General features: G+C 36.3%; 17 protein-coding genes across 34 annotated transcripts in view; 9 read left to right on the top strand and 8 right to left on the bottom strand.

Moving 5' to 3' along the window:
* cttnbp2 (cortactin binding protein 2) overlaps positions 1–54959 on the top strand; it is a 57120-nt gene extending 2161 nt beyond the window's left edge. Inside the window, exons 2-23 of the mRNA XM_051134723.1 lie at positions 3770–3877; positions 28570–28794; positions 30401–31847; positions 35004–35210; positions 35391–35490; positions 36749–36899; positions 37256–37483; positions 37584–37701; positions 38362–38619; positions 40829–40924; positions 43542–43621; positions 44041–44127; positions 46548–46647; positions 46872–47027; positions 47113–47294; positions 49423–49601; positions 49777–49982; positions 50485–50667; positions 50796–50847; positions 50928–51039; positions 51562–51708; positions 53820–54959. Coding sequence (XP_050990680.1) covers positions 3770–3877; positions 28570–28794; positions 30401–31847; positions 35004–35210; positions 35391–35490; positions 36749–36899; positions 37256–37483; positions 37584–37701; positions 38362–38619; positions 40829–40924; positions 43542–43621; positions 44041–44127; positions 46548–46647; positions 46872–47027; positions 47113–47294; positions 49423–49601; positions 49777–49982; positions 50485–50667; positions 50796–50847; positions 50928–51039; positions 51562–51708; positions 53820–54080 — 4683 coding nt within the window. The 3' untranslated portion in view covers positions 54081–54959. The remainder of the gene's footprint in view (positions 1–3769; positions 3878–28569; positions 28795–30400; positions 31848–35003; positions 35211–35390; positions 35491–36748; positions 36900–37255; positions 37484–37583; positions 37702–38361; positions 38620–40828; positions 40925–43541; positions 43622–44040; positions 44128–46547; positions 46648–46871; positions 47028–47112; positions 47295–49422; positions 49602–49776; positions 49983–50484; positions 50668–50795; positions 50848–50927; positions 51040–51561; positions 51709–53819) is intronic.
* Positions 54960–55201: 242 nt separating this feature from the next.
* Positions 55202–85335, bottom strand: cftr (CF transmembrane conductance regulator). The gene is made up of 27 exons (XM_051134724.1): positions 85013–85335; positions 84271–84381; positions 83108–83219; positions 82606–82821; positions 82415–82504; positions 80212–80375; positions 79653–79778; positions 77769–78015; positions 77228–77320; positions 75674–75850; positions 75055–75246; positions 72034–72128; positions 71554–71640; positions 69335–70046; positions 69120–69257; positions 68256–68293; positions 67166–67446; positions 66995–67074; positions 65390–65540; positions 62402–62629; positions 62005–62105; positions 61419–61646; positions 59359–59514; positions 59180–59269; positions 58378–58550; positions 58186–58291; positions 55202–55788 (listed from the first exon to the last, which is right to left on the bottom strand). Exons 1-27 carry the CDS (start codon positions 85063–85065, stop codon positions 55576–55578), a joined length of 4458 nt encoding a protein of 1485 aa, XP_050990681.1. The 5' UTR covers positions 85066–85335; the 3' UTR covers positions 55202–55575.
* A 3411-nt stretch (positions 85336–88746) lies between these two features.
* Positions 88747–115619, top strand: asz1 (ankyrin repeat, SAM and basic leucine zipper domain containing 1). Of its 4 annotated transcripts, none has more exons than XM_051135387.1 (13): positions 88747–89086; positions 89227–89326; positions 89412–89534; positions 92232–92346; positions 103721–103832; positions 103991–104125; positions 104238–104356; positions 104886–104955; positions 106783–106839; positions 107803–107930; positions 111366–111471; positions 112619–112732; positions 114867–115619. In XM_051135387.1, the coding sequence occupies exons 1-13, from the start codon at positions 88979–88981 to the stop codon at positions 115026–115028; spliced, it is 1449 nt and encodes a 482-aa protein (XP_050991344.1). In that variant the 5' UTR covers positions 88747–88978; the 3' UTR covers positions 115029–115619. The 4 variants fall into 4 exon arrangements, with proteins under 4 accessions (XP_050991344.1, XP_050991346.1, XP_050991343.1 ...); XM_051135389.1 differs by having other exon boundaries at positions 88748–89086; positions 107818–107930; XM_051135386.1 differs by having other exon boundaries at positions 88748–89086; positions 104886–104958.
* A 2508-nt stretch (positions 115620–118127) lies between these two features.
* On the top strand, positions 118128–131983 carry wnt2 (wingless-type MMTV integration site family member 2). The gene is made up of 5 exons (XM_051135317.1): positions 118128–118440; positions 118715–118935; positions 121852–122129; positions 122259–122523; positions 130946–131983. The coding sequence occupies exons 1-5, from the start codon at positions 118358–118360 to the stop codon at positions 131149–131151; spliced, it is 1053 nt and encodes a 350-aa protein (XP_050991274.1). The 5' UTR covers positions 118128–118357; the 3' UTR covers positions 131152–131983.
* Positions 131984–134154: 2171 nt separating this feature from the next.
* Positions 134155–152646, top strand: bcl2l13 (BCL2 like 13). Of its 4 annotated transcripts, none has more exons than XM_051135190.1 (7): positions 134155–134271; positions 135016–135199; positions 139426–139521; positions 139619–139775; positions 140076–140148; positions 140269–140397; positions 151285–152646. In XM_051135190.1, the coding sequence occupies exons 2-7, from the start codon at positions 135076–135078 to the stop codon at positions 152143–152145; spliced, it is 1440 nt and encodes a 479-aa protein (XP_050991147.1). In that variant the 5' UTR covers positions 134155–134271; positions 135016–135075; the 3' UTR covers positions 152146–152646. The 4 variants fall into 4 exon arrangements, with proteins under 4 accessions (XP_050991147.1, XP_050991145.1, XP_050991144.1 ...); XM_051135188.1 differs by having other exon boundaries at positions 134191–134324; XM_051135187.1 differs by having other exon boundaries at positions 134200–134339.
* Positions 152647–153344: 698 nt separating this feature from the next.
* Positions 153345–157913, bottom strand: bida (BH3 interacting domain death agonist). 4 transcript variants are annotated; one of them, XM_051135195.1, is made up of 4 exons: positions 157836–157913; positions 155690–155976; positions 154314–154447; positions 153345–154239 (listed from the first exon to the last, which is right to left on the bottom strand). In XM_051135195.1, the coding sequence occupies exons 2-4, from the start codon at positions 155940–155942 to the stop codon at positions 154042–154044; spliced, it is 585 nt and encodes a 194-aa protein (XP_050991152.1). In that variant the 5' UTR covers positions 155943–155976; positions 157836–157913; the 3' UTR covers positions 153345–154041. The 4 variants fall into 4 exon arrangements, with proteins under 4 accessions (XP_050991152.1, XP_050991150.1, XP_050991151.1 ...); XM_051135193.1 differs by lacking the exon at positions 157836–157913 and adding an exon at positions 156921–157029; XM_051135194.1 differs by lacking the exon at positions 157836–157913 and adding an exon at positions 156888–157009.
* Positions 157914–158396: 483 nt separating this feature from the next.
* wee2 (WEE2 oocyte meiosis inhibiting kinase) lies at positions 158397–163914 on the bottom strand. Its single transcript, XM_051134421.1, has 12 exons — positions 163805–163914; positions 163114–163368; positions 162787–162986; positions 162660–162714; positions 162361–162530; positions 162063–162184; positions 161826–161972; positions 161350–161451; positions 159765–159850; positions 159429–159599; positions 158883–159031; positions 158397–158812 (listed from the first exon to the last, which is right to left on the bottom strand). The coding sequence occupies exons 2-12, from the start codon at positions 163357–163359 to the stop codon at positions 158677–158679; spliced, it is 1584 nt and encodes a 527-aa protein (XP_050990378.1). The 5' UTR covers positions 163360–163368; positions 163805–163914; the 3' UTR covers positions 158397–158676.
* A 1326-nt stretch (positions 163915–165240) lies between these two features.
* Positions 165241–174691, top strand: dennd11 (DENN domain containing 11). 4 transcript variants are annotated; one of them, XM_051135499.1, is made up of 10 exons: positions 165241–165822; positions 166608–166707; positions 167033–167191; positions 167489–167645; positions 168901–169039; positions 169293–169424; positions 170712–170862; positions 170948–171016; positions 172570–172761; positions 173134–174691. In XM_051135499.1, exons 1-10 carry the CDS (start codon positions 165444–165446, stop codon positions 173150–173152), a joined length of 1497 nt encoding a protein of 498 aa, XP_050991456.1. In that variant the 5' UTR covers positions 165241–165443; the 3' UTR covers positions 173153–174691. The 4 variants fall into 4 exon arrangements, with proteins under 4 accessions (XP_050991456.1, XP_050991455.1, XP_050991457.1 ...); XM_051135498.1 differs by having other exon boundaries at positions 173130–174691; XM_051135500.1 differs by having other exon boundaries at positions 172880–174691.
* Positions 174692–176059: 1368 nt separating this feature from the next.
* agk (acylglycerol kinase) lies at positions 176060–180675 on the bottom strand. Its single transcript, XM_051134311.1, has 15 exons — positions 180441–180675; positions 180313–180352; positions 180106–180185; positions 179941–180016; positions 179760–179852; positions 179633–179665; positions 179451–179545; positions 179296–179365; positions 178520–178599; positions 178381–178438; positions 178109–178256; positions 177589–177686; positions 177428–177498; positions 176961–177045; positions 176060–176873 (listed from the first exon to the last, which is right to left on the bottom strand). The coding sequence occupies exons 1-15, from the start codon at positions 180548–180550 to the stop codon at positions 176742–176744; spliced, it is 1269 nt and encodes a 422-aa protein (XP_050990268.1). The 5' UTR covers positions 180551–180675; the 3' UTR covers positions 176060–176741.
* A 258-nt stretch (positions 180676–180933) lies between these two features.
* On the top strand, positions 180934–192856 carry ighmbp2 (immunoglobulin mu DNA binding protein 2). Its single transcript, XM_051135699.1, has 15 exons — positions 180934–181162; positions 181268–181437; positions 182189–182384; positions 182582–182679; positions 182791–182954; positions 183037–183237; positions 184573–184720; positions 184821–184995; positions 185185–185367; positions 186820–186938; positions 187028–187122; positions 187202–187325; positions 187407–188261; positions 188341–188540; positions 190149–192856. Exons 1-15 carry the CDS (start codon positions 181086–181088, stop codon positions 190344–190346), a joined length of 3003 nt encoding a protein of 1000 aa, XP_050991656.1. The 5' UTR covers positions 180934–181085; the 3' UTR covers positions 190347–192856.
* Positions 192857–193847: 991 nt separating this feature from the next.
* On the bottom strand, positions 193848–200878 carry LOC127180400 (zinc-binding protein A33). The gene is made up of 7 exons (XM_051134411.1): positions 200775–200878; positions 198610–199067; positions 197222–197317; positions 196913–197143; positions 195497–195519; positions 195276–195394; positions 193848–194554 (listed from the first exon to the last, which is right to left on the bottom strand). Exons 1-7 carry the CDS (start codon positions 200866–200868, stop codon positions 194040–194042), a joined length of 1536 nt encoding a protein of 511 aa, XP_050990368.1. The 5' UTR covers positions 200869–200878; the 3' UTR covers positions 193848–194039.
* On the bottom strand, positions 199075–208968 carry rapsn (receptor-associated protein of the synapse, 43kD). Its single transcript, XM_051134412.1, is given in 9 exon segments — positions 199075–201181; positions 201271–201470; positions 201588–201641; positions 201906–202028; positions 203476–203574; positions 204760–204918; positions 206885–207223; positions 208003–208080; positions 208082–208968. Coding segments are annotated over 9 exon segments (1272 nt in total). The 5' UTR covers positions 208229–208968; the 3' UTR covers positions 199075–201108.
* Positions 208969–213645: 4677 nt separating this feature from the next.
* Positions 213646–217709, bottom strand: kbtbd4 (kelch repeat and BTB (POZ) domain containing 4). 3 transcript variants are annotated; one of them, XM_051134748.1, is made up of 5 exons: positions 217624–217709; positions 216633–217121; positions 216402–216543; positions 215639–215745; positions 213646–214798 (listed from the first exon to the last, which is right to left on the bottom strand). In XM_051134748.1, the coding sequence occupies exons 2-5, from the start codon at positions 217092–217094 to the stop codon at positions 213938–213940; spliced, it is 1572 nt and encodes a 523-aa protein (XP_050990705.1). In that variant the 5' UTR covers positions 217095–217121; positions 217624–217709; the 3' UTR covers positions 213646–213937. The 3 variants fall into 3 exon arrangements, with proteins under 3 accessions (XP_050990705.1, XP_050990706.1, XP_050990703.1); XM_051134749.1 differs by having other exon boundaries at positions 216633–217150; positions 217624–217684; XM_051134746.1 differs by having other exon boundaries at positions 216633–217687.
* On the top strand, positions 217706–221033 carry LOC127180604 (protein FAM180A). Its single transcript, XM_051134753.1, has 3 exons — positions 217706–218116; positions 218494–218573; positions 220326–221033. The coding sequence occupies exons 1-3, from the start codon at positions 218041–218043 to the stop codon at positions 220650–220652; spliced, it is 483 nt and encodes a 160-aa protein (XP_050990710.1). The 5' UTR covers positions 217706–218040; the 3' UTR covers positions 220653–221033.
* Positions 221012–229859, bottom strand: ddb2 (damage-specific DNA binding protein 2). Of its 2 annotated transcripts, none has more exons than XM_051134751.1 (11): positions 229732–229859; positions 229463–229624; positions 229204–229325; positions 227764–227955; positions 226907–227052; positions 224191–224290; positions 223926–224103; positions 223694–223839; positions 223408–223563; positions 221491–221536; positions 221012–221406 (listed from the first exon to the last, which is right to left on the bottom strand). In XM_051134751.1, the coding sequence occupies exons 2-11, from the start codon at positions 229608–229610 to the stop codon at positions 221141–221143; spliced, it is 1500 nt and encodes a 499-aa protein (XP_050990708.1). In that variant the 5' UTR covers positions 229611–229624; positions 229732–229859; the 3' UTR covers positions 221012–221140. The 2 variants fall into 2 exon arrangements, with proteins under 2 accessions (XP_050990708.1, XP_050990707.1); XM_051134750.1 differs by lacking the exon at positions 226907–227052 and adding an exon at positions 225143–225309.
* A 544-nt stretch (positions 229860–230403) lies between these two features.
* Positions 230404–235433, top strand: paqr5a (progestin and adipoQ receptor family member Va). The gene is made up of 9 exons (XM_051134752.1): positions 230404–230560; positions 231762–231991; positions 232137–232264; positions 232886–233091; positions 233203–233329; positions 233411–233455; positions 233552–233648; positions 233776–233920; positions 234904–235433. Exons 2-9 carry the CDS (start codon positions 231938–231940, stop codon positions 235137–235139), a joined length of 1038 nt encoding a protein of 345 aa, XP_050990709.1. The 5' UTR covers positions 230404–230560; positions 231762–231937; the 3' UTR covers positions 235140–235433.
* Positions 235434–235794: 361 nt separating this feature from the next.
* Positions 235795–250683, top strand: kif23 (kinesin family member 23). 3 transcript variants are annotated; one of them, XM_051134745.1, is made up of 24 exons: positions 235795–235913; positions 236409–236475; positions 236555–236683; positions 238354–238459; positions 238546–238682; positions 238767–238879; positions 238965–239132; positions 239450–239494; positions 239772–239884; positions 240008–240129; positions 243919–244021; positions 244118–244197; positions 244276–244395; positions 244490–244649; positions 245250–245411; positions 245498–245664; positions 246148–246321; positions 246415–246597; positions 246846–247145; positions 247627–247860; positions 247939–248027; positions 248106–248181; positions 250014–250084; positions 250168–250683. In XM_051134745.1, the coding sequence occupies exons 1-24, from the start codon at positions 235900–235902 to the stop codon at positions 250181–250183; spliced, it is 2949 nt and encodes a 982-aa protein (XP_050990702.1). In that variant the 5' UTR covers positions 235795–235899; the 3' UTR covers positions 250184–250683. The 3 variants fall into 3 exon arrangements, with proteins under 3 accessions (XP_050990702.1, XP_050990700.1, XP_050990701.1); XM_051134743.1 differs by lacking the exon at positions 246846–247145; XM_051134744.1 differs by lacking the exons at positions 239450–239494; positions 246846–247145.
* Positions 250684–288358: the final 37675 nt, after the last annotated feature.

Here is a 288358-nt window from a genome sequence, read left to right as displayed (position 1 = left end):
CATGACAGACATAACATCACTTTTGAATGCAATAGCCAGCTATATAGCACATACTTACAGATGAATGTTTCATGGATGCACAGACTGGCACAAAAATGTAGCGAAAAGAGAGATGTAATGAAGCGGAGGCGGGTTGGGGGGTGGGGGTTGGGGGGTGTTCACAGGAGATGTTTCTAAATTGGTCTGAATTTTAGTGACTCAGCTGGCATAGTTCAGCGTACTGTGTCACCCAACCGATCTGAGCTGCTTTAACTGCTCGAGGCCCCATTACATTTAAAGTTGGGTTGAACAGGTGCGTGGTCTTCGGTGCTGCCCATTGGCCACTGGTGTGAAGTCATAAATCTCTGTCTTGTGCATCTACCCAGACACCTTTCTCGAGGGCTACGTACCCTCACAGAGGTCCATGAATAGTTTATGTGGAGGGGGGAGAGTTTTGTTTATCAAGTATACTCAAGTGGTCTGAACCCATCCATACCCAGTCTGCCTTGAGAAAAGAATTGCCTCAATGGCTCTACATTGTATTCAAGAAAGCATTGTACAAGACCTGGTCAACAGCATCTCCCACTGACCAGTATTGGCTTTTTTTTTCAACCTCAGCACTCTCAGTATTGCTTTATCTGTGGATTCCCACCATTGCCTGGGGTTGTAAAGCACATTATGTGAGAATAATTTCTTTAAGGACAAATCATAGTTATATTGTAACATCTGTAGTTTAAGGTGCAAGGGTTGTTTACCAGTTTCTGAAGAATATGTCTATGCAGTGTTGCAGTTAGGATCACACCTAAAAAACAGGACACAATTTGATCAAACATTCACTACTCTCTCATTTCTCATTACACAGAGATCAGTCAAATGTGCCAGTTAGAGACTCACTCATTAGAGTTCTTAAATACTGTATATGGAATGGAACATTAGAAATTGGTCTTTGACAAGGTGGACCTCCTAATGAAGCACATAATTTGTGGAAAGGTCACTAGAGCTACTGGTCTTCGTTACATGCCTTAACGATGTGAAAAATCTAAGACATTTTGATTGGGCTAATGTAACTTCTATAGCAGGTGAATATGTATTTGATCTAACTGTGTCTTATTTTTTGACTTTCTGTTCAATTGCATAGTCCTCCAGGTATTAAGAACAAGTGATATTTTTTGGGTTTTGTCGAAACCTCACAGAATTTATTTATTTATTTATTTATTTTTTTACTTTGTGATGTTATCTCATCTTCTGGCTATTTCATCATTATTATGACATACAGTTGAGGTGATATGTTTTCATACACCTTGCAGAATCTGTAAAATGTTAATTATTTTACCAAAATAAGAAGGATTGTACAAAATGCATGTTATTTTTTATTTAGTACTGACCCAAATAAGATATTTCACATAAAAGATGTTTACATTGCATTACATTGCATTAATATTACTACACTGCATTAAGAGCCAGGGGGTGTAAACTTTTGAACAGAATGATTTTCTTATTTTGCCTAAATATATATATATATATATATATATATATATATATTTTTTTTTTTTTTTTTTTTTTTTCATTTACTACTGCCTTTCAGAAGCTACAGAAGATACTTATGTGTTTCCTAGAAAAAAAAAAAGTAAAATTTACCCTGACCTTCAAATTCAAAAAGTTTTCGCCCTCTGGCTCTTAGTGTATTGTGTTTCCTTCTGAAGCATCAGTGAGCATTTGAACCTCTGTAATAGTTGCATATGAGTCTCTCAGTTGTCCTCACTGTAAAAAATATGGATCTCGAAATCATACAGTTATTGGAAAGAGTTGGAAAGGGTTCAAATACACAAAAATGCAGAAAAACCAAAGAGTTTGTGGTACCTGAAGGATTTTTCTGAAGAACAGCGGCCAGTTTAACTGTTCAGAACAAACAAGGGATAAGCATCACTAAACAAAAAAACAGCACAGCTGTGGATCATTCAGGTAACAACACAGTATTAAGAATCAAGTGTGGGCAAACTTTTAAACATGGTCATTTTTATAAATTCAACTATTATTTTCTCTTATGGGCTATATGTAAATGTCTTTTATGTGAAATATCTTATTCAGGTAAGTACTAAATAAAAAATAAAATGCATTTGGCATGAACCCTCTTATTTTGGTAAAATAATTAACATTTTGCAGATTCTGTCAGGTGTATGTAAACTTTTGACCTCAACTGTGTTCCTAATTTAATTACACTGTAGTCTAAGTGCATCAATGCTGTTTAGTTATTCTTTGTCTTATGGGGGAAGAAAAACCATCCATAGAACTAAAATCAAACATTATAGCATATTATAACAAATCTGCAGGGTTATTATAATTTAAATGATGGTTCATTAAATCTGTATAATTCATGAGTTGTTTTATTAATAGGTCTTTGGACTTTTTTTTTTATTTTTAAGGCAGAAAGTAGACCTTGTTAAATGCAGTATTTGTTTCAAAGATGAAGATTCATAATTTATCTTTCTGTAAAGATTTACTGGTGGAGATGCACTAATGTGTCATAAACTGATATTTATTTGCCAATTATTGATCACATTACAATCACCAGTATATCAGACGTGAGTATGAAAAAACATCTCATGAACAAGATGTGCCTGAATAGTGAATCCATATTTGAAAAGGCACGGGAAAGGGACAAAAGGCGTTGAACCAGGATTTCCAGGGCAAGAATCTTGACAACATTCATGTTTGTTTCTATCATTTCTGGTCAGGTAGGTGAAATATTAGGCTAATATCTTAATTAATACCGCTTGTACATATCTTTACCACCTATTACCTTTAGTTTGTCAAAATATTGTGCCCTTTCCTGCTTACCTGATTAAGCAGCTTCCACACATTTTTCTGTGGTTTAAAGGGGTCATCAAATGCACGCATATGATTTGTGATCCAGCTTCACCTACAGCAGAAGTGAGTATAAGGGTTTTTTTTAATGAGTCTCTGCAATCACCTTTCCTAACAAGTTTTGCAGCTAAACGCAGCTAAATGCGGCTAAAGTAAACAGGCTCGTCACTACACAGTGAGAAGAGAGGGGTGGGGCGAGCAGAGCTCATTTGCATTTAAAGGAACAATCCCTCAGAATGGGATGATTTTTGCAGAGCTCATTTTGACATGGTAAAAAGGGTGTTGTTTTACACTAAGTATATTATAGACTTTTCATTAAGACCCTAAAGAATCATATCAACTTGGAAAATGGGCATCCGATGACCCCTTTAAACAGCATAAATTACCAAAACAGCGCATTCACTAGTACATTAACCATGCAATCCATGCTGTTGTTTACATCCGAGTATTGCCAATATCACCACGCATCCAGGTAATTGAACAAATCGTGACGTAGTTTCAAACCCTCTATAGCTAAACAGAGATCGTCATTTTCTTTTCCAAACACGGTATTCGGATTCAAGCACATCCCTAAGCAAGACTGACAAAGAGCAAAACTATTATTTGTGTGAAAACATCTAAATAATTCCACAGGAGCAAAATATATATTTAAAAAAATATATTATGTATTTATTTTTTGTTGTTGAAATCGCTGTCGGTCAAAATTGTTCAGATCATTTCATCCCTAATTACTACCCAGGGGAGCTCAGACTAGACTTTTGGTTTCAAAAGTAGTTGGTTAGTGTTTCACTGTAAACTTAATACTGTGGGCAGTGAGATCGGTGCCCACTCAACACCTTCTCTGCCAAGGACCTAGTAGACCGTCTGAGATATGCAGTGTCATTTTCCTGAAACAAGGCTTGTGTTCTCGCTCTGTGTGTTTCAGAAATGCGAGCTGAACATCGACAACCTGAGCAAACCAGAGCTCCTGACCCTTCTGAGCATCATGGAGGGAGAACTTGAAGCCAGAGACCTGGTCATTGAAGCCCTTAGGGTGAGTATGGAATCTCTGCACTTGTACGTTCTATATTTGTGCACGTTAACTGTATAAAATAACAACAAGACTGACACGGTGGGTGCAACATGTGCTCACGTTGACCTGAGAGCAGCTGGGGATTCAGGGTCTGTGCCATATTGTTATCCAAATCCTTGTCTCACTATTAACTTTCCTATAAGTTAAAAAGCTAAAAGCCTATAAATAATAATTTCATTCCAATAACTGGAGTGAAAAATCAATAAACCATATATTTATCACTTAGGCTTGCATATATAGTTCATTTCCTATCTTTAGATGGTTTTATGAGATTTAATGGATTTGATGTTTTTTTAGTTTGTTTCTGCTCAACTGGGTATGTATAATTTGGACTGTAGCCAACAGATCAATAAAGTTTTTTCTAAAGTTTGGTTTCCTTTAGTGCTGAATATTTGGTGCACATGAAAATAGAAAATGTTTAGGCCCTGGCAGAATAGCTGAATCAAGGGTATTGTAAGGTCGTGGTATAGCGTTTGTCCCTATTTGTCTTTGCATTGAGGTCAGACGTTCACACTGGGGTAAGAGGCCAAACACATTTTAAGATTAAAAAGAATATACTTCCAAAATCGAGGTCAGGAGTGTCGTTATATTTTCAGGTGTTCTAGTTCAGGTTGTCTCTGTGAGTTTCTAGGCCAGTGTATTGGCAAAACGATGGGTACATTTTCTGTCTCTCCATCTCAATCTCCTTCCTGTCTCTTTTTTGCATAGTTTATGCAGGTCTGTGATGTTCGCTTGTGTCATTCACCCTCTTCCGCTTTACTCTGGGGTGGTTTCCGTGCATTTTGGAGGGTGCTCTTTTTGTTATTCTTTTTGTTATTTGTTCCCTTGGCTGCAAGTATTTCCCAGCTGGTTTTCCCCCCGCGGATATACTATCTCTTTCTCTCCCTCCCTCATCCCTCATTCTCTTTCCACAGCAACCAGCTCGAGCACAATGGTCTTGCTTGTTTCCTTAGGGAGAAAGTGATAGGGCCAAACACGTCCATGCTGCTGACTTTCAAACATGCCAATTTAAAAAAGCCAAATAGTGACATTTAGTTTATTTTCTTGGCCGTACTGTAAATATTACTTTTGATACATGAGAGATGAAAGCAGCAGTCGTATGCATTATTAAGAAGCTGTGCGATTAATTAGCAAGCTGAAAAAGCTTTGTGCGATGTATAGGATGTATCGTTTTTCGTCCGAAACAATGGCGGGACATAAGCAGATTAACTGTGGAGTCACATGCTTACAAACTCAGGCTTGCATTAAGAGCCGGCCCATTATGTCCAGTCACTTTAGCTCAGTTTTTGGGCTTTGCAAGACAAATGGATGGTCTTTAGCGCAGACAGATCATTTTGAATCCATGAACAGTCCCATATGGACATCTGGATACAAAATATAGATGCTCGCAAGCCATTACATCTCAAGCGTGCTTATTTCCATTCATAAAGCCAGATGTGTCAAGTAGAGTAATGGCCGGTCTGTGTACAATGGCAAGACTACAGAGTAACTTTTCTGTCACAGTGTTGTTTATTAGTTAATCTTCTCCATATAGGATTGTCATTATGTTATTCTTCTTTTCCCTGATGAAAAAAAACAGGCTACGACTAGCAAATGTCCATGCTTGTTAAAATGAGTTAGCGCTAGATATGTCATTGACATATTGTTCACTTCTCAGTAGTTGGGCTGGGTAAAAAATATAGATTTCTTGATTTTAATCGATTCACATTTTTACGAAACGATATCGATTCTTAAATCCCAAGAATCGATTAGTCTAGCTTGTTTTTACTTAGTAAACGGAACATTATAGTGCACCTCCCATTGAATAAATCGCAATAAGCTTTGTGCTTTGTTACTTTTGATATGAAACAAAGTCTCAGATTTCAAATTCTGTCAATTCTATTACAATATTCAAACAATATTTGCCATTTTGGCACCGTTTAATGTGTAGCAACAGTTCGCTGTAGCGCCTCAGTTCAAGTGGAGCAGCAGCTCATCCGCTTTAATACCAGTTATAGCACAAAATAAACATGAATGAATGTCCATAGGTCTGTTAAAAAAAGAGTACAACTTACCGAAATCTGTGTTCTGTTTCATGTAGTCGCTCAATCAGTGTTTCAACAGCGTAAAGTCGATATAGCGTCTTGTAAAGAATGCCAGATAATGTCACATTCACCTCCTAAAAAAACATATTTGCTCCATAAACCCATCAGCTAGAAAAACAAACTCTACATATGAGCATAAGAATATATCTGTCAATTATTTATGACAGACACCAAATATTTATATTTCCAAAAACGAATTGGAGTATAAACCTAGCCCTAGTAGTTTGGTAAAGCTGGTAGTGCTTAATCAACCCGTCATTATTTGAGCCTACAACCTTTTGGATACTAGTCAGTATGTTTAACACTTTGCATTATTTGTTGGATGGTTAATAGGTTCTTTAATGTAGCAAGAAACAGTACGTCACTGCTCTGAAACCTCTTGAGATTCCTTGTTAAAAGGTTTGGTCATATTTACCATTGTTGTGCTTTTCTTTTGCGGTGAAATCCAGTAATTTTAACACCATTGACTGTAGAAAATAAACAGTTTTGCCAAACTTTAACCAATGTGACCTCATCTTAATCTCTTTTTGAAATGAAACCTTAAGGGATTACATTCTCTGCAAAGGATACATGTGATGCTGCAATTTAGCCGAAAGAAGTCCAATGGGACAGTCTTCACTGTAGGAGCACACCATTAAATGGCCTATGTAGGCAGCTCTCTAGGTTTTGGAACAGAGCCTGTGTTCAAAACCTGAAAGTTCACAGCTTCTCTCCTTATTTTAAGCTTACTTTCATTGTGAGACCAGGGTATGTTTCACCAAAACATGCAAAAACCTGACTTAGAATAATAGACAAACTGGACTGGAGTTAATGTGATTGGCTGCTTTCTGCCTGTGCCGCTATGATTAGATGGAGGCGTTTCGCTTCTGAACACACTCTCTGGCACTGCCACGTGAGCTAGTGTCAGGTCTTCGTCGCTAAATGAAACTGGATACAGGTTCAGAGATAGCAGTTCACTGCTGCTTTCTCTTCTTGCATATGAGTGATCGTTTGTGACAGTGAGCATGTTTAGCCTCTGATGTGAATGCATACTTACTGGAGCTGCTGCCCCAGTTCATGCTCACATGGCTATTACGGGGAGCGTCATACATTTTGCTACATTCTTTTTGTGTGGTGGATGGTAAGAGTTGTTTCCCTGTGTGACTGGTAAAAATAGCGCACAAACACACTGTTCTTTGTGTATAGGGGCCAAAATTAGCACTCGCCAATCCCCAGATCAACACTGCCCAGTAACTTTGCAGGAAATTGCAACATACATGGCTGAAAATAAATTGTATTTTGTATATAAATATTTAAAATCTTATTGCTATGGGCTAGCAATAATGGACTTCCAGTTCATTATCCACTAGAGGGAAATAACGAGAAGAATAACAACGGGCAGTAAACGTAAAACTGTTTGCACTACAAACCAGTAGTGTTCATAATTAAGATAATGCACTAAAATAATATGGTAAGATACCAATTTCCAATATCAAGCAGCAAAACGGCTGTTTTGTACAGCTAAAAATAGTATATAGTTGACTGTTGACAAATATTATGCAGGGTAACAACTCCACAAATGCAGTTATGCCCTAAAATTCAAGGTATTGGTAAAAAAATCCCCCTGTATGTATTTTGTCTCATATATATATCTATCTCATCTCGTATCACACCATATCACACAGGCAGCAAGAGCAATATGACACCAGTGCTGATTTTGGCTTGAGCTTAATGTGATTTTATACAACAGTTCAGTAATAAGAAGTTAATATTGCGTTATATTTTAAACATTATATTATGTGTATATATTTGCTCAATTTTGCAGAGAACACATTACCTTTGAAGCCATAGCAGAATTGTTGCGCGTCTCTGACCAACACAGCGATGTTCAGTTTCTGAATTAATCCGTGTTTTGAACGAATCGTGTGAATGACTCATTAAGACATTTACCGCCACTTGCTGGCAGATTGTAGTTTCTTATTTATAGTATCATTTCATTAAAAAATAAAATGATAATAATAATAATAACATTAAAATTCACCCAAAAAAATTAAATTCTGTCATCATTTATTTACCCTCATGTCATTTCAAACCTTTCTTTTGTGGAACGTAAAAGAAGGTATGTTCCATAGTTCATAGCCATGTAATAAATTTTATGCTGAAATGCTCAAACAAAATATTTCTGTCTATAGCTACGATTTGTAATGTCTACTTGCTACTTTCTCATTTAACACAAAAATAGCTTTAAATAATCTTTTGTGGATATTTTCACAGTCAAATTTATTTTTTCGATTAGATTGACACATCATGTAATTAATTATATTAATTGACTTACAGCCCTACTTATATTATATTATATTATATTATATTATATTATATTATATTATATTATATTATATGTGACCCTGGACCACAAAACTAATCATAAGGTTAATTTTTTTTAAAATGGAGATTTTATACATCATCTAAAAAGCTGAATAAATAAGTTTTCCATTGGGATATGGTTTGTTAGGATAGGAAAACTCACAATACTGAGAAAATTGTCTTGTCCAAATGAAGTTTTTAGAAATGCATATTACTAATCAAAAATGACGTTTTGATGTATTTACGGTAGGACATTTACAAAATATCTTCATGGAACATGATCTTTACTTAATATCCTCATGATTTTTGACAAAAAAGAAAATTTGATCATTTTGACCCATACAATGTATTATTGGCTATTGCTAAAAATGCACCCGTGCTACTTATGACTGTCTTTGTGGTCCAGGGTTACATATTATATTACCATTAGTCATTTCGATCATTGTCTATTGCTCTTCAGGAAGGCTAAATATTCAAATGACTATTTATTAATATTGTATTTTGTATAAATAAAATAAATAAAATAATACTGTATTTTATTTTGATTAAAATGTACATTTTCTTAGTACTTTCATATTTTAATACACCAAGGAATTTATAGGTTTCGGTAGTTTTCTGGAAAAAAAAATATCTAGACATTATCTCTAGCTCTATATATAGGTATCTGAATGTAGCATGCAATTTAAAGAGAACAGCTTGGAGCTGTTTGTGTTGTGTCAGGGTATTTGACTCTCTCTCTCTCTCTCTCTCCCTCCCCCCTTCCACCACATTTTACATTCTATCTGTCAAATGCAAGAAGCAGAACTATAATTCCACATGCACGTGTCTGTAAGAGCAGCTTAGCTGATCCTCATGCTGCCATTCGGTGTGGCTGAGGACAGTCAGACGAGTGTTTGTGTGTGGGTGGCTGGATGGATGGACAGAAGCGCATGTTATGAGAACACTGTCCAAACAGTTGAAAATCAATTCAATTTATAGACGCCCATCCAAGGTATTTTCCAGCACCCTCCCCATTTATTTAGAAATGCGCTCTCAATCATCTGTAAACACGAAAGATAAAGAATCATTGCAAAATACTGGAAATCTTAAAGAAGCAGAATAAATCAAGCACGGCTAGCATCTGAGTCAGCCATTTTGTTTGCTTTTACCCTAATGGCTTTCGTTTTGGCTGAACATTTAAACAAGATTCACTAGAAAAGAGCGCTGAAGTAGTATCTTTCAGGCTTTTTAGTGCAGAAGGGGGTGAACACCGTTTCACGAAGTCAACTGAGTCATCAAATATAGTAGGTGGGAATCCATACAGAGGTCTTTGTGTTCAACAGGCAGAAATGAAGAAAATTCATTTGAGGTTTCGGAAAATGTCAGAATTGATTTTAAATTTGGTTTCGCTTAGGCTAAAGGAGGACAGCACATATTGGCTGTGTTGTTTTGAGCATGGTGTTGTTAAAAGTGATGGCGCGGTGGCAGGGAGCATCCCGTTTGGGTGATTAGTTGTTTGAGTGAGTGCTCAGGTCACGGGCACCATGTTAACTCGCTGTTATTTCTGGCTGCGGGCCAGCTGAAGACCAGCCCTGTTGATGTGACAGCCGTCGCTTCACCGGGCTCTGTTTGAAAGAGATTAGGGTTATGATGTGGAAATGTTGTCTTAACCCTCACAGCCTAACAGCACACAGATGCCCAAAATAAAAGTTTTTTATCTATTACTAAGTTATTACATTGAAGTCCAGATGGACTGAAATTGTCACGATGCACAATAATGCATAAATTGAATCGTATATTGACACAAAAGTTTATATTAAGTTGTTTATAAGATGGTAAAGAAATGGTATCACTCAAAAGGGAAAATTAATACATATTTTGTTTGTGATGGCAGATAAATGTGACATAAAAAAAAGCTGTGAAATATGAGAATACCGTCTGTTGAATATGTCGTGTTGTTTGGTACCAAATAATTATGTCCTGCTATGTGTAATTTTCACCACCCAGAAGTTATTTTGTGTATTTTTAATATTTGACAGCTGACAGCGTGCCGCATCCTGAACAGAATGTACTCTCAGCCTGTACCATCTCTTGTAGTCTTGTTTTTGATAACAGAAAATTAAACCGTTTAAAATTACACAACCGTTAAAACATTGGGGTACATTTTTTAAATAAATTAATACTTTTATTCAGGAAGAATGCATTGAATTAATCAAATGTCACTGTTAAATGGATAGTTCACCCAATAATGAAAATTCTGTCATTAATTACTCATGTCGTTCCAAACCTGTAAGACCTTCGTTCATCTTCAGAACACAAATCAACATATTCTTGATGAAATCCAGGAGCCTGCATAGACAGCAACGCAACTACTATGTTTAAAGATAGTAAGGAGACCAATAAAATAGTCCATGTGATATCAGTGGTTCAACCTTAATTTTATGAAGCTATGAGAATACTTTTTGTGTGCAAAGAAAACAAAAATAACAACTTTATTAAAACATTTCTTCTCTTTTGTGTCAGTCTTCGATGCACGTTCATGAAAGTACCACAACACATTTGTCAAAGACTGACACGGAAGAGAAGAATTGATAAATAAAGTTGTTATTTTTGTTTTCTTTGCACGCAAAAGGTATTTTCGTAGCTTCATAACATCAAGACCCCAATAAATTTCAAATCAAAATCGAAGAACGGACTGATGTGGCGTTATTTCAAACAAAATCCGGCAGGAAGTTTGAAGTTTGTTTTGGGAGTTCAAAATGGCTTGCCATAACAAACTTTCTAAGGGATGAAGTCTGAAACCCAACAGAAAGTTTGTTTTGGGAATTCGTTTTGGGAGTCGAAACGGCTTGCCAAAGTAAATTTTTTAACGTACAAAGTTTGAAACCCAACAGGAAGTTTGTTTTGGGAGTTCGAAATGGCTTGCCAAAGCAAACTTTCTAAGGGATGAAGTCTGAAACCCAACAGGAAATTTGTTTTGGGAGTTCGAAACGGCTTGCCAAAGCAAACTTTCTAAGGGATGAAGTCTGAAACCCAACAGGAAGTTTGTTTTGGGAGTTCGAAACGGCTTGCCAAAGCAAACTTTCTAAGGGATGAAGTCTGAAACCCAACAGGAAGTTTGTTTTGGGAGTTCGAAATGGCTTGCCAAAGCAAACTTTCTAAGGGATGAAGTCTGAAACCCAACAGGAAGTTTGTTTTGGGAGTTCGAAACGGCTTGCCAAAGCAAACTTTCTAAGGGATGAAGTCTGAAACCCAACAGGAAATTTGTTTTGGGAGTTCGAAACGGCTTGCCAAAGCAAACTTTCCAAGGGATGAAGTCTGAAACCCAACAGGAAGTTTGTTTTGGGAGTTCGAAATGGCTTGCCAAAGCAAACTTTCCAAGGGATGAAGTCTGAAACCCAACAGGAAGTTTGTTTTGGGAGTTCGAAACGGCTTGCCAAAGCAAACTTTCCAAGGGATGAAGTCTGAAACCCAACATGAAGCTTGTTTTAGGAGTTCGTTTTGGGAGTGAAAATGGCTTGCCGAAGCAAACTTTCTAAGGTACTAAGTCTGAAACCCAACAGGAAGTTATTTTGAATTTTCTCTGCAGGTTTTGTGCCGTTTTTTGTCATTTTCAGGCGATGTATTTAAACAAACTCCTCCTAGAGATTTAAACAGATCAACAGCAAATTTAGTCAGTCTAACCTAAAGCCCTTTGTGACGTTAAAGACGTTAAGATTTTGAGTTTTTGTTGAAGGGCGTGTCCGTGATGGCCTGACAAACTTCAATGTATCGCCATGAAACAGGAAGATTTTATAATTCAGGCAGAAAATATCTGATCTGCCCCTAAATTCATATGTTTGATAAGAGCCCTGTCCTGGACACTTGCCCACGACCTTAGTCAGTTATAGTGCCACCTGCTGGCAACAGGAAGTGTCATGTTTTACGCTATAACGAACTCCTCCTGGAGATTTAATGACATGAACATTATATTTGGTCAGTCTAATCTAAAGGCCTTTGCAATGTTAAATTGCGAAGATCTTGAGTTTTCATTAAAGGGTGTGTCTGTGGCGGCCCGACAAAGTTCAGTGTTTCACCATGTAAAAGGAATTTGTTATAACCCAGCCATACACTGTCCGATCTGCCCCAAACTTCACCTACTTGATAAGAGTCCTGGTTATAGTTAAAGCGCCACCTGCTGGCAACAGGATTATGTCACATCTATTTCCCAATATTGAGTTATAGTCATAGCACCACCAGTTGGCAGCAGAAAGTCTGGCACATAAATATTCCTCTTATATTTACCATATTAAAAAAGCATATTGCCTACCATTTACAGTCTTCCTAAAGCCACTGGGTGGCGGTGAGCCCATGTGCGAAGGCCCTTTCATCGCTGCTTGCAGCTTTAATTTAAACGTTGCTTTCATTTTCGTTTTCTTCGTACCTTACATTTTACTCCTAAACAAAGAACGAAAAGGAACTTCATTTTGAGCATATCAGGGCCTTTAAGGCTGAACCACTGATGCGACATGGGCTATTTTAACAATGTCCTTACTACCTTCGTAGGCCTTGAATATGTCAGTTGCGTTGCTGTCTATGCAGGGTCAGAAAGCTCTTGGATTTTATTAAAAATAATCTTAATTTGTGTTCCGAAGATGAACGACGGTCTTACTAGTTTGGAATGACAAGAGGGTGAATAATTAATGACAGAATTTTCATTTTTGGTAAAATGTCCCTTTAAAAAGTCTTACCAGGCCCAAAATTTCAAATAGTAAAATATTGTTGTCTGCTTTAAATCAGTGTTAATTTCGTTGACGAAGACTATGACGAAAAATATTCGTCAACGAACATTTTTTACAGACGAAAACTAAATAAAAACTAAATAAAAAGTCAGATATGATGATGAAGACGATGACGAAATTTAACTGACACTTTAGTCAACGAATAAAAACGAGAGGAAAATGTTGGGGCGGGACGAATGGAGAAGAGATCCAATAAGAACTACCCTTTTGTGGGGAAATCCAATCAGAGCGAATCTTTTGAGGGCAGGTTGATCTTGGCAAAGCCATTTTCAAAAGCCGCGGTTTTCAAGTTATGAGGACGTTTGTTATACATTATATTTAGTTATACATTATACTTGGATGCACAGTCTTGGTTACAAAGCTTTGGTTAATTTAAGTTGACTTTTCTCGTTAGCAACACGCTAACGTTTTGTGCACGCGGTCCGAGGGCAGCGGTATGTCTCATGAACAGACAGACAGACAGAAATGTCAGAGCTTGGTCTAGGATGTCATATGCGTTTCATATAATTCAGGGACAATGCATCTTTCTTTTATCATCTTTCTGCTATCTTTTTCAGGGAGCATGTATATTGTTCAGGGAGAGCAGGTCTTATGGTTATTTTTGTGAAAAAGGCTAATGTTTTTGACATTTAATAAAATAAATGTTTTTTATTACAACAATTAGATATGTGCCTGTATTCTCTATATGCTTCCATATATTGTAATATACTTACAATTACGTGAATTATGGAGAAAAATATGCTAATATTTGGTCTACTAAAACTAGACTAAGACTAAAAGATTTCAGATGACTAAAATAGGACTAAAACTAAATGGTGTATTATTCCAAAGACTAAGACTAAGACTAAATCAGAATTTGCTGTCAAAATTAACACTGGTTTAAATAAGTAGATCAATAATCAGATGTTACTGTATCTCTTTGTTGGAGTCATGATGGGTTAGAGTCACTGTGACAGACTTCAGGGGTATCCAGAACAAGCAGGTCTTTGTCGATGTGTAGCCCTTCTGGGGCTGTTTTGTCCTTCCCACTGTCTGAGGAGATATGACGCTGTTCTGAAATTAGGCTGAGACAAGATCCTTCTAGCATACAAATTGCTGTCTGTAGTCTATTGAGAGCGGAAAGGTAAGTGTCCTTGCTTACCCTTAAAACCAGCTGCCTTGAAATGCATCCACTTTAAAGCACTGCCGCTCTTTGCGACTGTTATCTGACGGCCCCTAATCACCTTGTCTGAGATTTAAAACTACAACCTCTGGGTTACGAGCCCAGATCTTTAACCACTCCGCCAGACGACCTTTCTCTTTCCTTCCTCAAAACTTATTAGGCGAACCAAAATGAGACAGGAGTTGAATACTCAGTCGTTTAAAATGTCAGTGCGGATGAGGCCAGGCTGTTTCTCACTGAGAGCTGAATGGCAGTTTAGTCACTCCAGGCGCCAGTTACTGGTCCTCCGCCAGCCATCCTCCCCACCTCGCCCGCTCCTGTCCTTATATTTCACCAAGCACTCTGTTGTTGTCAAAGCTGTGCTTATTACATTTCATGACAACCTTAGTTACCTTCTCAAGAACAGGGCTGGACATTTCTATTACTGTACAAAGTGAAAACATTGTTTTGAATGTGGCCTATCATTATACCATGAAATTGCTTGCAGAATGTAGTTTTGTTGACTTCCTTTTGAAACAAAGCTTGAAATGTGTTTTGTGTATATGGCTCATATTTTGATTTCATGGGACTGTAAGAGACTTTTCATACTTGAATACCTGAGCTGTATGTGTATGAGAATTTACTCTGAAGCCAAAATTAGGCACAGACTCACATTTCCCCTCAGACTACACAAAGTACATCCTTAAAATAAATACATTTGTTCTACTAAGCTACCCTGAAAGCTAAGCAGACATATATAATGTAGTATATAACGCCTCAGGCTCATGGATATAGCTTTAAAGCAACCAATATCTATTTTCCTGAATATTTTACCAAGTCAGGTATTAATTTCCTAGTGCAAGAATCTGTTGCATGGAAACATGTAGTTTTTGCATTATGGCTGTTTGAAATAAGCTGACATAAAAGTAGTCATCCATTTTGTGCTCATTTTAGCTGCTTGAGGTAAACAAATACTGTCATTCAAAATGGAGCTGCCTCATTAGACGTGCCTGTGATGTAGTGCAGTTCAGATAGAAGATACTCATACATGTGTATGAAATCTTGTTCAACTGAAAATAGCATAGCCACGTTTTACATGTGATTACATACTGAATGGTTATATGAAACTATACTTATTACAAACAAGAATAGAGTTTGTTTTGCTTGAGGAAATGTGTCTCAAAATGCCAGTGTGGTTGAATTTGTAAGTCTGTGCGTAGGCTATGGTTTTACACGTTTATTTGATTTTTATAGATTGGCCTGTGGAGCACCACACAGAAATGTAGTTCATTGGAGAGGGTCGTTAAAATAGGCCACAAACATCATTAGAGAGGCATGACCAATTTTAGCGTTCCAGCAGTGCCTGTCGATCTAGTGGCGGAAATACACAGAAACCCTCTCAAGTTCTGTTTCAATGACTCTGTGGGAGAAAACCCCCCATCCCCCTAACCAACCCCCTACCAAAGACTCATGCGTTCAGCAGTGTTAAATAATTAAAGGATGTATGCCTTTCTTATATAATGATGTCGCTATATATACTCCTCATATGTGGGGGATTATCTGTGGAGGATGGGTCTTGAGAAGATGGGCCCTTTTCTAGTAGGCCATCAGGAGTTTTTGATGTTTACTTTTTATAATAATATATAAAAGTATATCTATCTATCTATTATTCTATCTATCATTTTTTTGTTCAGTCTATCGTTCTAACATTTCAGTTAATTTAATTTTATTGCTAGTTCATTCTATTGTTTTATCTATCTGTCGTTTTATCTTTTTTCTATCTATCTATCGTTCTGTTGTTCTATCTATCTATCGTTCTATATATCATTCTCTCGATCTATCATTCTAACATTCTTCATCTTTTATTCATTCGTTTTATCTATTGTTTTTTCTATCGTTCTGTCGTTTGTTCTATCTATATCTGTTGTTATATCGTTCTGTCATTCTATCATTCTATTGTTCTATCGTTCTGTCTATCGTTCTCTCGTTCTGTCTATCGTTCTATTGTTCTGTCGTTCTAACATTCTATCATTCATTCTATCACTAGTTCTGCTGTTCTGTGTTGATCTATCTTTTACTCATTCGTTTTGTCTATTGTTTTTTCTATCGTTCTGTCGTTTGTTCTATCTATCTTTCGTTCTATCATTCTACCGTTCTAACATTCTATTGTTCTATCTATCTATCTATCATCTATCTATATAATTTTATCATTCTGTCGTTCTGTCTATCATTCTATCATTCTAACATTCTATCATTCATTCTATCGCTAGTTCTATTGTTCTATCTATCGTTTATTCATTTTATCTATCGTTCTGTCATTTGTTCTATCATCTATCCATCTATCTATCTTTCTATCGTTCTGTCTAGTGTTCTCTCGTTCTATCTATCGTTCTATTGTTCTATCGTTCTAACATTCTATCATTCATTCTATCACTGGTTCTGCTGTTCTGTGTTTATCTGTCTTTTATTCATTCGTTTTGTCTATTGTTTTTTCAGTCGTTCTGTTGTTTGTTCTATTTCTTTTGTTCTGTCTATCTGTCATTCTATCATTATATCGTTCTATCTATCTATCATCTATCTATCTGTCTAGCTGTCTATCAATCTGTCGTTTGTTCTATCTGTTTCTGTTGTTCTATCTATCTGTCGTTCTATCATTCTATCATTCTATCTATCTATATCATTTTATCATTCTGTCGTTCTGTCTATCGTTCTATCATTCTAACATTCTATCATTCATTCTATCGCTAGTTCTATTGTTTTATCTTTCATTTGTTTTATCTATCATTCTGTCGTTTGTTCTATCATCTATCTATCTATCTATCTCTCTATCTATATCATTTTATCATTCTATCGTTCTGTCTATCATTCTCTCATTCTAACATTCTATCATTCATTCTATCACTAGTTCTGTTGTTCTATCGTTCATTTGTTTTATCTATCGTTCTGTCGTTTGTTCTATCATCTATCTATCTATCTATCTATCTATCATCATCATTCAACATTCCATCATTCATTCTGCCGCTAGTTCTATTGTTCTGTCTATCGTTCATTCATTAATTTTATCTATCAATTTTGCTATCTATCGTTCTGTCATTTGTTCTATCTATCTATCTGTCGCTCTATCGTTCTATCTTTAATTCTATCTAACATTCTATCATTCTATCACTGGTTCTATTGTTCTACCTATCATTCATTCATTTGTTTAATCTATCTTTTTCTATCTATCGTTCTATCGTTCTTTCTGTGTCATCACAGGTATAAATTTCCTTTTAAAATATATTCTTTTATGGTAAAATAAATGGAGCCATGGTGAGCATAAGAGTAATGTAATGTACAGTAATGTACAATGTGTGTAATGTATCTATATATATATAGGGCCTCTGTCTCTAAATGTAAAGGTAATTTCTGTACTGCTGCCCCATGCGCTGTTACCCACAAGTATTCTGTATATTCCTCTGTAAATAATGAAATTGGCTTTCTCAGCCAATCAGCAGGTGTCTTGCTTTATGTGTGGTGTGCGGCTGTGGCATGTGGTTTAATCTTCCTAAGTGCGACTGTAAGGAAGTCAGTGACAGTGTATGCTTTTGTTTGTGTGAAAACCTCAATGTATGCTTAACAGGCACTTGTCATTATAGCACGCTGTGGTTACTTAGCTTTGTCTTTCTCTTGTGATTTGATGATTCACTCATTTGTGGCAATTGCTTCTGAGCCCGTTCTCTTCAAAGATTTTTTTTTTCTGGTGCTTTTCTCTGCTGTAAATGCCAGTGAGCCACTGCTGTGACCTGTTTATGTAAGAGCTCCTTGCGGGGCTGAACTCAAATGTTTGAGTCGTGTTGCTTTCGACTTTGACAGGAAGGAAAAATCAGGGCTGGTCGTGATTCATTGCTTCACATTGTACACTGTACGGAAAAATGCCCTAAGTGATACACATTTATGTAACGCATGGGAACATTGATTGTGTGTATGTGTATTCCAGGTCAAATAAATTCATACATATCTTTAAGTGTGGCTGAATCTAACCCTTGCTCTCTTGCTTATCCAAACAGAAGATGTCAGTCTGCATTTGGGATATATGCAGCAAAATCATGAGTGGATTTCCATAAGTAAATCCCAAAGGGAAGCCGGTTTGTGTGTGTGAGTGTTTCACATCAGAGTAAAGTAGTGCCTTGAGCTTAATATGAATCTGACCCAGAAGTGAGTATGCATGTGGGAGTATGACAGTTCCTCTTCACTTCACGAGCAGTGCTATGGTACCGTCTCTGTATTACATTCGTGTCCTGTTATTTTGATGTCAGCTTTAATTCTTGTCGATCGAGATCAAGTTTTTTGTCAGTGTTTTTCCTTCGGTTTGACATTCCCTTGTGAATAGTTTTTATGGACAGCTTGTAATTAAAAAGGCAGGATTTCCTCATTGCCTGAATTGTTTGTTATTGATTTTGTCTCCGACTCTGTCGGTTCTGCTTCTCTCAGCAGTGGCTCATTAATTTGATTGGTACTTTTAATAGATATCTGACAAATGGCACAATGTCGTTTACTCAGCCAGAGGCTTTATTTTGCTTAAACAGATGTCATGAGAATAACGTTTCTATCACGTCCTCATATCCTCAAAGGTAAACTGATAGCAAACCTACTGAAGAAACAGCAGAAACCAGTCAAATGTGCTGCTACAAGCTACAAACAAGGTCAAAAATGAACTTTTTTACGACACCTGCCAATAGCAAAGTGCAGAATAATTAAGCAGTCATAAATAAATTTCTGACCATCTTTCTGAAAATAGCGGACAATACCATTTGTAATTACATAATTCAGTTATATACTTATATACTAGGGCTGCACGATAAATCGCATGCGATTGTGAGGCACGCTTAGTCAGTAAAGCCGGTACTTTGATTAGTAGTAAAGCTCCATCACGTGCGTTCAGCTGGAGCGGCAGTTAATACACAGAGCCGTAAATCACTGACAAGCTACGCAAAATCACACTCATAATCGCAGATGAATCGCATTCGATTATGAGCATGATTTTGCGTAGCTTGTCAGTGATTTACGGCTCTGTGTATTAATTGCCGCTCCAGCTGAACGCACGTGATGGAGCTTTACTACTAATCAAAGAACCGGCTTCATTGACTAAGCGCGCCTCACAATCACATGCGATTTATCGTGCAGCCCTATTATATACTTTATTATATTTCCAAATAAAGTGGACCAAATCTCACTATTAAGTAGCATGCATAATATTAGCATATTGGCTGTTTATTAGTACTTATACAGCACATATTAATGCCTTATTCTGCTTGACTGTATTTTAGATGCATTAATTTATAGTCCATACCTTAACTTAACAACTGTCCTACTAACTATGAATAGACAGCAAATTAGGAGTTTATTGAGGCAAAAATCATAGTTAATAGGTAGTTAGTAGTGAGAAGTGGACTTTAAAATAAAGTGTGATAAAATATAGTCGTAGTTTATAGTTGGTATTATTTAATGTTTTTGAAAAGTTATTATGTATGCTGAGGCTGTATTAATTTGATCAGAAATATAGTAAAAACAGTAATATTCTGAAACATTATTACAGGAAATAACTTTCCTATTTTAATATATATTTACAGTTGAAGTCAAAGTTTTCAGAATCTGCAAAATGTTCATTTTTTACCAAGATAAGAGGGATCATACACTATGCATGTTATCGTTTACTTAGTACTGACCTCAATAAGATATTTCACATAAAAGATGTTTACATATAGTCCAAAAGAGAAAATAATAGTTGAATTTATAAAATGATCCTGTTTAAAAGTTTACATCCCCTTGATTCTTAATACTGTTGTTACCTGAATGATCCACAGCTGTGTTTTTTTTTGTTTAGTGATAGTTGTTCATTGTCCCTTGTTTGTCCTTAACAGTTCTGCTGTTCTTCCACAAATTCTGTGGTTTTCCAGCATTTTTGTGGATTTGAACCCTTTCCAGCAATGACTGTATGATTTTGAGATCCATCTGTTCACACTGAGGACAATTTAGGGACTCATATGCAACTATTACAGAAGGTTCAAAAGCTCACTGATACTCCAGAAGGAAAAAACATGTATTAAGAGCCGGGGGTGAAAACTTTTTGAATTTGAAGATCAGTGTCAATGTAACTCGTTTTGTCTTCTGTGAAACATGTAATTATCTTTTGTAGCATCTGAAGGGCAGTACTAAATGAAAAAAATATGATATTCAGGCAAAATAAGAAAAATGTACATATCTTCATTCTGTTCAAAAGTTTTAAGGCTCTTAATGCATTATGTTTCCTTCGGAAGCATCAGTGAGCGTTTGAACCTTCTGTAATAGTTGCATATGAGTCCCTCAATTGTCCTTAGTGTGAAAAGATGGATCTCAAAATCATATAGTCCTTGTTGGAAAGGGTTCAAATAATTACCATTTTGCAGATTCTAAAAAGGGGGGTGTAAACTTTTGACCTCAACTGTAAAATGTAAATTATTTCTTTGATGGCAAAGCTGCATTTTCATTAGCCATTACTCCAGTCTTCAGTGTCACGTGACCCTTCAGAAATTATTCCAAAATGCTGATTTGGTGCTCATGAAACATTTACGATTATTGTCAGTGTCGAAACAGTTGTGCTTCTTAATGTTTTTGTAGAAACCACATTGTTTTTTTTTTTTCTAGGATTCTTTGATTAATAGATAATCCAAAAGAACAGCACTTATTTCAAATATAAAACATTTTCATTTAAATTACACATTTGGTGTTGCATATTAAAGGGATAGTTCACCCAAAAATGAAAATTCTGTCATTAATTACTGATATGGAAGAGAAGAAATTATTAAAAAAGTCATTATTTTTGTTTTCTTTGCGCACAAAAAGTATTCTCATAGCTTCATAAAATTACGGTTGAACCACTGATGTCACATGGACTATTTTAATGATGTCCTTACTACCTTTCTGGGCCATGAATGTGTCAGTTGTGTTGCTGTCTGTGCAGGGCCAGCTCTCGGATTTCATCAAAAATATCTTAATTTGTGTTCTGAAGATGAACGAAGGTCTTATGTATTTGGGACGACATTAGGGTGAGTAATTAATGACAGAATTTTCATTTTGGGTGAACTATCCCTTTCATTTTTGACCTTGTATAACCTAGGGTTACACTAATGTGGGTCAGATGATCTGGACCTGATCAGGGCTCAAAACTGTGGCTTGACTCATGGAGGGTGCATGACAGATGGTGGTTGGTATTGGGGGTTTTCAGATGGGGGTGGGATGGTCTGTAGGGACTGCTCGGTTGCCCAGATTCTCTCTCTCCCCCTGTGGACCCAATCCTCTTCCTTTTCGCCCAGAATAATAACCCTTAAACCTTTAGTGCCCTATTTTTCTCCAGAAACGAATAATATACAGGCCCTATACCATATGTTATTCTGCCTGATCATCAACAGCCACTGGAGCCATTCAGTCTGTCCCAGAAAACAGAAAATATTCAGAGTCTTTAGACTCTGTAGAGCTTTCAGAGTCTCCCTTACATTTAATGTTGTGTTTTACTCTGATGTGACTGTCACAAGACTAAGACTAAATTTCTTCTCCGGTGCTCTCTTCCTCTCCATCAGCCCGATGCCTTTTGATCTCGCATTTGGGTTAGGAGAGCTGCGGAAGTCCTTGGCCCACAAAGCCAGCTCTGTGTTGATCTAATTGAAAGGCCCCTTGTGAGAGTCTGTGGATACACACTCACATTCAAACAGAAGCGACACAGAAAAATCACTTCTGCCACAGAAACATCTTACTCATAGGTTAACCTCTATAAGTCAGTGTAATATGTCTCAGGATAGGCATATCTGCTGGAAGATGACAGCAGATTTTTAGGCTTGTGGCTCACATAGAGACACACTTGAATTGGCCTCAGCTTGGTCATGACAATAAAACTAAGTAACTAGTTACTTCACCTTTCAGAGGAGAAAAGGCCAATAAGAAAGCATAAAATATTTGAAGTGCTTTGTGTTGTATTGCTTTTGGCTCCCACAATTTCAGTCATCCCCTGTCATTCCCCTCACACCGTCTTTGTCCTCCCTTCTCTCTCTGCTCATTTTCAGCATCTCTTCCCCTTTGGCGGTGTGCCCTGGACCCCTCACTCATCCAGCGCATGCCTGTAAAGGTTAATGCTAATAATACCAGAGACCTGCCTGAACTCCGCCAGGAGTCCTGTGTACACAGTTTAAGCTCAAGACCTGGCAGAGAGCATCTGTGAAGTTTCAACAGGTTTTCTTGTCTTATTCAGCCTCTAAAAACCCAGTCAGATTAGGACACAGCTATACAAATAAACTTAACTTGACTTGACATCTAATGGATAATAAGGTTTTCCCTGCTTCCTCTCCGGTCCACCGGGACCATTTGGATGCCAGAAAAAATAGTCATTTACAAATCACCATGATATTGATGCACATTAGCATATGCCTGCCCAAATGGACATATTAAAGGAAAGGTTCACAAAAAATAAAAGGAAATAAATAAAAAATAGGAAAAGGTTAAAATCTCACAATTCTGACTTTTTTTTTTTTTTAGAATTGTGTGATATAAACTCACAGTTGCAAGTTATAAAGTCAGGATTGCACAATATAAACTTGTTATTCTGAGAAATTAAGTCAGAATTAAGAGATCTAAACTTGCAATTGTGACTTTTTTTTCCAGAATTGCGAGTTAATATCTCTCAATTCTGACGTATAACATATTGTATGTGACTTAAGTCAGAATTCTGTAAAAATTAGTCTTTTTTTCACCCTCATAATTTAACTTAGAATTGAACTGAGTTTATATCTCACAGTTCTGTGAAAAAAGTCACAATTCTGACTTTATTTCTTGCATTTGCAAGTTTAGATCATGAAATTCTGACTTTATAACCCGCAATTGTGAGTTTTTGTCTCACAGTTCTGAAAAAAAAGTCGCAATTCTGACATTTTTCTTGCAATTGCGAGTTTATATCTTGCAATTCTGACTTTATTTTATGCAATTTCAAGTTTAGATCATGCAATTTTGATTTTATAACTTGAAATTGTGAGTTTATATCATGCAATTCCAAGAAAAAAGTCAGAATTACGAATTTATATCTCACAATTCTGACTTTTTTTCTTGCAATTGCGTGTTTATATCTTGCAATTCTGGCTTTATTTCTTGCAATTGCAAGATTAGATCATGGAATTCTGACATTATAACTCGCAGTTGCGAGATCATATCATGTAATTCAGAGAAAAAAGGTCAGAATTACTAATTTATACTCTATCTCGCAGTTCTGACTTTATTTCTTGCAATTGCAAATTTAGATCACACAATTCTGACTTTATAATCCGCAATTGTGTTTTTGTCTCACAGTTCTGAGAAAAAAAAGTCGCAATTCTGACATTTTTTTTCTCGCAATTGCAAGTTTATATCTTGGAATTCTGACTTTATTTTATGCAGTTTCAAGTTTAGATCATGCAATTCTGACTTTATAACTCGCAATTGCTGTTATAAAGTCTCACTTTATAACTCGCAATTGCGAGTTTATATCATGCAATTCCAAGAAAAAAGTCAAAATTATGAGTTTATATCACAATTCTGACTTTATTTCTTGCAATTGCAAGTTTAGATCACACAATTCTGACTTTATAACCCACAATTGTGAGGTTTTTATCTCACAGTTCTGAGAAAAAAGTCACAATTCTGACTTTTTTCTTGCAATTGCATGTTTTTATCTCACAATTCTGACTTTATTTCTTGCAAATGCAAGATTAGATCATGGAATTCTGACATTATAACTTGCAGTTGCGAGATTACATCATGCAGTTCTGAGAAAAAAGGTCATAATTACTAATTAAACTTGCAGTTCTGACTTTATTTCTTGCATTGCGAATTTAGATCGCAATTATGACTTTATAATCTTCAATTGTGAGTTTTTGTCTCAGTTCTGAGAAAAAAAAGTCGCAATTCTGACTTTTTCTTGCAATAGCATGTTTATATCTCGCAATTCTGACTTTATTTTATGCAATTTCAAGTTTAGATCATGCAATTCTGACTTTTTTTGCAATTGCGAGTTTATATCTTGCAATTCTAACTTTTTTCTCACAATTACAAGTTGATATCTCACAATTCTGATTTCATTTCTTGCAATTGCAATGTTTAGATCACGCAATTTTGACTTTATAACCCACAGTTGAGTTTGTATCTCACCATTCTGAGAAAAAAGTCAAAATTGCTACTTTGTATTATGCAATTCTGAGAAAAAGGTCAGCATTGCAAGATGCAAACTTGCAATTGCAAGAAAAAAAAATATTCTGTGGCAAAAACAGACTTCTGTACTTTCTTCTTCTATGAAACATTATATATATATATATATATATATAATTTTTTTTTTTTTTTTTTTTTGAGTTTTGAGTTTTTTTCCCTAGAACAATATGAGTAAACAATGGTGGAGTTTTCATTTTAGGGTGAACTATTCCTTTAAATTAAACTGAGAGATCAAAAATGGTCATGTAAATCTAAATTACAACCAATACAATTAAAAGTGTACTTCACAGAAGAAATCTATAAAAGTATAGTATAGGGCCCTTTTAATAATCTCGTAATTTTAGTAAGTTAATTTTGGCCTGAAGTTGAGAGCTTTTGCCTTGTAGCTGTCATAATAAATTGCTCTGCAGTAAAAAAGAAATGTATGTCTAATTTCCTAAAAGATTTGAATCTCATTCTACATTATAACAAAGAGCAACAACTAAATCATGCCCTCATTATAACAAACTAAAGCTTTAGAATTAATATGAACAGATGTGTTTTGTACAAAGCAGCTTTGTTCTGATTTTTCACAAACAATAATTATATCAGTCAAACGTAACTTTTCTTTGATGATTTGTGGCTAGTTTCCTCCATCGTAGTCCCACCGTTTTACTTTGAACAAGAAGTTTGATCTCTGATCATCATGCGATGTGTTGAATGTTGCTTCTGACCCCCATGATGGACAGATAAAGCAGTACATGAGGAGGAGGAGGGACGGCACAGCCTCTGTGATTATAGAAGAGATTTGTGAAAGCCTAGAGGAAAGTGCCAGATGGCTGAGAATCTCAAAGCGCTCCATTCTCTATCTGCCATGACACACAGACATTTCTCCCGCCTCCAGACTCCCATCTCTTTAGATCTCTTGCTTTCTCTCTTGCTCTCAGTCTTTCCCTCAACCCCCTCCTCACTCTCTCTTTTCCTCTAGACTTTGCAATGTTTACTAGCTCCTTCACAGTTGTTGGTCGGAATAACACTAGTATGTTTTAATTTGCTCTGTTTTTCTTTCTGCTCTGCTCATGCTGTGCTTCCTGGGTCATTGCTACTCTAAAATTCCTTTTTTATATCCCTATGAAATATTATACGGGGTAAAATATTGAACTTGTGCATTTTAAAGATGGAAATCATATTCGTTTTTATTTAGTTTAAATGCAACAATTTGTAGTGGGAAAACAACAGTATCATTTAAGAAATTTGTTTCACTTTAAAAGCTTTCTAGTTTGATAACATACAGAAAGTAGTACAGTGCCAACATAAGGATTTTAAAGATCATAATTCTGTAGTAGACCATGGTGTAATGTTCAGTCTGTATGAAACATCATCCATCCATGTACATTCCTTTGATTTAAGGCTGTCTCCAATTTTTCTCACCCACTTCCTTTTGTTTTCCACTTACATGGCAGACTGCACTCATAATGAAATAAGCCTGGTCCAGCACTGGTCTGTCTGTTCGCGCTAAATGGACTGAAAGCAACTCACTGAAAGCTGTGATACTTAGCAGAAGTAAACTGATCCTGACACTTGCAATGAGAGTCATCTATCTCTGGGTTTGCACGTGCGTGTGTCTGTTTGTACATCTGTAGGTTGATTATTTCCTTCTATGGTTAGGCAATAGTTGGGCCTCCAGGATGCTTTGTGCTCTTTGCATGGTTCCTTCTGCTTCCAGTACACACTCTGTGTTAAACAGGGACACCCTGTAGAGAGTGAACTTGTAGATTATCTCTGCCATTTGATCTGCTTGTTCATTTTATAGCATTACTATCCAGGACAGATGGGTAGTGTAGATCAGCCCAGTGGGTTGCCTGACACTAAGCATGTTTTTGTGACAGGGTTAATTCATGCAAAAAAGAAAATTCTGTCATTAAAGGAGAAGTTCAATTACAGAACAAAAATGTACAGATAATTTACTCACCCCCCCGTCATCCAAGATGTTCATGTCTTTCTTTCTTCAGTCGTAAAGAAATTATGTTTCTTGAGGAAAACATATTAGGAATTCTCTCCTTATAGTGGACTTCTGTGGCGCCCGCAAGTTTGAATTTCCAAAATGCATTTTAAATGCAGCTTCAAAGGGTTCTAAACTCCAGCCAAAGAATAAGGGTCTTATCTAGAAAAACCTAAAAACAAATTTAACCTCAAATGCTCGTCTTGTCTAGCTGTGTGTGAACTCTCTGTATTCTGGTTCAAGACAGTTAAGGTAGGTTAAAAAACTTCGAAATTGTCCTACATTGCTGTTTTAACTTTTTTGGTAAAGGGCATTTGATCTTCTTTGCTCGTTCACTTTGTAAACACTGGGTCGGTACTTCTGCAGCGCTGTAGGACAATTTTGATAACAAAAAACTAAGAATAAACAATTAAATGAAAAACCATTAAATGTGATGGAATTCTGAATTTCCTCACTGTAAATTACAAGATAACTTTTCACTTCCAAATATGTGATCCTAGACCACAAAACCACTCTTAAGTAGCACGGGTATATTTGTAGCAATAGCCAAAAATGAATTGTGTGGGTCAAAATGATCATTTTTTAACCTAAAAATCATTAGAACATGTTCCATGAAGATATTTTGTAAATTTCCTGCTGTAAATATATCAAAACTTAATTTTTGATTAGTAATATGCTTTGCTAAGAACTTCGCAACTTTAAAGGCCATTTTCTAATAGTTGCGTACTGGCCAAATATTGTCCTATTCTAACAAACCATACATCAATGAAAAGCTTATTTATTCAGCTTTCAGTTGATGTATAAATCTCAGTTTCAAAAAATTGACCCTAATGACTTGGCACAACAATTTACAGGTTTTTACATTAGCACAGGATTTTACTACTAAAATAGATTTTTTTTTTTACATTTGGACAACTTTAAAGGCGATTTTCTCAATATTTTGATTTTTTTGCACCCTCAGATTCCAGATTTTCAAATAGTTGTATCTCGACCAAATATTGTCCTATTATAACAAACCATACATCAGTGGATAACTTTACCACTAAAATTAATTATTTTTTACAGAATGCATCTTTCGGCTCACTGCAGATGCAACCGGTTAACCTTTTTCCCAAGTTACAGTTAACATCTTTGCTATGCCCCTGAATCTATGTAGCATCTATGTAGCATCTTCTTGCAGTGAAATACAGCATCACTCATCCATGTTGATTTGTGTCAAGGAAAACATCACATTTGTATCTGACTGTTTGCCATGGGGCATTATGACACAGCTAGCCCTTGCTGACCCTGCTGAGATGACCAGCTGGTCTTGACACGGCCTAAGTAAATGCCAGGCCGTGATCAAATCAAAAATAATTAGGTCTGACGAGAAAGACTGAACATGGCATTGGTTTCATACAGATTACTTTAACACATAATATTTGTTTTCGAAGACTTACTTCATTTAAAAGTAGACATGTCAGGCTTTCTATAGATATCTAAGTTCTTTTTGGCGTTATCAGAAAAACTGCCACAAACCGCGCCGGTGCGTTTTTAGACCCCAGAGCGTTAATGGTCACCCCTGAAAAAGTGCTAACCTGCTCTCTGTGTGAACGTGTACTGTATTAATTGGTTTGTGTGTGTGTGTGTGTGTGCATCAGAAAGTAGAAGAGCGTAAAGCCTTCTTTTGTTATTAGTGTACAGCTTAATTAATAGTACACGATTGTTTGCGCACTAAAGTTCCCACACTGGAATAATTCCCAAAGCAGATACCCACAAGATCACGAGGGAGGTTGGAGACTTGCATGTCTCTAGGCCAAAGCACATTAAGTCAGCAAGACATTTCTTCTCACCCACCACTTACTGTACATGCATCACCAAGGAAACATAATGTGTAATAATTGCTGTGTTATTTCACAATAATTTGCCAGCATCCCACAGGCACCACATTGGCATCATAATGATGCTAGGATTTGTATTTACCTCTTGACCTGTGTTTACATGTGCAAAAACATTAAAATATTGATCAGAATTTGGTCTCATTCCTATTTTATGTAAGCACTGTGTAAATTATTTGCTATAGCAAAATCAAGCCAATATTCTTGCTTCTATTTTCCTCATAGGCTCGAAGGAAAGAAGTGTTCCTGCAGGAGCGTTATGGACAGTTCAGTCTGACGGACCCGTTCCTCGCCCTGCAAAGGGACTTTGAGTCAGGGACGGGGTCGAAAGACCGCAGGCCTGTTAGCGCGAGCCCCATTACTGTGCTGGAAGCTGTTATGGCCCATTGCCGTAAGATGCAGGAGAGGATGTCTGCCCAGCTCTCGGCCGCTGAGAGCAGACAGAAGAGGGTAAGACCTCAAATCAAGTATGTTTAATTGCGTTTGTATATATGATTAACAGGGCAGGACTACAGAAAGGATTATGTGTGAACTATTGCAAGAGTATTTGCATATTCCATCTGAAATAAGTCTGTTGGATTACCTTGACGTGATTAAGTTTCCTGTCAGAGGTTTGCTGAGGTGTACCTAGTTATTCTTGGAATACACTCTAGTATGCAATGTGTACACCTCTGTGTGTGTCTTTTTAGGGGTGTGTAGTAATGTGTCTACATCATCTACGCTGAAACTGTGCACAAATAGTGACATGAAATCAAGGCAAAATCCACTTTTTCCTCCATATAAGCATAGTACATGTCAGAAAACAGTAAAAAAAAAAAAAAAAAAAAAAAAGACTCCAGACAAGGAGAGCAATGACGGTGTAAAAAGAAGAAGAGGAGGTGTTAGAGAAGGAGAGAAATGGATGCTAAGCTCTAAAACACTCTGCCAAACACTTTCGTAAATCTGTATCTCACAATCTGAGCTAGTGCTACAATGAATACAAGCTATGTGATATCAAAACTGGCCTTGAACTTTAAAAACACACACAGGCGTGCTTCGTCCAAGTGATCCTTGGCCCATCACTGCACACCATTTCTGCAGACCAGCTATCAGCTGTGTCCACCTTCTCAGTGGCTTCAGTTATATTTTCGGATTATATATTTCAAGATACAGTTTATATATAGGTACATAGCATGCGTATTTATGTTACACTGACACTGAGAGAAGTGAGCTCTCTTTTCCAATAATAAACACTTGTGCTTGGTTGTTATGGTGACAGTTCTCTTATTGCATTGGTACTGTTGTTAAATGTAACAGCTTTTGTATATAGTACTAGCCACAATGAGGAAATGTTAAATTATGTTTATGAATAGTATAAACATGCAGTAGTTGGGTGTTTTCACAGTGATTTCTGTCTGCTTTTAGCCACTGTGCTAACTGTTTGCTTTTTGTTGTCTCATTATTTTTGAGCAAGTATTAATTTATTCATAGGCTAAGCAGCTTAAATCTGTAAATAAAGACTGCACTCCTATCTGTAACATGTAGTGTCAATTTGAGTTAATTGGCCACCCTTCTTTCCTGCAAGGAGTATGTTTTGGAATTCCTCAGCGGTTGATAGTATTCAATTCAATTCCTTCTTGATTTTCATATTAAAAGCAACTGATACCTCAAAGGTCAAACTGCTTTCACACATTATTGATATGGTCAGCTCAGCCAGCACCTTACCATATGAATACTGATTTCTTGACCTACTTTTCGAAGGAGCAACTAATGAAGCCACAGTCTCCAAAATAGACATTGGGGTTTATTAATTTATTTTTAAATGTGGCTTAGAAAGCATAGAAAAACACTACAACTAATAAATTAATGCAAACATTTCATTAGTTGAGGTTAGACATAATGTTTTCTGATTTGAGGGCTTTGTAGAAGTTTCATTGTACTAGATTTTAAAGTCATTTTCAATGCATGGTTTACTACCATTGTCCAATGGACTTGTTTAATAATGAGTGTCTTGCTTTATGTGTGTGTTATCTACTCTCTGCGAGTCTCACGTTTGCCCTGCTGCTGCTGTGTCTAGCTTGAAATGGAGAAACTGCAGCTGCAGAGCCTGGAGCAGGAACACAGGAAGCTGTCGGCTCAGCTGAAGGATGAGCGAGAGAAAAACAAACACGTGGTGATGTCACTGGTGCACGAATGCAAGCAGCTAGCGGCTCGTGTGGTTGAAGAGAACCAGCGCTTTGAGGAGCTCTCTTCCCGCACTGAGCAGGATAGTCGTTCTGTGGGACGACTGGAGGAAGAACTGGCATCTGAACGACGCCGTAGCCAACAGATGGAAGCGGAGATGGAGAAACAGCTTGCAGAGTTTGACACAGAGCGAGAGCAGTTACGGTCCAGGCTTAGCCGCGAGGAGATGCGTGCCGCAGAGCTGCGAGCTGAAAGTGAGAATCTCCGCCAGCAGGTGGAGCAGCTAAGAACTGAGCGATGCAAAGACGCCCCACCACTGCCTTCTGCCCCAGCATCTGCCCCAGTTAAACCCAAGACTGTGGCATCCGTGGCTGTGGGCACTGAGGCAACCGTTTGCAAGACTGCTTCCTCTCAGACAGATGCACCGCTGGAAAACGAAGGAGCTAAGAAGGTGCCACTTTCCATCCCCGTCAAGCCTACAGGTTCCACTTATGCTAGCATGAACCTACCTAAGACTTCCAGTGTGGGCCGGGGGCTACACCACGGGAGCTCTCAGGCAGAAAATGGAGGAGAGGGCCAAACACATCCGCATGGCTCACATTCACCTGGTGTGTCCGCTACCTTGCCGACTGGGGTCAGTCCACGCGTCCAGGCGGCCCGTTACAAATTCCAACCCTCTGCCTCGGAGCAGGACCAAAATGGAACCGCAAACCAGAGCCCCCCTTCCCGAGACCTGTCCCCAACAAATCGAGACAACTTTGCAGCCAAACAGCAGGCACGCCACACAGTTACACAGGTTCTCTCCCGCTTTACAAGCCCTCCAGCAGGGGGTCCCCCTGCAGCCCTTCGTCCTGGTCTGCCACACTCCGCATCCGAGGGGGGACCCTTCACCGGGCGTTTGGGCCACCCCCAGATAGGCCTTAAATCACCAACTGTGGCCCGCATCGACAGGGGTAACCCACCTCCCATTCCACCAAAAAAACCAGGACTGTCCCAGACACCGTCCCCTCCACACCCACCAATCAAAGTAGTAGGTGAAGCCAGCAGGTCCCCAGGAACAGGACTGGGGGTGGGCCTTGCCAAATCAACTGCCACCCCTCAGCTTCCACCAAAGCCCTCCTTAGATTTGGGCGGTAATGTCCCAGCCTTGACTGCGTCACAGGTGGGTGCTTCCTGCACTGGCTGGCCGTGGGGGTCGCAGCCGACAGCAGCATGTGTGGAGTGTCCCCTTGTCACCACCTCCTCCACAGCTACCATTGTCAGTAGCCCCTCCATAAACCCACCTAGTCTTCCGTCCCATAGCCCCCAGCACCCGGGCAGTCCCCTGGCAGCAGCATCAGGTAAAAGGGTGCTCCATTCTTCACCCTTGCTTTCACTGCTTCTCCTCTCTACTCCCCTGCTTTTTCATACTTGATGTATTCTTCAGTAAGTCCTAGCAGAGGGGGACATAGACTTGGAGAAACCAAGAGAGGAGTACTCATACACTACTAGGGTTACCTGTGCCGTACTTCAACGTAACCAAGATTTGTAAGATTCTCAAGGGCACCTACCCATGTCAGGACAGTTTCTTGACTTCACCAAAGCACTTTTAGAAATTAATAGGTCAGGTTGACCCTCTCTTGACAAAGCAGGTCTCTAGGGGTCTTTCCTGTAACCCATTTCTGAAGCTGATGCCAGAGGCTGCTCTATCCCCTTTCCTCCCATTGACCTACCGCATGGTTCTGCTTCTCCTGTGTTCCACCACTAACCTGTTTTCCACAATGTCTTATACTAACCACTCTACCGTGTCCATGCCACCATCTGTTTCTTTGTTTCACCTACTGTAGAGGAACTTGAAACTTGTGAATGTGGTGTCATTCTCTGCATTTTTAATGTTTAATTCCATTGTTTCAAAGACGTTCCTAGACAACTAACCCAATGTAATTGTATTTTTCCAAGATCTTGTACTTAAATATTCCTAAATATGTCTCTCTGCATTTGTTCTGCACAATAGTATTCACTTTTACATCTGAGATGTACCTGTAAAATCTAGACTGCAAATTCATATCTTAGAGTATAGTTGTCTAATCTTGCTCCTGGAGGTTCAATGTCCTGCAAAGTTTAGCTCCAACACACCTTTCTAGAAGTTTGTAGTGATCCCAAAGACCTTGACTGGTTGGTTCAAGTGTATTTGATTGGGGTCGGACCAAAACTCTACAGGACAGTGGCCCTCAAGGAGCAGAATTGGACACCCATTTTAGAATAAAGCGATGCCTTCCATAAAGGCCAGCATAGATTAGCAGGAATGTCCTTTCTGATCCAACTGGTTAACGCCAATTTGTTGTTAGTCTAGATCAGGGATAGGTCCTGGAGTGCTGATGTCCTGCAGAATTTAGCTCCAACCCTGATCAAACACACCTAAATGAGCTAGATCGGTATCTTTAGAATTACTAGAGCTACAGTCAGGTGAGGGTTTTTCAGGGTAGGAGCTACTGTAAACTCTGCAAGAGATCTGCACTTCAGGACCGATGTTCCCTATCCCTTGCCTGTGTCTTGCAGAGTTTTGCTCCAACCCCAATTAGACACACCTGAACCAGCTAATCAAGCTCTTACTAGGCATGCTTGAAACTCCCAGACAGGTGTGTTGAGGCAAGTTGGAGCTAAACTCCACAGGATATTGGCCCTCCAGGACCGAGTTTGGGCACTCCTGGTCTAGATCAGGGGTTCTCAACTCTTTCCCATCAAGGTCCACTTTCCTACAGAGTTTAGCTCCAACCTTGATCAAGCTCATCTGCTAGTAACTTTCTAGTAATCCTGAAGACCTTGATTAGCTTGTTCAGGTGTGCTTGATTAGGGTTGGAAAGTGGATCTTGAAGGCCAGAGTTTAGAATCCATGGTCTAGATCAGTGGTTCTCAACCCCAGTCCTCGAGGCCCACTGCTCTGCACATTTTATAGTATGTTTCTGGATCTAACACACTCAGTTCATGGATATTTCTCCTAACGAGCTGATGATCTGAATCAGGTGCATTAAATGAGGGAGACAAAATGTGTCGAGCGATAGGCCCCGAGGACTGGAGTTGAGAACCACTGGTCTAAATAGTAATTGGTCAAACAGCATCATCTTTCTTGTAAAGTATCTTTGGTTAAGCTAATTACAAATCCTAGTGGAGACACCAGTACATTCTACGCTGGTGACCAACATCAAAAACACAACATATGCTGGTCTTTTCAGCAGGGTAGTTCCAAAAATGCTTTGACAAAGATGTCAGTTAGGTAGAGGCATGCATTGGTATGTAAGCAAAAAGTCTGAGACAGCTCCAACTGCAGTTAGATTTTCCCCTTGGAAATAGTGTCAGAAGCTTTAGAGTTCTTTCACATTTTGAAATACCACCCTGTGTCTGCAGGCCTCTTCATAGCTTTCTGAGAGCTCCAGAGAAAGACAGTTGTAACGCCAGTGAAAGCAGAGCAAGTATTCCAGCAGAGTCTTCCTCTTCATTGTCACTAGAGACTAATCCACAGGGTAGCTCTGAGAGATGTCGGTAGCTAGCTGTCATCGCTAAATGCTAAAAAATAGCACTTTTCTCCTCTCTCTGCAGCCACTCAGCCATGGCAGTTCTCTGAGGCTCGTCTGCTCTCTCTGCCGCCCATTTTAACCCAGAAAAGAGCCAATAATCTTATGCTTTCCACTGGACCTCAATGAAACACCCTATCTCTCTCACTTCAACTCCCTCCACTAACCGAGATAAACATAGAGAATCCCTAGAGACAAAGCTATTTAAAAACATGCTTTAGCATTAGCAATCAGATACTAGACTAGTTACTAGACTAGTAACTAGTTAGTCTTTTGAATTCTGTTTTCATAGGTACCAGCTAGCCAGTAGTATTTCCTGTGCTTTGTCAAAATTCATCTGTTTCTCTGCTGTAGTTTCCATTTTTCTAACGCTGTCTAATTGAAGTGTCTCACACAATCAGCTCCATGTTTAGAATGTTTAGTTTGACTGACACAATCTGTGATGCGTGTCTTTGATTAATTTACCATAAACTGCCTGCTGCCTGATTTCATTTATCCGGTTGAGCTTTGTCTTTTATTTGACTGTTTGTTTTTAACCTGACCTAATAACAGATGAAGTTGACTTTAGCTTTTAAAAAAGGATTTGATTAGTAGAATAGAGGGTGTGAATTGCAAATACACTCTTTAGAATAATACATTTTCAATGTTGTGCCAAAATGTGTGCATCGCATAAACATTTACCCTATGTTTTGACTAAATTCAGCCTACTTCGCTTTTCCTCTCGAACACAAATTTTGTGTGTTCATCTCTCTAGAGAGTAATTTGGTTACTGGACTACAAAATAGTTGTCTCAGTCAGCACTGCGCCAGTGGCAGTGGCCTTAAATTATTTCTGAATGACAAATGGAGTCGTTCATCTGGGTAATGTTTTGGATAAGAGAACACATTTTGACACAACACAAGCACCCTGCCTCACTAGTTACTGCTGTTGCTTGAACCCTCCCAGGCTGGTGTCCCTCCATAGTCCCCTCGCTAACCTGCGGTGACCCCGTCCCCCTGGATGACGGGCAAACCCTTCTCCTCCAAGCTGCTTCCCAGGGAAATGTCACTTTATTGTCTATGCTGCTTAACCAAGATCCACTATTGGATATTCATCACCATCAACATGAATTAACCTCTGCCTTGATCTCTGCTGCTCTTAATGGACACACAGGTACGTGCTGGATGGATTAGCATTTGTATGCATGAAAATGATTGAAATTTGCAAGCATTGTGCTTTTGTCTCAAAAGTTTTACTGTAGACATTATACAGTGATAATGTAGATATAAAATTACCTGTGTAAATATTCACAGTGGACAAAAAATGTAAACAGTGTGTTTGTCTATTCTATAGACTGCTTAAATCTGCTGCTGACTTCAGGGGCATCTGCTGATGCTGTCGATGAAACAGGATTTACGCCGTTACATGCCGCTGCTGAAAATGGTCACCATGGGTGAGTCCTCTGTTCCTATTTTCTGGCACTGCGTAATATCATTGCGCCTGCTGCACCCATGGTATGGCAGCAAAGTTTTAATACAACATTTAAATAAACTAGAAGTTAATATTAAGTGACATTGTCTGACTGTAACACTATTGCCTGATTTTTTTTTATTTCATCGTCAAAAATAGTTTGAAACACAACTGATCCGCTGCGCATCTCCATTCAAACACAGCGATATTTTGTTTATGAATGAACATGCATTTTTAAATGAATCTAGTGAGTCAATGATTCAATTTACCATTCATAAAGACAGTCACTTCAACAGAGCCGTTCGAATGAATCAAATGAATGATACGATTCAGTAGTTAAATCAGTGACTTGCCGCCACCTACTGGCAGTTTTAGTTTCATTTTAAAATATCTTTTAAGTTATTTAAATCGTTTAATATTTCTATATTCAAAATGTTATATTAAAAACATTAATCTCAACATTAATTGATGAATTTGATTGTACTCATGCCACCTCTGAGCCTCATTAAACATGAAAATACACCTACAAGCCACTTTTGTGTTCTTCTGTGCCACCTCTGTAGTACAAATTATTTTTATTAATACTGATCTTTTAATACTAATTCTTATTCTACTTGTTCTTATACTGTTGTTTTAATTAGAAATTTTAAAAAGCTTAACATTTTTTTACATTTGACAAAAATATGTTTTTTAATAAAGTTAGAAAAATGCCATTACAAAGGTAAAAACAAAATTCCCCTGTAAATCACTTTAAAGAGTCAAATATCACCCTGTAATAGGTCATTTTTTATTAGATTTTTTGATTATTAATTAGAAGGTGCTCCTAAAATTTTGACTGTGCTCCTAAAAGAAAAAAAGTAAGCTCAGAGCCCTGTGTTTTATTTTTGTACTACATTTTTTTTTCTCATCCAGTCTTTTGAGGAGGATGAAGCAGACCGTTCTTTTAAAGCAGCATGTAACAGGCTTGTTTAAAAATCCCTTTGCTTTAGTGCATTAAATGATTGACAGTTGAGTAGGTGGTTTGCATCAAGACAGATTAGTGTTTAAAATAAAATGTGATGTACTCACATGCTTGTGACTACCTCAATATGTGAATTGAGTAACCAGATGACAAAACGTTTTGGACGTGTAATTAGCGCTGCCCAGTTGTGATTCAATTGTGTAACCAGCGTCTACAAAATTTTGTGTCTCTGTGTTTCTCTATGCAATGATAACAATCTCAGCTGCTCTCTCATTGGTAGGTGCGTGAGAGCTCTTGTGAAATGTGGAGCTGATTTGGAGAGGGAGTGTTCGCAGGGAAGGACCCCTCTGTACCTGGCCTGTGAACAGGGACATGTGGAGTCTGTGAAAGTCTTGCTAGACGCAGGAGCGGACTGTTCACATGTCACGACTGTGAGTTTTCAGATGCGCACTGGCACCAGTGTCGCTCAAATGTCAATTACATTCTGCGTTCCTGAACACGTTAGGAAACACTGCCCCTCTTTTCATCTCCATGGTTACCTTAACAGTTGAGCGTGGGTATTTCACTGTCTGTGTGTTGCTCAGAATGTAATTACGGCCCCTATTTTAGAAACACTTAATTATGCCCTAGATGTTTTCTCAGTTTGCTCTAATTTATTGGGCTGAAAAAAACCCAAAATATCCTGGGAAATTCTAAAGGTCTATATTAAGATGTTTTGCAAATTTCCTCCAAAAGAGCTGTTTTTGTACCTCTTTACTTCTTAAACGTAAGTGTTTGTTATTCATAGGATAACTGCACGGCTCTGCACGCCGCGGTCAGTTCAGGTCATGTGGGCCCTTTGAAGCTCCTGCTACATCACCCATCTCCTGAACCAGATTTGGGTGTCCCTGCATCTCCTTCAGACCCCAACCAGGAGCTCCAACACCCTGGCATAACCAAGGCCAGCCAAATTCTCAACCACAGTAACAAGGATGGCTGGACTGCTGCCCATATTGCTGCATCCAGGGGCTACAAGGTGACACGTTTGATGCTTTTTCACACCTAAAAATAAGAGTTAGAGGAGACTGATAAACACAGATGGTGCCTTTCATGCTAATGTATCTTCTGGTTCACAGAAATGCCTGGAGGTTTTGTGTAACCACAGTCAACAGGACATGGAGAAGAGGGATAAATGCAATCGCACCATACATGATGTTGCCACGGATGACTGCAAAGACCTACTAGAGAATCTGGGTAAGTATGGTGGTGATAAAGCGATGGAGCTGTGTACGAATGTGATAGTTTGGCCAGTTGAACCAATATGTGATAGTTGACTTAAAGGGATAGTTCACCCAAAAATGAAAATTCTGTCACTAATTTCTCAACCTCATTTCATTCCAAACCCGTAAGACCTTCGTTCATCTTCGGAACACAAATTATGATTTTTTAAATGAAATCTGAGAGCTTTCTGATCCTGCATAGACAACAACACAACTGACATGTTCAAAGCAAAGGTAGTAGGGACATTGTTAAAATAGTCCATGTGACATCAGTGGTTCATCCGTAATTTTATGAAGCTACGAGAATACTTTTTGTGTGCAAAGAAAATATAAATAATGGCTTTATTAAACAATTTCTTCTCTTCTGTGTCAGTCTTTGATGCACATTCACAACAATACCACAACGCTTTCTGGGCCTTGAATGTGGTAGTTCTGTTGCTGTCTATGCAGGGTCAGAAAGCTCTTGGATTTCATCAAAAATATCTTAATTTGTGTTCTGGAGATGAACAAAGGTCTTACAGTTTTGACATGAGAGTAAGTGATTAATGACTGAATTTTCATTTTTGGGTAAACTATTCCTTTAAGTTACTACAGCTTTATCATTTAACATTTCTTTTGATTTCTACCCTACTAGACTGGTACGTAGTGGTTGTACAGGTGCTTATGAGCTCACCGGAGCGTCTTTGCCCTGTGGATCTCCTGGAGGATGGCTGCGCTGTTGGCAAAGTTACGATTCAGCGCCATACTAGCTGGGAAGAACTAACAGGAAGCTTGAGTCACCTGCTGACCAGTCACCTCCAGCTAATTTGTGGGAGCTGGGAACTGGAGGAATCTCTGGGGAGAACAGACACTTTGGGCCTCTCTTCTTACAGTATGGCCTCTGTAATTATAGGTAAACACGTCTACAGCTTACAGTATAACTAGCTACTTGCCTAGAAATTCAGATTAATTTGTATCCCCATAACTTTATGTGTTGCATTAAATAATAAAAATACTAATACAAATTCTCATATTGTCTTCACCCCAAAACCAGAAGAAAATGTGAATACACTACCATTTAAAAGCCTGAGGTTAAAGGAGAAGTTCACTTCCAGAACAAAAAATTACAGATAATTTACTCACCCCCTTGTCATCCAAGATGTTCATGTCTTTTTTTCTTCAGTCATAAAGAAGTTGTGTTTTTTGAGGAAAACATTTCAGGATTTATCTCTATAGAGTGGACATTTATGGTGCCCCCCGAACTTTCAAAATGATGTTTAAATGCAGCTTCAAAAAGCTCTAAACAATCCCAGGGCCCTATCTAGCGAAACAATTGGTTATTCTCTTAAAAAAATGTACCATTTATATACTTTTTAACCTCAAATGCTCATCTTGTCTAGCTCTGCGAGGCACATGCATACTCTGTGTAATCCGGGTCAATACAGTTAGGGTAGGTCGAAAAACTCCCATCTTACTTTCTCGTCCAACTTCAAAATCATCCTACATCACTGCACAAGTACCGACTCAGTGTTTACAAAGTGAACGTAGAAAGCGTCAAACGTCTTTTACAAAGGTAAAACAGCGATGTAGGAAGTTGAAGTTGATTTTGAAGTTGGAGGAGAAAATGAGATGGGAGTTTTTCGACTTAACCTAACTGTTTTGAACTGTAATCCTAACTGTATCCTCAAGAATTACTGTGTTATTACTAGTCTTCAGTTTCGCATGATCTTTCAGAAACCAAAATTCTTGTTATTAATGTTGAAAATGGTTGTGCTGTTTTAAGTGTTTGTGGAAACCGCGATACATTTTTTTCAGGATTTTTTTATGAATAGCAAGTTCAAATGAAGCGCATTTATTAAAAATAGAATTTTATTGTAACAGTGTAAAAGTATTTACTATCAATTTTGATCAATTTAATACATCCTTGCTGAATAAAAATATACATTTCTTTAAAAAAAAACACTTTTGAATGGTAGTGTATATAATTTATATATCCCTCAAATTTTCATTCTGATTTTCATTTATTTATTTGATGCATTTTTGGTTTTATGGTAATTTGCAATGTCACAATGCAAAACAGCATCTTTTAAGGCCTATTTTGACTTGAAATATGACTTGAACATTTTTCACCCTTTCACTGACATATTTGAATGCACAGTGCAAAAGCAGCCATGATCGTTTCATGATTTCTTTGAAATGCAACCTGTAGCGTAGAGACACATTTGCAATGGCTATTCATAGATGACCCCAGCCTCCTGAACAGCTGCAGTGCTTCCTGAATTGCCCTTGGTCACTATTCAAGTATTAATTTTCCCACCTCAGCGATTTTATACGCCTGTTGTCATAGATGCAAGAAAAAAGAGACGACCAAAGAGCCCAATGTTATATATATATCAAATATAACTGTCACTAGAAAGATTTGTGGTATAAAACATCTGAATATAGACCGCAGCACCGCACACACATTCACACAAACGTGCTATTATCCACTTGTGTAGGCTCTTCAGTAGTTACGCTGACAGTGGCTCTAGTGAGCGTGAAGTTAAAATGGCTCTTGTCTTGGGTGTTGTCCAACACCGAAGTGGGCCAAGTAGGGAAGGACGTGGGATAGGGGCCTAACTGAGCTTGGCTCGACCCGAGGGTTGTCATGCAGGGCTGCTGAAAATAAACTAGCCTTCTCCAAGTTCTCACCTATCTCTTTCACACCCCTCTGGCCTTCTCCCTCTCTCTTTTGCACTCTTTCTCTCACCGCTTCTTTTTTTGTTTACACTCAATTCCTCCCTCAAGACAAGATGTTTCCAAACACCAAGAGCAGATGTCAAATCGAAGCAATTTGGCCTACAGAGAGCAACGTGATGACTATCTACTTTTCCTGACACAAAACATGAAGAGACTGACAGACAGGAAAGCAAGAGAGAAGAGGATTTGCAGGATAAAAGCTGATTTATCATGGCTCTCAAGTTTGACATACAGTACTACTAGATGAAAACTACTCCCATGACAGTTAGGATTACACATCCGTGTCTTTCACCATAGGCAGACACATAAATCTAGCAGATGTACGTCTCCTTCCCAAATGAATCGTCTTGTTAAACTGTTATCTTTATGTGTGTGTATTTCAGGTGATGCTGTATGGTTGCCAGGGCAGGAGTTGCCTCAGTCTCCTTGGGATCTTGTTCGGAAGCGCCTGAGTCAACGTCTTACCATAAATCTTAAAGGTAGGCTTTGCAGCCGTTTTATTCAGTCTTTTTCAAACTAAGGCCTGTTGCACACCTCTTTCACACATTAAAGGCACAATATATATAATAACTTGTTTACTTACATTATTCCAAATGTTTCCAAGAATGTTTAAATCTAGAGAAATAAGCAATTTTAACTACTGTCCCATCCCTTGTCATTGCATCGCCTGCCAGTGACTTCATACACCCTCCAAAGATGCTTTATTATGTTATGCGTTTTATTAGACAGGTGACAAACGCGCAGAGTAGCATTATAACAGATCTTTCAACACGTGCATATATATAGTATGATAAATATATAGTCAACTAACCATTAGTCAATGAGAAGAGGCTTGGTCAACAAATTTATTTATTAGTTGCTTAGTCGTAGAAAAAAAAAAATCCACAGGAAGTGGCGAAGTCAAACAGTCTGTCACGGCTGGTCTATGTGGTAATATAGTACATCGGGGAGAACATCAAAATGCTCACCTATTATTCATCAATCTCAAATATGGCTTTTCATCTAAAATATGTAAGTAGTAGCAACTTTACATGGCCACTCAATCTAAAGTTAACCTAGAAAAATGCGCTATTCAGAAAAATGTGCGCATGACAGATGGAGGCGCTGATGCAGTCACTCGCTCTTAAAATACTCCGTCATTTTTGGTCACATAGATAAATGTAATACATCTTTCAAATCTGTAGACTCTACCTTTATTTGTGTGCACTCAGAATAACAACGAAACGTTGCGCTTTTGTAAAACCATGAAAGCAAACAGGATGCACTTTCTGCCATCTCAGTCTCTTTGAACTTGAGTGCGAAACTACGAAACTCTGTATACTTGTCTTGAAAAATATACAGATATGAAAAATATATCTATAGAGAGTGAAACATTTACTTTTAAATAAACCAATTCAAATAGAAAACAGATATTCTCAGATTATGTAATCCATATGAAACGCGCATACAGGCACATCACTACTGCGGAGATGGCAAGTCAGTGTCACCGACTTCATCTCTTAAGCCAAAAACAAAGAAAAGCACTAGTTTACAAATAAATTGATAAATATGCTGCAGGCGTCCCGTGTTCGGGTCCCAACTCGGGGACCTTTCCCAATCCCGCCCCCCTCTCTCTCTCCCACTTCGCCTCCTGTCATATCTGATCTGTCCTATACAATAAAGGCAAAAATGCCAAAAAATAAATCTTAAAGGAAAAAAAAAAGTGCGACTAATAGTCACCTAATGCTTAAAATGAACGAAAATAAAAAACATGAAAACACCACTGCTCTACCCCACATTCGCATGATCAAAAAGAGCGAAAGCAGTCGACTGTGGCATAACAAAAGCTCTGCTGTTTTCAAGCCGTGTCGCGCTCACCTCTCATTAGCAATCGCTCCAGCGGCCTCGTTTCACTTCCACGGCCCCACCCTGCTTCATACTACAGTGACGTTAATAAATCTTTAGTGCATTAGCTCATTTATGTACATGATTTCTACCCGAGTCCCGTCGGATTGCATCGGCATCAAACGTCATCAAACTGTGGCTTTGTTTTGAGTTTGTTTTGAATGTGTGTCCTCTAGTGGTGAAAATGACATACTGTGCCTTTAATTTTTGGCACCTGTGATTGTAGGTTAAACAGAAAATTCAGCTTTGCTATCACAAAAAAATATTTTACATTTTAAAATATGTTAAAATAGAAAATAGATTTAAAATGTAATAATCTTTTTTTTTTTCGTATTTTTAAACGCTTTGAATTTTTGAACAAATATCTATTAAAGCCTTGGCAAGCATTAGATATTTATTTTAAAAACATAAAAAATGACAAACCCCTACTGGTTTATTGGTAAATGCAAACTGATGATATTTCCAGCCTTAAACTACTTGGCACAAGCTGATTGGATCACGTTGTATATGCAGCCAATGAGCTTGCTGCTTTACATTTAAACGGCTGGTTAGCATTCACTAGAGCATTTTGCAGTGAGTTACTCCGAAACCCTCCACCTCCCCAGCTCCACCTGTATAGATCTGCTATGAGTTATTTTATATGCTATTTGTGCAGCAGCAGTATGTCTTAAATACTCACAGTACGGTATCAGCGTATGTTTTGGCAGTAGCAAGTTCCTGTACTTACTTTGCAGCAGCAGCAGCAATAATAGACAACAACAGCAGTTTAGCAGCATAGCACATCTACTCCACCAAGACCAAATACATTAACATTGTCATATCCATTACCATGCTAAAATCTTCAGAGAGTTGTCATGATAGAACTAATGTTAACAAAATGAACCTTATTGTGAAGTATTGCTGGATATTTTGTAAAATGTTTCAGATTGTTTATAAGCAGATCCGTGCTAGAAAGAATGAGCAGATCTCTTGGGTTTCCACGCTTTAATGAATAGCCACGCTGTGCTTGCCTTCATCACATGACCCTGATGTTTAGCCAGGCTCCAGAATATTCCATCTCATGCAATGGCATGTCAAAACAACTCTGTAAAGCTCTTGCTCAAATCCATTTCACGCAGATCTCCCGATCTCCCATGGCCTCTGTGTGCTCTTTGATATACTGTGTAGGTTTGATTTATGGCTCATGGCTGCTATGATTTTGCTTTCTGTCAGGCCTGTCAGAGTGCACTCTGGATGAGATGACGTACGACTCCCTGATCCCTCTACAGCTGCTGCAAAACTATGTCCGCCTGGTACGCTGACTCACTCTCAACGTCAAAGAGAGTTTTTAGCATGTCTGGGTTGCACTGGATGATCTTTAAAGTTTGGATAAAGTGTGCTGAGGGAAATAAGGCCTTGTAATACCGTGGAACCAAAACAACATTCTATAAGCCTCCAACCACCAGTTTGGCACCTTGGGGCAACAGATACTATTTGTGTTTTATAATGTTGTAATAGAAGATACATGCAGTCAACAAGCAGTAACTTAAGACAACAAAACAGCCTCCAAGACACACTTGAGTAATCAAGCCTGCATAATGGCCTGCATACATAAAATATTTGGCATGAATGATAAAGCGAAGCTGGACTAAATTTATAATGTATGTGTTGTTGTAGATATTTACCAGTGTTGGTGGTTGATAAACTGGACTGTGTTTTTGCTTGTGGTCAGGTGGAACAGTACCATAATGTCATCTTCCACGGGCTGGAGGGCAGCTTTCAGGAGTACATCGCCAACCAGATCTCTCATTTTATCAAGGTAACTATTATCAATGTTAAATATCAGTTTTTACCTCGGTAGATGAAATGTGAAATAAGAATGTGTATGCATTTCAAGTACTTTTTGTAGTTTTTGTACTTTTTAAACATTAAACACTGAATATATTAGGAGGCCTAATTACAATAAGGCTTAAATCCAACAGAGTTTCATACATAAAGTACATTGGTTCAATGATAAATTTATAAAATGTATTAAAATACAGTACTGTTCAGTTTTTGTTTTTTTGGGAAAGAAATTAATATTTGTATTCAGCAAGAATGCATTTAATTGATGAAAGATGACAAAAAAAAATTTTAAATAAATGTAATAATTTATTTATATATAAATAAATGCTGTTGTTTTGAACTTCTTGTTCAACAAAGAATCCTAAAAAAGACATCATGGTTTCTAAAAAAAAAAAGTTGATAATTTTGTTGATAATATATATATATATACAGGGGTTGGACAGTGAAACTGAAACACCTGGGTTTAGACCACAATTAGTATGCCGTTTGGCCTCCTTTTGCAGCCAATACAGCATTATTTCATCTTGGGAAGGACAAATACAAGTCCTGCACAGTAGCCAGAAGGATTTTGAGCCATTCCTTTCGCAGAACAGTGGCCAGGTCACTATGTGATGTTGGTGTATGAAAACATTTCCTGACTCGCTCCTCCAAAACACCCCAAAGTGGCTCAATAATATTCAGATCTGGTGACTGTGCAGGCCATGGGAGATGTTTAACTTTACTTTCATGTTCATCAAATCACTCTTGTCACCAGTCTTGCTGTGTGTATTGGTGCCTTATCATCCTAATACACGGCACCACCTTCATGGTACAATGTTTGAGCTATTGGGTGCACAAAGTCAACCTTCACACTCTGCTCTTATTGGTGGAATGTGCGATCAGTAAAGACTGGCCACCAGGCTGCATAAATAGCCATGAAACCTCCAACACTATATTGGCCAGTGTTTCAGTTTCATTGTCCAACCCCTGTATATACTGAGCAAATTAATGTTATCAATATTTGAATGATTTCTGGAGGATCAGGACACTGAAGACTGGAGTAATGGCTGCTAAAAATTCTGTTTTGCCATTACAAGAACAAATTACATTTTAAAATATTTTAAAATAGAAAACAGTTATTTTAAATTGTAGTAATATTTCAAAATATTACTGTTTTACTGGTTACTGTCAAATAAATGTGGCTTTGCTAAGCACAAGAGACTCAATTTTTAATTTTTACATTTAAAAAATCTTATCAACCCCAAATGGTAATTTATAAGATAATCTACATTTTCTTTAAAAACATCTACAGCTTATTTCCATGATGTAAGACATTTGTGAGTGAAACTGGTTATTCAACAAGAAAAATGTACACTACCAGTAAAAAGTGTTTGAACAGTAAGTTTTTACATGTTTTTTTTTAAAGAAGTCTCTTCTGCTCACTAATCCTGCATTTATTTGATCCAAAGTACAGCAAAAACAGTAAAATTGTTAAATAACTGCTTTCTATTTGAATATATTTTAAAATGTAATTTATTTTTAAAAATATCCAGTCACATGATCCTTCAGAAATCATTCTAATATTCTGATTTGCTGCTCAAAAAACATTATTATTATTATTATTATTATTATTATTATTATGTTGAAAACAGCTAAGTAGAATTTTTTCAGATGTCCTTGATGAATAGAAAGTTCAAAAAAGCATTAACATTTGTAACATTATAAATGTAAATGTCTTTATCATCACTTTTGATCAATTTAAAGCATCCTTGCTATATAAAAGTATTAATTTCGATAATTTATTTCCCCCAAAAAACAAAAAAATATACTGACTCCAAGCTTTTGAATGGTAAAAAAATAAACTGTTTTAAATATTGATAATAATTTTTTAAAAAGTTTCTTGAACAGCAAATCAACATATTTGAATGATTTCTGAAGGATCATTTGACACTGAAGACTGGTTTAATGATGCTGAAAATTTAGCTTTGATCACAGGAATAAATTAAATTTTTAAATATATTCAAATAGAAAGCGGTTATAGTAAAAGTATTTCACAATATTACTGCTTTTGCTGTAATATTTGCTTTTTTTGGATCAAATAAATGCAAGCTTGGTGAGCAGAAGAGACTTCTTTAAAAAACATTACAAATTTACTTTGGTAGTGTAGGGTGGGCTTGATTTGAATCTGTCTACTAATGAATCTTGCAAAGGAAGGAGTGTTAAGAGTACTCTCCAATTTGATTTCATGTTGAATGTCAGAGATTTAAAAACATGTTATTTAAGCATGAGCTAAGTGTCTGAATAAACTGCAGTAATATGCTGCTATCAAAAGAATTTATAATGTACCATGGGTGTCCATCTGTATCAGTCGTGATGTTTATGATGCACCTGTTGTGTGTTTGTGTGTGTTCGCAGCACAGACAGGAGGCCCAAGGGATTGGCTGTGATGTCGTCAGGGTGGAGATAGATGAGTGTCTATCAAAAGAGCACCTGCTGGAGATCTTCATCAACTGTGGTAAGAGCCTCTTCAATCATGCAGCGCCGTGTCAAGGAGTCACATTTCCCAGGTGATGATGTAGGCAAAGAAGCAGAAGAAGAAGATAGCAGACCACTAGAAACAAGATCAACAAGAGTTATTATTCTCTGACACTTATTTTTGACCACTGAGAATATTTATATAATTACAGCTTTGAATTTTAGTGGTTTGTCTGGTATTTATGGTGTTGTGTTGTTTAACAGGGTTCCTGGTTTCTTTGCATGAAGGCAGCGCTGGCCGTTGTGTTGTGGTGGTTCTGGAGGGTCTGCAAAGAGCCCACTCCCTCAGCCACCTCCTTGGAGACCTGTGCGAAGCCCTGGAGAACCGAGGATCTGTCTATTCCCTCTCCCTCAACCATGGTGAGACTCATTCATACAGAAAAACAGTCAGTGTACTTGAAAGAGCATTTCGGTTGAACGCTTTCCTCCTCATGTTGATGGGCAGGTCACGATGGGCTTTACTATTTCGGTGAAGGGAGTTTTTTGATTGGCACACTGGCCAAGCCTCGTCTGCAGGGTGCTGAGCTACGATTACAGCAGCACTTCCGCTGGGTTCAGCTGCGCTGGGACACCGAGCCCCTCAATGGCATGCTGGGACGTCATCTACGCAGAAAACTCCTCCACAAGGTCAGCACTGCACATTATCTAATGAGCTGCGGGGAAGACCACTAGAATAGCAATTCAGATCTAAATTTAGTTGAGATAGTTTAGTATATTTAGTGTAGTTTAGAGCTGCATCTACTATGCGACTGCTGAATCACTCAAATAAACATTGAGACTTATAACGGCATGGAATGATGGCATAACAGTATCAGTTTTATTTGCATTGTAATTATTTAACCATTTTGATATCTAGTTGTTAAAGAAATGGTAAAATCTGTTATTTTATTTGCAATTGCAAACAATGGAAACTGGAACTTTTAAAGGAGAAGTCCACTTCCAGAACAACAATTTACAGATAATGTACTCACCCCCTTGTCATCCAAGATGTTCATGTCTTTTTTTTCTTCAGTCGTACAGAAATTATGTTTTTTGAGGAAAACATTTCAGGATTTTTCTCCATATAATGGACTACTATGGTGCCCCGAGTTTGAACTTTCAAAATGCAGTTTAAATGCGGCTTCAAACAATTCCAAATGTGGTTGTAAATGATCCCAGCCGAGGAAGAACGTCTTGGCACGTCTAACAAAACAATTGGCTATTTTCATAAAAATAATACAATTCATATACTTTTTAATGTCAAACGCTTGTCTTGTTTTTCCAGTTCATGACAGTTAGGGTATGTTGAAAAACTCCCATCTCATGTTCTCCTTTAACCTTTAAAATCGTCCTATATCGCTGTCTAGGGTTGTCAAAAGGTACCGGGTTCGGTACTTTCAGTACTGAAATGTTAAAAACGTCCATTTCCCGCTCACATTTGAGCGCTGTTGAGTCGATTTTTAAACATCACTGATTGGCCATAGTGTTCACGCACTCAACAGACTTGACTGTGATTGGCTACAATGATAAGCGATAGCCAAACACAGTCATGTCTTTCTTTCTTCTGTCGTCATATAATGGACTGATATGGTGCCCTGAGTTTGAACTTCCAAAGCAGAAGTACAGACCCAGTCTTTGCAAAGTAAACATGCAAAGAAGATCAAACACCCTTAACAAAAAAGGTAAGGTATAGGACAGCGATAGAGTTGTCAAAAGGTACTTTCAGTAAAGCCTAAAGCAGCCTTTCGGTTAAGCCTAAAGCAGATCGGCTCAACAGCGCTCAAGTGTGAGCAGGAAATGGACGTTTTTAAAATTTCAGTACCGAAGGTACCTTTTGACAACTCTGTCGCTGTCCTATACCTTACCTTTTTTGTTAAGGGTGTTTGATCTTCTTTGCATGTTCACTTTGCAAAGACTGGGTTGGTACTTCTGCTTTGGAAGTTCAAACTCAGGGCACCATATCAGTCCATTATATGGAGAAAAATCCTGAAATGTTTTCCTCAAAAAGCACTTTTCTTTACGACAGAATAAAGAAAGACGTGAACATCTTGGATGACAAGGGGGTGAGTACATTATCTGTAAACTGTTGTTCTGGAAGTGGACTTCTCCTTTCATCAAAAAATCCTTTACAATTGCCTTCAGTAAGAAACAGGCCAAAATAATCTTAAAGGGATAGTTTGCTCAAAAATGTAAATTTTGTCAATAATTACTCACCTTTGTGTCATTCCAAACTTGTTAGACCTTTGTTCATCTTTAGAACACAAATTAAGATATTTTTGAGGAAATTCAAGAGCTGAATAGACAGCAATGCAACTACCACATTCAAGAAAGTTCATCAAAAATATCTTAATTTGTGTTCTGAAGATGAATGAAGGTCTTAAGGATTTGGAACGACATGAAGGTGGGTAATTAATAACAGAATTGTCATTTTTGGGTGAACTATCCCTTTAATCTTCACTGTCAGTTAGCTGTCAACCTTATCACTGAGTCAGTGAGTTAAACCTGTGGAATGGAAAAGATCTGAATCAAAAGAATAATTCATTTACAAATAAGGCTACTTGTTATTTCTTCAATGAACTCTGATGAAGCCTAAAGCAGATGCCAGAATTAAAGGACCACTTTTATGATGCTTTTATGGTGCTTTGCATCTTTTTGAACAGTACATCAGTACATTGTTCAAAATTACTCCTTTTGTGACAAATGAAAGAAAATATGACTGTAAATGATGGGTTTTTCCCTGAAACTCTCCCTTTAATGTTCTTCTGTGACTGCTCAGACTCAGGGCCAGTGCTGGACATCTGATGATCCCGTACACAAATCGCTTTCTTGGGTGTGTTCAGTGTGGCACCAGCTCAATGCCTGCCTGTCACGTCTGGGGACCTCAGAGGCCTTGTTGGGACCCTATATCTTCCTCTCCTGCCCTGTGAATCCAGAACAGACTCAAGCTATTCCCAAGTATGTCAATCTAGTATTGTAACGATACTGTAAAATCTGATTTCAATACAATACTTTGAAAAATATTTTCAGTGACGCTCTACAACGTTGTTTGTACTGCACTCTTCCATCACTTGATCTTTTATTTTGGTGCGACAATCTGTTAAATTACTTAGTTTTTTTACTTTGTGTTTAGGTGGCTGGTAAGGCTTTGGAATGCAGTGATAGTGCCACGGGTCGAGGATGCTGTTATATCTAGAGTAACAGCCAAGCGCTCTCCCTCCCAACGACGGTCTCCCAACAACAAAGGTCTGAGCCCAGGTCAGAGGGCGGTAGTCAAAGCAGCTCTCAATATCCTGCTGAATAAGGCTGTGCTGCAAGGCTGCCCACTGCCCAGAACAGGTACAGCACCATCAAAAATGTGACCCTGGACCACAAAATCAGTCTTAAGTAGCATGGGTATATTTGTAGCAATAGCCAGAAATACATTGTATGGGTCAAAATGATTGATTTTTCTTTTGTGCCAAAAACCATTAGGATAAGATCATGTTCCATTAAGATATTTTGTACACTACAGTACTACAGTAAATATATCAAAACTTAATTTTTGATTAGTAGTATGTATTGCTAAAAACTTCATTTGGACAACTTTTCTCAATATTTCGTGTTTTAGGGTTTTTTTGCACCCTTAGATTCCAGATTTTCAAATAGTTGTATCTGTCCTAACAAACCATACATCGATGGAAAGCTTATTTATTCAGCTTTCAGAAGATGTATGAATCTCAGTTGACCCTTATGACTGGTTTTGTGGTCCAGGGTCACGAATGCACCATTAAATCTTTCAGTGTAGTCATTATTGATACTTGCTAAAAACAAATTTGACTCTTTCTGTTTATGTGGTTAGAGATTGACAGGTTCTTACCAGAGTTCCAGGGAGGATGTTTTCCTCTCTCCACCATTGGCTCCGCCTACAGGAAAGGTGGCAGAAAAGGACGCGATAATGGAGCTTGGAGACGAGCCAATACCAGTCCAAGGAAAAAAGGAAGCCCCGCCTCTGGGAGGAGCTCTAGCTGCTCTTTAAGAGAAGGTGAGGTGTAACAAATAGCTTTGATTTTGTAGTATATACAGTTCTGCTACAGTAAACAAGCTACTGTTGCCAATTCGTGTGTGTGAAAGTCTCCAAATAATCTGTTTTCTTTTATTCTTATTATAAAGGATCTCTGGCCAATTCAAGCGCTCACTCTATGACGAATGTCAATCATGCAAGGTGTGTTTCTTATGTGTGCATATGTTTGTACTACCAGCAGATGGCAGTGTTAGTCAATGATTATGTGTGTATGTTCCTAGACTCAATGATGGAGTCGCTGTGGGTCTTTCTCTCTGCTCTGATGAAGAGACGGATCTCATCAGAGAACTCCAGACCATGTGCTCTAGCAAATCTGAGCCAGACATAAGCAAGGTAATACACATATATACTACAATCTGAAAGTTTGGGGTCTGTAAAATTGTTTTTAAGAGCTCTTATGAACACAAAAGCAGCATTTATTTGATAAAAAATACAGTAAGTGCAGTATTTGTGTGAAATATTATTACAGTTTAAAATAAATGTTTTCTATTTTTAATATAGTTTAAAATGTCACTTATTCTTGTGATGGCAAAGCTGAATTTTTAGAAGCTATTACTCCAGTCTTCAGTGTCACATGATGCTGAATTGCAGCTCACTACATGCACTGTTCACATTTCTTCAGAATATGTTAAAATATAGTTTGATATTATTGGTATTTGTTGATTTTCATAAACATTACAAAGCTGGTTTAATACTCTAGTCTCAGATTTTGTGCAAACTCCACAAAAACAGCTTGTGCTCCTCTCAGAGACTTTCTGTTCAGGCTACACAAACAGTCTGGCAGAGTTTAGCACATGGCCTTGCAGTTTCTAGGAATTGACGAGCTGTGTTCATTTCCTCTTTTACCTGGTACAGATTGCTCTCTTTAAAGAGGACTTCATAATGCTTCCAGACTCGATTCCGCCCACTCCTCAGAGGAGTGATGGCGAGGTCACGCAGCCCCGAACACGTCCTGTTACAACAGAGAGTGCTGTGGATATGACCCATCCTCCACCACAGAAGGCAAGTTTGTGATAAAACAATATGGCTCTTTTCCAAAATCTACTGAGCCACCTACATAGGTAGCTGCCTTCTAAGGCAACATCCTAACTTTCATGGAGCCTCATGAATAAACGATTTTGGAATGCTTTACACATAGAGCGTCACAGTCAGGTTCCTGAAGTAAACATCTTGTTTGTATTCCTTAATAAGAAAACTTTTTTAAATGGCAACTTATAAGCTATTAAAGACAGACTACTCATCCACATCTTTAATTTGCCTTAAGAGATAGTTCACCCAAAAATGAAAATTACCGCATGATTTACCCACACTCAAGCCATCCGAGGTGTACATGACTTTCTTCTTTCAGTTGAATCTGAGTTATATCAAAAAATGCCCTGCCTCTTCCAAATTTTATAATGGCAGTGAATGGGATTTGAAGATTTTAAAGCCCTAAAAAGTGCGTCCATCCATCAAAAAAGGTCCCCACACGACTGCTGGGGGTTAATAAAGGCCTTTATGTAAGAAAAATATCCATATTTAAAACATTTCTAGCTTCCCCTAACTGTCACACGCGCAATCACGAGAGAATGCTGTTCCAGCGTACCGTAAGCTCCGGTAAGAATGTGCTGATTTTGTGAGAACCAAGTTTTGTTTACAGCAAAGGAAAACAGTCTCCTCTTGACATACAGTTGAGGTCATATGTTTACATACACCTTGCAGAATGCAAAATGTTAATTATTTTACCAAAATAAGAGGGATCATACAGAAAGCATTTTATTTTTTATTTAGTACTGACCTAAAGATACTTTAAATAAAAGATGTGTACATACAGTCCACAAGAGAAAATAATAGTTTCAGAGGTTTCAAAAGTTTACATACGCTTGATTCTTAATACTATGTTGTTACATGAATGATCCACAGCTGTTTTTTTTTTGTAATAGTTATGCATGAGTCCTTTGTCCTAAACAGATCCATCTTTTCACACTGAGGACAACTGTTGGACTCATTATGCAAGTGTTACAGAAGGTTCAAACACTCACTGATGCTTCAGAAGGAAACAGGATGCATTAAGAGGCGGGGGGTGAAAACTTTTGAACAGAATGAAGATATGTACATTTTTCTTATTTTGCCTGAATACCATTTTTTTCAATTAGTACTCCCCTTCTGAAGCTACAGTAGATACTTATATGTTTACTAGGTACACAAAAAAGTAAAATTTACCCTTGATCTTCAAATTCCAAAAGTTTTCACCCCCAGCTCTCAATGCTCTGTGTTTCCTTCTGAAGCATCAGCGAGTGTTTGAACCTTCTGTAATGCTTGCATACGAGTCCCTCAGTTGTCCTCAGTGTGAAAAGATGGATCTCAAAATCATATAGTCCTTTTTGAAAAGGATTTTTCTGAAGAACAGCAGGCAGTTCAGCTGTTCAGGACTAACAAGGGACTCATGAACAACTATCACTAAACAAAAAAAAAACAGCTGTGGATCATTCATGTAACAACACAGTATTAAGAATCAAGTGTACGTAAACTTTTGAACTTTTGAATTTATTATTTTATCTTGTGGACTATGTAAACATCTTTAATGTGAATTATTCAGGTCAGTACTAAATAAAAAATAACAAATTTTGTATAATCCTTCTTATTTTGGTGAAATAATTAACATTTAGCAGATTCTGCAAGGTGTATGTAAACTGTATCACATTTTTCTTTACAAGTCCTCGTTTTATACTTCTATAAGCCTAAGCCTACATCCTAAATCATCCGTTGGAACGCCACTCTCTTGGGAATGTGCGTACGACAGTAAGCGCAAGCTATGGATGACAGTTTGTGAAATTGTAAATGTGGATATTTTCTTACACAAATGCTTCGATTCACTTCAGAAAGCCTTTATTTACCCCCTAGAATTGTGTGGAGCACTATTTATGATGGATGGATGCACTTATTTGGGCTTCAAAATCTCAACACCCATTCGCTAGCATTATAAAGCTCGGAAGAGCCCAGATATTTTTTAATATGACTCAAATTGTAATTGTAAAATTGTAAAAAGAAGAAAGTCATATACATCTAGGATGACTTGAGGGTGAGTCCTTTTAAAATGTTGCCAAATTTTAGTTGTTTTTTTCTGTGAAAAGATCGACAGCGGTCACGCTTCTCCTCGGCGAGTGACGAGGCCCAGATCGCATCTGCCCGTCCCCAGCAGCAGAGGGGCTCAGCAGGTGAACGCCACCAGCAGCAGCAGTTCCCTTCAGAGTCACAGCAGCACCCCTAGCAGAGTCTCCACGAGCAGCAGAGCAAGGCAGCCCCCATCCCATAATAACCGAAACAACTTTTCCCAAGACGACATCTGGTTCCTGGACCCCAACTGTAATGAAAACTACAGTAACCATGGATAGACACCTCCCACTGCCCTCCCTTTACCCTCAGTCCGTTACGTTGTGAAGTTTGGTTACTGGCAGCATTTTAGTATTTGTACATGTTGTCCATACTTGTTACACTATATTACATTGTGTACTTTGGGACCATAGTTTTAATATATTCAACTGTTTAAGAACTTTGAGAAAAAAAAAAGTACGATGAACTAACAAAAGAAAGACTGCTTGAACACTTTACAATTTGCCTTTTAGGTAAAACGTTTTGGATCAAAGTAAGAGCTGGTAGTCTTTTTGCTCTCTAGTATTTTCAATCAATCGTGTTTTATGTTGAAAAAAGTGAAAGGTGAGTTTTAAAAACTGTCGAAAATCAGGGTTTTACCAAATATGTGTAAATAAGAACTGGGAACTTAAATGTTGTATAGATTAGTGTGTGTGTGTGCGTGTGTGATATTGCGCTTGTACATTGGAGGAATTTTGAAGGGAAAATGAGAACTGTATATATTGTTTGTAATATTAAATTTTGGTTCATATTTTTTCACTCGTTTCCAAACGAACTGAATGTGGCAATAAGTACCACCATCGCGAACACGGGATATTTTGTTTCTGTCCGTTAAGCCATAATTAGTATTTTCAATTACTCTCATGCGTGCTCAGTGACTGGCTTGAACTTTGACTTGTGAAACCCAACTGCGAAATCGGAAGCGGCGCGCATTAACTTTTCGTTCGTCTTCTATATTGAACATTTAAGTATTATTTTAAAGTCAGTATTGTTCATATGTACAGAAGAGATTATAGTCGAGCTCTGATGTTTAAATGTATTATAGTTGTCGGATGAGGTTCAGAGAAATTGTCCTGTTTCCTCCAAGCACAACAATTAAAAATGCACTATCCTAGACATCACCTCAGCGCTTGGGTTTTCTTTTCCCCACAACACTGTGTTTGTTTGAAACAAATCATTTGTTGGAATTGTTTATCACCACCACCAGCTATGTTTTTGTGTCCTCTTCTCTGAAGCTTCCCACTATAACGCAAGATAAGAGTGGAATGAGGTCATTCCTAGTGACCACACAGAAAAAAAACGAGACGTGCAGTCTTGAAAAACAAATTTGCTTCACAGAAAAAGTTTTTATATATATTTACACTTTAAAATAATCAATGTTTTTGTTTGTGCCTTTCCTAATTCCATGAGAAAATAGTTTTGCCATTTACATGATTCATATGATCCCACTTTCAAAGGTCGCCAGACGTTGGTCACACGTTAACTTAATAAATTAAATGTTCAAATAATAGAATACATTTGATTTGGAGATAAATCATAAAAGCTACATTATACAAGTTTTTACAGTGTTCGATTATTCCTGGCCTCACTGTCCCATTGTGAGAGTACCTCTTGTGACATTAAGAAAAAATACAGATCTTTTCTTGTAATAAATGTCAAATGTTCTGACGATGGGTCATCCAATAAAATGTACCATTTGGAGACCATTGTAAGCTTGTGAATTCCAGTTTGAGACGTTCAGAGACGAGTGTCTTGGACATTGTCCTCGGCCTCCTCTTGCAGTGTCTGCGTAACAGAGCTGAGTTTGTTTTGAGGGGTTCGCATGCTGGAGTTGCGGCGAGGGAAGAGTTTGAGGCGTTCGGCTGGACTTATGGCCTGCTTTAGATGACTGGTCTCATTCAGCAGCTTCTGAATGGAGTCGTAGGTCTTCACCTGACCCTTGTCCATCATCTGCGACAGAGATCAGAATAGTCATGGACAAGTTGTTTTTTAAAAAGTGTCTCATTTGAGCAGCAATTACTCCAGTCGTCAGTGTCACATGATCCTTCAGAAATTCTGATATGCTGATTTGGTGCTCAAAAATATTTCTTATTATTAGCAATATTGATAACAGTTGTGCTTCTTAGAATATTTGTGGAAACTACTTTTTTTCAGGATTCTTTGATGAATATAAAGTTCAAAAGAACAGCATTTATTTGAATTAGAAATATCTTGTAACAATTTACTGTTAATTCTGAGAGTCAGAACTATGAAAAGTTCAAAATTGTGAGATAAAAAGGCAATTCTGACTTTCTTGCAAATGCGGGTTGGCATCTCGCAATTGCAAGTTTATATCTCACAATTATGACTTTTTTCTCACAATTCTAACTTTTCCTCAAAACTGTGAGATATAAACTTGCAGCTGTGAGTTATCAAGTCAGAATTGATAAGTTTTTATCTAGCAATTATGACTATTTCTCGCAATTGCATGTTTTATATCACACAATTCTTGACTATTTTCTTGCAAATGTGAGTTTATATCTCACAATTCTGAGTTTTTTTTTCTCAGAATTGCATTATGTTAACTCAATTGCGATAAAGTCAGAATTGCTAGATAAAAACATGCGATTCTGACTTTTCTCGCAAATGTGAGTCTGTAACTCTGTAACTTTTCTTTAGAATTGTGAGATATAAACTTGCCACTGTGAGTTCTAAAGTCAGAATTACAAGATACAAACTCACAATTGCGAGTTTCTATCTCAAAATTCTGACTTTTTTCTCGCAATTCTAACTTTTCCTTTGAATTGTGGGATAACTGAGTTCTAAAGTCAGAACTGCGACATATAAACATTCTTAGAAATGAAGTTAGAAATGCAAGATATAAACTCACAGATCTGACTTTTCTTTTTAGAATTGTGATTAAAAACTTGCAGCTGTAAGTTATAGTCAGTACTGTGACGTAAACTTGCGATTGCGAGAATGATTGCAAGTTTTTATCTAGCAATTCTGACTTTATTTCTCACAATTGTGAGTTCATATATCGCAATTCTGACTTTTCTCGCAATTCTAACTTTTCTTTAGAATTGTGAAATATAAACTCACAACTGTGAGTTATAAAGTCAGAATTGCACAATATAAACTCACAATTGCGAGAATTAGTCGAGTTTTTATCTAGCAATTCTGACTTATTTTCTCACAATTGTGAGTTTACATCTCACAGTTCTGAGAAAAAAGTCATAATTGACCTATTGGTAAGCCCCTCTCCTCGAATGCAGATGAGCCAATGGCCTATTTTATTGCATTTCCTAAACTCAAACAAAACAATCCCAATGAAGATAAAAAACATTTTCTGGTTGTCATATTCTCATTAAGTTACAATTAACGTAATGTCATCTTCTGCTTCAGCAAGGTATTTCAACGGTAAAGTCAGTGAGTCCATGCTAATGTTCAAAACCTAAATAGCGAACTGTTCTCACATCATGTACAGTGTAGGTCAAAAACACATAAACGAAGGTCTACATTTTAGTGTCTCTCCATATTAAAATGGTTAAATGTATGTTAATTTAATCGTACCCTGTAATACATGAACAGTGTTGATCCTGCCGACCGACCGTAATATGAGACTTCTCCCGCTTATTTATTTATAAAAAATATTTTATATATCCCTCCATGGAATATTTAATTCCTACTTGAATGGTGACTCTTCCGTGTCCAAAATTGTGCAAAAACATAATTGGACAAGGTTTTTACACTGACAGCTGTCATTAATGTAAGACTGAGCAACTCCGTTTGTTTGTCCAAGGGAGCAGCTGTAACTAAGGGGGGCGGGATATAAACTCACAATTGTGAGAAAAAAAGAAAAAAAAACTTGCAATTCTGACTTTTTTCCCTCAGAATTGTGAGATACAAACCCGCAATTGTGAGTTATGAAGTCCAGTTTTGAGGGAGAAAAAAGACTGATATGTTCTTAGAACTGCGATTTATACAGCATCTCACAATTCTGATTTAACTCGCAACTGATAAAGTCAGAACTGTGACGTTAATCGCAATTCTGGGAAAAAAAAAGTCAGAAATGTGAGTTTATATTTTTGTTTATATTCTAAGTTTCTATTCTGAAAAGAAAAGTCAGAACTGTGAATTCATCTTGCAATTCTGACTTCATTTCTCAAAATTGCAAGTTCATATCTCGTATTTCTGAAAAAAAGTCATAATTGCGAGATAAAAACTGGCAATAACTTTTTTTTTTTTCGGTGGCGGAGATAGGCTTCCATAAAAATGTGAAAAATTACAAAAAAAACTAAAACAAAAAGGGATATATGATATTTAAGTTGGTGTTGATGGGAGAGAGAGACAGTGCAAGAGCCTTACCAAGAAAGACTGACACTCGAGCAGCGGTTCCACTTTGTGTTCAGACAGTAATATAGTGCATGTGGAGAAAGACTGTCGTAATGTCTTCTTTAACACCTTTATTGTTCTGAAACCAAAGACAAAGCCACCATTATTTACCATGACATGAATTCATTGTACTTGGACTTAACAGCCAGTGGTGTTGGGACTCACACTGGATCGAGGTGGGCACTAGGCTCATCCAATAGGAGGATGCGGGCTCCGCTGAGGATGGAGCGAGCCAGACATATGAGCTGCTTGTGGCCGTTACTCAGCACATAGCCTCCGTATTCCAGATGGAAGTCCAGTTTGTCTGGAAACTGCTCAATCACTGTCTTGAGACCGACCTTCACACATAAACAGAAAGAACTGTAAATGAAGCAAATACTTTCAACAAACTGTCAATAAAATTACACCGAAATGATAACTTAACACAAGGGAACAAAACAAAGTGTGTCATTTTGGTGCCCGACATGACAACATTTAAAGGTTAAGCATATAATTGCTTGTTCACGAAAAAAGCCCTGGCCTTTCTCAATGGATAACAAGATAACCTCATGTTTTGCTTTAGAAAAGGTCACTTATTTCATCAACAACAAATTGGAAACCTCACACACCAAAAAAAAGTTAGGTACATAAGATAATAACTAATAAACACTAGCAAAAACATGAAATATTTGTAATGCTAAAGTTTCATTCATCCAAACTTTAAGACTGGACTTCTAGCTGGAATTAAGAAAAACTTAAACTAACTCAAAAAAGCCATTGTTGTTTGAAACCCTGGTTGTTTGAAATTTGTCTGAATTACACCCTTGACCCTTAACTACTTAGTGGCAACTAAAGTGTTTCCATAGTCCCAGCAGCAGAGACAATGCTTTTCCACTTTCTTTGAATTGCTCTAGAAAGAAGGGTCATCAAAGCACTTGACCTCACAGTCATTGATCATTTGCTCTGGACCCCTGCAGCAAAGACCCACCTCCTCCGTGACCCGCCACAGCTCCTCATCACTATGGCAGCCGTAAGGATCTAAGTTCATGCGGAATGGACCCGTAAAGATGAAGACTTTCTGTGGTGGAGTGGAAGGAGATATTTACAAGAAAATCATGAGATGTTATGAAGAAAGAGGATGAAAGCCGTTCCCCGAACCGCTGTTACCTGAGGCACCACACCAAAGGCTTTCCTCCACTTCTGAAGTGGCATATTGTTCCAGTTGACCCCGTCGATGGAGATCTCACCATCTGTGTAAACCAGCTTCAAGAGAGCATTGAACAGAGAACTCTTCCCAGAACCTGTCCGGCCCAAGATACCCACCTGAAAAAGATCATATGATCGGACATGGAATTTCACAATAAAACAAAACCTGTGAGCAGGAAGTGCATCTTCAGCAATAGATGTACATCACATATACATCACAGAAATGAGTGTGAAAAAATTGAAAGCTGATCATATGGGACTCCTCTTTCAGCTAATTTCAGTAAATTTGCTATCTGTTTCCCATTGCCTATATTGTTCTACAAAGGCAAAATGCAGGAACTTTGTCAAAACCAAATTATGACTGAAATCAATTCCTATGACTTGGCTCAATCATGCTCAGATTTTGAAAAAGATATATAAAAACTGATATTGCAATTACATTTTTTTTCTCAGAATTCTGAGATATAAACTCAAAATTGTTTGTGATAAAGTCCAGTTCTGAGAGGAAAAAACACTGATATGTTTTCAGAATTTCTCAGTTTATATTTCATAATTCTGACTTAATAACTCGCAATTGCGTGTTATAAAGTTAAAATTGCAAGATGTAAACTCAGTATTGAAAAAAAGTCAGCATTGTGAGAGTTTATATCTCGCAATTCTGAGTTTTTTTTCTCGCAATTGCAAGTTTATATCACCCAGTTTTGAGAAGAAAAGTCTGAACTTTATATCTTGCAGTTCTAAGAAAAAAAGTCAGAATTGCAAGTTGAAAATTTATATCAAATTGATATCAAAATCAATTTTGGCATTGATGTAGTTACTGCATTTCACCTTTGTAAGGCAGTGCAACCCAAAAGTCTACAAATGAAAACTCTAGGATGGAAAATATAATTTAAACCTGTAAATAAAAATCAAGTTTTAAGATTTTTGTGTGTGTAAAAATAAATAAATAAATATGAATAAATAAATAAATAAATTCATTCATTCATTCCTAATATAAGTAAGAAATGTTTTAAACTAAAAGCTCTAGGATTGAAAATACTCTAAAGGACTTAATATGTAAATTAAGTCCTAAAAATGAATAAGAAATTTAATTTAAAAAACTTTATGAATTTAAAGATCAGGGTAAATTCAACTTATTTTGTCTTCTAGGAAACATGTAAGTATCTTCTGTAGCCTCCGAAGGGCAGTAATAAATGAAAAAATAAATAAAAATGTGATATCTGGGCAAAATAAGAAAAACGTACACATCTCCATTCTGTTCAAAAGTTTTCACCCCCCAGCTCTTAATGCATTGCGTTTCCTTCTGAAGCATCAGTGAGCATTTGAACCTTCTGTAATAGTTGCACTGAGTCCCTCAGTTGTCCTCCATGTGAAAAGATGGATCTCGAAATCATACAATCATTGTTGGAAAGGGTTCAAATAAACAAAAAATGCTGAAAAACCACAGAATTTGTGGGACCTGAAGGATTTTTTTGAAGAACATTACAAACACAAACAACTATCACTTAAAAAAAACAAAACAAAAAAAAAAACACATCTGTAGATCATTCAGGTAACAACACAGTATTAAGAATTAAGTTTTGAACCGGGTTATTTTTATCATTTCAACTATTATTTTGTCTTGTGGGCTATAAACATATTTTATGTAAAATATCTTATTCACATCAGTACTAAATAAACAATAATATGCTTTTTGTATGATCCCTCTTATTTTAATGATTCTGAAAGGGGGGTGCAAACTTTTGACCTCAACTGTATTTCCAATACCAGATTCTGCATTTCCATTTCTAGGCCACTATCAATTAAGCAGTTTTGTCACACAAAACTAAGAATAAGAATAAGAATACAATTTGTAATGAAAAAAATTAAGCATTTTAGCTAATAGTGTTATAAAAACTGCGTAATTCAAGCTATAGCACACTGTAATGTCATGCTGTATACCACTATTACTATTATTTCTTAAGCTATTTAATGTATGCATTTTAAACAGGAGTTTAACTCTGGAAGTTGCTTGTACATACCCTCTGTCCACCCTCCGCAGTGAAGGAGAGATTCTTAAGGACAGTGTGACCCCCTTCTGTGTATCTGACTGTTAAATTCCGCACATCGATCTGACCGCGGTTGGGCCAGCTTGAGTTGGCCCGTGGATCAACATTCTCGAAGATCAGATCCGAGCATTTGCTTTTGTCCGGTTTGGGTGTCTCAGACGGTAGGTCGATGAACTTAAAAACCCGGTCAACAGAACGCATCTGGAGGAAGAAGGATTAGAACAGCTATGATGTAATCAGGTCCACTGAGGTCCAAACTGCATGTGGTTTGTTTAGCCTTTAAATGATGCTTAGCCTCTGTGTTTGTGTGCGCGAGTACAAATGCGCACACAGTTACACCATGTGGCAAAAATAAAGCGCCACTACTGTATAAATGCGTATCAGTGTGATTGCAACTACTCTCCTGATTGGGTCATAGTAAGGAAAAACAAAACGTTCTGCACCTTGATAAGCCCCGTTAGTGTTGCTCAGACAATATTTTCAACAGCATTACAGAACAGGACAATTTCTGCAGTCTAGAGCAATTGAAAAACATGCTGAAAATCAAAAAGGCACGTACCATTCCATCTACCGCAATGCTGGTGGCAACACACCACTGGAAGGTGCCTAGAATGAGCATTGCCAGGCATATGACGATACCAATCTCGCCCGGTTTATCCTCTGTGGAATAACGCACACACATTCACATGCACCAACAAGCAAGTATAAACATCAAGTACAAACATCTCATTGAACTCGCATATACACTTCAAAGGCATTTTCCAAGCACTGCTCGTAATTACCTCTTAATAAAACCAATTGTCTGTAAAACCCACTAAATCAAGCGTTCATTGACTTTTTGGACCCACAGAGAATCGTCAAATAAACAGTGGCATCCGCTCGCTCTACATGCTCTACTGTTTACTTGGTTCATTCTCACATATCTTGCCTAGAGACAGATGGAGGAGCGCTCTTACGGTTGGTTCCTACCGCAATCCAGGCGGTCAGCGTGAAAAAGAACACAAAAAGGATGTCGGAGCGGAAGAGGAACCATCGTAGGGTCGACAGGTAGAGGAACCAGGTGGCCGTGTGGGTGTTGAGGGTCTTGTGGAACAGGTTCTCGAAGTAGGTTTGACGCTCAAAGGCTCTGATGGTCCACAAACCCTTCAGCGAGATGATGAGGTGGGAGAAAATGGGGCTACGAGCTGCGATGAGAGAAGAATGAAAGATGTCAACAATGTATACTCATTTCATTATAAAGAGCCAGTTCACCCAAAAATGAAAATTCTGTCATTAATTACTCACCCTCATGTCGTTCCAAACCTGTAAGACCTTCGTTCTTCTTAAGAACACAAATTAAGATATTTTTGATGAAATCTGAGAGCTTTCTGACCCTGCATAGACAGCAACGCAACTGACATGTTTAAAGCCCAGAAAGGTAGCAAAGACATCATTAAAATAGTCCATGTGACATCAGTGGTTCAACCGAAATGTTATGAAGCTACTTTTTGTGTGCGAAGAAAACAAAACAAATTTATTCAACACTTTCTCTTCCGTGTCAGTCTTTGATGCACGTTCACAAGAGTACCACAATGCATTGCTGTCTATGCAGGGACAGAAAGCTCTCCATTTCATCAAAAATATCTTAATTTGTGTTCTGAAGATGAAAGGTCTTACAGGTTTGAAACGACATGACGGTGAGTAATTACTGACAGAACTTTCATTTTTGGGTGAACTATCCCTTTAAGTCTTCTGAAGCAATAGATTTGTGTGACAAACAAAGCAAAAGAGTCAAAAACTAAACTTCATTTTGGCCTATTGGCCTATGGGATTATAATTAATACTTTTATTCAGCAAGGACCCATTACATGGATCACAAGTGACAGTAAAGATATTTGCAGTATACATTACAAAACAATTCCATTCCAAATAAATGTTTGAATATTTGAACTGTTTGAACAATATTAGAATTTTCCGAAGTTTAAACATTTTAAGCGACTGTTTTCAAAATTGTTAATAAAAAATGGTTTCTGAGAAAAAAAAATCTGCATCTTAATGATTTCTGAAGGATCATGTGACACTAAAGACTGGAGTAACAATGCTGAAAATTCAGCTTCGCATCACAGGAATAATTTTATTTTAGAATGTATTCAAATAGAAAACAGTTTTAAATTACCATAATATTTCACAGTATTAATGTTTTTATTGTCATTTTGATCAAATAAATGCAGTCTTGGTGAGCACAAAAAGTTTTAAATATTTTTGAAATGTTTTTTTCCAAAACCATTTAAAAAAATCGCAATGAACAGTAACAGGTATGAAATTTAATTGGACACAGAAATTTAACACAATAACGGATTCTAAGAAATTACACTATATGTTCGTCTGTCCGTCCATAAAAGTGTCTTTGCTAAATATGATGAAATATATACACTACCAGTCAAAAGTTTTAATGTTTTATTTTTTAAAGTTAGTTTCTTCTGCTCACCATGCCTGCATTTATTTGATCCAGAGTACAGCAAAACAGCAAAATATTATTACTATTAAAAATAACTGTTTTCTATTTGAATGTATTTTAAATGTAATTTATTCTTGTGATCAAAGTTACATTTTCAGCATCATTCCTCCAGTCTTCAATGTCGCATGATCCTTCAGAAATCATTCTAATATGCTGATCTGCTGTTCAAGAAACATTTATTATTATTATTATTATTATTATTATTATGTTGAAAACAGCTGAGTAGACTTTTTCAGGTTTCTTTGATGAATTTGAGCATTTTGAGAATTTGAGCAGCAAATTCAGAATATTAGAATGATTTATGAAGAATCATGTGACTGGAGTAATAATGCTAAAAATTCAGCTTTGGAATAAATGTATACATTTAATACATTTTAAAATATAGTCAAATAGAAAACAGTTATTTTAAATAATGAAAATATTTAAATTTGACTGTTTTGTTGTACTTTGGATCAAATAAATGCAGGCTTGGTGAGCAGAAGAGACTTCTTTACTGTTCAAAAATGTTGACTTGCAGTGTACATAGCCAAGTGTAAAAGCATTTCCAATTAAATTCTAAATGTTTAATGCTTTATAACGAATCAGAATTTTAAATTTTTGGTTTTAAAAAACTCAGTATTGAGTGCTTGTATTTCGTCACCATCAGTGCCACACTTTTCCAATAGCAGAAAGTGTCAGGAAGAGGAAGGAAGAAATAAAAGTCCTGCCCTCTGTCCTTTGGCCTTCAGGTGACCTCAGAAACAAAATGAACTAATCCACAAGTTCAGCTAACCATGATATTAAATCATCACATTTTTCTCATTCATCACAGCTTTCCTTGCAGCATTCCTTTCCCTTTCTATAGACAACACAATACCTTTAGCTCCTGTTGTTTGAAAAACAATAGGGTTTGCGCAGTTTTCTGGGATCCCCGCCATCAAGCTCATTGCTCATCGGTTGGGAATGGTGAGTGAATGATATCAGGATAACACTGGAGGAAATCCCTGGTCGGGTTTTTGCTAACCCAGTATTACAAAGTACGGAAAGCCCTAGCTGCTTTCTCAGAGGCCCTGAACAGGCTGACAGTAGGAAGAGCGACAGAGAGTCGACAATTGAAGCTAACAGGAGCTTTCTTCCTGTCTGAGTTACAGAGAGACTAACAGAAATGGGTCTGCCTTATTCAGAGATGCAGCAGATGATTGGTCGAGAGACAAAGCTCTGACCTCCCGCCCAATGCCGTTTCCTTTGAGATATCCTTTTCTCTTTCTGGTTGATTCATCCATCCTCTGCTCCTCCCCTGTTTTTGGACCTGGCACTGACCTCCCATCAGTGCCTTGTCTAACTGGCCTTCTCGTCCCTGGCAGCAAGCCACACGCCAGCACGCCGAGTGCGTCAGGAATGCCTTTGCCAACTGTACAGACGTATCTAACAACTGCATGCAAAGAATGCACACACTATCTGGCCTTACCTTCTGTCTCCAGCTGTTTAAGTTGTTGACCCGTACGGAGAAAGTACTTCCTCATCACAATAAAAATAATGGCCAGGGGAGTTGCTACGAGGAATATGTACGGCCGCACGATGGACACCACAAGAACACAGCCAACCACCACCACAGTCAACTGTTAGGAAAAAAAGCAAAGTTTAAAACTTTAAAGTAATATTTTTTAATCTTTTTTAACATTACAAAAGATTTCTATTTCAAATAAAGGTTATTTTGAACTTTCTATCTATCAAAAATTTCTGGGAAAAAAATCTATCACAAATGTTTCTTGGGCATCAAATCAGCATATTAGATATAAATTAATATATACACAGTTGAAGTCAAAAGTTTACATACACCTTGCAGAATCTGTATATTAAATATTTTACCAAAATAAGAGGGATCATACAAAATGCATGTTATTTTTTATTTAGTACTGAGTTGAATAAGATATTTCACATAAAAGACGTTTACATATAGTCCACAAGAGAAAATAATAGTTGAATTTATAAAAATGGTCCTGTTTAAAAGTTTACACATGCTTGATTCTTAATACTGTGTTGTTACTTGAATGATCCTGAATGTTTTTTTGTTTAGTGATAGTTGTTCATGAGTCCCTTGTTTGTCCTGAACAGTTAAACTTTCATAAAAGTCTTTCATGTCCGACAGATTTGATGGTTTTTCAGCATTCTTGTGTATTTGAACCCTTTCCAACAATGACTGTATGATTCTGAGATCCATCTTCAAACGCTCACTGATGCTTCAGAAGGAAAAACGATGCACTAAGAGCTGAAGGTGTAAACTTTTGAACGGAATGAAGATGTGCAAATTTTTCTTATTTTGCCTAAATAACTTTTTTTTCATATATTACTGCCCTTCAGACGCTACAGAAGATCCCCAGAAGACCTTTACCCTGATCTTCAAATTCAAAAAGTTTTCACCCCCTGGCTCCTAATGCATAGTTTTTGATTCTGAAGCATTAGTGAACATTTGAACCTTCTGTAGTAGTTGCATGTGAGTCCCTCAGTTGGATCTCATACAGTCATCATTGCAAAGGTTTCAAATACAAAAAAAATGCTGAATAACCAAATAATTTTTGGGACCTGAAGGACTTTTCTGAAGAACAGCGGGCAGTTTAACTTTTCAGGACAAACAAGGGACTCATGGACACATATCACTAAACAAAACAAAAAACAAAACAAAACAAAAAACACACACAGCTGTGGATCATTCAGGTTACAACACAGCATTAAGAATCAAGCATATGTAAACTTTTGGACAGGGTCATTTTTATAAATTCAACTATTTTTTCTTGTGGACTATATGTAAACATGTTTTATGTTAAATATCTTACACAGGTCAGTACTACATAAAAAAATAACATGCATTTTTTATGATCCGTCTTATTTTAACATTAACATTTTGCAGATTCTGCAAGGTGTATGAACACTTTTGACGTCAACTGTATATATAACATAAATTTAATTAATTTAATTTTGTTTAAACACTACCAAGTGAAATCTATCTACCCATGCAATCCCCACAAAAACCTAAGGCTTTTGACAAAAAAAGTTTATCAAAGGAGTCTCAAACCTGGACAAAGTCAAACATTAGGAGAGGAAGCATGTCATCAATGGTGGCCATGTCTTTGGTGAACCTATTCATGATTCGACCTGTTAAAATGGGATACAAACAGTAAAGTATTAAGTCGGAAAGTGGACCTGGGGAAATAGGGTTTCTTATTCTACTTTTGATAACACTGACCTGTCTTCATTGTATTGAGCACAGACATGGGTGCACTGAGAACTGCATGCAGCATCTTCTGGTGCAGTTTCTTGGAGATTGTGATCATAGTGTGCACAAGCGGAAGACCCCGGAAAAACCCCATCGCAAGGAGGCTTTCTGACGTGGCCACGTAGATGTAGAGAATGTAATAGCTGCCTGTTGGGGTCACAATGATGCCATTTCTTTTTCCAGGTGAAGACATGTTGGAGTACTTTGTCATATTTGGGTCAGCTCGATGTTGCTCTTCTTTCCAAAGTTCACTGCAACAACAAATAAAGTGAAAATGCTATATTTTGTCGATTGATTAAAGGGGACATCGGATGTAAAATTCACTTTTACGCGGTGTTTGCATATAAATATGTCTTAGCAGTGTTTAGTCACAACCTCCTACAATTATAAAATACATTCAGTTCTTTTTTGCAATCCCCATAAAAACCTAAACAGTTTCAATTATCAAGCCGTTTTGATTTTCTGAGCAGAATGATGTCATATTGCTCAGGCCCTGCCCACAACCATTAATGGACTGTCCCATATTAGCATATTTCCACCCTCAGCCAGTTGTACGCTGTCCGCCATTTTCTCAGCACTCGAGTAGCTGTAGCGACAACAGCGTCTCAAAGCAATGCAGATGTTTTCTAGTTGGATGTAAAAGTGAACATAAAAGTCTTAATTTTCTCCCAACTTCAGAGCCACTGAGGACGCAGTAGAATAGTTTTGTTTTTGATTGTAACACGCTACCGAATATACACAAAACGGAAGAGAGGGGCGGAGCAGTAGCTCATTATCATTTAAAGAGACATGCACTGAAACAGCTTTCTGTGAACAGAGCTGTTTTTGACAAGGTAAAAAAGGGTGCTGTTTTTCACAACCACTGAGGGACTTTAACCAAAGTATTTTGCAGATATTTCATGAAGATCCTAAAGAATCATTCCAACTTGTGGAAAATGGGCATCTGATGTCCCCTTTAAAATGAATTACAGATTACTACTGAAGAATGCTTGACAAAGAAGAGTTTAATTCTGCCTGTAAGAACAGATTACTGGAAAATGAGGTAAGGAAAAACACTTACTCAGTTATCAGAAAAATCCCTGCTACAGATCCTGCAACCTAAAAACACATAGGAAAGATTAAGGTTAGTAAATCTAGATGTACACTACCGTTCAAGATATTTTTTGTTTTTGAAAAAAGTCTCTTATGCTCACCAAGTATGCATTTATTTAATTAAAAAAACATAGTAAAATAGTGAAATATTATTACGATTTAAATAAACTGTTCTCTATTGTAATATACAGTCAAACCAAAAAAATATTCAGACACCAGATATAATATTTGCTATTTTTTACTAGTGGGTGCAGGACACTTTAGTTCATTTACAGTATGTAAGTAAGGATAAAAATAAAAGTGAACTGTAACATATTATACCCAAAAACTATTCATACAGTGGACTACCAGTAAAATTGATCAAAATTTGACCAAAAATTTGATTTGACTCTTTGACCTGACCATGAGTTGTTACATACCTTTCTATCAAAGTAATCTGAAATTATCAAGATTAATTTGTTCTGACACAGTTTAACTCTTGAGTTCTTGTCCTATTTTATTACAATTTTTTAAACTATAGTGAATAAACTGTGATAATGTGAGAAATGTTAAAGGTGTCTGAATAAATTTTGGTTTGACTGTATTCTATGCATATAAAATGTATTTTAGATCTTGGATTCTTTGATAAACAGCATTTATTTGAAATAAAAATCTGTATTTACTGTCGCTTTTGATCAACTTACTGCATTTTTGCTAAATAAAATTAATTTATATTAAATCGTACTAATCGCAAACTTTTTAACCATGGAAACACATCAACAATATTCATTTGTAATGCAGAACATGTCAGTACACAATTTATGAATACATGCACAAAAAATATTAGGTTTACCTCAATTGCAGCAACAAGGAAGATGAAGATCAGAACATAGAGAAGGCTTTTATTATTTGACACATATCTGACATATGTGTTCCACTTTGTCGTTTCAAATACATCTTCTTTTTCATCTATTTCATCAACTAAGCAAGCCTGCAAAGAGAACCAAACCAAGTTAAATCTTTGTATGTAAAGTAATATGTTGCAGTTAGTGCAAGAATTTTCCACACCTCAATGTTTTCTTCCTCTAGGATCCCGGTGATGTCATATGCGCTGTCTGACAGACGGCGAGTATAGATGTCCAGCTCTGATGCCACTTCACTCTGAGGCATGACGGACAGGCGTCTGCGGAAAGATGACTGAAGGTGGTCACGACGGCCTTGGCCTTGTGCATTAGTCATGAAAGCTAACACCGACTGCCGCCTCTGACCAGCCATATGCACTCCGTGATTATGATACACGTCGCTTCCCATAAAGGATTCATCCACTAGCTCGTTCTCTGGTACCAGGGAGAACTTCCGGTCAGGTAATGTCCTCCGAACCTCTTCTTCAGGTATCTGAATGAAGGATGCCTTACGAGTTGCTCCGAGAGTGCTGAGGATCACTGAAGATTTTCTTTCATCTATATACACGGGCATGGACGGGGCCACTTGGCGAAAAGCAGAGCGTTCAGGTCGCATGCCTGCGCTCTCATCCACCGAGACGCGGTGGAGAGTCTCTGTGAGGATGGAGCAGCGGCGTTCTGCGCTTACATTGTCATAGGCCTCCAAACCCAAAAGCAAAGAGCTGAAATCAGGCCGCTCTGACTGAAGCTCTGAAAAGGTGCCGTAGAAAAAGCTTTCACCGTTGTGGAGGAGTAAGATCTTGTCAGCTCGCTTTAAATGCTCAATCTTATTGGTTACCAAGATGCGTGTCTTAGAGGCCATCAGCTTACACAGACATCTGGGTAAATACATAAAAATAAGGTTACACAGCAAAAAACAATCCAAACACATCCAAAACAATTTTTTACATAATATATGTATGTACTGTGTATGTTTATATGTATATATATAAATATGCACACATATATGTGTTTATATATAATATAAATCATATGTTAATCATATGTAAATATGAATATATAATAAATGAATATACACACACACACATGTAAATATATACAATATATAATAGAACAAATGTATATGTATATATATATATATATATATATATAAATAAATAACAGGACGCGATTAATCACGATTAATCGATTTTACATCACTAAAAACTATTGATTAAAAGATGTTTAATAAGCACATTATATATACACACACACACACACACATAAATATATACAATATATAGTCAAAAAATGTACATAAATAATTGGATGTGATTAATCGTGTTTAATCAATTTTACATCACTAAAAAAAAACTATTGATTAAAAGATGCTAAAAAAGCATATTATACACACACACACACACACATACGTAAATATTTACAATATATAGTCGAAAAAATGTATATATATATATATATATATAAATAACAGGATGCGATTAATCGCGATTAATCGATTTGACATCACTAAAAACTACTGAATAAAAGATGTTAAAAAAAGCATATTAATAACACACACACACATGTAAATATATAGAATATATAGTCTAAAAAATATATATATATATAATTGGTAATCGTGTTTAATCGATTTGACATCACTAAAGACTATTGATTAAAAGATGTTAAAAACCATATTATACACACATACACGCAAATATATACAATATATAGTCTAAAAATGTATATATATAGATATATAAATAATTGGATGCGATTAATTGTGTTTAATCGATTTGACATCACTAAAAACTATTAACAGATTTTGAAAATGCATATTATATATACACACAAACACACATGTAAATATATACAATATATAATAGAAAAAAAAAATTTAGATATAAATAATTAGATGCAATTAATCGCAATTAGTCAATTTGACATCACTAAAAACTATTGATAAAAAGATGTTGCAAATGCATATATAAACAATATAGTATATACAGAGATATATTTTACGCATATGTGTATATACAAATATTTAAATAGTTTTAGAACATATGGAAATGTCATTATATATTATATACTATATACAATATATCACGTCATTGAAGTGTTTCATGGGAGTGGTACAATTTGCTTGTCTCAGATCTCTGATTTTTACTTCTGGAACCCGACTGTTGCACTCTATTAACTTGGATGGAAATTCTAAAAGATGTTTAATTTTTTTTTAATGCACTTAGTAGAAAAGTATTGTTTATTACTTTGGAACATACAGAAATTCTGATCCCAAGTCTACTGCATCAGAAAACAGGCATAGAGCAATCTCACAATGAAAGCCAAAATGCAACATGATATAAATGGGGAAGTTCATTATTTAGTTAAATGAATCCATATACATACTTGTCAAATATCTCTTTTTCTGTTGCAATATCCAGGTGAGTAAACGGTGCATCAAGCAGGTAAACATCAGCATCTCTGTAAATAGCCCTGTGCAGAAAATAAAATATATCACTCAATAACATTTTGAGATTTAATTTTAAGAGTTTAAGAGTATATTTTAAGGTAAACGTGTACAACAGTGCTGACACAGGGAAGCTTTTGTTCAAACAAACAAACAATAAGAGCCTGTCAAACTCTCCTTATTTACGTCTGCAAGATTTAATATTGAGTTTATAGCCATGTAAATCCAAAAACAAACTTCCTGATGTGATGTAACAACGTGTTTTGACAGTCATATGTATATGATTTATTTTCTTCCCTAAAGTTCTGTGGGAACGAGCAGAGAAGTGAGGTTTCCAGCGTGACTTAAACAACAGGTGCTGGTGTACATCTGAGGAGTTGAGAGATGTTTAAGTGCAGGTGAGGAAATGTGTGACATACCTGGCTAGAGCCACACGTGCCTTCTGACCCCCACTCAAGTTTAAACCCCCCTCAGCCATAGGCGTCTTATCCTTCTCAGGAAGAGCAGCCAGATCCTGATAATAAAACATATCATTATACAGAGCAAGAGAAAGTAAGACATTTTTAATAAATTTAGGGAAAGCCAAAAACCACATGCTACTTTACAAGACTCTGAAGCACACAGACACAAGACAACACGCACTTACAGCATAAATTTGGTGGTTAAAAACCTTTTTGACATGAAATAACGGAAACACTCATGCTTAAAAAACCACCCTAAAATGTTTTTGGGTCTTTTTTGCCTGAATAATTGTTGGTTGTTCCCAAAACCTCTTTAAAACTAGCAGACCAGCCTGAGTTAAGTTAGTCTGGTTTAAGCTTTTTTTCTTAACAGGGACCACATAACACTTGAGAAGAACAAGTACTTACCTTGTCATCAACTCTGTCCGTTGTAGAAGCATTAAAAATAATAATTAAATGCAGTGATGCAGTAGAAAGATTTTAAAACCCTACACAAACAAATCAGTCTTTAAGATGGAAATGCCAGGGTTTACTGCCTAGAAACAACACGAATAAGGACTGAAATGCTAGTATATCAGTGCCACAAAGGAAATACATGGATAACACAAGCCCACTAAACCTGGGCGTTTCCACTTTACATTTTAAAGACTCCACAAATCCATTTATTAGATCCCGCTAGTCTTGCTGTTTGCACTGAGAGCTCGTTTCTAACGCGTGACTCAGAAGATTAAGTATGTATGCTGGGAAAGCAAAAGTTTCTGCATCTTGATCTATTAGCATACACTGAATAAAGACTCATTATGTACATAAAACAACAACACTTTGGAGTTTCTTGCTAGTTAGCACACAAACGGCTAACTTCTCACACTCTGTTGTTGTGGCCTAGCTTACCATTGTAATAACAATAGCCGCCTCACACACACACATCTTCTGTTGTTACAGTCCCGATGTTTCGTAACAAACAGACATTAATTGTGCCTGTAATAACCATTTACTCTGAAAACATGCTTTGTTTGAGAGGAATCACATTCACTTTTCTCTTTATGGGAAACATGGGAACTGACACAGATTGTAAATGTCCCAGGTTCACCATTCAGAAATATGTTATATAAATAAACTACGATTAAACTAAAAATATAACCTTTTTTCTGCCTCCTCTGAGCCCACTGAGTTTTAACAGACACCTTAAAATGTGCAGTGAGCTTGGTGGCGAGAATGAATGGGGAAAAATCAGGAAAGAGGAGGCAATGAGATGACGTTATGATTGGATGTGACTGGTTATTCTCGGCTGTGATTGGTTCATGCGATAAATGCCGTCTCGTGTTCGTGCACATTCCGCATTCACAAATCAGACTAAGCAAACAATATAATGGTGTTAACAGGAAGATTAATTTAAGAAAAAGTAAGTAAACAACTCACACACTTAGATATAATCACTTGTCACATCAAAATAAGATTTAAAATGGCATGAAAACATGATCTGTGGGAGTTTTTAGGTAGTAATCGTCTTAATCTCAGTGTCTGTGATCAGTATTTACTAAACTTTGATGACTGATGATCCAAAACATTCACAAATAATTAAAAGTTAACTATTAAAAAAAAAGCTGAATATAACTTTACAAATAAAACATGCTTTTTAAATTGTTATTATTTTGCAATAAATGTAAAATGCTTAAAAACAACAACTTGATGAGATTCATACTTGGCTTTAATAAATAAAATATTGATTACATTGTTAATGTAAAAATATAAAATAAATTTTTATTTTTTTCTGATAGTGTAAATATGATTATTTAACCAAGAAAATGTGACTGGTACATGATTTTATGTTCGATTTTTTTAATGTGATTTTTATTATTTTAAAAATCGCATGTAAAATGCACTAAAAACATATTTTGTTTGACTTATTGACATATTGCCTAGTTAGCTATTTTTTTTATCAGTTCTGTCAGATTTATGCTTAAAACAAAATAATCACAATTAATTCACTATATAAGTGACACTGAAACCATTTTGTCTATGAATGTATGGTTTGTTAGCATAGGACAATATTTGGACAATATACCACTGTTTGAAATTCTGGAATCTGAGGGTGCAAAACAAAAATCGAAATATTGAGAACAAAAAAAAAAACAAAGTTGTCCAAATAAAGTTCTTAGTAATGTATATTACTAGTCAAAACTTAAGTTTTGATATACTTGTGGCAGGAAATTTACAAAATATCTTAATGGAACATGATTTAATTAATATCTTAATGATTTTTGGCATAAAAGAAATATTGATCATTTTGACCCACACAATGTATTGTTGGCTATTGCTACAAATATACCCATGCTACTTATGACCGGTTTTGTGGTTCAGGGTCACATATTCTCTGAAAATATGAAATCGTTATCTTTGTGAATTTAATTTACATTTTTGCAGCGTTTGTAAAGCCTTGCATTTTCACTAGACAAACCTCATCCACTAGCACAAATAAATCTCACACGTCAGACTGATGCCTGGACATGAATGTGTTCTCAGCAGATCTCCTGACCGTCTTTTCTTGTAAGACTCAATTAAACAAGGGGCCTGTCATTCAACACTTTGGCTGCTGATAGTTGCACACGATTGGCTGATTTGGTATCAAGAGATTGAGGGTGAGGGGAGAAAACCATGAGTGGAGTAATATGACACAGTTTTACGTCTAACAAAGGTTCTCAGTTCAATTGCCAGGTGAACATTCCATGTAGAAAGAGAGAAAGGCAGAGAAAGAAGAGAGAGAGAAAGAGGGAAGACAGAAACAGAAGCAAACCAGGAGCCAAAACCTTGAGAGAACGCAGAGGAGTGCTAGTTAGGTTGAGAAAAGAGACGAGTGAGGTCAAGCAATATGCTGTAGACAGAGGGACAGAAATACAACTGAGAAATTGGAGATGGGAGTAAAACTAAAGGAAATAAGAGAGACAAAGAGTGGACTGAAGAGCATTAATTTGTCAGTACCTCCTCGAGCTGGCATGCTTTGACCACACTCTTGTAGCGATACTCATCATAGGTCAGACCAAAAAGGATGTTGTCTCGGATGGTGCCAGGCATGATCCAGGCTGTTTGGGAGGAGTAGGAGATTCGACCGCTGTGTCGGATCTTCCCAGAGGAGGGAACCAGCTCCCCGAGTATGGTCATCAACAATGAGCTCTATAAATACAGACATTATGTCTGAACAATGACAACCTTACAGTTTCCTTTTAGCAAATGTTTGCTTTCTCTTATACAGCTAGCTTTACTCATCCTTTTACATTTCATCTTATTTTTTTTAGCTTATTAAAGGCTTCACACTGTAGTGTACTTGGCCTTTTATTTATTCACCATAATTGTTTTAATTGTGAATTATTCTTTAGAATTGTTTAGTCTCATTTCCTACACTAATTTCTAACTGTAAAGTAGAAAATGTGTTTTTTTTAATCAACAAAACGTTTCTTTAAGCTTAAATTTAAAGAAATTATAAATTAAATGATAATAATAAATATATAATAATTATTTTAATGTAAATAAATATATTTCAATTTTTTTTGCTCTGACATATATTTACGACAGATTTGAAAATAACGGCAAGCACTCCTACCTTTCCAGATCCCATAGAACCGGTAACAGCCAACATCTCTCCTTTCTTCAGATTCAAACTGATGTCCTTCAGTACAGGAGTCACATATAGGTTGGTAAAGAAGATTCCTGCATCTCCATTGTGATGGCCATTAGCTTTGTTCTCCTGTTTTATCCTTTCCAAAAGTTCACCAGGACCCTGAAAAAACACAGAGGGTATTTACACTGCAATACATATACACACTTAATTCGTTCAAAAATACTGATCCCTCCTTCACCTAATAAAGTTTCACTTAAAGAGACAGTTCACCCAAAAATGAAAATTCTGTCATTATTTACTCACCCTCATGTCGTTCCAAACCTGTAAGACCTACGTTCATCTTCGAAACACAAAACAAAAATATTTTTGATGAAATCTGAGAGCTTTCTGAACCTGCATAGACAGCAACACAACTGACATGTTCAAGGCTCAGAAAAGTAGTAAGGACATCAATAAAATAGTCCATGTGACATCAGTAGTTCAACCTTAAATTTTTAAAGCTATAAACATGATGAAGACTGATAATAAAGAGATGAAATTGTTGAATAAAGTCATTATTTTTTGTTCTTTGCGCACAAAAAGTATTCTCCCAACTTCATAAAATTCTGAAGATGAACAAAGGTCTTACAGGTTTGGAATGATATTAGGGTGAGTAATTAATGACAGTTTTTACTTTTGGGTGAACTGTCCCTTTAAGTACATGACTGTCTCACTAAAACAAAACCGTACATGTTCCCATAGGGAGGGGATGATGGGATCTTTAAAGGAATAGAAGGAGGACCTGACTCACTCAGGGTTAATCGTTGACCTCAGTTAGGCTTCATGGGTCATTAGCCTTAAAACTAATTTATTACATGCAATTCATATTCAAAGAGACTGAGAAACAGTCAACATAGAGCATCGCAATTAGTTCTCTAAATGAGCTTTTTGCTCATTCGAAAAGAATTGAAAAGAAAAGAATCAATCTTTTTTGAAAAGAAAGGTAAGGATCTGATGATACAGAATAGAAATCCAGGAGAGATGTTCTTAAAGGGATAGAACATTCTGTCATTAATTACTCACCCATAAGACCTTCGTTCATCTTTGGAACACAAATTATATTTTTGATGAAATCCGAGAGCTTTCTGACCCTGCATAGACAGCAATGCAACTACCAAGTTCAGGTCCCAGAATGGTAGTAAGGACATTGTTAAAATAGTCCATGTGACATCAGTGGTTTAACCATAATTATATAAAACTACGAGAATACTTGTGTGCGAAGAGAACAAAAAATGGCTTTCAACAATATATTCTCTTCCATACCAGGGGTTTAAAGTCAGAAAGCTCTCAGATTTCAAAATTTCTCAAATATTTCACAATATTTCGAAATATCTAAAATATTTCACAATATTTCGAAATATCAAAAATATTTTAATTAAGGCTCTGAAGATGAACAAAGGTCTTACAGGTTTGGAATGACATGAGGGTGAGTAATTTATGACAGAACTTTTTTGGGTGAACTCTTCAATCCAAAAGACTATGAATGCATTACTATACCTCATCCCAAGAAGCAGTCACATCTATAAGTTCCAGCTCAGTGATGCTGAGATCATATTCCATCAACTTGTATTCTTCCTTACAAAGAAATTCCTTGAGGAAACAGGTAAGGTAAAGTTTTAGGTAGAGCTCTGGATACAGAGAAGACCACAGTAATAACAACAATATCTCAAAGTTCAGTAGAGTTCACAGCATTACTCAATAAAATACTGATGCCAAGCAGAGTGCTTTCAGATGAGTGTTTTCCCTTTATGAACACCAAACCAGAAATGATTTACCTTTATAGCTATATTATAGCAGATATCATTTAGCATTACTACTAAAATGGCATTAATGCAAAAATTCACAAATGAACTGGTTAGTAGAAAATGAAAATATTTGTCCGAGAACTATCTGAAAATCTGGAATCTGAGGGTGCAGAACATCAAAATATTGAATGTTAAAAAATGTGCACCCCTAATAAGTCATAATTCATGGTGTATCACACAGGAACTGTGAGAATGGGCTGCACTTGTGCTAGTTTTAGAGCATGTAGACTCACTTCAATCTTCCAAATAAGCCGCATGGTGTCGTACCACATCTGGATGGAGCCGGGCAGTTGTCGAGTGACTGTCATACGCAGGACCATACAGTAGGAGAGAGTGGTGAATATGCGACGAAGGTTGATACCGCGGCTGAGGGCGTGAGGCACGGCTGCGGCCACAATCACAAAGATGGCTGAGAAAAAGTATGCAGAGCTGTAGAAGTAGCGCAGGGAGCCAATCTTCCTGGTCAGCTTCACCTCATCCCTACAAACAGTTTACAAGAAGTAAGAATGACAAACATGCAGAGTCACTCAAGGCTCAATTCTTGCACAACCTTTGCTCAACCTGTATGTGCTACAACTGAGCCAAATCATGGGAAAGTACCAAACTGATTATTTTGTAGAACTGACCTGGACTATTTTAACAATATCCTTACTACATTTCTGAGCCTTGAAAATGGTAGTTGCGTTGTTGTCTCGGGTCAAAAAGCTCTCGGATTTCATCGAAAATATCTTAATTTGTGTTCTTAAGAAGAACGAAGGTCTTACAGGTTTGGAACGACATGAGGGTGAGTAATTAATGACAGAATTATTATTGTTGGGTGAACTATCCCTTTTATTGATTGCTTTTTTTATTCCTTTCGCTATGTTCTGATTATTTTATAATTATTTTAAACCCTTTTTATGTAAAGCACTTTGAATTACCTAATTAAAGGTATATGAAATGTGCTATATAAACAAACTTGCTTTGCCGTGCATTGAAGGAGAACGTCAGATGGATAGGATATTTGGAGACTGTGTCATGAGATATCAAATAGCTAAAAAAACAATGACACATTGATTCTCCAAGACTGAGCTGATAACAAAAACACAAAGGCATACCGTGTGCTGCCATGCTGTAATACTACTAAGAAACAGTGGGAGACTGTGGCTTCATGTTTCTCTGATCCAAAATCTCTTAGGAAAGAACTTCACTTTATATTAAAGAAGTGGGAATTAAAGCATTAGGGGATAAATGTAATTAACTAAAATATCAACTGTAACTGTTAGTACTGACTTAAAAATTTCCTGGTAATTTACTCACCACCATGTCATCCAAGATGTTCATGTCTTTCTTCTTCAGTCGAAAAGAAATTCAGGTTTTGGAGGTAAACATTCCAGGATTTTTCTCTATAAAGTGGACTTCAATAGAAGCCAATGGGTTAAAGGTCCAAATTGCAGTTTCAAGGGCTCTACATGATCCCAGCTGAGAAATAAGTGTCTTATCTAGCGAAACAATCAGTCATTTTATAAAAAAATTAAAAATTTATATACTTTTAACCACAAATGCTCATCTTGCACTAGCTCTGAATGCATGCCTATGTCTTCACGCAATACGTTGGAAAGGTCGCACATGCTTAGTTCTGTGTACTTTGGTTCGAAAATCTAATTTTCTCCTCCAATTTCGAAATCGTACAACATCGTTTTATCTTTTTTGTAAAGAGTGTTTGACTTCTTCGCACGGTTGCTTTGTAAACACTGAGTTAGTACTTCTGCCTATGTCCCACGCGTGACCTTTCCAACGTGACTACGTGATGTGTAAAGCCGAGCTAGTCCAAGACAAGCATTTGTGGTTAAAAAGTATATAGATTTTTTATATTTTAAAAAAATGACCAATCGTTTTGCTAGATAAGACCCTTATTCCTTAGCTGGGATTGTGTAGAGCCCTTTGAAGCTCCATTGAAACTGCAATTTGGACCTTTAACCCACTGGCTCCTATTGAAGTTCACTATATGGAGAAAAAACCTGGAATGTTTTTTTCAAAAACCTTAATTTCTTTTTGACTGAAGAAAGGAAGACATGAACATCATGGATGACATGGGAGTGAGAAAATATTTATTCTGGAAATGAATTAATCCTTACTGTCTGATGTTCTTGATGAGGGTCTCCATTATCTCCTCCCAGCCATAGGCCTTTACCGAATGCAGGTTCTCCATGATCTCTGAGGTCAGAGCCAACCGTTTGTTAGTCAGTAGCACTTTTTGTGCTCTAAAAGAAAACAGAAGAAGAAAGAAAATTGAAATGAAGTATCTGTTCTTACAGAACTTCACATCCTGTACATAATAAACTTCTGACTAATGTCTACGATGGTGTCTCATGAGTGAAGGCACTGAACACAGACAATATACATACTGAATTAAGCTTGATTGTGAGTTTGTGTGTGGTAATTTGTCTCAGCAGCGGTTCTGACCAACATTGTTTACATTTCTCAAAAGCACAAGGCTAACCAGCCTTCTGATTACAGACGCAGAAGCAAACTACCTGTCCAAACTCTTCAAAGCCTTTAACCAGCATGAATCACAGATGGAATGTGTGTTTTTGTGGGAGCATCATCTTTAAAACAAATCTGTGCCAGAGTCTGTCAATGTGAATGTCTTTGGGCAAGACTCACTTTTTGGTGGTAGAAAGTTTGGAGACTTACTTGTAAGGACCCATTTTATGTGAGAGAAAGGCCTGCAAAACACCCAGTAAAGAGATAGCGGCAAGTGCACAGAAGCTGTTGACATCAATGAGTTCCCAGATAAGTCCTGTACACAGGATGCATTGCAATGGTGAAATCCATACAAAATGGGCCATACCCAAGCTCTGCACAAAAAAAGAAGAAAGTAATTAATTAAAAATGCAAAGCTTTATTTATTTATTTTTTTAAATTTGAAGAGTTCAGATGCAAAAGCCTCCATCCATCTGAGATTTTTCTTTCAAATTAGCATTTCTTTCTGGCTACTTTGTATAGGTTTCTAGGTAAGTACTGGTACTTCTGATTGGGCTGAGGCTGGAATTTAGCGAGTTTGAAGTCAAAGTATTTGTTGGACGTGTACTATGTGTCAGGAGCATTCACTCAGTATCATCATCTCATTTTTGACCGAGATGGCTTTTAGCTGGTTTTGCATCTGAAGTCTTCATTTGTTTATGTCAAAGGCTGACACCTAGGAGCTTCTGCACATTTGCAGCGGTACAAAACATTCAAAACCATCTCACACATTCCAAGGAAAGGACACTCGAAGAACCCACATTAAACACAGGTGCTAATTGCTTCAGACCACTTACAGAGTGTATCAATATTCAGCACATTGGCTCTACCTTCTCAGGATGTTCCAGAGTTCAGCTACACTCCCCGCTGAAGCATTATGCTACATTTAATGCTCAGCCAACATGTAGCTACTTACACACTGCAAGTTTCAGGAGTGACAGCCACATTTAAATACAGGAGTCCTGTAAATTATTGTTCCATGTAGAATTTAGCCATTTGGTATCTGCCATTTTTCAGCTAAAGACTCTTTTTGTCCATCGATTTTAACTACACCATTGCTAATAGATGTGCTGTGTTTTGTTTATGCTCGGGAGGCTGCTTAAGACAGAGCTGCCCTGCGGTGTTGCCCTGTCCTCATATTTACAAGTGCTTTTAAGCATGTTGTTTGGTCTTACATCATAAAGCTAGGCATTTTATGGAGTTAATAAAGTGGTCTGTTGCGGATATGAGATATATGATTTTTGGGGTGTTATAAATCATAAAGCATTTGAGTGTTTTATTTTTGTGCTCGTCCTTGTTTGTTGCTTTATTGTCTATGAAGATCTGGCAACACTGAAACTTTACCACAGGGCTTGTGAGCACAAAATGTCAAGACTTATTTCACTGTTATTTTATTGCATCTCGCGTACAAACATTATTTCTGATGTGCATTTAAATATGTCATTAACATTAGCAGTTCCGTGCACACTACATAGAATTTCTGTACCTGTATTTTCCGAGAGTTAATGCAGTTGTCGAATGTGGTTGTCACTCCCGTATTTTAGTGAATTATGTGTGTACAGAACGCGATTAAGGAGTAAAAGGTGAACTGACAACCAAATTTAGCTCCAGTGTGTACGTGGCCTGTTAGCAGCAGTATATTCATTTCTAACGGTCAGCCTCCTCTGTGTTAGACACAAACTCTCACTTTTCTTTACAAACTGGCCATAGATACACTACCATTCAAAAGTTTGTTATTTTTTGAAAGTAATAAATACAGTACAAACTTTTATATTCTTACAAAAGATTTCTGTGTTAAACAAATGCTGCCATTTTGAAAATGGTGCTTTTTTTAATGCATTGCACTGTGTTGTATTTTTGGCTTAAAGGGATAGTTCACCAAAAAATGAAAATTCTTTCATTAATTACTCACCCTCATGTCGTTCCAAATCACAAATTAAGATATTTTTGATGAAATCCAAGAGGTTTCTAACCCTGCATAGACAGCAAAGGGACTGACACATTCAAGGCCCAGAAAGGTAGTAAGAGCTATATATTATATTGTTGAATAAAAATGTTTTTTCTTCGCTGTGCACAAAAAGTATTCTTGTAGCTTCATAAAATTAAGGATGAACTGATGTCACATGGACTATTTTAACAATGTCCTTACTACTTTTCTGGGCCTTGAACGTGTCAATTGCATTGCTGTCTATGAAAGCTTTCGGATTTCATCAAAAATACCTTAATTTGTGCTTCATTTGTGAGTAATTAATGACAGAATTTTCATTCATGGGTGAACTAAACCTTTGAAGACAAAAAGGTATCACAGTATCACAGGCGACCTATCATCCAGCAAAATGAGGGAAAGCTTGTGATTTGCTCTTCTCATACTTGCCTGATCAAACTTGCCCAGGTTGGCTGACATCAGACTGACCAGCTGACCTGTGCTTATACTGTCCAAAACTCGGCTAGAAAGTTTTAAGGTCTAAGGGTCAAGATTAGAAGAAATTAATACACTTAATATACTGTTACTTAATTGTATATTTTGCTAGAATAATTTGTGGAAAGATGATAGTAGACACAAACCTTTTTAAAGATTATGCTAAAAAGTGCGATTCTAATCTGCATGCCCAGGTGGTGCAGTCCAAACATGGCAGGCTGGAGCAGGAGAAAGCGGACAGTGAACAGCAAGCCGAGACCTAAGGCAAGAAAGTAACCATTGGCTCGCTCTGGTTCATGGACCGGGTCAAATGACGCAATTATTCGCCCTAAAAGCTGCGGCTGCACTGTTTTTGAAGCCTCCTGAAAAACAGTAACAGAAGTGACATCTTCATATTCAAATTTACAAACGTAAACATCAAAAGTATGTACATACAAAATCAACAAGAGGTTCTTCACTTAGAAAGTCACACTGCATTGTTACCTGCAGTAGGAATCACACAACTTCGTACCGATGAGCAAACAGTATCCACCCATGTGCATACAAATTATCACACTTCATGCGTTTGGTCTCTCTTGTACTAAACTGTTGTATTCAGAGATCAACACTCAAAAAAAGACCAGAGACAGAAATTATTCAGACACTTACGCCTATATATAGGAGCAAACCGAAGAACAGAAAAGGCCATATGAAGCATCGTGCCAATGCTCGTAGTAGACTGGGCTTTTTCCTTCCAGATGCAACTTCTCTGTCCCATTCTCTGTTTAGGGAAAAAGAGAAAACTGAATGGAACAGTTAAACAGCATCCACCCACCCACAATAAAACGGGTATGGTCCACATTGTTTGGTGCACTCCTATATAACCAAGGTGATTTAGCGAACTTATTAAACAGAGCAAAGACAAGCTTTGGGAAACGGCGGAGACTGCTCCAACCTGTTAATTCAAATTCCCAGCAGTACTGCACATTAGAGGATTAACAGAAATGCTCATCATCTATCACTCACCAGGAGCCTGGCACTTTAAAAGGTCGCGTTTGATGCCCATTAGCAGGGCACTGGCATGGATGTATTGTTGTTTATGTAAGACATGGCATGGGAGGAACTTTACTGGAATGGGCAGGGTGACATTTTACACTTTGTTCCTCTTTTCTCCCTTCTTTTCACACAGACACCTAAAGGTGTGATATTTGCTTTGGTGAGTAACAGAGGCACTAAGGATTCTGAAAGTCACAGTAGAAACCAAAACTGTGAGTTCGGTTTGAATCACCTCATGATGTAAATTTGCTCAGTTTACATCAAGAAGTTTTTGGTTAGTGAAGAGAAGAGCCTGAGGAAAGTATGTGACTCTAAACCACAAAATCAGTCATAAAATGACATCCTTACATTTCCATTGATGTATGGTTTGTTAGGATAGAGCAATATTTAACCAAAACACAACTATTTGAAAATCTGGAATCTGAAGTTGCAAAAAAATTTAAATTATGAGAAAATTGCCTTTAAAATGGTCCAAATGAAGTTCTTAGCAATGCATATTACTAATTAAAAATTAAGTTTAGATATATTTACGGTAGGAAATTTACAAAGTATCTTCATGGAACATGATCTTTACTTAATATCCTAATGATTTTTGGCATAAAAGAAAAATCTATAATTTAAACCCATACAGTGTATTGTTGGCTATTGCTACAAATATACCCGTGCTACTTAAGACTGTTTTTTGGTCCAGGGTCACATACACTCAGGAAAAAGCAAAACAAAATAAAACAGTTTTAAATATCTTGTCAGGAAAGGGTGAGCATGCAAATACTAACTTTTCCAAACGCTCTGCAAGAGTGTCTGCTGCATCTTGACTGGGAGCTTGATAAACATCAGATGGCCTCAGTTTCTCCCTAAAACCCTTTCTCATTATAGGGTTTGTCCACCTGTAAACAGTCAGAACAGATGTTGAAAACTAAAATATTCTGATTGTATTAATTAAAGTGAACTTAAGTTATTAAGTAGACACAGGGAAGTGTAGTACAGTTGTATAAACACCCTGGAGTCACGACGAGTGTGCGAATTATTCAGATAACTTTATGTTAATTTGATGTTTTCTTTTTCAGATTTATACAACAGTTGTGTTATGTAATTCTAAACAGCTGAAGAGAAGCGTTCGAACGACGCACTGTTGCTATGGTTACCACCTCAGTCGAACCTTCAGCTTCTGTTTGCGAACGTCTACTGTAGCTTGTTTGCTCTGGTTAAATTAACTTTTGAACTTTTAAGGTTGTAGAAGCGTTGTTAGAAAACGGTGTTAAAACATGTAGCCTATAAAGTTATAAAGCAATAAAAAGAAATATTTCTGTAGAGGTCAGAGTTCTAACGTAGTGTGGAATTTAAACGTCGCTGTAATTAAAAATGTCTATGAAAATATAGGTCATCAGGTGTAGTCTGAGTAGATTCCGTGTGAATAAAGTAACTATTATTGATATTTAAACACCAGAACATTTTGTTGTTGTTACACACATGGACACGCAAACATCTAAAACGTTTAATATTTTGGTCGCATCTTACCAGAAGAAGTATTTTGAGAGGCAGCTGGCATCCTCCACAGGTGATCTCTGCATCCTAAAAGTACCCCGGGGGTGACACCGCTTACATCGGCTGTCCGCTTAGCGCCTCTCGGCTGAATGGAGATCGCAGGCGCTGTCCTCCAGCGAGCTCACGGTTCAGCGCTGATATCGTCGATATTCGCTGCCAATATTTACACGATGAGGAGAATTTCTCCTATCTCAAATCGTTCATAAAAAGCAACGCGCTTATAAAGACCGCATACTGACAGGAGCGTTGTGATCCAGTGAGAGAAGTGCGCTCTCTCAGCCCCAAATGCCACAGATCCTTTGGGCATGTCATCCTCAAACTGTCAGTCTTTTACAGAGATGCTCACGTGTTACTTTTACAAGTGCAAGTGGCGTGTCATCATCAGAGGTTCGCGTGGTGTTATAGGTGTTAGAAGTATTGACGTTCTCAAAGTAACGTCAATACTTTTAATACATGAAAGTCAATTGCAGCTATTGTTCAGTTTCGCACCTTTCCTGATTTCATAATGTTTGCCAATAGAAAATAAATGAAAAAAAAAAAAGAAATCAGTGACATATTAAAAGAGATTAAGATGTTTAATAGATAATTTGGAATTAAGATGCTGTACTGTTTCTAGGAAACTAATCAAATTGGCATATCTGCAACACTGGCCATTTTTATTCTATTGCACAAAAGGTCAAAAAACATTATCATTTTTTATCATGTGGGCTGAGTGCTGCTACCATTAAAGCAAAGGGGGACAAATCAAATATCATTTTATTTTTTAATTTTGTCCCAAACACTGCGAATTCAAGATTCTGTAAAAACACTCAGTTGATCTCAGAGTGACATTTAGTCTATTGCAATATAAGCTACTCCCAGGACTGCCTTTGTGGAGCCATGTAAATTATATTATTGTTTTGATAAGCAGTGTTAGGAAGGTTACTTTGGAAATGTAATAGGTTACAGATTACTTGATTTAAAATGTAATAAGTAGTGTAACTTTTTTAATTACTTTATAAAAGTAATGTAACATTACTTTTAATTACTTTTCTAAATTTTTAATATTTTCAACTGTTAATCATTTTGAAACATTTAAACCAGGCAGAGTTAGCCTTACAGTAGCACTCAACACTGATTACTGTCAGACTTTAAAAATCCTTCATCACTTGAATTAAGAAATAAGTAAGGGATAACATACATCTTTATTTTGCGATAACAACTGGCTACATTATCAACAACATTATCCCACTTATTACACATCTGCTTGATAGATTATTTAGATGTTTCGTGTCAAAATAATTAGACACGAAACACTGATCTGAGTTGAAATATTTGAACGCAAAGCTTCCATGAAGAAATCAGTTGCTAGCAAACGGCAAGTTCAGACTAGATATTTTAGGTATACAGTGCAGTCATACCACTTTTCTTACACAACATTTCAACACATAAATAATTAAGGAAGTAGTACTAGTTTGTTAGTTAAAAAAAAATGGCAGCAGCTGCGTTTGTATGAAACAATAGAGCGAGTCTACGATACCAGGATGACAGAATTAAGAAATTGTCCACCCAATATTGAATTAAGCTTTAATATTTTATTAGCTAAGCAAACACAAAGCTTTTGCAAAGAAAAATTATCAAGCATATAGCACTGACTTAAGTTGCCCCGAAGTTAAGCCCCTTAAGTTATTAAATATAACATACCTTGAAATGTCATGACTGACCAATCAGAATCAAGCATTCCACAGAACTGTGTAATAATTTAATTTAAAGCACAGCCACCACAAATTCAGACTTTTTTTTTTTTTTACTTTTTATGCATTTTATTGTGATAGTAGAGAGATGACAGGAAAGAGCTGGGAGGAGAGAGGTTAGCGGGATCGGCAAAGGACCTCGAGACGGGAATCGAACTCGGGTCGCCGTGAGCGCAGCTGCATTATATGTCATAACAAGATCATGTTTGCATAGTTATGACAGTAAACACTAGCATCTAACAATGCTTTGGAAAAAACAATCTTAAAAAATAAAGCTTATGCATAAACCCAAATAGGAAATAAAACAGTTATTAAATAAGCATGTGTCCTATTCTGTGTCCTAAACTCCTGAAACATTGGTGTCTCATTTTAGAGCGGTCAATGCAATTTATGAAAGAAGTCAATTAAGTCTGTAAGTGGGGGTGGGTGTGTGAAAAAATTCAGATGTAATCCCCTTTGTAATCATTTGTAAGCATTTTTCAAAAGTAACTAATTTAATTACACATTTTTTCTCTCAGTAACTGTAAATAATTACAATTACATTTATTTTGTAATTAAATTAAGTACTTCCATTACATGTAACTAGTTACTCCCCAACACTGCTGATAAGTCCAAAATGCTGCAACAAGAAAGACGATCACATGAAGTCTATTCAGTGTTCCAGCTCAGCTGAGATTTTGTCTCCACTGAGAAAGTTTCAGATAAGCTACAGCATGCATGAAGTCACAAAAGCAGGCTAGTTTAGTAAACTGACAATCTTAACCACTTTACTCTTGGCCTATACTATTTGACTATAAATATTAGCAAAAAACATTTCTGTAATGTATATATCTGATATAGTTTTTGAACAGTACAATTTTTTATGTTTTTTATTTTATTTTTTAAAGAAGTCTCTTCTGCTCACCATTTTTAAAAAATATTTTCACACTTTAAAATAACTCTTTTCTGTTTGAATATATTTTAAAATGTAATTTATCTCTGTGATTTCAAAGCTGAATTGCTCCAGTCACATGATCCTACAGAAATCATTCTAATATTATGTTGAAAACAGCTGAGTAGAATTTTTTCAGGTTTCTTTGATTTAAAAAAAAAAAAAAAACCTGATGAAAGCTTTTTATTTCAGATAAATGCTGATCTTTGGATCTTTCTATTCATCAAAGAATCCTGAAAAAAATACTCAACTTTAAATATTGATAATAAATAAATATAATAATAATAAATTATATTATTATTATTAAAAATATAAATTATAATATAGTATAATATAAATTATAATTATAACTTAGATTATAATTATAAATAATATTAATAATAATAATAATAAATATAATAATAATAAAAATGTTTCTTGAAAAGCAAATCAGCATATTACAATGAGTTCTGACGGATTATGTGACACTGAAGACTGGAGTAATGATGCTGAAAATGTAGGTTTTATTACATGAATAAATTACATTTTAAAATATATTCAAATAGGAAACAGTTATTTTAAATAGTAAAAATATTTCACAGTATTACTTTTTTGCTGTAGGCTATTTTGGATCAAATAAATGCAGGCTTGGTGAGCAGAAGAGAATTCTTTTAAAAAAACATGAAATATCTTACTGTTCACAAACTTTTGACTGATAGTGTATATCCAACAATTGTTTTTTATTTTTTATTTTTAGATGAATTTTACACATTTTCAAACCTTAAATCAGCAAGCTTTTATTTTGGCAGGTTACCGGAATTGCTGAGTGAATCAGGTCATTAGATAATCACAGTTTTGGGTTTTGCTCTGAAACGGCAGCACATTGCTTAGATTTATGCGTTCAGTTTGACTGGAAATCGTATACAGTATTACAGTCAGTCCATCTAAAACGGTGATCGTGCGTTAAACACTGTATATCATCATGTCGGTGCGTAAAAAAGCGGTCTTGTTTACCCAGCACATTTTTTATTTTGGTCGCGCATGCGCACCACTTGCGCGCTCCCTGAGCATATGCATCTTTATGCACGAGAAGCAACAACAAATTACATTCATGTTAAAAACAAAATAAAACAATGCAATAAGAATTAAGTACGCGATTAACGCTTCTCCATTGGTCGCTTCATTAAATATACAATTGTGGCGTGGTTGCCGCGTACGTCATTACGCACGACATCAACGAGAAGTTGCCGTTGAAATAATCAGGTGAAGGGGAATTTCCAGTTGTCCACCATAGCCATGTTAAACGAGATTGGCTATGCTTTTCCCGCTGGCGATGAAAGTGATGGGAGCAGCGACGAGTGGGATATTGGATATTCTGATAATAACAAAAAATCGTGCGCTGAGGTAAAAAAAACTGTTCTTTCTCACGTCCAACGCTCTTCTCGCCCTATGAGTAGCTAACAGTTAGCATACGGTCATTTAGTTAGTTATGTACACAGATTATTTACATAATTAAAAAAACAATCTTTTGATTTTGCCTACAGTTTTCTGAAGCACCTCTGAATGGAGAAGATAAAGTATCCACCTTGAAAAGAGCCATAACTGCAGGGAATGTCGAGCTGGTGCGTGAACTCTTCGACAGTGGTAAGTGCTCGTATTTATAGCTTTTATTTGGGCGACACAAGTAATAAACTTACAAAAATATGTCTATCTCATCATCATCTATCAGGTTTGGACGTGGAGACACGGCTTGGCTTTGGTTGGACTCCTCTCATGTGCGCTGTCCATGTGGCCCACTATGAGCTCACAGAGCTGTTGCTGGATCATGGTGCAAGTGCAAACTTCAGCAGAGGTAAATGGAGAGGATTTCTCTATTGTACAATAAAAGTCTTCTCAAAAGACCCTCATAAAACCATTGATATGTGTGCCAGAGCTTCATATTGAAAGATTCAATGGGGTCTTAAAGGGATACTTCACTCAAAATGAACATTCTGTCATTAATTACTCACCCTTAGTGTCGTTCAAAACCCGTAAGACTTTTATTCGTCTTCAGAATGCAAATTAAGATATTTTTGATGAAATCCAAAAGCTTTCTGACCCTGCATAGACAGCAACGCCGCAGTCACATTCAAGGCCCAGAAAGGTAGTAAGGACATCGTTAAAACAGTCCATGTGACATCAGTGGTTCAGCTATGAGAATACTATCTGTGCACGAAGTAAACAAAAATAACGACTTTATTCAACAATTTCTTCTCTTCTGTGTACGTCTTTGATGTACGTTCACGGCGCATGCGTGTGGTGCTGCTGACGCAGGATCCGGCGTTCTGATGCAGAATGCGGATGCACTATGCTTTGTTTACAGGCAGAAGATGACCGATGCTGAACGTGGAACTTTGTACACATGTCTGATTTTGACAGAGAGGATGACTAGCCTTACTTATTTGAACCACAATATACAGACAATGAACTAAGATAGATGGACGTTCTACGTCAGAACGACAGCTCCTGCATTATCAGCACCACATGCATGCGAAGAGAGAAAATTGTTGAATGAAGTTATTTTTGTTTTGTTTTTTTTGTGCATAAAAAGTATTCTTGTAGTTATGTAACGTAACAGTTGAAGCACTAACCTGACATGGCCGGTTTTAGTGATGTCCTTACTACATTTCTGGGCCTTAAACATGTCAGTTGTGTTTCTGTATGCAGGATGAGAAAGCTCTGGGATTTCATCAAAAATATCTTAATTTGTGTTCCAAAGATGAACAAAGGCGTTACGGGTTTGGCACGACGTGAGGGTGAATAATTAACAACAAAATTTTGGGGTTAACTATCCCTTTAAGATATTTCTGCATGTATTGACACATTTATCTTTGGCTTTAAGGTTGTCTTTTTTTTACGGAGCATTTAGTAGTTTTGTTCTTGTTAGAAACAGCACTCACATGAGATAAGGGGCCTGTCCCGATACCCACATTTGCGATCTTTGTGACGTCATTTCCAATATTTAAAGTCAAGTGTTGTAAAAATGCAGCTTTAACAGAGTTTTATTTACACAAGTCAATGCTTTGTACTCTAAACTTTCATATGTCTGTCCAGGATTATGTAACGGACAAAACAATTCAATTGCGTAGCCTTAGTTTAATTGTGAAATGATAAAAAGCATGACGTTTTACAAAATACACATACTAATCTCTGCACTAATAAATTGTGCAACACTATTTTATACCACAAAATTATACATAATATCTAATTAAATAAAAAGCTTTACTCAATCTTAAGATTTTGGGGCACTTGAACATGATGAATGATGGGATACGCTCAGCCTCAAATACTCAAACCGCCCTGAAGTGATATTAAGGATATTGTGGGTTTAGCATGTGTTAAAGGCAGTTAACTCTGGCATTTGTTAGACATGAGACGGTTTTGCACACTTACATCCTTTCACATGCAAGTGGCCAAGACCGCAAATGTGGGTTTTTGAAACAGGCAACGTTTTTGCTCTCAGAATAAATGCTAAAATATTCAGTGCACCATTAAGAGTCAAAGGTTGAGTTTGACAAGGCAAGAGCAGGTGCTGTCAATCTGATGTTGCACTACATGGCCTTCCTGTGACTCTTGTGGGTTTTTATTGGAGAGGATGGGGTTTTGCATCAGCCACAGGGAAGGAACCCAGTGATATCAAATCAAAAAAGCATGGCTAGACTTAATCCTTCAGGGGGAATAGTTTGGTTTTCATTAATATGGTCAACATTGAAGTAGGTTACATTCTTTTGATTTCAACCCACGTGCTAGAGAGGACGGAAACCAATTAGAGTTTGCCTCAGTGTCCTTCATCTGCCATTACTTAATGTTTGTGACGCACATGCCGAGCTATTGTAACGTGTAATTAATCTGCTGGTGTGTTTCTGGTTTACACATTGGCTCTTTTAATTTTTTTGTCAAAATTGAACGCATCTGTTGGTCACGGTGAAATGTCGGCACATGAGCGACTGAAGCAATGTAGACACATCCACGGAGAAGAGTTCCAGAGGGGGTCTCGAGCAACTGAAGCTGCGGGCTTAGACAGGAAATAATTAAATGTGAATGCAGCTGCCACTTCCTGGTCTGTGTTCCGCACAGAAGGGGAAGAATGCAGAAGTGATTGATAATGGCGGTATACAGAGCGTGGTGCTGGCGTCATTGCGTTGGCCCAACACCGGAGCTTTATTTATTTTCCTGCTCCACCGCAGACGCAACTAAACTGTGTCTGCATCCTACTCCCAAGCAGACCTGCTCCTGCAGTCTAAACGCAGCTATCATCACAGCACACAAACCCCTAACATAGATGTGTCTCCTTTCTGCATCAACACAACACCGGGACTGCTCCCGGTCGGATACGTGACTGAAACACTAGCAGTGTCCAACAACAGTTAGGCCATATTGAGACTCACGTGAAGTGTGTACAAACATGTGCATCCTGTGATTTGAACAATACCACTGCAGAACTTGTTTGCAAATTATAATTTGATTCTGAAGTGGTATGTCTGTGTTTTTCCCTAACTTCCTTACATAGACCACTATACAGTTCTGATGGCTGCTTGCACAGCAGCGTCTGCCTCAGAAGAGATGATCTCCAGGTGTGTGGCTCTGCTGCTTAGTCGCAATGCTGACCCCAATGTCTGCAACAGGTAAGAAAGTATTTTTGCCAGTGTGATTGCTCATGCGTCCCTGGACCACAAAACCAGTCTTAAGTAGCACGGGTATATTTGTAGCAATGGCCAACAATACATTGTATGGGTCAAAATTGTCAATTTTTTATTTATGCCAAAAATCATTAGGCTATGAAGTAAAGATCATGTTCCATGAAGATATTTTGTAAATTTCCTACCATAAATATATCAAATTTTAATTTTTGATTAGTAATATGCATTGCTAAGAACTTCATTTGGACAACTTTTAAAGGCGATTTTCTCAATATTTTAATTTTTTTTTATACCTTCAGATTCCAGATTTTCAAATAATTGTATCTCGGCCAAATATTGTCCTTTCCTAACAAACCATACATCAGTGGAAAGCTTATTTATTCAATTTCAATATTCAGTTTCAATTCTCAATCTAAATTGAGCCTTGTGACTGGTTTTGTGGTCCAGGGTCTCAAATGTTATTTTTATTTTTTGCTAATTAACATTATAAATGGTTTTCAGACTCAGTAAAGAATATACATACATGCATCAGGGGTGTTTACGCCAAGGAGGCAAAGTAGGCAGTGCCTCCTCAAAATATTGTATAATGAAAAAAATTCCTAGTACTAAAAACAACTTACAAAATATAATGTTAAAAAGTATAAATCACTAATTTTTCTAAATAAACATTGTCCAACAGTGACACCAGCAGGTAAAATTACAGTGGGAGTCCATGTATCTCTCGCCACCCCTGAGCCCACTGAGTTTTAACAGACCCCCTAAAGCATGCGGTGAGTTTGGTGTGGGGTAATTGAGAATGAATGGGGGAAAGTCATGGGAAAGGACACAATGCCTCCATCGCGATATGATTGGATACGACTGATTATGTTCGGCTGTGATTGGTTCATGCAATAAATCCCACCTCTTGTGTTTGTGCACGTTCCGCATTCACAAATCAGTCTGAATTAACAACATAATCCAGTTAATGGGAAGATTAATTAAAAAGTACGCAGCCCACACACTTAGATATAACCACTTTGTTAATCAAAATGAGATTTAAAATGGCATGAAAACATAATCTGTGGGAGATTTTAGTGAGCAATCAACTTGGTGAAATTTAAAGTAAATTTCTGTGTCTTTGACCAATATTTACCAAGCTTTGATGACTGATGATCTAAAAAATGTTAAAATAGTTAAAAGTTAATTATTAAAATGAATAGCTGAACATAAGTTTATGAATAAAATATATTGTTTAAATTGTTACTGCCTTGAGTTATTTTTGAAAAAATGTAAAATGCTTAAACACTCGTGTTAAGATTCATACATGGTTTTAAAAAATGGAATATTAATTACATTGTTAATGTAAAAATATTTTGAACTTTGCCTCCTCCTATATAATTTATGAGATTAAAATAAGAACTTTCACATTGCAAGAAATGAAATCTTAGTCTTTTTTAAATTAATTATTTTTTCCCTAACAGAATCTGGCTTCTATCTGCTTGTTAAGTCGTGACGTAGGGATTCTGTTTCTGGGTACAAGTCTCTACTCATTTCAATTAAGATTACTATCTCAACAGTCGTTTATGAGCACTGTTTATTCATAACACATATTTAAGCTAAGCTTTTAAAGACTCACAGTGTACACTACAGTCTTCGGGCTCACATCCTCCTGGACACCAATACTTTAATGATTAATAAAAGATGAATCACTGTCTGGCCATCTGAGATTTCAGTATTGGGATAAAAGGGAGCGTATATTAACACCATTTGTTGTTTGCTTTTGGTATCTGATAGAACATTTGGACCCGGAAACGGTGATACGTGAATCGTGACGTCAGACTTGATAGTGTTTTCTTCTGAAATTTTTGAAGAATATTAATGTTGACTACAGTCATTTCTCAGGTCATTTGGTTGTCAGATTTGTGGATTTCTTTACTACTTGATGTACTGGAATTAAAAGTGCACTGCACACAATATTTTTTTTAAGGCAGTCTTGGGGTTTGGGCTTTGGCTGACATGTAACAGTGAGGATGTGCCATCATACAAAAGTTTTTAGTTACTGATGGCATTGCAAATTATTTATTCCTTGAGTGAATATGTCCAGTAACGGGTTACCAAAACGAAAAAAAAGCATTCAGCTGGGCCACAATTAGGGCTGGGTGATAATTTGATAACAATAATTATCGCAATATAGTTTTCCTACGATAAAACGATATGAAATTTTCATAAATGTTCGATATAATTTTTATGTGCCACAAGTAAAACGAAAGTTCATCTGCTCGGACCAAAGTTCAAACTGGCGTGCTGCGTGCGCTCACTAAAAAAGATGCATTTATATAATCTCAATGTGGCGCGGACGTGCCTGGAGAAACCGAGCGTGTTGCGACTGCGCCGCTTCCTTTATGAGCGCAGCTGCCACGCGCCTACATTTGAAATAACGAACTTGAGCACGCAAAAGATGCGATATGTGAATGGCTCCATCACGCGAGCACTAAACAGCACTGTGAGATCCAGTGTGAAACACTTGAATTCAGCGATGAACACAAATGACTCTGTGATTTAAACTAGTTTAAAACTGTGTGCAGCGAGACAGTCAGAAGGCATTTCAGTCTACACGTCGCCATCATTTACCATGGATTTACTGTAGTAACACTGACTGCAACATGGTATTGTGGCAGCAATGTGGGATATTTACATTGAATTTTATTACAGGAGTAATGGTATATAATTATAGTATGTATGTATTTGTGATTGAGCTATAGCATGTGTGCATTTATACTGAATGTTTGTAGTCTACCATTTTTCATACAAATAGGCTACCTATAAAACCATGTAGTTATATTTTTACCATGGTATTGAGGTACCATTATGTGTGGTTTTAACTGTTTATCATGATTTAAAATGTATGCTTGCTACTATAGGACACCACTGCTTAATTTAAAATAAAATAAAATAAAAAGAAACGGTCAGAATATATTTAACCATATAAAACTGAGATTTCTACAATTTTTACAGATTTATAATAAACAAAAATTTTCCTCTGCAAAAGTAAAATTATTATTATTATCATTATCAGACAACCCGAACCTGTTTTTATGATTTGAAACAATATAACTCATTAGAACATGCAGAAATTAATTTTTCTGTTTAGATATTTATTTTGATAAGGGAAATTATTGGTCTGGTTTCTACAACTTTCACTTTGGAGCAAAAATCTGATTTGAAAGAAATAAATTTGACATTTATCGTGATAATTATCGATATTGACTGATATGAAAAAATTACTGTGATAATTTTTTTGCCCATATCGCCCAGCCCCAGCCACAATGTAAAATGGCTTGCATTAGCTTACCAGTATTACTGATTATGCATCTCCTGTTATTGTGCGTAATTTAAAAAGTGAAAGAAATATGCATAAATTCGGTGCATTGGCTCTCATCCAGTGAACTTCCAAAAGGGCCTCAAGATGACTTATAATAGCTAAAAAATAAGCTAAAACAACTAAAAATCAAGATATTACTCATTTTAATTAACCCCACAACAACTGTTTTTTTTTCTTTCTCCAAAAAATGTGTATAATATGGTGTAGCCTTATTTAAAAGTCTAATTTCTAGACCTAAAAAGGTCATGCAAATACAATTTTGCAACTCACTTGGTATTTTTATAATAAATACACATTTCTAGTTATATATATATATAGTTATTTTTTATTTTTTTACAGTAATTTATTTATGTATGTTGTGGGCAATGTGGGGCATTTAAAGTAACCTGCACATCTGTTTCATCCAGTAAGGATATCATTAGTTCAGTACTTGCAAAATAATTACAATCAAATCAGCAAATGAATGGTTCACAATCAGCTTTCTCCTCAAAAAAGTCCATTTGGAAGTGCACATACTGTATAGAAAACACAAGTGTCATTCACTTTGCTGTGCATAACAACACCAAAAAAATCAATATATTCCAATGTTCTGTTTTCTATCATGTGCTGTGCACGTTTGTGATGACGTAAGATGAACGCAAATGCACTAGGGTTCGATGGAATCAAGTGAATGCGAAACCAGACTAATGCTACAGGGGCACTGAGAACAATCAGACTCTGACCACATAAAAAAAAAAGTGTATAAGTGTATAAAAAAAAAGACCCTAGTGGAGACCTTCATCCTTTGACTCATCTACATGCGTCTAGGTCTAGCCCTATTGATTGAGAGTATGTGAAAAAAATCTCCCAGCAGCTACAAAACATTAACACTGGCCAGACAGTGTTTCAAACAAGTCTTCCTAACAACTCTGTTTGGGAGGTGATGTGTGCTCAATAGTGTATTGACCAAGGCATTTTTCAGGGCAGCCTCCAGCTGCTTATCATCTGCCACCCAAACCGCTCACATGAACTGGAGTGTCAACAAGCATGTTGTTCACTCGACTGGTGAGAAAGTGATTGTGTCCTATCCAGACAAAATATTTAAAGATCGGTAACAAGGAACAGGGAGATGTTGGCAAGTGATGGGCCTGTCAAACATTCATCCTCTTCCTCTGCCCTCTCAGTGCTCCGCACATAGCAGCTGCATTTCCCTAAATCTTTTTGTTAACAAATACAGTATGCTTAGACTAAGCCAGACATCATTTGGCAAGAGGGTCTGTTTCAGATTAGTTGAGATTCATTATTTGAAATTGCTGAGACGAACATTTTACATTTGGTTTCCGTTCTGTTTCACATGTGAAATCACAGGCTTGTAGTAAGTGTTTAAATGCCTCATTATGATTGTATAATTTAATCAAATGTATAATTGCAAGAAATAAATGGGGCTGCACAATTAAACAAACTAAAACTGAAATCCTGATTAAATATTAACCCTCTATGGTACCGTGTTGCCACCAGGCAATGTAGCACATTTTATTTTTTTCTAATAAAACGAGACGCAAATTTAATTAATCAGTGCTATCTTAGGTAAGGAGAACTCAAGTACTAAATGAAAATGTAAAAAAAGTCGTCACATGACAGAGGTCGATTTTGTTTCCACTTTCTGGACATGTGCACGTCACATGATTTTCTATAACTGCAAAGTGTTACTTATTTTACCAAAATAAGATGGATCATACAAAATGCATGTTATTTTTTTATTTAGTACTGGCCTGAATAAGATTTCACATAAAATATGTTTACATATAGTCCACAAGAGAAAATAATAGATGAATTTATAAAAATGGCCCCATTATATACACTTGAGTCTTAATACTGTGTTGTTGTCTGAATGATCCACAGCTGTTTTTTTTTGAGTGATAGTTGAACATGAAAATCTTGTTTGTTCTGAACAGTTACACTGCCTGCTGTTCTTCAGAAAAATCCTTCAGGTCCCACAAAATCTTTTGGTTTTTCGGCATTGTTGTGTATTTGAACCCTTTCCAACAATGACTGTATGATTTTGAGATCCATCTTTTCACACTGAGGACAACTGAGGGACTCATATGCAACTATTACAGAAAGTTCAAACACTCACTGATGCTTCAGAAGGAAACGCAATGTATTAAGTGCCACGGGGTGAAAACTTTTGAACAGAATGAAGATGTGTACATTTTTCATGTTTTGCCTAAATATCATATTTGTTTCATTTAGTACTGCCCTTCAGAAACTACAGAAGATACTTGCATGTTTTCCAAGAAGACAAAATAAATTTAATTTACCTTAATCTTCAAATTCAAAAAGTTTAATGCAAAAAGTTTCCTTTTGAATCATCAGTGAGCATTTGACCTTTTGTAATAGTTGAATATGAGTCCCTCAGTTGCGAAAAGATGGATCTCGAAATCTGGACTGTATGTAAACATCTTTTATGTGCAATATGTTATTCAGGTCAGTACTAAATAAAAATAACATGCATTTTATTTGATCCTTCTTATGTTGGTAAAATAATTAAAAGTTAGCAGATTCTGCAAGGTGTATGTGAACTTATGACCTGTATATGATATTTATATCTCAATGTATTTGCATTTTGCATGATTTTGTAAGAGGCATTGCTTCCTCAACTTTTACAAGCAATGAGGAGTCATGTGTTTGTGCACATGGAGTCCTTGTGTGTGTATTTGCATGCTCTTAAGGATATGTAAGGTTCTGGTGATTTATAATGTTTTACCTTGAAACAACACTAATATGTAATGTTTTGATGTGATAAACTGATACGATGGTTTGGTTATAATTGTGATCCAGGTGGTACAGTGTTGCCTGAGAGCAACAGCTGAATATATAATTTTACTTTTCTTTTCTTTTCTTTTTTTTAATATGAGATGTGTAATACATTAAAAACCAGATATGTGACCCTGGACCACAAAACCAGTCCTAAGGGTAAATTTTTTGATCTGTTTGCTTTACATGTGATGTAACCAACATCAGAGAACCTGGTGCGTGCAAATACCATTTGTCATTAAATTAATTAAATATTTAACAATCTTAAGAGGGATCATTAAATTACTTTACATTTAAAGGTTTCGGCAGATAAAAAGGTTTGGAAACCCCTGGTCAATCCCATAAAACTATGTATCATTATTTCAGTACCTTGCTTCAATACTTGAAGGAATAGTTCACCCAGAAAATCAAAACACTCATTATTCACCCTATCATTCAAAGTGTATATTTATTCTGCAGAACACACAAAAAGAAATTTTAAAGAATGTTTCAAATGTTTTGTCCATCAATAAAAGTCATTGGAGTCTAAATTAACATTTATCAAAATATCTTTTTTTGTGTGTGTGTTTCACAGAAGAATACCACTTAATACCACTTTGCTTGCATACTTGTCATTTTACCAATTGTTGACATTTAGGCATAATATTTCAGGCTTTGATCATGAATAGAACTCAGTCCAGGAGTCACTGGGCCAGGTGACCTTACAGAAAACACGTTTTGCTGAGCATGCAAGTCTTTTGCAAATGGCTCTTCCGTTCTTTCATGTAGTTTATTTGATAATGTGTCCGGTGAGGATTTTGAGCTGCGTGCTGACATGCATATGTTGTTCCAAATGATTCTGATTTCAAATATCAGTTTAGTTAGTTGTGCTGCATTTATATAAGAAGCGTTGGTCACACTTTATTTTAAGGTCAAGTTCTCGCTATTAACAAACCTTAACTACAGCTTTTGCCTCAAACTCCTAATTTGCTGCTTATTAATAGTTAGAAAAGTTAAGTTCAGGCTTTGCAAAATGGGTGGTTTATAAGTGCTAATAAACAGCCAATATGAAAGGAAAGAAAGGATGTGATGTGTGGCCAAGTATGGTGACCCATAATCAGAATTTGTGCTCTGCATTTAACCCATCCAAGTGCACACACAGTAGTGAGTGTGACAAACACGCACATACACACCGTGAACACACACCCCGGAGCAGTGGGCAGCCATATTGCTATCGCTGTGGCGCCCGGGGAGCAGTTGGGGGATCGGTGGCTTGCTCAAGAGACTCACCTCAGTCGTGGAATTGAGGGTGGAGAGAGCGCTGGTTATTCACTCCCCCCCACCTTCAATCCCTGCCGGACCTGGGACTCGAACCCGCAACCTTTCGATTACAAGCCCGACTCCCTAACCAAAATGTTAATAATATGCATGCTAATAAGCAGTGTTGGGGACAGTTACTTTTAAAAGTAATGCATTAAAATATTGAGTTACTCCCTAAAAAAGTAACTAATTACATTACTTAGTTACTTTTTATGGAAAGTAATGCGTTACTTTTGCATTACTTTTTAAATCTGGGCAGGGCTTCCTTGTTTGTTTTTAATATAAAAAGTTCTATTTTTTGGCAAATGTAAAAGCCTTTTCACACCAAAACCCTTCAGCAAAAAAGAAAAACAAATGGTAGATTATCTTAAGTAATTTTTGCTTATTAGTATGGCTGAATTGGATAATTGAAGGTCTGCAGCAAAGACATCGTTTAATAAAATGGTATTAAATGCATAAAGCATATTTGTATTATTTAACATATTTAATTATTGCTGGTTTACGTCATATTCTGAGTTGAATTTAACCTTTTATTCATTTTGAGGAATACTAAATCTGAACTGAGATAAATTAATGCATGTTCACATTAGTAAATGTTAATAATAATACAAATGTTTAAATTTGACCATTCTTATACAATGTTGCCTGGAGACAACAAACTTTTAATAAATAAACGCATTTAAAAATAATGAAAATGTTTATTGAAATTGTTATAGTGTCCAATTTTAAGCTTGAAGACATCACAAATATGTTTTCTGTAGTGATGTCATATTGAGTTTCTATGGAGGGTTAAAAGTTGACAGTTTGAAAGTGAAGAATTAGCATTGTAGCTTCTAAGTTTTTATATAATTTATTCATGCTTAGTTTATAGTACAATTATAATTAACAGTAATACAGTTCTCTCTTGATTTTGTTTTATATTTATAGGCCAAACTAATAATGACGAATATCACCGCATTTTATTCATTTTGAGGAATATTGAATTTGAGATGAATTAATGCATGTTCACATTTATTCTAGAACGAACATCTTACTCCAGATTTCTCTGAAGATGGGGACAGGAGTACTTAAAAATAAAATGATGGTTTTAAACCCTGGTTACAGCTATTAGGATCTTGTTTTATTGATTCAGTAAGCTTCCTTATTGCTCCCTTGGTTTTGGTGGAAGGGACAGCCTGGGAAAATGCATTTAAACTTCCACACATTTGTCACAAATACAGTCACTGAAGGGGAAATGCGTAGATAGCGAGGAGATAATGTCAAGATGATGAATACTGCTGCCCTTGCTCACCTGTGCCCGATGTTGTGGAGTTCAATTCACCACCGTCATGTTCTCTGGGAAATGCCACCCAGGTTGATTAATGGCCTTAGGATTTTCCCATAGATTTAAGGTGTGATGTTTGAGACTGTGATCTTTAGATAAAGCTGTATATTTACGACAGCGACGCGAGCTCTGAACACAAATGACTACAGAGTTCCTCTTTTGTGTTTTTTACAGGTTATAGATTGTCCTCCGCAAGGTGTAAACTGTTTTTGTCTGTTTACCTTGGCGCAGTAGTTCTCTTTATGGTGTTTTGATTATTCTGAATGGAGTTTCGTTTAAGGGTGATTTACAAACAGGGTGTCGTGTTGGATTCTCTTGGTGCCCTAAGTAAGATATCAGACATAACTTAGTTATGTTTTATGTTCTTGATCAGTGTAACTGTAAGTTGTGTTAGCCTGGGGGTACAGTTTTTGTTTATCATCTAAAATTATTTAAAATTGCGACTGAATACAATGTGCAATTATTGTAGGGCCCTATGATTTCCACGATGTGAAAAACACGGACAGAATCACAGAAACCAGTCATAAAAACAGAATTTACTGTACAACATGGAATGTTGTGGTGATTTGCCAAATTTTGGAGTAATAAATCCAAGTATACTTAAGTATACTTAAATCAAAATGCGCTATGAACTGTTGACTCAAAAAGTCGCAAAATTGCACATACTGATATGTGCGTGACGCTCGTGGTGTTTTCAGCCTCTGCCGCCTCAATATATGAGTACATGAACATAAATATGATCTCTAGAACTGCTCTGAGAGTCACTTTGTGAACATTTTACAGTTTCTTTAAAAAAAAACTATCATTGTATCATATATACAAACAGAAACTTAAAGGTCTTCACAGCAACCCGTCAAAATAAAAGTGTGGTTTAACTTAAAGAAACTATGACAGTAATATATTACTTAATGTAATGATGGTACTACTACTACTAATAATAAAAAACATTGTTTTTAAGGAATATTTACCAGAATTTTTTTTTTTACCAGAATTTATTTACCAGAAAAATACACAACACTGTGTTTCTGAAATAAATAATAAATTATTTTTTTTTACAGAATCACCTAATTAGAGATGCTTTTGATTATTCAAATTTATTGAAACCATTAAACGAATGAAAAACACAGAATTTGGTAAAAATAAAACTGAATTTGAGAAAAAAAGTATTTCATAAGTCCTTAAAAATTTAATTTGGTTAAACATTTAATAAATTGCTGTTAAATTGTATAAGTTTCATGATATCAATTAATTAGACATGCTTTTTGATAGATTTTTTTTTTAAAACAGACTCTGGAAAATTTTAAATGGCAAAAACGAACAAACAGAATTTGGGAAAAAAAAAAAAACATATTTCGTAGGGCCCTCTTATTGTTAACTAAAATCATAATTTTTTTGTAATTTTGAAAAAAAAAAAATAATAATAAAAATAATAATAATAATAATAATAATAATAATAATAATAATAATAATAATAATAAAATCTTGCCAAGGCAGCATTTCTCATGTTCATTCAGTTTAACTTATTTAAAAAAAAAAAAAAATTAAATTAAATAAAAATTAATAAAAACTATATTGAATAACACATTGGGGGAAAAAACTATAAAAACGAATACAAATGAAATTAAATAAAACTAATAAACTAAACAAAAAATTAGTAAAATTGAATTAAATTGGTAAATTATAAGTATTAATAAAAAATTATAATATCTCAATGACACTAGAATAACACTACAATTGTTTAAATTAATTATTAAACATTTTTGGAAGTTCAAAATACACTTGAAATGTGAGATTTGTTTACAAATATATTTAGTGACAAGCAGTGTATATATGAAGTGACAAGCTTCAGTTTCTGCACTGTTGGAAACTCTCAAAATGGTTTTATGTATTTCAGATATTGTTTTCATGAAACCGCCAGAATACTTTGTATTGTACTTTAAGATGGTGACTCTTAGCTTAAGTCTGACGTCAAGCGTCACCTCTTACGTGACTTCTAGGGTCCAAACGCTCTATCAGATGACATGAGAAAACAACAAACAGTACTATTTATACACTCACAATGTGATGTGATATACTACCAAAAAATTATAATCCTACCCTTTAACTTCATACCAAAATCCCAGATAGCCATACAATGAAAATATAAATGAGTAAATATAAAAAATATTTGTGTTTGGGACGCTGTGAGCACGGAAACTGTAGTGTACACTGTAAATTTGAAAATGTTTAGCTTAAATGTTTAATATGAATAAACAGTGCTCATAAACGGCTGCTGAGATTTGGGTTTGGACCCGGAAACAGCGTTTGTTGGTGCATTCAATGGATGCTTCACGTCATTACTCAACAAGCCCATAGCAAAAAACACCAGTGGTGCAAGTCTCTAGTCTTATTTTAACACTATTACACTTTTGCTTAGTTTGCTTCTATCAGTTCCATCTCCGTTTACTGCAATAAATGACTCGTGTTAAATCTAAATGTGGCAGAGAACATAACCTCCTGAATGTATGATGTATTCCTATCACCATGATCACTGTAACATCTGGCGGTTTTGTTTTGTCTCGTTTTGTGCCCTTGTTCAGGAGCAGTATGACGTGTCTGATGCTGGCAGCCAGAGACGGCTATTGTCAGGTGATTAATTTGCTGGTTTCGCACGGAGCGGAACTGAACTTTCAGAATGATAATGGACTTACGGTAAGATCAACAATGAAGTCCGTTAACAAAAACTTGTTTGTACGTGCATTTTATTATATTCATTGGCTGTTTGTATCCATGATTATCTACTATTATTATTATTATTATTATTATTATTATTACATTCTCGCTTTACACTTATTGTTCTGATGGAGCAGGCCCTTACAATAGCAGTGCAGTATGGACGTGAAGCAGCCGTGTTGAAACTGCTTCAACTAGGAGCAGATAAGTACATCAAAACCAAAACGGGGAAGACAGCAGCTGACATGGCTAAAGTGTTCAACTACCCCGAGGTAGATCAACGCTGTATCTGCTGTCATTTCCTGTGTCAGAAATCACAGACTACAGTTAAAAAGTGATTTTTGGTCTTGAGAATGAGAAATATTAAAATCATTGCTCTTTCAGATTTCCAGGATCCTTCATTCTACAGAGCTCTCTACTGTAAATGGCAATGCACACTCCAAAGCTGAGGCACTGTATAAATTTCTCAATCAAAATGCTGATCCTTCCTCCTTCAAAGAGAGGTGAGCGTTTGTGTTGTGACTTGGTTTGTAACACCCTCTAGTGGTGACTGAAGTTAAACAGAAATCCTTTTATTTTGAAAGAAAAATATTTCAATTTCAAATAAATAATGCTCATTTGAACTTTTTTTCATCAGACAGTCAGTGTTTTGGCATTGATTATAAGATGTTTCTTGAGCAGCAAATCAGCATATTAGAATGATTTCTGAAGGATCATGTGATACTGAAGACTTGAGTAGTGATGCTGAAAATTCAGCTTTGCCATCGCAGAAATAAATTACATTTTAAAATATATTAAAATAGAAAACAATTTTTAAGTTGTTATATTTTACTGTGTTTTTGATAAATAAATGTAGACTTGATAAGCATAAGAGACTTAAAATCCCTTAAAAATGTGTAATTAAATATACAGATTAGTAGCAGTCATATGCTGGTCCTGACTATAAAATCATTTTGGGAGTCAGCATAAAAGCAGCTTAGATATTGATATGTAATTGTGAATGTGGATTTATTCTTTTGTTTAATCTTACAGTTGCTCCAGACTGAGTGATATTGAACTTCTGTTGCATGGTCTGAATCTGGATCATCTCTCGGAGATCATGGTGGTGAGCCAGTCGATTTATTTTACTGTCACGATTTATTTAACAAATGTTTATTGTAGGGCTGGAACGGCTCCTAATGGAAGCCCGTTTCTGCCACTGAATAAAAAATAAATAAGGTAATTGTGACTTTTTATCTCACGATTCTGTCTTTTTTCTTGCTATTTCGAATTTACATCTCGCAAATTTTTTTTTTTTTCTCCCCTCGGAATTGTGAGATATAAACGCAGTTATAAAGTCCAGTTCTGGGGAGAAAAAATACTTCATTTCTCAGAATTGGGAGTTTATATCTCGGAATTCTGACTTCACAACACAATTGCGAGTTTATATCAAGCAATTATGACTTTATTTCTCAGAATTGCAACTTTGTAACTCGCGATTGTGAGTTTATATCTCACAATTCTGAGGAAAAAAAGTCAGAATTGCGAGTTTGTATCATGCAATTCTGAAAAAAAAAAAAAAAACTTATTCGTTCGCAATAACCTTTTTTTAATATATATTTAGTGGGGAAAATGGGCTTCCATAGTTCCTTGATTCTATTGGAGTATTAAATTTTAAAAAATGCTCGATTGCATTTGCCCATGTGGAGTAATCGGCAAAATACCGGAAGTGGCGCATTCCACATGCTAAACCCATTTAAAAATCATAATAAAGCATAATGCTATTAAGAGTTCACAAACGCTATGATTTAATGAAATAAGTATATGCAATGCAGGTTTAATATATGCACTTTATTTATTCACATGCACGTAGGTTATGAACGTGCATCTCAGAGTCTCTCTGTTCACAATAACTTTAAATGCTGCTTTGCAAACTTTTATCATTTACTTGTGTGGAACGTCTCAAACTCCATCTCAGCATTTTGTTGTGAGTTTGGGTTTATTTTAACATTCATCTGGGAACACAACGTGTGCTATTTCATCAGATTTGTAAGGTAAATAATTTATAAACCTATGCAAACTACAGAGAATACACCATTAGCTTTCTAAATATGCTGACTATTTAATGTGATTTCAAAATAAAAGTTTAAACTCTCACTATTACAGTCAGTATCAAATTACAGTGGCTGTAGCGTTTTTATCATAAAGAAATGGCCTAATATTAAAGATTAAGTGGACTGGACATTTGAATTAAATGTTGTTGAGTCAATATTTTATATTACGTACTGCACATTAGCTTTGTTGTTTATAATACATTATGTATTTTAACAGTTTTGTTTAATGAAACCATATGATTACTTGCTTTTGACACTTTATTTAAACTAATTATTATTGCCTTATTACTATTATGTTTATTTTAAGTCATTTTAAAGGCTATTGTTCACTTAGGTCTATTTTTATTGCTATAAAATAAAATAACTATAATTATCCGATTACCCGATTAATCGTCAGAATAATCGACAGATTACTTGATTACCAAAATAATCGTTAGTGACAGCCCTAGTTTAATGTAATGCACTTACATTAGAATTCTATGGGGCCAGTAATCAAGAAGTATTAAGCTTATATTTTTGTTGACATGTTTACATGAATTATTTATTAAAAGTGTTTATTATTTGACTTCTGAAAGTAGTTTTTCAGACGATTTAACTAATGGATATGTATTAGCAGCACAATTCCTGTGGATGGAGTTTGTTTTTAACATTTGTTCGAGTACAATACAGTATGATTGCTCCATATACCTTCATTGTAAATCAGTTACAGAGTTGATTTCTGTGTATTTTTTTTTTTTTTTTTTTTTTTTTTTTTTTTTTTAGGTAATTTTAATTGTCTCTGATGGATATTCCTTCTCCCATGTGACATACACCTTAGTTTCTTTTTTCACTGACAGAAAAATGATATCACTTGGAGTGATCTGTTAATCATGGAGAAGAAGGACTTGGAAAAGGTATGCAGATCCTGAAAAACACAAATTTTGTGCAAAGAAACAAATTTTCTTTAAGTTAGTAGCTAAAATGAATGAATACACACTGCTGTTCAAAAGTTTAGGATCAGTAAGATTTGTAATGTTTTTAAAGAAGTCTCATGCTCATCAAGGCTGCATTTATTTCATTCAAAATACTGAAAAAAATAAATATTGTAAAATAGTATTACGGTAATAATGGTTTTCTATTTTAATACTCTTTAAAAAATAATTTGTTCTTTTCATGCAAAGCTGAATGTTCATCAGACATCACACAATTCTTCAAAAATCATTCTAATATGCTGATTTGATACTCTGTTATCATCAATGTACGAAACCATTGTGCTGCTTAATATTTTTCTGGAATCTGTGATAATTTTTTTCCAGGATTCTTTGATAAATAAAAAGTAAAAAACAACAGCATTTATTAAAAAAATATATTTTTTCTAACAATATAAATCTTTACTATCACTTTTTTTTTTATTGATTTAACACATCTTTGCCAAATAAAAGTATTCATTAATAATGAATGCATAAATTGAATAATGAATAAACACTGTTATTTTTGACTTCTTTATTAAAGTATCCTGAAAAAAATTACAGGTTCCAAAAAAATATTGATAATAAATCAGCATGTTAGAATGATTTCTGAAGGCTCATGTGACACTGAAGACTAGAGTAATGGCTGATGAAAATTCAGCTTTGCATCACAGAAATAAATTATATTTTAAAGTATATTGAGATAGAAAGCAGTTTTTTTTTTAAATTGCATTAATATTTAATATTGTTACTGTTTTAAATAAAAACCAACTTTGATGCACATAAGAGACTTATTTAAATGTCTTACTGATCCCAAACTTTTGAATGGCAGTGTACATATTTTTAGATACACATCTGAAAAACTATATTGTATCTTGCATAAAATGCTGGTTTACAATGACAAATCAGCTGTCTTTTTCTAAGATCGGCGTAACTAATCCTGAGGATCAGAAGAAGATTCTCAGCACCATGGAGCAGATGCATCTTGATAAAGTAGATCTGGACACCCTGACGCCTCTTAATAACATAGACAGCGGGTAAAGCTCATTTAGCCTCAAGCTAATCTAAACTTTATTGCATGTTTATTATGTATCCCCATCAAATCCAAACCATGTTTCCCATGCTGGTACAACAGGACAACAGTGTCTTGACAAGACTTCCATGTAAGCCTGTCTTAATGGTATAAGCTCTAGTAATGATTTGTAAGGTGAGAAATGAGCTAGTGCTGTTTCTGCATGCTCCGGGCTCTGACGGATGATGGTGAGTAGGCGGCATAGCGGCCATGTTTGACTTTAAAGTCTGTGCTTAATGAATCTAATCAATCTGTAATTTCTTTATTCAAAGTCAGGGAGGTACAGAGAGGGCAGACGGACACACAGTAAATTGTGCGGTTAAATCCTCTTCTGATAGCTGCTGCATAAACACACATTAAAAGGATATAGAGTTACAGTGAAATTCATTGCCACAGTTGATTTCCTGCCTAATGGGATGTATGTAAACATAAGCACTGCCGTTTTCACAAAAGTTCGTAAGTTGTTTCCGGCAGATTGCTCCGTGTGGCTTTGATACTAATGTTATTTTTAAGGGAAAAAAATGTTAAACTGTTATTATTTTAGGTGGTTGGATTATTTAAAATATATCAACTAATTGCCATATGTCACCTGATACAAAATGATGGATTTGCTCATGGTGCCTGTTGGGACGGTGGCATTAACCTAGCACTTAGTCGTCCACAAAGGCATATCACTCATTCAGTCATAGAAAAACTAACAAAGTGACGCTCAGAGCCCATCTCTCTGTCCTGGAGGAGATAGTAACTCCACAGCGTCTGACAGTGTTTACCACAGGCTCTGACAGAGTGTTAGGAGAAGAAAACGGCTGCTTGGGGAAATGCCTGTTAAGATAACACTATCAACATCGCGTGGTATGTGTGAGCCATTACAGGAGTTTGAAATTGTAAGTGATGGCAGAAGTACGCCAAGAATGCTGTCATCAAATTAAGTGATACCATTGGTCATTTAAGAAGTGCATGCTTCAGTTTTCAATGTTCGTGATTTTAGGATGAAGAGATCTGAAGGAAATATTCAAGTAAACAGTGGTATCACTTTGTTGATTTGTTTGTGATATCATTTGTTTTAGTCATTATTAATATATATACACTACCAGTCAAAAGTTTTTGAACAGTAAGATTGTTAATGTTTCTTTTTTTAAGAAGTCAGTTCTGCTCACCAAGCCTGCATTTAATTGATTCAAAGAACAGCAAAAACAGTCAAATTTTGAAATACACTGCCCTCCAAAAGTTTGGAAACGCCCTAGAAAAGTGGGGTTTTGGACAATATTGGCATGAATCCTTTTTCATTTGTGATAATTTTGCACTGATAATGGACAACACAAACTACGAAAACATATTTTATTACATAAACAGTTTATATATAGAAAAAACTTAAATTTTCGATTCATCAAAATATTCACCATTAGCTGCTATTACAGCTCTGCATAATCTGGGCCTAAATTCATTGTATTTTAAACTTAATTGGCAATCAATTGTTGAAGCTTTTAAGTTGTGCTGACCCAAAAATCTTTTAAAATCCTTTTAAAATCCATTTAAACCAGTAACCAGGCATCATAGCTGGCAAAGGGGCATGTCTGACTTTGACATGTATATATTGCCATTAGTATGTAATCAAAATGAAAATTATTATTGCTGGTCTTCAGTGATAATGTCAAGTTACTTTAATGTATTTGCACCAAAAAATAAGGATTTATGCTGATATCATCTAAAATCCACACTTGTGTTTCCAAACTTTTGGAGGGCAGTGTATTTTTACTATTTAAAATAAGAGTTATTTATTTATATATATTTTAAAATGTAATTTATTTCTGTGATTTCAAAGCTGAATTTTTAGCATCATTACTCCAGTCACATGATCCTTCAGAAATCATTCTAATATTCTGATTTTCTGCTCAAAAAAATTATGATGATGATGTTGAAAACAGCTGAGTAGATTTTTTTTTTCAGGTTCCTTAGATGAATAGAAAGTTCAGAAGAAGATAATTTATCTGAAATAAAAAGCTTTTGTAACATTACACACTGTACATTTCAAAAGCTTTGAGTCTACATTTTTTTTTTTTTTTGAATTAGAATTATAGAAATTAATAGTTTTATTTTACGAGGACACTTTAACTTGATCAAAAGTGATGATAAAGATATTTATAATGTTATTAAAGATTTGGTATTTGAGATAAATGCTGTTCTTCTGTACTTTATTCATCAAAGAAACCTGAAAAAATTCTACTTGGCTGTTTTTTAACAACAACAAAACAACAAATAATAATAATAATAATAATAATAATAGTTTTTTGAGCAGCAATCAGAATATTAGAATGATTCTGAAGAATCATGTGACTGGAGTAATGATGCTAAAAATTCAACTTTGAAATCACAGGAATAAATTTTAAAAATATACTCAAATAGAAAACAGTTATTTTAAATAGTAAAAATAGTTTTTGCTGTACTTTGGCTCAAATAAATGCAGGCTTGGTGATCAGAAGAGACTTCTTTAAAAAAAACATTAAAAATCTTACTGTTCAAAAACTTTTGCCTGGCAGTAGACATTCTCAATTCAAGTAACTCTTTACATGTAATCTGGATTACATAATCAGATTCCAAAAATTAAGTGCTTGTAATTAGAATAAATTCCATTTTAAAATACTTATTTTATTACTTATTTTATTTTATTTTTTTATTTTTTTCTCGTGTCAATATGGTACAAGATTATCCTATTTAAATCAATGTAATAAATGAGTTTGGTCAAAAGTAATCTAAAAGTATTCAAAAATTAGTCTAATTATATTACAATTTTTGTCATGTAATTTGGAATCAGTAGCAGACTACAATTCGCAAGTAATTGACCCAGCTCTATATGTGTGTATATAAGTGAAAATAGTTCACAAAAACATGATTTATAAGCAAAATCAGGCTGTGTGTAGAAGAGTTGACCTGTTTGACATGATGACTTTTAATGTCCCTGACAACTTTTGTTAGCAACTGCATTTTTTCAAAACAAGTATAAACACTTTAAGATGTACAGATGTAAACGCTTTAAGTTGTACAGTAGTAAACATTTGAAGTGGATCAAGAAAGTTCATCAAACTTGTCCTAAGACAAGAACAGGTATTGTTTTGGTTTTAGGACAACTTTAATGAAAGGTCTTGATCCATTTCAAATGTTGACCACTATGTTTTTCTCATAGAATAAAATGTGTCTTAAGCTTGTGTTATTTCAGGCATTTAACCAAAAACCCATTAGGGCAATGGGAAGTGCTAAAATGCTAACTCGTTTCCAGGTTTTGGCCTACAAAAATATGTAATCCCTGCAGCACTCCCTGAAAAGGCTAAGTGAAGAGGAAATGGAAAGTTTATTTAACTACTTCATGAACAAATGGTGTCATTTGTGAAACGTCTTTTCTCAGGAGTGAAGATTTCCTCAACTTTCTGATCAGCCTGAAACAGCAGTGCTGTTACTTGACAGAAACCTTACAGGATGTCATCAGCAGGTTCCCACATAGCCCCTCTGAGGTTCGTTGTGTACTTTAGTTGTAAAACATATTAACATATTACATATTACTGTCTCTTTCTTTAGTCTCATATAGCCAGGCTTTTGATTTGTGGCAGTCTGGTCCACATTGCTTTATTCTGAGCAAGAACCACCCACTTAGAAAGAAGGAAAATGCCTGACTGACATGTAAAGCAGCGAACAACAGTTATATTTGTTTTTATGTGCTGTTTAGGAGCAGAGCTGAAATAAAAATAATTAAAATAATGGTACATTAGCCAAATGGTTGTACACAAAACACTGTATATGCGACCCTGAACCACAAAACTAGTCATAAGTAGCATGGGTATATTTGTATACACTGTATGGGTCAAAATTATCGATTTTGCTTTTATGTCCAAAATCATTAAGTAAGATGATGTTCCATGAAGATATTTTGTAAATTTCCCACCATAAATACATCAAAACTTAATTTTTGATTAGTAATATGCATTGCTAAGAACTTCATTTGGACAACTTTAAAGGTAATTTTCTCAGTATTTTGATATACAGATTTTCAAATAGTTGTATCTTGGCCAAATATTGTCCTATCCTAACAAACCATACATTAATGGAAAGTTTATTTATTTCAAAAATTGACCCTTATGACTGGTTTTGTGGTCTAGGGTCACATATATAGGAGGGAATATGTATATACATGGTCAAAATCCACAAAAAAAGTTTTGTTTTTTTAAATGTGTATTCCAGTGGTAAAAAAAAAATTGTTTGAATAACATGTGGGATGGTTAATTTTTCATTTAAAGGAAATAATGCACAAAAAGGTGTGACGACTAGACTGTCTAATTTTATATTTGTGAATGAATGATTTCTGCCCCAACTGTGCCAATAATTGTGCAACCTTATTCTTAAAATTGCTTCATCTGTCAAAAACTCTGATGGGGCATATGCTTAACTGAGTTTAAATGTGCATGGCTTCTGAGAGTGACTTTCCAACTACCTGAAATTATCCATCATAACAGCATTTAATAAATGGGAGCACAAATGAGTTTGATTGTATTTTAAACCTTCAAGTAATTTTCAGCATTTTCAACTGAAGTGGTAGCTAGAAACAGAGCTATATCTTAAATTTTTGTGACTGCTTGTTTGTGATGCCTGTTTGGGTTTGTTTAGGTTGTTCTTACATGTGATCCCAAGAAAGAAGCTCAAGTCCTTTGTGCTGAACTAATAACTCAGACAGGAGACCTCCAGAAAGAGATTCTCTGTCTTAAGACCCTGCTCAGCAAGGTCAGTCATGTCCGCATTCCTTCGTGTCCTCATCGTTCTTCTTCTCCGACGCTTCTATTTACAATAGTTTTGTCTAGGAAAAATACTGTGAGACCAACCGCTTCATCCCACTTAGATGTTCCTATAGTCTCTTTCATGATGATGAAGGGAGATCAGTTGTGAACAAATAAATTGAGGATGTTCTCCGCTAGCACATTCCAAGGAAACTCTCATCAATCTCCAATGTGGAATTAGTTTAATCAGACCTGTTTGTAGCTTGTTGTAGCTCCTGGTGTTCTTAAGGCATTCAGCATTTGATTGTGGCAAGCCATCAAAATAGAAATAGAAGTTTCTCGGATAATGTTTTGTCTTTTATCATAAGAAACATTCTAATAGACCAATTTGGAGTAGACGTCACAGTTACATCACTTGCAGCTGCGTGCGCATTGTGGTGGCAGAAAAACACTGGTAACAAGTGAATGGAATAGGGTAATATCTATTGAGAGAAAAAAAATGTGTGCCTTATGTCAAAATCGGAAATAATTCTTGTAGAATACTATCGTCAAAGACGCCATTTGTAGCTAAACGCAGACGTTTAAATTGACGGACTGTGGATGAAACCCGCTATGATTACTCTACTTTTAAAGCATAAATTTGATTTAAACAATAAGTCTACATAATATTGACATATGCAGTTCATAGGGGACATATTATATTAGCCCTGGAGCATGAAATACTATTTACACCTATAACATTTTACATTTACCTATTATATCTCATAATTCTGACCTTTTTTTCTCTCGCAAATGCAAGTTTATATCTTGTATTTCAGATTTTCTAACTCGATTTAACTGAACAATAGCAAGTTTGTCAGTTCTGAGGGGAGAAAAGCCAGAAATGTGGGATATAAACTCATGATTTTGAGCCGAGGAGAAACGAGAGAATGATTTTTTGTATTAGAATTCTGAGATATAATCTTAAATATAATTTAAGATTAAATATAAATATAATTTATATTTTATATAATTTAAATATAATTACGAAAATATAGTCAGAATTTTTAAATATAAACTCAAATTTACCTTGGTCTATACACCATACCTGATACTGATGCTGCGACGTGTGAAATACTGGGTTTTGGAAGTGTTTTTCCAGTGAAATATAGAGGCAAATTGATTCACCAAGATGTAGATGAGTTTGTTTCTTTGTAGGAAAACTGATTTGGAGAAATCTAGCATTACATCTGCTCACCAATGCATCCTTTGCAGTGAATGGGTGCTGTCAAAATGAGAGTTCAAATAGCTGATTAAAAGCTCACACTGATGTCGTTCCAAACCTGTAAGAAGTTTGTTCATCCTCAGAACACAAATTAATCCAAGAGCAACTGACATGTTCAAGGCCCAGAAAGTTAGTAAGGACATCGTTAAAATAGTCCTTGTGACATCAGTGGTTCAACCATAATTTTATGAAGCTAAACATCATTTATCAACAATTTCTTCTCTTTCATGACAGTCTTTGGCGCACGTTCACCGGAGTACAGTAGTAATGACAATTCTCATTTTTGGGTGAACTGTCCCTTTAAAACCGTTGCTTCTGGTTAAAATACATGTCAATAATATTGCATTCTCCAGTGAAAAATTCATCTGGCCTGAATCAGTAGAGAAATATGCAAAAATCAAGCAGTTTACAAGCATAAACAGTTCTGAACAAATATGTTGGTGGATTTTGATGTGAGAGGACAACAGGGGATAGACTGGAGAAAGCATTATTTTGGATCATGGACTTGTATTTTGGTCAAAAGTGACAATTTACAGTTAAAACGTCTTAATAGCTTTACTTTTACTTTTACTTAATAGCTAATACTGTTTAGACTCATTCTGATGGCACCCATTCACTGCAAAGGGTGATGTAATGCTAAATTTCCAAATCTGTTCTAATGAAGAAACAAACTACATCTACAACTTGGATGGCCTGAGGGTGAGTATATTTTAAGCAAATTTAGATTTTTTTGGTTTAACTATTTCTTTAAGTTTGATGTCACCATTTTTGGGTCCAAATGCTCTATCAAAGCAAACAACATACAGTGCTAATATACACCTATAGTGTGCTCTAATAAAAATAATTTATTCTCTTTTAACTCTTAATGTCTCTTTAGACGGCTCACACGGAGTACACCTTTCAGTTTCATCAAGCAGGCTCCAATAATGGCCAGAGAGGAAAGACCCGCAGGAGATTTGCTGCTGTGCTTGGACTTGGAATGCTTGGAGCAGGGCTTCTATTTGTGTTGTCACATTCAAAAAAACTGAACTATTTTTGAGATGTATTTCAGTGATGTATGTATTTTAAGTTGTTGCCTAAGTATTTTATTAATTTTATGTTCTAGATTTATGTTAAGAATATGTTACAATCACCCTTTGTGTGATACTATTCTAGACTGTTACTCATCTGTTAAATATTTTTATTTTATTTTTTCAGTGCACTTCATTATAAAAGTTTTCCCAAACCACAATGTTATCCTTCTCTTTGCTTTATGTGTAATCACTGTTGTAAGCTTCTATTGCAGTGGCGCCTGCCGGTCAAAGCTGGATGGCTAGCACTTTGTGTTTTGAAAATTTTGTTTTGATTTAACTGGGTGGCCCAACAAGTAAAGTCACTGGCAGTCGCTGTCTGTGGTGCTGAAATGTCATTTCCGGGTGCAGGACCCCCTTACAACTAATTTCATGATGAAAGCTAATTACTTGATCAGTCATGTTCAGTTTAATTGAAAAATTGATTGATACATATTCACTTTTGTGCTTGAGAGGACAATGAAATACGGCATGTGAGAGCCGTTTCCTGAAAGCCTTGTTCTGAGTATGTTACATAAGATGTCTATGAGCAGCAAAAAATGGCTCCTCCATTATCTTTTTCATGTATTCAGTTGCATGCATTGTAGATTTATGTGTGTAAGCAACAGTTAGGCCAAGTAAAATGCATTCAAAAAAGCACTTAAATTGATATCCTCTGCTATATGACTCTCACTGGAAAAAGATGAGCGATATGAACCCGTCCTCCAAGGTGCTGTAACAATGTCAAGGATATGCAAGTTCAAACATTTTTCACAGTGTTGGAATTACTTGTGGGAGAGAGAATGACGGAGTTTCAGCAAGCTAAAATCTGAAGCCTAGCAACAAAATCTGTGATTTTGGACAATTTTCCAACGCTGTTCTGAAGCTTCACTGCTGCTGACTGTTTCTGCAGCGTTTATAATAACATTTCTAAATGATTACTCAGAGTTAAGAAGTTAATCAGAGTGCTTCTATGTATCACCTTAGAGTGTTTTCAGGACGCTTTATCAGTCGGACAAATTGGTGGTACTGAACATGAACGGTGCCACTGAACTGAATGAAGCTCACAGATTTTGGTGATTTATTGCTGCTAAAAACATTTGGAGTGCTATAGACTGCCAAAAGTTATAACAAATCAAAGAGAAGAGTGAAAAAACTCTCTGAAGAACAAAAGGCATTTGTGGTTGGCCAAACTGAACCAGGCTTTCCAGGGCAAGAATCTTGTTGAGAACACTTCCTGTCAGGTAATATTAGGTGAAATGTTAGCCTAATGCAGAACCTGATTTTACCAAGTCCGACATCTTCCTGGATCAACATCTTTGTTGACCCTGGAAAAACATTGCGATTAACCAGTCAGATTTGAAAGAGTTTATAGTTTTTGTGAAGTTTAGGCTTACAATCAGTGTTTTGTAGTTGTACATCACTGTCATTCATCTATCATTTGTTCTGATTTTAGGGATTACTCATGGGTAAGTTTAGGTTTAGGTGTAGGGATGTGGTCAAGACTAAAATTTTGGATTAAAATGTAATCCAAAATAAATGTAATTAACTCAGGAACACATGCGCAGGCTAATATCTTAATACTGCTCTTATATATCACCACATATAAACTTTAGTTTGTCAAAATATTGTGCCCTTTCCTGCTTACCAAGTCCTTCTCTGTATGATTTAGCAGCTTCCACACGTTTTTGTCCATGGTTTAGACAGCATCAATTAGCAGAAAAACGTATTCAGTGGTATATTAACTGTGCAATCCATGCTGTTGTTTACATCTGAGTATTGCCAGTATGACCGCGAATCCGGGTAACTGACCAAATCGTAACTTAAGTTCAAATCATCTATTTTTCCCCATGAGTGGGCGTGGCCATTTCTAAATTTTATTTACGAGGGTTCTGGTCTCATTTGCATCCAGCTATTTTTTTTTTTTAGCTGTAAACAACTCATTTTGCTGCTTGATATCGTAAGCTGGTGTGTCTTACCGTATTATTTTAATATATTGTCTTAATTATGAACACAGTGGTTTGTAGTATAAACAGTTTTACTGTTTATGGCACTTTATTTTCTACCTATTTTTATGAAACAGACGTTTTGCACATTGACAGAAAATGACTCCACGTTGAAAAATAAGGCGGAAAAGCTACACAAAGTAGAAGGAAAAAAAAATACTTAAATACTGTTATTATTAGCATCCAGAAAGTCACCGAAGACGTTGCACACTAGTTACAAGCATGTCCTTTTCCAAGCAATCTAATTTTGAAAGCCTTACGTTTGTAATAAAATAAATCTGAGCTCTCATCTAAACCACGTCACAATCTCTCAATTATTTTTAAGGGATTATGATATTTCAGAGCCACTTAAAGGATTCAAAATATAGTCTTTCTTTATAGACTTGATGAAATTAGGCCAATTTAAATTCCATCATATTACCGATGACAAGTCTTCTCCACGCGTTTGCGGCCGCACCTTTTCCACGGAGATCACGAGAAGAATCCGGTTTTCCTAATAGCCTAATTTCCTAATCTTAGTTCCCATCGGTAGAAAGAACCTCACAATACAAGAAAGGCGGACATATTAATTCTTTCACATAAACTGGTGATCAAAGATAGAGGAAATTCCGTGCGACAATTGAACAGTTCGTGAAAAGTTCAAAAGAATGTGATAATCCAATCTCAATGCACATCATCAAGAGCAGAAGTTTTTGTGCCTTCAGTCAATTAAGCCATATTTTACGATTTGGAGAACATTTACAGAGATTAGAAATAGTAATAATAATAATAATAAACGTAAAAATAAATTTATTTAAATAAATTAATTAATTACTATAATTTATGTGACAAATAATTATTTTAAAAAAGCAAAAAGTGCCGGGTCTCAGGAAGATCTGAGTAGACGTTTCACGCTGGACCACATTCTACACTTTCGCTGTTTTGGAAATAAGCCAAACCTGTGGCTGGTGTCAAGCTAGCCTGAACAGATACTTTCAGACATCTAATTTCTTCACTTCATTCCTGAGGCAGGACTGCGCCCACCCCTTGTGTAAGCAATTTAAACCTGATAGGAGATCATCAGCTATCTGCAGCCACTTCAGACCGAGGAAGAGCATCAGGCTGTGTCTGCAGCGCTACACATCACACTCCACGATGCTTTGACGCTCCACTCACTTGCGTCGCGTCACTCCAGTGATTTTTCATCCGGGAGAGTAAATACCCAATTTGCTCCGACCGCCTCAGCGCTCGATGCACTCCGTGTTTCATTTATTTGTTGTTAAATCGCAGATAAGCGCCTGAACGAATGAGTGTATCAATACTAATTTTGTAATATGAACTTTTTGCCAAGTGGAATATGTTTTTATCTGTCCGTGGCAATCTGCTGGTTCACATCAAGGGTCGACGGGTCGTGGTGGTGGGTACATTTTTGGTTTATTTGAATTTTAGTAATGCTTTAGTTACTAAAACTATGATTTAAACGACTAATAGTTAAATGTTAACTATTGGAGTTATTGGAACATTTTGATAAATGTAACTAACTAGAGTTTTTTACGTTAATATGTAATTTTTACTTCTATAATTTTAATCTTTATTTTTTTTAAAGACTGCAGACTACGCTGTTGTGTGTTGAAACATGATGACTTGAGATTCCCATCGCTCATTCCCTGTGCTTTCATCTTTTTATGCAGGTACATGGGCACTCTTGGATCTCAAGTGATGTGCGACAACATCCCGGGCTTAATTAACAAACAACGCCAGTTGTGCCGCCAGCATCCCAAGGTGATGCAGGCTATCGGAGCTGGAATTAAAAACTGGATCGGAGAATGTCAGCACCAGTTCCGGAACCACCGATGGAATTGCAATACCATGGCGCGGGAGCACAATCTGTTTGGGAGGCTTTTGCATCGAAGTGAGTAAGGCTCAAGTGTATTGTTTCAAGTCTAACGGTTGCATGCACATACAGTATGTTCTTTGCGCTCAACCTGCAGTGAAATTCCTTATCTGATATCAGATCATATTTCAGTAAGTAAAACTTGATGAACTAGGTGTGCTTTCGACCCCTTCTTTGCTCATCTGTGTGTGCTGCACAGTTGTGGATTCTTAAAAATAAATTTTTATATCAAGTTTTGCAACATATAGTACTGTATATAGGCCAATAACACATAGGATGTATGAAAAAATCTGAATTTAAATTGAAACTTTTATTCATAGTTGCACCACCTTGAAATTTTGACATATGGACTGTGACTTTAAGCCTAATATGAATTATTAAAACAATTTTAAATTAGAAATCACAAACAAGTTCATCATAGAAAATATGTGTTATAGTCTTTGTGTTTAAATAACTAATACAGATCCGAACCAAAAAAAAAAAAAAAAGCCATGACAATGACCCCTAAGAAAACTGTATTGTTCTGTGATCATCTCAAGATGTCTAGATGTAATCTAAGTCGATAACTTACAATAGTGTCACTTAGCATGCAAGTGTATCCTTTACTTTCTATTGTGAAAAGAAAGGCTGGATTATTGTGTCTGGTGAGTTAATTCAGAGCTGCTCAGCAGCTTGATGCTTTAACTAGGTGTAATTGGCAGTTTTGTGACTTCAGGTTTGCGACTGTAAGTGTGTCTGCCTCTGTTTTCTCGTCTCATGTAAAATCATATTAATGGGAACATCCACAAAGGAACTCTGTATCCCAGGCCTCTAAGCTGCTCTACACATTAAAGTTAGGTTAAACCTCTGACTTTAATCTTCTTGCTTTAAGGTATTCAGACCTCCCAGAAAGACACTGTGAGAATCTACTTATTGTCAATGTCACTGCACTAATTTAAAACAATTGCGGGGATTTCATGGCAGGCATTCTCTGCCTGTCTGACAAAGCTGCTGAACGGAAACATCTTTGGTACACATGTGAAAAGCTGCAGCTTATAACTTTTTGTTCAGGCTGTTGCTTGTTACAGTTGTTTTTCTTCCGTCTCTTTATACAGTCATAGCAGACTGTTTTCCACATTATTCACCTTCACACATAAGCTCACAAAATTAAGACGTATGTCTTTCCGATGTAAACCTTGTGTTTATATAACGGGTTATGAGATTAGTATGTTTTCATTTGAAAAATTTATACAGTCAGTTATAGTTTAAGAATCAAGTTTTTGAAGTTTTCATGTGTATGTATAAATTAGTACAAAAAAGTATTATTTTATTAACTTATTATTAAATTAAAATTATTAAAATTATAATAAATTATTATTATATTCATGTGCAGAATAAAATTAAATATTTTTTTATAATATTTAAATGATTATATTTACATTATTTAACATTTCTTTAAATTATTTGAATTTTATTTATCAGCCCTTACTTTATACAATTTAATATATATATATGTGTGTGTGTGTGTGTGTGTGTATAAAATGTATAAAATATATAAATATATATACAGTACATACATACATGTATAATATATACATGTGTATGTGTGTGTATATTTTAGTGCTGTCAAATCGATTAATCGCATCCACAATAAAATAATATAATTTACATTATGTATATAGTGTGTTTGTGTGAATAAAATGTATAGTATATATATATATATATATACAGTACATACATACATGTACAGTATATACATGTATGTGTGTGTGTATTTGAGTGCTGTCAAATTGATTAATCGCGATCAATCGCATCCAAAATAAATGTGTATTTATATAATATATAATATATTACTTATATATATACATGTGTGTGTGTGTGTGTGTGTGTGTGTTTTAGTGCTGTCAAATCGATTAATCATGATTAATCGATTTCATATGAGTAAAATACATACACACCCACGTGTATATATTTTAGTACTGTCAAATCGATTAATCACCATTAATTGCATCCAAAATACAAGTTTGTATTTACATAATAATAATGTATTAATGAAATCTATACATATATGTGTGTATATGTTTGTGTGTGTGATATATATATCTACATCTCTCTCTCTCTCTCTCTCTCTCTATATATATATATATGAAGAGTTTATTTGCAAAAACAGATAACTCAGGGGTTTTTTTACATTTTTAAAAATCATGTTTTTATGTTATCATGTTTTATTGTGTTAGTTAGCTACTTTTTACTTATTTTTACTTCAAAATAACCCAAGTGCAGTTTGATTGAGATTAACTGGAATGCACCATTAACATGATATATATATATATATATGAAGAGTTCAGATGCAAAACCCTCTAAAAGCCACCTTGGTCAAAACTGGGTGTGTATGTGTGTGTGCAGTATTAATTTTAGTGCTGTCAAATCGATTAATCGTGATTAATTGCATCCAAAATAAAAGTTTGTTTACATGAAGTATGTAACAAATAAATATATTGCGATTAATCTATTAGACATTGCTAAAATGCACACACACACACACGTATACATTTTAATGCTGTCAGATCGATTAACTGTGATTAATCACATCCAAAATACAAGTTTATTTACATAATACATATATTTCTTAAATATATACATGCATGTGTGTGTGTGTGTGTGTTTATACATGTGTATACATTATATGTGTATGTGTGTATATATTTTAGTGCTGTCAAATCGATTAATCACGATTAATTGCATCCAAAATAAAAGTTTGTGTTAGCACAATATATATTACTTACCTATATACATGTATGTGTGTGTATTTATATATAAATATAAATATGCACAGTACACACACATATTATGTAAACAAACTTTTATTACAGATGCGATTATTCGATTAGTATTAGATGTATATATTTCTTAATTATACTAAACTAAACATTATTCCCTCTTTCTTTTACTCAGGTAGTCGTGAGGCCGCCTTTGTCTATGCCATCTCCTCAGCAGGTATGGTCTACACCTTGACCAGGGCGTGCAGTCAGGGTGAACTTGAAAACTGCTCTTGCGACCCTGGAAAAAAGGGCTCATCTCGTGATGCCAAGGGAGCTTTCGACTGGGGTGGGTGCAGCGATCATGTTGACCACGCGATCAAGTTCACTCAGATCTTTGTTGACGCCAAGGAGAGGAAAGAGAGAGATGCACGGGCACTCATGAACTTGCACAACAACCGTGCAGGAAGGAAGGTAACAATAAACAGCTGTTGAGACACATACTGCGAAAAGAAATGTTGACAAATTATAATCGATGACCGCTGCATGCATCATGCAATCAGAGAGACATACTGTAGACATTGTCTCCTTTGTCATTCGCAGGCGGTAAAGCGCTTTATGAACCTCGAGTGTAAATGTCATGGTGTCAGTGGCTCATGCAATGTACGTACATGCTGGTTAGCCATGGCAGACTTCAGGCAGACCGGTGACTATCTGCGCAAAAAGTACAACAATGCCATTCAGGTGGTGATGAACCAGTATGGAACAGGCTTCACAAGTGCCTACAGGATGTTTAAGAGGCCTACCAAAAATGACCTAGTCTACTTTGAAGACTCACCTGACTACTGTATATGGGACCATGAGTCTGGTAAGTGTGCTGAGGGAAACCTTAAAGAAATAGTTCGGCCAAAAATGAAAATTCTGTCATTCATGTCATTCCAAACATGTAAGGTTCATCTTCGGAACACAAATTAAGATATTTTGATGAAATCTAAAAGCCTTCTGACCCTGCATAGACAGCAATAGTACTACCAAGTTCAAGGTACTAAAAGTTTCTTTGGGCACAAAAACTATTCTTGTCGCTTCATAAAATTATGGTTGAACCACTGATGTCGCATGGACTATTTTAAAGATGTCCTCGCTACCTTTCTGGGCCTTGAACATGTCAGTTGCGTTGCTGTCTATGCAGGGTCAGAAAGCTCTTGGATTTCATCAAAAACATTTTAATATGTGTTCCGAAGATGAACGAAGGTCTTACGGGTTTGGAACAAGATCAGAGCGAGTAATTAATGACAGAATTTTCATTTTTCGGTGAACTGTTCCTTTATTTGCATTACCTCACGAGGTGAATTAAGTTGATAAATCAAATCCGCAGTACTCCATCATGTTTCATAACTCAGTGTTTGTGTTTCCACCCTGCAAGACTCCCACACTCCGCTCGAAATCAGCAGGCATTAATCTTTGCCCCCAAACACAGTTGTAATCAGAGGACGTGAGCTATTTAGCTGGTTATTACATACACAATAGTCATAACCCAATCCTGTAACCTGAATGCCGGTAAAGATTCCCTCCCTAAGGCAGAGGTTTATCTCTTTTTACCTTTCTGTGTGTGTGTGTGTGTGTGTGTACGTACTGAATAACACCAGGTGTACCTATGTGGGAAGCAGTAAGGGAGGGGGTGCCTGTCAGACTGCAGATGATCCCTGCTATCAGGTGACGCTGTGTTTAGACACATTACCACAGTTTTGTGGGCAGAACGGGAGCTGAAATTTAATCCCTACGCGCAAATGCTATAAATCACTGCCTTCCACGGCGGCACCTCTATATTTTCTGCCTAAAACTGGCAGGAAGGAATATTTAGAGAGGTAGGTCATGTCTCTTTTAAGTGCCTTGAGATGTATGTCGAACCCACTTTAGGTATTTATTATTTATTGTATGTCAGTATAACTGCTCATTTATAAGCTAAAGGGGCATTTCATCCAAAAATGAAAATTCTCATGTCGTTCCAAAACCAGACTTTTTCTTCTGCAGAATACAAAAAAATACACTGTTTATTCTTCATATTCTGTGCAGTGATTAGCTCGCAGGAGGAACAAAAATAAACTTTTCCAGTAAATCGATTTTTACCTTTATAAGGCCAGTTTTTTCTAACCTAATTAAATGTATGCATCATCTTTTGTGTTAAATAAGGTTTAATAAATAGATTCAAATAGTAAGACACTATAAGGCTGTTACCAATCAAATGAAATCAGTATCAACAAAATTTGTGTTTGCAATGCAGAGATGGCACAGAATCATTTGGCATTTGGATGCATTTACACAGACTGTTTAATGCAGGACATGAATGCATGTAACTTGTAGTTACAAATGCATTAATGATGTATAATAATGCAAAATAGTTTTGATTTCTTTAAAACCATAAAATACTGATATTTGAAATGATTTGGGGAAAAAATATGCATTAAATAATATAGCTGCAAGCAGCGATTACCAGGGTTCAAGCGCTTTAAGGCATTTAAGCACATATGAAAAAAGACATTACATATTATTTAGCAAGCCTGTAACCGCCTAAATCAGTGATTTAAAAAACATTTTTGGCAAATCAAGGAAATGTACCATAGAAATATGATGTTATTTAACATTTATGACTGTTAAATAGCTAGCTATGGTCCGATCTCCCTAAAGTTTTGCATGCTTGTTTTGAATCACCTGTGGCATGTGCTCACCAGGTTTTGTGAAGTTTTGAGTTTTCCTTCATGCTTTATAGGCTTTTGAGTATATTTAGACAGGCTGCTTTTCTTAACAACCGCATTATAGCTTCCCAAAGGGTAAATGTAAATGTTTTGATAATTATTGACCTAGAGAGTCCAGAAAATTATACTGTGGTGTTGGTTTTTTTCCCAGATTTAGCGAAAAACCTAGGACAAGTTCACAGAAGTAGGTTTTTTTACATCATCTGGCGGTTCTCAATCATTTAACAAATGGTTTGATTGACAGCAGTGATTCTAGAGGCAAAGTTGTTTGGAATAAGGAGGTCAATTGTCTGATATGAATATTGTGTGTAAGTGTGATAAAACACACAATATATAATCGTTTACTCCCTTGAAAAATGGGATATCGACCCCCCCCAGTGGCCAATTTCGTTCAAATTTCTCACAGACCTTTAGTGGTGTGAATCAGACAGGCCAACTAAGTCTCCGTTAGCCTTGTCTAATAGTTGCTCAAACGGTTACATAGTTATAGCCGTTTTTATGTTTTTATCCTTTTATAACACCAGCAAGTGGTCAAGCTCCACAACTTTTTTAATGTGACCTCAAATTCAGCTCTTACATACGTGTTCTCAGTTTGGCAAAGGTATCTCATTCCATTCAAAAGTTACAGCCGTTTTAGTAAAAGTGGCCCTGTGCCCTTCTAACGTTTTGCCGTCCCTTTGCGACGGAGTCGAAAGTTCAACTTTTTTTTTATAATGATTTATTTTCACTCTCCGGAGAATCTTCCTGCACTGGGCTGGTTCCAGGCAGGCGAAAAACCCAGGACTAGTTCGTAAAAGTATGCTTTTTTTAAAAAAAAAATCAAAAATACCCGATTCCAATGACATTAGACATGAGCCTGACTGATGGTTTAGGAGTTATGAGGGATTTTGTACTTTTGATCACTATACTGCCCCCGTCCCCGGCCGATTGGGGTGAGCCTTGGTGACATTGTAGACGGTGTGAGTACTACCATCCCAAGTTTCAAGTGTCTACAATTTACGGTTTAGTCTGGCCATTCAGTTTTACATGGAGATTGCTGATCCTTGGCCATTCTAACAATTACAATACAGTTTCAGCGCAACACTCTTGAACCCCTAAGAACCCTAAAATCGCCGGTAGGTTGTGGCAGATCACTGCATGAGTAAATCATTTAATTGATTCGTTTGAATGGCTGATTGATTCAGTAATGAAACACCTTGCTCTGGCTTTGTTTAGAGCTATTTTCATTAACAAAACAGAGCAAAAACAATATATCGCACACCCTAGTTCCGGGTACTTTTCACTTGTATACTGTTTTATGAATACTGTGAATTTGAATTCTCTTTTTTCACATACTGTTTTTCGTCTAATATGTATATTATAAAGTAAGTGATTTCGGATGCATCCTGAGATGTTTTTGAAACTATCTTCAGAAAAGAAAGTCACAGTTTTGAAAAGTTTTCATTTTTGCTTTAATGATTCCTACAATATGACACATTGTGTTTTTTAATAGTTGCTCTTTTTTTTGCTCATCAGCTCTGAAAGGCCGTTTAAAAAAATCGAGACCACCATATTTCAGTGGTGACCTCTCTTGTGTGGTGGCTGTGAGAAACTCTCTTGGTTGGGCCGTCTGTTTGATGTCAGTTTTAGGAGACATAGACTATACCTCGACTGCATAAGTGTGAAATCAATTACTAGCTCTCACCATGGTCACACATGTTAAACTCATCTCTTGGCACCCCCTCATCTTAATTCAATAAGCAGATGCATGCTCAGGTAAAGGCTGCCCATGATGTAAACGATATGAGCCCAGCATACCAGCCTGATGAACTGCTGTGGGGGGGGGAGTGGCCGTGTCATGCCCAGACACATGCCTGCCTACTCGCAATTGAGTTCAATAGACCAGCGGTGACATACCAATGCTGGCGCTACTGGTAGACTGAAGTGTTTTGCAGTTCTGGCCTTCTCTGTACGATTGTTCTTACCCTAAAATCTTACACCAAACCATCTTGGTTAAACCACAAGAAACAAACATGGTTGTTTGTGTAGTGCTGAGGGATAAGTGGCATTGAAGAGATCTTTCTAAACAAAGACTGCAGATCAGGCGAGCATGAAAGCAAGGGTTTATACAAGGTCTTTAGCAATTTCTGTATCAGCAACAATCAGCGACGCGTCAGCCTCGAAGAGGGCGGGGTTGTCGAGATTAGAGCCGTTGAAATGAGTACGTGATGAAGACCCGGAGCAATGCTTGATAGCTTCTATCATCAGTCCCTCATCTGACCAAGGACCAAGCGGTCATCCTTTTACATGGTGCCGACAAACCCAGCCTCTTCAAGACGGCACTGTCTGGACACTATTAGACATCTGCCAGGCACTACACATGACTATTCAAGCGAGGTTTGCTTGCTTCAGGAATTTGTATTTTTCAGTTATTCACTACATTAATAGATTTCAGCAGTACAACATATAAATAAATAGATGAAACTCTGTCATTAATTACTCACCCCCATGTGGTTCCAAACACGCAAGACCTTTGTTCATCTTTGGAACACAAATTAAGATATTTTTGATTAAATCCGAGAGCTTTCTGGCCCTCCGTAGACAGCAAGGGTCATACCACACTTGAGACACAAACGTAGTAAGGACATCGTAAAAATTGTTAATGTAACATCAGTGGTTTAACCGTAATTTTACGAAGCTAATAGAATACTTTTTGTGCACAAAAAAAACAAAAATTAGGACTTCAACTATTCAACTATTCTTTCACGACATGTGTGCATTCCTCTGCTTGTATACAAGGACCAATGTATGCGTGTTATACATCAGTAGCACCACACGTGTGCGCCATGGTACTTTCGATAATGGTGCATCCCAGAAGTGCGCTGCTACGTTTCTGTGCCTTGACCATGGTAGGACCTTTGTTGTCTATGCAGGGCCAGAAAGCTCTAGGCTATTCAGGGTTAATAGTAAAAAAAAAAAAAAAAAAAAGATCTGCACTGCATTTTTTTTTTTTTTTTTGCTGGCCTTGTAAGAAAATAATTGTAATTTATTTTATTTGTAGCAATGCATTTTTTTCCAAAAAAAAAATATAAACATGCTTAAAATAATATTTTTTTCTTATTTTATTATTTAGATAAATAGATAGATAGATAGATAGATATTGCATAGATTTTGAATAGATTTTTCAAATAATTAATTAAATAAAAAATACAAAATAATATAAAACATGAAGTATTTGTAAAACAATTTCAATGTATACATAAAATTTATTTGTAAACATGCATATTAATGAGATATAATATGTTAAACAAAAATGTGTACACAACCTTAGTATGTTTTTTTTCTTCTGAAAGCACAGGTCTAAATATGTTACACAATTTTGCATTTCAAGTAAATGTATCTTTTCTAGTGCTGTCAAACGATTAATCGTGATTAATCACATCCAAAATGAAAGTTTTTGTTTACATAATATGTGTGTGTACTTTGTATATTTATGTATATATAAATATACACACGTGCATGTATATATTTTAAAATAATATGTTATGTTTATAAATTAAAAATATTTATATGCGATATCAATGAATATACACACATACATGGAAGTACATGTAAATATTTTGAAAATATATACTGCATGTGTGTGTATTTATATATACATAATGAATATACACAGAATGCACACAAATTATGTAAATAAAAACTTTAATATTGGACGCAATTAATCGTTTGACAGCACTACTCTTTTCATATTTTGTATGTTGTACGCTTTCATATTTGCAGTGAAAATGGCACAAAAGTAGTGATAACTAAAATAATTTTTTGAGTGTGTGAAGACTGGGAGAAAAACGTGTTCAAATGTTTTTTTTTTTACCTTTTCGCTGCCGCACAAAACATATATATGTATATATACGTTTTAAAATTTTCAGTAAGCATGTTTTTTAAAAAATTTTTAAAGTTATCTGTTTTTGCGAATAAACTCATTTATATATATCATACACTGACCAAAATTATAAACGAAACACTTTTGTTTTTGCCCCCATTTTCCATGAGCTGAACTCAAAGATCTAAGACTTTTTCTATGTACACAAAAGGCCTATTTCTCTCAAATACTGTTCACAAATCTGTCTAAATCTGTGTTAGTGAGCACTTCTCCTTTGCCGAGATGATCCATCCACCTCACAGTTGTGGCATATCAAGATGCTGATTAGACAGCATGCTTATTGCACAGGTGTGCCCTAGGCTGGCCACAATAGAAGGTCACTCTAAAATGTGCAGTTTTATCACACAGCACAATGCCACAGATGTCGCAAGTTTTGAGGGAGTGTGCAATTGGCTTGTTTACTGCAGGAATGTCCACCAGAGTTGTTGCCCGTGAATTGAATGTTCATTTCTCTGCCATAAGCCGTCTCCAAAGGCGTTTCAGAGAATTTGGCAGTACATCCAACCAGCCTCACAACCGCAGACCACGTGTAGCCACACCAGCCCAGGACTTCCACATCCAGCATCTTCACCTCCAAGACTGTCTGAGACCAGCCACCCAGACAGCTGTTGCAACAGTCGGTTTGCAAAACCAAAGAATTTCTGCACAAACTGTCAGAAACCGTCTCAGGGAAGCTCATCTGCATGCTCGTCATCCTCATCAGGGTCTCGACTTGAATGGGCAAATGCTCACATTCGATGGCGTCTGGCACTTTGGAGAGGTGCTCTCTTCACAGATGAATCTCAGTTTTCACTGTACAGGGCAGATGGCAGACAGTGTGTATGGCGTCATGTGGGTGAGCGGTTTGCTGATGTCAACGTTGTGGATTGAGTGGCCCATGGTGGCGGTGGAGTTATGGCGTATGTTATGGACAATGAACACAGGTGCATTTTATTGATGGCATATTGAATGCACAAACATAGCGTGACAAGATCCTGAGGCCCATTGTTGTGCCATTCATCCACGACCATCACCTCATGTTGCAGCATGATAATGCACGACCCCATGTTGCAAGGATCTGTACACAATTCCTAGAAGCTGAAAACATCCCAGTTCTTGCATTGCCAGCATACTCACCGGACATGTCACCCATTGAGCATGTTTGGGATGCTCTGGATCGACGTATACGACAGCGTGTTCCAGTTCCTGCCAATATCCATTAAACTTCGCACAGCCATTGAAGATGAGTGGACCAACATTCCACAGGCCACAATCAACAACCTGATCAACTCTATGCGAAGGAGATGTGTTGCACTGCGTGAGGCAAAATGGTGGTCACACCAGATATTGACTGGTTTTCTGACCCCCCCCAATACAGTAAAACTGCACATTTTAGAGTGGCTTTTATTGTGGCCAGCCTAAGGCACACCTGTGCAATAATCATGCTGTCTACTCAGCATCTTAATATGCCACACCTGTGAGGTGGATGGATTATCTCGACAAAGGAGAAGTGCTCACTAACACAGATTTAGACAGATTTGTGAACAATATTTGGGAGAAATAGGCCTTTTGTGTACATAGAAAAAGTCTGAAATCTTTGAGTTCAGCTCATGAAAAATGGGGGCAAAAACAAAAGCGTTTATAATTTTGGTGAGTGTATATATATTAGTATTTCCTTTCTCAGCTTTTGGAAAAGCTGCTATGGTTTATCATGTAACTCTCATCACAACCTGCTTTTGCTGGTTATCTGTGTATTACTAAACAGGTGCTGATCAGATTTTAGTACTTCAGTAGGTTGGTAAATTAACATTATATTAAATGATGAAATAAGGTTTTTAAATGTAAATTTAAGATAAATCCATAAAACCAAAGATGTTGCTCCTGTACAGCTTTTTACCCTACATTTTACCTTTTTTTATTATTATTATTTTTTTTTTTTTACAGTGTATGATGCAAAACATTGCTGACTGGTTTGTAGTTTTCAACACATTTTTACTGATGCTTTTGAGATTATTGCAAGTTGGTTTTTGCAGTTTCAACCAAACCTCTGCATGTTGTCTAGCTAAATTACATACTTTGCCCTTTAGTAGGGCTGCACAATTAATTCAATTTTTAATCGTGATTACAGTTACAGATGCCACAATTATGTAATCATTTAAAAGAAATAAAAAAAAAAAAATCCACTTACATTATTCTGCTTTCTCAAGGTGTGTGTGTGTGAGAGAGAGAGAGTGTGTATCTTTCCTACAGGTTATCTTAAGGTTTTTTCTCTCACTGTTTTAATTTTTAAATTGTGACTATTTTTATATTTAAAGAAGAAACTATATATAAAAATGTGGCATGCAGTTGCTTCAAACAATGGTAGAAAGCTATTCAAAACATCATTCAGTATGAATTGTGATAATCGTAATTTATAATCGCAGTTACTATTTCAAGGGAATAATCGACAATTATGATTTTTGCCATAATCGCACAGCCCTACCCTTTACTTTACTTTACGTCATTTAGTGTACATTCAGTGCCCAAGGCATAAAACATGTTTCTTTGATTGAGGATCTATAATGTTTTTGATGTAGCCGTTCATGTTTTGTCTCACTAAAATCTGATGTCTCATTTAGATCTTTGATTCATTGCAGGTTCTGTGGGCACAGGTGGGCGAGTGTGCAACCGTACCTCCCGTGGGGCCGACAGCTGTGAGGTCATGTGTTGTGGGCGGGGCTATGACACGTCACGTGTGAGCCGCACCACCAAGTGTGAGTGCAAGTTCCACTGGTGTTGTGCAGTTCACTGCAGGGACTGCCAAGAGGAGGTAGATGTGCATACCTGCAAAACCCAGTCATGACCCCGCCACTCCTGCAGTGACTTCAGTGACCTTCCAGACTAAAGATCCCATCTCAAGCCTTTGACTTTGTACAGTGCTTTTCTATGGCAAATTAGATACAAGTCTATTCAGCATGGCAGACACAAACGACCTGCGACATAAAAACTATGCACATGTGTTGTATCACAACTTTTTGAAGTCTATTAAGTAGTCCATCTTTACTCACTGTTTTTTTCCCCACCATCATAACACACATATTTATTACAGCTTTCGAGCATAAGAATGTTTATCTTTAATGTATTTCATATTTTGAAATGTAAATACAAACTATGTAATTTAAAATAAACTTACATGTATGTTACGTCAAATAGTTGTGAGTTTGTTGTCCTGTTTTACAGTAAAGATCAAACTCTATTTGTTTTAGATGTTTGACATGTTAATTGTTATTTTTCATATGTATGTGGTACAAACATTTCATGACTAGACTGAGTAAACATCACTATTTTGTAAAGCAGTTTTCGTGCCTGAAGGATATTTAGTCAGCATAAAGGCAAGTAAATATTTTCCTTTAGCGGCTCTAAATAAGACCCAGATTATATTAGACATATTATTATTGTGCAATATTTGAACAGACGGAGGTGAATCAAACAATGAACCATGAAATAAATGAAAACAAGGAAATGGGAACAACCAAAAAAGCTGCCCTGACCAAGAAAATAAAAAAGCCTCAGTGCTGACACCCTCAGGACATTTTAAATACCTGCTCTCTTCCTAACCTAAAAATCATAAACCATTTAATAAACATAAAAACTCTTAATTTGTAAAAACCATAGCATTTATATGCACATTTTTGCTTTATTCTCAAACTTTAACAATCTATTGCTTGAAACCACGAACCTTGAAAATGGTAATGTATTCCACCCCAACAAAGTGTATTGTTTCAGTACATAAATGTGTATGATACAATTTTTAAAAAAATAGATTTATAATATATAATGATCACACTGTTTACTGTTGCATTTAAAATATTGTCTAATTATGTAATACATTTGTATAGATATTTACCTAATACATAATCATTTAAAGAAATATTTTATGTTCATTGTTTAATATGGAATGGTCTAATTTTGTGTTTGTGAACTTGATATGCTGGTAAAAAAAAAAAAAATATATGCTTGTAAAAGTGTTTCAGTTTATGTTTGAGTAAAAAATAAAAAATACATGTTCAGGTATTGCACCATATGAGGGCAGCAAATACAGATAAATGCCATGTGCACACATGACTGGATTGCGTTATGGTTGCAGCTGGGGCATATATTAGATTTCATATCCATGCATATGGCTCTTATTTTGTTTTTGGCTTCAGATTTTATAAGAATAAATTTAGTAAGAGAAATCTTTTTGTTGAAGACTTAAAATTTTAATCTCTTACAACAAGAAAGCTATAAAATGGTTAAAAAAAAAAAAAAAAAAAAAAAGAATCTGCAAAATATTAATTATTTTACCAAAATAAAAGGGATTATACAAAATGCATGTTATTTTTTATTTAGTACTGACCTGAATAAGATATTTCCCAAAAAAAAAGATGTTTACATATAGTCCACAAGAGAAAATAATAGTTGAATTTATTAAAATGACCCTGTTCAAAAGTTTACATACACTTGATTCTTAATACTGTGTTGTTACCTGAATGATCCACAGCTATGTTTTTTTTTTTGATAGTTGTTCATGAGACCCTTGTTTGTCCTGAACAGTTTTGTATATTTTAACCCTTTCCAACAATGACTGTATGATTTTGAGATCCATTTTTTCACACTGAGGACAATTGAGGGACTCATATGCAACTATTACAGAAGGTTCAAACGCTCACTGATGCTCCAGAAGGAAACAATGCATTAAGAGACAGGGTTGTAAACTTGTAAATTTAAATTAAATTTTTGTAAACTTGGGTAAATTTAACTTACCTTGTCTTCTGGGAAAACATGTAATTCTGTAGCTTCTGAAGGGTAGTACTGAATGAAGAAAAAAAAAAAGATATTTAGGCAAAATTAGAAGAATGTACACATCTTCATTCTGTTCAAAAGTTTACACCCCTGGCTCTTAATGCATTGTGTCTCCTTCTGAAGCATCAGTGAGCATTTGAACCTTCTGTAATAGTTGTATATCAGTCCCTCAGTTGTCCTCAATGTGAAAAGATGGATCTCAAAACCATACAGTCATTGCTGGAAAGGGGTTCAAATACACAAAAATGCTGAAAAACCAAAGAATCTGTGGGACTTGAAGGACTTTTCTGAAGAACAGCAGGCAGTTTAACTGTTCAGGAGAAACAAGGGACTCATGAACAACTATCACTAAACAAAAAAACAAACAAACAAACAAACAAACAAAAGACAGCTGTGGATCATTCAGGTAACAACACAGCATTAAAAACAGTATTAAAAGTGTACTGTATGTAAACTTTTGAACAGGGTCATTTTTATAAATTCAACTATTATTTTCTCTAGAGGACTATATGTAAACGTCTTTTATGTCAAATATTTTATTCAGGTCAGTAATAAATAAATAAATAACATGCATTTTGTACAGTATGATCTCTTTTATTTTGGTAAAATAATGAACATTTTGCAGATTCTGCAAGGTGTATGTAAACTTTTGACTTACACTGTATATGTTCACGCTGTCATATAATAAAACAGACGTTACTGGTAGGAAGTGACAAATTATTAAGTTTAAATTTAAAAGTTAAATCAAAAACTAGTAAGTTTAAAAAACAACTACTCCAATGTGAGTTGATTCAAAAGATTCGAAAAGAACAGGCTCATTAGCGTCATTCGTTCGTGAATCGAACTCAAAGATTCACTAAAATGAACCGACACATATGAGTCATTCTAAAGCTCTTAACTCAACTGGACCTATACGTTTTGTTAAAACAAGAATTCATACTCTGCTCCCCACTCTATCCTTGACCTTCACGTTTTCACGTCCTCCCGCGTCATTGTAACAGAAATACAATCGAGGCGGAGCAGCGAGCGTGGCTTCATCCTCTCGCACACGCGCAGCATGGGCACCACGCACGCGCACGTCCAAACAGCTAACCATCCCACAGGCAGAGCAGTTATATAGTTAACTGAAAGAAACCGGGTGAGCACATTTGTCAGAGCCTCTGAGCGAACAAAATTATCACTGGCGCAGAGGTACGACACCTTCGAGTTAAGTCGCAGCATGTTCACGTTAAATGGATAGCATGTTATGTTATGAGTGACACTAACAGGTTATGTTTAAACTTTAGCGGCTAGCTGGTTGCTCGGGCATGCGAGTAGGTGTGGCGAGCACACGCAGAGGTTCAGTGGGTGTTTGAGTGCGCTACATTGTACACCATGTTCTATTAAATGTAGTGGACTTACTTAGTGCAAATATCTCACGTCACTTTCGGGACATTTGCCAGCGAAAATGTGCGTTGCTATGTTTATAGGAACTGTCCAGTTTTGAAGTGGTCAGGAGACAAACTTGAGCAACTTCAGAGTTGGGTGTCTTGGTGGTGTCAGTGTTGCATGCATGGAAAGAATTCACATATCAGTCAAGGGGTTTGTGAAATAATCTTACGTAACCGTTTTAGTTACATCTGTATTTCTGTTTCAGACTGGCACCTCACACAAGCTGTTGAGTTGTCGTGAAATAGTTCACCATTATATAAGAATCCTGTCATCGTTTACTCATGCTATGAGTGTTAGGCTGAATGACAACCTCAGTCACTTTCATTGTATGGAAGAAAAAATGGCCTTTGTTTTTCTTAGTGGAGCAGATGTCTTGAACTTCAGAAAAAACCCAAATTGTATGGTTAACTTAGTATTTATACATGCCTCATTAAGTGTTTGTTTGTTTTAGGACTTGTGAACCCTGTCATTTGGTTGTGCATGTCCCTGAGAGCCTCACATTTTTTCTTCAATGGCTGCCTCTGGCTCCTCCACCACAGTGCCTGAAGGATTTCACTATGAGACCAAGTATGTCATCCTCAGCTACCTCAGCCTGCCCCCACCATCAAGATCAAGACCCTCAGAGACAACGGAGGGTAAGAACTCATGTGACCCTGGACCACAAAACCGGTCATAAGGGTCAGTTTTTTGAAATTGAGATGTATACATCATCTAAAAATTGGATTAGTAAGCTTTCTATTGATGTATGGTTTGTTAGGATAGGACAAATTTGGCTGAGATACAACTATTTGAAAATCTGGAATCTGAGGGTGCAAAAAAATCTAAATATTGAGAAAATAGTCTTTAAAATAGTCCAAATGAAGTTCTTAGCAATGCATACTATTAATCAAAAATTAAGTTTTGATATATTTACAGTAGAGAAAATATACAAAGTATCTTCACTGAGCATGATCTTTACCTAAAATCTTAATGATTTTTGGCATAAAAGAAAAAACGATAATTTTGACCCATACAATGTATTTTTGGCTATTGCTACCAATATACCCGTGCTACTTAGGACTGGTTTTGTGGTCTACGGTCACATATGTGCAATATGACCAAAATCTTATATAGTTATTTTTACTTCAAATAAGGTCTTTATGATATCAAATTTTTGATACCATAGAAATGTCATAATTCTTGTAATCACCAGTGTCAATATCACAAAAAACTAGCCTTAAGTCAAAAAAACTAAAATAAAAAACACTCAAGCTTACTGAAGACAAGTAAACAGTCAGTGATTAAATAAGAATAAGAAACTAAATACAAGCAACAGGACAAAAAAATCTACAGTAGAACAAATAAATATTGTATAAAGTAATCAAATGTATAAAAACACTGCATATTCCTCACTGTGTAAATTAAATGCATATTTCTTCTAAAAGTTACAAATATGATGTATCAAGAGCAGTGAGAGATATTCTCTCTGTTGCTTGATTAACAAGAATGACAGCTGTCGCTTTAAGAGCTGCCCGGATCCAATATACTGTTACACTTGTGTTTTCTTTCTCAGCTGTTTGCTTTCACTCAAGACCTAAATTACTGTGTTCACAAGGATACTTGCAAAGACGCGCATTTTGACACATGTAGTTGTGTGGATTTAACTGTTAAAGGCCTATAAAGCGGCAAAAACGCTCAGAAAGAGTCTCTCAGACAGTGCTCGCATATACTGAAATGTTCTCTTTTGATGTTGCATTTCAACTGCTTAAAATCACTTGTTTTTAAACAGCAATACTTAAAAATGCATGTAAGCGATACGTTTTTTTTATGATCACATAGCCATAGCACAGCAGCATCACGTGAGCATGTAACCTCAGTGGAGACAATAGTCTAAAATCTCTACTGGTTAATCGTGTCTACTGGTATATCGGCCACCACTAGTGTACATGCATGGAAAAAGTCATCTGCTTTATGCAATATCTATCTATAGTAGAATATCAACTTAGTGATGATTCTGGAATGTCAGTCAAATGTCAAATAAATACTGTTTTAACTGTGTAAAATACATACAATATGCATCAAATGGTGAGATATATATACATACACACAAGTAAACATGACTGTAACGGTAGGAGAAAGCAGTGTAGATGTTGTGGGGAAAAAACTAATAAAATGTAGCAGTTACTACAGAAATAATTGCTGATCTAGCACTTCTTATGCTGTCCGTAGAGCTGCTTTGCTGAGAATCTGGGTTGCTAACAGCACCATTAAAGTTTTAGTCTCTAGTAGGGTTTGTCCACACTTACTAAGGTCACATTCCTGCTCCAGGAATCTCCATTTTGCCCTTGAACATGGACTATACCTCAGAGTGCTGTATACAGAGTGCTGCAACCAGTGTAATTTGATTGAAATATGCCTGCAGGTATTGCAAGTAATGCATTAACAAATCCTTCAGAGTGCGTGTGTTGTCTATACTTATGTGGCAGTCCATATACACTACCAGTCAGAAGTTTTTGGACAGTAAAAGTTTTAATGTTTTTTAAAGAAGTCTCTTCTGCTCATCAAGCCTGCATTTATTTTATTCAAAGTACAGAAACTATTTAAAATTTTACTATTTAAAATAACTGTTTTCTATTTGAATATATTTTAAAAATGTAATTTATTCATGTGATTTCCAAGCTGAATTTTTAGCATCATTACTCCATATATTGTAAAAATATATGTACATGACAAAAATAGTCAATACTTGTGTTTATGCCAGGCACACCGCACACGTTTGAAGTGACTCTCCGCGCTCCTTCTGTAAAGATACATGCATATGCCCCCTTCAATTAAATATAGCCGAAATCCGTTGCCATGACTTATTGCCAGAGGAAAAAATAAAGTTTTAGTCGCATAACATTGGTTCATTGAAACAGTGTCATTTCGCAACACATTTTTATCGACATTTATAAAATATCGCCAAAGTTTTGTGCAAATCTGTAATGAAAACGCATCTATTCTGACTTTGATAGCGTTCCATGGCTTTTTTTTTTTTTTTTTTTTTTTTTTTTTAGAGGAGAGGTTTTAAGGTGGATTCTTGTGAATATTGACTTTTACGCTCTTTATTTGGAGTTTACTTGTGGAGTTCAGAAGCAGATGCATAGAGTTTGTCATTGACAATTAGCCTGGTTGACTTAACATAGAGGATGGTATGGGTTTAAGCTGCCTGTTGGAGATTTTGGAGCCTTGGGCATATCAGTGGTTCAATGAGGAATGTCCTGTGTCCTGCTCTGGTTTTCATTCAGTCAGCTTTGAAAGTAGCTTCTGATCCCTCTTTCCACTCGACTCGCTCTGCACTCTGACAGACTGTCATATGCGATCAGCGTTGGCTTGTTCACATGCCACTGTTCAGAGTAAAGCTCAGCCTGAACAAAACTGACTGAAGACCGGCCCAGCCTGGGAAAAGTCAGTGTGAGCTCTCATCAACTTTTGTAATGTTGTAAAAAGCCTTTATTGTCTGCTTCACAGTCATTTTACACACACTCTCTCTAAATCTCTTTCTTTCCCTCTCTAACACTTCTTTTTATAGTCATTCACTGGGTCTGTGTGGTTGAGAGAGCTGAAAGCCTGGGCCTGAACAAACACTAAATAATTCACCGGTGTATGAATGAATAGCCACGCAATGGCTTAAAGCACCACAGAAAAGCCAGTTGTTATAACAAACATAGTATTGTTTCTAATAACATATTAAAATATAATAAAAGTGGAATTGATTTAAAAGTAGCTGGACAAAACAGGCTTAACTTTCTTTTTGCTATTTACATATATTATCTGGAGCACATGATATGTTGTGACATTATGTTCAAAAGTGCTGAGTTTGACCCTGATTTGTCATTCTGTGTCTGTCAGGTTGTGTACTGAAAATACTGGATATTACATAAGTTAGTTTCTGTTCTTTCTGCCTGTTGAATGCAAAATGTTATGCATGCTAATATTTCATCTAAAATTGACATTGTGTTGCCCCTACAACCTGATTTGCAAAAGTTAATCTTCGCTGATAATAAATTCTTCTGTTGGATTGTTTGAGAGTTATTGAAGTCCATTAGTATTTTGAGAAGATGAGGGCATGTGTGTTACAGTCCAGTACCTTTAGCTAAGTTTCACCTTCAGTTTTCTTTCCACTTCACCTTTTTTAGCTTCATCAGTCAGGTAGAAAATTATTCAGCTGAGGTTTTCCAGCTGGTTTTTGCTTAATATATTTTCATCAAGATTCAAAAGACCGAGATTGCTTTAAAAAAATTAAAGGGATAGTTTACCGAAAAATGAAAATTCTGGCATTAACTACTCACCCTCATGTCGTTCCAAACCTGTAAGACCTTTATTCATCTTCGTTACACAAATTTTTGATGAAATCTGAGAGCATTCTGACCCTGCATAGACAGCAATGCAACTGAGCCATTTCAAGGCCATTTATTACAAGAATACTTTTTGTGCGTAAAGAAAACAAAAATAATGTCATTCATTAAACAATTCTTCTCTTTTGTGTTACCATTATTGTCGTTTTCTTTGCACACAGAAAGTATTAAAAAAATGCATACAATAAGTATGAAAATGTAATAATGCTTACATGTTTTGTTTACACCCAATTTTTTAATTTGTTTTTAATCAAGATTGTTATTTTAAATGTAAAAGAGCCTCAGGTTTCAGCTGTTATTGTGTCTTGCACAAAGTATTTTGTCTTTATAGATTTACTAATTGATAGTCAGTACTTAAATTTAATTAAAGAAAGAAGTAAACAGGACATCAATATAGAGAAATCAGAATTATTCATAATTGTATATCTGTAAGGTCTTTGAATGTTTGAAGGACAATTTTTTAGATATGTTATGATTCTGTGCAGGAGAGAGCCATTCGACACAGGAAGTGGAAAGAGAGCAGAGCCTGAAGAAACAGATTGAGAATGAAATGAAGCAGCTGGAAGAGGAAATTGCGGCCTGTAAGATATTTTTTGGTTATTACACTGCATTTTCATGATAAAACAAACCTGAAATCTGGATCATAGCTTAAAGTCATCTGCCTCTTTCTCCGCTCAGCTTTTTCCAGAACCGGCTTTGATCAGCTCACATCCCCAGTGTTCAGTCCAGCCAATCCAGAAAGCTCCATAGAAGACAGCCTGGCAGTGCTGGCGGACCGCGTCTCACGGGACCTGGACACGCACCTGTCCTCCGCCACTCACACTCTTCTAAGCAGGTTCTTTTAAACGTCCAGAGAAATTCCTGGACGATTTTAGTAGTTGGAAAAAAGATCTAGCCACGTACTTGGCAGTGGTGTATGCCAGAAAAATGCGTTGTGTAAACAGCCTGCACACACAGTTATTATAACTTGGCTTAAAAAGTGAGTCCCAATGACTATTCCTGACGTTTAACTTAAATATTGACGAAAGCTTTCAACATATGTTATGCTGATGGTTTTGTTTTTGTTTTTAAAGAACAAGCACATTCACATAAATGCGGAGAAATTATGTTCATAATGTGTGTGTCTCTTGTGCAGTGATTTGGACTTTGAACGTTTCAGAGCAACGGTGGACGAGGTGTCCTCTCATGCTCAAGGAGGATGGAGCAAGGTAATTAAAAACACTCAGCACACAGATGCACACAAAGCACTCTTGAGGCCATTGGGATGTTTTCACAGAATTGTGAATGTCTCTGTCCTTCATTTTCTTACGCTGTGTTTCTCTGTTTAGGTGTTGGTACCTTTAGTATTGTTACAAGCCCTACAGAATGAGGGGCTGCCACTGGAAACACTGCTACGTTATGGTTTGTGTTACCTTGAGGAATCGCAAGCAGACTTCATCATTCAGCAGGGAGGATGGGTGAGTGACTTCGATTTGATAGGTGATGTACCGTCTGTACTTACATGTGGATGGTATAACCAGTTGCACATAATGGACATTTTTGTGTCTCTTTTTCCGATGCATTTGTGCGTTATGTGAGTTCACAAAATAAATGAACAGCACTCACACTGACAAATGAATATCTCTGCAACCTATTAGCAACTTACGAAACATGACGATAGAATTGTCTAACTGGATGTCCCTTAAAGCAGTGGTTCTTGAGCTTTTTGACCGAAAGGTCCCCATTTTCCAATACAAATCTGGAGATACTTGTTTGTTTATAATCTCTTCTTATAAACTGAAACTAGGAAACGCTAGTTATTGAGAGGGGAAAAAATGATTTCATTTTTTTGTTAGCAATTAATTAGAGCTGCACGATTAATCGTTAACAGATCACGATCTCGATTCAGTCACCCACGCGGTCTTATTTCTGAGACAACGATTCGTATGTCTATTAAACCTTTGATAAAGTCATACTGAAACATTCGAAAACTATGAGAACAGTTATGCTTAGGTATGAAACAGCTTTACAAGCAGACTTTTCAACCATTTATAGTTGTGATATAAACACTGATGGTTATTGTAGGGATCAAAAAACAGGAAATCATCTGTTGAAGGTAATTTTTGCTTCAAATTGGTGCTTTAAATTACATTTGTTGATCACAATGTTGATAACGTTGTTACAAGTAGAGTATTTATAAATGAGTCATTTAATTGTTCATTTAAGAGATTTGTTTAAAAACACTGATTCAGTAATGAAACAAGTGATGTATTTGAGTGTGTCATTTAATTGTTCATTCAGGAGATTGCTAATGCTAATTCATTCAGTAATGAAACAAATGAAGTATGATTGAATTGTTTATTCAAGAGATTCGTTCAAAATTTCTGATTTATTCAGTTATTAAACAAGTGAAGTATTTATGAGTCATTGAATCGTTCATTCAAGAGATTTGTTCAGAAACACTGTTTTATTCAGTAATGAAACAAGTGAAGTATGTATGAGTGAGTCATTGAATCATTCATTCAAACAATTTTTAAAAATAAGTCATTCAAACTAATAAAATCGTTTTTAATAAACTGCAGCAATTAATATTTTGTCACAGCCTCTGGTAAATGACGTTATTTCTGTTTGAAACAAAAATTGTGATTCTCAATTTATCCAAAATCATGCCGCCCTACAATGAATTAAGTTAGAATATTTTAATTTCTCATTAATAATATGAATATTAAATGTATTGATGATAATATATTAATTAGAATAATTCTAAGTCATCTTGGGGATTTGCAGAGGCCTGTTAGTCCTGGCCCCCTGGTTGACAACCACTGCTGTAAAGAGGTTAAAGAGATCACCCAAAAAGTTCACCCAAAAATGAAAATTCGCCTTCAATTACTCACCCTCATGTCATTTCAAACCCATAAGACCTTCGTTTATTTTCAGAACACAAATTAAGATATTTTTAATGAAATCCAAGAGCTTTCTGACCCTGCATAAACAGCAACACAACTGACACATTCAAGGCCCAGAAAGGTAATAAGGACATTGTTAAAATAGTCCATGTAACATCAGTGATTGAACATCAATTTTATGAAGCTACGAAAGTACTTTTTGTGCACAAAGAAAACCAAAATAACGACCTTTTTCAACAATTTCTTTTCTACTTTGTCAGTCTTTGATGTGCGTTCTCAAGAGTACCACGGCATCAGCTCCTGTCTCATGAATGCTGTTGAAGGCTGACACAGAAGAGAATACATTTTTGGTTTTCTTTGCACAAAAAGTATTCTAGTATCTTCAGAAAATTACGGTTGAACCACTGATGTCACATGGACTATTTTTAGCGATGCTCTTACCATCTTTCTGCGCATTGAACATGGTAATGTTGCTGTCTATGGGTCAGAAAGCTCTTGGATTTCATCAAAAATATCTTAATTTGTGTTCCAGTGAACAAAGGTCTTACGCATTTAGAACGTCAGGGCGAGTCATTTTCATTTTTGGGTGAACTGTTCCTTTAAGGTTAGTTAAAAAGGCAAAACACAGGGGGAATGGTCATTCACTGTGTTTTTTAAGACTCTTGTCAGGAGAGGGAGCCAGAGCTGTGCTCATGTTGTTAACATATTACCTAATTCAGCTACCATAATTTTACCAACACATTGTGTGTTGACAAATAATACTTCGTTTCAGTTTTTTGCTCCAAGTGTACAGGACAGACCAAGGGTCTGTGTCATCCATACAATCCTTACAAGTGTTTTTGTAACCGCATTATGCGGCACATGATGGTCAAGATAACTTCCTGTAGTGTTTCATCAACAATTTCACCTTATTTTCATTTTATGGATGCTAATTTTATGGTGTTTCTGTCAAGTCGTCATGATCATGAGCATATTTGTTTATGGTCACAATTAAGAATTACCCTTTAGCTTAATGTTTTGCATAATGTGCACAAACATTTCCATTCATCTTATCAAAATGCAGTTGTATGTAGGCTAATTTGATAGTTCAAACTCAAGATTATTAATTTCAGAAAGCTATCATTTCCTCATGCAAATGTTTTATGAGAACAGCTCTTTAATTCTGTCAGATGATGTCATAAAGCATAATGAAGGTCTTGTTTGTTTATAACACTGTATATAGGTCACACTGTATCTCAAATGAGAGCCGTTCTGTGTGCGAGATGAAGAACTCAGTCAGAAGGATTAATTTAATTAGTGCACCGTTAACACTTATACAAGGAGGAGGGGAGACCATTGTTTTACACTGCCGCTCAGTACAGGACCACATTCCAGTGATGGAGCGAGAGCTTTGGCATAGATAATATAGGATAAGCATCTGTTTGAGTTTGAATGCAGCTGGGAGGAGTCTGATGAGGAGGAGGAGACCGTGTGCAAACAAACCAGACCTCCCGCTCAGCAGTTCCAGCCCTTTTACTCTGACAGCAACCTTTATCCTGTCTATACTTTCTCTCTGCCCACTCATTGACTTTATTTCCTTGTGGTCACTGCTGCGCACTTAGGAGCCGAACACAGGCAGGTAGGACAGCTGAATTTCTTTAGATGTCTGGAACAGATGAGATTTATCTCATGTGGTCCATTTGCACAACAATATAAATGTTACGGATTGAGGTCATTTTGACCGCTTTCTGGCTCTCCATCATGTAATGGCTGTGGCAGCGAAGTTGTAAATGGATAATAAAATAGCAAACACAAGGACACTCTCACAAGGTTTAGTTCTTAATTTAGTTCTCTCCATTAATTAGGTCAGTCAGTAAATATTTAATTTAATGTTTAACCTGTTTTAGTGTAGAAATGACTGTGGTTGGAGTGACACTGTTTGCTCGTTTCTGCTTTAAGCAGAATATAAGTGTGTTTAGGGCAATCATTAGTGTTTTGCACCTTTGCAATCATAGAGAACAAAATAATAAAACAGGCCTTGTTTGTGAAACATGAGAGTAATTTCTGAGTAAATTGTTGCTTCAATATAGTGACAGTTTATGTACGAATGGTTTTAATGCACAATTTATGGAGAAATTAGTTTCATGAATGCGACCCAAAGCAAGTGACCTGAATGAGAAGGAATCTGTGTGTGTATATTTTGCAAAACCCAGGGCGAAGCAGCGAGAAGCCATTTTGAAAAACAAAATACAGCATAAGTCAATGACATGTTTATGCTGAATCATGCTGTCTGCCCTGATCATGACAAACTCCTGTAGGTCAAGGGAAAGCATTCAATAAACCACCAAAGGGGTAACGGATACCCAGTGTGGGGGACGTATGGGACATTTTGTCTTGTGAGTTACTCCGCCCCTTTATCCCCTTCCTGTCCCTTGGTCTGTTCTGTACGCAACACAGAGTTGACCTTCAGGGTGCCTGTGTCACATGGCACAGCAAAGATTCTTGAGATGGCTTGATGTGATGTAATTTGACTCCCGTTGTGCTGGTACAGACAAACTGCTACTAAAGCATGTGCCCCTGTCTATGTATCAGTAGGTGCTGAGTGTGAACCTCAAGCCACGTCAGGTCGCATCAGCCGGCACATCGCACAGCCCGGCCTCTTACGTAACTACATTATACAGGCGATGTGCTGCTCTCATCACACAAACAGAGGCATACGCCACCCCCACACACTTCAGAGATGAAGAATAAAAATAAATCTGATAAATCCTCCTATGAATCAGCTGGAGCAAGGCTGTCCCAGTTTGACTGCCTCCAAATTATTCACAGTGCTAGTTGAGAGGGTGACCTGTATGCTTGACATCCTATGGGAGATTCAGAGGAGACTTTTACCTTGGTGTCCAAAGTTGGTTTTGATTTAGTTAGTAATATTAAATGTTTGCTTATGTGCATTTAGGAAAGGGGTCGGCGACATGACCAAAATCTTATATCACGATACGTGTAATTTTATTTTGCGATAACGATATATATATCACAATTCGAGTTATTTTAGCTTCGAATAAGGTCTTTATAAAATCTAAATTTTTGATACAATAGAAATAATTCATAATTTTTGTCACCAGTGTTAATATCACAAAAAAACTAATACTAGCTAATAGCCTAAAAACAACCCTCAAGCTTATGAAAGATAAGTAAACAATCAGCGATTAAATAAGAATAAGAACCTAATTACAAGCAATAGGACTCAAAAACTAATCAAATATATGAAAACACTGTATATTCTTCACTGTGTAAATTAAATATATATTTACTCTTATAAAATTTACAAAAGTATGGAAGCATGTTTCCGCCACCGCCACTGAATTAAAAAAAAAAAAAATTATATATATATATTTTAGGTTGCGACTTTTAGTCTTACAATTCAGATTTTTTTTCCTAGAATTGTGTGATATAAACTCGCCATTACGAGTTATAAAGTCAGAATTGCATGATATAAACTCACAATTCAAATTTTTTTCCTCAGAATTGTGATATACACTTGCAGTTCTGAGTTATAAAGTCACAATTGCAAGATATATAAACTCACGCGAGTTGTAAAGTTAGAATTCTGACTTTTTTTCCCCAGAATTGCATAATATAATCTTGCAATTGCGAATTATAAAGTCCGAATTTCAAAATATAAACTCATAATTCGGACTTTTTTTCAGAATTGCGTAATATAAACTTGCAATTGCGAGTTAAAGTCAGAATTGTGAGATATAAAATTCTGAATTTTTCTTAAAATTGCGAGGTATAAACTCACAATTGCAAGTTATAAAGTCAGAATTGCGAGATTAAAACACTTTTGACTTTGTTTTTCTTGCGCTAATGCGAGTATCTCGCGATTCTGACTTTTTTCTTACAATTCTGACTTTTTGTTCTTGCAATTCTGACTTTTTTTCTCAGAACTGTTATCAGATATAAACTTGCAGTTGAGCATCATAAATGCCGATTTTGAGGGGGGAAAAAGTTCATCTCAGAATTGCGAGTTTATATAATTCAATTCTGACTTTATAACTCACAATTGTGAGTTAGTCACACAGTTTCCAAACTCGCAGTTGCAAGAAAAAAGAATTGCGAGTTAAAAAGTTGCAATGACCTTATTTTATTTTTTATTCAGGGGCAGAAATGGGCTTCCAAACAAAAGATATTTAGTAGAGCAGTGAGAGATTTTCTGTCTTTTGTTGTTTAATTAACGTGAATGACTGCTGTCACTTTAAGAGCTTCCCTACTGTTAAATGTGTTTTCTTTCTCTGCTGTTTGCTTTAACTTAAGACCTAAATTACTGTGCATTTGGACACATACAATTGTGCTCAGAAAAGTGCTCAGAAACAGTCTCTCAGAGTTCTTGTTCGCTGCTGATTGCATTTTAACAACTTAAAATAACTTGTTTTTAAACCACAATGCTTAAAAATGCTTTTGTAACCACGTAGCACAGCAATTTCATGCAAGTGTGTAACCATGATAGAGACGATAGACCAAAATCTCTACCAGTTAATCATGTCTACAGTATATGGCCCACCTAATTTAGGATATTTTTAGATGTATTAAAAGGGGGAAATGTGAATTGATCAAACTGATGCTTTATTAATAATTGAGCGGGCTTATGCGGTGAGTTCCCTCCAGTAGGTTATACCAGATAACAACTGGCCTTGTTATCAGCACACACAGTTCAGCATTCACATTCGAATGGTACAGTATGTGGAAATCTACATATCTGGTGCATCCTCAACAGACAAGATATGTTTATCTTTGGTGTGGATGCCTTAACAATAGAAACTGCCTTACAAGGGTGTGAAAAGTAGTGTCTAAAAGTAGCTCTAATACTTGTTAGCAGCACGGTATTACCAAATGGTTACCACTAGAAAGGTTGTATGCTCTGAAACCCATTCTATCTTCAATATTGATTTCTTGTATGAACGTGAAAACATTTGAGTTTGGCAGGCATGCGTAAGTTTTTGTCTTCAGGTGAGGGTGGGTACATGTGCTTAGGGTGGAGTGGTTCATAGGCACCCAAGGCTCACCTAAGAGAACACACCTTATAGCATAACTTCATTTTTGGACAGTCTCTGGATAGGACAGCAAGCCTAATCTTGCAGGAAACATCAGTCTTACTCTACCATTTCAGAAAGGTATTGTCAATTTGGAATATGTACATAGAGTTTTTGTTGGTCTGTTTACTTCATAACCGTACTGATTCATGCTCGAGTCTATAGAGCTAAGAAAGGAGAATGTAACATTGAAAAGCATGTGATAAAGAAATACATGATTGTAAGCAATATATAATATAGAAACGCACTGTCACATTGTACTGGTTGTGTGCTTGTGGTCCTCTATCTGTTAGCCGTCAGATGTTAATCCAGATGCTGGGATCTAATATGTTTTGAAAGCATTCGTGAGAGACAGGATTACATGTGAAACTAGATGCACGTGCACCGTGGTGGATTACTAAAATCTGAAAGACCAGAAAATGCACAGGGAGCAGAACGGTGTCCTTTAAGATGAGTAAGCAAGGGGTGGTATTTTAAATTTGCTTAATGCAAATGAGCAGAAACTGACATGATAATGAGTGAAAAATTCAAATAGGCTCATTTTGCATGCTTGACCTAGTTGCGGTAGACATGTAGACCTTAGTTGCATATGCACACACCACAGCTATATGGTGATGTCACTGTGTGGGTGACAGGGGAAGATAAAGACATGACTCTAGATAGGAGGGACCCCGGCTAACAGTACAGTGAATACAGGTGGAGAGTGGGTTAACACACTTCCTGCTGAGGTCTTACAGACTTCCCTTATTGCAACCATTGCCCTCAGATCTGTCTTTACGTGTTTTTAAAAATCTTTGTTCAAGTTACAGTCAAACCAAAAATGATTCAGACACCAGATACATATTTTTTTAGTTATAGTTTATTTATGTAAGTGAGGAAAGCGAAATAAAGTAAACTGTAACATATTATACCCAAAAATTCTTCATACAGTGGACTACCAGTAAAACAGAAATTTGGGACCAAACATTTAATTTGACGCTTTGACATGAACATGTTTTGTTACATACATTTCTATCAAAGTTATCTGACATTATCAAGACGAATTTATTCTGACACAGTTTAACTCATACGTTCTTGTCATATTTTGTTACTGTTTTCTAAACTATAGCAAATAAACTGATAATCTGAGAAATTTTGAAGGTGTCTGAATAAGTTTTGGTTTGACTGTATTTTAGAAAATAAAATAACTAATTAGTGTTTTGCTGCATCTCTGTTGATTTACAGAATAAAAGCTTTTATCTCATACTAAATATACTAAAATGCAGCTACTGTAAGCTAACTTCATATTCAGTTAATAGCTGTTGCGGTTTTGCATTTTAAAGTTGATTTTGTTCAGTCAACCGTGAAGCAGAGGCAATTTAACAGTATAGCTGTATTATTCTTACATTCCACTAGGTGGCATAAGAAAATCAGTGACGAATGATCCCTGCAATGGTAAATTCCACTTACTGTACTAAAGAAGGCATATGTTTTAAAAAAGTTTTATTTTAACAAACTACACTACCATTGTAGTAATGGTAATTAAAACTCACATCAAAGCTGCATTTATTTAATTAAATACAATACAAATTGTATTACTGTAAAATATTGTTACAGTTTAAAAAAAATGATTTAAATTTTAATATTAAAATGATTTAAATTTTAAAATTTATTCCTGTGGCAAAAGTCAGTTTTAAGCAGACGTTGTTCCTGTTACTTCATTATCCTTCAGAAATTACTCTAATATGTTGGTTTGGTCCTCAAGAAACATTTACTGTTATTATCAATGCTGAGAACAGTTGAGGTGCTTGATGTGTTTTTGAAAGTGAAAGTGTTACTTTTTTGATCAATTTATTGCACCCTTAATAAATTAATTTCTTTAAAATAAATCTTCTTACTGCCTCCAAACCTTTGAATGGTAGTGTACTTAAAAGAAAATAAATAAATAAATAATAATAATAATAATAATTTTGCAAATCAATTTTGGTATTGTAATGACTATACATGACGTTAGACTTTATTAATTTCAAAAACATTTTAATGTTAATTGTATGAGAATAAAATTATCCTTATTTTAATTCATACATTTTATTTATGCTTTTTAGGTCTTTTGTGTACCTCATGCTTCTTTTAGGCACATTTAATTGTGAAGCTCATCAGTTATATGGATCTTCATGTGAATGGTTTGCAGACACAGTCAGGCTTACCATACATGGAAATGCAGACCGTTAAAAATTAAAAGCAAACACATGGCATATTTTTGTTGTGGTGGTAGACATTAGACATTTGGAGTTAACACAGAAGGAAATACGTACATTGCGTTACCACAGTTTTAAAGTGAAGGGTAAAGGATGTGTTCTTATGACTCAGACAGTTATGTTTTACGTAAAAGTCCTTCACTAAAACATTAAGCAACAGGTGCTTAAGCAACCTTTGTCTTTGCACTGTCCTCTGAGGTTCAATTATGCTACCAAGATTTTTACATCAAAAAACAAGTAGTAATAGGCCTTTTTACTGCTACACCCACTGCTATTATTGGCTAGTTGTGTCTGTTTGACAGCATACATCCTTCATAGATGGATGCATAAATACTCTTCATATCAAACAATCTGTAATAACAAACAAAGCAATTGTGACCACATAATAACAATGGTTATTCACACTTGTGTGGTGTGACATTACTGTCAGATCCAGTATAGTCAGCACAGCATTGTCTTTTAGTTTAAGTCGAATTAAGTGAAGCAAGTTTTTACTGACACGACTGAACTTTCATTAAAAAAAAGTAAGAAATCCACTTTTTCCTAATGCTGCAAAAACGTTTTTTTCCACAACTTGGCACTGCACAGCGTCGTCTTGTGTTTGGAGCAATCTTCATCATTTGGTTTCTGCGTAGATGCCTTTTGTTATTTGTTATTTTACACTACATGTGCAAATTGGTGGGCGGGGCTAAACAGGCAGAAATGTAAGCAGGCGTTGCTTTTCTGTGGAGGCGGAGTTTAGCCACACTATTACATCATAAAGTGGCACATTCTATAACCTGTTGATTTTATTATAAGCTGTTTTTAGACTAAAGGCCCTGATATACTGATATACGAACTAATGTGTCAAAATCTGACCAAAACTAAATTCGTTTTGGGAGTTCGGAACGGCTTGGCAAAGTGAACTTTCCGTTCTGGCTGCAAAACACCTTCGTACTACAATTGGTCTGTGACAATTATCTCATAGGAGGTGTGGGCTGAGGCTCCGCCTTCTTTTATGCAGAACTCTTCTCTGGGTTAATTTCGTCTGTTGAGTCTTTCGGTTAGACGTCCGTGGGTAAAAACATGAGCACAGTAGCTGCTTTTTATAGTAGCAAATAAAGTTGTGCTTCTGATGAAATTAGGCACTGATGCGCAGCACGTATTTACATATTCATTTAAATGTTGCTTTCAATAGAGTGGGTAGTGTCAGGGTGTTCGCTAACAGTATACCCCTGCTCACATATTTCCAACTCCTTTAGAGTTTTATCTCTAAATGAACGAAAAGGAACTTTGTTTTGAGTATATCGGGGCTTTAACAAGAAAGTTTTGAGTTCTAAAACTTGCAGGATAGTTTGTACAGTACAATATGTCAAAAGATCAATGGAATTTTTTCCTTTTAATTTTAATTTGATTTAATTTAATTTTAACTTATTTCTCATTTATCCACCTTTTTCCTGAGTAACCATGTTAAAATGGTTAAAAAAAAAAACAACCTCACATGCTCGTCTTGTTTAGCTCTGCATGAACTCAGTGTATTTAAGACAGTTAGGGTAGGTAAAAAAAAAACTCAACAAAAAAAAGGTAAAACAGCGATGTAGTGCGATTTTGAAATTTGAGAAGAAAATGAGATGGGAGTTTTTCGGCCTACCCTAACTGTCTTAAATACACCAAGTTCATGCTGAGCTAGACAAGACAAGCAATTAAGGTTAAAAAGTATATAAATTTATTTTTTTTTAGAAAATAACTGATCATTTTGCTAGATAACACCGTTATTTCTTGGCTGGGATCATTTAGAGCTCTTTGAAGCTGCATTTAAACTGCATTTTGGAATTTCAAACTCCTGGGCCTATAGAAGTCCACCATATGGAAAGAAATCCCGAAATGTTTTCCTCAAAAAACATAATTTCTTTACGACTGAAGAAAGACATGAACATCCTGGATGACAAGGGAAGAGTAAATTATCTAAATTTGTGTTTTGGAAGTGAGCTTCTCCTTTAATTTGACTAGAAACCAGAGAAATGTAAAGTGCCGGTCCAGTTGGGTGAGACTTCCGTGTTCAGAAAAAGGTGGATGGAAGAATAAAATATATTAGAAAGAGTAAAATATGTGTATTTGGAATAAAAAATGATTAACGGACCAACGGGTTGATAGTTCCACTCTCTATATTACAGGGCACTGTGTTCAGCCTGGATGAAGCTGAGGACCCTGGCGTGATCATAGCCGAGGACAGTAACGACATATACATCCTGTCAGGTGAACAGGCTTCGGATCAGCTAAGCCCTCCTGCTTCACTACTAACTCTTGGAGATAGCAGTGGGCCACCTTCCTGGCAGACAGAGAGTCTTCCTGTGTCTCTGACAGGACACGAGTCTTGGGCGCAGGTTGGCATGATGGACCCAGAAGATGCCAAGAGTCTGGACAGCACCGAGGGAGTGGCGTTAGTCGAGGAGCAAAGCGAGAACAACTCCTCGAACTCTGACATTGTCCACGTGGAACGTGAAGACGCTGAACTGCTAGAAGAAGGTGGGGAGACGTTGGAGGAAGGGGAGCTGCAGAGCAGCGTACTTAGCGTGCTGGGTAGCGAGAGCGACCTTGCTGCTGTCCGAGAAGAAGCACCAACCGCAGAGGCGGTGCAAACCGAACCTGAACCGATTGTGGTCCCAGACGTGATGGAGATCCCTCCACCTCCAGCCTCAGTAGAGGAAGAGCACCCAGTCACCCAAGAGGTTTCCGCTACCCCCTCGTTCTCCGTGCCTGAGCCTGAACTTCAGTCTCAGCCTTTTCCAGCTCCTGTGGAGCCACAGTCATCATCCCCACCTGATCTAGAACAGGAAGTGTTCCAAGAAATCCTGGAGCAGAAGATGCTTCCAGAGGTTGATCTGAAAGCCACCTCCCCCGCCCACGACCTCCCTTCTGAGGTGCAGACGAAGACGGAGACGTCTGACCTCCCCGTGCTGCTATACGGCGGTGCTGCCCTGGTGGCCATCGCTGCAGTATTGGCCTTTGGAGCACTGGCCTACAGGAAGAAGTAGAACGTCTCTGACTGTCCACAACCTCACTGTATCTCTTGCCCTAACAGAAGCCCTGTGGGTCACAGTGCCGCCACAAGCTGCACTTTATGAGAAAAGTACTCCTCTTACGTCATACCTTTTTATTTTCTGTTCTCGTTGCTTTTAGTTCTTTAAACCAGTTTTGTGACTGGAGAGGAACTTACAGGTGCAAAGTCAGGTTTCTTTGGTGAACCTGGGCTGTGACCTAGGTTTGGCCTGGTTCTGAAAGGAACATCAAGGCTTTTGATTCAAAGGAACTAAGTTAATTTTTGTTAGTGAAGCATGTTTATGAATATTTGATTTAATGAAATTAAGTTTGATTTTAAAGCGCAAGCTTGTTTGAGTGGATAATTATGATTTTACCTTATCAGAAATTAAGTGCAAAACTTTATGGGCCGTGCTCTTCAGATGGATTGTGTGACTGATGTTCTCCCAGAATATATCAGTACTTGTACAAAAGTACTCGTAACAACCGAAAGCAAAGATTTGATTCATATTAAGCATCTTCAGTGTATATTGTGAACAAATTAGGCCTGAGTAGGCTTGCAAGAATGCTTTTGTTTGAATTCCCCTTTTAAAAACTAAGAATAGAAGCCTAGGTCACAGCCTCAAATGGGAAACCCCTCTACTTTGGGTAATGCATTTTGTTTAGGGGAGTCATTTCTTAATATACAGTAATTTGGTAGAATGTGAACATTTGAACATTTGTTCTGTAAGGTACAGCACTTGTGAAAATATTACACCAGCACAGTCAATATTGCCGTGGTGACAGGGCACAGTTGACTGAATTTATCTCAGTGTCAGGAAGTGGAAGATAATTCTAGATGAGAAGTCATTTAGTTTTCTAATATGATGCATTTTGTAATTAAATGTCCCTGATTCTGGGTCCGAAGCAATTTCAATAAAATCTTATGGAAATGATAAAACATTAAACTTGTGGGTTAATCTTAAACCACTGTGATTTAGAAACAACCAAATGGGTTTTGTAATTCTAGAGTAAAAAGTGATTTGCTGTGTTAGGTAACCATCTCTCCGTTGCTCAAATCAAGTGCTGACTTCCGGTTTGGGGGACCAGAATGTCTCTTAAATGTCTTCTAAGCCACACAGATCAGTCATCTGTACTTTTATAGTTTCTTTCTGTCTTCTGCCTCTTATTTACACCTTGCCTGTACCTTGTGCTGTTTGTCCTTAAAAAGCTAAAAAAGGCCTGCACGGCACAGCCTTGTCACCCTCCTTTCTCTGTTGTGTGCCTATCCAAACCCTGCCCCTGGTCAAAACAACAAAATAAATAAGCAGAAGTCACACATACAGACAGGATCCACCTGTTTTGTTAGTGGTTGACAACCCTGACGTCAGAGGAAAAAAGTGCAATTTCTTTTGCACGTGAGGTTTTTTGCGATTAAAGCTGTGAAATAAATCTGTATTTCATCAAGGGTAAACCTGGTGGTTTGTGTTCTGATTTAAGCATGATTTTTATTATTGTAATGAAACACTGCTTAAATTAAAAAAAGAAACCAAAGACTGAAACTTAGTTTAGTTCCTCTATATTATGACTGATATGAGTCAGAATGTGGTACATAAAAGGACGGTTGATCATGTGATATCCTATACAGACTGAATGCTGTTTTTGATAGAGATCAAAACAAAATTGTCAGAGAACAAGCATAATTTTTTCCTCAGATTTTGTTTAATACAGTTTAAAACTTAGGCTATAATGTAAAAAAAAGTTTACTTGTTTTAGGCAGCATTACAACGGAAGAAAGGAAACTTTTGACAAAAAAAAAGTCAGTCAGTCTCAACTCAAAAGCAAAAATGTATACACATATATTCACACTGACATCATATCAATGTATAACTGGAACACAATGTTATCAGGCATCAGTGTGATCTGTTTGGTAAGAAATACTGCACCACTGTGCCATAAAGGCGAAACAAGTATTCAGGCACATGCTCACAAACATTCTTCATAAGCACAAATGTGAAGGCCATCTCCACAAGTTCCTTCTTAAACTCTTTGGCACCTGCCACCTGGCGAAGTAAGGCCTGCACTCCATCAGACAGATGACCGGCCCAAAACTGCAAATGTTCAGGTATAATTTTACTAGAAATGTGAACTTTTAAAGAGTTTGCTATGCAGTAATATGTCTCACCTGCTCCTGAGATCTGCTCAGTTTTTTGGTCAAACTGTCAGTTGCTTGGGACAGGACTCTGTGCTCAAGCAGGTCTGCAATTCTAATCAACTCTGCAGCCATTTCCCTTGCTGCCTGAGCCTCTTCAGCATTCACTGAAAGTGAAACATACATTAACAGTGTCATCAGACACAGACAACAGCAAAAAATATACATTTGAAGTCAAAAGTTTACATACACCTTGCAGAATCTACAAAATGTTAATTATTTTACCAAAATAAGAGGGATCATACAAAATGCATGTTGTTTTTTTTAGTACTGACCTGAATAAGATATTTCACAAAAAAAAGACATTAACATATAGTTCACAAGATTTGATCTTTTCACACTGAGGACAACTAAGGGACTCATATGCAACTATTACAGAAGGTATGAACACTCACTGATGCTCCAGAAGGAAACAATGCATTAAGCACCGGGGGGTGAAAACTTTTGAACAGAGTAAAGATTTGTACATTTTACTTATTTTGATTAAATATCATATATATTTTTTTCATTTAGAAGCTAAAGGAGATACTTACATGTTTCCCAGAAGACAAAATAAGTTAAATTTACCCTGATCTTAAAATTCCAAAAGTTTTCACCCCCCGGCTCTTAATGCATCGCGTTTTCTTCTGAAGCATCAGTGAGCATTTGAACCTTCTGTAATAGTTGCATACAAGTCCCTCAGTTTGTGTTAAAAGATCTCAAAATAATGCAGATTTTAAACTTTTTTTACATTTTTAAAAATTTGGACTTCAACCGTAGTACTTTTAATGTAACTAATAAGAAGGCATGCAAAATTTTTATCAGAGTTAGTCAGTTTTGTATAGTTAAGCTAATCCTCCACCCAAAAATGTAATTTCTGTCATTCACTCACCCTCATGTTGTTACAAATACACAACAAATTTTGACAAATGTCTGCAACCATTTTGGTTCCCACTGACTAATATTTTTTTAACCAAACAAAGGAAATCAGTGGTAAGTGAAACTGTTTCGTAACCAACATTCTTCAAAACATCTTTTATTGTGTTGCACAAACATAAAGTCTCTCACACAGTAATGGAAAGACACGAAGGGAAGTAAATTAAGAAAAAATGTAATTTTCAGGTGAACTATCCCTTAAATTGTGGCCAACTGTTTCCATTTTTATATTTTAGATAACTCTTGCCGTCACCTACCTCTAATTTAAAGGGATAATACTAGATTACAAGACATATTTAGCACTTTTTCTTCAAGTCATTTCTATATAAATAATTTAATATCACATATTTATCAGTCATAATGTGAAAAGAATTATTGGCTTATTGGTGTTAATTAAGGAGCAAATTTAATAACAGTAAGAGGAAATAACATACCTGGTAGTTGAGGCTGAACCTCATGCTGAAATTCAAGTAAAAGTTCTCTGTAGCTGAGTGAGATACTGTGTCCATCAGCTTGTAATTCGTCATCACCCTCAATGTAATTGTGATTTGTAGGCAGATTTAGATGTTCATCAAGATCATTCAGCTCTCTTTTGAGCTCAATATTTTGGCAGCCTTTCTGCTGAAGGAAGGAAAGGAGCACCAGGGAGGTGTGCGGAAAATTCTCAAAGTTTCTGTTGCAGTCCATTGCACAAACCTGTACAATGCTTCATACAGGTGCTCTGTAATTCAAGAAAGCAGTTTGCTTTGTTATCATAACAAAACCAAAAGACATGAGACACTGTCACTGTTTTGCATGCCCTTGGTCAGACTTTTAATATGCATGAAGTTTTCTGTTAAAGTGTAGCATTTATTCAATCAGTTTATGCATTAATCAGTTTATGCATTTGAACCCATGAACTTAGCGTTGCTAACTTTATGCTCCACTGTTTAAGACACAGGAACATCATAGTTGTATATACTATAGTTGTATATAAAAATAGATAGCTAAATAAACGTAAACGTAAATAAAGTTAGAGGGTATGTGACGTTTGTCCTGTAACAGGATGATAAAATATCCCAGCTCAAACTTGCTAATTTTGTTTTTAGTTATCTACCTAACATTATTCGGTGATTATCGAGTATAAACGTTTATTTTATATGTTTTAATGACGTCTAGAAGACAGATTTACCCGTTTACAGCGCTTTTGACCGATTCCCCAAATTTTTCGCGAATTAGAGATCGGTTTTAGGGAGGAAAAAAAGATTAAGATAAAATTTATCTCTATTGACTACACAAATAACACTAGATGAAGATCACCGATTAACGCAGCTAAGATAAAAATACCAGGCAGATGCAGAACACTTCTGAACAGTCGAGTCATTCTGTAAGTTAACAAGTTGAGTCAAACTGAGGGAAAACACAACAATATGAGAAACGTTAACGTTATATCTAGGCAAATATGAGTGAATGTTTAGATTTGAAGAAATTGCATTAATCGTCGTAGTATTATCGACAGAATGTTTTGGTAATCACCTACGACTAAACTACGATCTAATACCAAAAGTACCGGTGGTTAACTTGTTAACTTATTTAATTTCCTTCAAGGCAAATGCTTAAAATCCTGTCTATATACGTACCGGATATACTTACTTTCTACTGAAAGAACAAAAATTCGTTACTCACGTAAACTTTAAGTCAAAACATCATATAATAGTGAAGCATGTCACCCAAAAAACAAACACAAACAAAAGCGCTGCGACAAAAGAATTCCCCGCCTTTCTGCGTGTCATCGATGACGCGGTATCATCCAGAGGTAGTGTTGCCAAGTCCGCTGTTATCCCGCGGAATTAGGCTACTTTAACACTATTGCCGCCGGTTGTTTTCGATGTCCGCGGGTTGAAGCGACCCCAATAATTTCACATTAAGCATCTAAAATACTAATTTAACACGTGATTTTAACGGGCGACCCCTCGAGACGCGATTGGGCTAGTTTTGAAGCCATCGAGCGGGTTTTGTTGTGAAACCCTGGCAACCCTAATGGTTAAAGTCCTAGGAAAAGCAAAGGAAGCTAACCTAGAATTCCCCTCGTTGTAGATAGCGAAAGAAATGTTGTTCTGAATGTTTATTTAAAGCGTAAATGCATGTGAACGTGTGAATTTTCTAAACGTAGGAACTGACGAGAATGACTTTTAAGTATCAGTTTATGACGTGAAAACTCGATTTCGACTTTTTTAAACTGGTCGTCACTGTAGGATAGTTGTTGTTTTTTTTTTTTGGAAATGGAGTTCCCCTTCTGTTAAACTGCACGTGCTAGATAAGGAATCATGAGGAAGAGTAAGCTGAAGATTAAACTTACAACACATACACTGTGTACTACAAAGCAGGCATAGCTATAAATACTAGACTAGAACATTCTGACTGAAACATATTCATGGACCCCAAGACCCCTTTTGTCCAAGACATTCAAGCCCTTCTACCTAAAATTTATACATATGGAACACTGGTGTAATAAAATGTCAGGTTAACACTGTACAGTTTTTTTAGCATCTTAAACAATCAAAAAAAAAAAAAAAAAAAAAAAAAAAAAAAAAAACTTACTGTACCCCAAGATGTCTACTGCAATCCTCTGTTTGAGAATCACTGTACCAGACTTTGCATTCAATACAACACATTAACTGGCAGACATCCAATTATTTTTCCATCCCGCCCCCCGAAGGGTGATGTTTCTAGATTATGCAGACACATTGTGGTTTTTCTAATTGACTACTTACTTGACGTACTTTACAGTTTTTACTCTGTATTAAAGTGGAGGCGCAAACCACAAGTGTTTAGAACTTTTCATTACCCACTGGGTAATGTAAGTGTTATAAAAAATGCAAGTGTTTACATAACTTTATTTTGATTTTCAATACTTTGCATTTTAAAATAAACATCAATTTCTGTTCAGTAGTCCCTTTAACCAATGGCACCAATTGTGGTCCTGTAAGTGTAAAAAAACCTAAAGTAGTATTTGAGATAATGTGCATCAAGCTCTTTGCACTTTAGAGTTTTGAAGACCTAGAACAATTTGCATACTTCCTGTTGCATGCAGACGTTCTCAAGTGGACTCCAAGTGTGGGTTTTTGGCATGGATTGAAAATGTATATTAAACAGCATCACTCAACAAAACATTTAAAAACTTTATTTACAATTAAAATGCACCTGTTATTTGACAAGATAAATGTGCTATTCAACAGGAAATGATTAATATGCACCGATTCATGCCATGAATAGAACTATGAGCAATAGCTGTATTCAGGGTTAGATAAAAAGAGGATGTAAAATTTCACCAGTGACAAATGCTGAATAATGCAAAAGCATCAGACTATTGCATTTCAAAAAAACAGTATGTAGGTCTGTTGACATGCAGTACATGACGAATTCAGTGCTGGAGTCAGTGCTAGTATCCAGGGAAACCAAAGCTCATGGATCGGGCTGCACTTCTGCCCACAAGCTTCCTTCCAGCTCTCGGAAGAGCCCCTGGTTGCGTTGACTGCCCCGGTGAGGTAGCAGCCAGTCGGGCTTCCTTGAGTTCTCTATGTAGAAATAAAAAGCATTAAATGCTACATCTAAGAGAATAGAACTGCTAGATAACCCCTGCCTCACCTTTCAAGCACAGCTGTTCTAAACTTCTCCACATTTAATTCCTTGCGAAGTTGTGCAGCCAGTTTGCCGGCCCTCTCCTTGCGCAGCACGTCGTGCCGACATAACGCAGATGCTGATGGCCTTGTTGTAGGATCAGGATCTAACAGCGTCTGTCATAAATGTACTATGCATATCAGCTTTTTAATCTTGAGCTCAGAGACTGAAAGTATGAATCAGTTGTAAACAACTAACCACTAGCACATTCATTAGAATTCTTCAGAAACTGCAGTCATCAGCATTATCTTACAGTTGGTTTTATGCCCTCTGCTGGTGGAATGTAATCTAACCTATGCTTTTTTGGCAACACTGCCCAAGACTGAATAATACAATATATGATAAATATGAATTACTGGCCCAGTAACAGCTTTTGTACTTTCTACTGAGAGTGCAGAATAAGTAAACTGTTGATTCTTTAAAGAAAAAAAAAAAAAAAAAAAAAAAAAAAAACTATACAAAGAGTGCAATAAACCATTACAAAGATTTCCTGCTTACTCAGACTGACTGTACCTTTAGAAGGTCTTTAAAGGGTGCTGGTAACTCCTGGGGCAGGCTGGGTAGCTCACCCTGCCTAAGGCTGTGCCAGTCATCTCCATTCTGAGGAAGTGGTGGAGCTCCAGCAGCTAATAACACCGTCAGGCCAAGGGCAAAAATATCTGCTTTAGGAAGATGCGTGTAGTCCTGCGAGGGGAGGGGAAAAAAAAAAAAAAAAAAAAAAAAAAAAAACGCAGCAACTAGTTACATCTACAGTTAGATGGTTTGACCATTCTGTATATAAGTGCAGTTCTCTGGATAAAAATGCTGTAATTTAAACTTTGCAACAAATGAAACAGTTCAAACATATACCTCTCGCAGGACCTCGTACGCCAGGAAGCGGCTATCCCCTTCCTCTACCTGAGGGCTTGAGATGGATGTTACATGACCCAAGTCACCTAAAGAACAGGATATTCATGAGATCACAATTATACAGGTACTGTATACTGCATCAGTTTAACAAAGCAAGTCAAAAATTACAAATAAAATCTCAATACACTTCATTTTAAGTATAGATTTAGATCTAGCGATGCTCAGAATTTTCCTTTAATGAAAATACGTGGTTAAAACATCAAAAAGCACCCAAATGTTTAATTCCGATCAAAATGATTTCAGAGGGCTGGACACAAAATACTGACATTTTATCTGAAATATGCCGAGGTTGCCCGTTCCAAATAACTTTTCTCAGAATTGTGAGATATAAACACGCAATTGGGAGTTATAGTCAGAATTGTGAGATAGAAACTTGCATTTTTGACTTTTTTTTCTTCCGAATTGTGTGATATAAACTAAGTTCTGAGAGGAAAAAAAAAAAAAAAAAAAAAAAAAAGGTCACAATTCTGACTTTTTTCTCAAAATTGATTTATAATAGCAATTGCAAATTCTAAAGTCAGAATTGTGAGATATTAACTTTTTTAATTAAATTATTAATATTAATTCAGACTTTTTACCCTCAGAATTGTGTGATATAAACTCACAATTGTGGGTTATAATGTCAGAATCGTGAGATATCTCAGAATTGAGTTTATATCCACAATTTTATATAAATATACACAATTTTGCAAAAAAAAAAAAAAAAAAAAAAAATCAAGTCAATTGCAAGATACAAACTCAAATTTACGAGAAAGTCAGATTTGCACGTTTCTTTTTCCTCATAAATGCGAGTTTGTATCTCGCAATTCTAATTTTTTTTTGCAGAATTGTGAAATATAAACTTGCAAGTGCGAGCTATAAAGTCCAATTTTAAAGGGGTAAAAAAGACTGATATTTTCTAAGAATTTACTTTATTTCTCACAATTCTGACTTTTTATCAGAATTGCAGCTTTATTTCTCAAAATTCCTAGTTTGTATATCACAATTCTTTATTTCTCAGAGTTGCAACTTTGTTTCTCAGAATTGATAGTTTATCACGCAACCCTGACATTATTTCTCAGAATTCCTAGTTTGTATCTCACAATTCTGAGTTTATAACACATTTGCTATTATAAAAAAAGAAATATAGAAAGAAAAAAAGTCAGAATTGCGAGTTTGTATCACATAATTCTGAAGAAAAAAAAAAATTGTCAGAATTGTGGGATGTAAACTTACATTTGCGAAATTTCGTGAATTGTGAGAGAATTGAGTTGCAATTAGCTTTTATTTTTTTCTTTTATTCAGAGGTGGAAACGGTCTTCCATAATTTTCAGTTTCAGCTAAATGAAACTTTTCATTTTGCTTTTGATAAAAAGTCATTTTAGTGCATTACTAATAATATTAAGAGTTTTATGCTTTTGGGTCTGTTTAAGATCCATGTTAGAAATACATTCCGAGCCACTAAAGACCCAAATATGCAATAAAGACTGGCAAATAATTTATGCATTTAGGGGTTAAAAACAAGGACAGGTAGGTAGATAGATACCAATTTTATATACAACCCCAGAGGAGGGGCTTTCATCCTCTTCTTCGCTATCTCCCTCTCCACCAGCACTTGAACTGGGTCGACGGCAGATGAAAATATTACCTGAAAAGGATGGAAATTTAAACATGTGCCAGTCAAAAAGCAGAGTGATATCCACCTTTTTCCACACATACTGTAAAAGTGTGTGCAGCCATTTGTGAACCCATAAAATTTAAATTTTATGGGTCTGGCTTCCAGTCTCATCCACGTCCAGCTATTTTTAGCTGTACAGAACAGCTCATTTTACTGCTTGACATTGCAAATTGGTGTCTTACGATATTATTTTAATGTATAAACTTAATTATGAGCATAGAGCAAACCGTTTTACCGTTTACTGCACATTGTTATTCTTCTCGTCATTTCCCTACAGTGAATAATGAGTCTCACCCACAGGTGAATAGGCATGCAAGGAACAATGGAAGTGACACAAAACTCACTGGGTTTAATGTCGAGATGCACAAGGCCTGAGCTGTGGATGTATTTGAGCCCCATGGAGACCTGTAGGAGCACATCTCTCAGCTCAGGAACACTAAAATACTCTCCCTGCTCTCCCTTTTCAGTTATAGCATCATGGAGGCTACCACCTATAAGACCAAAAAACCTTGTGAGTAAGTTCTCAACTCTAATAAACAAACACACGATCATCTATGTAGTTTTCTGATCTGCTGTCCTACCATCACAGTACTCATTCTGTATAATCATATGGTCATCCTCAGCCCACGCAGAGTAGTAACGGACAACATGAGGGTGATGGCCCAACACCGCATGGGCATACACTTCCTTCAAGGCTAGCTGCCTGAAGAGAGAGAGGAAAAAAACATGTTTTACATGAATAATCTAATAATCTATCATTTATTGAGGAAGCACAAAAACAAAATACAAAACCGAACCATATACAGAAATGTCATTTGAGGTTTTAAATTTGGAAAAGTGAGAATATGAAGCCCAGTGTGGCTGGCAGTTCTGACTCACTCATTGGCGGAGCCTGCAATTGGCCTGCGCGAGCGCTTGATGGCGTACATGCAACCATCCAACCTCTTCACACATCGATACACGGAACCAAACTCGCCCACGCCGATGCAGCCCAGCTCTAGAAACTCGCTCTCATAACGCGACAGCATGCGGGCTGACACTGCTGGCCTCTAAAGGCCAACAGATGGGAGGCCGTGTGAGAGAACACAGAGATTTGCCAAAGCTTTTGGTGGGATTATGAAGATTTATAAACCCACTACATAAAAGACAACGATAAGCGTTGGTCTTTGAAAGCGTACCTTTGAGGGGAGGGTGAAATTTTCATCCTCTGAGGAGTTCTGAGTTTCCTTAGATCTGTAAAGGTAAACGTGCTTCAATGTAAATCTAATTCCTCAACAGGCATTGCTTCAAGGAAAGAGCTATTACCTTTGTGCATCGTCCTCATCATCATCACTCCTTTGGCTCTTTCTCTTGTGGTGTTCGCTGTTCCTGCGCACCGTCTCGGGTGTGAAGGGGTTAATGTTCACTGAGGGCACACGATCAAAAGCAGTAGACAAACGAAGGAATCTTTGACTGCGACATGGCTTGCTGCTAGAGCAAGGGAGGGTCGATTTAGACAGCAAACTCTGTGGTTGGAAGAAATTTGATTGTATAAACAGTAAACATAGGGTTAAATGTATATTGCTACTGCAAGAGCATACAGCAGATGGTCACCATATCAAAGTTCACATAAAACTGAGGATCTGCGATAACCTTTGGTGTACTGGGTGAGTCACAAAGACGGAGTTTCTTCCAAGCGGCATACGGTATGGGAGAGGTAGGGATGGAAGGGGAAACGGTGATACTCCTGGTGCGGTGGCGCTGTACCCGGGGTGTCCGACAGGGGCTTCTGACTGGAACACTCCTGTGCGCCCATTCATCAAAGCTATTGTCACTGCTGTCCTCCTCCCCGCTGCTGGAGAAGCTCAGATGCTGCTGTAGTGCATTCACAGAGGCCATTTCAGACCACTGAAATCATAAAGATTCACAGATTTACGAAAAATAGGGTTAGTATGTCAAAGTCAAAGTCAAAGACCATGGCAACTGACATTGTAGATTAGTGTTTAACCCATATGGACTGGTTGATGCAACACCAATAACTAGAGAGTGGGATGATAGTTGCCTACAGCATTATTTATATGGTGTTTAATAAATTAAGTTTTAGCAATTGTGACCTGCTAATAATTTTTTTTTTCATAATTTGTACTTACAATGTACACTCACACATTAAAAAAAATGTAAACATAATCACAAGTTATGATAGTAGTCTCCTTATGTAGGCCTCAATGTCTTCAGGATCTCATGTTTGTTGTCAGAGAAGCAAAACATTTACAGATTCTCCCAGAATAAGGTCACTTCTATGGTTTTATTACACTGTTTTGAACAACAAACGCAATTTTCTTACCCTGAGATGAGCTCATAAACCACCACGCTTGAACCTGGCGCGTCAACGTTAATGAGGTCCTTAAACGATGGGCGGAGTGGCTCGACCTTTAATTAACTCGCTAACTAGTGTCAAATATTTTGATTCATGACTCGAATCTTTTGAATCGGTTCACTGAAAAGATTCGTTAAAAACCGTTCACTGGTTTTGTTCAATAAAGTTTATCAAAGCACTCCAGTAAAAAGCCGTAGAGTGTTTACATTATATAAATGTTCGTGTCCTCTAATGCACAACACCATCTATCACTTTTCCCTTCATTTTTGATATTCAGAGTATAACTGGACTAAGTATACAAATATAATATTATCCTACATTACTTATGAGTTTATATACATAGCGTCCTTCGGTCACCTTTACAAATTCATAATGTTTTCTCCCTTTACTCTACTTCTTGTGATGTGAACTAGATGTGAAGACCGACCAACTCGTTCAGTAAAAGGGGGCGTATACGTTTACTAGGTTCAACCAATGAAATGTTAGTTCACAGCCATCAGTCAAATACTATTGGTTCGTGATGTAGTCAGTCTTTAAGATCAAGCTGCAAACACCACTATCATCAAACCTGCATAGACAACAAAGAAATACATCTTTGTTTACACTGTTTTGGTAGTGACATGAAAATGCAGACCACGTTTTTATTGTAACATAAAGTTTCATAATTTACAAAGAATATATATATATATATATATATATATGTGACCCTGGACTACAAAACCAGTCTTAAGTCGCTGGGGTATATTTGTAGCAATAGCCAAAAATACATTGTATGGGTCAAAATTATAGATTTTTCTTTTATGCCAAAAATCATTAGGAAATTAAGTAAACATCATGTTCCATGAAGATATTTTGTAAATTTCCTATTGTAAATATATCAAAATGTAATTTTTGATTAGTAATATGCATTGCAAAGAACTTAATTTGGAAAACCTTAAAGGCGATTTTCTCAATATTTTGATTTTTTTGTACCTTCAGATTCCATATACATATATGATGCATAAAGCTCAATTTTGAAAAATTGACACTTATGACTGGTTTTGTGGTCCAGGGTCACATATATATATTTAAATTCACAGATGGTGGGTTCAGTAGATTATAAAAGGATGTGTTTTTTTTTTTAGCTGTTGGACAGCAGTTTGGACCAATACTGTAGAAAGGCCCAGATATGTTATTTATTTATTTATTTATTTAAACATTCAATCTAATTTATTATTAAACACCCAAAAGCTAAATTTGTGGTTTCTAGGCATGAATTCTGACTGTCAAAGAAAGGTAATTGTGCTCGTCAAAGTCGTCAGCATATTTATTTTAGGGTACTGCGCACACAGACAACATCATACTGTGTATTTATTTTTCGGGTGGGAGGACGTTGGTCACAATAACCATTCTGCACCACGTGAGCGGAAGCATGTGACATCATCAAAACAGTGTACGCCTGGGTAGCGTCTGTTACCCTGTCTGGATTACTACATTTAATAGCGATCGTTTGAATTGCAAGCGCTATGTTCCGTTTCTTGGGTAGCGGTTGTCGCTTTGACTGACCCGCTCGGTATCGAGTGCGACGACTTTGTTGATTTCCTCGATAGTCATTATCGAAAACACTATGGTTGAGCAGTCGGATCGCGCACCGTTGCTGGACTGGGAGGAGGTTCCCCCGGCCGAACTTGCCCCAACGGTTCCATCACCGGAGACTGGCGATTCAATACAATCCGGTCTGTCCGGTTACCCGACCGAGGGCAGTGTACGGGCAGATATCTCCGTGAACACAAGCCCGGCGAGACCGACTAGTGTAACAGCTGTTTCAGGTGAAAGTGCACATTCTCCCCATAAACACAGCGGCCCGGGAGGAGATGCTTCCGCCACCGATGAAGAGGGAGACTGCGCCTTTCACGGACTGTCAGTCAGAGATCGGAGGATCACTGGATGGGAAGAAAAAGACCAAATTGTTGCAGTGTTTGTTGTGACTTTCGATACAAGATCGGGTGAGATTAACTGTAAAATGGCTGTTTGAGGTAAAATTGTAAAATAATGTCTGAGATGATTATGATGATGAGGAGGAGGAAGAGAAATCTTTTAAAAATCTAGTTAAAAACGTGCTTAGTTCTTGGAAGTATCATAATCATCATGGTTTCATACAGTGTTGAAAGCGATTATCTACAAATGTTTGAATTAGCAAAACGTAACTTATATTTTCAACATCCTAATGATCTTAAAAAACAGCCACAAGGGTCTAAAGGGGTCCTTTCTGTTTTATGATTTTATTGTCATATAGCAACAAAATGGCTTTTTGTATATTAGTTACACTGAGAGTTTAAAAATACTATAAATATTTAAATAACATTAAAATTAATAATATATAACACATTTTAAATAATAGTAATGTTTTTATTTGCTGTTTATTCTGTTTAGGAAATAATAGTAATGAAAGATTAATGCCGACTACTCGTTACACCACAAAAGCTACTTATTTTTAATTCTAAGTTACAGAAAACATCCGAATTAACTCTTATTTCAGAAAGTGAAAACATGTTCCTTACATGTTGTCATACCAAATGTAAGGAAATGAATAATCTGTTAAGTGAAAGTTGTATAAGTCATACAGCTGACTACTGTACTGTCTTTAAACTTCCTCTTTTTTTTCAAAGGGAGTTCAGTGGAAAAATCTTATTTAGAGAGTTTCTGTGCTCTTCTGCAAACACTGTTTGGTTAAAACCTGGTTCAGCAGCTTCTCAATTGTTTACATAGGCCCACACTTTGTTTTTTACAGGAAACATGATAGAATGGTGTCTACCTGAAGATGTGAATCTGGAGGGAGTAGAGTTTAAGTCTATGGCAAGCGGCTCGCATCGGATCTCAAGTGACTTCATGTGGGAATCTCTTCTATTAATGCCATTACATATTTGAGACAAAAGGCATTTGTGATATGATTTTCTAACATGTTTTGAATCCAGATATTGGCCATGACTAAAAATGAAGTGTTTAGTGTGTTATTTTTATGTTGTAGTTGTGCTTCCGCCTATCCTGTTATGTAAAATTCTAGTTTGTTTTACTAATGAGTAAGTCATTCAAGATACTTTGTAATCATGAGGTAAACTGTTTGAATAGCAGTTAATTAATTTTATTCAAACAAGTTAATTTTGTGTGTATGTATATAGATTTATCCAGATTAAACGTGCTTGTTTCTTTTTGTAGATATTTCCGTAAAGGCTGTTACTTTGGACTAGCGTGCTTTGCCAACATGCCTGTGGAGAGTGAGCTGGAACGAGGAGCTCGGATGAAATCTGTAGGGATTTTGTCTCCTTCTTACACACTGCTATACCGTTATATGCACTTCCTGGAAAATCAAGTCCGGTAAGTGTATGCTTGCTTCACATTTTACCTTGTTATGTCTCTTCTCTTAGTCTTTTGCATGCATCATGTCTATTTTAAGATGCTATTATGTATTAAACATGAGCTTTGAGTTGCATGTGATGCTCACTTTTCATCTTCTCTTCAATATGCAGCATTCATATTGAGTATAAAATCTAAAATGCACCATGATGAACTGTTTTAAAAATATCTGTTGCTCAACATCTGTATCTAAATAAGGCAGCTTCCTGTTAAGTGCAATGCATTTTATTACAACAGTCTGCATATGCTTTCTTGCAGGCACCAGTTGCAGTGTCCAGGTCAGTACTCTCCACTGGAAGCTTTCTATGAGGATAAAAAGGCAGTGTTGCCTCCGGGAGGGAACGGTTTGGTCACCGCTTGCCCGACTAGTGCTCTTGGACCCATAGTCAACCGCTGCATGCATCCAGAAATGAAGGTTTGAGGATATAACCCAGCATTATCTTTTACTAATCAAAGCCTCATGGCAGTATCAAAGCTTTTCTGACAGTAGTATTAGATAATTAGATTTTTTTTCTAGTTTCTAAAGAAATCTAGGCCAGGCCACTAAGGGAATTTTATGTTACTGATTAACCAGTGTGCAATACTTCAGCATCTCCTAGCAGCATTATAAGCATGGGAGAGTTCAGTTTCGTGAAAACAAGAAAAACTATTGTGAGACAAATTTCTCTGTCCACAAACCACAAGATCCTCTATTGTTAAAGAAGAATTCCACAAGAGATACTCTTGTTGAAAAATATGCTGAGGTATACTTTATCTCAGAACTTGATGTTGTTATGCGGGTTGTTAAATAAAGCCTTGTTCGGTCTAGAAGATGCACTTTTTTTAAGTCCACATTTGTGACCCTGGACCACAAAACCTGTTATAATTAGCTAGGGTATATTTGTAGCAATAGCCAACAATGGGTCAAAATTACCGATTTTATGCCAAAAATTATTGGGATATTAAGTAAAGATCATGTTCCATGAAGATATTTTGTAAATTTCCTACCATACATATATCAAAACTTAATTATTGATTAGTAATATGCATTGCTTATTAAGAACTTCATTTGGACAACTTTAAAGGCGTTTATTCTCAATATTTAGATTTTTTTTTTTTTGCACTCTCAGATTCCAGATTTTCAAATAGTTGTATCTTGGCCAATATTGTGCTATTCTAACAGACCATACATCAATGGAAGCTTAAAATAGCTTATTTATTCAGCTTTTAGATAATGTATAAATCTCAATTTAAATCTCAAAGAAAAATTGACCTTATGACTGGTTTTGTGGTCCAGGGTCACATTTTTGGTTAAATATACAAACATTATAAAAATACAAAAAAACACAATTAAAATATTTGCTCAAAATTTGAAAATTAAAATTTACAAGCCTGTCAGGTGATTTTAAAAAATGATACTAGATTGAATGACCATTTCTATTAATCAGCTAAACAGCTATGATTATTGGCTGAATGGTCTCTCACTGAATGGTCTATGTTTTAATTATGAATCTATTTTATTAATATTTATTTTATAATTCATCCTTTTCTTTATGAGCTACAAGCTGCCATGTTTTTCTTCTAAACTTTAAGAGCCTGTTTAATATGTGTGATGTGTCTGTATGCCATTTAATAAGAGATCAGAAGCACAAATCATGGCTCTTTTCTGTTCTCTGTCCATCTCCAATCAGATTACACACCCGGCTGGCTGCATGTCCCAGTTTATCCGCTTCTTTGGAGAACAGATCATGGTGCTGTGGAAGTTTGCTTTGCTCAGGAAACGCATCCTCATTTTCTCTCCTCCCCCTGTTGGTGTGGTCTGCTATCGTGGTGAGAGCAGAAACCCATTTACACACACATGGCTGTCTTAATGTCTCTGCATATTTTCCATAACAAATTAAAGATAGCTTGAGAATCAATTGATAAAGATCATGTGTATGCACTTACACATATCTTGGCATTGTCATTGATTTGTTTATTTTTTATAGTCTGTAACTCTAGTAAATAAAATCTTGAGTTTTTTTTTTCGTATTATAACTCACGGTTATATTGATACGTTATGTTTTTGACTTGCATCTCTTAGTATACTGTTGCTGCTGCCTTGCTAATGTGTCCATTCCTGGGATGGGCGTGTCTGTTCCGGAGTTTCGCCCCTTCTTCTACATCAATGTTGCTGACATCGCCGCTCTTGAGACTGAACTTTCTTACGTGGCCTGTAAGTGTCTCAGTCAAGAAGAGGACTAAAGTAGGAGGCTAAATTCATAATTCCACAAGCAAAAAAAAGGGAAAATTCTGTCATAAATTACTCACCCTCATGTCGTTCCAAACCCGTAAGACCTTTGTTTATATTTGGAGCACAAATTAAGATATTTTTGGTGAAATTCGAGCTTTTTGACCCTGCATAGACAGCAATGCAACTACCACGTTCAAGGTCCAGAAAGGTAGTAAGGACTTCTGCGTCAGCAGCATCATGTGTCTTACTCCCGTGAATGCGCATCGAAGACTGACACAGAAGAGAAGAAATTTGTCATTATTTTTTATTAGTTTTCTTTGTGCACAAATAGAATTCTCGTAGCTTCATGAAATGATGGTTGAACCACTGATGTCACATGGACAATTTTAAAGGAGAACTCCACTTCCAGAACAACAATTTACTCCATATAATGGACTTCATTGGTGCCCTGATTTTGAACTTTCAAAATGTAGTTTAAATGCAGCTTCAAAGGGCTCTAAACGATCCCAGCCGAGGAAGAAGGTGGGATCGGTCAAAACGATCTGTCATTTTTTTGGAAAATTAAAATTTGTATACGTTTTAAGCACAAAAGCTCGTGTAGCACAGGCTCTGGGATGCACGTCCACAACGCTACGTACTACTGAATCATGTCGAAAGGTCACGCGGAACTTAGGCAGAACTACAGACCCAGTGTTTACAAAGCAAACACGCAAAGACTAAGGAAGTGCAAGTAAGTCAAATGCTGTTTACAAACAAAAAGGTAAAACAATGTCGGACGATTCTGAAGTTGTAGGAGAAAATAAGATGGAGTTTTTCGCAATACTCTACCTTTTTGAACACAGACGATGAACTTAGATGTGATTCGTAGCATCGTGGACGCGCATCCCAAAGCCTGTGCTACACAAACTTTTGTGTTTAAAAAGTATACAAATTTTTATTTTTCGAAAAAAAAAAAAAATCCTGAAATGCTTTCCTCAAAAAAATGTGTCGGTTGCGTTGCTTTTTATGCAGGGTCAAAAAGCTCTCAGATTTCATCACAAATATCCTAATTTATATTCTGAAGATGAACAAAGGTCTTATGGGTTTGGAACGAAATGAGTAATTAATGACAGTATTTTTTTATTTTTGTACGAACTATCGCTTTAAATAAGAATTATGTCCAGAATGAGTGTAGCTCTTGGTGGTTACGAAAATAAGATCCTTTACTCCCAACATAAATATCAGCTGGTAAATTAGTACGAATGTAACTCTTTTTATTTGGGTTCTCAGGTACAACAGAGAAGATCTTTGAGGAAAAGAAGGAGCTGTATGATGTCTACATTGACAATCAGAATGTAAAGACACACAGAGAGAGCCTCCAGCCTCTGCTTAGACTCAACGGTGCGGACCGAGAGAAGTATCGAAAGCTCTGTGAGCAAAGGTACATCTGCCTTTTAAAATTTGAAAGGCATTTGAGGAAAAACATATTGTTCCACAGGCATATGATGATGTTAATATCTTTGCAGGCAGTTGCTGCTGTATTCTCAGGAGGTGGATGGAGACTGCACATCTAATGAGGAAGACCTCTTTATTTTGTACGTGATGGAATTACACACCTCAGCACAATTATAGCAGTTTTTCACATCAGCAGTTTTTACTGAGACAGAAAAAGTGAAAAAACTACTTTTCTGAAAGTAGTTTAAAGGGATAGTTCACCCAAAAATGAAAATTCTTTCATTGACTAATCACCCTCTTGTCATTCCGAACCCATAAGACTTTCGTTCATCTTCGAAACACATGTTAGGATATTTTTGATGAAATTCAAAAGCTTACTCTGCATAGACCGCAACCTAACTGACACATTTTATGGCTTAGAAAGATAGTAAGGACAGTGTTAAAATAGTCTGTGTGGTTCAGTGGTTCAACCGTAATGTTATGAAGCTACCGGAATACTTGAGTGCAAAGAAAACAAAAATAATGACTTTATTCAACAATTTCTTCTCTTCTGTGTCAGTTTGTAATGCACGTTCTAGGTCAGCAATGATTCCTCAAATTCGTAAATTTGTAAGGTAAATTTACAAACCCAGAAGCACAGGAGAATGCATCATTATCTTTCTCAATATGCCAATTGTTCATCGCAATTTCAAAATAGAAGTTTAAACCCTTTAAACTAAACACGTTTTGATTTCCACGTATTCAAGGAATTACAGTGTCTGTAGCATTTGTGTCATAAATAAATGGACAAATTTGACAAATTCCTGATCAGTGGTGGGGTAACGCATTACAAGTAACGCGAGTTACGTAATAACATTACTTTTTTCAAGTAACTAGTAAAGTAATGCATTACTTTTGAAATTCTAAGAAAATATCTGAGTTACTTTTTTTCCCCATTTACTGATCGACAAGTCTCCTGTTGGGAAATTGGGAGTAAACATGATGTTACTGTGTTCTAGACTAAATGTGAACATGCATTAATTCATCCCATTCACAAAAAACAGCTGTTCATGACTGAAATTAAATTACATTGGAGTTTTAAATGTGCATCTGATTACAGATAGCCTACGTGGGATTAGACAAGATTTGTATTTGAAAGAGAACCAGTTCTAAGGAAGAATAAATTGCTTTTTGGGTTAAAACATTTATTTTTTATTTGAATGGTTTGAAATCTAGTCTACATGCTAATGCACACTATATACAGGTAGTCACGCAATGCTGATGTTATTAATATTAACAATTTGAGAACAAAGTGTAACAGTAATAATAGTTCAGAGGGTTTGATGTGATATGCGCTAATCGATCCTTAGATTTATTCACTATTGGTAGCGTGATTTATTGTAATGTTTTTTACCTTGGTTGATCCGAACAGTAGTGTCAGACTTGTTACTTACATGCTAAGATGACAATATCCTGTGACAATTCTTATTTGGGTGATATATTCCAAGACGTACTAGGCTGGAATCTGTTATTCCTAAGTACAGGATCCACACCAGTGCAGTGACTGACAGCCACACATCAAAAGATTCATCCGCGCGGGAGCTGTGCCGGTGCACAACCCACGAAAGGAAGATAATAACCAAAATAACCGTTAGTGACAGCCCTAGCACATTTTGTTGTATTTATCTATATGGAACTCCCCTCTGTGATCCAGGTTCTTCATGGAGCAAAACAACAGAATCTTCCAGACCCTGTCTGAGGTGGCGGCGAGCGCCGATCCTACCCTGACTGCTGAACACGTGAGAGCCATGGGGCTGGATCCTCAGGGTGACCGCGGTTTCCTTGTGGACCTGCTGGAAATCTACGGCATCGACGTCATGCTGGTTATCGACAACCCCTGCTGCCCGTAAGACTCTCAGTCTCTGCCGCTCTCTCTGGAGCCCATTTTCTTTTAGGGCTACAACACACACTGCCTACTGATTACCTGCTTTCTTTTCTCTCTTTCTCTGGCTTGGCTAACTCAGGAGCCATTCCTGACCCCTCTGGATACTGCCAACACCAACAAGGTGCAATCCGTCTGCAGGCTTTTTGTGCACTCTGCAGCCAGTGACGTCTTTCTGCTTGTCTGTCTATCTATGTGCTTAGTATCCTTCCAGCCATCTTGGATTTCTACTCGACTCTGCCTAAGCTTGTTTCCAAAACATGATGATCTCTGTGCCTCTCTCTCTATTGCTTTTTATCGTGCGGTCTTCAGTTGTGACTTTGTTCTTCTAGCCAGTGCTGTCTGGGGGAACTGATGTGAATATAAATCTGCTTCACTTGGACACCAGAGAATCCATCAAAGGAGCAACTCTCCCAGATCCACATATTTTTGTTGGTAACAACGGTTTGGTAAAGTCATATCTGTATTTATAAAACCTTTATGGATGTTGCATATTACACACAGTACTGTGACGGTGACGATTTTCACAATCGACGCCACATTTTCTGAACTTAATCATGTACATGTGAACGGTCATTTCATTTTGGGAAAAAACAGACATCAGTCACTGTGTTTGTTGTGTTATTTGTGATCTATTGTGCATGGACAAATAGACACAATCAGTTATGCTACTGTAGTTGGCACAAAGCTTATTAACGAATACGAATAGAAATTAACAACAGTGTAGAAGGTTCTCGGTCATTCTTATTTCACTACCCAAATGTTTGCTAATGATTGTGACTATCATTCAATGCTGTCTACGACATTCTCTATTCAAGCATTTCCTGTTTGAACGGGTATTATTGTGTTAAAAACGAATGAATTGAAACATAAAATGTGTGTTTGTTCAATCTGGACAGGCCTTTAATCACTATCACTCTTAGTATTGAATGTAAACTGTACATTTAATGCACAGTCTGATGCACATATGATGTAAACAGATGCAGAAATGTTACATTCAGCTTTTTGAGTCCCTTAATTTGCTCTGAAGAAATGAATGTGATTCTATTCATGTCCGTCATTAGTGAATGCTTCTGATTATTACTTGTTAAAGACTTTGAATATGTATATATTTGGGGTTTCTTATTTAAATGTGTTTGGGTCGATCATTTCTGGATAACGGCAGCAAACTGGCCTCAAACAAGGCTGACTGATTATGGTTTGTGTGTGTTTATATGTTCATCCTGTGAAAAAGCTGGACACTTAATAATTCAAATTATTCATTAATATAGGTGAAATTTAAGAGAAAAAGTATTTACTTGACCTTTTGAGTTTACAGATTCCGTTCATCTAATTTTCAACCTTCTAATAAAATCATGCATAGTGATAATTGATTTCTTGGGAATGAGTGCAGGCACTCAGTTTGATGAATAAAGTTCTTTAAATGACATGAAATATTTAAATTAACAATAAATAATACTGTTGCTTCTAAAGATTTGATTAAATGTGACTTTTGTTTTTACATTTCTTATCTATCAGAGAACTTAACAGAACTTTCTGTATTATATAAATCTTTCAGGCCATCCTCTTGTAGGATGTTGGTTGGTTATTTAGTGTCCGAGTGTACATGAATAGACAATGTATATTATTGTACAGGTTGAATTGTCTGGTATTGTGTATGTGCGGTTATTTTTTTTGTGAGTTATCTAAGTGTTACACAAGTCTTCGTCACAATAACAAGCTAAACGAATGTTGAGTTTTACTCTACTGGTATCACAAAGCACTAGTGTAATGCCTCTCTGTCTTACACATTACCTATACAGTAATGCAAACTAACAGCATGTTACTGTTGTTTTAAAGCCAGTGATTCTTATTCACTGCCATTTTGAAATAAATGGTTCCTTCTTTTCTATCACATGCTTTGTTTTTGCAGTATTTGGGGGTTGATTTGTGACGAACAACACACAAACACTGGATTAAAGGAGTGGTTTACTTCCAGAACAAAAATTTACAGATAATGTACTCACCCCCTTGTCATCCAACATGTTCATGTCTTTCTTTCTTCAGTCATAAAGAAATTATGTTTCAAGATTTCTGTCCATATAATGGACTTCTATGGTGCCCCCGAGTTTAAACTTCCAAAATGCAGTTTAAATGCAGCTTCAGTGGGCCCTGAAGGATCTTATCTAGCTAAACAATCAGTTATTTTCTAAAATAAAATTACAATGTATATACTTTTTAACCTCAAACGCTCGTCTTGTCTAGCTCTGCATAAACTCTCTGTATGTTCATGTCTTTCTTTAGTCGTAAAGAAATTATGTTTTTGGAGGAAAACATTTTAGGAATTCTTCCATATAATGGACTGATATGGTGCCCCTGAGTTTGAACTTCCAAAATGCAGCTTCAAAGGACTCTAAATAATCCCAGCTGAGGAAGAAGGGATTTATCTAGCGAAACAATTGGTTATCTTCTAAAAAATAAAATTACGATTTATATACTTTTTAACCTCAAACGCTCGTCTTGTCTAGCTCTGCATAAACTCTCTGTATGTTCATGACAATTAGGGTATGTCACAAAACTCCCATCTCATGTTCTCCCTCAATTTCAAAAATCACCCTACATTGCTGCAGAAGTACCGACCCAGTGTTTACGAAGTGAACATGCAAAGAAGATCAAACACCCTTTATTAAAAAAAAAAAAAAGGTAAAAAAGCGACGTAGGATGATTTTGATGTTTAGATGGGAGTTTTTTGACCTACCCTAACTGTCTTGAACCGGAATACACAGAGTTCACACAGAGCTAGACAAGACGAGTGTTTGAGGTTAAAAAGTATATAAATCGTAATTTTATTTTTTAGAAGATAACCAATTGTTTCGCTAGATAAAACCCTTCTTCCTCAGCTGGGATTGTTTAGAGTCCTTTGAAGCTGCATTTTGGAAGTTCAAACTCGGGGGCACCATATCAGTCCATTATATGGAAGAATTCCTAAAATGTTTTCCTCCAAAAACATAATTTCTTTACGACTGAAGAAAGAAAGACATGAACATCTTGGATGACAAGGGGGTGAGTAAATTATCTGGACATTTTTGTTCTGGAAGTGAACTACTCCTTTAACTAAAGGAAAAGTCTTTAAAAAGAAGCAAGATAAGACATTGATAATGACTTTTATTCTTGGTCCTTATCTGGTCAGACGCATACAGTATCATTGAGTTTCTTAAGCATGTTCTTGAGCCATCTTTGCACTCTTCATGATAATACTAAGTTAAGTGTTTTGTTTAAAAAAAAAAAAAAAAAAAGTAAATCAGTCTGTACTTTATGCCTGTAATAAGTTAATTACATCAGCCCTGTTGTTAAAAACTATTTAACTACCTGTTCATTAAAGGGATAGTTCACCCAAAAATGAAAATTCTGTCATTAATTACTCACCCTGATGTCGTTTCAAGCTTGTAAGACCTTTGTTCATCTTTAGAACAGAAATTAATATATTTTCAAGGCCAAGTAAGGTAGCAAAGACATTGTTAAAATAGTCCATGTGACATTTGTTTTCTTTGCGTACAAAAAGTATTCTCGTAGCTTCATAAAATTAAGGTTGAACCACTGATGTCGCATGGACTATTTTAACATTGTCCTTACTACCTTTCTGGGCCTTGAACATGTCAGTGCGTTGCTGTCTATGCAGGGTCGGATTTCTTAAAAAATTTCTTAATTTGTGTTCCAAAGATGAATGTCCTTACAAGTTTGAAACAACATGAGGGTTATTAATGACAGAATTTCCATTTTTGGGTAGACTATCCCTTTAAGGCCCATAGACCACATATTGTTCAGTTGGAGTACGGTGACCTTTATGACAACTCTCAGTTCATTCGACTCCACTTTTTGGTGTAACTGGTATGTTTTCCAGTTTCGTCAGCAGTCCCTCAGTCTCCTCTCCACACTTTTACACAACCATCATCACGGCACTGTCATCACTGAGCCTGTGCAAGCTGCTCCCTGCGCTCCGAACTGCAAAAGAACCTCAGTTTCCGTGGCAACAGTCTCACTTCCACAGACATTGCCTCATATTCCTCATTGTCAATGTCATAAAAGCCAGCGCCCTCCTGTGGACAGGAAAAGAAAAGTAATAGATGATTGGATGATTACAAAGATATCAGTTTTCTGAAAACCTTTCCAAAAAATATACTGACCTCTGGGAGATTGAGACTGGCAGCACTGGCTTCTATCTGCAAAGCATTTTCTATGGACTCCATTGGGTTTAATGCTTTCTTAGTTCTGTAGGACATAAATTATTATTTTATACACAAAATCCTAGAAAAGTTCTACTGGCAAACTGCATTGACAGGATAATTCTGTCATTAATTACTCACTCTCATGTCATTCCAAACCCGTAAGACCTTCTTTTGATGAAATCCTAGAGCTGACATGATGAATCCTGACACTGAACGTGTCAGTTGCATTGCTGTCTATGGAGGGTCAGAAAGCTCTCAGATTTCATCAAAAACATCTTCACTTGTGTTCCGAAGATGAACGAAGGTCTTACGGGTTTGGAACGACATGAGAGTGAGTAATAAATGACAGAATTTTCATTCTGAACAATTTATCTAAGTTTAGTATTCATTTTCATTTCACAAGCAGTCTTGTGAACGACACTCACCCCTCAGTGATGAACTGACCAACTGTGAGGGAGTCTGGGTCCACAGTTATCACCATAGAATCATCTTCACGCTGAAAACAGTAGAAAGTACCAATCAGGACAAAACTGCATTTACATTTACAAACATTTCCATTAAGAACAACTATTATGTCAGTACTCACTCTCTTGACAGGATTCTTATTGTGTGTGCTAACTGTAAGCTCTGATGTGGAAATGTCTTTGCTTTCCCATCGCTCTGGCTCAGGCTCTTTCGGTGGTTCTACCAAAAGAAAAGGTATTAAACTGTTAGACATCTATTAGTCTCAGCCTCGGACGTCACACTTATGGACCGCTGGCTAAACGCCTGTTTTTTTTTTCCCATTTAGTACTGCCCTTCAGAAGCTACAGAAAATATTTTCTTGTTTCCCAAATGACAAAATAAGTTAAATTTACCCTGATCTTCAAATTCAGTGTTCTTAATGCATCATTTTTCCTTCTGGAGCATCAGTGAGCGTTTGAACCTTCTGTAACAATTGCATATGAGTGCAATATTCACATATGATGTGAAAAGATGGCTCTCAAAATCCGTCTAGAGATCTGGCTACGTGAAACTAAACATCCACAAATACACAAGTCTTGCCCTGGTTTATTGCTAAAAGCTATATTCTATATAAATAAATACTTGTAAAAGTGATAAAATACCTTGTATAGGAGGGTTCCAATAGTTCTTGAGTCTGCGGCAGATGCGATAGAAGAGGCTTGGCCTGGGTGGTATTTCAGTGGGAAGGTCAGGTGGACGAGGTACAGGAGCCAGATAGGAGAGGGAGGCTTGGTGAGTCTGTGGCCATTGCTGTAGGAGAGAAGATAATGTGATCTCAATATCAACTCATATGAAGGCCTCAATATATGATGGTACTGAACTATTAATGTCAATGAAAGACTCCTTTATATACAATGCAAAGAGCTGCACTCACCTTAAGGCTACTAAACCAATGTGCTGCTCTCGTTTTCAAGGGGCCAAGGTACCAATATCTTAAAGACAAAGAGAAATTCACATTTGAAATACACAATTGCATTTTGTATTTATCCTGTGAATAAAAAAAATATCCGTACTTGCTAATAGAAGTAGCGACGTCTCTGAAGGCACCCCAACGTAAGCTTAAAAGAGCAAACACTGGCTGCTCCTTCTCACTCTAAAAACAGAAATTAAAATCAACTCTGTGTCAAAGAATAAAATGTACACTACCAGGCAAAAGTTTTTGAACAGTAAGATTTTTTTAATGTTTTTAAAATAAGTTTCTTCTGCTCACCAAGCCTGCATTTATTTAATCCAAAATACAGCAAAAGCAGTAATATTGTGAGATATTTTTTTACAATTTAAAATAACTAATTTCTATTCGAATATATTTTAAAATATAATTTATTCCTTTGATCAAAGCTAAATTTTCAGCATCATTACTCCAGTCTTCAGTGTCACATGATCCTTCAGAAATCATTCTAATATGCTGATTTCTGTTCAAAAAAACACTTATTATTGTTGTTATTATTATTATTATTATTATCAATATTTAAAACTGTTGAGTACATTTTTTTTTTCAGGATTCTTTTTTCAGATCCAAAGATCAGCATTTATCTGAAATAAAAAGCTTTTGTAACATTTTACACCATACCCTTCAAAAGCTTGGAGTCAGTATAATTTATTTTTTTATTTATTGTTTTTTGAATGTTACTGTTTTCACTGCACTTAGGATCAAATAAAAATCCAGGTTTGGTGAGCAGAAGAGACTTCTTTAAAAAACATTACAAATCTTACTGTTCAGAAACTTTTGACTGGTAGTGCAGATGTCAAATCTTAATGAGTTCTCTTTCAAAATGCTCATCAAATTTACTTTTATCTGCAGAACATCCAGTGGAACTGTTTCTCCTTTCAGTATTGACAGGGTTGCTGAAGTAATGTGCCTGAAAAACCAGAAAAAAATAATTACATCTGAACACAACACACATTACTACATTTCTATATTAAAAGTGACGTCATGAAACTTACTGTACTTTGTTGTCAGAAATCAGATGCAAACTCTGACTCAGAGAGTTACTGGAACCCAAAGGAATGAAACCGATTGGTATTTTACTGAAGGTCTCCTGTGGTTACAGTAGTTTAAATTCAGAAAACATTGGAATGTGCAAAATAACCAGCATACATAAAACAGATTTATTACTAGTAAGTACCTCATCAGCTCTGCGCAGTAGGCCAGTTATCACCTGTGCGAAATATGACGTATGAAAACATTTTAATATGCACAAGTTGTCAAACATATTTTTTTAAAAATCCCATTCTATGAAGATACTTTTGTACCTCCTGTAATGTCCCATCACCGCCAGCAATGATTAGCATGTCTGTCTGATCCATTAATTCCATGAGCTTTTTTGCCTGGCCTTCATAATCCGTCTGTTACAGGGAAAACAGCATTTAGTACATACAAAAAAACACCTGCACCAAAGAACCCTTAGTACTTCAAATTAATAACGAATAATACCTTTACAATTTTGACCTCCATACCAGCCAAGTGTAAAATAGGAGCTGCGTTCTTCTCAAACAACTGATTAGCCTTTCTGCAGAGAAAATGTAACTATGAGAACATAAACTCACATAGCTAACAAACTGATTTATGGCACAGTGAGGACCATGTGCATAATCATACCCTCTACAAGCAGCAGGATTCAGAATGACTGTAGCTTTCTTCAAATGCTCCTGAGGCCCAATTAACTGATGACCAAATGCCTGAAAATCACACACAATATATTTAACAGTAATGAACCTTAAATAAATGGGTCTCGGGGTTATTAAAGTGTACTAAAACTGTTAAAGACTGAAAAAAAATGTTATTTTCAAACTAAACGTTTCTTACCCTGGCCTCTATACATGCTTCCCGTCGCAGCACATTATCACTGTGAAAAAAAAGTACTAGAATTAATAAGCACAGCAAATGAGTTGACAGACAGACAGATAGATAGACAGATATGTGATAACACAAACCAGTGCTTTCCATACAGCCAGTGTCCTCCATATGACACCACACACACAGCAAATGTGGACTTTTTCCAGTGATTTCTCAACGTCCGAAACACTTTCACTACCCGAGCCATTATTCTATGTTAATGTATATAAACTGTCTTTTTTGATATCCCAATGAAGGTACACTGTTGCACCCAAAACTCAACAATGTGTGCTCATCTTCACCGTTGACATTCCACCGTTCCCTGAAAGCATGACCGGTGCAACAACAATATTCCTCCTCCATAGGAATATACGTTCCGCATCAATTTTGTCGTAAAATGTGAATATTTTATACCGTACATTTGCAATAAAAGTTATTTTATATAACTCAAATCACTATGTAATTGTTCTATATTTTAACAGTTTAATACTATTTCTGTTCGTGACGAAATTATTATGCCTGGATCGTCTGTACAGAGTGGGATTGAATTTAGAGACGGACCGATTCCAGTGCATGCGCTGTAATATATAAACAGACATGACAGCTCCATATACACTTCTGCCAGTTAACACAGTTGTTATTTTTTACGTTATAAACATTTGAATGTTTATTATATAAGTTGTAAATAACTAGAGGACGTGTCAAGCGTATCCTTTTAGATCAGTCGAGTTGATTTGACAGCTATGGAGGTTGAAAACTTCGTTTCTAAGACTCTTGAGCTCCTGCAAGAAGAGAGAGAAGCAGAATTGGAAGAAACACGGTATTTCTCCTCTCTGTTCTACACTTGTTTTACATTTTTCTTCATTTTCATTGCCCAAATGTATTCAACTATGAATAACTTCTTGGTTAAATATTGTTTTGTCAGAGCATGGCAAGAGAATTTATCTCCCAAGAATTTGCAGCACAAAGGAGTGTATCTGCTGAAACTTCAGATCGCAAGTCAGCGTACTGGCATGTATGGCAGACTTCTGGTCGTTTTTGAACCCAGGAAATGTATAGGACCCTCAATTCTGCCTAGCAACACCTTTGGACCTGGTGAGACATTCTTGATTTCATAATGAAGCCTCTGACCAGTGAGCCACTTTTTAACTCAAATGTGACCCTGGACCACAAAACCAGTCATAAGGGTTAATTTTACAAAATTGAGATTTATACACAATCTGAAAGCTGGATAAATAAGCTTTCCAGTGATGTATGGTTTGTTGGGATAGGACAATATGTGGCCGAGATACAACTATTTGAATAGCTGGAATCTGAGGGTGCAAAAAAATCAAAACATTGAGAAAATCGCCTTTAAAGTTGTCCAAATAAAGTTCTTAGCAATGCATATTACTAATCAAAAACTACGTTTTGATACATTTACAGTAGAAGTTTTACTAAATATCTTCATAGAACATGATCTTTACTTAATTTCCTAATGTTTTTTGGCATAAAAGAAAAATCTATAATGTTGACCCATACAATGTATTTTTGGCTACTGCTACAAATATATCCCAGCGACTTAAGAGTGGTTTTGTGGTCCAGGGTCACAAATATTATTTACTATTATTTCACTGTAAAAAAAACAAAAAAAAAAACACAAGTCAACTTGTTGAGTCAACTTAAAATAATTTGTTACTCTGTTGTTACCCTGTCACTTAGTAAAACTTAACATTTCAAGTTGACTAAACTTTTTTTTTTGAGTTGACTTAACCTAAAATTTTAAGGCAGCCAGGTAACATTATTTTAAGTTGACTCAAAAAATTGTTTATTTATACTGTTACTCTCTTTTGTATTCTGTTTATAGGTGATATTATAGGTTTGTATCAGTCAGAGGGTCAAGGTCAGCCATCTCAGCTGGGTTCAGGTGTGGTGACACGTGTGACTCAAGCGTCACTGACGGTGGCATTTGATGAGACACAAGATGGTATGAACTTGGACAGAGATGGACTTTACAATCTAATGAAGCTGGCAAATGATGTGACCTACAGGAGACTGTCAAGGTATTAGTTTGGCTAGTATCAATAAATATTAGTTTTTTTCTCAACAAAATCTATAAAAAGCTCTTAATTTTTAGAGCTATAAAATTATCTTGATGAAATATACTGTACATGCACAGGTTTATTTATTTAGTTATGTTTTTGCACATGTAATTGTGTGAATGAAATTGTTGCATTTGTTATGTATCTCCTTCTTGCAGTGCCTTAAAGTCTTTAAATGGATACGGCAGTGGTCCTGCATCTCACCTGATCAGTGTCCTCTTTGGTTACTCAGAACCAGGGATATTATCACATCAGCGTAAGCAAATACAAGGAGTGGCATGCGAAAGGATCTTACATACAGCATTGTACATTTTAAAGATTGTAAACACCCTAGTACAGTGGTCTGTTTGTGTTTCTTTTATTGCAGATGCACTGGAATTTAGCAACACTGGGTTAGATAATTCTCAGAAAGAGGCTGTGTGCTTTGCATTATCTCAAAAAGATGTTGCAATCATACATGGGCCACCAGGAACTGGCAAAACCACTACAGTTGTTGAAGTAATCCTGCAGGCAGTAAAACAGGAACAGAAGGTGAGCAAGATAACTCTTAATTTGGATTATTATAGAATTATAGATGCAGTATTGTAGTAAACATCTAGGTAAATGTTAACAGGTCCTTTGCTGTGCTCCTTCCAATGTGGCTGTTGATAACTTGGTGGAGCGCCTGGCAAAGAGCAAGGTCAAGGTTTTAAGATTGGGTCACCCAGCCCGTCTGCTCGAGTCGATTCAGAAGCACTCCCTGGATGCCGTCCTTGCACACAGTGACAACACCAACATCATTTCTGATATTCGCAAGGACATGGACAAAGCTTTAGTAAGATTTTTTTGTCATAATTGTTTTGAGCTAAGTGGTACAAAAAGTGTTTCAGCCACACTTAAAATTGAATGGCATTGCTTTAGATAGACAATTTATTTTAAAGAACATTATCACAAGCATTTTTTTCAAGTAAAACATAACAAAAATGTGGCTTTACCCTGTAAAAACAGACATATAAATTATTATTTCAAAAATCAATTTGTTTGGAAATGGAACGGTTTATTGAAGCTTTAGACATTTATATTTACATTTAGACATTTAGCAGATGCTTTTATCCAAAGCGACTTACAAAAAAGGACAGTGGAAGCAATCAAAATCAGTTAGCCTAAAACAGTACACGTAGCAAGTTTTTTTTTTAATTATATAATAAATAAAAAGAAAACAGAATAAAACAACAAAAAGCAAGCTAGTGTTAATTCTATAATAAACAAAGAGAAAAAAATAGAATACAAAAGGAACAGATAAGCTAGTGTTAGCTTAGTTTTTTTTTTTAATGAAAACAAGTAGTAAGTAAATGAGTATAAGTCTAAAAGGGCAAATTTTTAAAAAATTAAAGAACAGAATTTGAATAGCGAGTGCTACAGTTATAGGGTCAAATAAAGATTGAAGAAATGAAAATCTAGACAAAAAAAAAGTTTTTGTTTTTGTTAAGTATCATATTTGATGCATCAGATTTTATGATTCATATAGTATGATATTATGGAGTTTTTCGCAGTTGCAGTTGCTGATATTTATATGGCCAAAGAAGTAAGATGAAATATTGGTAGGTTGTAATGCAAATCTTTACAATATCTTTATAAAAGTAAAACAGACTACTTACATAAAATGCATATACATATCAGTTGTCACTCTACAGCTGCCAACAATGTCTTAGAAAGATTATATTTACAGTGAATGCTTGGTTTAATGATCAAAGCTCTATAATTTTAATTGTAGTGAGCAAAACATGCAATACAATGATGATTGAGAGCATTTAGCATGATTTTACTAAAAGTGATGTATGGATAATAAAGTTAAGATAAGTTGCTTCAGTTCAATAAATGTTAATCTTGAAATATCACCAACAATATGAAATAAATGTAAAAAAATCAGTAATTTCAAAGCAAAGGTATATGTGTACCACCACCAGAAGTGGGCCGTTTTACGATTATACTAAAAAGGTCTTTTACTTGCTAAAAAAGTATGACATATCAATCAGGTATGATCATATCAAGGTGGTATGGAAGATTAGGTACGATAGGTTTATGAGGAAAGTTTTGACTGTGAATGATTTATAGAACTTATACATTTGGATATCAAATATGATTTAAAAAAATGTCAATGCACTGACAGAATGAAATGAAGAAGGCTCGAGACAAAGGCCAACGGAGCAATCTGAGACGGGAAATCGGGGAACTGCGGCGAGAGCTGAGGACCAGGGAGGAAACTGCTATCACTCAGATCCTGAAAAGAGCCGATGTTATTCTAGCAACTAACACTGGTAAGTAAACCTTTCTTAGCAGTCATCAATTTTATCACGGGATATGTTTGTTTGTTTATGCCTGATTTAAACTCCAATATGATTGATTTGTGTAATACAGGAGCCTCTGATGATGGTCCTCTCAAACATCTTCCTAATGATCATTTTGACCTGGTGGTGATAGATGAGTGTGCTCAGGCTCTAGAGAGCAGCTGTTGGATCGCTCTGCTCAAAGCACGCAAGTGCATACTGGCTGGGGATTACAAACAGCTGCCACCCACAATCAAATCACAGAGGTAAAAGGAATGCATTTTACAGTGAATTATTGGGTTTATAGTATGTATTCTTGATGAGTTCTTAATATTTTCTTTTCATGATATAACTATTTATATACTTTTTTATGTTAATGTTTTTTATTACATAAATTCCATGAATGTTTAGCTGAAATGTACTCTCATAATAAATGTTATTTATATCTTTCACAGTGCTGCATCTAAAGGCCTGTCTGTCAGCTTAATGGAGAGGCTGATAACGAAATACGGCAACTCAGTGGTTCGAATGTTGACCACTCAGTACCGTATGAACAGTGCCATCATGCAGTGGGCTTCAGAGCAGATGTATGAAGGCAAACTGATCGCACACTCTTCAGTGGAGAAACACCTGCTTAGGTATGTAATATAAAATATGTTAAATATTTTAGTTTTGCTATGTTGGCCATGTACAGTGTTTGAGGGGGATTCTATTTTTAAATTGATTGTATTTTAAAGAGATCATCGGATGCTCATTGTCAAGAAGTTGATATGATTTTTTAGGGTCTTAATGAAAAGTATAACATACTTTGGTTAAAATTTCTCAATGGTAGTGTAAAACAACACCCTTTTTACCTTGTCAAAAACAGCCCTGTTCACAGTGAGCCGTTTATGTGCATGTCCCTTTAAATGCTAATGATCTCTGCTCACCCTGCCCCTCTCTTCTGTGGGGTGACGAGTAGTTCTGTAAGAGACTGTAAACTTTAGCCGCATTTAGCCACGGAACTTGTTAACTAGCACATTATTCGTAAAGGCGATTTGCAAAGATTCCTAAAAAAAAAACCCTTATACTCACTTCTTCTGTAGGTGATCTCAAATGATTTGCGTGAACATAGACGCCTTTTGATAGATCGGGGGCGCTCTCCCTTCAAAAAAAAAAAATCCACTGTCTGGAGTAAATGACGACTGCTATGTTCATTATTACATCCATCAACAGAACACCTCAATCGCTTAGGAGACATTCTTGTCTTCCCCTGCTCCGGGGAGGGACACTGCCAAGAATTTCAGAACAGCCTGATCTGAGAAAATTATTATTATTATTGGGGATTTAAAGCACTGGGTGGATTTTTATCATTATAGGGTGGTTGTGTACACACACTGCCAACACACATTTATGTTCAAACAAAATGTTAACAAGTGACCATTGCATCTGATAACCCTTTTAAAGGATAGGTTATAATAGCTTTATTAAAAGAAGTTTTTATGTATCTTTACTTTTTCCTATTTTTTAAGAGTAGCAGAATTTTCTTATGGTCACCCACCAAGTGTTTTAGCTTTCGCTTCGTAGTAAATTACAAATCAGGAAAGGACTTCGAGCCGGAATTCGAACTCGGGACGTCCCATAGCACAACGGCATTATATGTCAAAAGAACACGACAAGAAAAAAATATGACAAAAAAATTACATTTTTTATTCAAAGCATTTTTATTTTCTGTTGACCAAAGAGACCTGAAAAAATGTATCACAGTTTCCACAAAAATATTCATCATTGATAATAATAAGAAATGTTTTTTGAGCAGCAAATCGGCATATTAGAATGATTTCTGAAGGATCATGACACTGACAACTGGAGTAATTGTTGCTGAAAAAGCAGCTTTGCAATCACAGGAATAAATTAGATTTTATTGTGATATTTCACAATATTTACTATATTTTTGATCATATAGAAGCATCCATGATCAACATAACAGACTTCTTTTAAAATCTTACCTTTCCCAAACTTTGGAACGGTAGTGTATATTTCAAGTTTGCTAGCAACTTCTATATATAGAGGACTATAAATATAAAGATAACTGATTGCATTTTAAACAGAGACCTGGCTGGTGTCGCTGATGTTGAAGAAACTAGAATTCCCCTTCTGCTTATTGACACTGCAGGCTGTGGCCTGAATGAGATGGAGGACACAGACGAGCAGTCCAAAGGAAATCAAGGTTGATATCAGCTCCAAATGCAATTGTAGTGCTTGATTAAGCTATAAAATGCCTTCTGAATGTTGTTTTTGTTCTCTACTACTACACAGGAGAGGTAGACATTGTGGCTCTTCATATAAAGGCGCTTACCGAGGCTGGAGTTCAAGTCAAAGACATTGCGATTATCGCACCCTATAATCTCCAGGTGAGGCATTTTTCAAAGAACATGTTTTATATAAGCCTGTAAAGCAATGTCTTCACTGCTGTGATTTTGTCTGTTTAAGGTGGATCTTTTGAGACAGAAACTGTCCCATAAATACGCAGAGCTGGAGATCAAGTCTGTTGATGGCTTCCAGGGCAGAGAGAAGGAGGCAGTGGTGTTGTCATTGGTCAGATCCAACAGGAAAGGTATGCCGGAGTTTGTGCTTTTAGTCTTAAATATACATTTTTGTCATCATTTGTTCATGTTATCTCACATGTACTCCAAAGGTGAGGTTGGATTTCTTGCTGAAGACAGAAGAATCAATGTGGCTGTGACTCGTGCCAGACGCCAGATTGTGGTAGTGTGTGATTCTCAGACTGTTCGAAACCATGACTTCCTCAAATCCCTAGTGGACTATATGTCTGAACACGGAGAAATTCGCACTGCCTTTGAGTATCTGGAAGACTGTGTGCCACAGAATTACATACGTGATGAAAAGGACAAACAGACCAACAGCAAAGACGCTGCTTCTACAAAACAGAAGCCCAAGAACCAAGGCAAGAAGACAGAACAAGAACAGAAGAAAAGTGCAAACAACAAAAGTAAAGGAGTGAATCTGTCCAGTGTTCAGCCTGACCAACATAAAAACACCAGTTCACACCATTCTAAAACCCAAGATGCTGAACAGACACAAAACAGGAGAAAAGAAATAAAGGACCAACTTCTGGACTTTCTGAAAGACCCAAACAAGACAGAGCTGCAGTTTCCTTCCACACTAAATTCTCACGAGCGTCTGCTGGTCCATGAGGTCTCTGAAGAAATGGGACTGAGGCATGAAAGCCAAGGACAAGGGAAACACCGTCGCATCACTGTGTCCCGGCCATTATCAGTACCTGAAACGTCAGTGGAGCCTGAACAACCAGACGTGACTGCACATACAGCAGCGAAGCTGCAAGAAGAGTTACAAAAAGGACCTTCGCAGCCAGCTGTTGATCTGAAAAGCTTACATTTGGAACGAATGCGCCGGGAGCAGGAGAAACGAGAGGAGAAAAAGCAGCAAAAACAACAAAGTCTGAGACAGGAACCGGATCACAATACTAGTAAAAGCCAGTCTGTTAAGAAACCCAAAGGAACTTCCAAAGGTTTGTGATCTGTGTCCTAATTTCTGAGTTGTTTCAATACTCTGTTAGACATTATAGGCAATATGTGTTTCTTTCATAGGAAACACTAAGATAAAAGCAGGAGCCACAGATATAGCTGCAGCTGCCATGCCAGATGATGATTTTGATGCTCTCATCAATGCTGTGGTTAAAGCCGATAGCGTTTGTGGTTTTGTGAAGTGCAAAGCCAGCGTCCAGACACTAGGCCAACTCTGCCTCTATTGTAACAGACAGTACTGTCTGAGTCACCATATACCTGAGGTAACTTCCTTTTTATCTTACATTAAAGGGTTCATATCATAAAGAACCAAATTTTACTTTATCTTTTGAAATAAGTGTAATTTGTAAACAGACTGTAACTTTCAGAATCAGAACTTGAACTTTGTTTCCAGTCTAAACTGACCTTTATTGAATCCAGTGTTATTTAGTACTCAGAAACATGGCCTTTACAGTCAAATTCTTTTTAACAATGGTACTAGTCATTTCAAGTGCTTTTTCTCATTTCACAAGCAAAAAGAGTGTTGAGATTAGTCTTAAAGGGATAGTTCACGCACAAATGAAAATTCTGTCATTAAAGGAGAAGTTCACTTCCAGAAAAAATATTTACAGATAATTTACTCAACCCCTTGTCATCCAAGATGTTCATGTCTTTCTTTCTTCAGTTTTTGAGGAAAACATTTTAGGATTTTTGTCCATATAGTAGACTTCTATGGTGCCCCCGAGTTTGAACTTCCAAAATGCAGTTTAAATGCAGCTTCAAAGGGCTCTAAATGAACCCAGCCAAGGAAGAAGGGTCTTTTCTGGCAAAACGATCAGTTTCGAAACGATCAGTGTAGTCCGGGCCAGCAGTTAGGGTAGATTGAAAAACTCCCATCTCATTTTCTCTTCCAACTTCAAATTCGTCCTATATCTCTGCAGACGTATGTGCAAAAAAAGATCAAACACCCTTTACAAAAAAAGGTAAAACGGCAATGTAGGACGATTTTGAAGTTGGAGAAGAAAATGAGATGGGAGTTTTTCGACCTGCCCTAACTATATTGACCTGATTACACAGAGTACCCATGCACGTCGAAGAGCTAGAAAAGATGAGTATTGAGGTTAAAAAGTATATAAGTTGTAATTTGTTTTAGAAAACAACTGATTGTTTTGCTAGATAAGACCCTTCTTTCTTGGCTGGGATCATTTAGAGCCTTTTGAAGCTGCATTTAAACTGCATTTTGGAAGTTCAAACTCACGGGCACCATAGAAGTCCACTATATGGAAAACACTTCTGAAATGCTTTCTTCAAGAAACATCATTTCTTTATGACTAAAGAAAGAAAGACATGAACATCTTGGATGACAAGGATGTGAGTAAATTATCTGTAAATGTTTGTTCTGAAAGTGAACTTTGCTTATAGTTACTCACCCTCATATTGTTCTAAACCCTTAAGACCTTCGTTCATCTTCGGAGCACAATTAAGATATTTTTGATGAAATCCAAGATCTTTCTGACCCTGCATAGACAGCAACACAACTATGTTTAAGGCCCAAAAAGGTAGTAAAAAGTCATTATTTTAGTTTTCTTTGCACACAAAAAGTATTCTTGTAGCTTCATAAAATTAAAGTTGAACCACTGATGTCACATGTCCTTACTACCTTGAACGTGGTAGTTGTGTAGCTGTCTATGCAGGGTCAGAAAGATCTCAGATTTCATTAAAAATATCTTAACTTGTGTTCTGAAGATGAACAAAGGTCTTACGGGTTTGGAACAACATGAGGATGAGTAATTAATGACAGAATGTGCGATTATCTTTAAAACATGTAAAACATTTATACTAAAGACATTTTGATGCAGAATGCGTTTGAAATAAAATATTGTCTTTTTTAGGTGCACGGATGTGGAGACAAGGCAAAAGCACAAGCTAGAATGAGGATAAGTAAAGAAGGAGTGCTTTACGCAGGAAGTGGACAGAAGGACAAATCAATGGATCCAAACAAAAAAGCATATCTGCAGAGAAAACTAGACTCTAAACTCAAAGACATGGCATCTCAGAGAAAAACTAAAACTAAAGACAAAGAGAACTGACATTCTAGGAGACACTAGATCAATCTCATGTTGTGTGATATAAATGTGATGGTTATTTAATTGATAATATGTATAGAATTATAAATTTCTGTGCTTTAATTTTGAGCTGCACAAACATTTATGAGCCACATAAGGCTGAGAACAGCTGCTATTTATTACAGATCCACAATGGCATGGTTCATTGGCAAGCAAATCACAAAGACCATCCATGTTTTATTACTCCCGACTGGCACTGTGACTGAAAAGTGGGTTTCTGAATGTCTCGGGCTGTGCTTAAAATACCCACCCTAATTCTAGTCTGAAATCCCTTTACAAGATTTATGTCTTGCAGAATTATTGTTGGGAGCTTAAGTAGTTGCTCCACTGTGTCTCTTAGTGATTGATGCATTGATTATTAATGTCATAAGTAATCTCCCAGTTAGCTCATAAAACTCTGAAGTGCACAGGCAGAACTGAGCTTTGGCTTGGGTCCATTTAATACTGGATTTTATATATTTAGTCTACATACTGCAAGTGCTCATGTAGCTTGGTATATCTGTCCACAAGAGGACATTAGAGACTCAGGTGGCATTGTGAGCTCTGTGGATGCAGTTAGTGGAAGATTTGCACGGTGAACACATTAGAAAGAGTACTTCTGGTGACAATGTTTCTGATAGCCAGAAATCGTATGACAAAATATTGTGTGCAACAGCTTTTGAGAGTTCGGTCTTTGCAAAGTGCTTTCAAATTTTCCTTCAAGCTACTTATGTGTCACTGAATACTACATTAAAAACATAAATGTTTGATCAGATTTGTTTGTGCAGTGCACAGTTGTTAATGGATTTTAAAATGTTATCTAAAGATCATTTATAATTAATGAATTTTTCAATTTGAGAACATGGTCTGATTGAAACATCTGAGCTAACAGAACTGCAATATTTGTAATACTGTAAGTACAGTAGTAGTAGTTTTCTTTGGCTGTCCTATGTGACTTCCAGATGACTCAGGTAGATGATACTCTGCGCTAGAAATGCTTAGGCCTAAAATAGCTCTGCAATGTTCTGAATCAGGAATAACCATTTGGCTCAAGTAAATAGTTACAAAATGGAAATATCCTTAAAGAAATATGAAACAAGCTGTGGATTTGCTTTTTGTATGATCACTGTTTCACACAGCAGTGACGTAGTTCATTAATGAATAGAACAGCTGAATTTCAACTAAAGTTTAATGTTTTTTTTTAAAAGTTTAATGCAATTATGGATAAACAGAGCACAACTGAAATCAGTCAAAAGTTTTTGAACAGTAAGATTTTTAATGTTTTTTTTTTTTAAAGAAGTCTCTTCTGCTCACCAAGCCTGCATTTATTTGATTTAAAGTTCAGCAAAAACAGTAAAACTTTTAAATATTTTTACCATTTAAAATAACTGTTTTCTATTTAAATATATTTTAATTATATGTAATTTATTCCTGTGATTTCAAAGCTGAATTTTTAGCATCATTACTCCAGTCTTGTGTCACATGATCCTTCAGAAATCATTCTAATATTCAGATTTGCTGCTCAAACACATGTATTAGCATGTTGAAAACAGCCAAGTAGAATTGTTCAGGTTTCTTTGATGAACAGAAAGTTCAGAAGAACAGCATTTATCTGAAATAAAAAAATTATAAATGTCTTTATCATCACTTTTGATCAATTTAAATCATCCTTGCTAAATAACAGTATTATTTTCTGTTATTTCTTTTTTTTTCTTATAAAAAATTATAATGATTTTTAGCTTTTTAATTGTAAAGTGTATAATGTTGATGAAAAATGCTGATCTTTGGATCTTTCTATTCATCAAAGAATCCTGAAAAAATGTACTCAACTGTTTTAAATATTGATAATAATAGTGAAAAATGTTTTTTTGAACAGCAAATCAGCATATTAGAATAATTTCCTAAGGATCATGTGACAGTGAAGACTGGAGTAATGGATGCTGAAATTTTTGTTCTGATCACAGGAATAAATTACATTTTAAAATATATTTAAATAGAAAGCAGTTATTTTAAATAGTAAAAATATTTCACTATATTACTGCTTTTGCTGTATTTTGGATCAAATAAATGCAATATATGCAAGCCCGGATTAACCATACGGGCAACTGGGCAATTGCCCAGGGGCCCACGACATCTAAAGGGCCCAGGACAGCAAGGGCACGAGCAAAATACTATATCTGTAATCTCCCGCTTTATATTTAACAAACTGTCCATCCGGGCTTTTGCGCTGCACAGAGATATGCTGAGCTGCCTATGACTTTGAACGTGAGTTGAGAGCGGTTGAGAGTCAGTCTCATGCGGACTGACCAATGAAGAGAGGGCCTCAAGTTAAGACCCTCTCCTCATTGGTCAGTCCGCATGAGGTGGGTCAAAGCTTACGCCGAGCCCGAGCGCGTTACGTGACGTCAGGCGTTGCTACAACAGAAAAAAAAAAAAAAATCAGACACAATGGAGAAGCTAAGTGGGAGCGCGAAGCGAAAATTAAAAAAGGAAAAGGACATCAGAAACGCTGAAAATTTAAAGTATATACCTATATACTCAAATTCAAACATGCACTTCCTCATTATTTAGGACTAAAGTTGTGTGTTTTGCCAGATTATACAGCATTTATTTTATCTTGTCTTCTTCAGAGAAATTGTTTTGTGTATTTAGTATTGTGTAGTGTATTTATGTAGCACTAAAATGTTTAACTGGTTAATTGTGCTATAACATGTTGTTGTTCTATTTTAAAACAAGTTAAATGAGCTTAGGATCAAAATGTTTATGATCAAATAGTGATACTGCATTTTATTTTTTTATTTTTTCCTTGAGGTGCCAGCTTTATGAAAATGCTGTAAATTGATGTGGAGGGATAACTGGCAGATTTCAAATTGTTTGTGTTGGACTAATAACTTGATTGCCTTGTCTTCTGTGATAGCTCTATCAATTCCATACATTTCTATTGGGAATAAGTGTTGTTAAATAAACGATGGTTTGAAAGTGGTTGCTTATCTATTCATTTTTTGTGAAAATGGAGGATACTTCCCTCCCTCTCAATATAGTGGGTCAATTTTACCAGATTATACACAGATGCTGATGTGTTTTGTTTTCATAGCATCATATGTGAGTGAATGTCTTTGATAGGGGACATAGTAGTGCATTTGTAGTTCTATGAGCATTTAAATATTTGTAAATCAAAATATGATGACAGTTAGGATTTGAAGTATTGAGTATATTTACTGTATATTACAGTAATATATTCTATATATGACCATATTATGGTGATCCTGGGGTCGTGATGATGGGGCCCTTGGATATTGTTGCCCAGGGTACAACAAAGTGTTAATCTGGCCCTGAATATATGTATTTAAAAAACATTACAAATCTGACTGGTAGTGTTACTTTAAGGTCTGAGTAAGAATAAACAAATAACAAACTCACACGTAACAATGTAAATATAAACATAATTTATACTTATTTAAGATAATGGTTTCAAAAATGCTCTATTACAGAAATGGGAAGTTAATGATAATCACCTTTGAAAATAATTCTGAATTTAAAGTCTAGATGCAAATAAATGTCACTTTTTTGCCTTTGATTTTTGGTGAAATATGACCTGCACATATTTGTTTAAAATTCACCCACAAATGAATGTTTTATAGTTGCATGTTTAAATTAATGTACTGTATTATGGACATCTTAAAGTGCACAGATTCTAAGTATGCTTCCCTCCTTTATCCCAGTGGAAAAATAAGGAAAGATTCTCTCAGTAAACTTATCTTTAAACGAATAAATACTGCTACCATCTGCAGAGTCAGAAAAGGAAACCTTTCCTTTATCATAGTCCAGTTCAACTGTGATTATCTGTGGGGGTTTTTTCAGGGTCAGTCGTGTACGGGGAGAGGTCTGAGCCCAGTAGGATTCCTCATTGTTTGAAATGACCCAGAAACCCTCCCTCGGGTTGAGAAAAACTGCAGTCTTTCTGTTTATGGACTCTCGTGCCACCCCAATGTACCACTCTCTGCTTTGTGCCACCTCTACATACCAGCGCTGTTTTCCTGAATTTAAGCCGTTAGCAGCGAGCACTGCCATACGGCTTGTGCAGCGTTCCGGGTTATCAGGAAGCTGCTGTTTTTTCCCATAGATGACAGTGGTGAGTTCATCTTTGATGATCAAGTTAGGGTGTGCTGTGTTTGGATCTAAACTGACAGAGCCTGAAAAGAAAACAAAGCCTCTCAAAACTCCTCTTGTGATTTTGCACAGGCCTAGGCAGTGTAGTAATTACTAATTAGTTTAGCAGATTCTCAATCAAAGATTTACAGAAGAAACTGTAAGTAATCTGATTATTTATGATATTTACGCATTCAAACACTGTGAAACACATCTTGGGATGTCAAGTTTAAATACACGACAATGCAAATGAGATTTGTGAGCTATAACGCAATATTACATGATATTACTTTCAAAATACTTGAAATATCCACTTTCTTCAACGCAGAAGTAAGCCTATGGGTGAGACTTCCGCTTCATGAGCCGCTATAGAGAAATAACGAGAAGACTAACAACGTGCGGTAAACAGTAAAACTGTTTGCATTACAAACCAGTGTGTTCATAATTAAGATAATACATTGAAATAACATAAGACACACCAATTTGCAATGTCAAGCAGCAAAACGAGCTGTTTTGTACAGCTAAAAATAGCTGGACGAGGATGAGACGGGAAGCCAGATTAATAAAATTTACAAATGGCCACGCTCACTATTACAGGAAGAAACGGGTGGATAGTGCAAAGGTCATATGGACTAGCCCCTGGTCACTAGTTACTTTTGTAAAAAAAAAAAAAAAATCCAGTTAATGCTAATCACCTCATTTTATGCTACATGTAAGAAAAAGATAAAAAGGTAAAAATTACTTGATGTACAATTGTGTACTTACAGTAGTGTACATCTCTTTCCATTCTTTTCCAGACCCCGTGCTTTAATGATCCAAGGTACTGAAGCACATCTATAAGTGCCCTTTTTGGATATTCTGTTTCAGGAGCAGTATAGCTAGTCCTGTAAATAAATGCATCATTTGTTGCTTTTAGTGTGAAAGGAGAAATCTGACAGAACGCTTAAATTAAAACTGTTTACTTTAAAAACCATTGTGTGCAGTACCGTTTTATTGCCTCCTTACATTCCTGTAGGTAGAGAAAATGTAAAGATATTGGTATAATTGTAATTATTTGAACCAAAATGTATTTATTTCAGACAAGACCAAATAAGGAACTACTTAAATATCGTTCAAAAAAAAAAAAAAACATTGTTAAAACAGTCCATGTGACATCTGTGGTTCAACCGTAATTTCATGAATCTATGAGAATAATTTTTGTGTGCAAACAAAAATAACGATTTTATACAATTTTTTCTCTTCCGTGTCAGTATTCGACACACGTTCAAGACAGTACCACAACGCATGTGGTACTCTTGTGAATGTGTTAAAAAGTTCATAAAATGAAGGTTGAACCACTGATGCTAACTATTTTAACAATGTCCTTACCACTTTTCTAGGCCTTGAACATGTCAGCTGCGTTGCTGTCAGGTCAGAAAGCTATTGGATTTCATCAAAAATATCTTAATTTGTGTTCCGAAGATGAATGAAGGTCTTACGGGTTTGAAACGACATGAAGGCGAATAATTAATGACAGAATTTTCATTTTTGGTTCAACTAAAGGCATTTAATGCTTTACCTGTCAATCTTTTGTACACATATCAGTCCAACGGACAGCTTGGAGATTTCATGATTTTGTAAGGTGCAAAATATTAACGATTTCAACAGCGGCTGTTCACACAGAACAGGTGTTTGCCTTTTAAAAAAACGCGAGACAAAGCAAAAAAGAACATTTCCGCATTTCTTAAGTCGTCATAGTTGGGTAAAATCCGAGAGCAGTGAATGGGAGAGTACCACAAATATATTTTTTTGCATTCCCATTTGCTCAAATAGCAAAAGAAAAACTACACGATGCTGTTTTCACGACTTTAAATCAAAGGAAAAAAATTGAGAGAGACTGATATCGGCAGTCAGAAGAGAGAACAATGTCAAATTTACCGTCCCTCCCGTAGACGCAGCATTAGAAACACCCTCTCATAGTGTTAACTAGTTTTTTGTAACGTGATGAAAAAGTGGTATAATACAAAGTATAGTGTTAGAAATGTACATACATATTTTAAAAAATAAAATATTAAAAACTTTAAAGTATTTATAATTTTGATGACCGTTGAAACGCGTCATCACAGGCTTGTGAAAAGGGTCCGTTTACCTTGATACTGCGTAAAACGAGGTGCTCCGCTGCGGCAAGACGCGGCGCATGTTTACACCGAAAAACAGTTTAAAAACCGGGCAGATAAAATGCGTTCTGTGTGAACCAGCTGTTACACAGACGATCGTGATAATGGCATAATTAGACGAAGGAAAACAGGAAGACCAATGAGCTTTTCATCGCTACAATTAGCTGAGGTAAAGTTTCCAACGGTTAACATGGCTCACAGTAACGTTACATTTACGTAAAAACAATGCTTTAAAAGCATATTAACCTTTAGAAATGTCAGATCATCTGCTATTATGATGGGCTCTATGTATTTGATGATGTCAGAGAGCTCTTCAATGCTCTTGTTGACCTCCTCCAGTTTCTCTCTCACCATCACGGTCTTGCTGTCTTTTTCATTTTGAAGTACCATGAATCGAGCTGCCTCCTCCTCCCTCAGGATTGTATGTAACTTTTCATACTCTTGTTTTACTTCTGCAGCCGTTTCGGCAGCTTGTTTCTGTAAATGAAAATTAAAATACATTTGAATTGATAGTCCTCAAAGAAGTTTATGTTGAGGAACTGTATATTAGTTCACCTGTATGTATGTTTCCAGTTCCACCAAGCTCTCCTTTAATTTTTCAAAGGTGGTTAGTTGTTTTTTCAAAGGATTGTACCTAGATGTGAGCTCTTTCTGTGGAGTAAGTGTATATAAAGGTCATTTATATACAAATAACAGAGAACTTAAGATTTTGACAGGTTGTACAGATTCACACACACACCCTAGTTTATATCTACAGAGAGACAGTTGAAGTCAAAAGTTTACATAGGTGCAGGATCATGCAAAATGCATGTTATTTTTTATTTAATACTGACCTGAATAAGATATTTCACATAAAAAGTGTTTACATAATATCCACAAGAGGAAATATTAGTTGAATTTATAAAAATGACCGGGTTCAAAAGTTTACATACACTTGTTTGTTTGTTTAGTGATAGTTGTTAATGAGTCCCTTGTTTGTCCTGAACAGTTAAACTGCCTGCTGTTCTTCAGAAAAATCCTTTAGGTCACAAATTCTTTGGTTTTTCAGCATTTTTGTGTATTTGAACCCTTTCCAACAATGACTGTATGATTTTGAGATCCATCTTTTCACACTGAGGACAACTGAGGGACTCATATGCAACTATTACAGAAGGTTCAAATACACTGATGCCTTAGAAGGCAAAATAATATAATAAAAGCCAGGGGCTGAAAACTTTTTAAATTTGTAGATCAGGGTAAATTTAACTTATTTTGTTTTCTGGGGAACATGTAAGTATCTTGTAGCTTCTGAAGGGCAGTACCAAATGAAAAAATATGATATTTAGGCAAAATAAGAAAAATGTACTCATCCTCATTCCGTTCAAAAGTTTTCACCCCTGGCTCTCAATGCATTGTGTTTCCTTCTGAAGCATCAGTGAGCATTTAAAACTTCTGTAATAGTTGCATATGAGTCCCTCAGTTGTCCTCAGTGTGAAAAGATGGATCTTAAAATCATACAGCCATTGTTGGAAAGGGTTCAAATACACAAAAATGATGAAAAACCAAAGAATCTGTGGGACATGATAGATTTTTCTGAAGAACAGCAGGCAGTTTTAACTGTTCAGGACAAACAAAGAACTCACGAACAATTATCACTAAACTAAGAAACACAGCTGTGGATCATTCAGGTAACAACACAGTATTAAGAATCAAGTGTATGTAAACTTTTGAACAGGATAATTTTTATAAATTTATAAATTATTTTCTCTTGTGGACTATTATGTAAACGTTTTCATGTGAAATATCTTATTCAGGTCAGTACTAAATAAAAAACAACATGTATTTTGTATGATCCGTCTTATTTTGGTAAAATAATTAACATTTTGCAGATTCTGCAAGGTGTGTGTAAAATTTTGACTTCAACTGTATCTGCTCATATCTAACTACAGTTTAAGTTTTCTTACCATTATTTCCGATGCTGCCTCAGTTATTGGGCAGTACTCATGATTTTTGTGACTCCTTGATGACGTGCAAGCAACACAGATAAGTTCTGCATCTTTCCGACAAAAAAGCTTTAATTCCTCGTTGTGTATTGAGCAGCGTTCCACTGATTTTACCATGAACTGCTCCGGCTTCTGTTTGAAGACATCCGTGGCTAACTTTAGAGACAGATTGATTGCAGGCCTGGATGAGCGCTCTGTACGGCGGCACAGAGGACATTGCCGTGTTCCCATACGGTCCCAGTGTCTCAGAATGCAGGTTTTGCAGAAGCTATGTTTGCAACCCAGTATGACGGGGACATCGAAGATCTCACAGCATACAGGACACTGTAAATCCTCCACAGTAAAAAGACTCTCTTCAGCCATCGCTGGTAAAATTGCAAATCCAAAAGCCTTTCTCAGGTGTTTAGAAATCTTCCAAGCTGAAAGTAAAGTGCCGTGCGACTAGAATAGACTGGTTTGACCTGATTTTGAAGCATTTAAAATGATGACTCCTCTTAAAACACGTCAGAAATGTCACTGTGCTACTCTGAGGAGAACATGTATTTTGTTCCAGTGTATGATCAGTCATAGCATGGTTTAATTAAAAAGACATACTTAATCAGAAAACAAGCTGCAAAAAATGTCTTTTATTGAATATTTACTAGAAAAAGTCCATTGAATGTATATTTATACAGGACTATAACAGGACTTCTCTTAATTCAACAATGTATTCAGTCTGACTTCCAGAAGATTCTGCTGCATAAACATGCAAGTATTGTGAGGGACAAATGTGGAGAGGTAGTTATGACCTGTTGACAACCAGGATGTGAAACAGCTTTACACAGCATGCAGTTAGTAAACAGGGAGATCAGCTTAGAATAGAAGGACAAAGTTACTATAAAAATAAAAGTAAGGTAAAAGAGAAATAAATAAGCAGCATTTTTACATATTGCTCCCATATATTAATAAGTTCAACAATTAGAAATCTCCATGTCTTGTTGTTTTATCATTTATTTCTAAAAATATGTCTGATCACATCCAGCATTAAACATTGCAAAACTGTTACATTGCAAATGCTTATGCTTATGCTTGAAAGCTATAACAAAATGTATTATATTTAATAAAATATGTCTTTGGATGTGTTTAATTTGTATTTTATTATTTAGTTATGGAATAATTAAAGTGGCAAAATAGAAAATCCACTTACAAAACATGCGCAAAACCTCAGATTCTATCTGAAGTCCTTACAAAGTAAAATTATGAGAAATCGATTTAGCCATTATTGAAAGATTACAGAATTGTTAGTCATTAAGAAAATAATATGAATATTCAGATGATCAAAGATGATGATTAAATAATATATGAAAATCTATCATCATATATGTGGATATATGTTAAATTGATCATACATATGGCAATTTGCTTACATTTATTTACGAATGAAAAATTAAATGAAAGTGCCCAGAAAGAAATAAGGATAAAAACCAGCTTTTGTTTAAACATACTGAAATACTTTAGTGCTAAACATGTTAGAAAAAAGTATAAACAATTTGTTACATATGCACTTTTATGAATCTCTGAAGATCTTAAGAAAATAAAGGAGATTAATCATAAAGCTGATATTAGCAAACTGTACTTCTAACTGCACATACCATAAATGTATTGAATAAAGAAAGTACTTTTCACATTTTGTTGATGCAATGTAAAAGAAATGAATTCAGCTATTGTCAGAAATGTAGTAAAGCTGCATGTACTGTATAAGATTCTTATTAAAATACATAAATAATTGTCATATAAATAATTAACAAAATGCATAATTGGTCAAGTAAATAAGTCGAACACATGCCCCTGTTTCTTCAGACTATTACAGTTCATTAACAGGAGGCAGTTAGAGACATTTGAGTTTACTATAATCTCAAAACAAACCTCAAACAAACTCAAACAGAACAGCATATTTTATACCGCTGCCAGAGAACACGTCATCTTTTTTAAAATTACCGATTGTAGCATTTATGAATTATTTACACAATCTAAAGAAATTGATTAGAGCTTGAAAATCGCTTACAAATGTTTTAAATATACATGTTTTCTGTGATAAAAGAGCAAAAATGTCCATTAGGAAACCATGTGATATGTAAAGCTCTCACCTCTTTGACGAATATCCTCACTGACAGGACAGCAAAGCTGCATGGTCCAATCAAAGACTGTTTTTAATGTTCCTATCTCACACCAATGCAGCATTGTAAGGTCAGTTCAGAAAAACACATCTGCCGTCTTTCATGACGTCTCTGTGTTGAACTATTAATCCAAGTCCTGTCATTTCCACATTATTCCCAGTTGCCATAAAGACAGGATGGAAGTACCGGAAGCTCTCCTTTTGTCCAGTTAGAAAGCTTCCTGAAAGAAGGCCCTGGAACTTTTGCTCCCAGTTGGGTAACTGTGACGGGATTCAGCCATTTTGTCCAAGGCAGGAGTGCAGTCTCATACAAAACCCAGCTTCACTGAAGAGCGATGACATTTTGGACAGCCCTTTGTGCCGTTTGTCTGCAGACACCTGCATGTGTGAAAAGAACATAGTGAGCGACATTGATCCTCCTAATAGCTGCTGGTGGCTACAGAGAGTAATAAACACACAATACATACTTGAGGTGGAAAATGTGAGAGCAGGGCAAAGCCTGCAGCTGCTGGTTCTTCTCTCCGATGGACTCCCCACACATGCCACAGTAGAGCTCTAGCTCTTCCACACACTGCAGGAACTTCACCACCTGCTCTCTCAACTCATCCTGCTGCTCCTTACAGCGGTAGATGCCTTCACACAGACTGTGCACCTTTAGGATACACAGCTGGAAGCAAAAGTGCACAGAGATAGTCAACTACAACATGTCTTTATCTCATGATAAAGCTCCACTGCTTCAGAAACAGTTGAAAATGAGTCTCTTATTCTAAAATAGATACATCACCTTGTTTCCAATCGCCTCGGCCAGATCATGTGCTCTTTGCAATGAGTCCAAAGCCTGTAACAGTATACAAATGAAAAATAAATAATCATAAACCAATGCTATTTAATATATATATATATAATGTGTCGATCACAAATATTTGTCTAGACTAGAAAATATAGAAGAACCATTGTGGGTTCCCAAAACAATGTTTTTTCTTAGTGTGAAGAATATTAAGAACCTTTTTTGTTTAATGGAAAGGTTCCATCTTCAGTGAATCATAGCTGGCAATAAAGAATCTTAATTTCTAGGGAAACTCCACAATCAAAGTTTTCTGACCTTGTCGTATTCCTTCTGCAGAATCCAGCACTTCCCCACACCTACGTAGATGGATGCTTGTCCAAGGCGGTTGCCGATCTCTGACATTATGCACATGGAGGACTCATAGCGAGGGAATGCTTTCTGTATTGAAGGTGAGCGCACAAAGAAAAGCTTTATTGCTATAAGCAACACTTATGACACTCTTGCTTAAATATTTTGCAGTAGAACTCCAAGAGTAATCAAAAAATAGTCTTGGTTATGACTGCCACAATTAAGTAATTCTATAGGGTCAATTATGTAATGCACATTTGGTCACACTTTATATTAGGTGGCCTTAACTATCAAAAAATAAGTAGAGTGTACTTATTGTGTTCATATTATATTGCAAAACATTTTTGTTGCTTTTGAGGTGGGATATGGGTAAGGTTAGGGACAGACTTGGTGGTATGGGTAGGTTTAAGGGAGGTTCAAGGATGGGTTAAGGTGTAAGGGATGGGTTAACAGTGTAACTATAAATGTAATTACAGAAATTAATTACAGATGTAATTACACGTAGGTATTTTTTAAAATATTAAGTACACATGTGACCATGGACCACAAAATCTGTCTTAAGTAGCACGGGTATATTTGTAGCAATAGTCAAAAATACATTGTATGGGTCAAAATGATCGATTTTTCTTTTATGCCAAAAATTATTAAGACATTAAATAAAGATCATGTTCCATGAAGATATTTTGTACATTTCCTACCGTAAATATATCAAAACTTATTTTTTGATTAGTGATATGCATTGCTAAGAACTTCAAAGGCAGTTTTCTCAATATTTAGATTTTTTTGCACCTTCAGATTCCAGATATTTTTTTTTTAATTTGTATCTCTGCGATTATTGTCCTGTCCTAACAAACCATACCTCAATGAAAATCTTATTTATTCAACTTTCAGATGATGTAAAAGTATCAGTTTCAAAAAATTGACCCTTAAGACTGTCTTAAGTTTTTGTGTACATACGTGTTTTTACATTGTACATAAATTTATGTATATATGTGACCCTTAAGTTTTTGTCCAGGGTCACATATATACATAAATATATGTACAATGTAAAAACACGTATGTACACAATAAGTGCACTGAACATTATAGCGAATTATAGACAGCTTGTGTTGATTGTATAACCTTCAAGAAGGTTGTATATTAATGTCAATTTAATTTTAAAAATTACAATAATAAATTCTGATTTTGGTCATAAATGTGAAGCACTATTCTGCAGTAAAGTATCAGTGGGACAGTGAAAAAAATGTTTGTATGACAGTTATGTGCTAAATGCACTAGGGTTGCCAGGTTTTCACAACAAAACCCACCGAATCGCGTTTCGAGGGTGGGTCAAGGAGGTCCCCTTGTAAAAATCGTGCCCTGGTACAGTTTGCACTCCAGGGGTTAAATATCACATTATTGGGGTCACTTCAACCCACGAACATGAAAAACAACCCATGGCAACAGTGTCAAAGTAGCCCAATTCTGCGGGAAAACCACAGACTTGGCAACACTGCTAGTAATAGCAATATAGTGAACAAAAAGCAGTAGAACTTACATCGACATCTTTCTGACAGCGATGAATATCAGCAAAGTTAAGCAGACACAAAGCCTGAAGGGGCCGATCTCCATGCTGCAATGCAATCTTCATTGATTCCTGAGAGGCATAAGATAATTTCCAATATTAAGGAAACATGTATATGTGTTGTCCTCCACAGAGAACAGTTCTTTTGAAGGAATAGCTCACCAAAAATGACAATTCTGTTTAATCACCATAATGTCATTCCAAACCTGTAAGACCTTCGTTCGTCTTTGGAACACAAATTAGAACAAAAAATCAGAGAGCATTCTAACCCAGCATAGACAGCAATGCAACTGACACGTTCAAGGCCCAGAAAGGTAGTAAGGTACTCTAGTAAACGCATGTTGAAGACTGACACAAAAGAGAAATTGTTGAACAAAGTTGTTATTTTTGCTGTCTTTGTGCACAAAAAGTTTTTTGTAAAATTAAGGTTGAACCATGTTTGTCACATGGACTACTTTAACAATGTTCTTACTACCCTTCTGTGCCTTGAATGTGTCAGTTGCGTTCCTGTCTATGCAGGATCAGAAAGCTCTCAGATTTCATAAAAAATATCTTAATTTATTTCCGAGGATGAACAAAGTTTTTACAGGTTCGGAACAACATAAGGGTGGGTAATTAATGACAGAAGTTTTATTTTTGGGTAAACTATACCTTTAAATTGCAATAATATTTCACAATATTACATTTTTACTTTATTTTTGATAAAAGAAGTGTATGAACTAACAGCCCCCATTCATACAACATACAAAACTGAAAAGTTGCGCGACAGCTGGAACATGGCCTGCATTAATCCCCACTGTTAGACGTCTGTAAATCACTTTTGCAGACAGCACATTGTGACGCTCACAGTCCAAAGCAATGACTGGCTGTGATATTTCTCTCCTCGTCATTAGCGAGGGGCTAAGGGTAAGCTGTGCTCTTCATTTACACTCCTCTCAGACGGCACCTCAGCAGGATGGACTCCGGACTGGCGTATTTTTATCAGCCATAGTAAAGGGGGCTGGTCGAGGGGGCTGGCACAGCTAGTCCTACAAATAACTGCACCTGTCAGTTGTGCCGCGGCCCGAGCGGCATACAGTCAGAGGCCAGGGTTATGCCAAGGGGACTGATAAATATGATCAACATGCAGCATCCTGGGGGATTAAGGTGATGCTGCCTTAAATTTGTGATGCTACATTAAGATTGCCTTATTTGTTTTTGGCGCACCTACATTAGTTATTTAAAAATGGTTGGCGTATCATAATTAGATGTTTGTACCTCGCAGCATTCCATCGCGTCTGCTAAGCGCATCAGCTTCCTGTAGGCCACCGACATATGGTACTGACTCATGGCACGGTACTTCAGACTCCAACCTTTACCATAGTCATTCACCAGTTCAGCTGCTTTGCAAGGAAAGAAGAGTGCTTTCTCATAATCCTGCAACAGCACAAAATATGCAGATATGCACACTTATTAGAAGCATAAAACAAGCTGAACATAAAGCATAGGAACGCGTATCAGGTAAAAACAGCAAACAAATATTAGTAACAATTCTGGAAGAAGTCTGACTGATGCATTTCTAGTATAATATTTTAAATCAATGCATAAGTGCTTAACTGAAAAAATTTGAATTAAATACATATGAATATGAAAGAGTATGTAAATGAGAATGCTCAAAGCAAGCAACCACTCAGAGCTGATCATTTCCCCTGGGGCAGGGAGATATAGCTCTGCCACGGCTAAAAGAGGCTGTCTTATTATTGCTTCTAGTAGTGCTGGCATTCTTTGCATGCCTCTCCATCACATACTTATTACAGAAAGCCTTCCTGGGAATCCAGGGGATTTGCTCTCTTCAAATCTCTGGTGTCAAGGTGAGTACAAATGCCTATATCTGGCCATTGGATACATTGTACATAACATGTAGGCAGTTTGTTAGTCATGTTAAAACTGCTTTACTCTGTCTCTTAAATAGAACTTGAAAGATTGCAGGGCAAAGGGGCATTAAACAAATACTTAGTATACGGTATACATTGACTTTGACAGATACTTTGGGTTTACTTTAGTAATTATATACACTACAATTCAAAAGCTTGGGGTCAGTAAATTTATTTTTAAGAAATGCATATTTATATTCAGCAAGGATGCATTCATTTGCTTAAAAAGTCACAGTAAATACTTTTATATTGTTACAAATGATGTCTATTTCAAATAAATTGTTCTTTTCATCAAAATCCTAAATATGAATCATGGTTTCCACCTGTTTTAAACAATGAATTAAATCAGAATATTCCAATTGTTTCTGAAGGATCATGGGAGACTGAAGACAGAAGTAATGGCTGCTGAAAATTCAGCTTCGCCGTCACAGGAATAAGTTGCATTATAAAATATATTTAAACACAAAGCAGATGATTAGAATCATTTTGATCAAATAAATGCAAAACATAAAAAATATCTTACCAACCCTAGACTTTTGAAAAGAGGTACCAGTGTACTACTAGATCTCATAATCATAAAAACCTAATCTAAAGGCTATTTTTTAGATGAAAACAAATAGTCTACAAATGACTTTCAATTCCAAACTATTTATTTATATATATGTGACCCTGGACCACAAAACCAGTCTTAAGTAGCACGGGTATTTCTGTAGCAATAGAAAAAAATACAATGTATGGGTCAAAATGATCAATTTTTGTTTTATGTCAAAAAAACATAAGGATATTAAATAAAGATCATGTTCCATGAAGATATTCTCAGATTACAGATTTTAAAATAGTTGTATCTCAGACAAATATTGTCCTATACATACATCAATGGAAAGCATATGAAGAGTTTATTTGCAAAAACAGATCATTTGAAATTTTCAAAAATCATTTTTATTGTTAACATGTTTTAATTGTGTTAGTTAGCTGTATGTTTAAATAAAATAACCCAACTGCAGTTTGATTGAGATTAATTGGAATACACAATGAAAAAACATTGTTTTGAACATTGTTAAAAATGGCGATATCGTTTTTTTCAAATAAACTCTTCTTATTTATTCAGCTTTCAGATTATGTATACATCTCAATTATGAAACCCCTTATGATGGTTTTGTGGTTCAGGGTCACATATAAATTCAGTTTTAATTGATAAGTTGATAGTGAACTAGCCAACAAGTGTCCAGCATACTTGTGAACTCCTTCAGTACTCTTTAAAAAGCATCCTAGAATGCACATAAAGAGGTTGGTTAAGAGAATGTGTTTACAGAGCTGTAATCTAGACAGAGTTGTGACAGATATTATATGTTATTTCTTAGGTGTGAGGACATTATTATTGTAAAATGTGTAAAATATAAAGCTAGCAAGCCCAAATGATAAGCCTATGTATTGTTTCTCAAAACTTAACTAGGTTTTAATAGTCATACCTTAAGCTGGATGTAGAAGTTGCCCAAACTGCAGCAGACCCGGCACTCCAGCATCTTGTCGTCATTGTTGTGAGCATATCGCAGGGCCTTTTCATAACTCACTAAGGCCTTTTGGAAAACGCTAAGGCCCAGATAGGCATTGCCCATGCTCAAACACACTTGCCCGTTGAGCTGTAGACTAACAGTGGTGCCCTGCATGTTTAAGCAGGTCTCACAATATGAGACCGTCTTCTGGAATTCACAAAGCTTCTCATTGCTGCGTGCCAGGTTCAGGTAGCCCTCCGTCAGGTAGTCCGGGTCCTCCATCTCTCTGGCTGTGTTTATCTGAGCTAGGGAGTACTGATGGATGGTCGCACGTATGTGGGGAAAGCAAACAACAGAGATTAGCTCATTAATAAAATTATTTCACAGAAAATTAGCATACAACAAAAAATTGTTCAGGTGTTCCCCATTCTGTCACAACCTGATATAATGCTATACTAGACAAGACAAGTACTACTGTTAAAATTGTCTTCATACCACAACAGATATCAAGCACACTTTATTATTATTATGTGAGGGCTACAGTTGTTTAAACACATCATAGTGCAAATGAAGTCTTTGCTGAACTCGGGAAAGCAGGTCCCTCTGCAAGGAGGTTTATGTCAACAAGATGCTCATTGCTGAGGATCATGTTGCATGCGGCTCTCCTTACCCTCCATGTAACTATGGATGTTACATATTATATGCATGTTCTGCATTATTCAAATTGGTATATATTTCCGTACGTCAGAAATCTCGTCACTGAGGTTACAGACAAATTAGTGCAAATCATATGCATATCATATAGCAGATATCAAACTATTAATGGACCATTTATTTACACAGGAACACAAAAAAATTCATACAATGAATCTCAGTGGGATCCACAGGGATTTTTTTTTTTTCGGGATAGTTGAAAAATTCTTCAAATTTATCAGTGTTCTGCAACTGAATTAAAGTGATACAGTTTCAGAACAACATAAAAATGATCCCCAGCTCACTCTACATGTCAGTTGGTGGAATACTTATAAATCAACTTTTTCACAAACAGGAAAAAAATGTAAGGGAGCAGGAGGACGACTGCGTAAGGCTCTTACCTGTAGCATCTCCTTGTATTTTCCCATTTCCGAATGTGCTGTGATCAGACACCCTAAAACCCGAAACTTCCCCCCCAGGATCTGATGTCTTCCTTAACACTTTCATCCAGACATATAAAGCCTTTTCTGTGTCATTTGACTGATAAAGCTTCAGCCCCTTCTCGATCTGCTGTTTGGTTTGGTCCTGACCCATTTCTGCTACAAAGTCCCTCATAAAAATAACCATCCGTTTGGCTCTTCAGCCCTCTGGAGAAGCGCAAGCGTACAGTATTTTGTCTTTCGCTGTCAACGCACCAAAACAAAAAGAGACGTGTTAGCGAAAATCCACCCTGGAGATCTGCACCCGGTTGCGTCGCTGATCCACAACTCTCAGCTTTGGATGCAAGATGTTGAAGAAACTGGATCCACGGCTTGCAAGGTCTTCAGAGTCCAGATCCCCATTGCTCATCACTTTGAAAACACATAAGAATCACAAAATTATGATCTTTTGTTGTTAAAGACCCAACCCCAGTTGCTCCAGAAAGAAAGCTGAAGAAAAAAAATGTGACACTAAAGAAATAAGTCTCAATCCAAGGTGCTGGCAATGATCTCCCAGAATATCTACTCCCTCCACACCCGAGGGGGAGGAATTCTCTGTACGCTCACCCCCCTACAAGCCACCCCTTCATCTTTCTCCTCCCTCCCACTGCAGTGCTGGCGCTACAGCAGATGGCCTTGTCACTCTGGACCATGTGTCCCTGCTGGAATCCAGCTTCAGCCTCTGAAAAGATCCAAGGTCACAAAAGACGCTTATCCGTCGATCTTCATACCAAGGGTAGAGCTGTTCACCTCAACCATCAAGAGGCTCACAACTATGAATGACCCTTAAGAAAGAACACCAACTTTAGGAAGCATTCTGTCCCGAGCTACAGCAGAGTTTTGGACATCATGTGAAACAGCCAGTCTAAAAACAGCCAGATATTTCACAACGGTGAAGCAGAGCGAGTCAACGGTCCACATAGAGGGTGGCAGTTCCTGTGGGTGGGCCTTGTTAAGCCGCTTGGTGTGCCACCTCCCAGCCCCCCAGCCTTGGTGTCAGCAACTGATGCTTAGAATAGTTCACAAACTCTGACATGGTATTTGTCTTGAGTTACAGTACCGCTGCTTCTTGAAACACATCAATGGGATCGAATTGTCGGGTTCTCAACTGAACCTGGCTTTCTTGGGCCCTTCCTACCCCCTTTACACCCAGCTTCACGGATACAAATAGGGAGCATTTACCGCCTTGCCATTCACAAGATGGCTTGTCTTTCCAAAGATCAACATCTGGTGGTTGTAAGTCACGTCTTTGTTATAACACAATTCCTGAAATGCTAACACACTGCCTCAGCACATTTTGGGCAAACTGAAATATATTGCTTAAAATAATACTTGTGTAGCTTCTAGGTTTCAAGTCTATTTTAAAACAGAGTGAGAAAAAGAAAAACACTTCTTACAAATCTTTTATTGTGTTTAGGTGTTAAAAGGGTCATTAACTGAGAATTCAAATTTCCCTGTAAAACTCAGAACTCAAAACTTAAAAACAGCTTATATTGAAGCCAGTCTGCCAAAATGGCAAGTTGGGGAATGTGCCACTTTATGATGTAATACTGCTGCTAGACACTGCCACTGCAAAAGAAGACGAATGCCCGCTTCTACATCACCGTCTGTTTAGCCCTGCCCACCGATTTGCGCATGTAGTTGGTAAATGACGAGAGTGACAAATGAAGAAACCAAACGATAAACTTTAATGAGCTTATTTTTAATAAAGTTCCAGACTGCATCAGTAAGAACTTGGTCCTTTGTCCACTTAATTTTACCATGGATTTGTTTACAAACAAGGCACAATTTAACACAGGATTTTCAGAAAGATTGAAGCTAAAAGACTGTGTGACTATATTGGACCCGACAATAATGTTGCACCACACAAGTGTGACAAACGTGCGTTTTTCATTATGTGGTCACTATTGCTTTGTTATTACAGGTCGTATGGTATGTATGTATTTATGCGTTTTTAACTTAAATTAGTGTTCATTTATAAAGGATGTAGGCTGTCAAACATGCACAGCTGTTAGCCAGTCATAGCAGTGGGCATTTACTTCTGAGTCTACAATCCGCCACGTCTATTCAAACAAAGCGTTCTGATGAGGGGGTTTACAACAGGACAGAAAATAGATTATTACTTATCAATTATGATGTTTTTTTAATGTAAAAATCTTGGTAACATTAGTGAACCTGAGGGGGAGTTTACACGGCAATGTTTTCAGCCAAAAACAGCAAACTTTTTATGCATTTTGCCTGTTTGTTTACACGACAATGGTGTTTTGGGGACTGAAAATGCATAATGTTGAAAACGGGTTTCAAAGTGCATGTTTTTGAAAACGCCACAGTTATCGTTTCCATATAAACACCCAATACGGGAATGTTTGAAAATGGTGACGTCATGTGTGTGCGTAGTACGTGTTAGGTATGTAGACATGCGCAGTACATGTCAATTCTAAAGGCAAATGCAAACAAACAGTGCGCCAACTACTGGTCTGGCATACGTAATACACATTTTTGGCAGTTTTCGCAGATAAGTGTAAAGGTGAATCGTTTCAAAAACGTAGACGTGTGTACAAGAAACTTTTTAAAAATGAGATGGAAAAACTTTGTTTTTGACTACATCGTTGTCATGTAAACGTAGCCTTAGAGAACAGTACAAAATAAAAAACAATGGCAGATCATTACCCCTTTAATCTAATTAAAAGTCTTCTTAAAAGTTTCTAAAATTATCATCAATTATTCACCCTCATGTTGTACCAAATCAGTTTGACTTTCTTCTGTGAAACACAGAAGACAATATTTTGAGAACAGCTCTGTTCCCCTCCCACTTTCATTGGACAATGGACACAGACATTCTTCAAAATACAGTGCATTCAGAAAGTATTAACAGCATTTTTCATTTTTTTTCCACACTTTGTTGTTACAGCCTTATTCCAAAATGGATTAAATTCATTATTTTTCTCAAAAGTCTAAAATGAAATCATTAAAAAAAAAAAAAAAAAAAAAAAAAAAATGGTGGTAAATTCAAATTCTGTGGTAAATACCTGTCTATATAAGGTTCTACAGTTAACAGTGCATGTCAGAGCATGAACCAAGCCATGAAGTTCAAGGAATTATTTGTAGACCACAGAGACAGGATTGTATCGAGGCACAGATCTGGGAAAGGGTAGAGAAAAAATTCTGCAGCATTGAAGGTCCCAATGAACACTGTGGCCTCCATCATCCATAAATGGAGGAAGTTTGGAACCACCAGGAATCTTTCTAGAGCGGACCACCTGGTAATCTGGGGAGAAGGGCCTTGGGAGGTGAACAAGAATCCGATGGTCACTCTGAAAAAGCTTGAGCAATTCTCTGGGGGGAGAGTAGAACCTTCCAGAAGAACAACCATTTCTGCAGCACTCCACCAAACCGGCCTGTATGGTAAAGTGATCAGACTGAAGCCACTCCTCGGTAAAAGGCACATGACAGCCCACCTGGAGTTTGCCAAAAGGCACATGAAGGACTCTCGGACCATGAGAAACAAAATTCTCTTGTCTGATGAAACAAAGATTAAAATCTTTGGCCTGACTGCCATGTCATGTCAGGTCATCACCTGGCCAAGACTATCCCTACAGTGAAGCATGGTGGTCCCGACATCATGCTGTGGGGATGTTTATCAGCAGCAGGAACTGGGAGAATAGTCAGGATCGAGGGAAAGATGAATGCAGCAATGCATAGAGAGAACCTTGATAAAAACCTGCTCCAGAGCACTCTGGACCTCACACTGGGGCAACAGTTCATCTTTCAACAGGACAATGACCCTAAGCACACAGCCAGGATAACAAAGGAGTGGCTACAGGACAACTACGTGAATGTCCTTGAGTGGCCCAGCCAGAGTCCAGACTTGAACCTTCTTTCACATTGTCATTATGGGGTGTTTCTAGAATTTTGAGGGAAATAATGAATTTAATTCATTTTGGAATAAGACTTTAACATAACAAAATGTGAAAAAGTAAAATGCTGTGAATACTTACCCAATGCACTGTATCTTAAAGGAGAAGTCCACTTCCAGAACAACAATTTACAAATAATTTACTCACCCCCTTGTCATCCAAGATGTTCATGTCTTTGTCTTAAGTCGTAAAGAAATTATGGTTTTTGAGGAAAGTATTTTGAGGATTTTTCTCCATATAATGGACTTCATTGGTGCCCCGATTTTGAAAATTTGTTCATTTTGCTGAACGAGACTCAAAGGCCTGAGTCGGTAAAATGATCCGAACTTCCCATCACTACTACGAATCACATCTAAGTTCATCGTCTGTGTACTCCGACTCAAAAAGGTTGAGAATGGTGAAAAATTCTCAAAAACTTATTTTCTCCTACAACTTCAGAATCGTCTGACATCATTGTACCTTTTTTGTGTGTAAACAGTGTTTGACTTACTTGCACTTTCTTAGCCTTTGCGCGTTCACTTTGTAAACACTGGGTCTATAGTTCTGCCTACATTCCGCGTGACCTTTCAATGTGTTTTGTCGTGAACGCGCATCCCAGAGCCTGTGCTACACAAGCTTTTGTGCTTAAAAAGTATACAAATTTTTATTTTGTGAAAAAAATGACTGATAGTTTCGCTAGATAAGACCCTTTTCCCTCAGCTGGGATCATTTAGAGCCCTTTGAATGTGCATTTAAAAAACATTTTGGAAGTTCAAAATGTGGGGCACCAATGAAGTCCATTATATGGAGAAAAATCCTGAAATGCTTTCCTCAAAAATCTTAATTTCTTCACGACTGAAGACAGAAAGACATGAACATCTTGGATGACAAGGGGGTGAGGAAATTATTTGTGAATTGTTGTTCTGGAAGTGGACTTCTTTAACTTGCCTTCTGCGGAAGAAAGACAGTCATATAAATTCGGAATTACAAGAAGGTGAGGGTGATATTATTGTAACTGCTAGGCAAAGGGGAAAACATGAAATACATAACTTAGTTTTAGCTTTTAATTCAAGAAAAACGTTGACCGAAAGTACAGAGTAGAACACAGACATTTATTTTAAAAAATGTCCACGACTTCAAAAGCCAAATCCTCATATCTATCAATATTCTGAACCAGCCACAAAAATAAGTGTCTCTGGCTGACATAAAAATGGACTGCTTCTTCATATACTGCATGATGAAGTAAAATGTAAACAGTTGTAGCATACAAATTTCAAACCAGCTCGAGGTGGTATGAAGTTCCCGTCCAGTTGTAAACCTCTAAGAAACTGAGATTAAAGGTGACAATGAAGAAATAACAATAAGGAATATAAACAAGTTGCAATATGAGCATACTTGTTGCAAACTTTCATTATGAATGTTACTTAAATGGCCCTTGAAATTGTACTAAAATATTTTTGTCAGCTGTCTTGAGGATATTTTGCATTGGTTATCTTACATTGGCAGACATTTGAAAGACACCATAAATTGCACATTATCACTCAATAGAAGGTAGTTACTATATCCAGTTCACAACTGTATACATTGTACATGTATTCTGCTAATTCAATAAGTGCTGTGTACAGATTAATTCTTGTGGATTTAGATTAAAGATACATGTTATGGAATGTTAACAGTTTAAAAAGAAACTCAAATATAAATTTCTTTTGAAATCCTAATGAACTGCATGTTGGAAGGTTTCATCAAAGCTTCAAATGACAAACATCACAAATTACATTTGGCCTTCATTAACACTTTACCGTGTCCTACTGTGTAATACTTCACGTGACATTATAAAGCTTGTACCACTGTACCACAGTAACAACTTCTACATGACCGCTGTGTATTAAATCAATATCACAAACCATAACTGATATCACCATAGTACATTTATCATGGTCCCATGCATTACGTAGAACATCTCAGGCCAAAACAAACTGCCAGTTTGTGAGGAGGATTTTGATTCCCTTAATTACTGAGACGACTGACGTGGCAGGATTCAACTTCAAAGTGTTTGCGTCACCTTTCTTGCATTTGTCTCTAAAAACATAAATGCATCCATTGCAGCTGGCCACTTTCCATAGAGATGGCACGCAGCTCCACACTTCAGGAAAGCGCAGCCGAGTGAAGCTGTCCAGCAGTGGGTTATAGCACACCAGAGAGTCACCCTCTGCCACCACAAAAATAAGGTCCTTATGGGCAGTGGCATGCATGCATCCAGCAAAAGGCAGCATGTAGGGCTTGGTCTGACACCTTTGTGTGGCCGTGTCGAAGCACTGGATAAGGCGAGACGGTTTGGTAAAGAAGTCCATGTCATTTTCCTCCCCACCCAGAAGGTAAATAGTGCCTCCCAAATTGACTCCGGCTGCACCTGACACAGCTGTGTCTAGCTGAGTGGTCTCTTTCCATATGTTGTCCTGCACTGTGTAGTAAATGACTGCATTGGAGAGAGTGTCTTGGAGAGTCTTGCCTCCCAATGAGTATATGGCATCCTCTGTGGACACAGACACTAACGTGTGGTGCAGACGGTCCCGAGGCAGAGGGGCGCAGCGCTCCCAGTCCATAGTGTGCATGTTGCATTTCCACATGCGTCGCGGTATGGAGCCCCCTACAACATAGAGATCAGCTCCATGCTTGCAGGCAGCTGTGATCTGATGACACAAGCTGTTCTGTCCGCTTACGCTGATGGCGTCGTCCTCGTCACAATGAAGAGACACCGCCAATGAGTGTGTGCGCGTGTCTTCCTTCCCAATTAAGTATATGTGTACTTTTTCACCAATCTCCTAAAAGGCAACAAAGCAACAATGAGCATGCAAACAATGCAATACTAATAAACAATGGTTGTGCATTCTGCTTGTTGACATATTATAGGGGACATGGCATGCAAAATCATAAGCAATGCAGGTTTTTTTGTAGTTGGGTGTAAACGCGCCACCAAATACACCAAAAAACGGAAGAGAGGGGTGGGGTGAGCAGTAGCTCATTATCATTTAAAGAGACATGCAATGAAACTGTGAACAGAGCTGTTTTTGACAAGGTAAAAAGAGTGTTTTATACAAACATTGAAGAATTTTAACCAAAGTATGTTGCAGACATTTCATGAAAACGCTAAAGAATTATGCCAACTTGTGGAAAATAGGCATCCAATGTCTTCTTCAAAGTTATGCTATGTAATAACTTTGTAAAATGCTATGTAAAATGATATAGCAGGTTAACATAGGTGGTATATTATGGAGGTTTTGAGAAATATTAACAATTTATGAAAAAATGATGTTAGGAAATCAAAATCAAAATATTATACATTATTTAAAAAAAAATATTTATTAAAAATGCAAATACTATACATTTACAATTATATGTAGATATAATAGAATCTTTTTCTTTTTTTTTTTCTTTCTTTCTTTTTTTTTTTTTGGGCCAGTGAAAGTGTAGGGAGGCCAAGTAGAAATCTTAACTACAGGCCTTAATGGGCCAGCAGTTGTAGGTTGTAATGTAATTAAATTAAATTAAACATCTGAACCCTAAATATTTTTTTATCTACAGAATACAGAATATCAATACAGTATTAAAGCTAAACTACTGCTTAAAATACTGTAAAAATGTCCATTTGATCAATCACTAACCTTTAGGCTGTCTAAAAGCATATCAGAATACTCCTCTCGTTCGACTTTGTTGTGATTAATCCAAGATTCAATAGCTGAAGTTGGATTTTGTGAGGTTGGCACACCATCTAAAAAAGCAGATAAAATTTCAGACACAAGTTAACACAATCTCTTACTCTTTCTGATCACAATTTCCAGTCTAAACCAAAACCAATTTGCTGTTAAAGAGATTCTGTCATTAATTACTCATTCCAAATCTGTAAGATCTTCATTCATCTTCCAAACACAAATCAAGATATTTTTGATGAAATCCCAGAGCTTTTGGACCTTGCATAGAAAGCAACACAACTCACATGTTCAAGGCCCAGAAAGCTATTAAGGACATCATTAAAATGGGCCATGTGATATCAGTGGTTCAACCTTAATTTTATGAAGCTATAAGAATACTTTCTGTGCTCAAAGAGAACAAAAATAATGACTTTATTTAACAATTTTTTCACTTCCATGTCAGTCTTTGACATAAAATTAATAAAAATTACATTTGAACCACTGATCTCACATTGATTATTTTAACGATGTCCTTACTACCTTTCTGGGCCTTGAACGTCAGTTGCGTTGCCGTCTATACAGGGTCAGAAAGCTCTTGGATTTCATCAAAAATATTCTAATTTGTGTTCTGAAAATGAACAAATGAATGGTCTTGTGGGTTTGGAATAACATGAGAGTGAGTAATTAATGACAGAATTTTCATTTTTTGGTGAACTAATTCTTTAACGCCATTCACCTTTAATGATATCCATGAGAAGGCATAATGGTAAGTTCAGGAACTCCTCTGTCTGGTTAAGCTGAACCAGGTGAATCTTCGCACAGTGCTTGGCAGCCGTATACAACTCCTGGTCGCTGTGTCTGTCCGCCAACCACATGACCTGAAATAAAAAGTAGTCAACAGTTATCTACCGATTCAGCTGACCTTTATCAAAGCATTTTTTGGGTATAATAAAATCAAAGGTTTCACCTGGAGGCAGTTCTTGACATCCACAGTTCGAGACAGAAAGCGAGAGCACTCCTCAAACAGGGCAGTGAGCTGATACATATCTGCCATCTCATAAGTATCCTGCAGATCTTCAACCCTCAGCTTGATCGTCCCATGGTAGATGTAGTCCACCAGTGACTGGAAGACTGGCGCACTGACATCCTTCAGCTCAATATTACGATCAAAAGCTTCTCTAAGGTTAGAGGTGAACATGGACCTGAAGAAGCTGCTTTGTGCCGAGAGCACAAGCCGGTGAAGCTGGAACTCTTTGCTGTCCACCATGATGGTGACGTCTGCAAACAAACCATCCTCCAGACACAAGTCCATGATGCTCTTTACAACACGGCTTGAATGGGAGCGATCGGTGAAGGTGTAACCTTGGAAGTAGTTTTCATCCCCTGATGGACCTCCAACACTGTAACCCCCGTCTTCACTGGACTCCATGGCGCCTAAAGCAGCTTCACCTGAATACTAGATGAATGACTTACTGGGTCAGTTGTCTGTCAGATGAATGCATTAATGTAGTTTTAATTAGTGACTGGCAGGCTGGGATTTAATTTAATGTTAGGCTCTAAAACCGCTGGCAGATTGATGTGAAGCCACATGCAAAATTCTTTATGAAGAAAACTGCAGCTTGCTATCTACACACTAAAAATACTTCATACAGTTTATTAAGATATTTAACGTTATAAGTGATTTGCATTTATACGGTTTCACCTGAACTGTCCGACTTGTTTTTTAAATCAGCGCTAATTTGACTGAGCACTTCGCTCAGTCAAATTATGTCCATCTATGGTAAACTGGCCAGCTATGTCGCTAATGCTAACTTAAGCCATTTAGATTAAGATCTGTTTAACTTTCACCATCCTAATGAGTCCACAATCGAGAAAACAAGGTGTGAGATGTAAAACTGTAGACAGCACATGCGCGTTATAATTTATAAATGTTAGCATGTGTTAAATCTTTGCCATACCAGAAGACTGCTTGTGAAAGTGAGCCTCAGGAAGTAAACAGCACATTCTTCGTATTGACGTCACCGCGCGTTTACGTGACTCTCTGCTGCGCCCGTGTGTTGGAGGCTTGTCATATCGAAAAATATATATACGTATATATATTTTTAAACACATTCTAACTTAGCTTTTCATTAAGCTGTATTATACAAAATCGTCTTAAAATTGTTTACAATAAAAAGGAAATAGATACAAGTCACCATCTCTTTTAACATTAGGCGCATTTTTTTCTCTCCCAGTTTGGCTCAAAATGACTTTTTCCGCAGGTGGAAAAATGCGACGCACCAAAAACTAAAGTTATCTAACTCGGGAATCCCGTTTTATGGGGCTAAAACGGACTGAGAGCTGTTTGAATCAAGTTAAGTTTTATTTTTGTGGCAATGTTGCTGACTCGGATCAAAGTGGTATGTGTTGTCCTGTGCCTTACTGGCTTCAGGGAGCCCTGGAATACCTCAGGTAAAACATTTGAACTCAACCAGACGATATGTTCAGTTCTTCTACCTAAATATTTACATATTTGTTGTTATACACTTTTAATAGATTGTAATCATATGTGCAGACTTGTTCTTATGACCATAATAGTTAGCTTTTCCAGTGCTATTGGGACTGTGGCACTGGAACTTCTCTGGCATGTTGGACATGATTTCTGCCAATCGTGACGTCACACTCATATTTTTCTTTTTTAAATCTAATGCTTAAAACTTTCGTTTTGGATTATTCATACTCAGTTTATCATGGCATTGCTCACATAGCACTGACTAACAAAAAGTCTTGCAAAGCCCAAGATTAATGCTTTTCATGTTACTCATAAGTCTTTATGTGCTGTGGTGCAGATGTTTCTGCGGTTCTCCACGGAGGAATGGCACATCAAGGTTTTATCAAATCTGTAAATGATGCAAACCTGATGTTTGAGGTAAGAATGTTTAGCCACAATACATTTCACAAAGCAGTATAAGCCACAATTTATTTTACGATATGGGCCATTATACAAAACTGGTTCAAAGTCAGACAGTGTGATTTATGAGATTTGTTGTATTTTGAATCCAAGTTTCTTTGTAAAAGGCAAAAGGTTGATCATACTTATTTCAAAGTTAGGGATTAAATAGTTTGACTATACATTGAACCAAACACTATCATAACATCTTAGTTGATAATTCAGTATACTTTATTTTTGACAAAACATCCCATGTTTCATTTGTGACTGCACATTTTTGGTAGTGACAGTAATGTATATTGGTAGCAACCACATCAGATAACAGGATTTTAACTCACATACTAAAATATAATAAAATATTACAAATTTGCATAACTGTACTAAGTTTTGTTTATTTTCCTCAAATAAAGGATTATGTGTTCCCTTTTGTCACTACTGAAACAATGATGACATGTTTTGGTAGTGACAATTTTAGGGAATAACACACACACACACACAAAAAAACAAGGATGTCACTGCTGAAACTTGATAAAATGTTTAGGTAGTGACATAAATGTTATGGAGTAACTCCAAAAAAAAACCTTAATTGCAGAAAAAAGTTGTTTGGTACTGATGTTCCTTAAAGGAACACACAGATTTTCAGACTTCATACCTCAAAATGATGGGACCTATCTGCTATGGGACCTTAGCTATGAGAAAGGGGGACACAGGAATATTTCCTGATCATAAATGTAGGGGTGTAGCTTAGCCAATGGAATAAAACATACATTGTTTCTGTAGTAACATTAAAAATGTGGGACACATTTTTTTTTACATAGTTTCATGATTTACAAAGAAAATATAGAAAAAAAAAATGTTTAAGAACAACAGTGAAATAAAATACACATTTCAATATTGTTTTCATAAGTTGAAATTTAGGGGTTAGGGTAAAACCTACTGATATTTTAAATATTATTGTGGGTTTCTACAGATAATAGAAGGATCTTAGTAAATGTCTAACATTTGAATTCTTAAAGGCTTTTTGAATTTTTTTTTCTGGTTGTGGGACAGCATTTTGCACCAGTTCTGTAGAATGACCCATATATTAATGTACATTTAATTGTATTCACTGTTGTAGTGAAAACATTGATTTATTTCAAAGATCAGTTAAAAAATAGGTTACACTATGTCAGTGTGTCACTGGAATAATAACATTTCTCTTAATGCTTGTTTATGACCATTTTTAATATAAAGCTTAATAGCCTTCATGGATTTATATTACATGTTAATCAGAAATTTATTCTACATTTCATCTAAAATATTTAAAAAACATTTCTAACTGGTCTATAAGTATTATACATGCAGTTTTTATAACACTGAATCATATGATGTAGCTACAAATATAGACTAACACTAAAGAAACAACTCTATTAAGCTTTTAAGTTCACATGTTGATGGAAAAAAATGAGATTATCCACTATAGGGTAATAATGAGAAGCATAACAATGTGCAGTAAATGGTAAAACTGTTTGCACTACAAACTAGTGTGCTCAAAATTAAGAGAACACATTAAAGTAACATGGTAAAACAGACCAATTTGCAATATCAAGCAGCAAAACTACATTTAAGTGCTATTGTGGGTGAAGGCACATTTGAGCAAACCACAGCTCATTTTTTCCCATCACCACACCCCATAATGGGCTCCATAGCATACATATCTGCTCACATTTTTTGTTTTTTTTTAAATCATAGTTCTTATGGAGAGGACTGGAGATTGATGCCGACAATAACGTTGTCATGCTGGATCAAGAAATGGCATCTATGCGACAAGGGCGAGTTTTCTTATCTCTCATAAACGACAGTATCCCAAAAACTGTGCCTGCAATGGAAAAGTTACTGGCTATGCTGGAAGAGCAAGACAACTCTTTCGCTCAGGCCCGTTTTGAGACCCTCCTCCTCGGGACTATCTATTCAGCCTACCAGGCACGAAACCAGAGGCTGGAGTCAGAGCAGCAAGCCTGGATAGATATTCTCGGTCGTTTTGCAAATGTTACTTTCGTTCAGCTACGCAGGTATTAACCAACAATAAACATACCAGTGATTTAGAAGGTCACGCATACAGAAAATCAGATAAAGAGTGTGCATATTTAACGAGGGAATGGCTTTGAGCTCGGAATTTGGCCCAAACCCAGAGTACTTCCCCGTATCCTAGGCTGGGATAGGAAAAGTTGAAAGTGAGGAGTTGGAGTGGAAACTCGGCTACATATATAGGCCTCCTCGTGCTGATTGGGTGAATTAAGTAACATTCTGATTATTTGTACCTGGTTTATATGACTCAAAGCACAATTTGTAAAGAATATGACCCTTTTATTACCCTAATAAAGACGCATAACATGAAGTTTGTATTGTAAAAAAGTACAAAAGTTTATTTTGAACAGAATATACATATTTTAGGCCCTATAAAAGATAACAAAAGTCCTTATTTGAATTTTTGTGTTCTAGAATTTTTATACTGACATGAGCCTGAGATCAGAAGTATCTAGTTTTAAAGCTCAGTGTATTCCTTCTCACTTTTTCTTTGCTTTTGATGTCTTGCTTTCTGTCTTGCTCTTGGTCTTTGACTTGGTCTCTGTTGATGACAGTGATGCCAGCTTTTTCTTGAGCTTGGCATCGTCAGCAGCTGCTCTTCTGTCTCTGTTTGTACGCTGCTGAGTGCTACGCTGGGATCTGGAGGTTCCAGGTCTGCCTTCACTGTCCTCCACTCTCTCTGTTGTCTGTTTCCGATTGACGCCGTTCAGTGTGTTCTCTCCGTTCCATATTAAAATGTTATAGCCTGCAATTAAAGTGGACAACCTTTTAAATTAATTAAATCATCTATCACTCCTGATTGATTGTTAAACAGTATATTATACTGTACCCATTCCAGAAGCCAGCACATCTCCAGCCGGACTGAACTTGTTGAGCTGAAACAAAACAAACATGGGATATTATAGGATATTTAGAGATATTTACAGTTATACATACATACAGTCATGGCCAAAAATATCGGCACCCTTGCAATTCTGCCAGAAAAGGCAACACTTCTCTCAAAAAATTGTTCCAATTTCAGATGTTTTGGTATTCACTTGCTTATTGTTTTTGTTTGCACTGCAACAACACAAACAGAGAAGAAAAGTCAAACTTGATATAATTTCACACAGAACTCAAAAATAGACTGGACAAAATTATTGTCACCTTGTCAAACTTAAAATAATTGCTTTTCAAGCATTTGATGCTCCTGTAATTTGTATTTAGACACACCTGTGGCAAGTAACAGGTGTGGGCAATATAGTAATCACACTTGCAACTAGTTAAAATGGAGAAAAGTTGACTCAACCTTCGTGTTGTGTGTCACACTGAGCATGGAGAAAAGAAAGAAGTGTAAAGAGTTATCTGTGGATTTGAGAGAAAAAACTGTGGAAAAACATGGACAGTCTCAAGGCTACAAGTCCATCTCCAGAGATCTTAATGTTCCTGTGTCCACTGTGTGCTATATCATTAAGAGTTTTATAGCCCATTGCACTGTAGCTAACCTCCCTGGACGATGAAAAATTACAACGAAGGATTGATCGAATGGTGGATAAAGAACCCTAATTAACTTCCAAACAAATTCAAGCTGATCTGCAGACACAGGGTACAACAGTGTCAGCTCGCACTATCAGTCACCATATTTATAACGGACGCTATGGTAGGAGACCCAGGAGGACACCACCGCTGACACAAAGGCATAAAAAAGCAAGACTGGAGTTTGCGAAAACATATGGTGACAAAACCACAATCCTTCTGGGAGATTGTTCTGTGGACAGATGAGACAAAAGTAGAGCTTTTTGGTAAAGGACATCATGGCACTGTTTACAGAAAAAGAAATGAGGCCTTTAAGGAAAAGAACACAGTCTCTACAGTCAAACATGGTGGAGGTTCAAAGATGTTTTGGGATTGTTTTGCTGCTTCTGGCAATAAATGCCTTGACTGTGTGAACGGCATCATGAAATCTGATGGTTACCAAAGAATTTGGGGGCGCAACCTAGTGGCCAGTGTCAGGAAGCTGCGACTCCACCAGAGGTCATGTGTCTTCCAGCAGGACAATGACCCGAAACTTCAAAAAGCACTCAGAAATGGTTACAAACAAAGTGCGGGAGAGTTCTGAAATGGCCAGCAATGAGTCCAGATCTGAATCCTATAGTTTGCAAAAGAAGAGTGGTCCAAAATTCCAGTAGAGAGGTGTATGAAACTCATTCATGGTTACAGGAAGCGATTGATTTCAGTTATTTTTCCAAAGGGGATGCTACCAGATATTAAGTTTAGGCTGCCAATAATTTTTTCCAGTGCATTTTTTTTTTGGGTTCTGTGTGGAATTGCAACAGATTTGACATTTCTTCTCTGTTTTTTTGTGTTGTTCCAATGCAAAAAAAAAACAAAAAAAAACACGCGAGTACCAAAACATTTGCAACTGCAACAATTTTTCAAGAGAAGGGTTGCATTTTCTGACAGAATTGCAAGGGTGCTATATTTTTGGCCATGACTGAACATGTTACCATTCAAAAACAAGTATCTTAACATTAATATTGTGAAATATTTTTACATTTTGACAACATGTGTTTTCTATTTTAACATTTTAAAATGTAATTTATTATTGTGATGGCAAAGCTACATTTTCAGCAGTCATTACTCCAGTCTTCAGTGCTACATGATCCTTCTGTAAACGTTATAATATGCTGATTTGGAAAGTGTAACATTTTAAGGAATCCTTAAAAGGAATTTATTTAATATTTAAAAGAAAAAAACACATTCTTACAGATATGATACCAGCAGCATTGGGGTCTCTCAGTTGATGCACAAGGCTACCATTGTTGGCATCATAAATGTCAATGGTTCTCTTGTCATTGACCAATACTTGATCATCTGGATAACGGCCAGCCACGATGAGGTCATACATGGGATGCCATGTTGCCTAAAAGAAAAAAATGAACAAAACTAAACTCTATGACAGATCTCTGAGAGCCCTGTAAACGTGATAACATGGAACATGAAAGACGCAAAGCAAGTAAAACTTGCAGTTTAGGGGAAAAAGGAACTCTTACCTTGATGGGTGTCAAGTGCTGGAACTGTCGATGAGGATGAATAATTATTTGATAAGGTTTAGACCAGTCGTATGAACAATAAACCCGGATCTGGTTCCTCTGGTCTGTAGTAAGGAGCTTGGTGCTGTCTGTTGGATTAAAGTATGCTGAAACAAAAAAACAAAACATTAATTTCAATGAATTTGTATTGTATAGTTAAAAGACTCACTTTACTGCTCATATAATGTCTTACCAGAATTGACTGGTTTTTCATGAGGCAGTTCAGCGATATAACTGCTTTTGTCTTTAATATTTCTGAGGTCCCACAGCTTGACGGTAGAATCAACAGAGGACGTAGCCATCAGCCAATCACAGCGAGGGTTGAATTCTGCATGGGTCACTTTGGCTTTGTGCAGCTTCTCTTTGAAAATCTAAATGTTTTCGAAAATACTTATTATCAGAGAGCTTTATTCTTGATTTTGGCGATGAGAATTTGTTTAGATGTTTCTCTCACTTACCTCATGTCCATCCAGGCCAAGTAGAAGAAGTCGTCCAGTATTGTCTCCAGTCGCAAGCATCTGACGACTTACAGACACGTCCAAACAGCAGTACCAGTAACTGGAAGAGTGACATTTGTGGCATTAAAACTTCATACACAAATACATCACATAATATCCAATTTATACTAAATATAATGGCAGTAAAAACGAAGGGCTTTAAAGAAGAATTTCACTGCCAGAATAAAAAAATCCTGATTATTATTCCCCAATGTCTTTCAAGAGGTTTATGTCTTTTTTCTTCAGTCCCAAAGAAATAAGGTTTTAAAGGAAAACATTCCAGGATTTTGCTCCATATAGTGGACTTCAATTGTGGCCAATGGTTTAAAGGTCCAAACTGCAGTTTCAATGCAGCTTCAAATGGCTCTACATGATCCCCAAAAGTACAGAAATTTTAATTTTTTTAAGAAAATGAAAGATCGTTTAACTAGATAAGACCCTTTTTCCTTGGCAGGGATCGTGTAGAGCCCTTTGAAGCTGCACTGAAGCTGCAATTTGGACCTTGGCCACCATAAAAGTCCACTATATGGAGAAAATCATTGAATGTTTTCCTCAAAAACCTTAATTTCCTTTCGGCTGAAGAATGAAAGGCATGAACATCTTGGATGACAATTATCAGGAAATTTTTATTCTGAAAGTGAACTTAAAGAATTTAAAGACCAATTCTTAAAGAGATCTTTTAACATCAAACAAGCAGAAAGAGACTTTCTGAGAGACAAATGTGGCAAACCATCTCAGACAAATCAACAATCGGATCTACACTGCATGCTGAAAGGCTGTTGTTCTTACAGAACAGCCAATGTGGAATACTGAACATAAACATGCAAGTTATAAACACCACCAAAAACAAGTATATTTAATTTTCCAACACTGCAGAGCAATTCACAAGAATTCCCAAAAACACTGTCCTCACCAAAGATCATGGTGGTCATGGCCACAATCTGGGGTTCGAGACAGTATCTGATTTTGGAGGCCCTCAAAACTCTGCACGCTGACTGTGCCATCACCAGAAGCAACAAAGATTTTGGACACATCTGTGGGGCAGAACTTCATCCCCCCAATAAAATCACCAGCCCCCTTCTGTGTAGACACAATAGACAAATACAAGCCTGTTAGATCTACATATAGCTGCCAAACCAAATGCAGTCATGAGAAGGGAGGACTCAATGGTCAGGGACGACTGGGTTCAACATGATTACAAACTTATACAGCAACTAAACCCGAAACAACAACATGAAGGAGATGAAGACAAACAATGTTCTTCAACACAGCCAATAACATACCAAAATCCACAAATAGTGAAGGACAACATAAATGACAAAATGGATTAATCTCAGATAACCTCAAATCTAATAGATTAGTAAGAAAACACTATGTTTCATCAAAAGCAACATAATCAATGACAAAGCACAATGAGCATACTGTCACACAGCGCATAACTAACTGCAAAAAACAATCAAATGATTTCATCCTCTGATCTATCACAGGGTTTATCCAACTTCATACCAATCAGGAGACCAAAATATACACAAATACATGCAGTGCCCACCTTAACTATTGATGGAACTGAATTTTAGGTAACGCTGAAATGGTGTTAAACTTCAAACACAGCGAAGTTCCTCCATATTTAAGAGCCAAATTAATCAAACACTGATAATTAATGTTGAACTTGCACACGCACACCTACTGTACTATAATTCAGCTGAATGAACTGTCCAACAACAGGACAAAAGCATCAGATCAAATTAAAGTACCTGTTAAAAAGTATATTAAAGGAAACCCTGGCTATTAAGACTTGTATGGCTTAATGTAATGTAAATGATATCTTTTACTGAAAATTGTAGTAGAAAACCCATTAAAGACTTATGTTATTTCACATCGTTTTATACATATTTTGGACTATGGGGGTGCCATTATTTCGATGACGTGAAATGGTTACACTTGGGGAGCTACTGGCGCTACCTGTTGCTATTTTTACCACAACACAACTCCAAATACACAGTTAGTAAAATAAAATACTACTACAATGTCGTGGTGTGGGACTTTTGGTTGTAATTTTCAAGTGCAATAAGAGAAGCAATGTAAGTCTTCACTGCTTTCCTGGCAATAAGAAGAGGAGAAAAGAATGGGAAGATGCCTGTGGACGAATAAAACTTCCTAAAGACCTGCGTCTTTGTTCTCTCCACTTTAGCCCTGATGCTTTTGAGGCTTTTGTAGACCACAGCTACTGAAAGAGCTTACAAACGGCAGAGACAAAAAACGTTAGATGCCATCCTTGTAGGATGTAAACATGCCAATGTCATGACACCACAGCCACTGACGAAGTTTCTCAGCACGATTTCACTCGATATCTAGGACCATTTAGACTCTTTATGGGGAAAATTGACGGTATGACATTTGGCTTAGGCCTACGCTTATATTCATCGCCACCTGTAAGCTTTTTCATCATCAAGTTGTGTATTTCAGGTTGTTTCAGGTACAAAATGCAACAGGTAGTGCCAATAGCTCACTGAGTGCAACATTTCACGTCATCAAACTAATGGCACCCCCATAGTCCAAAATATTTATAAAATGATGTGGATTAATTTCATGGGTTTTCCATGTAAATCTCCGTGTGGTCTGTTTCTTTGAAAGCAAGGGAAGAATAGCCAAACTGCTAATAAAGGATCTCGCTTACTCCCATGAATCTGTTTTGGCAAAGACTTGTATAACCGATCCACTGAAATCCCGAAGGGTGGTAGCACCCCAAATAGATGAGATGAACAGCTGATTGGTATTGAATTGGTTAAACTTCATGCCTGTTATTGCATCTCCAGGACCCATCTGGAAGAACAGAGGAGAAAATCTCAGCAGTTGCCAAAATTGCTTCTTTTACAGTTATCTAGTGTATATATGCAAATCCTAAAATTTACCTTAACAGAGGTACAAAGCTGTCACTGGGGCAGAATCCTAAGGTACAAAACCTAAGGTACATCTTTGTAACTTATTTACCACTAAATGGTACATATTGTTACCTAAAGTTTTGTACACAAATGTGACTTATGAAAGGGTCCCAGTGACAATTTTGTCCTATACTTTTGTCCTATACGTTTAATAACATATAATCGCTACTTATGTATTTATATTTATTTTTTTAAGCAAGTAAACCATTTATATTAGTAAACTACACTGCAGAGGAACACAGAATACATTTCACAATAATTAGATTTCACTGAAACCCCAAAAGTATTTAGACACTTAAAGGGATAGTTCACCCAAAAATGAAAATTCTCATGTCATTCTAAACCTGTAAGACCTTCATTCATCTCCAGAACACAAATTAAGATATTTTTGATGAAATGAGAGAGCTTTCTGACCTTGCAGGTGAGTAATAATGACTGATTTTTCATCTTTGGGTGAACTATCCCTTTAATTGAAACCAAAATGTATGTATGACTTTGCATTAGATAAATATCAAAACAAGCTCCATCTGCAGACAAATGAAATGTCCAAATACTTTTTGTCTTCACAATATATTCTTCAGTTTCATCTCACCCCCTGTATGAACGTTCTCTTATTCAGCACATCATAATCCCACAGGATGATGTCTCCACCCTTGGAGCCCACTGCAACAGTGCTTGGATGGGTAGGATGCCATTCCAAGCAAGTGACCCTCCGATCGAAGGGGCTGGCAGTGCGGTGAAGTTTGTAGGTTCCAAGTGAGCGTATAAAAGGTTCTTGCAGACACTATAACACAAGAGAGAGTGTTATATAGTTTTGGAAAAATGATGCATGAAAGGAGAAATCCACTTCCAAAACAAAGATTCACATAAAATGTACTCCCTTTGTCATCCAAGATGTTCATGTCTTTCTTTCTTCAGTCGTAAAGAATGTTTTTCTCCATATAATGGACTGCTATGGTGCCCCGATTTTGAACTTCAAAAATGCAGTTTAAATGTGGCTTCAAATGATCCCAAATGCGGTTGTAAACGATCCCAGCCGAGAAAGAAGGGTCTTATCTAGTGAAACGATCAGTTATTTTCATTTAAAAAAAATAGAGTTTATATGCTTTTTAATGCCAAACACTCATCTTGTCTTACTCTGCCTGGACCGTTTTTTTTTTTTTTGGTTCATGACAGTTAGGGTATGTCGAAAAACTCCCATCTCATGTTCTCCCTCAACTTCAAAATCACCCTATATCACTGTTTTACCTTTTTTGTTAAGGGTGTTTGATCATCTTTGCATGTTCACTTTGCAAACACTGAGTTGGTACCTCTGCAGTGATGTAGGATGATTTTGAAATAATTTTTGAAGTTGAGGGAGAAAATACAATCTAAGTTTTTCGACATACCCTAACTGTCTTGAGCCAGAATACACAGAGTTCAGGGAGAGAAAGGCAAGACGAGCGTTTGAGATTAAAAAGTATTTAAATTGTATTTATTGAATGAAAATAATCACTTCTTCCTCGGCTGGGATAGTTTACAACCGCATTTGGGATCGTTTGAAGCCGCATTTAAACTGCCTTTTGGAAGTTCAAAATCTGGGCACCATATCAGTCCATTATATGGAGAAAAATCCTGAAATGTTTTCCTCAAAAAACATAATTTCTTTATGAAAGAAAGACATGAACATCTTGGATGACAAGGGGGGTACATTATATGTGATTCTTCGTGATTCTTCTTTAAGAGCCAGGGAGTGAAAACATGTAAGTATCTTCTGTAGCTTATGAAGGGCAGTGCTAAATGAAAAAATATGATATTTAGCCAAAATCTTCATTCTGTTCAAAAGTTTACACCCCTGGCTTTTAATGCAACGTTGCATCACTGAGCATTTGAACCCTCTGTAATAGTTGCACATGAGTCCCTCAGCTGTCCTCAATGTGAAAAGATGGATCTCAAAATCATAGTCATCGTTGGAAAGGGTTCAAAATACACAAAAATGCTGGAAAAAACTTTTGAATTCAATTGTATATATGCATTATGTGTTTGTCATCACCTGGCGCAGTTGAGCATGGATGCTCTGTCCCAAGGAGCTTTTGTAAATGTAGTGAAGGATACTTGTCTGGCCCACTTTCTTTTGACCTCCAATCCATTTGACACTTGCTTGTATGTAGGTTTCTGTTACATGACATACAGTTTAGGTCATTAAAAATGCTATATTACTGACTGTAACACTTCTTTTCCATTCATAAATTAAACTTTTTTCATATTTAAACAATACTGTGCAATTACTTATAACTTATAGCTTTGCTCACCCGCTTTTGATGCTGCCTTGCCTTCTTGTTTGGCTTTTAGCTTCTTGGAGAGTGTTTGAGGTTTTTCTTCATTCGGTCTTTTCTTTGAATTGACCTTCTTCGTCTGCCTCGATGCAGAGGAATCTGTCTGAGCCCTTCCTCGCGCCATTTAAAGTCTACTTTCTGATTGAAAAAAGGTCAACAAAGCATGTCAAATACACCACTGTTACACATAAAAATGAACTGTAGATACGATCCGACCGACTAGAATCATGCACGCACTTTCTTACCTGCAAATGCAAAACGGCTCTACATTACATTCACCGTCAGATCGAGAAATCCTCAAAGATCAACACCGATACACGTGCACAGACACGCATTTTGACTACATTCAGTGACGTAAGAAACCGAGTGTTTTGTAATCGTTTTGCGCAATGCAGAATGTATGCACTAGATGGCACTAAATGTTAATTTGCTTTGAGCAAATCATGCACATGCTTTTTCTTTTTTTAAAATATGGCTGTAGTCTATATCATTTTTTATTTCAGTGTTTTCATTTTTTAAAAATACGAAAATATACTGCACTAGAAATCTTCGCATCTTTGCTGTGTAGTATACAAAAAATAGTGACTCAATTGCAATTGGTCAGTGGAAGGTGCTTAACCTTTATAGAATGTTGATCACAGCTTTTGAAGCTTGATATAATACTAAATAATTATAATTTAGATATAATATTTAGAATTTAATTTAATACAATATATTTAAATTGGAGACGAGTTTGCAATTTTGGAGGCATGAAAATAATAAAACAAAATACACAACAAACAATTACAATTAAATACCAATAAATAAATACATAAATAAAAATAAAAATATTACTAACACCTTGATGGGCGTCAGTGGGAAAATTCAGCGTCTTGGATACGGCGCGTTCATGAGTGTGTGCTGGCCAATCACAGAAGCCCAGGGACTTACAGCTGACAACGAAAACAAAGAAAGGCATGTTTTTCCTCCCACCCGCTACTCATTGTCAAGAGGGAAAAATCAAACATTCACTGTATGTTGTTTATTCAGTTCACACACTGAACGCCGAAAGCACATCCACATCCACATTTGCAGGTAAGTGTGCCAACGAACAGACTTAAGATGCATAGCTGTTAATAAAAAATAATAGCTTTTGAAAAATAAAATGCGAGTTTTTAATGAATGGTAGGTATTTGAATATTTTATGAGGTATAATATTGATTCGCAGTCTTGATAATTTTACAAGACAATTCAAGAATTTTACCTGGCATTTTGAGTGTAAACTTGATCCACGTGTTGTGCATTGTGAGTGATGAGCCTCACTTTAAACTGTATGAACCGTTGTGGCACAGAAATAATATTTTTATTAGCCTATATATCAGTTGGTGTGTGATGTTGTGTAAAACACTCAGTATTTGAAATGAAACCATCAGTGCTTTCCACCTTTTTCGTGTAATATACTGAAGTTTATGTTTGACTGGATTCACTAGTTAAAATTTTTCTTATATACATAAACCTGTATGCTTTGACCTTTTTTGTCAAGTTCAGTGTGTTCTAGTTTACTGTAGTCGCCAAATGCAACAAGAATGTTCATTGTTCACTATTTAATGATATTGCCCAATCCAGGTAATGAGTTACATTTACTTATCTTATCAGAGTAAGTATTTTGTGCTCATTGCACACAACAAAGATTAAGGACCTAATATGAGGTGTATTTATATTCATGTATTCTATGGAACACATTTTTTCCCTGCAATATGTGCTCTGATATACCACTGTATCTTTAGGATTTAACACATCCCTCTTTTGTCTTAAACAATGATTAATCTATTGAAGGTTTTACTACCTAACAATAAAAGTGTCAGGTTACTGTATATTCAGCTGGTAAAGATATACATGTTTTTTTTTCTCCTCAGCTTCCCTTCGCAGTCTAGGTTAATGTTTTACAAACACTTTTGAACTTGAGATAGAGATGGTGATTTTCAGGTAGCTGTTCTTCAGTCGGAATAAATATGAGAATAATAAGGGTTTAATGATTAAATTTGTGTTCATTCAGGCAGGTTAAATTGCGGCCACGAGGTTTATAACTAGGGTTAGATAACCCTGTCTATTGCACTGCTGATTATAACAGCTTTGTTGGAGACATTTCGTTTCTCGGTGTATTCTGAAACACAAGTGTTTTGTTAAACAGCAGTACTTGCATTTTAATTAGTTTTCATGTGTTTCCCACATGTACAGTTTTATGTTTTAGATTTATGGTTTTAAAACGTCATATTGAAATTGTTTACTCCCACAGGCACACTTAGAGAGGGGTTTTATAGAAACATCCTGTGTTGGTGACCGGACTGTAAGATATTATAGTAAAGAAGTGAACACTAAGAGAAGACGTTTAAAGAAATCACAGGGAATCAACAAATTTTGTAGATGGCTGATGGTCTCTCCACCTTGTGATTTCTGGAGCCTTCCTCTACTATGCTCAATCTCATCAAGCTACCTCAAGTGTTTACCATCAACCAAGTTCCGAAAGTAAGTTTTTGAATACTGATGTTAATTTGCAAGAAATGTCAATGTTTTGCACTGTTGAACGTGTTGTATGTCAGTCATGAACAATCTCTGTGTATTAACTTGATAAATAAATATGATTTTCAAATAAATATTTGTTTCGTTTTAGGTTTTCCATGAGGATGGAATCATTTCAGGGTATCGCCACCCATGCAGCTCTGCCAAAGACTGTGTGCTTAGTCTTTTCCAGCTGACAAATGAAACCCTCAATATTTGGACTCATTTTCTTCCTACATGGTACATTTTCAGTATTCATCTTTTGGTACATTTACATTAGTTTATGTTAAAATAAAGATAAAACTCAGAATTTCATTTGAGCTTTCTAAAACATTAATTTAAAGGGAAAGTTCACTCAAAAAGTACAATTCTGTCATTAATTAATTCATCTTCGGAAAACAAATTAAGATATTTTTGGTGTAATCTGAGAGCTTTCTGACCCTTCATAGACAGCAATGCAACTGAAACATTAAAGGCCCAGAAAGGTAGTAAGGACATTGTTAAAATAGTCCATGTGACATCAGTGGTTCAACCATAATTTTATGAAGCTACAAGAATACTTTTTGTGCACAAAGAAAACAAAAATAACGAAAAAGTATTCTTGTAGCTTTAATAAATTACGGTTGAACCACTAATGTTGGGCTATTTTAATGATGTCTATACTATCTTTCTAGGCCTTGAACGTGTCAGTTGCGTTGCTGTGTATGCATGATCAGAAAGCTCTCGGATTTCTTCAAAAATATCTTAATTTGTGTTCTGAAGAAACAAAGGTCTTACGGGTTTGGAACGACATGAGGGTGAGTAAAAAATGAGAGGATTTTCATTTTTGGGTAAACTCTTTTTTACCATGTTTTTTGTAAGGTTTTTCTTATGGAAACTGCTGACGGTAGTGCTGGTGCAGGACGACTGGCAGGATCCTTTCACCTGGCCCTTGCTGGTGTTCCTGTTGTCATGCTGTGTGTACCCACTCGCTTCCAGCTGCGCTCATACCTTCAGTACCATGTCAGAACGGGCCAGGCACATTTGCTTCTTCTTTGATTATGGAGCACTCAGTTTCTACAGCCTTGGTATATAGAGAATATAACAGAACTATTGAGTAAAATATAGCTATATGCTTATGTAGTATATAGTAATGTCTTAATTAACCTAACTTTTTTGGTTTATTTGATCAACAACAGGTTCTGCCATCACCTACTCTTCTTACTCATTTCCAGATAAATGGGTTAATAGCACATTTCACAAATACTATGTTCCTATAGCTGTTTTCAACTCCATTATCTCCACTGCACTGGCCTGCTACTCAAGGTAGGATAAGTAACCAATAAATCAAACGTTTTTCTGACCTGCTTTGTGGATTTTGACCACTTGTATTTATTTGTTTTTTAGACTTGGTTTACCATTTTTTCATTATAATTATCACAGCATTAAAAGGTAAATTCTCTTCTTCTCTAAGGCACTTTAAACTTGACTAAAAAATCTAAAAAAATTAAAAATAATTTTTAGTAAATAAACTGTATTCTTTTTTAGGTGTTCTGGGAAATTAAATGAGAAACTCTGTAAATATCTACGGCTAATCGCTTTTGTCTATCCATATTTCTTTGACAACATCCCTCTCTTTTATAGAGTAAGTGTTTTGGGCAATTTCACTTTTATGGGGGGAAAAATGAACTCATTGTTTTGGCTTTATTTGTATTGAATGTGAAATTGCTCATTTAAAATACTTTGACTGGACTTTCTGCATTCTTTTGTAGATCTTTGTGTGCAGTGGTGAGGGTTGCACTGTTAATGAGGCCAATACTGTTCACTATCAGCACACATCATTGGCTGTCCTCACTGGCTTTCTTTTTGCCACACACCTACCTGAACGCTTGGCTCCTGGCAGTTTTGACTACATAGGTACAATTAAAGATCCCTGCATTCTCTTTAAACTAATAATCATGAATTCAGATCATATGACTTTAGTGGAATGATTTTAGGGCCATTCCATAGAATTGGTTTAAAGTCAGAGTTGGAAATGTCTTGAAAAAAGTTTTGTTTTTCCACAAATTTTGTGTGCGTGCAAATTATATAATATGCAAGGTGACACATTTCTAGTAATTGTGCAGTTAATTCTCATATTGTATTTTCAGAGTTTTTGAATATTTTTCCTCACCCCAAATTTTTCACTACCGAAACACAATATATAATTTAATAAGAAGGGTTATATCGACCCATTAAGATTTTGCTTATATCTTCCTTGTAAATATATATTTTTTCTATTTTATTAAAAAGTTTTTAAGAAGGTAAATCAAAAACAATTACAATTTTAACAATATTTCAAGTGTGATTTATGAGATTTGTTGTATTTTTAATCCAATTTTATATTGTAAAAGGCAAAAAATCTACTCACACCTTGTAGCTATGAGAGAGAGGGACACAGGAATATTTCCTAATCATAAATTTAGGGGTGTAGTTAAATGGACGAAAACATACACTGTTTCGGTAGTGACATGAAAAATGCGGGACACATTTTTTGACAAAGTTTCACAATTTACAAAGAAAAATAAAACATTTTTTTTTCAGTATCATATCATAATATTTCAATATCATTTCCATAAGTTTAAATTTAAGGGTCAGGGTTTGCAGCAACCACCTCCCAATTGCACATACCCACTGATGATTTTTTATATATTAAGCTTACTGATATTTTAAATATTATTGTGGGTTTCAATAGATGATAAAAAGATCTTAGTAAACATCTAAGACTGGAATACTTAAATGCTTTTTAAATGTATTTTTTGGTCGCGGGACAGCAGTTTGGATCAATTCTGTAGAATGGCCCTTTGAACCTCACTAAACTCTATTAATTCTAAACTGGTTCTTTTATGCATCCTTCACAGGTCACAGTCATCAGCTCTTCCACGTGTTTGCTATTATTGGCACGTATTTCCAGATGACTGCCATTGAACTTGACATGGCTGCACGAAAGCATTGGCTTCATGCTAATTTGCCACAAGTCACCCTTTCAGATACTGTGGGAGCTGCATTCTTTAGTGTGGTCAGCGGCCTTTGCATAGTATATGTCTTCAGTCTGGCACTTTTCTCCACTAGAGGGGTGAAGGACAAATTAATTTGAATTTTGACATTTGATAAGGTTATTCAGGGCAGCTATGTTAGCTTCCCTTAATACTGAGTAAATATATATTGTGTATATACTGTAGCCATTTGTTCAATGGAAACAATTTCATTACATTTTATTTAAAATTGGAAAGACTAATTTATAATTAGTTTGTATGTTTGATTAATGTTTTTGTAATGAGTGTGTCATTTGTGTTCTTCTAATCACATGCTTAGCATTTGCACAATTTTGAAACACATGAATCAGATATATTAGTTTTTACAAGTGCTTTTTTATAATCTGACTTTTTGAAAACTGTATGTGTACAATCTTGATCTTTCTTATAAATAAATCTTGTTAATATGTAAAGTTGTTATTTTTACTAAATAAAACTATGCAATGAAAACTTGTTTTATACATTTGATAGAATATAGAATACATAATATATTCGTTTATACAATATATACTCTTTTTATATATTACTTGTTATATGAATATTTTTCTATATTAACCGTTAAGCACAGGCCGACATTACTTGTTCGTTGTCCAAAATAAAAAGCTACGCATGCTGTTTTTCCTTTTCGACTATGAATAAAACCGGAAATATCAGGCAGAGCTTAAGGCGGGACGTCCGGTCGGCTAAGGCGTGGCTGAGCTCGCTGATTGGTCAAATTTGAAAAATCTGTTTCTGACGCGGTGGAGGGAACGTTTGAACTTCGAATTTTGTATACGGACAAGCAGGCAACGGCGTTGTGGAGTTAAACTAAAACACCTCAACATGATTAGGCAAGCGTAAGTGTTTTACACCTATTTTGTACTGTACTTTTATTAAGCCGATAACGAGTTTTGAAAGAGTTTATTAACGTATGACGAGTTTGTGTTTTTGAGTGGTTTAGCACACAGTTGTTAACTAGTGTTACTCAGTCAGCGACCGTCGCGTTTATTTAACGCTGTTAACTTAATCCGTTGTTTTGTACTTTAGGCTAGGTTTATAATCCCGCTTTATGTTTTAAGTTTTCTGTTTATATAACTAGTTTGGTTATGTTATCCCTATTATTATCAACATTATTATGTACACCAAGCACTCGGTTTGCTAAAAGTCAGTATTTCAAGCTAAAAGTCAGTGAAATAAAAATCTGATCGCATTTTTCTGTCTTAACTTCGAAAACATAGTTTATAGTAATTTAGATGGTTAGGATTCTCTTTCAACCATAGTCATGCTCTTTGTACTTGAACTAAGTTATACATATTTGTTGAATGACGTCTGAATTTTTACTTTCGTAACAGGAAGGGCAAGACCCCCCGCCGCCCTCCTCCAAAAAAGCCTTCCAACAACCAGAAGGACCCTGTTGGAGTATGTTGTGGCCTTTTATTCACATTAGGATAATATATATTATTATTATCAGTATATTAATTCGAGGTGTGTTTGGCAGGTGTATTGTCGTGTGCGGCCACTGGGTGCAGAGGATGAGGAATGCTGTATTGAGGTTATAAGCAACACCACCATTCAGTTACATGCTCCTGATGGGCTCAAAGCCAACAGAAATGGTGAATTTAAAGAGGTTAGTGCCTGTCTGCTCTCATTTTGTCAATTAGGATTATTTTAAATAAATAAAAATCTTATTTTGTTAGGAATTGTCAAACCTCTCCAATTCTGTTTGACTTTATCTTGTTGTGTGTCACGAAGGTGGATTTGTGTAATGGTTGCACTGTTCTATCTAATGAAAGTATAGCCCAATTTGGAGTAGACGTCACAGTTCCGTCACTTGCAGCTGCAACGCGTGTTGTGGTGGCACAAAAACACTGGTAACAAGTAGAGGAAATGGGTGAAATCCATGGAATAAGAGAAAAAATGTGTTGTGCCTTTGGATTTCAGAATCTAAGTGCAAATCATTTTTATAGAATACTGTCATCAAAGATGCCGTTTGAAGCTAAATGCAGATGTTTAATAGGACTGACTATGGCTGAAACCTGCTATGATTACTCTACTTTTATAGCAGAAATTTGATTTTAACAATAGGTCTACATAATATTCACATGCAGCTCGATAGGGCTTACACTGTATACGCACAATTTAAACCTGTAAAGTTTGACATTACATACCCATTTTATTTCACAATTCTGACTTTTTCTTCTCACAAATTCAAGTTTATATCACCTAGTTCTGACTTTATAACTTGATTTAACTCAATAATAGTGAGTTTGTCAATTGATCAAAAAAGCCAGAAGTGATAAACTTTATCATTCTGAGCTGAGGAGAAAAGAGAATGATGAGTTGATTTTGCTTATCAGAATTGTGAGATATAATCCCTGAATTGAGAGAGAGTCAGAATTTTGAAATGTAAATGACTTTTTTTTTTTTTTTTTTTTTCTTTTTATTCCATGGCTTCCATAGACTGCTACTTGAAATTTGTCACAAACTGGTTAATTAGAATGTTGTCAAGCTTAAAAAGTGCCACTAAAAGCACCATGAATGTGGTTCGTGTGACTTGTTTGCTGCTTTGAGTCTTTAGAGTATGCAAAATTTTGTGTTGTATCATTTTTGTGGTTAATAAACAAAACTGCTTGCGTCTTGTGGAAGAACATTGTAGCTGGAGCTACTTCTCACTGTTAATGTCTATGGTAAATCATGTAGGTACTGGACTACTCTGCAGTGGTTCCTGCCAGAACCAATCTGAAATAGTCAAAATATAAAAACTTATTGGTGTACCGTAATGATTCAGGATAAGCTAAAAACATGGTTTGGAAAATGGATTCATGATGTACTTGTGTACATCCTGTAAATTTGAAATGCTCACACACACAAAAAAAACTTAAAATACTGCAGCTTTAAGTAAATTTATCTTGATGTAAGTCTTTTAGACATTTTTGCTGGAAAACGGCAAGAATACTGAGGTAGAACAGCAGTTTTTATGGTTATTTCCATATTTGTAGTGGCTGGGAACAGATGTATTCAGGAATTAAGGCTTTTTTGTTGTTTGTGGTGTAAAGTGAATTGAAGTATTGGATGTCTGTTGGTTGTATTTTTGTATTTGGATGTATTCCTAATACAACTCATTGTGTGCACCCTAGATGTTTATTTGTGTGTTAATGTATCATGATCACTTTACTTACTACATTCCTTAAATTTTCTTTTTTTTTTCTCTTAAATTTATTGTCATTAAACCTGGAGAATAGTTGTAAACCAGCTTTATTAGACTACCAGAATTAACTATAATAATTTGTCTTTTAGACACAATATTCCTTCAAAAAAGTGTTTGGGATTAAAACGACACAGAGGGAATTGTTTGAAGATGTTGCCAAACCTCTTGTAGAAGACCTCATTCACTGTAAAAATGGTAAATATACTTTCCTGTGCACTTGTTATGATAATGATTATTTAAAAAAAAAAAATACTCTGACTGACAGCAATCTTTTCAACTAGGTTTGTTGTTCACCTACGGTGTCACTGGTAGTGGTAAAACCCATACAATGACTGGTTCACCTGGTCAAGGTGGGCTGCTTCCACGTTCACTCGACATGATCTTCAACAGCATTGGCCCTTACCAGGCCAAGAGATATGTAAGCAAATTCATCAAGTACTTTTATTCTGTTATGTAAAATTAATTTTCCATCCTTGAGCTCTCTTGGTCTTTTCTCTACCAGGTTTTCAAGCCTGATGATAAAAATGGCATGGAGGTGCAGAATCAGGTAGATGCGCTCTTAGACCGACAGAAGCGAGACAGCCAGACAACTGTACCGAAGACCCCAACAACAAGGTTAATTCAAGTAATTAAAATCTCAAATTGCCTAATTTGTTTTAAATTAAATATCATGAGTTTATATGCTGTTTTTGCTTTGTAGGCGAGTTGACCCTGAGTTTGCTGACATGATCAGCCCAGAGGAGGCTTGTAAGGCAGATGGTGTGGATGAAGACAGCAGCTACAGTGTGTTTGTCTCTTACATTGAGATTTACAACAACTACATCTATGACCTCCTGGAAGAGACTCCCTTTGACCCAATAAAGCCCAAGTAAGCTGGCTAAGTTTGCAGTTTTTACTGTTTTTGATCCTATAAATACAGTGTTTGTCAGCATAAGAGCCTTCTTTCCAAAACATTTATATCTACCACCAGCTTTTCAACAGTAGTCTATATAAAAATTGTTTACTTTAATTGGTTGTGTCAGTAGTACCAGTTTGTGGGTAGTTAATACTTACAACTTACACAAAGCTAAATTAGGTTTAGTCCCATTAGTTCACTTTTTTTTTTTTTTTTTTTTTTTTTTTTTTTAAATTTAGTAATATTTATGCACTTAGTGTATAGATAAATGTATTTTGTTTTTTCATTAGGTGGAATGGTGCAGGCACACCTCTGAGAAACAACACTGAGTTCATGTACGTGGCCAGTGAAATTCACTCATAGATGGACTTGCTGCCTTTTTATAATGATATTCCCTCCCTTGTTTAGCTGTTCTGCACGTCCTGTTTTATGCTTTCAAGTGCTTCTAGGGTGTCTGTGTCTGCTTTTGTCTTGGCTGTCTGTCTTGTGCTTTTGTTTTACTTGCTGGTAGGCGCCTATGCTGAGATTGAGCTTTGTTGCAACGTGGCTGAACAGCTTGTTTTCCTACTCTGTAGTTGCAGAAATGTTATCATACTGTATTTCACATTTCAGACCACCCCAATCCAAAATACTGCGTGAAGATCAAAACCACAACATGTATGTGGCCGGATGCACAGAGGTTGAGGTCAAGTCAACAGAGGAAGCTTTTGAAGTCTTTTGGAGAGGTAAGCTGATGTAGATGTTGACTTCTCTCTCTTTTTTTTTTTTTTTTTTTTTTTTTTAAAGGGGGTTTGTTTGTGGTTAGCACACAGAGCTATTGTGTGAGATCTTTTGTTTTCTGGACACAGGTCAGAAGAAGCGCAGGATTGCAAACACGCAACTGAACCGTGAGTCCAGCCGCTCTCACAGTGTGTTCATTGTTAAATTGGCGCAAGCACCTCTGGATGCAGATGGAGACAATGTACTTCAGGTCAGTGCTAATGCCTTCAAGACTCTTTCTCAGAATAAAATTGTAAAATAAATTTTAGTAAATATGGCTAATTAAAAAATATTTATTTTAATACTAATGCCCTTTGGTTCAAGGTTAACCATTGTTAAATACCAGTGTCAAAAACATGCAGTGTTCATGCTTCTGATTTTGTTGAAAGTTTAATGGATGTGATGTTTGTAGGGGTTTGGCTCCCCCTAGTGATAAAATGTGACCCTGGACCACAAAACCTGTCATAAGGGTCTTTTTTTTTTTTTTTTTTTTTTTTTTTTTTTTTTTTTAATTGTGTATGGTTTATGATGGGACAATATTTGGCTGAGATACAACTATTTGAAGATCTGGAATCTGAGGGTGCAGAAAAAATGTAAAAAGAAAATTAAAAAGTTGTCCAAATGAAGTTCTTAGCAATGCATATTACTAATCAAAAAAGGTTTTGATCTTTGCAGTAGGAAATTTACAAAATATTTTCATGGAACCTGATCTTTACTTAATATCCTAATGATTTTGGCATAAAAGAAAACTGAAAATTTTGACCCATGCAGTGTGTTTTTGGCTATTGCTACAAATGCTATTTTGCTATTTGCTTGTGCTGGTTTTGTGGTCTAGGGTCACAAATGATTCAGAAATTTCACCTTCAATTTATCCACTGTAATAAAAGAGTGAGAATGTTATGTATAATTTCAGTTTGTTAAAGTGTTTTAAATTAATAAATTTAAAACAGATGTTAAAGGAACAGTTCACCTAAAAATTAAAATCTTGATTTAGTCACCCTTGTTCCAAACCCACAAGACTCGAAGCATAAATTAACATTTTTAATGAAACCTAAATGGTTTCTGCCTTCAACAGCATCATTGGTTCTTGCAGAAGCTCAAACCTGTTTGTGTAATGGACAATATTGGCTTCCCTAATGCTCATATGTGAATAAATGCTTAATCACTTCAAAAATTAGGACATTTTATTTGTCACTTTGTGGGAAACTTGGATTGAACTGCTTTATTAATATGGTTTTCTTTTACAATGTCTTAATGAGCTCTTTGGGGCATAAAAGTTTTGTTGGAATGGATGAACGGAAATGTAACGTCTTCATTTGTATTCTAAACCTGAATGGGATATTTTAGAGTTTGGAACAATGTAAGAGTGAGTAATTGATAACAGAATTTTCATTTTTGGGATTAATGACTCATGTTGTTCCAAAACCATAAGACCTTTTGTTCATCTTCACAACACAAATTAATATTTTATTAAATCAGAGCTTTCTAACCCTTCATGAACAGCAACGCAACTATCACGTTCGAGGTCCAGAAAGGTAAAAGAAAGAAAACAAAAATAACACTTTTATTCAACAATTTCTTCTCCTCTGTGTCAAGTATTCTTTGTTGCAGTTGTTGAATAGTCGTTATTTTTGTTTTCTTCGTGCACAAAGTATTTTCGTAGCTCCATAATATTACGGTTGAACCACTGATGTTACATGGACTATTGTAATGATGTCCTTACTACCTTTCTGGGTCTTGAATGTGTCATTTGCATTGCTGTCTATGCAGGGTCAGAAAGCGAGGGTCTCATGTAGGGATGCACGATATTATCGGACTGATATCGGAATCGGCCGATAATGACTTCAAATGTAAATATCGGCATCGGCCCGATATGAAAAATTATGCCGATATGTTTTGCCGATAAGATGAATATGTTAACTCACATGTGCTAAGGGTGTGCTAGGGATTAGATCATGTCAGCAGTGTGGCTCATTCTTGAAGCAAAGTTTTGACTGAATGAGGAGTAGATTCACTGTTTTGGATCGATGCATTTAAACTGAGAATACACATACAGAATGATGCATAGCAATAGCACGTGCAGTGGCAGCAGAGGCTATAGGAGAAAACGCGCCGTTGTTCCATTTGGGATAATTTACTGTTGCCTGTTTCATATCCAGTCACTAGATCGCTAAATGCACATTTTAAATGGTTTTATGGTGCTCTTTGTTGTATTTTGAAACCCAATGGCTGTGTTTGCACATGACATGATCTGCATTTAAAATAAAAAGTAAAATTCTCTTTCTTCGGCGGCGCAACGGCAAAACACACTGTTGCTCATATGAAACATTTTTCGTGAATATGACACAAGTGAGGTATAAAGCATTCTTTATGTTAAATAATTGGTTAGCAGGCAAATGTTAGTAGCGACCATACTTTTGGATTCATGCCGTTCGAGCCAATACATTTAAAGCCATAAGCGGCTGTGTGTCCTGTTTTCCCGGTTGGTCACGAATTGCCACAAACTTAATAATATTTATAGTTTCTTTTCACAAATCATCACCGTCTCACCCTTTAATTTCGCAGGTTTGTTTTCTTGTCATTTACTTTTAATCCATGTTGTCGTATCATTTATGCGGGTAAACTGCGTGTGGGAAATAAAAGATTTCGTGGCAATAAATTAAGAATTCGTTAATAAGACTTTTTAATTCGTTCCCTTATTTTACAAATTAATAAATTAATAAAACGTAGGAACGAATTAACAAGTTGTAGGAAATAATTATGTTCGTGTCCCGCAGCCCTGTCAGAGCACAGTGCACCATATAAAATAATTAGAAATTATAATTAAACATGACTTAGTGACTACATTTCTATTACTTTCTTTCCATGTTGAATGCCTTTGTATTGCAGGGCTCTAGACTGATCAAAACTGTCACATGTTTTTTTTTTTTTTTTTTTTTTTAAATGTGCAAGTTAAAATTTGACGTGGTCGCACTGCTCCATACAGCGCGGGTTACAGAGTTACAAAGCCGTGGCATATTCAGGATTTCACTGATCACGAAGAGTAGTTTTCGTTGTGAGCGCTTCGGGTGTAGAGCCTGGTTTGTATTTGTAGTGTCAGCACGAGCCAGGCGGTGACGGCAAAAAGAACGCGACTATTCTGGAAACGATGGCGGACGGAGGATTTGGTTTTCGAGTAGGGTAAAAGACCGCTTGTTAAACCAGAGAAGGTAAACATGTTGGTATTCTTGTGCAAAAAAAAAAAAGTGTACTGTTTTGCCAGTTGGTCACGAATTGCGACATAACTTAATATTTTTATTTTCCCAAATCCTCACCGTCTCACCCTTTAATTTCTTAGGTTTATTTTCTTGTCATTCACTTTTAATCCATGTTTTCGTATCTCTTACTGTGATAAATTGCGGGTGGGAAATAAAATATTTCGTGGAAATAAATTAACAATTCGTTAATACTACATATTAATTCGTTCCCTCATTTTACAAATTAATAAATTAATAAATCATAGGAACAAATTAAGAAATTGTAGCAATGAATTATGTCCTGTTCATGTCCCGCAAAGCACCCTCACAGTCACCCAGTTTAGTTCTACTTTTCTGTTTTCGTTTTGAAATGTCATATTCAGATTGCGAATTCGAAAGTGAAAGCATCCGAAGTTCGGCTTATAACATAGCAAAAGTGAACTTAATTTACAAAATTCAGATCATAAATAATGCTAGTCTACTGATGAAAAAGAAGGGATTGAATGTAAACCGTTCATTACTATTTATTTAATCCTAACGAATAAGTTATTGTTAAAAACTAACTTTAATAAAATGATATATATCGGTATCGGTATCGGTATCGGCCAAAATGAGATGAAAAAATATCGGCATATCGGATATCGGCAAAAATCCAATATCGTGCATCTCTAGTCTCATGAGTTTGAAACAACATAGGGGTGGGTAATGACAGAATTTTTATTTTTGGGCAAACTAACCCTTTAGTGTTTTGTTCCCTTTTTCAGGATAAGAATCAGGTGAATGTGAGCCAGTTGTGTCTGGTTGACCTGGCTGGCAGTGAACGCACTAGCAGAACCCGAGCAGAGGGCAGCCGTCTCCGTGAAGCAGGTCAGGCAGCAGCTCAAAGAACTCTTTTTATTACTTTCAGGATTTCAGGGTTGTGTTTTGTATGAAGACCATATGGGTTTCTTTTTCTTCTCACAGGCAACATCAATCAATCTTTAATGACTCTGCGCACATGTATCGAGGTACTGAGGGAGAATCAGATGTGTGGCACAAACAAGGTATGTGAGACATTAACTGACCATATGATTGCTTAAAAGGAGAGAAACATCAAAGGCAGTCTTGACTTCTGTCCTTAGATGGTTCCATACAGAGACTCCAAAGTGACTCATCTATTCAAGAACTACTTTGATGGAGAAGGGAAAGTAAGGATGGTTGTGTGTGTAAATCCAAAAGCTGATGATTATGAGGAGACCTTGGTAAGCAATATTAACATACGGGTTAACAGATGGATTTGTCCTCTGCAGATTTGTTCTACTTACACTGTGACATTTCGGTTTTGTGTGTGTGTAGCTAGTGATGCGCTTTGCTGAGATGACTCAAGAGGTTGAAGTGGCCCGGCCCGTTGACAGGCCCATCTGTGGCTTCGCTGCTGGTCGCCGTCAGAGAAACCAGGCCTTCAAAGACGAGCTAACACGCAGGCTGGAGGAACGTGGTGGTCCTGTAGATGGAGGTATTTTTGCGCGTGCGTGTGTGTGAGAACTTGCATGTTACATTTTCACACGATGTGTGTTAACATATAGGTGAGGTCAAAAGTTTGCAAAAGCTGATTATTTTACCAAAATATGAGGAATCATACAAAATGCATGTTATTGTTTTAGTACTGAATAAGATATTTCTCACAAAAGATGTTTAATTATAGCCCACAAGAGAAAATAGTTGTTTGTCCTGAACAAACCGTCCTTCAGGTGTACGTTTCTTATTTTGCCTACATATTTTTTTTCATTTAGTACTGCCTTTCAGAGGCTACAGAAGATATTTGCATGTTTCTCAGAAGACGAAATTACATTGTAATTTTACACTGATCTTTAAATTCAAAAGTTTTCACCCCCTAGCTCTTAATGCATCGTTTTTCCTTTTGGAGCAGCAGTGAGTGTTTGAACCTTCTGTAATGATTTTAATGATTCTGAAAGGGGGATGCGACCTTTTGATCTCAATTGTAAAAGAAAAAATAATAATAAAGTGCATGCAGAAGTGATTCCATACTAAAGTCTTATACTGTTAGTTTTTTATTTTTGTTTGTTTCAGTAATGTCAATTGTGATCTGTTACAGATTCTCCAACAGTATTGAACCAGCTGCTTCAGTCCTTCCCTCCACTTCCTCCCTGTGAGATCTCTGGCCCTAACGATGATGTTACTCTGCCCAGACTCATTGAGGCCCTGGAGAAGAGACACAAGATTCGACAGATGATGATTGACGAGTACAATAAAACTGGTAAAATCATCACTTTATTCAGAGCTGTGTTAATGGTCTTTCGAGCACAGTGTTTTTCCTAATTTCCGGCCATGATTCTCTTTCAGCCAACATGCTGAAGTCTGTGCTTCAGGAGCAGGACAGCAACGTTCTCTCCAAGGAGAACTTCATCCAAGAGCAACGTGGCAAGCTTGGTGAAAAGGACAAAATGATCCAGAACCAGAAGAATGAGATTGATCGTCTGGAAAAGAAATCCAAGATGCTGGAATACAAGGTATTTGCACTATCACTGAGTCAAGGTTAAAAAAAAAAAAAAGGGAATCAAGCACAATATCTTTAGAAATTAATACCTGTATCAAGTGCAAAAAAATTCAAATATTGAGAAATTCACCTTAGAATTGTCCAAGTTAAGTTCTTAGCTTGCATACTAATTAAATTAAGTTTTGGTATATTTATGGTAGGAAATTTACAAAATATCTTCATGGGATATGATCTTTACTTATATCCTAATGATTTTTGGCATCCACTTTTCAAAAGAAAAATCAATAATTTTTACAAATACAATGTAATGTGCTACTTAAGACCAGGTCCTGGGTAACACATAAATTTGAAAAGATGAGTTTCCACAAATATTATGGTTGAAATGACCATAAATGTTTTTTTTTTTTTTTTTTTTTTTTTTTTTTTTTTTTTGTGTATCATAGACTAAGTTTTGAATATGGCCTCTAATGCATTTGCAATGTTCTTGTGTATACAGATTGACATTCTACAGAAAACCACCAACATCTATGAAGAAGACAAGCGTTCTCTACAGCAGGAACTGGAAAGCAGAGAACAGAGGCTCCAAAGAGAAGTGTCTGAAAAGAGACGCATGGAAGCACGCATGCAAGGCATTGTCACTGACGCCAAGCTTAAGTGGGAGAAGGAATGTGTGAGTGTCTTCCATAGATCATATATGTGAAACAAGATGCAATTTAATTTGTTAGTGGTGTGATACATGCAGCTGTTTGCTCGCTCTCTACAGGAGAGGCGGGTAAATGCCAAGCAACTGGAAATGCAGAATAAGCTGTGGGTGAAGGATGAGAAACTCAAACAGCTCAAAGCCATCGTGACAGAGGGAAAGACTGAGAACCGGCAGCCACAGCGGCCATCCAGAGAAAAGGACAAAGTGCCTGCCAAGAGATCCGCTTCCCCATCGCCTGTTCCTGTACGTTTAACTGACATGCGTTTCTAGACTGCCTGCCCCTGAGATTAATGCCTAACCTAATCCACAAACCTTATGTCTGTGCATGGTCTGCTATGCAGTGTCTGTGTGTGTAATTACCCTGTGCACTTTTTTTTGTTTTGTTTTTTTTACAGATTCCCACCTGTTTTTAATGCCCTAAATACTGTTTTTAATGTACTGGTGTTTGTTGCATGCAAACCATGTGTGTACTAATCTCATGTCGCTTGCAGTCTCCCTACAATGGCTCTCAGTCATCCCTCTCTTCCCTGGAGCCCATATATAACTTCTCTCAGACGGTCAGGCCAGATCCTCACTTCCCCAGACCAGGCAGTGTGTCTGTGGCCTCCTGCATCTCCGAGTGGGAGCAGGGTGTCCCGCAGTCTCGCAGGCAGGGTAGCCAGTCGCCTCCAGACAGTAGGAAGAGAGCTCAGGGCCTTCCCGACAGTCTTAGCAGGAGGAGAGGCAGGTGTTGGGCCAAAGAGGTGCCTGTCCAGCCAGCTGAGGTAGACCTAGAGGAAACGGGTCACTGGGTCAGTGGAGTATCTTGCTGTAGTTGTAGGTAGAGCTTCGACGAGACACTAATATAGACTCATTGTAGACCTTTTGATCTGTTTCTCAGTTGCACTAATTATTACCCAGACAATCTATGTGTAAAATAAGGTATTATGTGCTGCTTATTTTACCATGTAATGGCTGTTTTGCACTTTTAGACAAATAAATTTGAGTTTTCATCTTCTCAATGTCATCTGTTTCTCCTGCATATAATTGAACTTGTCTAAAGTGTATGAAAAGCAATTGAATACTGTCATAGGTTGTGTAAGAAATGCCAGCATTTGCAGACTGAAAAGCACATTTATTTTTGGAGCTTGTTTGCATGAGCTTTTTTCTTTCCTCTTAACAGCTTGGTACATTTAGTTTGTGCTTCTGTAGAGCTTGACTAACACACTAACGCTTGATCATGCTTAAGGACCGTTTTCTGTTTGCCTTACTGTGCTTGTTTTAATTGAATAGACTGCGGCGCCGGTTCGGCCTCTACACAGACGCTCGCACTCCGCAGGTGGGGAGAGGTGGGTTGATCATAAACCCACCACTAACGTGGACCTCGATACAGTTCTGCAGCCAAACATCCCCAATGCCATCAAAGTGAACGCTCCCAATGAAAAAGCTCTGTCCAAGTGTGACAAGTACGTTCTGACGCACCAGGAGATTGCATCAGATGGAGAGATTCAGACCAAGCTAATCAAGGTAGCTTTGTCTTTCGAGTGGTCTTGCTCAATCTGTTTTGGTTGTTGAGTGAAAGTAAAATCTTTTTTTCTTTATTAGGGTGAAGTGTTCAAAACTAGAGGTGGAGGACAGTCTGTTCAGTTCACAGATATCGAAACGCTCAAGCAGGAAAACCCTGTTGCGGCTAGGTAACTGAATGACTACCAGTGCATTTCAAACTTAATTTTTAGTTCCATAGTGAATGCTGTATTGTTTTTGATTTGTAGCCGTAAGAGACGATCATCAGAGACTGGTCCTGAAGGTGAGCCCATGGAGGGAGACTGGACTGATGTGGAGACAAGGGTAAGATACTGATATTCTCTAGCCAGGTGCAGCCACTGCGCACTTAAAGCAGGGTTTGTACAAGGTGCTTAAAGTACTTGAATTTGACTCTTTGAAATGTAAGGTCTGGAAACACTTGAAAATAGCTACATTCCTGAAGCGGTACTTGAGAAGTACTTGAATAATTGAATTGTATGTATGAAATAAGTGTTTAATTTTATTTCAATAAAAATATCTTTTCATGCAAAATTTTAAATTTTAAAAAACATTTTTTTTCCCGGCTTATTTCAGTAAATGCCATAAAACTAACAAGCTAAGCCAGTAGTGGTAGTGAGAGTGTTGTGTGAACATGGCTAAAGACGCAAAGAGGAACAGATGAACCGATTAAGTCATTTACGCTCTGATTGATTCAAACTTGTGACTTTGATCATTCATTTCAAGCGATTCGCAAGCAAAAACCAGATAAAATTAACTGAGCTATTCATTTTAAAAAGCATGTATATGGGTGAAACTGAGCTTTTTGAAGCTCCTAATCAGTTAAACCATTCGATTGCAAAATGATTCACTGTTTTGAAGTGCTCCAGTCAGAATGTGGAGGAAATATTTTGCTTCAAATCGTTATTTGGAGCATAAATCATTTGATTTAGATCAGAATTTCAGACTGAGTTCATTAGTCATTTGATTTAGATCAGAACTTTGGAGCAGGCTCGTGAATCTTTTGCTTCCGATCGGAACTTCGGAGGGCAGATCACGAATCATTTGATTTGGATCTGAATTTCAGAGCACAAATCATTTGATTTAAGTTAGGATGTTGGAGCAGGTTTGTGAATCTTTTGCTTCAGATTGGAACTTAAGAGCGTAAATCGCAATTTATTCGATTTAGATCAGGATTTCGGCTTGAGTTCATTAGTCATTTGATTTAGATCAGAACTTTGGAGCAGGTTCGTGAATCTTTTGCTTCAGATCGGAACTTCGGAGTGCAGATCACGAATCATTTGGTTTAGCTCAGGATTTTGGAGTGGGTTTGTGAGTCATTTGATTTGGATCTGAACTTTGGAGCAGGTTCGTGAATCTTTTGCTTCAGGTTGGAACTTTGGAGTGCAGATCATGAATCATTTGATTTGGATTGGAACTTTAGAGCGCAAATCATTTGGTTTGGTTCAGGATTTTGGAGCGGGTTTGTGAGTCATTTGGTTTAGATCAGAAGTTCGGAGTGGGTTTGCAAGTCATTTGATTTGGATCTGAATTTCAGAGCACAAATCATTTGTTTTAGGTTAGGATGTTGGAGCAGGTTTGTGAATCTTTTGCTTCAGATTGGAACTCAAATTATTCGATTTAGATCAGGATTTTGGAGCGAATTTCGTGAATATTTTGTTTTGGATCAAAACTTTGGAGCAAGTTCGCAAATCTTTTAATTCAGATAAGAACTGTGGAGTGCGAGTCATTTGATTTGGATCAGGATTTCGGAGTGGGTTCGCAAGTCATTTGATTTAGATCAGAGCTTTGCGTATCATTAGTATATTTTTATTTGTCTTTTTTCAGAATTTGAAAGACATTGTTTGATAAGTGAGATCTCTGAAGTCCTTGAAAGACAAAAGTAGTGCTTAAGTCCTGGATTTTCACTTTAGAGTATCTGTATGAACCTTGTTAAAGGGATAATTCACCCTAAAATGAAAATCGTCCTTAATTGCTCGCCCTCATGTCGTTTCAAACTTGTAAGACCTTTGTTCATCTTCGGAACGCAAATTAAGATAAACAAAAAATGACTTTATTCAATTTTTCTTTTCAGGGTCTTCTTTCTAGTAATATTTTTATACTTGTTTCGTAACCCATCTCTCATCTTTATTCTCTAGTGCTCTGTGGCAGTGGAGATGAGAGCTGGCTCAAACCTGGGACCTGGATACCAGCATCACGGATATACAAAGTAAGCTCTTTGTTTACACTCCTCTCCAGTCACATTGAAAACCAGCTTTTAAAAATTTCCTTCTATCTTGTTTTTTTTTGTAGACGCAGAAAGCCTTGAGACTGCTCTAGTATTGCCATCACAGCAGAGTCCTTTCCTCTCGAAGCCTCTCATTACTGTGTGCAATAGCAAATTCACTTTATAATATTTAACTTTTTTAAATGCTTTTTATGAAAGAATTCTTTTATGGAAGACTACACATGTTCACCAAAGCTGTTTTTGTACTGCGTTTTCTACCTGGGTGTTGCCATGTAAAATTCCAATCACATTTGGTGTAAGTGTGGGTCAGGGTGGGTTTCAGATCAAAAAAAGTGTTAATGTTTTGTTTTCTAACTGTCTCAAGCACATTAGGTATTTGTGTGTATCTTTTCTTTTTTATATATGTTGATGTATACTCGCATTTGGGCAGTTAAGACAAAGCATTTGCTGTTTCTTTAAAAATCCTATAAGTCATTTTCATGACTTTGGCAGGCAGCACCTTGGAAGAGCACTCTTTCCATGTAGTTTCACTTGTATAGTATTGCTGCAGACAAAACTGTTAATAAACAGGATTTGATATATTTGCTTGGTTTTTATAGTGGTTATTTTGCGCATCTATTCCGTTTTCCCTTTTCATAATGTAGTTCTCTAAACACTCAATGCGGTTCTATAAGAAAGCAGTAGATGGCAGCAGTGTTTTAACTATTAAGGTCAGATGTTTTAGTTCCTACACCAAGCCTCCCATTAGGTCGTATTTTGTACTGTTTCATGTAGTTCATATAGGATACTGTAAATATGAACTAGGAGACTTGTGATGGGAAGTATCAGAATGTTCAGTATCAGTGTTTTTGTCATCAAACTGTAATTGTCAGATTATGTAAAAGGTGTGACTTAATTTCTTAAGAGGCATTTAACACTAATTAAAAAGTGTGAATCTCATATGCATAAAATACTGGCCAAGATTTTTTTTTTAACTGTCAAAAATCATTATTCATATTAATTTTTAAATGCAGTATCCATAATCTGAGAGGTGCTAAAATGTCATGTTTTCATGTATGTGTAGTGTCCATTGGTAGACAAAGTGTCTTAAGAACTGTTTAGTCTATAGTCAGTAGTTGAAGAAACTCTTGTATTGAACCCTAAGCCAACTTTCGTCTGACCTATGGGGACCCATGTAAGAATATAAGTGCAGGAAAACGTTAAAATTAATGTCAATGGATGGATATTTTATTAAATACATTAGTGCTATTAGCTTGTAGAATCTTTTAGTTGCTTCTGCCTTGATGAGTAACAGCATCCATACCATTATTATAAGGTTCTAAAATCCATTTTAAGTGAATTCAGTAATTTATGCTTGAGTAGATATTTGAATAAATTATAAAACACTATTTATTAAATAACACATCAAATCTGACTTGGGTATACAAAATGCATTAAAATCCACAATGCACACAGACCCAGTGTGAATGTGCCAGACAGTGTCATACAAAACTGTTGCTGAAATCATGCACTGCTGTTGTTTACATGACCACAAGTGACATGGTATGACTAAAACCGATTCTAAAAGCTTAGCTGTGTTGAATCACTTGATTTAGCCACTTTCACACCCTTTGGCATTAACAAAGAAAAACAGTAGAACTGTTTTCTTTGTTGGAGTTTGAGTTGTTAAACTCTGCTTGGAAGCTGTTACACTTCTGTTTTTGGTGATTCAATGCAGTCTCAGTCTTGCAAAATTACTGGACCAAAACAAGAATTACCTTCATATAACCTGAAACCGTTAACATCTCTTATTTAGTATGAACACAAACATTCATGCATGTCTTTATGATGGTAGAAATTAATTTTATTCACTTGTTGGATCTGTTGCAGAATATACACTGTAAGAACACCAATTTCAGGCAAATTGAGCTATGGCTTTTTTTCTTTCCCTGAGAGTTTAACAGTACTTAACACTATGACAGACTGTTGGATTGTATTGCAGAAATTGCTGACTAAACGTCCGTTACGTTACGTTGTAAACATGGCCATAACCAGCAATGAGGTCACGATATGAGGTACATTTTTCATGTTCAAAAATAAAATGTGTTCTCTGAATGACTAATTTGCAGTTTCAAAACTCCTCATATGAGTGTATGCATGTATAATTAAGTTTTGACCGTTTGCAAGAACGTTTAGCGTCCGTGGTGTGAAAATAATCACTGCAAGACTCTAAGTGAAGTGAACGCGGTTTGACAGAGCGAGTGAGGGCGCATTGCCAGATCCATTCATTTATAGTCTCATTTATAGTCTCTAAAAAAAAAATGTATAGTCTCTAAAGAGCAGTTAAGCTCATTACATTTTAAAAAAAACAAGTAATTTCATGACGTTGACGTCAGGTCGTCACACGTGACCACTATAAAAACCAAGCAAATGTATCAAATACTGTTTACTGTGGGTCACCCGTCCTGTAAGACGCTCAAAGCACAAGACTTTCAGTCGGTCGGTCGCTTGATTTTGGCACTTAGTACGCGCCATAGATCCAGCTATTATAAGCACCTTCAGACTTGTCTTTCCCACTTAATTTGACACTTTAAAAAGTAAGAAAAAAAGAGGGGGAAACTAGCACTTTAGGTTTAGCGATATATTTAGTTTTTCCCATCTTATTTACCAAAGATTTGAACTTTTTTAAATGTATTTTTCGGTTTTTATTTGTCTTCATAGCAATATCTAGCAACACTCCCTGGTGAAAAAACCAGCATATGCTGGTAGGTATGTTTTGATGCTGGGATGCTGGTCCTTTGCTGGTTGATGCTGGTCCTTAGCTGGTTTATGATGGTCCGTTGCTGGTTCATGCTGGTCCTTGACCAGCAACATGACCAGCAAAAACCAGCAAAGGACCAGCTTAAACCAGCATCAAAACCTACCTAACCAGCATCCCAGCATCAAAACATACCTACCAGCATATGCTGTTTTTTTCACCAGGGCTGCTTATTGTTGACAGGATACGCATTCGGCAAACGTAAAAAACATCATGACGTTATCTGTCAGAAACAATATCATCGCTATCAAAAACAGTAGCCTTTAACATTAGTACACAGATCATTTGTAAATTTAATGGGTAAGGTTTCCGGTCTCATCCGCGTACAAATCAGCTGGTTTTGCTGCTTGATATTGCAAATCAGTGTCTTTCCATGTTATTTTAATGTACTATATTAATAATGAACACGCTGGTTTGTAGTACAAACAGTTTTACCATTTACTGCACATTGTTATTCTACTCGTTATTTCCCTAAAGAGTATTTTAACAGCACAATCGGCGCGAAACTTAAACAATGCCACTGACTGAACCGAACGGAACTCGCAAATTTTCCCGATTATTGTTGCTGAAAATGATCAATTACTGTCATGTTTTGGACTGTACAAATCTTTCGGACCGGGATAAACATTTGGAGTGCTATAGACTGCCAAAAGTTATAACAAATCAAGGAGAAATGTGCAAAAAACTGTCTGAGGAAAGAAGGCGTTTGTGGTTGGCCAAACTTAACCAGGGTTTCCAGGGCAAGAATCTTGACAACATTCATGTTTGTTCTTATTTCCGGTCAGGTAGGTGAAATATTAGGCTAATATCTTAATTAATACTGCTTAATTAATCTTTACCACCTGTTAACTTTAGTTTGTCAAAATATTGCACCCTTTCCTACTTACTAGGTAGGTAGCAGCTTCCACATGTTTTTTTTTTTCGTGGTTTAAACAGCATAAATTAGCAGAACAAGATATTCAGTAGTGCATTAACAGTGCAATCCATGCTGTTGTTTACATCCGTGTATATGGCCGCGCATCCGGGTAACTGAAGTAATTGTGATGTCTATAGCGAATAATAAACTGGAAGTCTCATCCATAGGCTTACTTTCACATTGAAGGAAAAGGTGGATAATTAGCATGAATAATAAACAACTAATATCCAACCATAATCTTACAGTGAAGTATTACAATGTAAACGTCTACATGTCTCTTTTAAAGTGTTTAATATATATATAACGAGTTGTATTTGTAGGAGTTATTATAGCACAATTCTTAACCACACCCCAGACCTCACTAATTTTCAAACCGCCATGGTTGTAAACGGTTATTAAAAATGGTCATCGGTTCTGCCAACTTTAAGCGGTTTCCTTCCATCAGGTTTTTCTTTCTGAAATGTAAGACTGCAGTCATCCTGCATGTATGTAATTGTGTTTTTTGGTGGGTTGCGGTTGGTTGGGTTTGGTTAGGATTAAGATGTTAGAGGGTGATTGAGTGTTTGTTGCTTTGAGCGGAAGCAATTTAGTATCAGGATAAAAAAGTGTGTCTGTACGTACAGGTCAAGGGGATCGGAGCGGCAGCAATTCCGCTGAAGTACCTGAAGTGGACCATGTCTAAAGAGTTTGGAGCCCAGACATTCCATTTCAAATGAGGCAAACTTCTTCCAAAATATTTCCCTAATATTTCAGTTTCCTTCCTGGATTTACCTTTTGATTAAACCGATTGCTTACAAGGCCCGAACAGCAAATTTAATTTCGAAAGAATTTCTAATTCTACCATTCATTTCCACAGCAAGCTTGTGAGCATTATGCAAAGGTTTTTCTGCTCTGACTCAAGGGTATGTTTTTGTAAGTCCACTCCTATGTCCTATGTATTTCTCTTTCAGCTGAGAATAAGCTATCTGCCTCTGTGACACATCTCAGTCTCAGTTCTGTAAAGAGAGCAGCTCATGGGCCCAGTCTCTGTCTCTCTCTCTATTAGCACCATAGCCAAGTCCTGATGGTGGATATCTCATCTGCTCCTCTGACTCTATTTCAATTTGGAGGCACTAGAGAGTGACTAACATGGAGCGCCTCCAAGAGAGGGTCAAGGGCTCCAAGCAACGAGCAGACATTAAACTCACTTGTGCAAGCCATCGAGTGCTCTGCTTTTTGACCATACGCAGTTTGATGAGCCACACTACAATATAATCATTTGGCTCGGCTGGCAATGGCTCTGGAGTTAGCAAGAACGTTATGCTATGATAGAGCTTTAGATTACTGCATTAGGATTATGATCCAATGAAGTGAGAAAAAGAATAAGAGAGAGACGCATGAGCAAAACTAGAGGACTACCATTTGGAGAGCACCTAGCTTGAAAATATAGCAATTTCAAACAAATAAGCATGGATTGCTCACTTATGCGCTGGAGTGAAAGGTACTATTGGTGCTGGAAAAAGCCTTCGCTGTTATGGTGAGCTTGTTGATTTATGTATGTTGTAAGAGATAAGAAAAGCAATCTTAGGAATTTTAGTTTCTGTCATTAAAATGTATATATTAGGAAACAATGTATTTAAAATGAAGGGGATTGTCTAATGGGGGATGATGTGTTGAGAATCCCCTATTATTGCATGCTTTCATTTGTGGAATAAATAAATCATGGCTGCTGACACTGATAAAACTTTTGCCAGTATAGACAACTGTCATATCAGGCATAAAATAAAATAAATATGTATATAATAAAATAAAAAAGATAATAATAATAAAAAAAAAAAAAAAATAATAATAATACAAATAATAAAACAATATAATAATACAAATAAAAAATAAAATAAAAATAACAAAAATAATCAAATAAAATAAACAACAAAATAAAAATAAATAATAAAATAAAATAAATAAAACAATAAAATACAAATAAATTAAGGGCATTGTCTAATGGGGGCTGACATGTTGAGATCCTACTCAAATACTACTCACTTTATCTCAGTAACCCCCTGTTACTTCATATTTTCATTTGTGGAATAAATTAATCATGGCTGCTGGCAAATAGAAAGCTTTTTTTTCTACAATGACACTGGTAAAACCTTTGCCAGTATAGACAACCATCATATCAGACATAAAATAGAACAAAATAAAATAAAATTAAAATTAAATTAAAAATAATAAATAATAAAAAATAAATTAAATAGAAAATTAAATAATAATAAAATACAAATATAGAATAAAAATAAAAACAAAAAATTTAAATTAAATAATGTAAATACAAATAACATAAAAAAATAAACAAAAAAAATAACAAAAATAATAAAATTAACTAAAAAACAATCAAAAATAAAATACAAATAAAAAAAAAAACTAAAAATATAATTAAAAAAACAATATAAATTAAAAGTAAATAAAAAATAAATGAAAATAATAAAATCATTTTATTATTGCTGATAGTTTATTTGGTTTAGCAGATTTCTCACTGTAAAAAGAACATTTAGAATTTTTATAGCTAATGATTGGGATAGAGTACTACTGTTAAAACAGGAATAACAAATAATAAAAATAATAAATATTATTTAGAACTAATTTGTCTAATGCTTCCAAGTGTAAAAGGAAAATCATTTCAGAAGAGCAAGTAATTGTATGGAACATTTTGTTAATGTTTTGGAAAAAATGTTAAAGTATAAAAAAGAAGAGCATGTTATTAAAGTTTGATTAAAGATTACAAGGCCAAAAAGGCATTTTCAATAATCTCGACAAATGAATGAAAAAAACAAAATAGATAGTAAACAGGGTTGATTACAAAGACAAAGCATTTTGTTAGCATTAATGTTCACAAATGAATCAAACTAGAAAATAGAAAGTAAAAAGATTTTGTGTTGTCTTTAAAAAAAAAAAGAAAGAAAAGAAAGTCCTTGAGCAATTAAATTTTGACGATAAAACAAATTGGATCATGCCAGGGGAGAAGTACTTACCAGAATGCAACAGTAGTCATTTGGCTCATTTCTAAAGGAAGGAAGTTCTTTGAACAAAGTGAAAGTAATTCTCTATTTAAGTGCTTAACCTGCAGAATACACAATAACGAATTAAAAAACGTGTTGGAGAGAAAATACTGGAGAACTGCCTGCTTGAATTCACACTAATTAGTCAGCTTGGCTTTTCAAAATAAATGATTGCATGGTTTATCTGCTATTTGGATGATTAATTCCTGCAAAGAGTCTTTTTTCGTCCTCTGCGAGCCTATCGCTTGCCGCAGGAGAAACGGACACAAAATAATTTGGAGTAAGGCAGACCGTCTAATGAGCTTTTCACTGTGTTTCCCACCACACCGACCCATTACAGATGCAAATTTCTCCATGTTTATTCTATGCGTATATGTAATCGGCCTGTGTACTCTTCGTTCGTTTTCTCATTAATGAGTTTTTAACGTTCAGTTTACCCTCTCCCATTTCAAGCGATGCCACAGATGTAGGTAAAATGTAAGATTTTCATCATGGCCTGTTGAGTTGATCGGCGTTCGATCTGACGTGTAAACCAGGTGTCCTTGAGCTTCACGGCCTGTCGGGTCATGTCAGTGCAGTCGTCTCCGGCGCACAAGCTGTTGCTGTTTTCCCATGTTTGGCTGATGTTATGTATTATGTAGACGCTCAGGGAGTGAATTGTCAACGCTTAGTGTTTGGCATTATGCAGTGGAAACCTTCCTTCACATGCTGTAAACAAGGCTGCCATGCCGAGTCTATTAATCATTTAACCACCGGGACAAAGGCTGGTTATGGTGGTCAGCTGAGGAGGCTTTCTAGCAGCCTTTTAGCTGAATTAGATGAGGGGGGCCGCTTTTTCCTCTCTCATATCATGATGGCAGCTTCCCCTCAGGGGCGATGAGGTTTAGAAGGGCATGTTGTGGTTGGTGGCGGTTGAACCGCAGATGAAGCTGCCCTTTAAAGGCCCATATACCTATCTAGATGTGTCCTGGGGAGCAGTCACTGACATTAAAACTCAATTAGTGGACGAGTCTGTAAATACTGCATGAGCCCGGCGCTTTGCTAATGAAGGCCCAGAGCAGGGTTCCCGCTCTACATCTTGATATGTCAGGACCGCGGCTGCCTGCGAGCCAGCGTGTCAGTCCAAAGGGAGGTTAAAATGCAGATGAGTGTTGACAGTCGGGTGCAATTGTCATTCAGCGCGTCTTGTGCCCTCCCCGGGGTCTCATCTCGCTTTACTGTGGTGCTTCACTCTTCTTCGGCTCCTGCTCATCATTACGCATACCAATACGCAGGGTAAATTGAGATATGAGCTGCATCTTAATATGAGCTGCACCGGGTCAGTCTATTTTGCCTTGTCCTGAGGCGCGTTCAGAGTGAAAATGTGTTCGGTATCGCCTGAACTGCCTCTGCTGCATGTGATTGTCTAAAATGCTCTGTTTTTATTTCTCGTTTCTCGTGTAACAAAAAGAGTGTAAGTTTAACACTTTTCACCACTCATCTTATTACTGATTTTTAAAGTCCAGTCCAGAATTAAATTTGTCATTATTTACTAAACTCCTCATTCCAAAATTTCTTCGGTGGCACAGGCTCAGCAGAATGTTGGCAATGCTGTTTTTGTCATTACAGTTAATAAAACTATTATTAAAGTATGTTTAGCAAGAAAATACTATTTCAGTTTTTCTCCTTCAAAAGTTTTCATTTTATTTAATGTGTTACTTGTCAGTTCTTTGCAATTCTTTGCAAAATTTACTATCAATTTCTTGTAAATTGCTTGTTCTTGATTACTGCACCAATAACTGAAGTATCTTTTACAAAAAACAAACACTATTTCAGTATTTCTGCATATCTGCATATTTCTGCAGTCTGTTAATTGTCAATTATTTGTAATTATTTGTGAAAATTGCTATCAATTTCTTGTATATTACTTGTTTTTGTATACCACACCAATAATTGGAGTATGTTTTACAAAAAACAAACACTATTTTAATATTTTGCTTCAAAATTTCATTATAATTCAGTGTGTTGCTCTTTATAATTATTTGCAATATTTATATCAATTTCCTGTAAATCGCTCATTCTTGTATATTGCACCAATACTTGGAGTGTTTTACAAAAAACACTCTCACTATAATTTTAATGTGTTACTTGTCGACTCTTTGTAATTATTTGCAAAATTTACTATCAATTTCTTGTAAATGGCTTGTTCTTGATTATTGCACCAACAACTGGAGTATCTTTTACCAAAAACAAACACTATTTCAGTATTTCTATTGAGTTAATTGTCAATTATTTGTAATTATTTGTGAAAATTACTATCAATTTCTTGTAAATTACTTGTTTTACAAAAAAGAAACACTATTTTAATATTTTTGCTTCAAAATTTCATTATAATTCAATGTGTTACTCTTTATAATTATTATTATTATTATTTATAATAATTATATCAATATTTAATATCAATTTCCTGTAAATTGCTCATTCTTGTATATTGCACCAATACTTGGAGTGTTTTACAAAAAAACCTCACTTAAAATCTCACTATAATTTAATGTGTTACTTGTTGACTCTGTAATTATTTGCAAAATTTAATATCAGTTTCTGGTAAATTGCTTGTTCTTGTATATTGCACCAATAATTGGAGTACTATTTACAAAAAATTATTATTTCAACATTTCTGCTTTAAAAATCTCACCATTATGTGTAAAGTTTAATTTAGTAAATTTATATTTTACAAATATATATATATTTTTTTCTACTTAAAAAAACTCACTATAATTCAGAGTTACTTGTCGATTCTTTGTAATTATTTGTAAAAATGTACTATTCACTATTGTTCTTGTATACTGCGCCAAAAATTGGAGTACCTTTTACAAAAAAAAATTCTATTTTAGTATTTCTACTTCAAAATCTCACTATAATTCAACATTCCTTGTCGACTGTTTGTAATTGCATGTAAAATTTACTATCAATTTTTTGTACATTGCTCGTTCTTGTATAGTACTCCAATTGGAGTATGTTTTAGAAAAAAAAAATCTCACTATAATTCAAAATACTTGTCAATTCTTTATAATTAGTGTGTAAAATTTACTGTCAATTTCAATTTCTATTTCAGTATTTCTACTTCAAAATCTCGCTGTAATTCAATGTTACTTGGTGATTTTTTGTAATTACTTGTAAAATTTACTATCAATTTCTTGTACATTGCTTGTTCTTGTACATTATGCCAATAATTGGAGTACATTTTACAAAAAAAATACTATTTAAGTATTTCTACCTAAAGAGCTAACTATTATCTGTAAAATTTAATATCAATTTCTTGTAAATTGTATATTGCGCGTTTATAAAAAAAAAAAAAATCTACTTCAAAATCTCACTTGTGTTACTTCTTGTTTCTTTGTAATAATTTGCGAAAGTTTCTAGAAATTTCACAGTGTAAAACTGTTTTTACATTACATTTTTTCATTGTGGGGACTAAGGGGCTGTCAAGCTCCAACAAAAACACCCTAAAATAGCTCCATATGCATTATACTCCAAGTATTTGGAAGTGATATGATAGCTTTGTATGAGAAACAGGATAAAATTCATCTTGCCTGATAGCCATGTTCACAATTCACTTTCGCTGTATAAAGAAAAGCAGCTTGGATATTCTGCTTTAAATAACTCATGACATGAGGGTGAATAAATGATAACAGAATTTTCATTTCTGGGTGAACTGTTCATTTAACAGATACTGATAAATATTATTTAATGGAGTTAATGGATGCTTGCCAGACATCTGTTTGGAACCTTTCATGATATTTTGAAATGTAATTATCTTTGTAAAAATGAGACAATGATTCTCTTACTATGAAGGATATTTGTCCAAATAGAGGAATGTTACAATCAACAGATCTGGTGCAAATGCCAAAAACTTGTAATAAAAACATGGACGCCTTCCAGCATAAGCAACCTAAGAAACAAGTAGTTTCTACAGAATAAATATCCTTTCATGTGTATCACAATATGAGGATGAATGAACTGTTCATTATTTTCCCCTCAGGGTCTTTGTTTCTGACAGTGCTTTAACTCTCTGCAGCTGTCAGATGTTTTGGTTCCTGAAGTCTAGTGCATGTGCTGCCCACACTCTAACAGGCTGTGACCTCGCAGCGGTGACAGTCTGCCAGAACTGATTTCCGTTGACTCACTTTTGCTGTGACCACTGCGAGTCCTTCACAGAGCTGCACGGTTACATGGCTTGTTGGTTTCATCCAGTTGGTGTTTTTCAGTTAGGCAAGAGGCTTGTTTGCATGGTATGCACATTTATTTACCTACAATAAATATACAAATACAAATCTATTAGATTAAATTTTTTATCAGAATCTCAATTAAAGTGATAGCAACAAACTGGAATGCATCCACACAAAAACTCACAATTGCGAGTTATAAAGTCCATTTCCAAGGAGAAAAAAGACTGATATTTTTAAAGAATTGCGACTTTATATCTCACAATTTTGACTTAACTTGCAATTGCCAGTTTATATCAGACAATTGCTCAGAATTGTGACTTTAAATCTCGGAATTCTGACTTTATAACTCGCAATTGCGAGTTTATATCATGCAATTGCGTCTTTATTTCTCAGAATTGTGAGTTTATATCACGCAATTCTGACTTTTTCTATACAAACTTGCAATTGTGAGTTATTAAGTCCAGTTCTGAGGAGGAAAAAAAGACTGATATGTTTACAGAATTTCAAGTTTACATCTCGCAATTCTTACTTTTTTCTCAGAACTGTGAGATATAAACGCACAATCTCGAGATATAAAGTCAGAATTACTAGATATAGCGAGATATAAATCCGCAATTCTGACTTTTTTTTCTCACAATTGCGAATTTGTATCTCGGAATTCTGACTTTTTTCTCAGAACTATTAGATACAAACTCACAATTGCGAGTTATAAAGTCCATTTCCAAGGAGAAAAAAGACTGATATTTTTAAAGAATTGCGACTTTATATCTCACAATTTTGACTTAACTTGCAATTGCCAGTTTATATCAGACAATTCTGACTTCATTTCTCAGAATTGTGACTTTAAATCTCGGAATTCTGACTTTATAACTCGCAATTGCGAGTTTATATCATGCAATTGCGTCTTTATTTCTCAGAATTGTGAGTTTATATCACGCAATTCTGACTTTTTCTATACAAACTTGCAATTGTGAGTTATTAAGTCCAGTTCTGAGGAGGAAAAAAAGACTGATATGTTTACAGAATTGCGAGTTTATATCACACAATTCTGACTTCATCTCAGAATTGTCTTTAAATCTCGGAATTCTGACTTAATAACTCACAATTGCGAGTTTATATCATGCAATTGCATCTTTATTTCGCAATTCTGACATAAGCATTTAAGTCTCTTCTGTTTAGTGTAACTGTTACTTTCGTATGCAATGGCGTGATTCACTGGTCAATTTTTTTATTCACATTATTTTAATATATTGTCAGAATTATATATTATTCTTTTAGTTATTTACCTATAGTGCATAATGAATCGGAAGTCCTGTACATTCACAGGAAATAGCTTACATTTGCATGGCTTAAAGTGGATGATGTACTACAAATGTTATCTGCACTAAGTAGAGGGCACTACCAAGTAGCATTTTGAGGTATTTAATTCCTCAGAATTAGGCTGTGGGCGTCTGGCATGCTTGTTTATTGCATGGTTTGTTTTCATGCCTGTTGAATCTGTTCAAGTTTCATTGAATTATAGAGAACAAAAAAATCCTATGTGGTGGCGGGCTGCAACATGCACTGTGTTACCCCAGGAGCATTTATCAATAAAAAATATTATTTCCATGAAATGTCGTAAGCTGCTGCTTAGATATCCGGCTCGCGTCTTTCAAAGAGGATTTTCATCTCTTCCATTCTTTCATGTAGACGCGAGGAGCCGTTCTGTAAACACAGACTTTGAAGAGACCTGTCACGCTGGCTGTCGGCTACAGGTGCGAGCAAACCGTTCCAAGATGGGCCGTTCCAATTGTCTGCGGTGGCAAAGAAACAACAATCACAATGTCATTCTAACTTAACTTAGCTGACGAGAGACAGGAAACATGGTATAAAGACATCTGCGGTGGGGAGACGAGTGCTGCGCTGTCCAAGCATGACTGCGTGACACCAGAACACTTACATCACTGGGCCTTTACATTTTCAAGAGCTCTTTATTCATGATAGTCTCTGAGAATATGAAGTTCTTTGGAGTGGACCGGCAGAATAGTGTGATATATAAAGTAAAACCTTTCTAATAATCACACTCAAGTGATTCTGAAGTTCTCAGCGACTGAAAAGGAATTCAGGAATTGGTTCTTATCCACCAACGCATGTCAGTTTTAATTAAAAGTGATTTTTTTTTTAATCCGGCATTTTTAAAGCATCCACTCCTATAGAGTTGCTCTGAGGACAGGGCAGCTGGCCAAGCCCCAGAGACCAAGCTGCTCTTTAGGAACATTTGTATTTGAGCCCGGCCTGGCCTCCACTAATCCCTCTTAGGGCAGCCATCGCATCACTCTCTCCCGGCTCTCCTCGTGATCAATACACAATACATCAAAGGTTAGGTGGAGATGGGCCTATTCTTTGAAGCCGTGTGTGTTGAGCTGGATTTGCTGAGCTAACATCGTCCAGTGAAGCCACCTTTTGATTGAGCTTGTTTGGCCGGAGCTACTTCTGTTTGCTGAGGGGCAGAGGAGAATCTAATGAAGAACAGCCAATGTCTCTCTGTTATCTCTTGTCTCTGTCAAAGCCAATACAGGGACACTGCCAGATTTTTTTTTTTTCCACTGGACACATTTCAAACAGCTAGTATAAGCTATTCGCCATGTACTGCTGTATGTACTACAAAATATATATTTAATGTAAAATCAGTTTGATAATGTAGGCTTGAAAAACTACAGTATACTCTCCTGACCAAAAATTTGGAATAATTAGGTTTTTAAAAGAAGACCTTCATGCTCACCTATACTGTAAAAACTAAAATAAACACAATTTGTTGAGTCAGCTTAAAATCATTTTTTACCCTGCTGCCTTAAAATTTTAAGTTCAGTCAACTAAAATAAGTTTAGTCAACTTGAAATGTTAAGTTGTACTAAGTAACAACAAGATATTTGTGTTTGCTAAACTTAACAGATGGGTAAGTAACCCAGCTGCCTTAAAATTTTAAGTTGACGCAACTCAAATATCTCAAAGTTGTCACTTAGTATAATTTAACATTTCAAGTTGAATAACTTTTTTTTTTTGAGTTGACTGAACTTAAAATTTTAAGGCAGCCAGGTTAAAAATTATTTTAAGTTGACTCAACAAATTGTTTTTTACAGTGTAGGCTACATTTATTTGGTCAAATTTAAATATAAAAGTATTAATTTCTTCTTTTTTTTAAATCTTTCTTATAAAATAGTAAGCAGCACAAACTATTTTCAACATTGATAATAATAAAAAATGTTTCTTGAGCACCAAATCAGCATATTAAAATGATTTCTGAAGCTGAATTTTCAGCAGCCATTACTGTCACATACATTGAAGACTGCAGTAATGGCTGCTGAAAATTCAGCTTTGAATCAGAGGAGTAAATTATATTTTAAAACATATTCAGATAGAAAACAGTTATTTTAACCTGTAATAATATTTCACAATTGCAAACTTGCACAAAATTCGGACTTTTCAATTTCAAACTTAAAAAAAATAAATAAATAAAATGAAATAAATATTTCAAACTTTTGACCAAAAGTACCTGCAATAAAAAAGTAAACTCTAAAATGCTAGGTGACTGGGTTGTTTTGACCCAGCGGTTGGTTAAAATGCTTAACCCAACCTTCTGGGTAGTTTTATTTAACTCAACTATTGCTTAAAAATTGCAATATGGCTGGCTTAACCCTTTAACTTTCACCGTCCCCTCTGTGGGACGCCTAAGTTTACTTCACCATATTACCATAAATCCAAATCTAATCATGACAAACAATAAATCGTTGGAAAGGTCTAAGACTCCCAAATAGATATTTTACCATATTTTTCTATTACAAATTATGTAGGAAAAGTAATAGATTAATATATATCAAGAGTGCAACAAAAATCTACATCATAACAGGAGTTCTGACCTTTGTCACAAAAGATTTTCTTTGTTGCCTTTTTCCCTATCACATTTTAGAAATCATAAATTATATATCAGTTCAAAATTCATCCTTTCAAAGCCATTTTAAAATCAGACATTACCACGGAAAATGGACATTAAAATCATATGATTTTATGAATTTCATTCATGAATTATAAAAATTTAAGTCTGGATGGTGCATTTTTTATGTCTGTGTTCAAAAATGGGAGTGACAGTTAAAGGACTAAAATGAACCCAAATGTTGAAAATTAACATTTATTAATATGTTCAATAAATGAACATTTATTAAGAAGTTAAATATATAATAATTAAATAACCATTTTTAAATTGCTAATAAATACACTCTAAAAAATTCTAGGTTAAATATGGACAAACCCAGCGATTGGGTTGTCTTGGTAAATGTTTAACCCAACCTTCTGGGTAGTTTTATTTAACTCAACTATTGGTTAAAAATGACTATATTTCTTGCTTAAAATGAACCCAAAATAGCTTGAAAATTAACATGTTTAACAATATGTTTATTAATAAAGTTGAATAAATAATAATCAATCAAACATTTTTTAAATTGTTTATAAAAAATGTTCACCTTTTGATTTTTAATTTAATCAGCCATATAGTGATTTTTAAACAATAGTTGAGTTAAATAAAACTACCCATTTGATGAACATTCATAATTCATAAAACATAAAGTTAATAATTATTGCTTTGTGTATTTTTGGTTTCCACTGGGTTTTATTTACATTTTATTTATTTATTATAAAATATATTATCTAAATAATTTGTGGTTTTATTTAATATAATTGAATGGTGCACACAGGGCCACGTTGCAATCTTATAGTTGGTTCTTTAATCTCAAAATCTGACAAACGTGGTTGTCAACAAGGCCAAATCTGCATTGTTATGCAAGACACCTGTCCAATGCACGCATATGGTCTGCCAGCACTGCTGACAGACATTTAGAATAATTAATTCTAAATATCACAGAGGCAGCCTTGCCAAGTCAAGTTAAATAACAATCACCTGAGCTGACACGCAGCCATTCCAGATTATTCCCATGTTTTCATGCTGTCTATTCAGATATAAAACTCCCTGCCATACAGCATCAATAAATCTCAAATATGATCGGAATTGAAATCAATCAAATGATGTAGATTATAGATAAATCTTCTATGGTCTTATTAATGTGTCATATTAAAATTGATTTATTATAAAAAAACACGAATGATCTATTTTTAATAAATAATGCTAAAAGGTCTCTTTTTTTTCCCCTAAGCAATGACAGATTTTCACACAAAAAGATGCTGACATCTCCCTCTGTTGCCTCAACCAGCAACATTACACATGGCTGTTCTGCTATCACTCTCCTCCACACCTCCCCTCTTTCTCTCTCTCACTCAGTCGCTCATTTGCATTATATATGCTTCATTTAGCTTACATGGCTGAGTGGAAATATAACCTGAAGCCATTCAAACAAGGCATGAACTGGGGCCCAAGAGCAGTCAGGAGCAGGACCGCACTCTGCCATGAGATGGCAGCACTCTCCTCCGGTCTCATCGCATCTCCTTCATCTCCTCTCCTCATTTCCGCTCTGCTGGGTAGAAACACTGAGAGGGGGAGGAGATGGACCACTTGTATAAAAATGAATGGGAGGCATTCAGAATAACATACTACCATATTGAAGAAATAGTAAGAGTAGCATAGTATTAGAGCTAGTATGCTCGTATGCTATTCTGAATTCAGTGAGCAAATTATAATGCTCATTATAATTGGAAGCAACAGGAATCCTTCTTTTCAGTGAAAAGATTCAAAAAAATTTTGAATGACTTTCTTTTAGCATGAAATTGAGCCACCTAAAAAACTTTAGGGGGTTAGGGTTAAAAGGTTATAGATTTGACAATTGTTATTGTTAACTAAAAATATTTTTTGAATCATCATTAATTGAAATAAATGAAATAAAATAATGTTGACTCGTCAACTACCTGAAATAAGATGAAGTACTAAAATTAGTAAAACTGAAATAAAAATAAAGCTAAATAGAAGTGTAAAAAAATAATAAAATGACAAAAGCACAACAAAATGACTAAAACTGAAATGAAAACCGAAAATATCAAAATGAAAGCTATTTCAAAATGCAAATAGAAATGGCAAATAAGTTAAAGTACTAAAGTTACTAAAACTAAAATAAAGCTAAATAGAAGTATTAAAAAACTAATAAATTGACAAAAGCACAACAAAATGATTAAAACTGAAATTAAACTGAGATGAGAACTGAAAATATCAAAATAAAAGCTAATTCATTATAGAAATAGAAAATAAGTTTAAGTACTAAAGTTACAAAAACTGAAATAAAAATTAAGCTATATAGAAATATTAAAAACTAAAAAAAGACAAAAGCACAACAAAATGACTAAAACTGAAATTAAACTGAAATGAAAACTGAAAATATCAAAATAGAAATAGAAAATACATTGAAGTACTAACGTTACTAACGTTACAAATAAAGCTAAATAGAAGTATTAAAAAATAATAAAAATGACAAAAGCACAACAAAATGATTAAAACAAATTAAACCGAAATGAAAACTGAAAATATCAAAATAAAAGCTAATTCAAAATAGAAATAGAATATAAGTTGAAGTACTAAATTTACTAAAATAAAAATAAAGCTAAATAGAAGTATTAAACTAATAAAATGACAAAAGCACAACAAAATAACTAAAACTGAAATTAAACTGAAATGAAAACTGAAAATATCAAAATAGAAACAGAAATAGAAAAAACATTGAAGTACTAAAGTTACTAAAAATTGAATACAAATAAAGCTAAACAGAAGTATTTAAAACTAATAAAAATGACAAAAACACAACAAACTGACTAAAACTGAAATTAAACGAAATGAAAACTGAAAATATCAAAATAAAAGCTAATTCAAAATAGAAACAGAATAAGTTGAAGTACTAAAGTTACTAAAACTAAAATAAAAATAAAGTTAAAAACAGAAGTTTAAAAAAAACTGATAAAATGACATAAGCACAACAAAATGACTAGAACTGAAATTAAACTGAAATGAAAACTGAAAATATCAAAATAGAAATAGAAAAATATGTTGAAGTACTAAAGTTACTAAAAGTGAAATAAAAAGAAATAAAAATGACAAAGCCCAACTAAAACTGAAATTAACATGAAAACTGAAAATATCAAAAATAAAATTCAAAATATCAATAAATACTATAATAGTATAAAATAATACTACAACAACACTGATTTTTTTTCTATCAATTACCTACAAAAAACAAATACAAAACAAAACAAAACAAAACAAAAAAACAGCTGTGTGTAGACATTACCAAGATGGTTGCAAGTATACTTGAATAGTCTTAAAGTGACATGTGCCAAGTGAATCATCCTATTTAGGAATTCTCAGCCAAAAAACATGACATTATGATCCAAGATTACAGATAAAAAGTGCTTTGAAATATGTCCAAGAGTGCAACAGAAGAACACTGAGACCTGGAATGAGTTTAAATACTGAAACGTGAATATAAGCCTACAAATGACATGGAATGGGATGGAAAACCCACTATAAAACCGTTTATCCTTCCTCATTATTGCTCCATGAAAAGCCACAGCACGTAACACCTCAAACAGAGTACGGTTCTGAAGCCGAATTCATCTCGAGGTGTTTTTTCCCCAGTTCCCCTGTCATTTACTCCCCTTCTGGTTTTCATTAGCCGTGTAACCTTAGCGAGGCCTGGTCCTCGCCTCCCCTGTTATCTCAATGATGTTCTAATGCTGGTCAAACATTATTGTGAATGGCTCAGCTCAATAGAGGCAGTGTTAGCCAGGAGAGTCAATATTAGCTGAGCACACAGGGCGGGAGGAAGGTGGGGGAGGGGAGCGCACCGTGTGCACCAAGTGTGTGTGTGAGGGGGGCCTAGTGTGCGCTCTTGGTGAACCTTGACCGCTCACAACAGAGGCAACAAAGCATGGGATAAAGAGATGACAGGAATTTAGAAGAGCATTCTTCTCCTGCTTTTCCTCGCCGAAGGAGCCGGCGATATGACAAAGATGGCTTAGAGATTCCCATCGTTTTGGCTACGTCGCACTTATTTACGACCTATTATGAGCACGCTGTGGGATTAATGAGGGTTGTGTCTTCTCAGGGTTGCAGGGGAAGGTCAATTTGTCAAAGAGACGAACAACAGGCCCAAGGTCAGCTCTTTGTCTGTCTTTACAAAGGTAACTGAATCATCAGCTCCACGCCCACCGCACCTACGGCCGTATCAACACGTCTGCTCGGTAATCACAGACACTTCTATGCCCTGAGAGCTGTGCAAACAGTTGGTTTGGTAGAATCAACAGTGGCTGTCATGTGACCCCAAACGCACCGAAAGCTTTCCGCATGAATCATAATCTAACACAGAAGTGATTGTGCAGGTGAAAGCGCTAATAACAACAAGCGTCTGACTAATGTTTGACTTGCGTCTCATTAGAGAATGGGAATAAGGAGAAAAGATTAACTTCTCAAATGACAGTGTCTCACTGTTTAGATGAGGCTTGCTAACCTGTCCCGTTTAATCTACGGGCCTCGCTGGCAAACAAACAGACAAATATTGACCGTCTGGGAATAGGCCTCACTCAGCAATACATACACCCGAAGCAATTTCCTCAAGGCTCGGGGAAACTGTCAACATGACGGCGAAAGAAAATATATTTTCTTGCCGTGGGGCAAACTGCGAACAATTTGCACTGATATGCTTAAGTCAGGCCGGGCTAATTTGAGCAAATAATTGGTCTGGCTGTGCGAGGCGTGGAATATTACAGGTAGCGCAGTGACTGTGCATGCGTGTTTGGTTTAGGTCATTCGATATGGATAAGCAGGTGTAACGGTTAGGGCCAGGCGTAAACCTCCAGTTAAGCTCGAGTTGGATAGGAAGCTTTAAAACCAAACAAGCGCATTGTTCGAGATAACTGCGCGAACATCCCCCGGCGCCCTCACGAGCAAACGCAAATACCTTTTGATGTAGCAACACGGTCCCAATTCAGATCTGCTGACATGTGAAAAAGCAACATTAGCTAATGCACTTCTTAAAGACCATAATCGCTCTTTCCCCTACAGTTAATGAATGCTAATTAGAACTAGCTTCATGTTTGCTGGCTGCCTCTCTAATGTGCCGTATTGTTCCTCTTCTCCTGCTTCGGCTCGGCTCTAATGCTGCTGTGCCAGCTATTAAAGTCAGCTAATCCATCTATCTCCACAACTGCCAGCTCCGAAAGCCACTAATAGCTCAGCCACAAAACTGCGCATTTCCGAATTCATTTGATCCGTAGGACTCGCGCTGGTAAAGCGAGTGGGTGGCATTGCGGTTGAACTTGAATTCCATGCCATACCTGGCTCGGGTGCTTAAGGGCTTTTTGACTGAGTGTTTTGTTTTGATGGGACGGATAGATCAGCTCCACTTCCTCAGACGTACACAGGCTCGTCTCAAACTGAGACTGAATGTTTGAGGCTTGTATGGGCAGGATGATTTCTGATCCTGGGAAATTACAGGCATTAATTCATATACAATCTGAGTACATAGTGCTTTCTGTTCTTTTTTTAATATCATTTTTCCATTACTAATAGCCTGTTATTATCATCATAAGTTAAGGTCACAAGTTAAAGTGAAAAATGAATATTACTTTTTTTTTTGTTGCTTTAATGGTAGATGTACAAACTGATGATGTACCTAACCCTAACCCACTCTAAAAACATGCTGGGTCATTTTATTGGGTTGTTTGTTTTTAATATTTTTTTACCCAGGTGGTAGGTAGTTTTTCTGTAACTAAGCAGCTGGGTTATTTTTTTTCCTACCCAACCGCTGGGTTGAGCCTGTCTATAAATAAAACAACCCAGCTGCTGAGTTACAGTCAGAGCACTGGCTTTTTGCGTCCTCTACAGGAGTGAGTGTTTCCTGGCACTGCCGATTTGGTGAACTTCTTCAGCTAAATAATGGTTTGTATACATTTTATTTCATTTATAAAGTCTTTATTGTGCTGTAAACAGTATTATTTACGTAACTCATACAACATACAAGGACGAAATGTCAGTCAGCTGTGCCAGCAGCAGTCGTTTCGCATGATGGAAATGCCTTTTGCCGCACATAACATTAATTGATTTTATTCGTTACAATACAAAATTTAATTAAATTTGACCTTAAAATACGTTCTCTAATCTCAGTACTGTTTGTTTATGGCCAGGTTATGGAGTCACTGCATCTTTCAACTATGAGTGAAACGCAAGGCGGCAGTCTGAGGTTTGCAGTTTCCCTGTCGAACAGAAGCCCATCACCGGTTTAGATAGAATCATGGCTTAGACACACCGGTATGAGAATCAACGCTATTTCGGTGAAAAGTGATTACAGAGAACAGTTGAATACACTTAAACTAAAATGCTACTTTTAAATGTTCAATTTTTATTTCAAAAACACTTGTTAAATTAGTTTAAATATTGTAAACTATGCATTATGCTGTATTCACCCAAATAAATTCAATTTGTATTATATTTTTGTCCATGAGTGTTCTTGCTTAATAATAAATGTTCATCTTTTGATTATTGCTGTTGCCTCTATAATATTGTGTGATTTTTAATTTCCAGCCCATTTTAAACTAACAATATAATAATTTTTAAACAATAGTTTAAAAACATTTAACCCAACCAGCTGGGTTAAAATAACCCAGCATGTGTTATGTCCAATATTTACCCAGCGTTCGGTTGCCAAATAACTCAAGTTGGGTTGTTTTTTTTTTTAGAGTGTCCTTAACTAACTAAAAACAAACAAGAGTTTGGGTCCGTTTTTTTGTACTAATGTACTGTCACGTTTACACTCTAAAAAATGCTGGGTTATTTTTTTAACCCAAGTGCTAGGTTTAGCTCCTTCGGTCATGTTATTGGGTTGTTTTTTGTATATTTTTACCCAGGTGCTGGGTAGTTTTTCTGTAACTAGTTGCTGGGTCATTTTTAACGCTGGGTTACTTTTTTTCTACCCAACCTCTGGGTTAAGCCTGTCTCATACACAACAACCCAGCTGCTGAGTTACAGTCAGAGGCCTTTTTGAGTCCTCTATAGGAGAGAGCAGTTCTTAGTGTCGCCGATTTGGTTCTTCAGCGAAATAAAGGTTTGTATACTTTTTATTTCATATATAAAGTCTTTACTGTGCTGTAAATTGCATGATTTTATGCAACGCAACATAAGGATGAGATGTCAGTCAGCTGTGTCAGCAAGATGGAAACGCCTTTTGCCTTCAATAAAATAAATGTATTTTTTATTCATTATAGTACTGAGTTTAATTTAATTTGATGTTATGTTCTCTAATGTCAGTCTTGTTTGTTTATGGGCAGGTTTTGGAGTCAGTCACGGCAGCTACGAGTAAAATGCAAGGCGCCGGTCTGATGTTCGCAGTTACCCCGGCAAACAGCAGCCCTTCACCGGCTCAAGAATTAGCGCTATTTCGGTAAAAAGTAATTACAGACAACAGTTGAATACACTAAATGAATGTTAATTCTAAATGTTACATTATTTAAATGTCTAAAATGCTTGTTAAACAAGTTTAAAAGTATGTAATATTGTAAACCATGCTGTATTCACCCAAATAAATTAAATTTGTCTTGTATTTTGTCCATGTGGTCTTGCTTAATAATAAATATTAATCTTTTGATTATTGTTGTTGCCTCTAGTAATTCTGTGTGTGTTTCCAGTCCATTTTAAGCCAGCAATATCATATTTTTTCAACAATAGTTAACTTGATTAACCAAGCATGTTTTGTAAAAACATTTAACCCAACCAGCTGGGTCAAAATAACCCAGCATGTGTTCTGTCCAATATTTACCCAGTGCTGGGTTGCCAAATAACCCAAGGTGAGTTGTTTTTAACCCAGCATTTTTAGAGTGTGATGTCTCTAGTAATTATCCGTCTGATTTTTAATTTACAACCTATTTTGGGTTTATTTTAATCCAGCCATATAGTAATTTTAAACAACAGTTCAGTTAAATAAAACGTCTGTCAACGTGGGTACACTGGGTTGTATTTACTGGGTTGTACCAGCATCTTTTAGAGTGTATAAATACAGTACAATATTGTAACTAATATCTAATTGAGAAAGTGTTTAATGAAATGCCCTTTTGTTCTTTAAATATACCTCAAATAATTTGATTTATAATATACCTCCCCTTGTCGGTGGATGGGTGCTATTTTGGGCCAATTACTCACCCGCGTACAGTAATAACCACCACGGATTTTGGCTGCGGGTGTCTGATGTTTATAGTATTTTCCAGCCTGGTAAACTGGTTGGCTTTGGCCTCATCTCAGACCTCTCTCAGACTGTTCCCATCCTGAGACGCTAATAACTAGCTCTCTGTGACAGACGAAAGGTCCCTTTGTGTTCTAAAATGCCTTTCTTGCATGGCAGCGCACCAAGAATCACAGGCTCGCAAACAGGTGGTGAAGCATCTGAATAACAAATTAAGCTACGCTTTCGCACGAGCCAACTCAACAAATTATTACAATGAATTATGACAGTACAATAACGTCCAAAGGACTAATTTAAAGTGCGAGGAGACTGTAGTGGGGTAAGCAAACTGATTTGCTCCATGGAGAGGTATAATATGCAGGATGTGGGCTGGCAGATGGTGTGGTTGGGCAAACCTATGAATAATACACTTCTCTACCTCTTCAAAGCAATGGAACTTCGCTAAGAAGGAAAAACAGGGTTGCATTTACGCTGACCATGAGCCAAAATGCCTCTCCACAACTTATTCTCTAGACGACGGAGTTTAAGTGTTTTTTAATCTAATCTTCAACACATTCTTCGACGCCTACTGCCATGTTCTCTCACGCCTGCTGGTTTCAAAGTTTGACATGTTTAATTGGAAAAACCTGTACGTCTCACCAAGATACAATAATTACAGTGCCACCTGATTCCTAAGAGTCGTGTTGTGAAAAACGAAAGAGTCGATGTTCGTGTTTCATTGAGAATTTCAATCAGTCAGGCTGTTACTTCTGTTCTTTCGCTTCGTTTTAAAGATGCCAAGATCACATTTCTGATCATATTCCACCAGGACACATTTAAATGACAAAAACTTACCACAACTGCACAATTATAAGAATACTCCAAGTTAAATACAACAGAAATGCTCTTATCAGTAGAAGTCTATGGGAAACTAAGTTTTTTTGCCCCACAGACTTCCACTATAACTGTGTAACTCATATGTAACCCTGGACCACAAAACTAGTCAGCCAAATATTGTCCTATCCTAACAAACCATACATCAATGAAAAGTCACAAAATTGACCCTGTGTTCCAGGTTCACATATTTGAGTCTAAACTATTTTCTGTAGTAACCAACAGCACGCTACAGAAGTTGTAGGCGAAAACTGAATTTGTTCTGGTAAATAACTGAAACAGTGTTATCGTTGTGCAAGGTGGTTTATTTAAAGAGCCACTGTGAAATAAAGAGGCGTTGTGGGAAAAACGGCACTGTTTTTTGCACTTTACCTTTGCAAAGGGATATACGATTTAGCAAAAGTGTTTATGAAATCAAATCTGTTGGCTATATACAAGTGTGAGAAATGTCTCCTCCGATAAAATATGACTCTTGCGAAATGTGTGTGTGAAATAACAGCATGCTGGGCGGATTTGTGTATGTGTGCATCATCATCCTCACCACAGATGGATGATAAATGACTATAAAAAAAAGGAAGTGACACATTTATTTCTTCCAAATAAGAATTAGTGCTTGTGGCCTAGAATAAACCAAACCACTCTGGTTGTAACTTGCAAACTTAAAAGCGTAAAGCAGAATGACACAGAGCATTAATTTCACTGAACTAACAGGAACTCAGGATGGTTCTGCATAGTTTCCAAACAATAAAACAACTGCGCTCTGGTATGAGGATTAGATTAAATCACTGCTCCGCCATTCAGGCATGAAAAATCTCACAGCATTGCGAAAACACGTCTGGCGGAGGAACAACCTTCTCAGCTGACAATCATGGCCACACTTCCATAGCTGAAGCACAACATAACCATCAAGTCATGCTGAAATGTGTGTATGCTAACTATATTATGGCAGCCACTGGCTTAGCCAGAAGCAAACAGCAACATTTAAAGTCCTGAACAAATGAAAGCCTTTAGAAAGTGATTTACAGGCCTCGGTGTGTACTGGGAAAACAGGTGTGAGAGGCACACGGTTTTGGAGAGACAGACGATGCGATCTGATGAAATCTAAGATTACATACCTCACTAATGATGCGGTGGCACAGCTGGGTCACTATGTTCTGTTCAGTCACGTAGCTCACACGTCACTAAATACAGGTTTCTTAGGGCCAACAGATCAACGCCCGCCCATTAGGTCAGTTCTCTGTCCCTCCGGCCCTATTATTGCTCTATATTACAGGATGGTTATACACCCAAGGGCTTCTGACCCAAATAGTGCACATCTTTTCCCATTAAACCTATTGAGGTCTTTTTAATATGTCTGCATCCTTGAACTTCAAAGATATTTGCTTCTGTCTAGCAAGACAATGTTAAAGATGACTGTCCATGATGGAGATATATATATATATACTGTAATACACTTTTCAAAGAAACAACAATAAAAGCACTTTATTATAACTACTTAATAGCATTTTCTAAAAAAATAAGCCTTTTTACTAAAATCAAACACTTTTTTTTATAATGATAGGGTAACATTTTACAATAAGGTCCTATTGTTAGCATTAGACCTAATCTAATTAGATCAGAGTAGAAAAAAATGACGAAAGTCACTCTATTATTGATTACGAATTACATGATGAAAACTGTTAGTAATGTAATCTAGGTGACTCATTTTAGGTAATGTATTCCGATTACATTTTAGCTTACTTTTTATCTAACTTGTTTTAAGCTTACCATTAAACATACCCATATTGATATAAAAAACATTTTTTTATATCAACATCATAAAATGCATTAAATATTACATTAAACCAGGGTTTCTCTAACTGGACTGGTTTATGAGTTTATAAAAAGCTAAAATAATCATTAAAAAAGTGCAAATTCAGAGGCATGGCTTGCAAAATTATTTACATGACCATTCTAAATTGTGAATATAGTTAAAGGTGAATTGTATGACACACTATAGTATCTTTAGAAAAAAAATTAAAAGATAAAAAAGAATTGAGGAGAATCAATAAATTAAGAATAATTTACTGCCATTCTGTGAATATGTAATCATATAATCTATAAAAAAGTAACTGTTATCTGATTATAAGCATTATAAAATGTAATATACTGGAATTATGAGTAGATTTTTGGAATCTGATTGAGTAATCCAGATTGCATGTAATCAGTTACTACCCAGCTCTGTGTGTGTATATATATGTGACCTTAGACCATAAAACCAGTGATAAGGGTCATTTTTTTGAAATTGAGCTGAATAAATAAGCTTTCCATTGATGTATGGTTTGTTAGGATAGGACAATATTGGGCCGAGATACAACTACTTGAAAATCTGGAATCTGAGGGTGCAAAAAAATCAAGATATTTAAAAAAAAGTTATGCACATGAAGATCCTAGCCATGCGTATTACTAATCAAAAATTAAGTTTTGATATATTTATGGTAGGAAATTTACAAAGTATCTTCATGGAACATGATCTTTACTTAATATCCTAATGATTTTTGGCATAAAAGAAAATTTGATCGTTTTGACCCATACAATGTTTGCCTATTGCTACAAATATACACGTGCAATGAGAGAGAGAGAGAGAGAGAGAGAGAGAAAGAGAGACATGTCACACATCATTGTGACAGCCAAATTCTTTATATAACAGAGCAATTCAATAGGCTATTCTACATGCAATTCCACAGTAGACCTTTGGCTCAACCTCAGTACTGAGGCTTCAAGCTCTCTCACACACCTGATGCCTCAGGTGAGTAATAAATACCTTCACAGCAACACTTTGGCTCGTAACTCCCCTTGCACAATCAGTGCGGCTACACACAGACCTTTTCTAAACGAATGCATGCTCCACAATAAGTAGTCAAAGTTTGCTAAATATAGTGCCAGGGATGGGCTCGGATACGCTCCAGTGCACTCTTGAAGGAAGCTAACCTGAGGCAAGGGCAGTCAGCACTCTCTTTTGTGACCGCTTGAATACTCCGACGAACTCATAACTCAGTGCTGCCCATCTCCAGGTGTGATGGAACGCATCTCCGCACCGTCTCATATGTGGGCTAGTTCTTAATGAGCCGTTTCAGACAGACAGACAGATACACACACAAACAGCAGAGGCTGTCGGAAGCAGATGCCAAATCACTATGCTAACATTTATCATTATGACAAGTCTCTTTGTGAGCTGTTGTCTGTTATCAAGTGTGTTGTCTTTGCGTTTCTTATCTGGCTGTTGCCAAAACAACCAACAAGTCTATGATGAGAGATCCGTCCAGGCCCACATTCTGTGTATATTTGTGTGTGTGTGTGTGTGCGTGCGAATGTGCAGTTACATGAAGTGCTTGTCTGACAGGGTTGGGTGTGTGTACACTTGTGTTGTAGAGAGAGGGCGTAGGAAGCCTCCAGGCTGACTGTCTTCTCCTCTCTACCCTTCATTTAAACCTAGTGTAAAAACACAAGTAATTCACTTCACCTGCTTTACCACATTTCAGTAGCTCTCGTAAACACCTGTTTATATCTTTCACCCCATCTCTATATCTGTGCCAAGAAAAAGTTTCTTTTATCTCATATTACCCAGCATGCAAATACTGACATGCGTCATGCGTGTTTATCAGACCTTAGATGTATTGGGAAGCAGATCTACAGAGATATTTGCTTGGGGCTGTTTTGTCTATCATATTACATGCCTTATTAATCTATTGTTTTTCCGGATTAAAGCTTAACCTGATTTAATTTTCACTGTGTGTCAGGATAAGTCATGTCTGTGTATCTGTTGAGCAATATCACATGAGCAAAACTACTGTTGTTTCAGTTCTAACTTGGGATACTGATACTGATTTTTATTGATATAAAATTCAATTAACAAGAAGTTAATACTGAGTAACTTACATTTTAGGCACAATATTTACATTTTGTCTTTTTTTGCACCACCAACAAAAATAGTTTCAAATGAAGGCACAGCATACTTTACTGTTGCATATCCAGGCAACGCACAACAGTGGCACTACTTAAATTAAACTGAACGATTCAGTGACTCACTCATAAAGACTTTTCCTTGTTTCAATCCTGAACAAATTAGTGTTTTTGAACAAACTGGCTGAGTGAATGATTCAATGACTCACTCATATAGACTGTCCCTTGTTTCAGTCCTGAACAAATAAGTGTTTTTCAACAAAGTGGTTGAGCGAACAATACAATCACTCACTCATAAAGAATGTCCCTTGTTTCAGTCCTGAACAAATTAGTGTTTTTAACAAAGTGGTTGAGTGAACGATTCAATGACTCACTCATATAGATTGTCCCTTTTGTCAATCCTGAACAAATTTGTGTTTTTCAACACAGTGTGTGAGCGAACGATTCAATGACTCACCCATATAGACTGTCCCTTGTTTCAATCCTGAACAAATTAGTGTTTTTGAACAAACTGGTTAAGCGAATGACTCAATGACTCGCTAATAAAGACTGTCCCTTGTTTCAGTCCTGAACAAATTGTTGTTTTTGAACAAAGTGGTTGAGTGAACGATTCAATGACTCACTCATATAGACTTTCCCTTGTGTCAATCCTGAACAAATTAGTGTTTTTGAACAAACTGTTTGACTGAATGATTCAATGACTCACTAATAAAGACTGTCCCTTGTTTCAAACCTTAACAAATTAGTGTTTTTGAACAAAGTGGTTCAGTGAATGATTCAATGACTCACCCATATAGACTTTCCCTTGTTTCAATCCTGAACAAATTAGTGTTATTGAACAAAATGGTTGAGTGAACGATTCAATGACTCACTCATATAGACTGTCCCTTTTGTCAATCCTGAACAAATGAGTGTTTTTGAACAAACTGGTTGAGCGAACGATTCAATGACTCACACATAAAGAATGTCCCTTGTTTCAATCCTGAACAAATTAGTGTTTTTGAACAAACTGTTTGACTGAATGATTCAAAGGCTCACCCATATAGACTGTCCCTTGTTTCAATCCTTAACAAATTAATGTTTTTGAATAAAGTGGTTGAGCGAACGATTCAATGACTCACTCATAAAGACTGTCCCTTGTTTCAAACCTTAACAAAGTAGTGTTTTTGAACAAAGTGGTTAAGTGCATAATTCAATAATTCAATGACTCACTTAAAAAGACAGTCACTTGTTTTATCGATGTCTTTGAATTAATCGTTTAAGCAAATTCAGTACCTCACTCAGAAAGTTTCTATTATATAGTAAGCAAAAACAGCATGTGAAAAGACTTGTATGTCCAAATTTACAGTATTCATAAAAAAGTAGGTGAAAAGTAACCAAATGACCTACTACTTCTGAGAAATTCTGAAGTGCGCATCTGATGGACACTCCCATGCACCCACAGGAAAGGAATCGTGAATGGCAGTGAAGCAATGCAATATTGTAAGTCACATGACAATGACAATGACACTGATGAATGTTGTATGTCCGGATTGTGTTCATATTACATACATATATATACTATAAAGAACATTCGTTTTACATGCACAAAGAAATTACTTATTCAAAAGGAGAACCTCCTTAGAGACTATGTGGTTATGGACGTAGACGGTCACTTGTTTAGTTTCTGAACCAATCAGTGTTTTGGACTCACTTACATTGTTGTTACCTGCAGAAAGAGTCACTAAAAATTCCTACCACTAATACACAAACTTATAGCCTGTCAGTACTCAATAGTCTACAGCATGCTTGCTTTTATACGGTTATATAAAAAGGTCTACGAAAACATTAATCATAGATTTGTATAAAACTGTATAAAAGCAAGTGCTGAATTACCTATGCCGTGTCCTATACAACAGCTCTTGTTTGTGTGATACTGCTTAAACAGACAGTAACAGCTAAGATTACCTGCAAGTACAGCTTAGATTTTACACATTTGGCTTGCTTTCAGCCTGAGGAAAGTGAGAGACATATCCTGGCAATCCCCCCAGAGTGGGACTGGGAAATAAATCTTAAGACAACGGTTTGTTACACCTCGTAAGTGTATAATAAGTGGCTGTCACAGGTCAGGAATGTGTAATGGCCACTGGCATTAGTCTTAATTGCACCGCAAGGCCTCGGATGAGTGACGACTGACAGACTGGAGATGAAAGATAAAGCAGAACAAAGCTGAAGAGCACACAGCAGATCAGTCGATAAAATATAGCTGAAATCTTTTATGAAAACAGAGTGGTGTCAAATCAAAACAGAGATTCTGTGGCATGATAAAACAGGTTCGCATGTTGATGCGACCTATAATTTTCCTTTGCGGTCTCAAGAGATAATGTAAGGTTTCACCTTGACATTACCGACGACATAGCTTAACACAGTAGTTCCTTGTAATTGTGACAAGCTGGTTCCAAACAGGAAGTGACTGCGACAGACAGAGGATATCTGGTCGTCATCAGTAGATTCTCAGGTATCCTATCACATGCTCGATCCATCTCCAAGCCATTTTTTCCCACACACCACGGCCAACCCCGTGAATGAGCTGCGGCCTCTGCCCACCCTTGCCCTTCTGGCCTGCAGGATTTATTGGGCAGCTGCTCCCCAAAGTCTCTTTAAAAGCAAATGCGCTCCATGTTCTCCAGTCAGCCCACACATGCTCTCTTCGTCAGGCACACATTTATTGCCCCGCCTGAACATTTCTATTAGTTCAACCTCCTACGTCCCAGTCAGCCAAGCTTTATTTATGATCATTACCCAATTATAGCTATTACATACTGTGTCGTACATGACAATTAATGAGGGCAGAATTATGGGGGCAACAGGCCTCACCTGTAAATACCCGCTAAAGAGGCACCTTAGCCGTCGGTGGCAGTGCTAATCCTTCAGAAAGAGCGAGACTGTGGCTGGCTAGAGTTTTTAGAGCTTGTGTCTCTGGTGCAGTGAGATATCTGAGCCCTCTCCATTAGTCTACCGCAGCGCACTGAGAAAGCACAACCCTATTTCATGCCAGCTCCCAAATAGTGTGGAGAATTTGCGAGGCAGTTAGTGGCCGTCATTAATATCCACCCGGGCCCAGGCTGACAGCTGCTGATTGGAATGGAGAGCCCCTGTAAAGCAGACAGCTACAAATTTCCCTGACAGCTCGGCGTCCATTACCCACAGTCAGCTGCCAAAACAGCAGTAATAAGAGACGCAGAGAGAGAGAGCGGCAAACATGCCCTCTCTCGCAAACTCTCTATCACACAGCGTGCCACACACACAGACAGCATAGCAGCAACCTATTCAGTTCTATGCACCCATGACAGAAGAAATACTGTATTATACATTGGTTGGTTAGTGTAAGGTGAGAACAAACCAAAAAAGTAAGCGAAGATGGGCTTCATATGTGTAGCAATATCCAAAAATACACTGTATGGGTCAAAATGATTAATTTTTCTTCTATGCCAAAAATCATTAGGGTATTTAGTAAGGATCATGTTCCATGAAGATATTTTGTAAATTTCCTACCGTAAATATATCACAACTTATTTTTTGATTAGTAATATGCATTGCTAAGAACTGCATTTAGACAACTTACAAGGCAATTTTCCCAGTATTTTGTTTTTTTTCCACCCTCAGATTCCAGATTTTCAAATAGTTGTAACTCAGCCAAATATTGTCCTATCCTCACTATACATAACCATACATCAGTGGAAAGCTTATTTATTCAGCTTTCAGATGATATTCAAAAAATTGACCCTTATGACTGGTTTTGTGGTCCTGGGTCACATATTTTTCTTACAGTGATGTTATAGAGTGCAACAGTGCACTCCCACACTCTTAAAAATAACTGTGCTTCATGATGCCATAGTTTTGATGGTTCCATAAAGTACCTTTAACATCTGAAGACCTTTTCTGTTTCAAAAAAGGTTCTTTGCGGCGAAAGAAGGTTCTTCAGATGTTCTTCAGAGATGGTTCTTTAAAGAACCTTTGACTGAATGGTTCTTTGTGGAACCAAAAATCGTTCTTCTATGGCATCGCTGTAAAGAGCCTTTTAAAGTACCTTTATTTTTCCCCATTCATTTTCCTGTGGGGATTTTAAAAACGTCTTTGTTTAAGAATTGTAAGCTATGAACCAAACCATCCAGGTATGAGGTGCATCACAACATTAAAAAATATTGATTTGAAGAATCAAAAAAGTATATGTAAATCAGACTTAATGGCTTTAATGAGGGAAACAACTACCATCCTAATCAAAACAAATTTGCTCATTTTTACTTCCAGAATCCTGCTGTTAGATAATCTTCTAGATTTTCCAATCACCTTACCTAATTAATATTCATGAAGTTCCACACACACAACAATAGTGTGACAGGCAGTGATGAGCCTGAACTAACCAGCAAGCAAATGTGTCACTATTATTTTGATTTACTCAGTCACAGCGCTTCAATATATACTCAATGTAACAAGCATTAAACTGATTTATTGCTCTTACATTTCACGCATGGGTCCACTAACGCCCCTACACTGCAGATTGATGCGAGATATTTGGGTCACTTAATTATAGCCAGGCCTTTTTAAGTCCTAAAACAGAGGTGACAGGGTGTTAAAATGCCAGCCAGTTTGCCACACTGGAAAACCCAAGCTTAGGGTGGTAGCTGTGTTTTGGAACATGGCAGCTGGTTTCTAGGTGGTCTAAGCAGCTCTTTAGCTGCTACAAACACGCAACCGTGTACTAAAACACAGAAGTGCTAATGCTATGTAGCTATTTTCCAACAGGGCTTGGTATCTTCCACACATACAGTGAGGAATACTGTGTGTGTGCGTCTGAGGTGAAACCGAAATTAGGTTTAGGTCATTGCGGCATATCTCGCAACGCCACAGGTAAAGATATTTCAGGGTTGTTATTATATTCCAGAGGCCTAACTCCAATATTAACACCTACTTCGGCTTTCTGCCCGACACCTGACACACATGAACACACACACACATATAGCCCCACTTGTTTGTATATGCACATTAAACTCATAGACAAGATACACATACCCTCCCACAACTGCACTGTAATTCTTCCACCAAGCGACAGGACAACTGGAAGCTCAGGGCGCAATATTTTACAGCTCCCTTTTATTGCATCTCCTCCCCTGCCAGTCTTACCCCCGTCAGCAATAAAACACTCCATAATAAAAGCCCCTCTCCCTTAGCGCCTGCCACACCACCGCCGCAGATAATCCTGCCGGATCACGGCACTCTGCCCGCGCATAGCTGCCAGTGCTGTCGCACGGCTAACCCGACGTCTCTTTCAGCTGGGTTATTATAATGTTCGCTCTTTTATTGCACCGAGCGTCAATTGAAAAGAGCAGCGCCGCCCTGAAAATCTAGGCGTACAAGCCGTTAACACGAGCCAGGCCCCAAATGGGCCCTGGGAGTTATTCATCATCGGCTCTCTCAAACAAAGGCACGACTTACCTTCATATTTCTGAACAAAGGCGATATGCACTCAATAAAGGGAATATTACAGCGTTGCAGTGGAGGAGATAAAATATGCCCATACAAAGACAAGCAGCCGCTGTGCAGGGATGTGGATAGATAGCTGAACCCGAAGCTACTTAATTAACCATGATAAACCACGGGTTTGAAACCAAGATATGGTGCAAACTCAAGTCTTCTGCATAATCAATCATTTTTTGGAGTGATATCCTTACATTTTAATGACATCAGTGCATAATAATTAGTATAGTAATAATTTTGCGTAATTCACTGCATAGCAGTAGTGAAATACTTCAGATGATCTTCAGAATACAAATTAAGATATTTCTGATTAAATCCGAGAGCTTTCTGACCTGCATAGACAGCAACACAACTATCACGTTCAAGGCCCAGAAAGGTAGTAAGGACATCGGAAGAGAGGAAATTGTTTAATAAATGTGCAAATGCTTCATAGGATTATAAGTGAACCACTGATGTCACATCAATGTCCTTTTTAGGGCTGAAACGATTTCTCGAGTAACTTGAATACAAAAAATCATCATTCGTTTAGTCCATTTACGTTACTGTAACTACATACGGAACACTGTGTTTCCCCCATAGACTGAAGGGCAAAATTAGCTATATAGACCAAAACCACTTTTTGAACCAGGCTGTAAACATATTTTATTCTGCTGTGAAGTTGGGCATTTTAAAATGGGGAGTCTATGGGATTGACTCCCTTTTGCAGCCAGTCTCTAGCGGACAGTTGATGAATTGCAGTTTTAGTCAATTCCGTGTTGGCTTCAAACGGGAGACCGGGAGGTTGCCGCTTGGTTTCCCCACGGACCATTATTACTAACTCACAAACCGATAAACGCTGGTCATATTTAAGACCGTAAATTAATGGTGGTTAGTTATGATGTCCCTGAATTAGCTATGTTTTGTTCATGTTGCTTGTTTTATTCTCTCTCTGTGACACACATAAAGTTATAAAGTTAGTCAAAATCAATTACAAATGTGATGCTGATTTTATGCAAAAGTTCATCAATAAACAAGAGACTTAAATTTTAGACAGCATGTTGCCCGTTCTTGCTCTATTTCGCCAACAAATAACCATTACAAACACAGCCACAGCACTGTTTTGCGTCTTTGAGCAACATAACGGTGTTTCGTTCTTGAATGAATCACCCGTTAAATGATTCAGTTCAATCGCAATGACTCACTTACTTAACAGTGACCTGCTGATACCTACTGGCGGTATTGATTTCACATTTAAAGTATCTTCATTTTAAAAATACATGTAAATATCAGTATTCAGTGTTTTGTTTAAAATAACAAAACATTATTTATGCATTTGTAACTGCATGATAAATGCATTCATGTCCCTCAGAGCTGAATTAAATAGTGGGTAAACAGGCCTACATCTAAATGCCTCGATTTCTTGATTTATGCATTGATTTATATCTTATTTTCTCTTGTATATTTAGTATTGCTCTTTAATAAAGAAAAAATACTTCTTATCCAATTACTCGATTAATCGATAGAGTAATCAGCAGAATACTCGATTACTAAAATAATCGATAGCTACAGCCCTAATGTCCTTACTAACTTTCTGGGCCTTGAATGTGTCAGTTGTGTTGCTGTCTATGCAGGGTCAGAAAGCTCTCGGACTTCATAAATAATATTTTAATTTGTGCTCAGAAGATGAACAAAGGTCTCACGGGTTTGGAACGACATGAAGGTGAGTAATTAAAGACAGAATTGTCATTTTTGGGTGAACTATCCCTTTAAGTGTGCTGTTACAATGACTTCATTTCCTGTAATGCATTTTCAATGCAACTCTGACTGTCTGCTGCAGTTTGAAAGACCTTCATGGACATTCCTGTTTTAGTGAAGCACACGGTTGTATCAGAGCACTGCAGGCACCTTGCTCTTGTTAGAAGTGAAGCACTGCTGGCTGTGAAGCCTGCCTGCACTAAATTAGTTCTCCTTTGGAAAAGAGGCCAATGTTTGAACCAACCACTGAGCACCGCACATCTATGCCAAACTCCACTGCTGCAGAACACCAAATGCTCTCTGTAAGCAATTAACCACACATTTAGATATCCAGGCACAAATTTAAATCACAATATAATTTGGATGCCTGTTTTTTTTTTTTCATTTTTTACATTCATGGGGACAAACTGCTTTCTATTAGGCCCTATGTCTTGTACAATTTAAAATGCACTCGAAGGTTACAATATGCTTTGTACGTTGACATTCAAACTTTTGGGGTTGGAGAGATTTGAAAAAAAAAAAAGACATTTACATTACCTCTTCTGCTCACCAAGCTTGCATTTATTTGATCCAAAATACAGCAAAAGCTGTGATATGAAATATTTTTACTATTTAAAATAACTGCTTTTTATTTGAATATATTTTAAAATATAATTTATTCCTCTGATCAAAGTTACATTTTCAGCATCATTACTGCAGTCTTTAGTGTCACATGATCCTTCAGAAATCATTCAAATATGCTGATGTGCTGTTTAAGAAACATTTTTCATTATTATTATTATTATTATTATTATTATTATTATCAATATTTAACAGTTGAGTAATTCATGTGTTTGATATAATAAATTCCTTGTGTTTCACAGGAAGACGTTTCTGTCTACACAGCTCATCTCCCAAAAAAGTCACGAGCAGGATGTGGCTATTTTCGCAGTCCACGCCCTAATCATTGTTGTCATGAATCAAAAAACACCAGTTTGTTTGTAAGTCATCTGACGTGGTGTATGTGGAGCTTTATTGTGCTCACAGTTCACTCACTATTTATGACACAGGATGTTCCATCTGGCCGTGTTTCCTGTCTAAGGGCTCTTTCAGGATGTGCTCCCTGGATCTGCTTACACTTCTCTGGGACAGCTGTAAGGCACTTCTGGGTGTAATACGGAACCTCTCCCTGAGCTCAAAGGGCCTTCTGCTTTTCCCATTATATGTACATGCTGGAGAGTCTGTTGACAGTCATTACCAACCCCCCGTATGCTACGTGAGAGCTTTCCATAACACGCTAATTGTCTGTTTAGGTTAACATTTGGCTCTCACTGCTGTTTTGTCTTAGTGAGGTGTGTAAACAAAGACTCATATAGTCAGAATAAAGATCCAGTTCTGCTTTGGTCCAGTAAAGTGAATGGGAAAATGGATGAGAATAATGATAAGCTGCTTTGAATCAAAGCATCTGCCAAATGCATAAAAAGTACAAATTATATAAAATATTATTGCAAAAAATAAGAGAATGCAGTTTATAAACATGTTTATAAAATTGTATTACTTTTTTTGTCGTTGTTGTTGCAATTAAATTTTAAATTAATTCTTTTTCTGCATCAATTTACAGAGAAGTTACAGAGAGGATGAATTTATCATTAATAATAATAATAATAAAATATTATATTATATATTTTTGTATTAATATTTTTCCACTTTCACTAACATTTGTATTTCTTTAGTTTTATAAATTACTGACTTCTGTTTATAAAATTGTATTATTTTATTCTTTTGCAATTACATTTAGCATAATTTTATTTTTTTAACCCTTGTGCATAAATGTACAGAAAAGTTTCACAGAGGTCCTTAGAGGAAAAATTAACTATAAATAATAATAATAATAATAAAATAATATTAATAATATTTGTAATAACATTAAAAATAAAATAATATTATAGTTTATAATATTAAAATATTATATATTTATGTTAATATTTTTCCATTTTCACTAACTTTTGTATTTCTTTAGTTAGTTATAAATTACTGACTTCTGTTTATAAAATTTTACTATTTTATTTTTTTGCAATTACATTTTGCATAATTTTTTTTTTTTTTTTTAACAATTTACAGAAAAGTTTCACAGAGATCCTTAGAGGAATTAATCAACGTCAAAAAATAGTCATAAAAATATTATATATTAATATATTTGTATTTATTTATTTATTTAGTTAGTGTTATGAAATACTGACTTCTGTTTATAAAACTGTATTTTTTTGCAACTACATTTTGAATAATTGTAATTTTTTAACCCTTGTGCATTAATTTACAGAAAAGTTACACAGAGAGGTCATTAAAAGACAAGTAGGTTGGCTTCTTTATTTATTTAAAGTTATTTATTTATTAAATATTATATATTTATATTCTTTCCACTTTCACTGACATCTGTATTTATTTTAGTTATTTTTATAAACTACTGTTCATAAAATTGTATTAATTTTTTTTTGCAATTACATTTTGATTTATTTATTTTTTATTAACCCTTGTGCATCAATTCAGTTATCAATTTTCCATTTTCACTGACTTATTTTTTATGTATGTATGTAGGTTTATAAAATACTGACTTCTGTTTATAAATTTGTATTACTTTATTTTTTTGCAATTACATTTTGCATAATTTTATTTTTTAACCCTTGTGCATCAATTTACAGAAAAATTACACACTAGTCACAAGTGTCAAAAAAATGGTCATAAAAATATTATATATGCTTATTTTTCTGCTTTCGCTGACATTTATTTATTTATTGCACCAGTCCTGATTATAACGACCAAAGATTAATTCATTTTCAGGATTTGAACCCTTTAAATGTAGGTTTTAACTACATAATTACAATGTAACTGGCCTGTTTTCAACAGAAGAAAAAAATCTTAAGGATGCACAGACGGTTAAAAAAAAGAGATGTACAACTGATTGATCATGGAAGTAGTCAATGATCAAATGATGGATAAGAGCATTATATGTTGATCCATGGTGCATCTTTTTTTAGTAAATTGGGTGCTAACACAACAC

This window comes from Labeo rohita, chromosome 18 (assembly GCF_022985175.1).
Source record: "Labeo rohita strain BAU-BD-2019 chromosome 18, IGBB_LRoh.1.0, whole genome shotgun sequence".
Classification (NCBI taxonomy): Eukaryota; Metazoa; Chordata; class Actinopteri; order Cypriniformes; family Cyprinidae; genus Labeo; species Labeo rohita.
The sequence above is the reverse complement of the archived record's forward strand: the minus strand, read 5'-3'. Positions and strand labels throughout refer to the sequence as shown.

What these genes read in the sequence shown, in the direction of transcription:
- cftr (XM_051134724.1), bottom strand. Translation starts at nt 85,065, where the DNA reads ATGCAGAGATCACCTGTGGAGGATGCCAGCTGCCTCTCAAAATACTTC. An exon ending in GTTCTATGGGATCTGGAAAG is followed by an intron (nt 75,247 to 75,673) that starts GTAGGAGTGCTT and finishes CTGTATTTATAG; the next exon opens with AGCTCATTGTTGATGACCAT. An exon ending in GCACGTGTGGCTCTAGCCAG is followed by an intron (nt 71,641 to 72,033) that starts GTATGTCACACA and finishes TTTTCTGCACAG; the next exon opens with GGCTATTTACAGAGATGCTG.
- asz1 (XM_051135386.1), top strand. Translation starts at nt 88,979, where the DNA reads ATGTTAAACGAGATTGGCTATGCTTTTCCCGCTGGCGATGAAAGTGAT. An exon ending in AAGTGCAAACTTCAGCAGAG is followed by an intron (nt 89,535 to 92,231) that starts GTAAATGGAGAG and finishes TTCCTTACATAG; the next exon opens with ACCACTATACAGTTCTGATG. An exon ending in AAGTGTTCAACTACCCCGAG is followed by an intron (nt 104,126 to 104,237) that starts GTAGATCAACGC and finishes TTGCTCTTTCAG; the next exon opens with ATTTCCAGGATCCTTCATTC.
- wnt2 (XM_051135317.1), top strand. Translation starts at nt 118,358, where the DNA reads ATGAACTTTTTGCCAAGTGGAATATGTTTTTATCTGTCCGTGGCAATC. An exon ending in AGGGTCGACGGGTCGTGGTG is followed by an intron (nt 118,441 to 118,714) that starts GTGGGTACATTT and finishes CTTTTTATGCAG; the next exon opens with GTACATGGGCACTCTTGGAT. An exon ending in ACAACCGTGCAGGAAGGAAG is followed by an intron (nt 122,130 to 122,258) that starts GTAACAATAAAC and finishes TGTCATTCGCAG; the next exon opens with GCGGTAAAGCGCTTTATGAA.
- bcl2l13 (XM_051135190.1), top strand. Translation starts at nt 135,076, where the DNA reads ATGGCTGCCTCTGGCTCCTCCACCACAGTGCCTGAAGGATTTCACTAT. An exon ending in ACCCTCAGAGACAACGGAGG is followed by an intron (nt 135,200 to 139,425) that starts GTAAGAACTCAT and finishes GATTCTGTGCAG; the next exon opens with GAGAGAGCCATTCGACACAG. An exon ending in ACTCACACTCTTCTAAGCAG is followed by an intron (nt 139,776 to 140,075) that starts GTTCTTTTAAAC and finishes TCTCTTGTGCAG; the next exon opens with TGATTTGGACTTTGAACGTT.
- bida (XM_051135195.1), bottom strand. Translation starts at nt 155,942, where the DNA reads ATGGACTGCAACAGAAACTTTGAGAATTTTCCGCACACCTCCCTGGTG. An exon ending in GGTTCAGCCTCAACTACCAG is followed by an intron (nt 154,448 to 155,689) that starts GTATGTTATTTC and finishes TTTCACTTTCAG; the next exon opens with TGAATGCTGAAGAGGCTCAG. An exon ending in TGAGCAGATCTCAGGAGCAG is followed by an intron (nt 154,240 to 154,313) that starts GTGAGACATATT and finishes GAACATTTGCAG; the next exon opens with TTTTGGGCCGGTCATCTGTC.
- wee2 (XM_051134421.1), bottom strand. Translation starts at nt 163,359, where the DNA reads ATGGCCTCTGTGAATGCACTACAGCAGCATCTGAGCTTCTCCAGCAGC. An exon ending in TGGGGTTGTATATAAAATTG is followed by an intron (nt 159,851 to 161,349) that starts GTATCTATCTAC and finishes CCTGTTCTTTAG; the next exon opens with GTGACTTGGGTCATGTAACA. An exon ending in AGAACAGCTGTGCTTGAAAG is followed by an intron (nt 158,813 to 158,882) that starts GTGAGGCAGGGG and finishes ATTTCTACATAG; the next exon opens with AGAACTCAAGGAAGCCCGAC.
- dennd11 (XM_051135498.1), top strand. Translation starts at nt 165,444, where the DNA reads ATGGTTGAGCAGTCGGATCGCGCACCGTTGCTGGACTGGGAGGAGGTT. An exon ending in GCATGCATCCAGAAATGAAG is followed by an intron (nt 167,646 to 168,900) that starts GTTTGAGGATAT and finishes ATCTCCAATCAG; the next exon opens with ATTACACACCCGGCTGGCTG. An exon ending in GAGGAAGACCTCTTTATTTT is followed by an intron (nt 171,017 to 172,569) that starts GTACGTGATGGA and finishes TCTGTGATCCAG; the next exon opens with GTTCTTCATGGAGCAAAACA.
- agk (XM_051134311.1), bottom strand. Translation starts at nt 180,550, where the DNA reads ATGGCTCGGGTAGTGAAAGTGTTTCGGACGTTGAGAAATCACTGGAAA. An exon ending in AATCCTGCTGCTTGTAGAGG is followed by an intron (nt 180,017 to 180,105) that starts GTATGATTATGC and finishes TTTTCTCTGCAG; the next exon opens with AAAGGCTAATCAGTTGTTTG. An exon ending in ATAAGAATCCTGTCAAGAGA is followed by an intron (nt 177,499 to 177,588) that starts GTGAGTACTGAC and finishes TACTGTTTTCAG; the next exon opens with CGTGAAGATGATTCTATGGT.
- ighmbp2 (XM_051135699.1), top strand. Translation starts at nt 181,086, where the DNA reads ATGGAGGTTGAAAACTTCGTTTCTAAGACTCTTGAGCTCCTGCAAGAA. An exon ending in TAGCAACACCTTTGGACCTG is followed by an intron (nt 181,438 to 182,188) that starts GTGAGACATTCT and finishes TTCTGTTTATAG; the next exon opens with GTGATATTATAGGTTTGTAT. An exon ending in AGGGATATTATCACATCAGC is followed by an intron (nt 182,680 to 182,790) that starts GTAAGCAAATAC and finishes CTTTTATTGCAG; the next exon opens with ATGCACTGGAATTTAGCAAC.
- LOC127180400 (XM_051134411.1), bottom strand. Translation starts at nt 200,868, where the DNA reads ATGCTGCATTGGTGTGAGATAGGAACATTAAAAACAGTCTTTGATTGG. An exon ending in TGAGGATATTCGTCAAAGAG is followed by an intron (nt 199,068 to 200,774) that starts GTGAGAGCTTTA and finishes CTTTACTTTCAG; the next exon opens with CTTGGAAGATTTCTAAACAC. An exon ending in GGAAAGAGATGTACACTACT is followed by an intron (nt 194,555 to 195,275) that starts GTAAGTACACAA and finishes TTTTCTTTTCAG; the next exon opens with GCTCTGTCAGTTTAGATCCA.
- kbtbd4 (XM_051134748.1), bottom strand. Translation starts at nt 217,094, where the DNA reads ATGGAGTCCAGTGAAGACGGGGGTTACAGTGTTGGAGGTCCATCAGGG. An exon ending in TCTCATGGATATCATTAAAG is followed by an intron (nt 215,746 to 216,401) that starts GTGAATGGCGTT and finishes CTGCTTTTTTAG; the next exon opens with ATGGTGTGCCAACCTCACAA. An exon ending in TGCTTTTAGACAGCCTAAAG is followed by an intron (nt 214,799 to 215,638) that starts GTTAGTGATTGA and finishes GTTGCCTTTTAG; the next exon opens with GAGATTGGTGAAAAAGTACA.
- LOC127180604 (XM_051134753.1), top strand. Translation starts at nt 218,041, where the DNA reads ATGTTGCTGACTCGGATCAAAGTGGTATGTGTTGTCCTGTGCCTTACT. An exon ending in GGAGCCCTGGAATACCTCAG is followed by an intron (nt 218,117 to 218,493) that starts GTAAAACATTTG and finishes GCTGTGGTGCAG; the next exon opens with ATGTTTCTGCGGTTCTCCAC. An exon ending in ATGCAAACCTGATGTTTGAG is followed by an intron (nt 218,574 to 220,325) that starts GTAAGAATGTTT and finishes TTTAAATCATAG; the next exon opens with TTCTTATGGAGAGGACTGGA.
- ddb2 (XM_051134750.1), bottom strand. Translation starts at nt 229,610, where the DNA reads ATGGCGCGAGGAAGGGCTCAGACAGATTCCTCTGCATCGAGGCAGACG. An exon ending in AGAGAACGTTCATACAGGGG is followed by an intron (nt 225,310 to 227,763) that starts GTGAGATGAAAC and finishes GTGTCTACACAG; the next exon opens with AAGGGGGCTGGTGATTTTAT. An exon ending in AGCACTTGACACCCATCAAG is followed by an intron (nt 223,564 to 223,693) that starts GTAAGAGTTCCT and finishes TTTTTCTTTTAG; the next exon opens with GCAACATGGCATCCCATGTA.
- paqr5a (XM_051134752.1), top strand. Translation starts at nt 231,938, where the DNA reads ATGCTCAATCTCATCAAGCTACCTCAAGTGTTTACCATCAACCAAGTT. An exon ending in CCATCAACCAAGTTCCGAAA is followed by an intron (nt 231,992 to 232,136) that starts GTAAGTTTTTGA and finishes GTTTCGTTTTAG; the next exon opens with GTTTTCCATGAGGATGGAAT. An exon ending in AATTATCACAGCATTAAAAG is followed by an intron (nt 233,456 to 233,551) that starts GTAAATTCTCTT and finishes ATTCTTTTTTAG; the next exon opens with GTGTTCTGGGAAATTAAATG.
- kif23 (XM_051134745.1), top strand. An exon ending in AGAAACAACACTGAGTTCAT is followed by an intron (nt 239,495 to 239,771) that starts GTACGTGGCCAG and finishes TTCACATTTCAG; the next exon opens with ACCACCCCAATCCAAAATAC. An exon ending in TTTTGAAGTCTTTTGGAGAG is followed by an intron (nt 239,885 to 240,007) that starts GTAAGCTGATGT and finishes TTCTGGACACAG; the next exon opens with GTCAGAAGAAGCGCAGGATT.